Source organism: Melanerpes formicivorus, unplaced genomic scaffold (assembly GCF_026170545.1).
Source record: "Melanerpes formicivorus ecotype bairdi unplaced genomic scaffold, bMelFor1.0.p_v2 SCAF_72, whole genome shotgun sequence".
Classification (NCBI taxonomy): Eukaryota; Metazoa; Chordata; class Aves; order Piciformes; family Picidae; genus Melanerpes; species Melanerpes formicivorus.
In genome coordinates this window covers 436,977-685,735 of record NW_027142424.1, presented here as the reverse complement: position 1 = coordinate 685,735, position 248,759 = coordinate 436,977, and the positions used below count along the sequence as shown (strand labels likewise).

The following is a 248,759-nucleotide window of genomic DNA, read 5'->3' as shown; positions in this document are numbered from 1 at the left end:
GTTCTTCCCTGAGAGAGTTGTTAGCCATTGGAATGTGCTGCCCAGGGAGGTGGTGGAGTCACCATCCCTGGAGGTGTTCAAGAGAGGATTGGATGTGGCACTTGGTGCCATGGTTTAATTAGCCATGAGGTGTTGGGTGCCAGGTTGGACTGGATGATCCTTGAGGTCTTTTCCATCCTTATTGATTCTATGAACATGTGGATGCCACCCAGAGAAGCAGACTTTATGATTCTGTCTGGAGAGGCTGAGCAGATTTGTGCAGGGGGAATCCAAGTGTAGGACATGAGAAGCTCCATCTAAACATGGGGAGGAACTTCTTGAATGTCAGGCTGACAGAGCCCCAGAACAGGCTGCCCAGGGAGGTGGTGGAGTCTCCATTTCTGGAGACATTCATAACCTGCCTGGATGTGTTTGTGTATGACCTTGTCCAGGTGACCCTGCCTTGGCAGGGGGCTTGGACTCAATGATCTCCAGGGGTCCCTTCCAACCCCTACCATTCTGTGATTCAGGTTCAAAGCTTTGACAGGCAGCCCAGGCTACCCTGGCTGGCAGCTGCTGCTGGTTTAAGTCAGACAGTCTCATCCTGGGCTGGAGAAGCTGTAGGGGGACCAGAGCTGTGCAAGGTGCCACGTGTGACACGTCCATGCTGTGCCCTGGCCCCTTTTCAGCTTCAGCAGCTGGTGCTTATGCAGAGCCAGGGCTCTGCAGCGTCCCTGTGACAGCTCAGGGTTGGAAGGGCGAGTTGGCTGTCTCTGTCCTCTGTAATTGGATTCACTGTTGATAGGTGATGGAGCTCCTACGTGGTGTTTTATGAGCCTGCAATGCCTTCATCATCAGTGTTTATTAGCTTGGCTTAATTGCCCTCTCAAGGCTGGGAGTCCTGCTGGTCGTGGGTACACAGTGATGTTGCTGTGAGCACAGTCTCAGCCCTGGCTGGCTGAGCAGGTCTAAGACACAGATTCCAGGATGCTGGAGACCTCTGGAGATCATCGAGTTTAATCCCCCTGCTCAAGCAGGGGCACCCACAGCAGCTTGCCCAGCATCACAATGTCCAGGTGGGCTTGGAATCTCCCCAGAGGAGGAGACCCCACAACCTCTCTGGGCAGCTTGCTGCAGGGCTCCAGCAGCCTCACACCAAAGAAGTTTCTCCTGCTGTTCAGCTGGAACCTCCTGGGGTCCAGTTTGTGCCCATTGCCCCTTCTCCTGTCAGTGAGCACCACTGAGAAGGGTCTGGCCCCATCCTCTTGACAAACCACAATCCCTGATGTGACACAGCAAGTCCTGTGTCACTCACAGGAATCCCAACCTGATGAAAATGAGTTTCCCTGGGCTGGGATCAGAACCTTGAGACTCAGTGACTGCAAACAGGAGCTGTGACCCCCACCAGTGGCACCTAGAGCTGCCCAGGCTAGATTCCCAGGCATCCCAGAGAGGCTGTCAGCAAGGAGAAGGCAGCCCTGTTGCTGCAGCTCAGTAACATTTGTGCTGCCAGCTCCACAGGCTATTCAGCAGGCAAATAAACAGCAGAAAGCAAACAGTGCACAAGGAAATGGGTTTGCTCTCCAACGGATGTGGCACAGGTCTTCTCCTCACCCCTGTGCCAGTGGTGAAGTACAGAGGGGGTGAATCTTGATTAATCCCAAAGCCAGAGCTCCATCCTGTTCTTGTAGCAGGTGAATGCCCAGCCTGGGTGGCAGAGGGGAGGGTTCCTGCCATCCTCAGGCCCACTAAGCACCAGCATGGAGCACAAGGCAGCTGCTCTGACAGGGAGGATGCAGCCCAGCGCTGGCTGTGGTGAAGGAACAGTGCCCAGGGATGGCAATCTGGGATGGGAACTCCATCCTGGAACAGGATGGGAGCTGTTTTACTCCACATGTTGGGATTGAGTCCCTTCCCCAGTGATGGCAGTGAGAACCAGCTGTGGCTCTGGTTTAGTCTGGAGCAAAGGAGGCTGAGGGGAGACCTTACTGCTGTCTAAAACTCCCTGAAAGGGTGTTGGAGTGAGGTGTCAGTCTGTTCAGCCAAGGAACAAGTGATAGGACAAGAGGAGATGGCCTTGGGTTGCACCAGGGGAAGTTCAAAATGGATGCTAGGAAGAGTTTCTTCACTGATAAGGTTCTCCAGCCCTGGAACACGCTGGATAGGGAGGAGGTGGAGCCACTACCCCTGGAGGTATTTAAGGGTTGTGTAGATGTGGTGCTTAGGGACATGGTTTAGTCAAGGACTTGTCAGTGTCAGGCTAATGATTGGACTTGAGGATCTCGAAGGTCTCTTCCAGTCCAGGCAATTCTGCACTGCTGTGGCTGCTGTGGTGGCTGGGTGCTGCTGCCCTCCTGCTAATGTGGTTTGTAGTTATTGGAAACTGGACTGCAAAGGAGCCAGGATCCTGTTACTATGGAAATGTCCTGGAACAGCAAATGAGGGAAGAGAAAAACAGAAGACACATTAATGGGAGCTGCTAGGCAGGCCTTTCTCTGGAGGGGCTGTGATGTTCATAGGTGGCAGCCAGGGTCTCCTGTGACAGGTCTTCTCAGCTCACTATTGCCTCCCTGGGCTGGAAGAGCCCACAGGAACGTGTTTGGATGGCACGTGGCTGTGGGAATGTTGTTCCCTTCACACCTCCATGTGACTCCTAAATCCCCCTAGGATGCCAATACCACCAGCTGCACCAGCCCCGCATGCAGGGGCTCACCTTGCTTGTTGCACCTCTGTGTTCCCCAGCCCTGTGACTCACCATCCCTGGGCACCTCGGACCTGGTCCGGGGGTGCTGGGGTGGGGGATTCCCAGTCAGGGGGAGCCAGGTGAGACTCACGGAGCTGGGGGCGGGGGTTATGTCCCTACTGCAGGGCTGGGTGTAGTTGAGGCCACCCCCACGGGCTGGAGCCCTGCTGGGGTCACACAGTTAGAGTCCCCCATGGAGGGTCCGGTCCCGTCTGAGGGTCTGGGCCCAGATGGGCTCCCCTCCTCCGAAGGTCTGGGCTGAGTTGGGTCTCCCCTCGAGGGTCTGGACCTGGCTGCGACCCCCTTGAGGGGCGGGACCCGGCTGGCATCTCCCTCCCGAGTTGAGGTCCTCTCCTCTCGAGCCCGGCTCCGGCTGGGGTCCCACCCGAGGGTCAGGACCTGCTTGGGGTCGCTCCCTCTGAGGCTGCGGGGTGCCCGGACCCGACTGCGCTGCCCCGCCCGAGGGTCCGCGTCCGGCCGCTCGCCCCCCGAGGCTCGCCCGGTGCCGGGGGTGCCGGCCGCCCGGTAGCCGACGCGGATTGGCGGCGGCAGCGGTCGGCCCCACCCCGGCGGGCGCGGCCCGGTCAGCCCGGCCCGGCCCCGCGGCTGGGAGCGAAGCGGTGGGCTCCGTCGCCACAGCCTGCCGGCGCTGCGGAGCGGAGGAGCGCGGCCATGGCGGCGGCCCCGGCGGGTAAGGGCGGCGGGGTCGGGGGGTGCGGGTGGTGGGGCCGGGAGCGGGGCCGCACTAACGGGCCTCTCCCCGCTTCTCCCCACAGAGGCGGAGACCCGGCAGCGGCTGCTGCGCACCGTGAAGAAGGAGGTGGGTGCGGGACGGCGGCGGACCCGGCGGCAGCGGCTCCGTGTCCCCCCGCTTCCCCGGTGCCTTGTGGCGCGGCTCGGTGGCGGGCGGCTGCGGCGGGACCCCCCTCGCAGCGGAACCCCGGCCCCCCGAATTCGTCTGCCCGCAGCTCCGCTGCTGCAGCAGGGAATTTAAGTCCTCCCCCAAACCCCTTAACCCCAGGCAGGGCTACGGTCGGGGCGTGAGCCCACCCCGCGGCTGCTCGGCTCCCGGGGAGGCGGAGGAGCATCCCTGCGGCACCGGCGAATTTTGGCATCGCCATGTCCTGTATCTTCCCCAAATTGCCTTTCCCGGTGGCATGAGCTGCTCGCACAAGTTGTGATTTTCCGCAGGGTACACAGGGATGGCTCCCGGTGCTCCTCACCTTGGCGGCTGGGCTGGACCCCTCTCGCTGCAGCTCTCTGGCAGGGTGGGTGTTGGGGAGCCCAGCCCAGCCGAGAAAATGGGGACCACGCACATGACTCGATGGTCTTAAAGGTCTCTTCCAACCTAAAGGACTCTCTATCTGCTCACGTGTCCAGTGCAAAATGCATTTTCCATCTGCTTGCTCTGCTCTCTCTCCCTGTCTCAGGCACCTTTAACTCTGTTAGTTTATGCTGTGTTTGCTGCTGAGCTGCCTCAAGGTCCTTCTGCCTGCACAGAGCTCAGCGTTTATAGCGTGTGTGGCATTGACACAGTGAGCTAATGGGAGATAGAAACATGGAGCTGAGAGTCCCGTGGCTCTGCCACGTAGTTTGAGTGTCGCTGGTGCCCGGAGGTGGGCTGCCAGGGGCCGTCTGAGCCACCTGTGCCTTGCTGCTGAGTCTGAAGGGGCTGGATATGGTGGGGCTTGCTGCAAGAGAGCCTGGGCTTGCTCTGCCCCGTGGCAGAGCCCCGTGGTTTGCCAGGAGCTGTTGTCATCTCCTGCCTGTGGTCTGTCCCTGTAGGTCGGCTTCCCTGGGATTTTGGAGGGTGTGCTGTGTGACATTCTGTCTCTGCTCTTGGGAACATCTTGATACCCAGCTTATGGGCTCCAGAACGTGGAACATCCCTGCTGAGAGGAGAGCAAGAGGACCCGTGGGTGGCAGGTCTGGGGTGGGGGGGTGGGGGGGCAGTGCCAGCATGTTGGGCTGCTCATCCAGACCACTTCCCACCTTTAATCCTGTGCCGGGTGTGGTGGTAAAGGAATACTCCTGGTTGCCGTGGCGACGGCTATTAAAGCAGGCAAAGGGTCTGACATTTATTTAGTGTGGTGGATAAAGCTGACATCTCATTATTGCTGTCTGTCTGCTGCTGCTCCTGAGCACAGAGAGACGAAACAGCAGACTGCACGTCGGCTGCCGCGGCAGGATGGGAGCTGAGGATTGTCCCTGGCCTACACCACCTGGCCAGTGGACAGGAGCTTCCTCCCAGAGACTGCTGTGGCCTCTGCAGGCACCTGAGCAGCTTCTGCTCAGTGTGGAGCTTCTCTCCCTCTGCTCTTCCTCCAGGGCCTGTGTGCTTGAAGTGGCGATGCTTGTGCCTAGGGGAGGAGAGCTGAGGGCTGTGTCGTGCCCTTCTGCTGCCCTTTGGCAAAATAAACACGTGGTACAGGGGCTTGGTGAGTGGAAGGAGAGAGGTGGTGTAGGGGGAAAGCCCTTCTGCCCTGTGGAAATGCCACCAGCCAGCATGTCACGGTGCTGTGACCTGGGTGTGTGCCGCATGCTGGTGGCTCTCCAGCAGCCCTTTAGCCAGGGGCAGAAGACTTTTCCTGCTGGTCTCAGCCTTGGGGCATCGGTGCAGAGGTGGGTGCTCTGCCTGCACCAAGTGGTTGATCTTACCTTCAGGTTCCTCCCAGCTTGGTGCCTGCTGGAAGCCCCAGTGAGGTGGGGCAATTCCATGCCAGACCCCTGCTGTGTGCTTCCTCCACTGGGGCTTTGCTCTGTTGGGGTTCAGAAGTCCTGGGGAGCCATGATCCCGTAGTGATGCAGTTGTTTAGCAGCATCCCTGGTGCTGGTGGACATTCTTTTGCTCCCTGCTCACTAGGGCCTGTTTTGCTCATGGCCTTCCTCATCTAGACTGACTCCAGGTTAAGTCAGGAGCTTGTGCAGAGTCCCAGGAGTAGTAGGAAGGCCCAGCTGAGGAAATCTTCTATTCTTTTATCCCAACTCTTGGATTTTTTTTTACCTTTCACCCAGCTGCATGTTTTCACTTCATGAGACCACAGCTAACGAGGTTTTGCTTCAGCTGTGGCTCTGCTTGACCTGCTGTGAGCAGGTGAGCTCCCTTTAGCTTGGGGCCAGCCAGGGATCAGGCCTGGGGAGGCCACACCGCCTCTGTCATCCCAGTGTGATAACTGGATGAATAAAATACTGTGCAGACAAGGTCTGATGAGGGCAAAACAGATAAACTGCAGTGAATCCAAATTACCCAATGCTCTGCAGTGAGCAAAGGGACCTCGAGATTTGGTTGTTGCCATGGTTAATATGTTTTCATTTTGGAGAAGCCCTGATCTGCAGTAGGTTTGCAGGTTGAAATCAGTGGTGCTGTCACTTTTGGTTTTGCTCCCCCCCTCCCCCCATATGCTGCTAATGAATCAAACTCATCCTGCAAGCAGCAAATTAGGCTGGAGGTGAGGAGAAAGTTCCTCCCAGAGAGAGTTGTTAGCCATTGGAATGGGCTGTCCAGGGAGTCACCATCCCTGGAGGTGTTCAAGAGGGGATTGGATGTGGCACTTGGTGCCATGGTTTAGTAGTCATGAGGTGTTGGGTGCCAGGTTGGACTTGATGATCTTTGAGCTCTTTTCCAACCTTGTTGATTCTATGATTCTATATGTCCAGAGAAGGGCAACAAAGCTGGGGAGGGGTTTGGAGCACAAACCCTATGAAGAGAGGCTGAGGGATCTGGGGTTGCTCACCCTGGAGAAGAGGAGGCTCAGGGGAGACCTTCTTGCTCTCTACAACTACCTGAAAGGAGGTTGTAGCCAGGTGGGGGTTGGTCTCCTCTCTCAGGCAACCAGCAGCAGAACAAGAGGACACAGTCTCAAGCTGCACCAGGGGAGCTTAGGGATGGATGTTAGGAAGAAATTCTTCATAAAGAGAGAGATTGGCCATTGGAATGTGCTGCCCAGGGAGGTGGTGGAGTCATCACTGGAGGTGTTTAGGAAGAGCCTGGATGGGGTGCTTGGTGCCATGGTTTAGTTGATTAGATGGTGTTGGGTGATAGGTTGGATGCAATGATCTTGAAGGTCTCTTCCAACCTGGTCTGGTCTATTCTATTCTAATGAAATTTGACTAGTTTTCTGCAGGCTGCAAGGGGAGGAGTGGCAGCATGATTTTTCTGAGCCCTGCTTCCTCTCCTGCAGGATAAGAATCAAAGAATGGTTTAGGTTGGAAGGGACCTTGAAGGTCATCTCATTCCAAACCCTTGCCATGGGTTGCAACTTCCTCCAGACCAGGGACCACTTCCCTTCCACTGGCCCAGGTTGCTCAAGCATAATCAAATCTTCTCTGATTCTTTTAGAGTAGAAGGAATAAGAATGGAATGGAATAGAATAGAAATAGAATTAACCAGGTTGGAAAAGACCTTTGAGATCATCCAATCCAACCTAGCACCCAACACCATCTGATCAACTAAACCATGGCACCAAGTGCCTCATCCAGGCTCCTCCTAAACACCTCCAGGGATGGTGACTCCACCACCTCCCTGGGCAGCACATTCCCATGGCCAATCTCCCTTTCTATGAAGAACTTCTTCCTAACATTCAGCCTAAACCTCCCCTGGCCCAGCTTGAGACTGTGTCCTCTTGTTCTGGTGCTGCTTGCCTGGGAAAAGAGACCAACCCCCACCTGGCTACAACCTCCCTTCAGGGAGTTGTAGAGAGCAAGAAGGTCTCCCCTGAGCCTCCTCTTCTGCAGGGTGAGCAACCCCAGCTCCCTCAGCCTCTCCTCACAAGGCTCCATGGCACTTTAGGACACGGTCATGGCACTCTGGCACATGGTTTAATGGCCACGGCGGTGTGAGCTGAAGGTTGGACTGCCTGATCTTGGAGGTCTTTTCCCACCCAAACCATTCCATGACTCTTTAAACCCCCAGGGCCTCATTTAACCCAGCTTTAATGGATTTTTTTCAGCTAAAACTATTCATGCAACCCATGTCTTTCCTGAGTTGCTTTTATTTGACACCAGAGGAGAATCCTGTGGTGTGTGTTTGATGAGCTCCAGGTAATTGCACTGCAGACAGGAATAGGTGGGAAGAAGCAGGTGTTCCCCGTACAACACAGCCTGCTGGAAAGTAGTGAGCTGCTTGGAAAGCTGAATGGAACATGAAAGTAAACAGTTTTCTTGTTTGTTCTTGGGCAAAAAAAAAACCAAACCACCCCAAACCCTTCATTTATATTTAGCTTGCCACTCAGCAGGAGGCTTTAAGGCCTCCTCCCTCTCCATAGCTGCTCTGCCGGTGTCGGACGTTTTGCTGCCTCTCCTCAGATCTGCTCGTTGACTGACCACAGCCTGATGGCTGCTGCTCCCTGGCCTTCTACTGCCTCTGTTGGTTGTCTTTCAATAACTTGAAGGGTTGTCACTGGGTAGCTGTTGGCTAATTCTGTAACAGTATCATAGAATTGTTTGGGGTGGGGAAGCCCTCTAAGATCATCCAGTCCAAGCATCAACCCAACACCACCGTGGCCATCAAACCATGTCCCACAGTGCCATGGCCTCAGGTTTCTTGGGCACCTCCAGGGAGGGGGACTCCACCACCTCCTTGGGCAGCCTGTTCCAATGCCTGACCACTCTTGCAGGAGGGAATTTGTTCCTCATTTCCCACCTAACCCTCCCCTGGCACAGTTTCAGGCCATGTCATCACATGTGTGTCTGCATCAGGAGGTGTGTGATGGCAGGATTAGGGGAGTCATTGCCCTCCTGTGCTCTGCACTGGTGAGGCCACACCTCAAATACTGAGTTCAGTTTTGGGGCCCCTCACTCCAAGAAGGACCTCGAGGTGCTGGAGCATGTTCAGAAAAGGGCAACAAAGCTGGTGAAGGGTCTGGAGAAGAGGGCTGGTGAGGAGCAGCTGAGGGAACAGAGAGGAGACCTCCTCACTCTCTGCAGCTCCCTGAAAGGAGCCAGGTAGGGGCTGCTCTCTTCTCCCAAGGAACAAGTGGCAGGACAAGAGGATGTGGCCTCAAGTTGCCCCAGGGGAGTTTTAGGTTGGATGTGAAGAATAATTTCTTCCCCTTGAGGGTTGTCAAGGCCTGGCCCAAGTCTGCCCAGGGCGGTGGTGCAGTCCCCATCCCTGGAGGGCTTTCAAAGCTATGGCGATGCGGTGCTGAGGGCCATGGTTTAGCGGTGCCCTGGCCCTGCTGGGTTTATGGTTGGGCTGGATGAGCTGAAAGGTCTCTTCCAAGCAAAACAGTTCCACGACTCTGCAGGGAGAGCAGGCAGTGTCTCTCCCTCCCACCCTTCCAGTGCTGTGTCCCCACTCCTCGGCCGTGTCGTCTCGATGGCTCAGTGAGATGCAGTTACTGCTGGGAGTGACATGTTTGCAGCTTGGCTTTGTGTTCCTGGAGCTTAGCTGCAGAGGATCAGCTTGCAGGTGTCAATGCCAGCGACTCCCTCCTGGAGTGGTAGAAAATGGGGAATTAATTGGCTGTTCTTAGGAGGTTAAAATTTAATGGGGATGGCTTTAAAGGTGCTCGAGGCCAATTCAAGAGGGAGGGGAAAAAAAAGGCCTCTGTGCAGCTGTCAGAAACTCCTCAGGCACCATGAAGATGAGGATGATAAGCTGCAGGTTTGTAAGGGAAGCTGCTGTTTGCAGAAGGGCCTTCTGATGCCTCTCAAGCAGCTGGGTCAGCCTCCTTCAGATGTTCCTCGATCAAAAGCAAACAGAGGGCTTTAACGCAGCCTTTCCTGGATGCCTGCATCGATCCCCTCCCGAGGAGAGGATTGCTAATCACCAGGGACCATTTTCCCTCCTCTTGAAGATGAAAGCAGTGGTGTGCACAAGTGCTCTCACGCTGCCCAAGCCCCTGCCTTGCTCTTTCAGACCCAGCGCAGGGTTTGTGCTGCTTTCCTCCGTCTCTTGCCGCTCTCCTCAGCCTTCAGGCAGAGGAGGTCTGGCTGCCAGGGGAGCCTCCTTCCTCCCCACCCAGCCTCTTCTCTCTGCTGCCAAAATGTCAGCCTCTCCTTGTGGCTTGCTGGCTGTTGCCATGGCAGGACCTGGTTCTGCACTGATTGGGGACTTCAAAGCAATTCAGAGCTGGGTTTTGCACCTGGTTGCAGAGCAGATAGTGTCAGGTTGCAGAGCAGATAGTGTCAGTCTTTGCTATATGAATCCAAACCTCTCCTGAGTTACAGCAATTGTTGGACTGCATGACCCTAAAGGACTTTTTCAGCCTAAACAATTCTCTGATTCTATCATTTAGGATAGGATAGAATAGAATTAACCAGGTTGGAAAAGACCTTTGAGATCATCCAGTCCAACCTATCACCCAGCACCATCTGATCAACTAAACCACGGCACCAAGTGCCCCATCCAGGCTCTTCTTAAACACTTCCAGTGATGGTTAGCAGCTTTCTGGTGTGGTGGGTGCAGAACAAAACAGCCCTGCTGGGCTCTGGTGAGGCCACATCTGCAGTCCTGGGGCCAGGTCTGGGCTCCCCAGTTCAAGAAGGACAGGGAACTGCTGGGGAGGGTACAGCAAAGGGCTGCAAAGATGCTGAGGGGAATGGAACAGCTCTGTGAGGAGGAAAGGCTGAGAGAACTGGGGGTTTCTAGGGTGGAAAAGAGCAGCCTGAGAGGGATCTAATCAATACTTCAAGGGTGGGTGTCAAGAGGATGGCATCAGGCTTCTTCCAGTAGTGCCCAGTGGCAGGACAAGGGGTGGTGGGCACCAACTGGAACATCAGAAGCTCAATCTAAAGATGAGGAGGAACTTCTTGAATTTAAGGGTGAGGAAGCCCTGGAGCAGCTGCCCAGAGAGGTATCATAGTATCATTCAGGGTTGGAAGGGACCACAAGGATCACCCAGTTCCAACCCCCCTGCCATGGGCAGGGACACCCCACACTAGATCAGCCTGGCCAGAGCCTCATCCAGCCTGGGCTTAAACACCTCCAGGGCTGGGGCCTCAACCACCTCCCTGGACAACCCATTCCAGGGCTTCACCACTCTCATGGTGAAGAACCTCCTCCTCATCTCCAGCCTGAATCTCCCCACCTCCAGCTTCATTCCATTCCCCCTAGTCCTATCACTCCCTGAGATCCTGAGCAGTCCCTCCCCAGCCTTCCTGTAGCCCCCTTCAGATACTGGAAGGCCACAATGAGGTCACCTGGGAGCCTTCTCTTCTGCAGACTGAACAGCCCCAACTCCTTCAGTCTGTCCTCACAGGAGAGGTGCTCCAGTGGTGGAGTCTCCATCTCTGGAGGCATTAAAAACCTGCCTGGATGAGTTCCTGTGTGACCTCTGCCTTGCCAGCGGGGTTGGGCTGGATGATCTCCAGAGGTCCCTTCCATCCTCTACCACTCTGTGATTCTGTGGAAGCTTCAAGATGAGGCTTTGGAAGCAGAGAAATGACTAAAGCTTTCCCTGAAGTGTTGCAGTGTCTTTCCTGAGCGTCTTGCAGCTCGTGGTAGCAGCAGTGCCAACAGATGGCAGGGAGATTTGTGTTTCACAAGCCCAACAGGAATAGAAGCAGCTATAACATGATCTGAAGTGATCCTAAATTAGTGCTGCACGTATGGATGAGTTGATGCCCTGTGAAGAAAGGCTGAGGCAAAATATTGTCAGCAAACAGACATCCCTGGGAGCATTCCTCTTGGCCCCAGGGGGCCACAGGTTGCATTTGGGACCCTCCTTTCATGCTTTCTTGATGTCTTTTCCAGCACACTCTCCAAATGTTCAGAGTTTATGTGCTGTGATTCCTTCCTCCACCCCCAGTGTGCTGTGCCCTTACAGGGGCAGGCCAGAGTGAGCAGGTGACAACATTAATAGATGAGGGGCAAGCAACTGATGTCATCTACCTGGCCCTGAGCAAAGCCTTTGACACTGTCCCCACCACATCCTGGTCTCCAAACTGGTGACACATGGGTGTGATGGGTGACCACTAGATGGATAAGGAACTGGCTTGATGGCTGCACCCAAAGAGTGGCTGTCAATGGCTCCATGGCCCCAGTGGAGGCCAGGGACAAGCAGAGTCCCTCAGGGATCAGTCCTGGGACCAGGCTTGTTCAACATCTTTGTGGGTGCCATGGACAGTGGCACTGAGTGCACCCTCAGCAGGTTTGCTGATGACACCAAGCTGTGTGGTGCAGCAGACAGCTGGAGGGAAGGGATCCATCCAGAGGGACCTGGACAGGCTGGAGAGGTGGGCACAAGCCAACCTCAGGAGCTTCAACAAGACCAAGGGCAGGGTCCTGCAGCTGGGTCGAGGCAATCCCAGGCACAAATGCAGGCTGGGCAGGGACTGGCTGGAAAGTAGCCCTGAGGAGAGAGACTTGGGGGTGCTGGGGGAGGAGAAGCTCACCAGGAGCTCTCAGTGTGCACTTGCAGCCCAGAAAGCCAATCAGAGCCTGGGCTGCAGCAGGAGAAGTGTGGCCAGCAGGGCAAGGGAGGTGATTCTCCGCCTCTGCTCAGCTCTGGGGAGACCCCACCTGGAGTACTGCCTCCAGTTCTGGAGCCCCTATTACAAGAGGGATCTGGAGGTGCTGGAAGGTGTCCAGAGAAGGGCCAGGAGGATGAGCAGAGGGCTGGAGCTGCTCTGCTGTGAGGCCAGACTGAAGGAGTTGGGGCTGTTCAGTCTGGAGAAGAGAAGGCTCCCAGGTGACCTCATTGTGGCCTTCCAGGATCTGAAGGGGGCTACAGGAAAGCTGGGGAGGGACTGCTCAGGATCTCAGGGAGTGATAGGACTAGGGGGAATGGAATGAAGCTGGAGGTGGGGAGATTCAGGCTGGAGGTGAGGAGGAAGTTCTTCCCCATGAGAGTGGTGAAGCCCTGGAATGGGTTGTCCAGGGAGGTGGTTGAGGCCCCATCCCTGGAGGTGTTTAAGCCCAGGCTGGATGAGGCTGTGGCCAGGCTGATCTAGTGTGGGGTGTCCCTGCCCATGGCAGGGGGGTTGGAACTGGATGATCCTTGTGGTCCCTTCCAACCCTGACTGATACTGTGATACTATGATAGAAGTGAGAGGGCTTGGGGTTTGGGCTGATCTTTGCATCCCAGAGCTGACATTGTGGATGCTGAACCGCCACAAGGCCAAGCTGAGAGCTGGGGATGAAAACCAGCCTGGGGAATTCTGCTGGGGAGTGACTTCTGGGGTGAGCTGGTGGCTCAGTGGACTGAGTTGGGCTTTGCAGAAGTGTGGTGGTAGGAGCTGCTGTTGATCTGGTTTGGTCAGAGCCAATAAGGCCTTCTGCTGAATGGTCATGTAAGCAACATCCTAAACCCCAAAGACTGACAGTGAGAAGTTAAGAGGTCTTCTGCTATGTCTGGACATCCATCCAGAGAAGGGTTTAGGTGGGATGAGCTGATGCAAGGCCTGAGGCAGGCAGCTGCACTGCCCACATCCTCTCAGAGTCCACTTTGCCTAGAGGACAACCAGACCCTGACCATCGTGGTGCCAGACAAAAGTGGTCTGCTCACCAGCAGCAAAAGCAACAGCTCTGAAAAACCCCAGCAGGCACTGGAGGAGCCTTAGGTATCTTCTCCTCTTTCCTAGTTCCTAGTAGGCTGCAGGAAGATGATTCCCATCCCAAGGAAATATGCAGGGAATCAGAGGGAGCATCCCAATAACCACCCAGCACAAGCCAGGACTGTGTTGAGGAGCTACAACTGCTGGTGGGTAAGAGGACACAGTCTCAAGCTGCACCAGGGGAGGTTCAGGCTGGAGGTGAGGAAGAAATTCTTCCCAGCAAGAGAGATTGGCCTTTGGGATGTGCTGCCAGGGAGGTGGTGGAGTCCCCATCCCTGGAGGTGTTTAGGAAGAGCCTGGATGGGGTGCTTGGTGCCATGGTTTAGTTGATTAGATGGTGCTGGGTGAGAGGTTGGACTGGATGATCTCAGAGGTCTCTTCCATCCTCTTTCTCCCATCCTCTTTCTCCCATCCTCTTTCTCCCATCCTCTTTCTCCCATCCTCTTTCTCCCATCCTCTTTCTCCCATCCTCTTTCTCCCATCCTCTTTCTCCCATCCTCTTTCTCCCATCCTCTTTCTCCCATCCTCTTTCTCCCATCCTCTTTCTCCCATCCTCTTTCTCCCATCCTCTTTCTCCCATCCTCTTTCTCCCATCCTCTTTCTCCCATCCTCTTTCTCCCATCCTCTTTCTCCCATCCTCTTTCTCCCATCCTCTTTCTCCCATCCTCTTTCTCCCATCCTCTTTCTCCCATCCTCTCCATGAAATCTCAATCACTCCTTCACCATGAACTTCTTTAATCTGCTCTTCTAGATGCTGAAACCCCCCCACCCCAAAACTAAACAAACAAAACACCAAACCAAAAGCCCTTCAAAACCTACCCAGCAGCCCTCCCCACATTGCTGACAGAGGCTTTAAACATGGTTGGCTTTTTAAACTCATTCAGGATCTGGGAGGTTTTCTCCTTCTCACTGCAGTCTTTAAGTGCTGCTTTGGTTATGTGTTCAGAAGTTAACTCCAGCACTTAACACACACTCCACATTCCCCTTCCCCCCCCCTCCCCCCCCATTTGGATCTCTCAGTTTTGGTGCAGCAAGTCCACGTGGGGCCCTCTCTGATGTCATCAGAGCATTTCTTTAATGGCCTCTCTGAATCAAGGTCTCTTTCCAGGAGCAAGCTCTGGTTCAGCTCCACAGGAAAGAGCTTCCCCTCCCCTCTGCAAGCCTTTGGCCGTGTGGTGCCACCGCGTTAGCACCTCTCCGGTGCTGCAAAGTGCTGAAAGGTCACTCAGGGAAGCAACACTGGGGACAGTCTGAGGCAGGGCTGTATTTGTAAGGACCAACTCCATTGCCTTCCACCCCAGCTCCCAGTCAGCACACTGCAGAGCCTTGCCACCAGCTCACCCAGCTGACATTACCCAGCTGACATTTCCCAGCAGCAAACCCAGGCTGGTTTTTGTCTGCAGGCAATCTCATTCAGGTGGGCAGAGGCCAAGGGCAGGAGATTGAACACATCCAAGTGCCAGGTGCTGCACATTGGCCACAACAACCCCAGGCAGTGCTACAGGCTGGGGGCAGAGTGGCTGAGAGCAGCCAGGCAGAGAGGGACCTGGGGGTGCTGGTCGATGGTAGGCTGAACATGAGCCAGCAGTGTGCCCAGGTGGCCAGGAGGGCCAATGGCATCCTGGCCTGCATCAGGAACAGTGTGGCCAGCAGGAGCAGGGAGGTCATTCTGCCCTGTGCTCAGCACTGGTTAGGCCACACCTTGAGTCCTGTGTCCAGTTCTGGGCTCCTCAGTTTAGGAAAGATGTTGAGCTGCTGGAAGGTGTCCAGAGAAGGGCAACAAAGCTGGGGAGGGGTCTGGAGCACAGCCCTGTGAGGAGAGGCTGAGGGAGCTGGGGTTGTTTAGCCTGGAGAAGAGGAGGCTCAGGGGAGACCTTCTTGCTCTCTGCAACTACCTTAAAGGAGGTTGTAGCCAGGAAGGGGTTGGTCTCTTCTGCCAGGCAAGCAGCACCAGAACAAGAGGACACAGTCTCAGGCTGCACCAGGGGATGTTTAGGCTGGATGTTAGGAGGAAGTTCTACACAGAGAGAGAGATTTGCCATTGGAATGTGCTGCCCAGGGAGGTGGTGGAGTCACCATCCCTGGAGATGTTCAAGAGGAGACTGGATGGGGTGCTTGGTGGCATGGTTTAGTTGATTAGGTGGTGTTGGGTGATAGGTTGGACTGAATGATCTTGAAAGTCTCTTCCAACCTGGTTTATTCTATTCTCTCCGCTTGCCTTGTGGTGGTTCAGCGTGCAAAGCAAAGCATGCACAGGCTCTCTGCTCAGCTCTGGGGCACAAAGATTAACCCAAACACCTGCTTCTGGGTGCCTGTGGGGCACAGCCTGCTGGGGATGGTGGACAGAAAACCCAGGACATTCCAGCACACTGCCTGCACTGCTGCTGAAAGCCATTTTCCCCTCCCTCCCCCAGCTCAGGCAGGACTTCTCAGTCTGATATCTCTCACAAACCAGAGATATCTTCTCATTTGAAAATGAAATGCCTGCCAGTTGCCTGTCTGGTTGCTGCAACAGCCATTTGTTAGCAGGCTTGTTTACAAAATTCCCTGTTATCAAACCCTGCCTCGCAGGATACAGCTTCTTATCTTCCCAGCAACCAGAAGCAGGTGCCAGACAGACACTTCCAGCACCATCACAAGTTGCAGCCAAGCTCTTCCACTTCACAGAATCCCTCCATGGTGGGGCTGGAAGGGATCTCTGGAGATCATCCAGTCCAACTCCCCTTCTCAAGCAGGGGCACCCACAGCAGCTTGCCCAGGAGCACAATGTCCAGAGGGGTTTGGCAGCTCTCCAGAGGAGGAGTCTCCACAACCTCTCTGGGCAGCCTGCTCCAGGCCTCCAGCAGCCTCACACCAAGGGATTTTCTCCTCCTGTTCAGATGGAACCTCCTGGGTTGCAGTTTGTGCCCATTGCTCCTTGTCCTGTTGCTGGGCAGCACAGACAAGAGTCTGGCCACAGCCTCTTGCCCCCATAGGTCCCTTAGCTCTTGCTGAGCATTGAGCAGATCCCCTCTGGGGCTGCTCTTCTCCAGGCTCAACAGCCCCAGGGCTCTCAGCCTTTCCCCCTCCCAGAGGTGCATGGCCAAGCACACAGGAGGGGCTGTGCTTCAACAGGAACCCATTAACAACCAGAGAAAGGCTTTGGAAGAAGCACAGCCTGGGAAATGGTGACTGCAAACATCCCTGAGTTATCTACAACAGGCTGGAGGGTGACTTCCCTGGGAAGATGCAGCCAGGTAAAGCAGGGTTGTGAGTCAATATTGCCTCAGTCTCATTGAAGCCAGAGGTATTGATTTGCTCCTGATCTCTGCACCTCAGTGGTTGTTGTAACTGCTGTGATATTTGGCTTGTTCCACCACTGTAAGTGACAGCTGGGACTGGAGAGGGTTATGGACCTCAGCTGTGGGCAAAATGGACTTTGAGTGACCCTGGGAATTTTGTAGCAGAGATCTCATTCCTCGCTGGGGGCCTAGGGAGCTGGGGGCTGTTGGGTAGGTGAGGTTGTGGGTTTATTTTGAGAGCAGAAAAGGATAGTCAAAGGAAAGTTGGAATCTGGGATGGGGAAAGGCTGAGAGCTCCCTGCTCTGTCCAGCAGCCAAGGGGAAGGCTGAGAGCTCCCTGCTCTGTCCAGCATCCAAGGGGAAGGCTGAGAGCTCATTGCTCTGTCCAGCAGCCAAGGGGAAGGCTGAGAGCTCCCTGCTCTGTCCAGCATCCAAGGGGAAGGCTGAGAGCTCCCTGCTCTGTCCAGCACCCAAGGGGAAGGCTGAGAGCTCCCTGCTCTGTCCAGCATCCAAGGGGAAGGCTGAGAGCTCCCTGCTCTGTCCAGCAGCCAAGGGGAAGGCTGAGAGCTCCCTGCTCTGTCCAGCAACCAAGGGGAAGGCTGAGAGCTCCCTGCTCTGTCCAGCATCCAAGGGGAAGGCTGAGAGCTCATTGCTCTGTCCAGCAGCCAAGGGGAAGGCTGAGAGCTCCCTGCTCTGTCCAGCAACCAAGGGGAAGGCTGAGAGCTCCCTGCTCTGTCCAGCACCCAAGGGGAAGGCTGAGAGCTCCCTGCTCTGTCCAGCAGCCAAGGGGAAGGCTGAGAGCTCATTGCTCTGTCCAGCAGCCAAGGGGAAGGCTGAGAGCTCCCTGCTCTGTCCAGCACCCAAGGGGAAGGCTGAGAGCTCCCTGCTCTGTCCAGCATCCAAGGGGAAGGCTGAGAGCTCCCTGCTCTGTCCAGCATCCAAGGGGAAGGCTGAGAGCTCCCTGCTCTGTTCAGCACCCAAGGGGAAGGCTGAGAGCTCCCTGCTCTGTCCAGCATCCAAGGGGAAGGCTGAGAGCTCATTGCTCTGTCCAGCATCCAAGGGGAAGGCTGAGAGCTCCCTGCTCTGTCCAGCACCCAAGGGGAAGGTTGAGAGCTCCCTGCTCTGTCCAGCAGCCAAGGGGAAGGCTGAGAGCTCATTGCTCTGTCCAGCATCCAAGGGGAAGGTTGAGAGCTCCCTGCTCTGTCCAGCACCCAAGGGGAAGGCTGAGAGCTCCCTGCTCTGTCCAGCATCCAAGGGGAAGGCTGAGGGCTCATTGCTCTGTCCAGCATCCAAGGGGAAGGCTGAGAGCTCCCTGCTCTGTCCAGCATCCAAGGGGAAGGCTGAGAGCTCCCTGCTCTGTCCAGCACCCAAGGGGAAGGTTGAGAGCTCCCTGCTCTGTCCAGCAGCCAAGGGGAAGGCTGAGAGCTCCCTGCTCTGTCCAGCAGCCAAGGGGAAGGCTGAGAGCTCCCTGCTCTGTCCAGCACCCAAGGGGAAGGCTGAGGGCTCATTGCTCTGTCCAGCATCCAAGGGGAAGGCTGAGAGCTCCCTGCTCTGTCCAGCAGCCTTCTTGGCCACCTGGGCACACTGCTGGCTCATGTTCAGCCTACTATCAACCACTACCCCCAGGTCCCTCTCTGCCTGGCTGTTCTCAACCACTCTTCCCCCAGCCTGTGGCACTGCCTGGGGTTGTGTGGTCAGTGTGTAGAACCTGGCACTTGGATGTGTTCAGGCATGCCCATGGAGCAGGGCAGGGCTAGCCCACTGCTCATGAGTCAGTGATTCAGCTCTTGTCTTCTGTTGTGTTTTTGGAGCTGCAGGGAATTCAGCAAGCTTGTGTGCACACCTGGTTGTGGGGCAGCCTTGTGACCCTCTCTCCCACGGCAGGGACCACTTGCCCTGTGCTCCCAGCTGGGGCCAGGAGGAGTGGCTTTTATTGTGGAGTGCTTGGTGCTGTTCCTCTGGAGTTTACCTCCAGCTAAATGATTAGTTGCTGGTTTAATTTCCTGTCTCCCAGAAGAGGAGCAAACATCTCATTTGCCTTAGACTGGCTGTAGATAGGGAGTGGGCAGCTTCATTTGTGGAGATTGTTCTGGCTACAATGTGAGAATTAGCATCCAAATGGCTGGAATGCTGCGTGTTTGGAGGCTGAGCAAGGCTGCTCTGTGGAGGGAGCCAAGTGTGGCTTTGCTGCTGCTCTCCTCCCTCCTTCCAGCGCCACAAAAATCCAGGAGGAGGTCTGGGAGCCCCGGGGCAGGTGGTGGCTGCTCCTGCTGCTGTGGTGTTTGTCATCTCCCCTGCCTGTGGGCTGGGTGGGAGAGTCCTTTGGAATATGCAGGTAACAGCAGAGGAGAGCTGTCAAGAGGTTTTTGGGAGGGCTGTTGGCCAGCAAGTGCACCATGAGCCAGCAGTGTGGCCAAGAGGGCCAATGGCATCCTGGCCTGCAGCAGGAACAGCGTGGCCAGCAGGAGCAGGGAGGGCATTCTGCCCTGTGCCCAGCACTGCTTAGGCCACACCTTGAGTCCTGTGCTCAGTTCTGGGCTGATGGTTTGCTGGGGTGCATGAAGAGTGTAGCCTGCAGGTCAAGGGAGGTTCTCCTGCCCCCCTCTGCTCTGCCCTGCTGAGGCCACAGCTGGAGTTCTGGGTCCAGCTCTGGGCTCCTCAGTTGAAGAAGGACAGGGAACCACTGGAGAAAGTCAAGTAGAGGCTCCAAAGATGCTGAGGGGCCTGGAGCATCTCTGTGAGGAGGAAAGGCTGAGAGCCCTGGGGCTGTTGAGCCTGGAGAAGAGCAGCCCCGGGGGGGATCTGCTCAGTGCTCAGCAAGAGCTAAAGGACCTGTGGGGGGCAAGAGGCTGGGGCCAGACTCTTGTCAGTGGTGCCCAGTGACAGGACAAGGAGCAATGGGCACCAACTGGCACCCAGGAGGTTCCATCTGAACAGGAGGAGAAACTTCTTTGTTGTGAGGCTGCTGGAGGCCTGGAGCAGGCTGCCCAGGGAGGTTGTGGAGTCTCCTTCTCTGGAGAGCTTCCAGACCCCCCTGGCCATTGTGATGCTGGGCAAGCTGCTGTGGGTGCCCCTGCCTGAGCAGGGGGGGTTGGACTGGATGATCTCAGAGGTCTTTTCCAACCTGGTTAATTTTATTCTATTCTTTATTCTATCTCCAGAGCTCCCTTCTGACCTCCCCCAGGCTGGGATGCCCTTCTCTGGCCAGCAGCTGCCCTGCAGCTGCCAGCCATGCCCATTTCAACAGCAGCTTGCTTTGTTTGAAGACATTCTGGGTGGACCATTTGGGTTTGGTAGAGGCCATCTCCAGCTGTCTGGCCATGACCTGTTGAGACTTTGTCTGCAGAGCTGCTCCTGGGCTGCTTTAATCCCTTCCCACCAGGCGACTGCCCTTGTGCCACGCTCGTTTCCACTCCCATTTCTTTCCATAGCTTTGATTTATGTTGTTTGCTGTGATAACCTCAGACAACACAGTGGGTTGGTGGGTTGGTTTGGTTGTTTTTTCCCCCCCCCTTGTAGTGAGTAATTTTCCACTGAACTGTGTCTCTTGGAAGGGTTTTGTGTGTGTGTGTGTGTGCCTGGAGAGGGCAGGCTGCTGGTGCTGCGTTGGTGCCAGGATACCCACTTCAGAGCTGGGATCCTGCTGTGCTGGTGGCTCCACTGGCACTGAGTGACCAGATGGTCCATGCCCCCCACAGAAAGGCAGTCCTGGGCTGGGTGTGATCCCAGGTGGTGCCCCAGGGCTCGTGCAGGAGCGGGGCTGCCAAAGGGCTGGGAGTACAGTGGCTGAAATTGTGGAGCTCCTGCTTCAGTCAGGCTGTGTGCCTCATTCAGCAGAAGCTGGGAGCTGTGTAACCATGGGCATTGGTTCTCCAGGGTATTTTGGGGGGGGTTGAAATGCCAGCAGGCCCAGGGCTGCCACGAGGAGGCTTTTTCTCTCCTGCCTCTGTGCTGGTTGTTTTCGTGGGCGCTTGCCTGGATCTGTGATGGGGCCCTGAGCAACCTGAGCCAGTTGGAGCTGTCCCTGCTGACTGCAGGGGGGGGAGGGGGTTGGACAAGATGACCTCTGAGGGTCAATTCCAACTACTGGTCGATAGTAGGCTGAACATGAGCCAGCAGTGTGCCCAGGGGGCCAAGAAGGCCAATGGCATCCTGGCCTGCAGCAGGAACAGTGTGGCCAGCAGGAGCAGGGAGGTCATTCTGCCCTGTGCTCAGCACTGGTTAGGCCACACCTTGAGTCCTGTGTCCAGTTCTGGGCTGCTCAGTTTAGGAAAGAGGTTGAGGTGCTGGAAGGTGTCCAGAGAAGGGCAAGAAAGCTGGGGAGGGGTCTGGGGCACAGCTGCCCCCTTCCGTGGCGCTCAGCACGTGGCATCTGCCTCTTGAGTTTGATGAAATCAAGGGCTTGCTAATGGCCTCACCTTGGCTGAAGGTCCCCTGAGAAGGGAGAGCTACACAGGTTGTGGCCACTTGCCACACCAAAGCATGGGGATAGAGGAAGGTTTTCTTGCAGGTCTCTGGAAGTGGAGCCCTCTGCTCTGGGAATCGTTTGGCTTGGCCAAGCCCTCTCAGATCACCAAGTCCAACCCTCCACCTGAGGCCCCCATGGCCATTGAGCTGTGCCCTGAAGTGCCTTGTGCACACACTTCTTGAGCACCTCCAGGGATGGTGACTCCTCCACCACCTCCCTGGGCAACCTAATCCCTGCTGTGCCACGGGGAATGTCCCAGCACTCTGAGCCACCTCCAGTCCCCAGGGGCTCATCCCAGGGATGTTCCCTGCTGTGAGTTCCTGACTCACTGTCAGCTCATCTGAGCTGTGGGATGCAGGTGAAGTCACTGTGAGAGTCCTGCCCCCCCTGGGGTCACGAGCAGGCTTGTTAGTCACCCAGCAGAGTGGCAGTGGGGGCTGACCTGATTGCTTTGACATGCTGTGAGGAGCTGTTGGCTTTAGATATGATTTCCCCCTCCTCCCCCCCCCCCCCCCCCCCCTTAATGCATACTGGTAAAGGGATTTCCTTTCTCAGGCTGTCTCTGTGCACAGCTGACCTTGAGTCTGCCTTGCAAAGCAGTTTCATTCTCCAAAGGATGCCATCAAAGGTCTCTCCTCCATTCAAGGTTTGCTTGGCCATGCCTTGCCCTGATGTTTTTTCCTCTTCCCTGTGACTTCAGAGAGAACATCTTGATAGAGTGTGGCCAGCAGGAGCAGGGAGGTCATTCTGCCCTGTACTCAGCACTGCTTTGGCCACATCTTGAGTCCTGTGTCCAGTTCTGGGCCCCTCAGTTCAAGAAGGACATTGAGAGACTTGAATGTGTCCAGAGAAGGGCAAAGAGGCTGAGGTGAGGTCTGGAGCACAGCCCTGTGAGGAGAGGCTGAGGGAGCTGGGGTTGCTTAGCCTGGAGAAGAGGAGGCTCAGGAGAGACCTTCTTGCTCTCTCCAACTCCCTGAAGGAAGGTTGTAGCCAGGTGGGGGTTGGTCTCTTCTCCCAGGCAAGCAGCACCAGAACAAGAGGACACAGTCTCAAGCTGTGCCAGGGGAGGTTTAGGCTGGAGGTGAGGAGAAAGTTCTTCCCAGAGAGAGTTGTTAGCCACTGGAATGTGCTGCCCAGGGAGGTGGTGGAGTCCCCATCCCTGGAGGTGTTCAGGAGGGGATTGGATGTGGCACTTGGTGCCATGGTTTAGCAGTCATTAGGTGTTGGGTGCCAGGTTGGACTTGATGATCCTTGAGGTCTTTTCCAACCTTATTGATTCTATGGGATATCTTGAGGCCTTGAGCAGCCTGCTCCAGTGGAAGGTGTCTCTGCCCATGGCAGGGGGGTTGGAACAAGATGTTCTTGAAGGTCCCTTCCAATCCAACCCATTCCATGAGTCTGTGATGCAGAGCCTCTCTCATGCCCACACCTCTGCTCTCTGAGCCCTTTCCCCTGCATTTTCTGACACCAAAGGTGGAAAGCAGGATGTTGTAGAGGCACTAGAAGATGAGATCCAGGCATGCTGGCAGCTCTGTGCTTAAAAGACAAAAGGGTTAAGAGCTGAAAGTTTAAGGATGCAACATTCAGCTGGGCTTTAGCTGATGTCAGGGAGGGTGACAGCTGGACATGGAAGCCACCACAGCTCCTAGCTGGGTGGGAGGACTGGCTGCCAGAGGCATGGCACAGGGGCAGGACAGCTGGACTCTACCTGGTGTTCATGCCAGGGCTGTGGGGTGATGAGGGGGAAGCAGAGGGATGGCAGATCCTGTGGTCTGCTGATTTGAGCTGGCAGAGCTTAGCTGGTGAGGCTGTGGTGGGCATGGGGGTGAGGAGGCAGCCTGGCTGGGGCTGTGCCACACTCCACCCCAGCTCTCCTCCTTCTGACCCAGTGCTGAAATTCAAGCTTGTTCTAACTGAGCCTCTCTTCAACAGGTGAAGCAGATCATGGAGGAGGCAGTGACAAGGAAGTTTGTGCACGAGGACAGCAGCCACATCATCTCCTTCTGTGGTGAGTCCCTCCCTGGAGGTGCTCAAGGGCAGGCTGGATGAGGCCTTGAGCAGCCTGGGCTAGTGGGAGGTGTCCCTGCCTATGGAAGGGGGTTGGAACTAGATGGTCTTCAAGGTCCCTTCCAACCTAAACCATTCCATGAACCTATGAGTCCCTGGTGACATCAAGGGGCTGGAGCACCCTCTTCACCCTGGGTTTTCCCTGCCTAGCACTCAGGCTTGGAGCTCACATGTTTCTGGGGCCACTCTCCAGCTCTGGGGCATTGTGCTGGGGCTGGAGGGGTGGTTGGTGCCAGAGGATGAGTCCTGCTGGCAGCAGTCTGAGTCCCTGAGGTCTTTGCTCTGCGCTTAAAATGCAAGGAGAGGTGTCAGGAGAGGGAAGGATGCTGGCAGCCTGCACAGGCACTTCAGAGAGACTGGAAGGGATCTCTTAGTGTTAATTCCCTTGAGAACAGATTCAACAAAGTCTGTCAAGTCCAAATATTTCTTTGCTGTGCTGGGAGTTTATGGGAAGGAGGCTTCAGATGTGCCTGAGGGCAGAGCAGAGTCTGGAGGCCATGATGAGCCTTTGCAGTGGCCTTTGAAGGGAGAGCTGCCCTGCTGCTGTGCTGCTTTGGGCTTTGCTTTCTGGCAGCTGTGCTTTTCACTTACCCTCTTGGGTGGTTTGGGTTTTTTCCCCCAACCTATGCTGTGACAGCTTTGTAACTGTGGAAGTGTTTCAGAGTGGAGCCATCAAAATCTTGGCAAATTGAGAGGGGAGGAGGAGCTGCTGGATGCTGGCTGTGAGATGTGCTGGGGGGCACTGTGGGTAAGGACTGTGGAGGTCCCAGGGAGAGGAGAAGTGGCTGTAACTTGAAAGCAGAGTGGAGCAGGAGAGGCTCAGCTTTGGTCCTGGTGGCACATGGCATGAGTTTGAGGCTCAGCAGGCCCAGGAGAAGCAACCTGCCAGCTCCTGGCAGCCAAACCTGTGGTGTGGCATGGCTGGCACCACCTGGGCAGTGGTGTCCAGGCTCCTCTCAGCAGCTGCTCTGCACTGGAGAAGCCTTCTGGGGGCTGGACCAGCCCAGGCTGATGCTAATGGCCCTGTGAGTTGGTTCCCTGTGTCTCCTCTGACAGTGCTGATGATCAGGGGAGGCTTTGCAGTCAGGGTGGTGCAGATGAGGTGGTTTCTCTCCTTTTGGCCTTTTCTGTGCAGCTTTGGCTGTGCAAAGTGAAGAATGCAAACCTGCCTTGGGCACAGCTGATGGCCAGCTGCTTTTCCAGCAGCTTCAGCTGCCCTGTGCCAAGTGTTTGCAAAAGTGCCCAAAGAGACCTGGCTGGTGGGCTGGGAGCTGTTTGATGACTGTCAAACCTGGGCAGAGACCAGTTAGTCTGTTGACAGCAGGGCAAGTGCTTCAGGCTGTATCACAGGATCACCAAGGTTGGAAGAGACCTTGAGGACCATTGAGTCCAAGCTGTCACCACAGACCCATGACTAGACCATGGCACCAAGTGCCACATCCAGTCCCCTCTTGAACACCTCCAGGGATGGGGACTCCACCACCTCCCTAGCACATTCCAATGGCTAACAACTCTCTCTGGGAGGAACTTTCTCCTCACTTCCAGCCTAAACTTCCCCTGGCACAGCTTGAGACTGTGTCCTCTTGTTCTGGTGCTGGGTGCCTGGGAGAAGAGACCAACCCCCACCTGGCTACAACCTCCCTTCAGGGAGTTGGAGAGGGCAATGAGGTCTCCCCTGAGCCTCCTCTTCTCCAGGCTAAGCAACCCCAGCTCCCTCAGCCTCTCCTCACAGGGCTGTGCTCAAGGCCTCTCCTCAGCCTTGTTGCCCTTCTCTGGACACATTCAAGTCTCTCAATGTCCTTCTTAAATTGAGGAGCCCAGAAATGGACACAGGACTCAAGGTGTGGCCTAACCAATGCAGAGCACAGGGCAGAATGACCTCCCTGCTCCTGCTGGCCACACTGTTCCTGCTGCAGGCCAGGATGCCATTGGCCTTCTTGGCCCCCTGGGCACACTGCTGGCTCATGTTTAGGCAGCTGTCAATCAGCACCCGCAGCTCCCTTTCTGCCTGGCTGCCCTCAGCCACTCTGCCCCCAGCCTGTAGCTCTGCCTGGGGTTGCTGTGGCCAAAGTGCAGCCCCTGGCACTTGGACTTGTTGAATGCCATCCTGTTGGACTCTGTCCATCTGTCCAGCCTGTCCAGGTCCCTCTGCAGAGCCTTTCCACCCTCTAACTGACCAACATCTGCTCCCAGCTTGGTGTCATCTGCAAACTTGCTGATGACTGACTCAATGCCCTCATCCAGATCATCAATGAGGATGTGGGATGAGTGAGGTGGTTGTAGCCCTGGGCATGGAACAGGCCCTTTGTGCTGGATGGTCCATGGGTAAAAAATGCCCCTCAGCTCCTTGGGGATGCAGGTGGGATGGAGCTGCAGCCAGATGGAGAGCTCCCAGGAGGCACAGGGACAGCAGCAACCAGCCACATGGGCTGTGATTTCTGTGCCCTGTCAGTGTCAAGTGTTTACCCACTCAGCCAGGGCTCAAGAGCGTGCTTTGGCAAGGTGCCTGCTGCCCTCCATCTGCCTCTATCACCTGCCCAGCAGCTCTTGCAGAGGTGGGTACTGGTTTGGGAGGCACCAGTGACCAGTGTGGGGGAAGAGCAAGTCCTTTGCTGTCTCCTGGCTCGGTAGCAGACTTGCACAATGGTGTTTTGCCCAGATGCTTTTGGCTTGGGCCTCTTTGTAGCCCTTTCCCTTGGCAGTGTTAATCAGTTTCGTGCCACACAGGGAGGTTCTCCCTCCAGTGCTGCTCAGGCTGTTCACTGGGCAAGTTGTGGAGGTGAAGGTGGCTTTCTAGGGGCTAGCAGTTCCACTGAGTGTCTTACCCTGTTGTGCTTCCCCTCTTGCAAGTACGAGCTGAAGCTCCATCACTCTTAACTGGTGGAGCTGCCCTCTTTGGGATGCTCTCTCCAGTTTTGCAAGCCACAATTCCTACATGGGGCTCTTGATGGCAGTGGTTAGAGTTCCCTCTGCCCACTGGGGGGGCATTGCCCTGGAGCACAGCACCTGGCCTTGCTTGGAATGGGTTTTTGGTGAGTGTGGTGTCTGTTCCTGTGTCCTGGCATGGGTAGAGGCTCTACCTGCAAGGTGGCCATGCTGTGCTGAGGATACCTCCTCTGCTGTTGAGCAGGCTGTGATGATCTCCTGAGGAGCCTATGCTTGCTTCCTGACCTCTCTTTTTTTCACCCACAGAGGGAGGCACCAGTGTAGCTCTGCAGGAGGAAGCTGTGCTCCATCCCTGCCCACTCACCAACCAGTTCTGCAGCCCTGGTGCCCATGCTCTGCCGTGGTTGTGTCTATGGCAACACGCAGGCTGGTGGCTCAGCAGGCAGCATGCAGCACCAGGGCTCTGCCATGTCTTGGGGGAGATGGTGTGGGCTCCCTTGGCCTGAGCCTTCTGGGCAGTCACAGCTTTCCTGCTTCTTGTGGTCCTGGAGATCTGTGGTGAATCTTTGGGGGCATTGCTGGGCAGAGCCTGGCCTCTGCAACAAGCTTGGCTGCTCCTGGAGCAGGTCTTGGGCACCTCCTTATCCTCTCTGCCATGCAGTGGTGAACCTAAGAGACCAGGGCCCTTCCCAGGCCACCAGTTGTCTGTGCAAAGCAGGCAGAAACAGCCTGCATTCTGCTGCTCCTCCCCAGCCCTGTTCTCCAGACCCCTCACCAGCTTTGTTGCCCTTCACTGGACCTGCTCCAGCACCTCAATGACCTTCTTGGAGTGAGTGACCCAAAACTGAACTCAGTATTGGAGGTGTGACCTCACCAGTGCCCAGTACATAGATGTGATCACTGCTCTGGTCCTGCTGGCCACACTCTTGCTGATCCAAGCCAGGATGCTGGTAGCAGACACATCCTTTCGAGCCTGCAGCTCTGGGCAGAGATGTTTTGCTGAGCTCCAAGTCAGCTGCACAGCCAGGCTGGAACCATGCAGCTGCTGCGTGGGGAGGGTGAGTGGTGCTCCTCAGTTTATGAATAGCTGAAGGGCAGCTGGAGGCTGGGGAAAAACATGACTGAAGTGATGACAACTAGCACTTGATGTTGCTCTGAGAAGGCTCATGCAGCACTGAGTAAGACTGGAGCATCCACAGCAGTAAGCACAACAGGCTGACAGCAGCCTTCCAGGACCTGAAGGGGGCTGCAGGAGAGCTGGAGAGGGTCTGTGTAGTAGGGCCTGTGGTGACAGGACAAGGGGCAATGGTTTGAAACTAAAGCAGGGTAGATTTGGGTTGGACATGAGGAAGAAGCTCTTTACTGTGAGGGTGGTGAGACACTGGAATGGGTGCCCAGGGAATTTGTGGACACATCATGGAATCACAGGGCTTGGAAAAGGCCTCTAAGGTCATCCAGTCCAGCCAGCAGCCCAGCACCACCATGGCCATCAAACCATGTCCCAAAGTGCTCTGTCCATACATTTCTTGAACACCTCCAGGGATGGGGACTCCATCACCTCCCTGGGCAGCACATTCCAATGGCCAACAACTCTCTCTGGGAAGAACTTTCTCCTCACCTCCAACCTAAACCTCCCCTGGCACATCTTGAGACTGTGTCCTCTTGTTCTGGTGCTGCTTGCCTGGGAGAAGAGATCTATAAGGTCCCTTCCAATCCAAACCATTCTATGAGAAGAGAAGGGGAAGAGAGCCTAAACATGAGCCAGCAGTGTGCCCAGGGGGCCAAGAAGGCCAATGGCATCCTGGCCTGCAGCAGGAACAGTGTGGCCAGCAGGAGCAGGGAGGTCATTCTGCCCTGTGCTCAGCACTGGTTAGGCCACACCTTGAGTCCTGTGTCCAGTTCTGGGCTCCTCAGTTTAGGAAAGATGTTGAGCTGCTGGAAGGTGTCCAGAGAAGGGCAAGAAAGCTGGGGAGGGGTCTGGAGCACAGCCCTGTGAGGAGAGGCTGAGGGAGCTGGGGTGGCTTAGCCTGGAGAAGAGGAGGCTCAGGGGAGACCTTCTTGCCCTCTACAGCTACCTGAAGGGAGGTTGTAGCCAGGTGGGGGTTGGTCTCTTCTCCCAGGCACCCAGCACCAGAACAAGAGGACACAGTCTCAGGCTGCACCAGGGGAGGTTTAGGCTGGAGGTGAGAAGGAAGTTCTACACAGAGAGAGTGACTGCCCATTGGACTGTGCTGCCCAGGGAGGTGGTGGAGTCCCCATCCCTGGAGGTGTTCAAGAGGGGATTGGATGTGGCTCTTGGTGCCATGGTTTAGTCATGGGGTCTGAGGTGACAGGTTGGACTTGATGACCTCTGAGGTCTCTTCCAACCTTGGTGATTCTGTGATTCTGAGATCCTCCTCTCTGCTTTGGAGACCTGAGGAGGCCATCCCCTTCTTCCTTTGCTCCTTAGCCCTCACAGGAAAGCCCTGCTGGTGCTTGCTTCAGGCCCCTGTGCTTGGTGTGTTGGTGCCTGAATGGCATCGAAAGAGCAGAGCAGAGCTGGAGGTGTGACTCATTCTCTGCTCTGCAGCACGAGGCTTGGCAGCCTGGCATTATTTATAGCCTGCTGCAGCAAGGAGCAGAGGCATCCAGGCACGAAGGGCTCCTTGCTTCCTTCTGCCTTCTTAATGCTGCTGCTGCTGCTGCACTTGGAGTGGCTTCTGCTTGTCTCCACCTGCCCTGTCTGCTGGTGCTGGCTCGTTTGATTGGGACCTGCCCCCTCCTCGGTGTTGTGGCTCTCCAGGAGCTGGCTGAGCTCATCCATAACCTCCTTTCCCTGCCAGGCAGAGCATGCTGCCAGCCTGGCTCCGGCTCTGCAGAGCTGCCCTTTCCCCCCCGGGGCGAGCTGAGCTGCCTTCCTCACCCAGCCCTCCTCATCCTCTGCGCAGCCAGTGGACTGCAAACCCTTCCTGATGGAAGCAGTGGGCTGGCAGGGAAAGGCAGCTGCCCTGTGGTGCCCACCAGGGGAAGGTCTGAAGCAAACACGAGCTGGCATCTGTCACGTTCACGCCGGCCTGGGAGGCTGACGGAGAGCCGGTGGCAGGGCTGGGGGCTGTGTGAGATGAGGGCTTTGCTGCCCACATCAGTGCTGAGGCTGGCTGGATGCTCAAGCCCTGCCAGGCCAGAGCACTCTTGATCTCAGAGGCAACTTCAGTCTTTTGCCAGCCATCAAAACTCCCACTGGACCTCCCTCTGCACCGTGTGCCTCTGCTGCAGGGATGGGGAGAGACTCTCTCTTCACAGTGGGGACCTTAACTTATGAGCTGGGCTCCAAAAGTCACAAGGTTGAAGAAGAAACTGTCCCTGCCCTTGGATTTAGTGTGGCCAAGGTGCTCTTAGTGTGTGTGCTCCAGCCTCTGAGCCCTTGGGAGAGCACAGAAGAGTGCTTTTTGCCTGTGAATACAGCACTTCTGCACGGGCTTTGGCCTGCAGGAGTACTTTGGAAAGCTTGAGGCTGTGCTATGGCATTAGGGACAGATACTTGATGCCTTCTGGAACATGCTGGGAGGCTCTTCAGCAGTCTGGATTTTCTCCCATGTGCTGCTCCTTACCTCACAGGGAGGTGTGATGGCCCTGACATGGAGTGGGACAGAACACTGGGTGCTCAGGCTGAAGTTGTCTGGCACTCTGGTGAGGATGTGGAGCCACAGCCAGGCAGAGCAGCAGTCAGCACAGAGCACAGGTCTTGTGGGGAGCAGCTGAGGGAACTGGGGTTGTTCAGCCTGGGAAAGAGGGGGGATGAGGGGAGACCTTCTGGCTCTCTGCATCTCCCTGAAAGAAGGTTGGAGCCAGGTAGGGGTTGGTTGCTTCTCCCAAGGAGCAAGCAGCAAGACAAGAGGAAATGGCTTCATGTTGCCGCAGGGGAGGTTTAGGTTGGACCTGAGAAACAATTTCTTCCCCTAAAAGGTTTGTCAAGGCCTGGCTCAGGCTGCCCAGGACAGTGGTGGAGTCCCCATCCCTGGAGGGGTTTCAGAGCCATGGAGCTGTGACACTAAGGGTCATGGTCTAGTGGCGACCTGGCTGTGCTGGGTTAACACTTTTGGACTCTTGGGTAACCTTAAAGGTCTCTGCCAACTAAAACAACTCCATGATTCTATGATCCCCTGGGAGAGGTAGGCAGACCCACCCATGCATGGGCCCTGCCATGCTTAAAAATGAGATGTCCACCCAGTGGTCCTTAGTGGCTGGCACTGGGTGAGCAGGACTTGGCTGGCCCAGATGTGGCTTTTCTGCAGGTGCCACAGGAGCTCAGACGCTGCCTGCCTGCTGCTGAGCTCAGGCAGGGCCCTGAGCAGGGCAGAGATAAGGAGAGCATCTTGGCAGCCCTGGCAGCTGATGCTGGTGGCCCTCCATGAAAGGTCTTTCTCAGTGTCTCCATGGAGTTGTTCAGCTGTAGGAAAGCATCTGCTGGGTGGCTGCAGGGAGGGCTCGGTGGGTTCCTGGGGAAGGGATGGGTGCTGGTGAGGCAGAAAGCTCCTTGTCAGGCCCAGATCCATGGCCTGCAGAGCTGTGTAATTTCCCAGAGCTTTGATCAGCCTGGTTAATGAGCCTGTGTTTGACACCAGGCATCCATCCTGAGCCCTCCCAGGGGACTCCAGCAGACAGCTTGCTGGTGGAGCCCTACGTGTACGTGCCTTGCCCTGGAGTCAGTCCAGAGAGGTGGTGGAGTCTCTGGCTCTGGAGGCTTTCAAAGTCTGTTAAGGGCTTCCAGGACTACTTCTGCAAGTGGGAATCTGAGACTCTAATGCTAGGGTGTGGTGGGTTGAAATTTCTCCCCACCCACCACCCCTCACCACCACCCCCAACATTAAATTTGCCAGCCCAGCTCAGTTGGAAGCAAATGCAAGCTGCATTTACAAGCAGAACTCCAGTCTCCAGTGGAATGCAATGGATGTGTACAAAACACACAGGATTTACAATATTTACAGGTATTTGCAATGAATGAAGAGCACAAGAACTCCCCCTGGCCAAAGACCAGGGGAAGCTGCTGGCTTCTCCCTCTCTGCCTCCCCCTTAACCCCCTCTACAAAAGGGAGAAGAGACAGAAGCAGAGAAGTTAATAGCAAAACAATGCAGCCAAGGGCAAACAGAAGCAAGTTAGTATCTCTCCTGGAGAGGAGGAGAGGGAGAGAGGAGGAGAGGGAGAGAGGAAGAGAGGAAGAGAGGAGAGGAAGAGAGAAGGAGAGGAGGAGAGGAAGAGAGAAGGAGAGGAGGAGAGGAAGAGAGAAGGAGAGGAGGAGAGGAAGAGAGGAATAGAGAAGAGGAGAGGAAGAGAGGAATAGAGAAGAGGAGAGGAAGAGAAGAGGAGAGGAAGAGGAGAGGAAGAGAAGAGGAGAGGAAGAGAAGAGAAGAGGAGAGGAGGAGAGGAATAGAGAAGAGGAGAGGAGGAGAGGGAGAGAGGGGGAGAGGAGGAGAGGAGAGAGGGGGAGAGGAGAGAGGAGGAGAGGTTTTGGGACAGCTAGTTTTAGTCCCTTATCCCATGGGATTGTTGAGAATTATCCTTCTTTTCCTTTCTCACACCCAGTAGTGATTTATTTACATTTTACTACTTGCTGGTCAAGATCTGTGGAGAATTTCTAAAGGCATAGCCTAAAACACTCACATAAGGGATTCTACCATTTAAGAAGGATATTGAGATGCTTCAATGTGTCCAGAGAAGGGCAATGAGGCTGGGAAGAGGCCTCGAGCATAGCCCTGTGAGGAGAGGCTGAGGGAGCTGGGGTTGCTTAGCCTGGAGAAGAGGAGGCTCAGGGGAGAACTTCTTGCTCTCTACAACTCCCTGAAGGGAGGTTGTAGCCAGGTGGGGGTTGGTCTTTTCTCCCAGGCAAGCAGAACAAGAGGACACAGTCTCAAGCTGTGCCAGGGGAGGTTTAGGCTGGAAGTGAGGAGAAAGTTCTTCCCAGAGAGAGTTGTTAGCCATTGGGATGTGCTGCCCAGGGAGGTGGTGGAGTCCCCATCCCTGGAGGTGTTCAAGAGGGGATTGGATGTGCCATGGTCTAGTCATGAGGTGTTGGGTGCCAGGTTGGACTTGATGATCCTTGAGGTCTTTTCCAACCTTATTGCTTCCATGGCTGCAGCAGGGGAAGGGCTGCTGTGAGGTGAGCTGCCAGCTCTCCTGCTGCTGCAGCCAGGGCTTTGCTGTGTTGCAGCTGCCGTGGAAGCCTGCGTCCTGCACGGCTTGAAGAGGAGGGCGGCCGGGTTCCTGCGCAGCAACAAGATAGCAGCTCTCTTCATGAAGGTGGGGAAGAGCTTCCCTCAGGCAGAGGAGCTCTGCAAGAAGGTGCAAGACCTGGAGCAGCTCATCGAGAATGCGTAAGGCGCCAGCGCTGCCGGCATCCATCCCGCGGGGGCTCCCCTCGGGGCCTGGGTGTGGATCGCAGCCTCCAGCCCACAGGAGAGTGAGGACTCATCTGTGGTCCCTTCAGCCAAGCACAGTGTGCAGATCATTCACCACTGAGGAGAGAGAGGATCACAGAATTGTCAGGGTTGGAAAGGACCTCAAGGCTCAGCCAGTCCCAACCCCCCTGCCACGGGCAGGGACACCTCACACTACAGCAGGCTGCTCACAGCCACATCCAGCCTGGCTGCAAACACCTCCAGGGATGAGGCTGCCACCACCTCCCTGGGCAACCTGTGCCAGGCTCTCACCACCCTCATGGGGAACAACTTCTTTCTAACATCCAATCTGAATCTACCCATTTTAATTTTGCTCCATCCCCCCCAGTCCTATCACTCCCTGACCCCCTCAAAAGTCCCTCCCCAGCTTTCTTGTAGCTCCCTTCAGATACTGGAAGGCCACAATGAGGTCTCCTCGGCGCCTTCTCTTCTCCAGACTGATCAGCCCCAACTCCTTCAGCCTGTCCTCACAGGAGAGGTGCTCCAGCCCTCTGGTCAGCTTCAGCCTCTCCAGGAGGAATTGCTCTGCCAGTGCAGCAGAGGCTTGTCCTGAGCTGTTGATGTCTTGACCAAACTGCTTGCTTTTCTCCAAGAGTGTGAGTCCAGTTCCTTAATAGGCCTCCAAGAGAGCTGGGAAAGGACTTTTTACAAGGGCTTGTAGTGATAGGACAAGGGGCAATGGCTTTGAGCAGGAAGAGGGGAGATTGAGACTGGAGAGTGGGAAGAAATTCTTTGCAGTGAGGGTGGTGAGACACTGGAACAGGCTGCCCTGGGAGCTTGTGGATGCCCCCTCCTTAGGGCTGCTCATGGCCAGGTTGGCTGAGGCCTTAAGCAGCCTGGTCTAATAAGAGGTGTCCCTGCCCATGGCAGTGGGTTGGAACTGGATGATCTTTAAGGTCCCTTCCAACCTGAAGTGTTCTGTGAATTTGGGTCATGTTGTGGTTTAAGCTGGGATGGACAAGTTAGGCCTTGGAACAGGCTGCCAAGGGGAGTGGGGGAGTCCCCATCCCTGGAGGTGTTCAAGAAACCTCTGGGCATGGCCCCTTGGGACATGGTTTAATGGCCATGGCAGTCTTAGGTTGGGGGTTGGACTTGATGATCCTAGAGGACTTTTACAACTGAAACAATTCTGTGATTCTATGATTCTACCTCCTCTGCCCCTTGTCCCCTGCCTCAGGGGCAGCCAAAGTATTGTCTGCTCCTGAGCTGTCACACTTTATGGACCAGTGCACTAAGCCAGCTGGAACCACATTTGGTCTGCCTCAGTGTGCAGGGCTTGAACCTGCAGTAATTCAGCTTCTGTGGGAAGAGTGACTTACTCATCCTTGGACAGGACCCAGGGAGATGGATGGATGGAGCAGCTACCTGGGGCAGGCATTTGGATGCTGTCCTGAGATAAGCTGCTTCGCTTGAGAGGGGAAAGGTGTGGGCTGGAGGGCTCTGCTGAGGCAGAGGCTCATCCTGGGGTGCCCTTAGAGTGGGGAGCTGATCCAGTGATGCCACTTCTCCACTGCAGATGTGGGCCTCCTGGAGTAGAGGGTGGAATGGGTGAAGGAACAGCCTCCAGAGCTTCGTCCCCACGTGGTTCCCTGGGCGGCCGCCACAGTCGGCGCCAGGGAGAGCCCAGCCTTGTGCCCTGCCAGGTGCCACGGGTGCCCTGGGCTGCTGCAGTGCCCAGTGGTGAGGCAGTGATGTGGTTGCCTTCTCCCTTGTGCCTCTCCAGACGAAACCAAGCCCAGGGCATCCCGGAGAACGTGCGGAAGGTGCCAAAGCTGCCCAACCTCTCTCCCCAAGCCATCAAACACCTCTGGATCCGCACAGCCCTCTTTGAGAAGGTCTTGGACAAAATCGTGCACTACCTGGTGGAGAACAGCAGGTGAGTGCTGCCACAAGCCATCCCAACTGCCTCCCAACGTCTGCCTCTTCCACTGGGGCTGAAGGTGGTGTTGCCAAGTGGGCCAGGGGGTCCCACGGCCGGGCCAGGAGGTCCCTTGGCTGGGCCAGGAGGTCCCTCAGCTGGGCCAAGCTGTTTGAGTCCCTCTGAATAGAATAGAATAGAATAGAATAGAATAGAATAGAATGGAATGGAATGGAATGGAATGGAATGGAATGGAATGGAATGGAATAGAATAGAATTAACCAGGTTGGAAAAGACCTTTGGGATCATCCAGTCCAACCTCTCACCCAACACCATCTAATCAACTAAACCATGGCACCAAGCACCACATCCACTCTCTGTGCCCATCGTGGGGGTTCTGACTGACTCCCTGCTGGCTGGGGGCCACCATGCACCCCCTAAAATCAAGACAGGCCATGCTTGCCCTGCTGATAGCTGAGTTGTTGGGGACCACACTGTCCTTGTCAGGACAGGATAACCTTTGAAGATTCTGTGATTCTGGAAACTGCACACTGAGGTGTCCTGTCCTGGGGAGGTGTCCTGGAGACCTTACTGCTGTCTACAACTACCAGAAGGGAGGTTGTAGCCAGGTGGGGGTTGGTCTCTTCTCCCAGGCACCCAGCACCAGAACAAGAGGACACAGTCTCAAGCTGTGCCAGGTTTAGGCTGGATGGTAGGAAGAAATTCTTCCCAGCAAGAGAGATTGGCCACTGGGATGTGCTGCCCAGGGAGGTGGTGGAGTCCCCATCCCTGGAGGTGTTTAGGAAGAGCCTGGATGGGGTTGCTTGGTGCCATGGTTTAGTTGATTAGATGGTGTTGGGTGATAAGTTGGACTTGATGATCTCAAAGGTCTTTTCCAACCTGTTCTGTTCTACTCTACTCTACTCTACTCTACTCTACTCTACTCTACTCTACTCTACTCTACTCTACTCTACTCTGTCATCTTCAGTTCTGGGGATGTTGTGTTAGGAGGTGGTGGTGCTTGCAACGTGCTGCAGAAGGGTGCCATGGCTGGCAGGAACAGCCTGTGAGGGGCTTCTCAGCATGGAGGGTTGCTACAGGCAGAGAAGGGCACTGCAGGGGTTTCAAACCAGTGCCTCTATTGGAGTGGGGGATGCTACAACATGCTGCTCTCTGTTTTCTCTTCCAGTAAGTACTATGAGAAAGAAGCCCTCCTGATGGATCCTGTGGATGGGCCAATCCTTGCATCTTTGTTAGGTAACTCTCCCACTCTGCCAGCTTGCTTTCCAAACCCATGTTCCCAGTTCTGTGGTCTGGAGTGGGCAACACAGTTGTTTTCTAGTAAGAACTTCAGAAAACTTACTAGCTCTGGGCAGGTGGAGCCCCTGTGAAGACAACATGATGTGCAGAGGGTTAGGGTTAGGCTGAGCTTGGGAGCTTCCTTGCCTTGCAGAGGCTTCAGAAGTAGTGAGGGGCATAAACCCAGGGCTGAGGCTGGGGTCTGGGAGTGTGGGGCTGCAGCACAGACAGGGCTCAGAATGGACATGAGCCAGCAATGTGCACTTGCAGCCCAGGAGGCCAATGACATCCTGGGCTGCATCAGAAGCAGCATGGCCAGCAGATCCAGAGAGGTGATTCTGCCTCTCTGCTCTGCTGAGACCTCGTCTGGAATGCTGTGTCCAGCTCTGGGACTCTCAACACAAGAGGGATGTGGTCCTGCTAGTGTGGGTCCAGAGGAGGCCATAAAGATCATCAGAGGGCTGAAGCACCTCTCCTATGAAGACAGGCTGAAAGAACTGGGGCTGTTCAGCCTGGAGAAGACAAGGCTCCAGGGAGACCTTAGAGCTGCATTTCAGTATCTGGAAGGCTGGGGAGGGCCTGCTCAGAAGGACCTGTGGGGATAGGATGAGTGGCAGTGGTTTGAAACCGGAGCAGGGGAGATGCAGGTTGGACTTTAGGAGGAAATTCTTCACAGTGGGAATGGTGAAATACTGGAACAGGCTTCCCAGAGGAGTAGTGGAGGACCAAACCCTGGAGACATTCAAGGTCAAACTTAATGTGGCCTGGAGATGTCCCAGCTGAGTGCAGGGGGCTTGGACAAGATGCCCTTTGAGGGTCCCTTCCAACCCGATGCCATCTGTGAGCTGACCTCCGTCAGAGGAACACCTCCACCACCCTCCTCATATGCCTGTGATTTTCTCCCCCTCTCTGTGCAGTGGGGCCCTGTGCCCTGGAGTACACCAAGATGAAGACTGCTGACCACTTCTGGACAGACCCCTCAGCTGATGAGCTGGTTCAGAGGCACCGGATCCACAGCTCCCACTGCCGCCAGGACTCTCCCACCAAGCGCCCGGCGCTCTGCGTGAGTGCGGCAGGGACAGGCCCTCACTCTGCCCCTCCTGGGCTGCACAGGCAGCCAGGGCTTGAGCTTCTGTCTGTTTGCAGTTCTGTGACACCAAGCCCTCTGATGGGAGAAGGTAGAAAAGAGCAGTTATTTGAAGTCTTCCAGCCCCAAGTGCTGGGCACGGGGGCCACGGAGACGGCAGGGGTGCTGGACCACCGTGGTGCTGCGTGGTGGGGCCTCTGCCCTTTGAGAGCATCAGCTGTGAATGGAGAGCAAAAGCAGCTGAGGCAGTGTTTCTCTTCTCTGCTTGTTGCACACAAAGCACACTCCTGGGGCTTCTCTGAGTATACACTTGGCCAGAGCCAGGCATCCTCTTAGAGGACACAAAGGGACAGGTTTCGTGTTGTCAGGCACTGAAACGGGCTGCCTGGGGGAAGTGGTTGAATCATCCTCCCCGGAGGGGTTTAGAAGGTGTGTGGATGGGTTAGCACCAGCCTTGCTAGCGTGAGATAATGGTCAGACTCGATGATCTTAAAGGCTCTTTTCCAACCACAACGATTCTGTGGCTCTCTTTCTAGCAGTGAGTTTTCTGAAGGGTGCAAGTGAGGAGGGAATGAGCTTCAGGAGAAGCTTTCTGAGAGCAGGAGGTGTCTGTGCTCACCTCACTTCTGTGGGTGGCTCTCTTCCAGATCCAGAAGAGGCACTCCAGTGGCAGTATGGACGACAGGCCCTCGCTCTCTGCCAGGGACTACGTGGAGTCCCTGCACCAGAACTCCAGAGCCACCCTCCTCTATGGCAAGAACAATGTCCTGGTGCAGCCAGTAAGTACCTGCTGGGGCACAAAGTGCTGCTGGGTACTTCTGTCCCACCTTGCTCCTCAGTGCAAGGAAGCCCAGGCCACAGAGATGTTCCATGGGCTGGAGCATCTCTGCTGTGAGGAGAGGCTGAGGTTGTTCAGCCTGAAGAAGACTTCTGGGGGGACCTTAGAGCTGCCTGCCAATACCTGAAGGGGTCCTACAGGAAGGCAGCAGAGGGGCTTTTCATGAGGGTGTCTAGAGACAGGACAAGGGGGAATGGCTTGAAGCTGAGGGAGAGCAGGGTTAGACTGGAGCTTAGGAAGAAGTTCCTCAGTATGAGGGTGGTGAGACTCTGGAACAGGCTGCCCAGGGAGGATGTGGGTGACTTTTCCCTGGAGGTATTGAAGGCCAGGTTGGATAAGGCCTTGAGAAACCTGGTCTAGTGGAGAGATGACAGGAAGGTTGGAGTAGATGGTCTCTAAGATCCCTTCCAAGCTAAGCCAGTCTAGGCCTCTGTGATTTTTGATCTGGGCAGATAGTGACAGGACTGTGTTTGCTGAAGTCCTTGTCATCTGGATCCTCTCAGTGGAATGGAAGAGGCTCTGCTTGTTACCAAGGAGAAACTGGCTGCTCTCCCTGCCTGCTCTTGCCCAGAAGCCACAGAATCCTGCTCCTGTCCCTTCCTGTAGTCAAAGAAACAAAGGGCAAACAACTTGGTTTAAGTCAAGTTAAATTACTTGGTTTATGTCAAGTTAAATTACTTGGTTTAAGTCAAGTTAAATTACTTGGTTTAAGTCAACTTAAATTACTTAGTTTATGTTTGCCTCAACTGAACAGCAGCTCCCAGCCCTTTCCCAAGCTGGTGAAGTGTCCTCTTGTCTCTGCTGGGAGGTTTTGCAGGGCCACTGTGGGTTCCCCTAGTAGCTGGGCTCAGGGGCAGCAGACAGGGCTGTGTCTGGCCCAGGGCTGTTCTCCAGGGCATGGCTCAGCCTCAGTGCTGGTACTTCATGCTGGTGGCATCTTCCAGCCTGCTCTCAGCAGCTCCTTTTCTCCCTGTGTTTCTCTTCTCAAGCGAGATGACATGGAGGCCATCCCAGGATATCTGTCCCTTCACCAGACTGCTGACATCATGGCCCTGAAGTGGACTCCCAACCAGCTGATGAATGGCTCTGTGGGGGATCTGGACTATGAGAAGAGGTGACTGGCTCCCAGTGCACAGGGCAGAGGGGTGGCAAACAGTCCTCAGGCTCACAGCTGGGATCTGAGGTCCAAGTCATTGAGCAAAAAGGCACAAAAGTCATCCTTGAGTCAGGGGAAGGAGGCCTGCGGTGGTGAGAGATGCTGTGCTGTTGCTGGGCAAGGCTCTCAGTGAGCTGTGAGGTGCTTGTTCTGGATCTTCTCTGCACACTGCCCAGTGCTTTTAGGTTTATGGTGCTTAGTTTAGCTCATAAACAAGGGCAGAGCTTCTGCAGAGAGAGGGAACTTCAACCCTTCCCAGATAATCCCATCCTGTAGCTCTGTTCTGCTGCAGCCTGCAGCTGATCTTGCATGCAGGTCCTCAGAATCCCTTGGGTCTGTTGGACTCCATGAAGCTCATTCCTCCAGGGGGGCTGAAGTCTGCTTAGTTTGCTCAGCAGGGTGTATTGCCATGCCCTGAGCTCAGCTCATGGGCTGCTGGCATTGCCCCTGATAGCTGCCATCCTTTTAGCTACAGAGCCATGCCAGGTCCTATTTTACCTGAGGATCAAAGCAAACACAATCCCTTCCCACCAGCAAGCACTCCAGGAGAGCTGGAATGTGTAGGACACTGATTCCTTGCCCTAGGGTAAAGATCTTCTTCAGCAAAACTCATTCTCAGTTCTGTTTGGTCTCAGCTGGAGTGTTTTGGGGGGTTTTGTTTACCTGTGTTCTTTTCATCTCCCCTCTCTTCTTGGCCCCTGGGCCATTCTGTTCTGCCTGGCACCTTCCCCCTAAACCCCTACTTTCATCTCCACACTGTTTTCCCTGAGTTCTTGACTTGGGCATCAGCCTGAGCTCTGAAATTTCCCAGTGTCATGCTGTGAGCAAGGAAGAGAGAAGCCAGCTGGCAAAGTAAGTATGGACCCAGGAGGAGTGACTCTTCTGCACCCCTCCTCTCCTTCACTGACTTGCTGAAGCCACTTCAAACCCCCTTCATTTGAAGCACTGTTGTGGTGGCTTGGCAGATCATGCTGCTCAAAACCTGGCAGCCTGGTGGGATGTTGTTACAGGCTGCCACCCTCACAGAGCAGGGCTCATGCCGGGCTCTCCTCAGCAATCAAACCCTGCCTGAGGCTATGTGTCTTCTGGAGGCACCTCCAGCTTCCTCCAGCTGTCTCTCTCCCTCTGCCCTTTAGCTACAGAACCATGCCAGGTCTCATTTTGCCTGAGGAGCAAAACAAACCCTGTGTGAGGCCATGTGTCTCCTGGAGTCATCTCCAGCTTCCTCCTGGTGCCTCTGTCCCTCTGCCCTGCCTGGTGATCAGCAGCTCTCCAGTGTTCTCTAGATTTGCTCAATCCCCCTGAGGTGCCTCTGCTGAGGGAGTGCAGCCCTTAAACAGGAGCAACTGGGAGCAAATCTATATTCAGCTCTAAATAAACCCCACAGATTGTGAGGTTTTATTTTCCCCCTCCCCTGGGGACAGGAGCTCAGCAGAGCAGCAGCCCAGGCCCGGCCTGCATCTTCCCTAGGGGCTCCAGGGCTGCTCCTCCCAGGTTTGTGGGGTTCTCACAGCACCACAGCAAAGTGGGGAGGGAATCTTTTCTGGGGTGCTTAGAGGAGGTCCTCAGCTCTGCAGGGATCCACATCCCTCCCTGCAGCTAGCAGGATCCATGGGCACCTTGTTTGTGTCTAGAAACAATGAGAAGCAGCCTGGGGCAGGTGGGACTGGGCTTGTCCTAGCTGTCTACAACTCCCTGAAGGGAGGTTGGAGCCAGGTGGGGGTTGGTCTCTTCTCCCAGAACAAGAGGACACAGTCTCAAGCTGTGCCAGGGCAGGTTCAGGCTGGATGTTAGGAAGAAGTTCTTCCCAGCAAGAGAGATTGGCCATTGGGATGTGCTGCCCAGGGAGGTGGTGGAGTCCCCATCCCTGGAGGTGTTTAGGAAGAGCCTGGATGGGGTGCTTGGTGCCATGGTTTAGTTGATGCCATGGTTGAATGTTGGGTGATAGGTTGGACTGGATGATCTCAAAGCTCTCTTCCAACTTGGTTGATTCTATTCTGAGCTGTAGTGACAGAGTTACTGATTCTGGAGGGATGTTGTCACTTACTCAGGCTGGCCTTGTGGCAGTCACACTGCTGCTGGGACCTCATCCTTCCTGTCCTAGCTGTCCCTGAAGCTCACAGCTTGCTCTCTTTCTCTGCTCCAGTGTGTACTGGGACTACGCCATGACTATCCGCCTGGAGGAGATCGTCTACTTGCACTGCCACCAGCAAGGTAATGCCACAGTGGGGGCTCCTGGAGGCTCTTCTCACCCTGACATTTGCTTCATTAGGCCTTTGTGGAGTGCCCATATGGAGATTCAGCCCCAGGGTGTCCAGAGCTTGGGGTGGTTGGTCACTGCTGTGGAAGTGCTTCTAGGAGAACCTTCAAACCAGCTCCTGGCTGCGGGGCTGGGCTGGGGAGGGCTCCCTGCAGAGCAATGCTCTGTGGTTCTCCAGGCTGTGAGCTCCTAGGCAAGCCTTCTCCAGAGCCCCAGAAGAATCCAAATGAAGAAGAAATTCTTTCTTTTCCATACCAGCAAGACAAAGCCTTCTTGCCCTCTGCATTTTTAACTGCTAGTGTTTGCCCCATTCGTGACTCTGTCTCCTCTCTGCTGTCGCCAACAGTAGACAGCGGTGGGACAGTGGTCCTGGTGAGCCAGGATGGCATTCAGAGGCCCCCACTGAGGTTCCCCAGAGGAGGACACTTGCTGCAGTTCCTGTCCTGCCTGGAGAATGGCCTCCTGCCCCATGGGCAGCTGGATCCACCCCTCTGGTCACAACGAGGAAAGGTAGGCACCCCAAAAGTGGACTTCAAGTGTCTCAATGTCCCTCTTCAACTGAGGAGCCCAGAACTGGACACAGGACTCAAGGTGTGGCCTAACCAGTGCTGAGCACAGGGCAAAATGACCTCCCTGCTCCTGCTGGCCACACTATTCCTGATGCAGGCCAGGATGCCATTGGCCTTGTTGGCCCCCTGGGCACACTGCTGGCTCATGTTCAGATAGCTGTCAATCAGTACCCCCCAGGTCCCTTTCTGTCTGGCTGCTCTCCAGCCACTCTGACCCCAGCCTGTAGTGTCCAGAGAAGGGCAACAAAGCTGGGGAGAGGTCTGGAGCACAGCCCTGTGAGGAGAGGCTGAGGGAGCTGGGGTTGCTTAGCCTGGAGAAGAGGAGGCTCAGGGGAGACCTCATTGCTGTCTACAACTCCCTGAAGGGAGGTTGTAGCCAGGTGGGGGTTGGTCTTTTCTCCCAGGCAACCAGCACCAGAACAAGAGGACACAGTCTCAAGCTGCATCAGGGGAGGTTTAGGCTGGAGGTGAGGAGAATGTTCTTCCCAGAGAGAGTTGTTAGCCATTGGAATGTGCTGCCCAGGGAGGTGGTGGAGTGCCCATCCCTAGAGGTGTTCAAGAGGGGATTGGATGTGGCACTTGGTGCCATGGTTTAGTCATGAGGTGTTGGCTGACAGGTTGGACTTGATGATCTTTGAGGTGTTTTCCAACCTTATTGAGTCTATGGTGATTCTTTGGAGCCCAGGGCACTGCAGGCCCTTGCTAGTGCTCCCTTGTGGAGTGTCTCAGAGCAGAGCTGATGTGCAGCACCCTCTGCCTGACATTATGGAGGCCTTCCAGCAACTGAAGGGGCCTACAAAAAAGCTGGGGAGGAACTTTTCACAAGGGCTTGATAGTGATAGAATGAGGGACAATGGTTTTGAGCCCTTGAGGGCAGATTTAGACTGCAGATGAGGAAGAAATTCTTTACAGTGAGGGTGGGGAGACACTGGAACAGGTTGCCTGGGGAAGTTGTGGATGTTCAAGTCCAGGTTGGATGAGGCCTCAAATAACCTGGTGTAGTGGAAGAAGTCCCTGCCCATGGCAGGGTGGGTGGAACTAGATGATCCTTAAGGTCCCTTCCAACCCATCCAGGTTTGCATTCACCGTGGAGCTGAAAGCTTAACCCAAAGGCTCCAGCCCAGGGCAGGTACAAACATCATCTGGTCTGGTGAAGGCCATGCCTTTGTTGGGCAGTTTTGGGCCATGAGGCAGTGCCCACTCTGGCCTGCATGGGGTGGCTTGTGAAGAGCAGGTTTTGTTCACCCAGGGAAAGGTCTTCCCCAAGCTGAGGAAGCGAAGTCCCCAGGGCTCCTCCGAGTCGGCGTCCGACAAGGAAGACGACGAAGCCACGGATTACGTGTTCAGGATCATCTACCCAGGGACACAGTCTGAGTTTGGTGAGTGGGCTGGCAGAGAGCCTCTCAGAGGGGGGGTTATTATGGGGTGTGTGAGCTGGGGGGCACACCCCTGACCTGGGGGATGGTCCCAGGGCAGTGGGCTCTGTGTGTTACAGCTTCGTTTGGCACCAGGGATGGGCTGGGGCAGGGGTTAGGTTTGTTTGGTTTAACCTTTCCCTTGTTACCAAATCCTTCTGCAGCTGCACAACAGGGCCACCACTGCCTCAGTGGTTGGGAAGAGCACCTTGCACGTGGTTTCAGCAGTGGGGTTCACTCTGGTTGGGCTCCTTAGGGGTCAGTTTTCAGCATCACAAGCCTCCAGGGCTGATTCTTCTCTTGCTGTCCTCAGGCCAGCTTGGCAAGTGCTGCATTAAGTCCAGCTCTGTTGCTTCTGCTGCACAAAGGAGAGGTTACAGCACCCTTCTCTGGATGCTGGCATGCTGGACCCACTTATCTTCACTCCCTGGCTCACAGGGTAGTGGTGCTGCTAGATAGGATGGTGCTGCTAGGTAGAGGATGCTGCTGGATCCACCAAACCAGAAATCTGCTGAGACCCCACCTGGAGTACTGAGTCCAATTCTGGAGCCCCTAGCACAGGAAGGATCTGGAGGTGCTGGAAGGTGTCCAGAGAAGGGTCATGAAGATGATCAGAGGGCTGGAGTTCCTCTCCTATGAGGACAGGCTGAGGGAGTTGGGGCTGTGTTCAGTCTGGAGAAGAGAAGGCTCCAAGGTGACCTAATTGTGGCTTCCCAGTATCTGAAGGGGGCTGCAAGAAAGCTGGGGAGGGACTTCTGAGGGTGTCAGGGAGTGATAGGACTGGGGGGAATGGAACAAAACTAGAAATGGGTAGATTCAGATTGGATGTGAGGAAGAAGTTCTTCCCCATGAGGGTGGTGAGAGCCTGGCACAGGTTGCCCAGGGAGGTGGTGGAAGCCTCATCCCTGGAGGTGTTTGCAGCCAGGCTGGATGTGGCTGTGAGCAACCTGCTGTAGTGTGAGGTGTCCCTGCCCATGGCAGGGGGGTTGGAGCTGGCTGAGCCTTGGGGTCCCTTCACCCCCTGACATTTCTATGATCCTCTCTCTCTTTAATGGTGAATGATCTGCACACTGTGCTTGGCTGAAGGGACCACAGATGAGTCCTCACTCTCCTGTGGGCTACCAGGAACACCACAGCTGACTTTTATAAATGGGGAAGGGGGGAGAGCCAAAAGTGGCACAGAAAAGTCCTGGAGTGCTTTTGAGACGTGCAATTGGATCAGAACCTTGTTCCTTGCTCTCTGAGGCTGGAAGGGTGCAATCACCTCTCCTGTGACTCCTCCATCAGACCAGTTCAGATTACACTTCCTTCTCCCTGCCTTTAGCTGACTAATGCAATTCAGTGAGTCAGATAAAAATCTGATTGAGGCTAAAATAGCAGAGGGAGATGTTCGGCTCCGTGGCTTGCTTTTGATCATCTACCCTTTAACGTTCCCTGCTGGGGGCCACATTTGCTGTGCAATGGATGGCCGCAGTCTCCTCAGCTGGCGTCAGCAAAGCCTGTGCAGTTCCCGTGCACCTCCCCAGAGGGGGCTGGAACCGCATCAGCTCGCCCTTCCCTGCAGCTCCTTCCTTTCTCCCCTTTCATTTGTGCCCTTGTCCTCTCTCTCTCCGTGTCTCTCAGTCACCATTAATGGTAATTCTCACCCATCCCTTGCCTCTGTGCTCGCCGCCGCCGCCGCTGCGAGGGGGACCATGGAGAGGACTCCGGCTGCAAGCAAGACAGTGGTGACCCCTAAATGGTTTCTGAGTCTTCCCATCACGGCTCGACCCCTCCTTGCTGCTCTGAGGGCCACTGAGCACCTGTGTAATGTGTCTGGTTCTACTGCCTGCCCATGTTGTCACTTGGCCCTTCCTGCAGAGGTGTCCCCTGGCCCTGACCCCTCAGCACCTGCTCACTGAGAGGGCAGTAAGGAGGTGTCAGCATTCTGCTTGCTGACAGTTAGAATAGAATGGAATTAACCAGGTTGGAAGAGACCTCAGAGATCATCCAGCCCAACCTATCACCCAACACTCAACCATGGCATCAACTAAACCATGGCACCAAGCACCCCATCCAGTCTCTTCCTAAACATCTTCAGTGATGGTGACTCCACCACCTCCCTGGGCAGCACATTCCAATGGCCAATCTCTCTTACTGGGAAGAACTTCTTCCTAACATCCAGCCTGAACCTCCCCTGGCACAGCTGGAGACTGTGTCCTCTTGTTCTGGTGCTGGGTGCCTGGGAGAAGAGACCAACCCCCACCTGGCTCCAACCTCCCTTCAGGGAGTTGTAGAGAGCAAGAAGGTCTCCCCTGAGCCTCCTCTTCTCCAGGCTAAGCAACCCCAGCTCCCTCAGCCTCTCCTCACAGGGCTGTGCTCCAGACCCCTCCCCAGCTTTGTTGCCCTTCTCTGGACACCTTCCAGCAACTCAACATCTTTCCTAAACTGAGGAGCCCAGAACTGGACACAGGACTCCAGGTGTGGCCTGAGCAGTGCTGAGCACAGGGCAGGATGACCTCCCTGCTCCTGCTGGCCACACTGTTCCTGCTGCAGGCCAGCATCACAGAGAGTCAGTGAGACCAAGATGAGTGAGATGGTGGAAGCCTCATCCCTGGAGGTGTTTAAGGCCAGGCTGGATGTGGCTCTGAGCAACCTGATCTGGTGTGAGGTGTCCCTGCCCATGGCAGGGGGTTGGAACTGGCTGATCCTTGAGGTCCCTTCCAACCCTGACAATTCTGATTCTATGAGTCTGTTCCTAGCTGGAAGCTGGAATTTCTACCATGATTTGGTTTCCAAGGTGGAGCAAAGAGGATTATTCCTCAGTAGATCTTTTTTCTGCATCCCAGCAGTTCCCCCTTATCACAATGACCTTTTCCAGGGGCAGAGGCAGGTCCAGGCCAGGCCAGCAGCCCTCCTGCATGGCCCCATCCATGCAGGATCCAAGGCCATTCCAGTAGCACTTGGGAGCTTAAACAGGGATTTAACAAGTGACAACATGGAGAGCTACTTCCTTCTGCTGTCCCTTCACAACCTCTCCATCAAAGAGATGATCTCCTGCCTTGTGATTTGGGTGCTCCTTTCTCTCCCTGGATCTTGGGTGGGATTCTGATGTTGGAGAGATGGGGGCTTTTTCCTTCCAGTGATCCACCCTTCCTGCAGCAGTGCTTGATTCCCATCCTGCTTTCTATCTCCTCTTCTCCCCCTCTCCCCCTCTCTCTTCTCCCCCTCTCCCCCTCTCTCTTCTCCCCCTCTCCCCCTCTCTCTTCTCCCCCTCTCCCCCTCTCTCTTCTCCCCCTCTCCCCCTCTCTCTTCTCCCCCTCTCTCTTCTCCCCCTCTCTCTTCTCCCCCTCTCTCTTCTCCCCCTCTCTCTTCTCCCCCTCTCTCTTCTCCCCCTCTCTCTTCTCCCCCTCTCTCTTCTCCCCCTCTCTCTTCTCCCCCTCTCTCTTCTCCCCCTCTCTCTTCTCCCCCTCTCTCTTCTCCCCCTCTCTCTTCTCCCCCTCTCTCTTCTCCCCCTCTCTCTTCTCCCCCTCTCTCTTCTCCCCCTCTCTCTTCTCCCCCCCTCTTTTCTTCCCCTCTTCAGGTTGGGTGTTTGATTTCAGCAGTTGAAGATCAGCTTGTTTAAGACACTGCAGTTAATCAGCAGGTGTTTTTCCCTCACTCCCTCGTCCATGCTCTTTGCTTCCTTTCCTTTCTCCTGAGCTCACCAGTGCTGGTGCTGTGATTACCTGGTGTGGGTCCTCCCTAGCTGCTGAGGTCTCCTGGGGAAGAATTTGGGATGCTGCATCAAATCAAACCTCTTCTCTCTGTTGACCTCCTGTGGCTCCCCTGACTCTGGGGCAGTGCCAGCAGCTGATGGTCCTCTCTCTGCCCTCTCACAGTGCCCCAGGACCTGATGGACACGCCAGGTGCTGGCCTCCCTCCCATGTGGCAGCCCAGCACCCGCAAGTCCTCCTGCTCCTCCTGCTCTCAGAGTGGCTCCTCTGATGGTGGACCATCCAATGGCTGCAGCCATGAGAGGTGTGGTGGCTCTGCTGCTTTCTTGGGGAGATAAAAGGTGGTTAGAGGGGAAAGCCCAGCTGGGTGGCTGAACTAGAGCAGTTGTGGTGTCTCCAGCCTCAGCTTGGTTGTCCAAGGACCGTCTGCAGGGCCCAGTGGGACATGTCATAGAATGATGACAGCTGGAAAAGCCCTCTAAGATCAGGTTCAACCATCAGCCCAACACTACCATGACCACTGAGCCATGTCCCAACGTGCCATACCTCTGTATTTCTTGAACACCTCCAGGGGTGGGGACTCCACCACCTCCCTGGGCAGCCTGTTCCAATCCCTGACCACTCTCCCAGCAAAGAAATTCTTCCTCATGCCCAATCTAAACCTACCCTGGTACAATTGGAGGCCACTTCCTCTTGTCCTATTGCTGGATACTTGAGAGAATAGACCAACACCCACCTCACTCCAACCTCCTGTCCAGGCTGCAGTGAGGTTTGGCCCTTCATCTGAATCTTCTCAGCTGCTCTGTGGCCATGTCCTGGCAGCAAGAGCTCGCACAGTGCACCTCTGAAGGTGAAGCTGGAGCAGTCAGACCAAAGCAGGGGCTGAGGACATCCATGGAACACTTCTCACATCCCCTGTGTTTCTTGGCAGAGCTCCACTGAAGCTGCTGTGTGACAACATGAAGTACCAGATCCTCTCCCGGGCCTTCTATGGCTGTGAGTACTGCTCCCATCCATGGTGCCTTGAGATGTGTGATGGGCAAGGGGTGAAGTCCTGGACTCTGGGCTAACAGTGGTGCTGAGGCAGCAGGGCAGTAGCCAAGGGTACTGGGACCTGTCTGGTGCATGCAGGGCTGTTCTCAGGACTGCAGCAAACACCTGAACACCCATCCTCAGACTTCAGCCCAGCGAGCAGCCGTGCTGGGGGCCCAAGAGCACGAGATGCTTGCCTGTCCCAGTAGTAGCTCCCTGCTTTGCTGCCTTAGCCTGGGTGTAGCTTCAGAGGGTCTCCTTCAGGGACCAGGTTCATCAGAGCTTTCTCCTGCTCTTCTCTCTCTCTCAGTTCCCTGGCTGAACTTGCCCAAGTGGCCAAGAAGGCCAATGGCATCCTGGCCTGCAGCAGGAAGAGTGTGGCCAGCAGGAGCAGGGAGATCATTCTGCCCTGTGCTCAGCACTGCTTAGGCCACACCTTGAGTCCTGTGTCCAGTTCTGGGCTCCTCAGTTTAGGAAAGATGTTGAGGTGCTGGAAGGTGTCCAGAGAAGGGCAAGAAAGCTGGGGAGGGGTCTGGAGCACAGCCCTGTGAGGAGAGGCTGAGGGAGCTGGGGTTGCTTAGCCTGGAGAAGAGGAGGCTCAGGGGAGACCTTCTTGCTCTCTGCAACTCCCTGAAGGGAGGTTGTAGCCAGGTGGGGGTTGGTCTCTTCTCCCAGGCAAGCAGCACCAGAACAAGAGGACACAGTCTCAAGCTGTGCCAGGGGAGGTTCAGGCTGGATGTTAGGAAGAAATTCTTCCCAGCAAGAGAGATTGGCCATTGGAATGTGCTGCCCAGGGAGGTGGTGGAGTCCCCATCCCTGGAGGTGTTTGGGAAGAGACTGGCTGAGGCACTTGGTGCCATGGTTTAGTTGATTAGATGGTGTTGGGTGATAGGTTGGACTTGATGACCTCTGAGGTTTCTTCCAACCTGGTTAATTCTATTCTGTTGTGTTCTGTTGTGTTCTGTTCCCCTCCTGTCCTGTCCTCTGCCTGCTGCAGGGTTGGCCTATTGCCGCCACCTCTCCACGGTGCGAACCCACCTGTCCGCGCTGGTCAACCACAGCATCGTCTCCCCTGATGTGCCCTGCAGTGCCAGCTCAGGGCTGACTGTGGACATATGGCAGAGATACCTGCAGGACACCACGGTAGGGCCACCACTCCTGGGGTGTGCCACTTGTGGTGGCCTTGGGATCTCCGGGGCAGGGGCAGTTAAGCGGCTGCAGCGTGGTAGGGTAAGGCGCTTTGGGGAACTTGGCAGAGAGCCTGCCTGGGAATTCTGATCCTCAACAGGAAGTGCTGGGGCCAGCTCTGGAGTCCTCAGCACAAGGGAGACCTCTTGGAATGGGGCCAGAGGAGGCCACAACAATGGTGGGAAGGCTGGAAACCCTCTGCAGTGAGGCCAGGCTGAGAGAGCTGGGGTTGTTCAGCCTGGAGAAGAGAAGGCTCCAGGGAGACCTTCTGGTGGCCTTTCAGGGTTTAAAGGGGCTGAGCAGAAAGCTGGGGACAGGCTTTTGAGCAGGGCCTGGTGTGACAGGACAAGGGGGGCATGGTTTGAAACTAAGAGGGAGATTCAGACTGGAGAGAAATGTTTGACACTGAGGGTGGTGAGAGCTTGGCCCAGGTTGCCCAGAGAGGTGGGAGACATCCCATGGCTGGCACCATTGCAGGTTCAGGTTGTTTGGGGCTGTGAGCAACCTGCTCTAGCTGCAGATGTCCCTGTCACCCTGAGTACTGTGGTCCTGAGGGAGGTCTCTGTATGTCCTGTGACCAGTGCTGCACTCCTGCCGTGCTGCTGGCACTCAGGGGCACAGCAGGGACCTCGAGTGGCTGTGGTGGGTCCTTTCCTGGCTATGCTGAGCCAGGGTTTCCCAGCCCCTCCATCCCTAGGGGTCTCTGGTCGTGCTGAAGCCCCAGCAGGGATCTGAGGGAGCATGAGGGATGGATGGGCAGCAAGTCTGGGGCTGGTCAGCATCTGGGCAGCACTCTGGGTGCTGAAGAGTGGTGTGGGCACGCTGGGGTTGCTGCTGGGTTGTCCTGGCTGTGTCTGTGCCCTCACTCAGAGCTCTTCGCGCAGGCTTACGAGGACCAGGAGCTGCTGCGGCTGATCTACTACGGTGGGATCCAGCACGAGATCAGGAAGGCTGTCTGGCCCTTCCTGCTGGGCCACTACCAGTTTGGGATGACAGAGGCAGAAAGGAAAGAGGTTGGTGTGGCTCTGCTGCCAGCTCAGCAGCTGCTGGTGTGTCCTGGGTTCTTCACAGCTGGAAGGGTCCTCCCTGTGAACCCTCTGGGTGTTGGGGCCTCTTGGTACTGAAGCTGCAGACAGGAGGTGGGAGAAAGAAAGCCATCAGCATCCTGGCTTGGATCAGGAATTGTGTGGCCAGCAGGACCAAGGCAGGGATTGTTCCCCTGTACTAGGAGCTGGTGAGGCTGCACCTTGAATCCTGGGTTCAGATTTAGGTCGAGAAGGACAATGAGGTGCTGGAGAAGGGCAGCAAAGCTGGGGAAGGGTCTGGAGAACAGGGCTGGGGAAGAGCAGCTGAGGGAGCTGGGGTTGTTCAGCCTGGAGAAAAGAAAGCTGAGGGAAAACCTTCTGGCTCTCTAAAACTCCTGGAAAGTGGTTGGAGCCAGCTGGGGATTGATCTCTTCTTCCAAAGGACAAGGGGAAACAGCCTCAAGTTGCCCCAGGGAGGTTTAGGTTGGACATGAGGAACAATTTTTTCCCCTTGAGGATTGTCAAGGCCTGGCCCAGGCTGCCCAGGGCAGAGGTGCAGTCCCCATCCCTGGAGGGCTTTCAAAGCCATGGAGATGTGGTGCTGAGGGCCATGGTTTGGTGGTGCCCTGGCAGTGCTGGGGTCATGGTTGGACTGGATGACAGGAGGCTCCTTCTGAACATGAGGAGAAACTTCATTGGTGTGAAGGTGCTGGAACCCTGGAGCAGGCTGCCCAGAGAGGTGGTGGAGTCTCCTCTGGAGAGATTCCAAACTCACCTGGATGTTGTGATCCTAGGCAAGCTGTTTGACTCTGCTTGAGCAGGGGGGGTTGGACTGGATGAGTCCCAGAGGTCCCTTCCACCCCCACCACAGTGGGATTGCATTCTCCTGTGGGGCAGCCCAGCGTGGGGCACCAGCAGCGCCGAGGAGCTGCTCTGCAGGCTTGCAAGAGGCTGCAGGGAGGTGGGAGGGAGCTCTGGGGGAGCCTGGAGTGGCTGCAGCTGCCTAAGTGCACTTCAAAGCACCACCTCAGGGCAGCTGCTGTCCCGGGGCTGTGGCTGGAGGTGGCAGCAGGGCAGAGCAGGTGTTGTGGAGGAGCAGGGCTGTGTTTGTGCCCAGTCCCTGGGCATCCTTGCCCAGCCCCTCTGTCTGCACCCCTCAGGCTGACGAGCAGATGCGTGCCTGCTACGAGCACACCATGGCCGAGTGGCTGGGCTGCGAGGCCATCGTCCGGCAGCGGGAGAAGGAGTCGCACGCAGCAGCCTTGGCCAAGTGCTCCTCCGGGGCCAGCCTGGACTCCCACATCCAGAGGATGATGCACAGGGACTCCACCATCAGCAACGAGGTGAGGAGGGGGCTTAAGGGGTGTGGGAGGGTTGGACTAGGGTGGCCAGTCACCAGTGGCCTCCCCCAGGGATCAGTGCTGGGCCCCATCCTCTTTAACATCTTCATCGATGATCTGGATGAGGGGGTTGAGTCAGTCATCAGCAAGTTTGCAGATGACACCCAGTTAGGAGCAGATGTTGGTCAGTTAGAGGGCAGAAGGGCTCTGCAGAGGGACCTCGACCGACTGGACAGATGGGCAGAGTCCAATGGATGGCATTCAACAAGTCCAAGTGCCAGGTGCTGCACTTTGGCTATGACAGTCCCATGCAGAGCTACAGGCTGGGGTCAGAGTGGCTGAGAGCTGCCAAACAGAGAGGGACCTGGGGGTGCTGATCGACAGCCGCCTGACTATGAGCCAGCAGTGTGCCCAGGGGGCCAGGAGGGCCAATGGCATCCTGGCCTGCATTAGGAATAGTGTGGCCAGCAGGAGCAGGGAGGTCATTGTGCCCTGGACTCTGCATTGGTTAGGCCACACCTTGAGTCCTGTGTCCAGTTCTGGGCTCATCAGTTTAAGGAGGACATTGAGACACTTGAATGTGTCCAGAGAAGGGCAACAAGGCTGGGGAGAGGCCTTGAGCACAGCCCTGTGAGGAGAGGCTGAGGGAGCTGGGGTTGCTTAGCCTGGAGAAGAGGAGGCTCAGGGGTGACCTCATTGCCCTCTACAACTACATGAAAGGTGGTTGTAGCTGGGAAGGGGTTGGTCTCTTCTCCCAGGCAAGCAGCATCAGAACAAGAGGACACAGTCTCAAGCTGTGCCAGGGGAGGTTTAGGCTGGAGGTGAGGAAGAAATTCTTCATAGAAAGAGTTATTGGCCATTGGAATGTGCTGCCCAGGGAGGTGGTGGAGTCCCCATCCCTGGAGGTGTTCAAGAGGGGATTGGATGTGGCACTTGGTGCCATGGTCTAGTCATGGGGTCTATGTTGATAGGTTGGACTCGATGATCCTCGAGGTCCTTTCCAACCTCAGTGATACTGTGGTACTGTGATACTAGGTGACCTTCAAAGGTCCCTCCCCAGCTGAAGCAGTCAGCGACTCGGTGTGCTGGGAGGGGAGCCGGCAGAGGTCCTGCACACACAGCTTCAGCCTCTTCCCATCTCAGCCTGAAGTTTCCTGGCCTGAAACACTCCCATGGCAAGGGAGGGAAACACTGGGGCCCTTCCTCTCTTCAGCAGAGCCCTGCCCACTCATCACCCACTGTGCCAGGGTGGGGACAGCTGCTGCTGCTGCTGATCTCATCTCGAGCAGCTGAAGGGGCCACAGGAGAGCAGGGGAGGGACTGATTGCAAGGGCTTGTCCTGGTAGGATGAGGGGTGATGGCTTTGAGCTGGAAGAGGGGAGATTGAGACTGGAGATGAGGAAGAAATTCTTTGCAGTGAGGGTGGGGAGACACTGGAACAGGTTGCCCAGGGAGGCTGTGGATGCCCCTTCCCTAGGGGTGTTCCTGGCCAGATTGAATGAGGCCTTAAGCAGCCTGGTGTAGTGGGAGGTGTCCCTGCCCATGGCAGGGGGATTGGAACCAGCTGATCTTTAAGGTCCCTTCCAACCCAAACCATTCTGTGATTCCATGGTTCTGTGATCTCAGTGCTCCACAGGTCCTGAGCAGCAGCAGCTCCTGTGCTACAGTAAGCCTCAGGACAGGGAGAACTCCCTCTGGAGTGAAGCTGCCTAAGGAATCCACCAGGGAGAGCAGCAGCTGTTGGCTGCAGAGCCCAATGCTTCCTTCTGTGCTTCAGCTGGGATCCAGAGAAGGGTGCTGTTGGCTTTTGGAGGGGCTGCCTCCACTGAGCCTGGCTTCAAACATCAATATTTGTCCTTTAAGAACAGGGGGAAAGCTTCAGTGTGCATGGAGGGATTGTTTTATAGCCTCTGACTTCATCCTTTATGTAAACCAAGATGGGGAGAGCTGCACTGCTGCCAAATTAGGACAGATTGGTAGAAATTTGCACTCCAGGGAGACAATGTGACCTCTCTGAAGGTCAGAAGAAAGCAGCTCCCTGCAGACCCAAACATACAGTGTTTGAACAACTGCCTTGGCCAAGGACTTTGGGGGTTTTTTGTCATCTTCTCCAGCAGTAAATGTCAGTGGCAGGCTGGGGCAGGGAGCTGTGCTGTGTGACAGAGCTCTGTAGCCCAGCTGAGGGAGCTGGGGTCGTTCAGCCTGGAGGAAAGGAGGCTGAGGGGAGACCTCCTGGCTCCCTGCAGCAACCTGAAAGGAGGTTGGAACCAGGGTGGGGGTTGTTCTCTCGAGGATCAAGCAATAGGGCAAGAGGAAGTGGCCTGAAATTGAGCCAGGGGAGGGTTAGGTTGGAGAGGAGGGAAAAATTCGTTGCAAGAGTGGTCAGGGGTTGGCACAGGCTGCCCAGGGGTTGTCCCCATCCCTGGAGGGGTGCAAGAAATGTGTGGCTGTGGCACTTTGGGGCATGGTTTGATGGCCATGGTGGTGCCAGCTTGGACTCAGTGATCTTAGAGGTCTCTTCCAGCCCACACAATTCTCTGGTTCTAGGACATCTCTCACGGGGCAAAGGCCAGATTTTGTGGGTGGATTTGCTGCTTGCTCTTTATGTGCATCACCTCTGACAGCATGGTGTGAGCCTCCCCATGCTCCCAGACCTTGCCTTTTCCTTCTGCTCTTTTGCCTCCTCACTGGCTCTTGCTCCTCTCTCTTGCAGTCCTCCCAGAGCTGCAGCTCTGGCCGGCAGAATCACGCCCGGCTGCAGAGTGACTCCAGCTCCAGCACACAGGTGAGCAGCTGAGCCTGGGCCCTTCCTGCAGCCCCCCCAACAGCTTGTCACTCCCTCATCCCCATAATGATGCCTGGCAAACACAAGGGGTGGTTGGTTGGAGGAGGTTAATGACTCACAGACCTGCTTCTGGAGGCACTGAGGTCAGAGCTTGCTGGGCAGGGGTTAATGATCACCAGCCTGCTCTGCCCAGGCTTGAAGGACCAGCCCCCTGCTCCTTCTGCTAGTGAGCATGTGTTTAACCAACCTGCTTGAGTGAGGTTCTGCCAAATCTAACATGCTGAGTAAAGTGCAGTCCTTTGGAGCAGGGACTGTGGGCTCTGAGTTGTGCAAATCACCAAGCACTGACCTGCCAGGTCCAGGCAGGAGAACCTAAAGGCTGAGGACCATGCCCAGAAATTCCTCCAAGAGTCTAGCTCAAATGGGACATGGCACCAGATGTTTGGGCTGAAGGTCTCTGTCACTCTAGGGAAGCCACAGCAGTAGTGAGTCTGGAGAGCAGGGCTGGGGAGGAGCAGCTGAGGGAACTGGGGTAGTGAAGCCTGGAGAAAAGAAGGATGAGGGGAGACCTTCTGGCTCTGAACACCTCCCTGAAAGGAGGTTGGAGCCAGCTGGGGCTTGGTCTCTTCTGGGAGCAAGCAACAGGACAAGAGGAAATGGCCTTAAATTGCCCCAGGGGAGGTTTAGGTTGTACACAAGGAACAATTTCTTCCCCCAAAAGGGTTGTCAAGGCCTGGCTCAGGCTGCCCAGGGCAGTGGTGGAGTCCCCATCCCTGGAGGGGTTTCAGAGCCAAGGAGGTGTGGTGCTGGGGTCCACGGTTTAGTGGTGTCCTGGTTGATGATTTGACTCAGTGATCTTAAAGGTCTCTTCCAACCAAGTTAAAATGCCCTCAAGTCCTCTGAGCTTTCTTTCACTGGGTGCTTTTATGGAGCCTTCACATGCAGAGCAGATCTTCCTCCCTTCCAGCTGCTGGGAAGAGGGGCAGGATGTCCCCAAGAGCTGCATGAGAGGACATCCTGCCCATGTTCCCAACAGCTCGCTGCGCCCAGGATGCTTGCTCTCCCTCACACGGGTCTCTGCTTGGCCTTTGCAGGTGTTTGAGTCTGTTGATGAGGTAGAACAGGCTGAAGGAGATACTCAGCTGGAAGATGGCAAGCAAAGCAAGCTCCCCAATGGGACAGTTCCCAATGGCACATGCTCTCCTGATTCTGGCCACCCATCTTCCCAGAACTTCTCCATCACCTCAGGGTTCTCAGAGCGAAGCTTCAGCAACGAGGACAGCGCCATGGAGACCAACAAATCCTCAGCTAGCTCTCAGGGTAAAGCTGGTGGCTCTGAGCTGCCAGGTCCACAGGACCAGGATGGTGCCCAGCAAGAGGAGAAGCTGCAGGGCCAAGACAGCCTGGAAGGTGAATTTTCCACCAGTGGGAGCGTGGATTTTGTTCCCGTGGGTGGCAGCTCCTCGGGGGGGCTGCGTGACCGTGATGCTGTGGCCCTGAGGGTGGTGGAGAGCTGGGCAGACAGTGAAGCTGAAAAGCAAAGCTTGGTGGAGAGTGAAGATAACCTCTCTGAGGAGCCAGAGATGGAGAGTTTGTACCCACAGCTGGATTCTCTGGCTGTAACTGATCTGGCCAACAGTGACACATCTGCTGTCTCCTCAACCGGTGTCACCTACTCTGTAAGTATGGACTTGGTCATGGGGTGTCCCCTGTGCTGCTCCTGCAGCTGGGTGTCCGGGGGCTCTCCATCTCTCACCCCAGCTCTACCCTGTGCTGATCCTGCAGCTGGGTGTCCAGGGGCTCTCCACCTCCCACCCCAGCTCTGCCCTGTGCTGCTCCTGCAGCTGGGTGTCCAGGGGCTCTCCATCTCCCACCCCAGCTCTGCCCTGTGCTGCTCCTGCAGCTGGGTGTCCAGGGGCTCTCCACCTCCCACCCCAGCTCTACCCTGTGCTGCTCCTGCAGCTGGGTGTCCAGGGGCTCTCCACCTCCCACCCCAGCTCTACCCTGTGCTGCTCCTGCAGCTGGGTGTCCAGGGGCTCTCCACCTCCCACCCCAGCTCTACCCTGTGCTGCTCCTGCAGCTGGGTGTCCAGGGGCTCTCCATCTCCCACCCCAGCTCTACCCTGTGCTGCTCCTGCAGCTGGGTGTCCAGGGGCTCTCCACCTCCCACCCCAGCTCTGCCCTGTGCTGCTCCTGCAGCTGGGTGTCCAGGGGCTCTCCACCTCCCACCCAAACCCTACGGTTGGGCCTGTCTGGGCTCTCCACCTCCCACCCCAGCTCTGCCCTGTGCTGCTCCTGCAGCTGGGTGTCCAGGGGCTCTCCACCTCCCACCCAAACCCTATGGTTGGGCCTGTCTGGGCTCTCCACCTCCCACCCCAGCTCTGCTGGCCTCACAGCTCTCTCCTGGGCCTGTCTTTTGCTGTGGGCAGCCAGAGCTGCTGGACATGTACACGGTGAACCTGCACCGCATCGAGAAGGACGTGCAGCGCTGCGACCGCAACTACTGGTACTTCACCCCTGCCAACCTGGAGAAGCTCCGCAACATCATGTGCAGGTGGGAGCTCTGGGGGGGTCAGGGTGGGGGGCTGCCAGCCCTCCCTGCCCTTAAGGGCAGGCTTCTGGCACTGGGGGCTGCTCTCCCTGAATTCACTGGAACCCCAACCTTTTCGTTCTCGCTGCTGGGTTTCATTTCCTTCATGCCCCAAGTCCCCTTTACCATCCTGGAGCTGGGGGCACAGCTCCAAGGACCTCATGAGGTTCAGCCAGGGCAGTTGGTAGGGCACTGCAGCTGGGGAGGAAGAACCCCCTGCAGCAGTACAGGTATGGGGGTGACCTGCTGGAAAGCAGCTCTGCAGAGAAGGACCTGGGAGTGCTGGTGAACAGCAAGTTGCCTGTGAGTCAGGAATGTGCCCTTGTGGCCAAGAAGGCGAATGGTGCCCTGGGGTGCACGAAGAAGGGTGAGGTAAGCTGGCAGGCAGGTCCAGGGAGGTTCTCCTGCCCCTCTTCTCTGCCCTAGTCAGGCCACAGAGGGAATACTGGGTCCAGTTCTGGGCTCCCCAGTTCAAGAGAGATAGGGAACTGCCAGAGAGAGTCCAGTGGAAAGCTGCTGAGGGGCCTGGAGCATCTCTGTGAGGAGGAAAGGCTGAGAGCCCTGGGGCTGTTGAGCCTGGAGGGGAGCAGCCCCAGGGGGGATCTGCTCAATGCTCAGCAAGAGCTAAAGGACCTGTGGGGAACAAGAGAACAGGGCTGGCCTCTTGTCAGTGGTGCCCAGAAACAGGACAAGGGCCAGTGGGCACAATTGAACCCAGGAGATTCCATCTGAACAGGAGGAGGAACTTCTTTGTTGTGAGGGTGCTGGAGGCCTGGGGCAGGCTGCCCAGAGAGGTTGTGGAGCCTCCTCTGGAAAGCTTTCCAACCCACCTGGACTTAGTGATGCGGGGCAAGCTGCTGTGGGGACTGGATGATCTCCAGAGGTCCCTTCCAGCTCACACCATGCTGGGATCCTGTGGTTGTGTGACCTCACAGCTTCCAGAGCGAGGAGCCCGGAGGCTCCGGGGCGTCCAGCCGCCCTGGCTGCCGCGCCGCCTCCTGACCTCCCCATGCTGGCTTCCTTGGCTGAGGCAGAGGGCTCCCTGGGGCTGCCCAGGCACGCTGCCTCATGGGCTGAACCCCTCACATCCCACCTGCTCTCTCTGCAGCGTGCCTGAGAAATGTTTTAACGAGCCCCCCGAGCTGGGGTGCTGGTGAGGGAGGGCCTGAAGCGAGTCGGTTCCTGCCCGGCCAGCAGCGACGGACGGCTGGCTGCGGTTCTGCTTCTCTTTGCTCACTCCCTGTGACTGAAGAGGCAGCGGTGTGACAGTCCCCAGCTCCGGCTCAACAGCTGTGGCTGCTCTGGGGGGAGGCAGCAAAGGTTAAGACATGATTACTCATCTTCCAGATATGAGGAGAAGCTGCTGCTTCCCTCGAGCTGTCACTCGAGCTGACAGCTGGAGCTGCAGATCTCTGCTGAGATAAGACCCACAAGGCAGCAGATCATGGATAGCTGAGCAAGCAGGGTGGGAAAGATCATTCCCTTGTGCCTAGCAGTGGATCTGAGCCCTTCCAAGAGCACAGTTTGACTTGCTACCAAATATGGGAAGCTATCTCTTGCAGGCTTGCTTGCTGGCTGGGCGCAGGGAGGAGAAGCTGATGGTATCGTGCAGGGAGAGCCAGGAGGATGAATCAAGGAGGGAAGGATGAGAGCATGGCACAGCCTTGGATCAATTGGTCATGGCCATGGCAGGGTGTTGATCCAGGGCTGTGCCATGAGTGGTTTTACCTGGAAGTCCCCACAATGTAATCATTTACAAGCCAGCTGTAGGGATGACAGCATGTGGGATGGGATGGGATGGAATGGAATAGGATGGGATGGAATGGGATGGGTTGGGATGGGCTGGAATGGAATGGAATAGGATGAAATGGAATGGGATAGAATAGAATTAACCAGGTTGGAAAAGACCTCAGAGATCATCCAGTCCAACCTCTCACCCAACACCATCTGATCAACTAAACCATGGCACCAAGTGCCTCATCCAGGCTCTTCCTAAACACCTCCAGTGCTGGTGACTCCACCACCTCCCTGGGCAGCACATCCCAATGGCCAATCTCTCTTCCTATGAACAACTTCTTACTGACATCCAGCCTGAACCTCCCCTGGCACAGCTTGAGACTGTGTCCTCTTGTTCTGCTGCTGCTTGCCTGGGAGAAGAGACCAACCCCCACCTGGCTACAACCTCCCTTCAGGGAGTTGTAGAGAGCAAGAAGGTCTCCCCTGAGCCTCCTCTTCTCCAGGCTAAGCAACCCCAGCTCCCTCAGCCTCTCCTCACAGGGCTGTGCTCCAGACCCCTCCCCAGCTTTGTTGCCCTTCTCTGGACACCTTCCAGCACCTCAACCTCCTTCCTAATCTGAGGAGCCCAGAGCTGGACACAGGACTCAAGGTGTGGCCTGAGCAGTGCTGAGCACAGGGCAGAATGACCTCCCTGCTCCTGCTGGCCACACTCTTCCTGCTGCAGGCCAGGATGCCATTGGCCTCCTTGGCCAGTGTAGGAGACAGCAGCAGCCCAGGACCCTCATGGAATCATTTCCAAGCCAGCAGCAGAGGTGACAGCATGTGGGAGACAGCAGCAGCCCAGGAGCCTCCATTGCAGGGCATGGGGAAGCAGGGTGGGAAGTTGTGACGTGGGAAGGGTTCATGGACCACCCTCCCTGCTCCCTCTCCCACAGCTACATCTGGCAGCACATCGAGATTGGCTATGTGCAGGGCATGTGTGACCTTCTAGCCCCTCTTCTGGTCATCCTGGATGATGGTGAGTGGGTGGCTTTGCCCTGCTGTTCCCACAGCTTGGTTGAGAGGAGCTGCTGGGGCTTGGTGGTGGCCCTTTGTGAGTGGGAGGGCCTCAGGCTTGAAGCTGTGGAGCAGCTGCTGGCAGCATCCTGCCTGTTCTTGGTGCTGTTTGGCTCTCAGGAGCCTAGCCTGGGGAGCAGGTGGACTTCTGCAGCATGAGGTGTCTTCCTGTGTGTGTGGAGCAGGGAGGGATGTTGCTGCTGCAGGTGGTGGGTTGTGGTGGTGCAGCAGTGCCCGTGCAGCCAAGCAGTGTCTCTCTTCCCTTCACAGAGGCTCTGGCTTTCAGCTGTTTCACTGAGCTCATGAAGAGGATGAATCAGAACTTCCCCCATGGAGGGGCCATGGACACCCACTTTGCCAACATGAGGTCCCTGATTCAGGTAGGAGGATCCTGGCAGCCTCTCAAAGCTCTTCTGGGGATGGGGGTCTTGGAGGGGCTGAGAGGAGCTTTCAGTGGTGGCAAGCAGGGAAGTGAGCTGTGAAGAGCCTGGAGTAAGGTGTGGCAGGATGGAGGAGCTGGGTGGAAGGTGGTGTGTTGGGAGAGCAGTGGGAATGGAGGGAGGCAGGCAGAGGGAGGAGCTGCTGGGGCCTCTGCTGAGCTCTGCTGAGCTTCCTGTGGCTTCTCTTGGCAGATCCTGGACTCGGAGCTCTTCGAGCTGATGCACCAGAATGGGGATTACACTCACTTCTACTTCTGCTACAGATGGTTTCTCCTGGACTTCAAGAGAGGTGTGTGCTGGGAGGAGGCAGCTGAGCCCAGCCAGGTGGGGTGGGAAGGGCAAGGCCTGCCCTGCTTCCAGGCTTCCCACAGCCAGTTGCCTGAACTTCTCACCTCATGTCCCTGCTCTGCTCTGCTCTGCTCTGTGGCTGATGTTTCTGCCTCCATGCAGAGCCTGCTGTTCAGGAGCTGCTGGTGACCCTCCCCCTGCTTGTGGCAGTTTAGAACAATAGAATAGAATAGAATAGAATAGAATAGAATAGAATAGAATAGAATAGAATAGAATAGAATAGAATAGAATAGAATAGAATAGAATAGAATAGAATAGAATTAACCAGGTTGGAAAAGACCTCAGCGATCACTGAGTCCAACCTCTCACCCAACACCATCTAATCAACTAAACCATGGCACCAAGCACCCCATCCAGGCTCTTCCTAAACACCTCCAGGGATGGGGACTCCACCACCTCCCTGGGCAGCACATCCCAATGGCCAATCTCTCTTGCTGGGAAGAACTTCTTCCTGACATCCAGCCTGAACCTCCCCTGGCACAGCTTGAGACTGTGTCCTCTTGTTCTGGTGCTGGGTGCCTGGGAGAAGAGACCAACCCCCACCTGGCTACAACCTCCCTTCAGGTAGTTGTAGAGAGCAAGAAGGTCTCTCCTGAGCCTCCTCTTCTCCAGGCTAAGCAACCCCAGCTCCCTCAGCCTCTCCTCAGGGGGGAGGAAGAAGGAGCCCTGGGGGTTTTGGATATACCCTCAGGTGGGGAGAAGGGAAATGTTGGGAAGTTTTGGGGGTATGCTGTAAGGTTTCCTTTATCACTATGCTTTGGGTTTTCTTTATCACTATGCTTGTAGCTCTCTGGCAGGAAGAAGTTCTTCATACAAAGAGAGATTGGCCATTGGGATGTGCTGCCCAGGGAGGTGGTGGAGTCCTCATCCCTGGAGGTGTTTAGGAAGAGCCTGGATGAGGCACTTGGTGCCATGGTTTAGTTGATCAGATGGTGTTGGGTGCTAGGTTGGACTGGATGATCTCTGAGGTCTTTTCCAACCTGGTTAATTCTATTCTCTTCTCTCCCCATCCTCTCCCTCTTCTCTCCCCATCCTCTCCCTCTTCTCTCCCCATCCTCTCCCTCTTCTCTCCCCATCCTCTCCCTCTTCTCTCCCCATCCTCTCCCTCTTCTCTCCCCATCCTCTCCCTCTTCTCTTCTCTTCTACTGCTTTTCCATTTACATTTCCCACTTCACTTCTGCAATCCATTTGTGCAAGTCTCATTCTTTTGCCCCTCTCAGGGGGGCAGGAGAGGATCTGCCTGGCCTCAAACCAGGACACTGGTTTGTCCCTTCAAGCCTGTGGCACCAGCTGCAGGCCAGACCCTTTGCCTTTGCAGATGGCTGACTGACTGCTTCCAACTGGGAGAGGTTGCTGTGGGAAGGCAGCCCCCAGTGTGCCCACCCAGTGCTGCTGGGAGCTCTGGGAGTCAGGACTGGGCACCCATGGCTGGGGTGTTCACTGCTGGGTCTTCTCCTCTCTTCCCAGAGCTGGTGTATGATGATGTGTTTGCTGTCTGGGAGACCATCTGGGCAGCTGCCCACGTTTCCTCTGCTCACTATGTGCTCTTCATAGCCCTGGCTTTGGTGGAGATGTACCGGGACATCATCCTGGAGAACAACATGGACTTCACAGACATCATCAAGTTCTTCAATGGTACAGCCTGGGGCTGTGGGGCCTGCAGGGGTGGGCAGCTGCTCAGCTGCAGGTGGCCTGTTTCTCCCCTGGCTCTAGGTGGTTGTATCTGGGCTATACTGGGGAAGGTTTAAAGCCCAGTGAGCAGTGGAGGGTTGTGTGAGGCTGATACTGGGGACATGAGGGCAGAGGGACCCCTTGTCCCTAAACAGTCAGGCTCTGGAGGGCTCTGGTGGTGGTCTAGAGCCTGGCAGCAGCCCACCTTGCTGCACTTGAAGGGAGCTGTGAGTGCAGGTTGAGCTTGCTGCTTGCTTTAAGCCATCCCAGATGGGTTGGGTACTGGGGGCTCTTCAGGGTCAGGTGTCCTAATGGTTGGACTTCAGGATCTTCAAGATGCACTTTGGCCACAACAGCCCCAGGCAGTGCTGCAGGCTGGGGGCAGAGTGGAGAGCAGCCAGGCAGAGAGGGACCTGGGGTAGTGGTTGATAGAAGGCTGAACATGAGCCAGCAGTGTGCCCAGGTGGCCAAGAAGGCCAATGGCATCCTGGCCTGCAGCAGGAACAGTGTGGCCAGCAGGAGCAGGGAGGGCATTCTGCCCTGTGCTCAGCACTGCTCAGGCCACACCTGGAGTCCTGTGTCCAGTTCTGGGCTCCTCAGTTTAGGAAAGATGTTGAGATGCTGGAAGGTGCCCAGAGAAGGGCAACAAGGCTGGGGAGGGGTCTGGAGCACAGCCCTGTGAGGAGAGGCTGAGGGAGCTGGGGTTGCTTAGCCTGGAGAAGAGGAGGCTCAGGGGAGACCTTCTTGCTCTCTACAACTCCCTGAAGGGAGGTTGTAGCCAGGTGGGGGTTGGTCTCTTCTGCCAGGCAAGCAGCACCAGAACAAGAGGACACAGTCTCAAGCTGTGCCAGGGGAGGTTCAGGCTGGAGGTGAGGAGAAAGTTCTTCCCAGAGAGAGTTGTTAGCCATTGGGATGTGCTGCCCAGGGAGGTGGTGGAGTCTCCATCTCTGGAGGTGTTCAAGAGGGGATTGGATGTGGCACTTGGAGCCATGGTTTAGTTAGTCAGGAGGTGTTGGGTCCCAGGCTGGACTGGATGATCTCTGAGGTCTTTTCCAACCTTGGTGATTCTATGATTCTATCTTTTCCAACCTGTGTGATTCTGTGACTCTGTCTCTTTGTGAAGGATGGTGCTGGGGATCTTGGAGAGCTTCAGCTCCTGGCTGGAGCTGGGCTGAGAGTGGTGAGGTTGGGGGACTGCTGGGGCCTGGGCTCTCAGTGGGTTCCCTCTCTCTGTGTTGCAGAGATGGCTGAGAGACACAACACCAAGCAGATCCTGAAGCTGGCTCGGGACCTGGTCTACAAAGTCCAGACTCTGATTGAGAACAAGTGAAGGACCTGGGGAAGAAGAGGCAGCCAGACAGAGAGCCAGGACCCCCCCTTCAATGCTTCCTCCCCTCCTCCTCCTTCCCCAAGTGCCACACCTGTGGAGGTGAGGTAGTTGCACACATGCTGCTGTCTAAGCTGGAAGTCCCCTTAGCCCTCCAAGTGCTGTGGTCAGTGTTAGGTCCAGGGGCCCTGGGCTCAGATCTTCTCAGCCTTCTTCAGTGACTTAACCAAAGATCCCTACAGTTGCATTTTAGTGCTGAGGACTTGCTTTGGAAGCAGGACCTGGGCAGTTGCTTCCTCAGCTTGCTGCAGCAGAAGGGCAGTGGATGTGGTCACCACCACTGCTGAGGCTGTGGCTGGCATCCCAGGGCAGAGCTGAGGGTCTGGCAGGCTGCACAGGGCAAACTTGGGCAAGGAAATAAAGCTGCTGTTGCCCCCATGGCATGGGGGTGCTGGCCAGCCCTGCCAGCCTGAGCAACACAGGGCTGCTGCCAGAGCTTGGTACCAGCCTTGGGAGGTGCTGCCAGTAGCAGAGAGGGACGTGGATCACTGGAAGCCCTCCTCTTTTGATCTTGTCCCTTCATGCACTGCAGCCCCCTGGGGGATTGGGGTTTTTAAGGCTCTGTTCTCTGCCTGGGATTTTAACCTTGTTTGTTACTACAGTATCTGAGCACACAAGAGTTTCAGCTCTGGGTGGATGTTGAGGAGAGCTCCAAATTCAGCACTGGGTTTTTTCCCCTCTCAGAATCCAGCCTCTGTCATGCTCTCTGAACGCTGCAAAGCCTGGTCCTGACCTCCTCTGGGGAGCTCCAGGCTTGAGGTTCTCTTACCTGCCTTACTCTAGCTGCTTGTGGTAGGAGTCTGCTCTCCCCCTTGCTCTTTGTCCAGCCCCTGCCAGGGGAGGGCTTCTCAGAAGGTGAGTCAGAGCTCTGGCTCTGGGGGCTGTCCTGGCTTCCCCTCTGAAAGTGCCTGGTCTCTCCTTCTCCTGAAGACCAGACAACTCCAAGCTAGCCAGTGGAACAATCCCCTTGGTGCCTGCAGGTTTTCTGTGCACTTCTAGGGCTGCAGAGCCCCCTGGGAAGCTCCAGGGAAGTCTTGGTGGGGCTTCTTTCACATGCCTCTGACAGGCCCCAGGCCCCTGAGTGGTCTTTGCTGTCTGAAAGATGCACTTCTGTGGCCACTTCTCCTGCAGTGGCTCTCAGACCCCCACCCCCCTAACCCCCCTCCTTGGAGCACACTGCATGAAGTGCCTCTCCAGCACTCCCAGCCTGAGAGCTGAGCTGCTGTGTCCTGCTGCAGAGGGTTTGGATCCAGGTTTCAACTCAGGTAAAACCCAAAACAAAACTCCAACACAAAACCAACCCACAAAACACAAACAAGATAGACAACACCACCACCACAACAAAACATCACAAAAGTATCAAGGCAAAGGAGAGGTGGAGGTGGCTGGAGGTCCACTTCAGCTGGAGAGGGCTTCTCCATGGCCACAGAAGGCTTGCCATGAAGGTGTGCTTTCAGCAGCAGAGAAGATGCTGGCTGGGAGCTCTCCATGAGGGTACTTCCCTCTCAAGTTTTGCTGCAAAAAGGTGTGCTGCCCCTCCATGCAGTGTGTGTGTGTGGTGGGGTGGTGATGTGTGTGTGTGTGTGTGTGTGCCCCCTCTCCTCCTCCTCCCCCCTGCCAGACAAGCCCCTGCTCTTCTCTTGCTGCTGCTGGAGTGCTGCTCACCTGAAGGGCAAAAGGGGCCCTGCCCTTCCCCTTCCCCTTCCCCTTCCCCTTCCCCTTCCCCTTCCCCTTCCCCTTCCCCTTCCCCTTCCCCTTCCCCTTCCCCCTTCCCCTTCCCCTTCCCCTTCCCCTTCCCCTTCCCCTTCCCCTTCCCCTTCCCCTTCCCCTTCCCCTTCCCCTTCCCCTTCCCCTTCCCCTTCCCCTTCCCCTTCCCCTTCCCCTTCCCCTTCCCCTTCCCCCTTCCCCTTCCCCTTTCCCCTTCCCCTTCCCCTTCCCCTTCCCCTTCCCCTTCCCCTTCCCCTTCCCCTTCCCCTTCCCCTTCCCCTTCCCCTTCCCTTCCCCCATCTGTGTGTTGCCCAGCTGTGGTTTTGTGCCTGTTTGTGGTGTGTCTCAGATGTTGCTTGGAGGACACAGAGGAAAGGCAGATGTAGCTCTGCAGGGGAGGGGAGATGCTGTTTCAGGACAGGGGAGGGGTGGTTTGCAGTTCCTGGGTCAATCAGCTGATCCTTCTGCAGGCCATGGAGCCTGCAGCTGAAAGAAACCACTGAGCTCAGAACCCTTTGGGGGGAAGAGGAGTGAGCAGGGTGGGCAGAGCGGTGGGGGGAAGCCTCTTGTTTCTCCTGCTGTGTTCCCACCGTGCCAGGGAGTGCTCTGAAGCAATCCTCTGCACCAGGTCTCTGCCACAGAGTGCTTGGTTTGTAGGCAGCACAAGAAGCAAAGGCACTGCCAGCTGCAAGATTGAAACTTGCCACTGAGCAGAGGGCCCAAAGAGCTCCCCCTGTCCCCACCAGCCTGATCCTCTTCCCTCTGGATCCCAGGGCAGGGGGCAAGCTGCCTGCATCCCCCTCCTCCAGAGGGAAAAGGGAATGGCTCTGCCCTCCTCTTTGTGAGGGAGGGCAGCCAGCAGGTCAGCTTCAACACCACCTTCCCAAGCAGCATTGGTTGACACTTCTCTCTCTCTTTCAAGCTTCTCTTTGTTGGGTTTTATTTCTTCTTCTTTTTGGCCTTCCCTTTGGGTTTGAGACAAAGCCAGCCAAGAAATTCTGCACAATATTCACTGTCTGTGTTCAACTGAGAATAGCAGGGGGTGGGGGTTGGAACAACTGTTTGGGGGGAGGGAAGGGAGGGAGGGAGGGAGGGGGAGGACTCCCAAGTATCTATTGATTGGTTGTGCATTGCCTGTGTGTCCTTTGTGTGCTGGAGTATGTGAGTGTGCTGCCTGGTCCTGCCCCTGGAGATTGCCCTTTGCAGTGTTCTTGATGATAGCTTGTCAATGTTTACCAGAGCATTGTGTCTCTATATAAAGTTATATACAGGCTTAGAGAGGGGGGAAAAAAGCACTTTGGGTATGAAGTGGGGGGTGATTATTTTTTTGGGGGGGGTGGGGGGGAGGGAGAAAACAGCAAACCAAAAGCTTAAGCTTTTTGCTTCTGAAGAGCTGTGTGGTTTCTGTAGCACCTTGTCCACGCTGTGCCAACCTGTCCCTGTCTCCTGTGCTGTGAGAATTGTGCTGGGACAGCAAGAGGAAGCTCAGAGCAGAGGCAGCATCGTGACCTGGAGGTCAGTTCTGACTTCACACTGCAAAAGGGTTTAAGAAAAGAGAGAAAAAGGGACCTGGGGGAAAGTAATATTCATAGGGAAGAAAAGCTGTGTTCCACAGCGTGGCCAGCAGGAGCAGGGAGGGCATTCTGCCCTGTGCTCAGCACTGCTCAGGCCACACCTGGAGTCCTGTGTCCAGGTCTGGGCTCCTCAGTTTAGGAAAGATGTTGAGCTGCTGGAAGGTGTCCAGAGAAGGGCAACAAAGCTGGGGAGGGGTCTGGAGCACAGCCCTGTGAGGAGAGGCTGAGGGAGCTGGGGTTGCTTAGCCTGCAGAAGAGGAGGCTCAGGGGAGACCTTCTTGCTCTCTGCAACTCCCTGCAGGGAGGTTGTAGCCAGGTGGGGGTTGGTCTCTTCTGCCAGGCACCCAGCACCAGAACAAGAGGACACAGTCTCAAGCTGTGCCAGGGGAGGTGAGAAAGAAATTCTTCATAGAAAGAGTTATTGGCCATTGGAATGTGCTGCCCAGGGAGGTGGTGGAGTCACCATCCCTGGAGGTGTTTAGGAAGAGCCTGGATGAGGCACTTGGTGCCATGGTTTAGTTGATCAGATGGTGCTGGGTGAGAGGTTGGACTGGATGATCTCTGAGGTCTTTTCCAACCTGGTCTGGTCTAGTCTAGTCTACTCTACCCTACTCTACTCTACTCTACTCTACTCTACTCTACTCTACTCTACTCTACTCTACTCTACTCTACTCTACTCTACCCTACCCTACTCTACTCTACTCTACTCTCCTCTAGTGGATGTGGCACTTGGTGCCATGGTATAGTAGTCATGAGGTCTTGGGTGACAGGTTGGACTGGATGATCTTTGAGGTCCCTTCCAACCTTATTGATTCTATGGTTCTGCTCTACTCTCTCAGCTGTGGTGCAGAGCTGAGCCCCCAGGAGCAGACCTCTTTGGGGTGCAGGGTTTTGTGCCTGCCCTTGGGTAAGGACAGTTGACAGAGCTGAGGTTTGGTGAGGGTTGCAGAGGAATTGGGTAGTCCAAGGCATATGGTGGGTGATGGAAACTGGGACCCAAGTCATTCCCTGCTGCCAGCTGGTCCTGCTGTGGGGTTAGGAGGGAGATTTGCATCACCTGTAGGAGGTTTGTTGTGGAGCTGATCAGCTCCTAAGCTAGCACCCATCTGGACTAGCTCTGCTCCACACCCTGCTCTACAGCAGCCAGGCAAAGGCATCTGCTCCCAGATGCTGAAGGTGGAGGTCCAGCCTTGTGTTCCCGTGCAGCCATGAGGCAGAGAACACTCAGGGTTTCCAGGCTCTGCTCCGGCAGTCGCTGCTGCTCCCCAGCTGCCCGCCCTGCCGGACCCTCGCTGCGCTGCTGGCCGGGGAGCAGGCAAGATCCTGGCCTTGGGAGGCCAGCAGCAGGCTGTGTGTCTGCCAGTCCATGAGCTCTGCCCTTCCACAGCCCCATCCACGTGTGCTCCCACCTTGGTGTGGGGCATCTCATCAGCAGTGGCAGTGGGCAGCTCCTTGCTGACCCCTCCAGGCTCCCGCAGGCTGTGGAGATCCGCAGTGAGGCAGCACCGGGAGCGAGGGGCTCGGCATCCATCCAGTGGTTAAAAGCTACTCAGAAGGAAGGGAAGGTTTTAGTTCTCCAGCTGCCCACAGGCCTTCTCCTGGCTCTGCCCCTCTGCTAGGCTGCCCCAAGAGAGAAGCATTGTCCTGGGCTGGGCTGGCTGGGCAGCCTGAGGTCTCCTGGCTGCCGCGGAGGGAGCGTGGCAGGGGAATGCTTGTCCATATACAGTCATCTTCTCTGGCTCCTTGGGGAGAGGAATGTCCCATCCCAGCAGCTCCCTGCAGCTCACATCCACCCCTGCCCTGGCTCTGCATGCTGAGGACTGCCTTTGTCCTGCTGCTCTTTGCTCTGTGGGACCAGGGGCTGGAGCTGCTGTGCCTTGTGACTCGATCCTTCCCCTGGCTGCAGGCAGGTTGGCATCCTGCTGCCCTCCAGCCCGTGTTCCCCACCCCAGGCTGCTCCAGAGTGAGTGCAGAGCAGAGTCCCCAGCTGAGCTCTTCAGCCTGCACTGAGTGTCCTCAGAGGTGTGGGCTGTTCCCCTGGTGTTCTCTTGGAGCTGCTGAGCTCACAGATGATTGTGGTGTCTTTAAACACAGTCAGTGCTTGTGTCCTGGCCCTGTGTTCCCCCAGGGGAGCTGCTCATGGATTCTCTTTTCTGCATTGGAGCTTTCTGCTGATGCAACCAAATCACTCTTGGTCCCACCTCCTCCAGTGTCCCTCATGTGAACACTCAGAGACCAAGAAAGACTTCTTGTGCCATGGGACCTTTCTGCTGCCACCCTGTTCTGCTCCCATCCAGCCTCTCTGTGGTTTGAACAGCCCCTGGGTTGTTTGTTATCCCCTCTGTTGTACCCAGAGATGCCTTCCACTGTACCTGGAGCCAGCAGTGGAAGTGCAGGCAGCAGCCATCATCCCTGAGGAGTGAAAACCACCCCAAGGGACTTGCTCTTGGTGTGGTGCCTTGGAATGACAGCTCTGCTGGGAGCCCACCCGTGGGCAGACTGAGCCCAGCCCTAAAGCCCACCCTGGAGACACCAACCGTGTGACCAAGAGCAGATTACAGGAGCAGACCCTCCCTCCCTCTTCCCTGCTTCCCTCCCTCCCTCTTCCCTGCTTCCCTCCCTCCCTCTTCCCTGCTTCCCTCCCTCCCTCCCTCCCTCTTCCCTGCTTCCCTCCCTCCCTCTTCCCTGCTTCCCTCCCTCCCTCTTCCCTGCTTCCCTCCCTCCCTCCCTCCCTCTTCCCTGCTTCCCTCCTTCCCTCCCTCTTCCCTGCTTCCCTGCTTCCCTCCCTCCCTCTTCCCTGCTTCCCTGCTTCCTTCCCTCCCTGCTTCCCTGCTTCCTTCCCTCCCTCTTCCCTGCCTCCTTCCCTCCCTCTTCCCTGCTTCCCTCCCTCCCTCTTCCCTGCCTCCCTCCCTCCCTCTTCCCTGCTTCCTTCCCTCCCTCTTCCCTGCTTCCCTCCCTCCCTCTTCCCTGCCTCCCTCCCTCCCTGCTTCCCTGCTTCCTTCCCTCCCTCTTCCCTGCCTCCTTCCCTCCCTCTTCCCTGCCTCCTTCCCTCCCTCTTCCCTGCCTGCCTCCTTCCCTCCCTCTTCCCTGCCTGCCTCCTTCCCTCCCTCTTCCCTGCTTGCCTCCTTCCCTCCCTCTTCCCTGCTTGCCTCCTTCCCTCCCTCTTCCCTCCCTCTTCCCTCCCTCCCTCCCTCTTCCCTGCCTCCCTCCCTCCCTCTTCCCTGCTTCCCTCTTTCCCTCCTGCTTCCCTCCCTCTCTCCCTCCCTCCCGCTTGCTTCCCTCCTTCCCTCCCTCCCTCCTCTCTCCCCATTCCAGTGTGGGTAATTGTCACAACTCCTGAGCAGTCCTGGGCACGTTTTCAGCATCTGTCAGTCTCCTGAGCACAAACTGATAGTGAAAGAGCACAACCTGGAGCTGGAGTGACCACTTTGGTCTCTCTGGGGCAGGGTGGGAGCTCTCCCCAGCCCCAGTTCTCAGCAGTTCTGCTAGAGGTCTTCAGCTACCCTGCAGCAGATAAAATGCCACTCGGTGTGGCTGCTATCCCAGCCCCTCCAGTGAGCTTCAGGCAGGGTCATTGTCCTCCTTCCTCGCCCTGGAGTAAACTCTTGAGCCTGATTGAGTCACCCAAGTCTTTGTGTGGTCCCTGGTGCTGTCCCTTTCATGGTGGGCAGCGTGGGCCAGAGCTGAGGTCATTTTTGGTTCCATCCCTGTGTGTTCTTGCATCTTGGAGTGCTGGATTGCTTCTGTGTCCCAGTCCTGAACTTCCTGGAGGATGTAGGCTGTTGGGATGCCCTTCTCATTTTAGCTCAGTGCTAAGCAGCTTCAGCCCTAAATTCCTGCTCAGCAGCTGAATAATTTCCTCCCTCTCCTAAATGGGTTTTGCACATGGAGGTTGAGGAAGGAGCCAAGGATGGAGCTGCAGGTGACAGCCTCTGCTTTGTGGCTGGGTGTGATGGCTCCTGAGCTGCTGGCACATGGAGCTGACCTGGGGCCAGTCCTGCACACAGAGCCCTGTCTGGAGCAGGCAGGTTGTGTCCCAGCCTCATCAAATAGCTCTGCTGCTGTCCTCAGCATAGCTCCTCAAGCCTCCTGGAGAAGCCCCCCACTTCCTTCTGCCCAGCAAGAGCCTGCCCTTGGTGGGGTGAGAGCCTCCAAGGAGCTCAGCACACAGCCAGGGACCAGCACTTAGTGCTGTTGATGGTGGGAGGTGGGTAGGAGGAAGGTCAGAACCCATCAAGCCTTTAGTAAGGGGTGGGAAGCACTGCTGACCCTTTGCTTTCTCTTTCATTTTTAACTCACTCACTGCTAGCATTTCAACTATGCACAAGGTCTCCCCAAAGTACCTGCAAGTCTCAAGACTTTGGTGTGGCCTCACTGCTGGGGAGGATAAAGAAATGGCCTGGTGGTCGTGGGGGTGCTGGGCAGAAGGTTGGACTTGCTGGCCTTAGAGGTCTCCTCCAACCTCAGTGCTTCTGTGAGTCCCTCAAACTCCTCAGACTGAGTGACTGAAAATGCCCTAAACCCAGCTTCATCCCTGAGGAATTCCCTCTCCTCTTGGGAGACTCCTCCTCAGGAGCCAGGGAAGGAGAAAGCTGATTGCCCCAACAAAGGCAGCCAAGGCCTGGGCTGAAACCCCAGCTCTGCTGTCACCCCAGCTCTGCTGTCACCCCAGCTCTGCTGTCACCTCATCTCTGCTGTCACCCCAGCTCTGCTGTCACCCCAGCTCTGCTGTCACCTCATCTCTGCTGTCACCTCAGCTCTGCTGTCACCCCAGCTCTGCTGTCACCCCAGCTCTGCTGTCACCTCAGCTCTGCTGTCACCCCAGCTCTGCTGTCACCTCAGCCCCACAGCTGGCACTTCCCCAGTGCCCAGCTGTGTGGTGAGAGCTGGCCAGGCTGAGCCACTTGCCACAAGCCACCATGGGCTGAAGAGGGTCGTGTCCCCAGTGCTGCAGGCCCCCAGCTGTCCCTCCCAGCAGGGCTGATGAATGTACCTGGTGTACCAAGCTTGGACTCTTCTGTTGCCCTGCACTGAATTGCTGCTTTTCTATGCTGGATGCCTGAGGAGCCTGAGGAGCAGGAGAGCTCTTTCATACCTTTGTACAAGTGCTGCTAACGTTCTGCAGATGGTTTCCACTCCACCCTGTGGCAGGATGTCTGGTTTCTATGATCCATGTCTTGGGTGTGGGTTTGGTTTGTGGGGTGTTTGTCTTTTTTTAATGTAAACTGTTCCTTCTTGTTGTTCAGAGAGGAAAATTAAAGCTCTATTCTCTATGGTTAAGGTGGTTTCAAATCAGTGAGCTCCTGGTGGTGCTTTATGGCTGCACAGTCCCTGGGCAGGCACAGAAAAAAGGCAGCTGGGTTGCCCTCAGAGATGCTGCTTCAAGAGCAGTGGGTGGGGGAAGGCTCAGCCCAAAAGTGCTGCTGCCTCCTGGGAGCTCTGGGATGGATACTCAGTGCTGCTGTCCCCTGGGAGCACTGGGATGGATACTCAGTGCTGCTGTCCTCCCCTGGGAGCACTGGGATGGATGCTCAGTGCTGCTGTCCCCTGGGAGCACTGGGATGGATGCTCAGTGCTGCTGTCCTCCCCTGGGAGCACTGGGATGGATGCTCAGTGCTGCTGTCCCCTGGGAGCACAGGGATGGATGCTCAGTGCTGCTGTCCTCCCCTGGCACCACAGGGATGGATGCTCAGTGCTGCTGTCCTCCCCTGGCACCACAGGGATGGATGCTCAGTGCTGCTGTCCTCCCCTGGGAGCACTGGGATGGATGCTCAGTGCTGCTGTCCTCCCCTGGCAGCACTGGGATGGATGCTCAGCTGCTCTGATCCTTGTGTTGAGGACATGAGAGGGGAGAACAGCACCCCAAAGTGCTGCTGCCTCCTGGGAGCACAGGGATGGATGCTTAGTGCTGCTGTCCCCTGGGAGCACTGGGATGGATGCTCAGCTGCTCTAATCCTTGCTTTGAGGACATGAAGGCTGAGAGCTGCACCCCAAAGTGCTGCTGTCCCCTGAGAGCACTGGGATGGATGCTCAGTGCTGCTGTCCCCTGGCAGCACAGGGATGGATGCTCAGTGCTGCTGTCCCCTGGGAGCACTGGGATGGATGCTCAGTGCTGCTGTCCTCCCCTGGGAGCACTGGGATGGATGCTCAGTGCTGCTGTCCTCCCCTGGGAGCACTGGGATGGATGCTCAGTGCTGCTGTCCTCCCCTGGGAGCACAGGGATGGATGCTCAGTGCTGCTGTCCCCTGGGAGCACTGGGATGGATGTTCAGTGCTGCTGTCTCCTGGGTGGATGGATGCTCAGCTGCTCTCATCCTTGCTTTGAGGACATGAGAGGTAAGAGCTGCACCCAAAAGTGCTGCTGTCCCCTGGGAACACTGGGATGGGTGCTCAGCTGCTCTGATTCTTGTGTTGAGGACATGAGAGGGGAGAACAGCACCCCAAAGTGCTGCTATCCCCTGGGAGCACTGGGATGGATGCTCAGTGCTGCTGTCCTCCCCTGGCAGCACTGGGATGGATGCTCAGCTGCTCTGATCCTTGCTTTCAGGACATGTTTCTGCCTCTGTCCTCAGAATGCCTGCTCCTTGTTGCTTAAAAAATTAAAAGCTGCTAATTTTTAATGAGTACTCAAACCACAGCAAAATAACTGCTCCTGCATCAGCTCCTGGCTGGAGAGAGCTTCCTCTCCTTGCTGGCTGCATTTGGGGGGCTGGAGAGAGCTTCCTCTCCTTGCTGGCTGCATTTGGGGGTTGGAGGAAGCTTCCTCTCCTTGCTGGCTGCATTTGGGGGGCTGGAGAGAGCTTCCTCTCCTTGCTGGCTGCATTTGGGGGGCTGGAGAGAGCTTCCTCTCCTTGCTGGCTGCATTTGGGGGCTGGAGAGAGCTTCCTCTCCTTGCTGGCTGCATTTGGGGGGCTGGAGAGAGCTTCCTCTCCTTGCTGGCTGCATTTGGGGGGCTGGAGAGAGCTTCCTCTCCTTGCTGGCTGCATTTGGGGGGCTGGAGGGAGCTTCCTCTCCTTGCTGGCTGCATTTGGGGGGCTGGAGGGAGCTTCCTCTCCCTTTTTGCACTTCCCTCTGCTTGCAGAGCTTGTTTGGATCTGCACTGTGGTGCTCACCTTCCCTGAGCTACATCCCTTGGTCTTCTCAGTCCAGCCAGCACATGTGGCCCTGCTGCTGACCCTGACAGACCCTGAGCAGAGGCAGGCAGTGACAGGGACACCTCCTTGCCTCTGCTGCCTGCTCCTCCTGTCAGCTCCATCCTTCCTCTTGCTCTACCCCCTGGCAGCATGGAGAATTTAAACTGAAGGGGAAATGGAGCTCATAGAGAGGAGAGAAAAGGCTGCCAGGCACTGGGGCTGGCTGGGATGAGCCCTGCTGCTGTGGGGAGTGAAGCACACCCAGGTGCACTGCTGGAAGGGCAGCAGGGGCAGCCCAGAGCAGGGCTTGGTAGTGACCTCTTCTGTCTGTGTGTGACCCTCTGCTGACACTGCTGGGCTGTGCAGCAGGCAAGGCAGTGCTCTTCTGGTGGTGTCTAAAGTGACCTTGGACTCAACCTCTTCAGCTTGCATGGATTCATCCCCAGAGCTTGAGCTGGCAGTGGTGTGACAGGCTTGGGGCTGCCTCACTGCAGGTAGGGGGGTGGCAGGAATCCAGCAAGAGATGCAAAGAGGATGAGAGTGGCAAGAGAAAGCTCAGATGGTTATAATCAGGTAGGCACAGACACTCCAGATGGGGGACAACAAGAGGAGGGCAGGAGGACAAGCTGCTGGGGGTCCCTAGGGGTCCCTGCCTGCACTTGAGGCTGGTGTCCTTCACCCCTGGAGACTTCAGGAGGTCTTTAGCTTCACAGATTAACAGAATGCAGCAGGTTGGAAGGGGCCCTCAAAGGTCATCTTTGTCCAACCTCCCTGCATTCAGCAGGGACATGTCCAACTAGAGCAGGCTGCCCAGGGTCACAGCAAGGCTGACCTTGAATGCCTCCAGGGCTGGGGCCTCAACCACATCCCTGGGAACCTGTTCCAGTGTTTCACCACTCTCTTTGTGAAGAGCTTCCTCCTGATGTCCAACCTCCATCTCCCCTGCTCCAGTTTCAAACCATTGCCCCTTGTCCTACCCCCACAGGCCCTTCCAAACAGTCCCTCCCCAGCCTGCCTGGAGGTCCCCTTCAGACACTGAAATGCAGCTCTAAGGTCTCCCTGGAGCCTTCTCCAAGCTGAACAGCCCCAATTCCCCAGCCTGCCCCCATAGGAGAGGTGCTCCAGCCCTCTGATCGTTGCTATGGGCTCCTCTGGACCCATTCCCACGTGTCCATCTCCCTCTTGGATGCTCATGGGGGGCGGTTCCCAGTGTTCCCCAGGGAGGCTTGTTGTGTTTGGGAGCAGGGAAGAAGCCAACCCTGATCCTTCTGGGTGCCACCTTCTGGGCACTGCTGTGCTTGTCCCCAGCCTGCTCACAGGGGGAGGGACAGGTCTGCACCAGCCCCTGGAAGTCGCAGCTTAAACAGCATCAAGTTGAAAGGCACTTCTGAAAGCGGGAGGGGAGTGGAAGCAAGGTTGGATGGCAGCCCCAGATTCCTGCCTCTCTGCCTGCTCAGGAGAAGAGGCTTAATTAAATAAAAGCTGGTATTTAATTAATCCTTAATATGTTTGCTTCTTGGGGCATGTCTGCTCTGGTGGCACAGCAGCAGCCTGCAGCCCAGGCTTCGTGGAGCGCCAGGGAGCTCAGCCTGCAGAGGAGCTTCGAGAGGCTGCTGAAGGCACTCCCCAAACATCCAGCCCTGGCAAAAGAACCCCCCCTCCCCCAACCAAATGTCAGGATCCAAGCAGCCCTCCTGCATCTCTTAATTACCTGCTGTTAATTAGCAGGCTGATCACTGGAGGCCAGGCTCCCCGCCTCCCAAGGTGCCAAAGCAGAAGCGCTCTGGCGTGGAGGGCGAGGAGAGGCTGCAGGAATCCTGCTGGAGAAGGGGGGGAGGGAAGGAAATGAGCCTGGAAAGGGAGCTTCATTAATGTTTAACTCAGGACACTCTCTGGCAGAAGCAGCTGCCCTGAGGTGGTGCTTTGAAGTGCACTTAGGCAGCTGCAGCCACTCCAGGCTCCCCCAGAGCTCCCTCCCACCTCCCTGCAGCCTCTTGCAAGCCTGCAGAGCAGCTCCTCGGCGCTGCTGGTGCCCCACGCTGGGCTGCCCCGCAGGGGAATGCAATCCCACCGTGGTGGGGGTGGAGGGGACCTCTGGGGCTCATCCAGTCCAACCCCCCTGCTCAAGCAGGGTCAAGCAGCTTGTCCAGGGTCACAACATCCAGGTGAGTTTGGAATCACTCCAGAGGAGACTCCACCACCTCTCTGGGCAGCCTGCTGCAGGGCTCCAGCACCTTCACTCAAGCTGCACCAGGGGAGGTTTAGGCTGGAGGTGAGGAGAAAGTTCTTCCCAGAGAGAGTTGTTAGCCATTGGAATGTGCTGCCCAGGGAGGTGGTGGAGTCCCCATCCCTGGAGGTGTTCAAGAGTGGTTGGATGAGGCACTTGGTGCCATGGTCTAGTTGTCATGAGGTGTTGGGTGCCAGGTTGGACTGGATGATCTCTGAGGTCTTTTCCAACCTGGTTGATTCTATGCTTCTGTGATTCACACCAAGGAAGCTTCTCCTCATGTTCAGGAGGAACCTCCTGGGTTCCAGTTGGTGCCCACTGACCCTGCTGCCCCTGGGCACCCCTGAGAAGAGTCTGTGCCCATCCTCTCACCTTCCCACCCTAGAGCTACTGATCAGCATCGTTGCTTCAACACCAGGTGCCGTTGGAAGGTGGCAGCTCCTGCTGGGGGGCAGGGCTGGGGGCAGCTCCAAGTGTTTTCCAGGCTCTTGATCCTCTGCTGCAGGAGGCTGAGCCCTTGGGCTGCTGCTGCCAAGCCAGCAACCCCAGCTGCCAAACCAGTCTGACCTGGCCCATGCCCAGTGCAGCCCAAGGTGGTGGCTGTGCCTGGCAGGGGCAAGGGGGCGGCAAGGGGGCAGCCAGGGGGCTGTGTGGGTGCAGTGTGGCTGCCAGGGCCTGTCCTTTCCCCCTGTCCCCTCAGTGTCCCAGCACATGGCAGCAGTGCAGTGCCACAGCAGGGCAGGACCAGGACTATTTATAGCAGGCTGTTAGCATGCATGAGTGAGCACATTAAACCTCACCACAAGCACAGCCCTGCTCCTCCAGACACCTGCTCTGCCCTGCTGCCACCTCCAGCCACACCTGACCTCTCAAGCTGTTCCAACAGCTCTTGCAGAGATGCTCTTTTCCCAGGGGGAGCAAAGCCATGGCACAGAGGCTGACCCACAGCTGGGTGCAGCAGAGCCTTTGGAGGTGGAATCCCCTGGTGCCCACAGCACACTTGGCATCAGCATCACTAAGGTCACCCTGGTGCCAGGGCAAGGGGCAGTAGCAGTGACCCTGCTGACAGCCTTTGGGTCCCCTCCCAAGCCTAGCAGCACTGGGAGCTCCAGGCTTGTGCCACAGGAAACCACAGAATCAAGGACTGGTTTGGGTTGGAAGAGGCCTTTGAGATGATTGAGTGTAGAGACAGAGGGGCTTGGAACGGATGCCCAGAAAGCAGCTCCTGCTCCAGCCCCAGACAGCCCTGCAGGGCCAAGCCAACTCCATGGCTGCAGGCAGCAGCTCTGGCTGCATGGGACACAAAGTCACCCAGCTCCAGCACGCTGCCAGCCAGAGCCTGAGCCACCAGATCTTGCCAAAAGGAGGAGGGGAAGCTGACCACCACCTCCTTCTGCCCTGCTGAGAGGTGAGGGCACTGCCCAGCAGCAGCCAGCAGCTGCACAGGGGAGCACTGAGCTTCACCCTGCCAGCTGCTGCTGCTCTGAGTCTCTCAGAGAATCACAGAATCATTTAGGTTGGGAGAGACCTTTCAGATGATCAAAGCCAGCCCTTAACCCAGCACTGCCTGCTCAGCACTGAACCGTGGCCCTCAGCACCACATCTCTGTGGCTTTGAAAGCCCTCCAGGGATGGGGACTGCACCTCTGCCCTGGGCAGCCTGGGACAGGCCTTGACACCCCTCAAGGGGAAGAAATTGTTCCTCATGTCCAACCTAAACCTCCCTGGGGCAACTGGAGGCTGTTTCCTCTTGTCCTATCATTTGTCCTTTGGAAGAAGAGCTCAACCCCCACCTGGCTCCAACCACCTTCCAGGGAGCTGTGGAGAGCCAGAAGGTCCTCTCTGAGCCTCTTTTTCTCCAGGCTAAGCCAGGAGGTCTGTGCCATGGGGCTTGGCTTTGCCATCCTGGGGTTTGGGGTCTCCTTTCCCCAGCAGTGTGCTCTGTGGTCCTGCTGGGGGAGGTTCTCGCTGCGGTGCCTCCAGTGAGCTGTGGAAGTTCCTCCCAGCCATGAAAAGCAGGTTCAGATCTGGGAGACAAAGGAGCAGGGGAGGTGTGGAGCCCTTTCTTGAGCACAAGGGAGCTGAGTGCTTTGCCCTGCAGCGTTTCTCAGGAAGGGAAAGCATCTCTGCAGCACTTCCAGCAGCTCTGTGAATGGCCTGGGCTGCTCACTGCTGTTCTCAGGGCTGTTATCTGGACCATGCTACTGCCCAAACCAAGCCTGTCTGGGCTGCTTCACACCAGAGTGGGTTTTCTCAGAAGCTTCCTCCACTGCTCACTCCAAGGAGGACTCTGAGGTGTGGGAGCAGGTCCAGGATCTGGTGGAGAGTCTGGAGAATAGGTCTGGTTGAGGAGCTGCTGAGGGAGCTGGGGGCTGTTCAGCCTGGGGAAGAGGAGGCTGAGGGGAGAGCTCATTGCTGTCTACAGCTCCCTGGAAGGAGGCTGCAGCCAGGTGGGGGTTGGTCTCTCCTCCCAAGGAACAAGTGATGGGACAAGAGGAAATGGCCTCAAGTTGCCCCAGGGGGAGGTTTAGGTTGGACATGAGGAACAATTAGTTCCCCTTGAGGGTTGTCAAGGCCTGGCCCAGGCTGCCCAGGGCAGAGGTGCAGTCCCCATCCCTGGAGGGCTTTCAGAGCTGTGGTGCTGAGGGCCACGGTTTAGCGGTGCCCTGGCAGAGCTGAGTTAAGGGTTGGCCTGGATGATCTTGCAAGGTCTTCTCCAGCCAGGACAAGGGACTGGAGGCTTGCAGGAGCTCAGGGAGGCTGCCTGGGAGCCAGCTGCCGCTGCTGCTGTCCCGGGCGGGGGGCGCAGGGCTCCGCGCGTGGCTGAGCTTATCTGAGCTCTGTGCGAGCCGAGCCAAGGGCTCAGAGATCCTCACCTCCACGGCTCTGCCTCCCAGCCTGTTGTTGTTGGCTGCCTTACAGCAGCACGAGCTGCAATCTGAGTCACTCCTCTGCCTGGGAACACAACAGCAGGCTCCCAGGAACTCGGCTGTCCTTTGTTCTGCTCCTGTCCCCCCCTCGCTCCTGACCGTGTGCTGCTGGCTGATAGCGCAGGGCTGGCCCCGGCTGCCGCTGTGTCCTCACCCCGACCAGCCGAGGTCAAACCTGCCAGGGGTTATACAATGGGCCAAAAAAAACCCCTCCACACCCACTGATTCTTTCACTCTGATGCAATCCAGCCTCCACCACGGTGTGCCCTGGCAGCTCCTGCCTCCTGGAGAGGGACGAGCCCGATGCTCCCTTATCCTTGGGCTGTTGTCAAGGACCTCTGGCTGGAGCTGCTCTCAGCTCTGAGGAGCTCTGCCCCGCTGGATTTCTCCTTCCTGGAGGAAAAAGTGTTTTGGAGATACTGGAGGTTTCATCCTGCAGGTACTGTGCACCCACCAGAGGGGTGATGTCCTTCCCAGCCTGGCAGCCTGGCAGAGCTCAACCTTCTCCAGGACACAGAGGATGGTCCAAAGGAGCCAGGTGACACTGGGCTGTGTGTTTGACAGACTCTGCCCTTCAAATCAGGACTCTCTCTCCTGTCTCCCTCCTCCCAGCCCTGCTCCTGTTTAAATCAGAAGCCAGACTTGGGGGGTGGCAGAGGAAGGAAGGGGGATGCCATGGCCAGTGGGGCTGTGCCCTCTGCCATGCTCTCTGTGCAGCTCTGCACTGATTTTCATGGTGGGTGAGGATGGGGAGGTGGGAAAGAAGTCTTTAAGGACCCCTGTGGTGGTGGTGAGCAGGATTTTCTGCTTCCCCTTTTGCAGGTGGCCAGCAGCAGGGCACCTTTGTGCAGTACCTGATGCCTGAGGTGTGCTGGGAGCTCTTGGCTGGCTCCTCCTGGGGCCATCCTGACCCTTCATGGACAGATTTGGCTTTCATGGGGGAGCACTGACTTGGTGGAGAGCTGCCAGGACAGGATACTGAGGTTTGGCTTTCATGGGGGAGCACTGGCTTGGTGGAGAGCTTACAGGACAGGACAGGACACTGAGGTTTGGCTTTCATGGGGGAGCACTGGCTTGGTGGAGAGCTGTCAGGACAGGACAGGACACTGAAGTTTGGCTTTCATGGGGGAGCACTGGCTTGGTGGAGAGCTGGCAGGACAGGACAGGACACTGAGGTTTGGCTTTCATGGGGGAGCACTGACTTGGTGGAGAGCTGTCAGGACAGGACAGGACACTGAGGTTTGGCTTTCATGGGGGAGCACTGGCTTGGTGGAGTGCTGCCAGGACAGGACAGGACACTGAAGTGCTTCACTGCTTCAGGCCAGAGCCTTTCAAACCCACGTGGGAATGAGGAAAGCAGCTGAAGTGGTTTTGAATACATCTTCCATCTCTTCCTAACAGCAACTTGCTCAGTGAGAAGAGATGGAGATTAATGGCTGGGGCCAAGGAAGGAGTCTTGCCCTTGCCCCTGGTAGAATTGTGCAGAGCTTGGATGCTGTTACAGAATCCCTGGACTCCAGCATGGGGTGAGGGAGGTAGAAGACCTCTGGAGATCATCCAGTTCGACCCCAACCCTGCTCAAGCAGGGGCATCCACAGCAGCTTGCCCAGGATCACAGTGGCCAGGTGAGTTTGGAATGTCTCCAGAGAAGGAGACTCCACCATCTCTCCGGGCAGCCTGCTCCAGGGCTCCAGCAGCCTCACACCAAAGTAATTTCTCCTCCTGTTTTGGCAGAGGTGACAGAGGAGTGGACTTTCATCCCTGCCCTTGTGATGGTGCTTGGCTGGGGTCTCCCATGGCCTGGCCTGAGGTCCTCAGGGCTGTAGCAGGAGGTTTGGCAGTGGGTCCCCACTGCATATGCAATTAACCCATTTCTCCACTGCAGGGCACTGACAGACTGTGCCAGAGGAAGCAGCTCAGGGGAGCACCCGAGGCTTGCTGTTAGTCACTGTGATCTGCAGTCCCTGGTTTCGTTCTGAAGAGGTCCCCCCTTGGCAGTTTAATTGTGTGTGTGGGGGGAAGCAGCAGCTTCATAGAATCCTGGCAGCAGCTGGTGGGAGAAGCCCTGCAGATCACTGAGTCCAACCACAAGCTACCACCTCCCTTTACACACCTCCTAGTCCATGTCCCTGACCTTCTGCACAGAACTGTTTTCATGAAATGGGTTGGGTTGGAAAGGACCTTCAAAAGCATCCAGTTCCAAGCCCTCTGCCATGGGCAGGGACCTCTTCCCCTAGCCCAGGTTGCTCAAGGTCCCATCCAGCCTGGCTCTGCCCACCTCCAGGGAGGGGGCACCCATGACCTCCCTGGGCAGCCTGTTCCAGTGCCTCCCTACCCTCACTGCAAAGAATTTCTTCCTAATCTCCAGGCTCAATCTCCTCTCCTCAAGCTTCAGTCCTCATCCTAGCTCTACAAGCCCTTCTAAACACCTGCAGGGCTGGGGACTCCACCACCTCCCTGTTCCAGTGCCTGAGCATCACTCATGTGAGAAGAGGAGCTGCTGGTAAGCTCAGCCTGGCAGAGCCTCTTGTTGGCTTGGTGGCAAAGGATGGGCTTCAAACCAGACCTTCCTGGGGGGGTGAGGGGCTTGTCCCTCCTCCACTGCTCTATTGCCTGAGTGTCACCAGGCTGATGGCTCTGGTGAAATCATAAACCAAGGGTTCCAAGCTGATGTGGCAGCGTGAGGTGGGCCTGGCAGTGTCTGCTTGCTGTGGCCATCCACACCGCAGGGTGGAATTACAGCTCTAATTTATATACATGGGGGCAGAGGGCAGGGCTCTGCCTTTCACCCTGCCCCTAGGTTGAGGCAAACTCTGCTCCAGAACTCCACTGAGCAGCATGGGGGGAGGAAGGTTCATGGAGGGTTCTTGGTGGGGAGAAAGAGCAGTGGGGCAGGAAACTCCTCCTGGAGCCAGGGCTGCATGCCAAACCTTAGCTCCTGCTTGCCCTAGGGAGCTGCAGATGTCATAAAATCATTGAATTGTTGGGGTTGGAAGAGGCCTCTAAGATCACTTGAGTCTAACCTTCAACTCAACCCCACCATGGCCATCAAACCATGGCACTGGCCACATGTTTCAGGAACACCTCCAGGGATGGGGACTCCACCACCTCCCTGGGCAGCCTGTGCCAATCCCTGACCACTCTCCAACCTAACCCTCCCCTGGCACAATTTCAGGCCATTTCCTCTCATCCTATCACCTGATACTAGGGAGAAGAGACCAACCCCCACCTCACTGCAACTTCCTTTCATGGGGTTGTAGAGAGCAATGAGGTCTCTCCTCAGTGTCCTCTTGTCCAGGCTGCACAACCCCAGCTGCCTCAGCTGCTCCTCCCCAGCCCTGTTCTCCAGACCCTTCCCCAGCTCTGTTGCTCTTGTCAGGTGGCAATGGGTGATGGTAGGTGGTGGAGGGGTGATGGTAGGTGATGGAGGGGTGATGGTAGGTGATGGAAGGGTGATGGTAGGGTGATGGTAGGTGATGGAGGAGTATCACAGTATAACTAAGGTTGGAAGAGACCTTGAGGATCATCAAGTCCAACCTATAAACACAGACCTCATGACTAGACCATGATGGTAGGTGATGGAGGGGTGATGGTAGGTGATGGTAGGTGATAGAGGGGTGATGGTAGGTGATGGTAGGTGGTGGTGGGGTGATGGTAGGTGATGGTAGGTGATAGAGGGGTGATGGTAGGTGATGGTAGGTGGTGGTGGGGTGATGGTAGGTGATGGAGGGGTGATGGTAGGTGATGGTAGGTGATGGAGGGGTGATGGTAGGTGATGGAGGGGTGATGGTAGGTGATGGAGGGGTGATGGCAGGTGGTGGTTGGGTGATGGTTCTCCTGCCTGGGATGTGAGGGCTGAGCATGATGGCTGGTGGGGTCCCTGGCTGCCCCTGAATGATGGCTGGTGGGGCACCCAACTCCCCACTGCAGGTCCCGTGGTTCTCCACTGTCTGCTGGACCCACACTGCAGCCAGTCCCTTTCCCACAGGCTCAGGAAGTCCCTTGGGCAACATGGGCTGAGTGAGGGTGAGGATTTGGCCCCTCCAGCTTTGCAGTGGAGGCTGGTCAAGACCAGGCCTGCTCCACAGCGCTGCATCTACCCCGCAGCCCGGCAGTCCTGCAGGTGCAGCTGCTGCCTCTGGCCTGCCAGGGCTTGAAGCATTGAGAGGTTTTGTGGCTGTTTTGAAGCTCCCAGGTCTCATCTCCTTAGGCACCTCCAAAAGTACATGCTGAGGTTCCTCCTCAGACAGTGGGAAATGAGGGAGCAGCTCCCTGGGAACGAGCCTGCTCTCCTTGAAGCCGAGCATTTGAATGCAGCCTCCCAGAGGCTACGTGGCCTCCAGAGCCTGGCTCAGCCAGTTCTCCTGCTGCTGCCTGCAGGTGTTTTTTGGGGAGGGTGCTGCCATTAGAGAGGCTCCTGAATAACTGAGCAGCCAATTTTCTTGCTTCTCATGACTTGCTGAGAGCCCCATGTGCTACAGCAGGGGTTCCCAAGCCGTGGAGGGAAGGAGAACCACTTCAAAGCGGGGCAAGGAGCAGTAAAACCTTCTTTGCAGACGCCGGTCCCAGCCACGGATCATCCTCTCCCACAGGGGCAGATACCAGCCTGAGCTGCCAGGGTGGGTGCTGGCATGGAGGAGAGTGGGGCCAGGGAAGGGTGCTGGGAGGGATCAGTGGGGGAAGGGTTGGGTCATGTCTCGGAAAGAGAAAGGCAAATGAGTCACGGAACTGGGATCCCTTTGTGTTTGCATGTGTGGGGAAGATAAAAGCATTGCTAAGGTGGGGAAAGCATGGACATTATCCTGATTTGGGAGAAGGGGGGGGCAGGGGGAGTCTGTGGGAAAGGGATCTGGATGGAAATGGGCCGTGGGTGTACACAGCAAGGGTGGGGAGAGAGGAGGTGCTGCTTTATTCCTGCAGCTGCTACAGCGCTGGGAGCTTCTGCTGCTGAAGCCTTGCTGCTGGCCCCCATCCATGCACCTGCTCAGGGGCAGTTGCTGTGCAGCCAAGGCATGGCAGTGGCTGTCACCTCCCTCCAGCAGCTCACAGGGGGTCACAGGGAGATCCATCAGCTTGCTTTGCTCAGGACCCAGCAGGTCTGCAGAAGAGCTGGGATTGGGTTGTGCAGGGAGGTGGTTGAGGCTCCATCCCTGGAGGTGTTTAAGCCCAGGCTGGATGAGGCTCTGGCCAGGCTGATGTAGTGTGGGGTGTCCCTGCCCATGGCAGGGGGGTTGGAACTAGCTGATCCTTGTGGTCCCTTCCAACCCTGACTGATGCTATGACACTATGATTTAAACCTGCTCCCTCCAGGGCTGGCTAATGGCTGAGCAGGAGGTTCCCTGCTGACGGCTGGGACATGGCACTTGCTGCTTGGCCTCTCCAGGTGTTGCTCAGAGATGAAGCAATGATGTGGAGCTGCCTTCTGCCTGCCTGCCAGCCACACCATAAGCCCTGCTGGCCTGCTGCTGCCATACCTGCTGCCAGGCAGCTCCTCCTTTGTCCCCAGCCACAGCGTGGGCACTGCCCGTCTGCCGTGAGTCACCACTCTCCTCGGGAGATGACTTTGGACTCAGTCACACGAAACCACACCTTTTGTAACGGCAAACCCCGGCACTTGAGTGACCACCACCCTGCCCTGGCCTTGGAGAAGGTGGTGGGGCCACCCAGGTGACTGTGGACACGTTTGGTGACTGGGGAGCTGGTGTTTAGGGAGGGGTGTCTGCCTGAGGAGCAACGTCCTCACCTGTGGAGGAGTGTTTGCACCTGAGGAGAGGTGTCCCTGTAGGAGGAGAAAGCAGGCTGCTGTGCTGCCCTTGAACCAGGGAATGGTTTGGGTGGGAAAGGACCTTTAAAGGTCACCCAGTCAGCAGGGACATCTGCAGCTGGAGCCCAGGTCACTCTGTTGCTGCAGTTAGGGAAGGAGAAAGAACAGAAGCAGAGATGAAGGGGGGTGAGAATGGGGTATGAGATCAGATGGGCTAAGGTCAGCTAGGTGAGGTTTAACAACCAGCTGCTGCACTTGGGTCACAACAACCCTGTGTGTTCAGGGTTGCGGCAGACTGGCTGGCAACTGCCTGGTGGAAAAGGATTTGGGGGTGCTGCGTGACAGCAGCTGAATGTGAACCAGGGTGTGCCCAGGTGGCCAAGAAGGCCACCAGCATCCTGGCCTGGATCAGCAAAAGTGTGACCAGAAGGACCAGGGCAAGAATTGGGGCATGGCGAGTCCACATCCTGAATCCTGGGTTCAGTTTTGGGCTCCTCACTCCAAGAAGGACATTGAGAGGCTGCAATGGGTCCAGAGAAGGGCAACCAAGCTGGGGAAGGGTCTGAAGAACAGGGCTGGGGAGGAGCAGCTAAGGAAACTGGGGTTGCTGAGCCTGGAGAAGAGGAGGCTGAAGGGAGACCTCATTGCTCCCTACAGCTCCTTGGCAGGAGGCTGGAGCCAGGTGGGGCTTGGTCTCTTCTCCCTAGTCTCAGGTGATAGAAGGAGAGGAGGAAATGGCCTGAAGTTGTGCCAGGGGAGGGTGAGGTTGGAGATGAGGTAAAATTTCTTTGCAGCAAGAGCGGTCAGGGACTGGAACAGGCTGCCCAGGGAGGTGGTGGAGTCCCTATCCTGGAAGGGTTCAGGCAATGTGTGGCCATGGCACTGTGGGACATGGTTTGATGGCCATGGTGGTGTGATACTCCTCCATCACCTACCATCACCCCTCCATCACCTACCATCACCCCACCACCACCTACTATCACCCATTGCCACCTGACAAGAGCAACAGAGCTGGGGAAGGGTCTGGAGAACAGGGCTGGGGAGGAGCAGCTGAGAAAACTGGGGTTATTGAGCCTGGACAAGAGGAGGCTGAGGGGAGACCTCATTGCTCCCTGCAGCTCCTTGGCAGGAGGCTGGAGCCAGGTGGGGGTTGGTCTCTTCTCCCTAGTCTCAGGTGATAGAAGGAGAGGAGGAAATGGCCTGAAGTTGTGCCAGGGGAGGGTGAGGTTGGAGATGAGGTAAAATTTCTTTGCAGCAAGAGTGGTCAGGGACTGGAACAGGCTGCCCAGGGAGGTGGTGGAGTCCCTGTCCTGGAGGGGTTCAAGCAATGTGTGGCCACGGCACTGTGGGACATGGTTTGATGGCCATGGTGGTGTTGGGTTGATGGTTGGACTGTGGATGATCTTGGAGGGCTTTTTCAACCCCAACGAGTCTACGTTTGTACGCTCGCGGGGCTCCATCCCTCAAGACCACGGACAGGAGGCAGGGTGAAATTGACACCGGGCGGCGCCAGGCCGCGAACCTGCGGCCTCTGGATCTGCGCCTGTGGGAGGGGGAAGAGGAGGGGGCGGAGCCATCCCACGGAAACAGCCAATGAGCTGCGCAGTTGCCATGGTAGCAGCGGCGCTTCCCGCGCGGATGGGGAGGGAAGGGGAGGGGTGAGGGGGGGGGGCGGGGGGAGTGAACCGGGGCCGGGCCCGGGTTGGGCTGCGCGCGCGCACGCCGCCACCGGCGGCTCCGGGCGGGGGGGGGGGGCACCGGCACCGGGACAAACGGCGCGGCCTATCCGTTACCCTGCTCCCTTCTATCACCCTTCCTCATCAGCCGCCCACCCCTTCCTCACCGGGAAGCTCGGAAGGGCCACCCTCCCCCCGCCCCTCTTCCATTTTCCTCCCCATCCCCCGCCGTCCCGGCGGCTCCGCCCCCGTTCCCGCTCCACCCCCCCATTCGGGTGGGGGTGTCCGGTTGTGTCCAGCCGTAGGAGAGGCCGTCGAGGTGCCGTGGTGCGTTTTAAAGTTTGGGTTGGAACTTCCCCGGTGTTCGGCGCCGTCCCGCGTTGGCTGGAGGGAAGAACCGGTGCTGCCGTTCCGGTAAGTACCGGCGATAGGCTCGGTGGGGGTGGTTCATTCGCTCTTAGGGGAGCACGCTCCCAGGTCTCCCCTACCGTCTTCCCTTGGGCTGGCTTTTGGAGCTGGTAGGGAGGGGTTGCGGGATTGCGCTCCCCGTTCTCCGGTAACGGGGACACGCACACATGGGCACCCGGAGGACAAACTCCCGCCGTCGGGTCGGTCACGGTGATTTTGGGGTGGCCTCGGTGCTTGGTTTTCACTGCGTCAGAAGCAAGGGCGAGGGGAGAAGTTGGACCATCCTGTGTACGCCTTAAAAAAAGAGGGGAAAAGGGAAATAGAGTGGGGGAAAAAAGGGGGGAAAGAAGGGAGAAAAGGGGGAAAAAAAGAGGGGGAAAAGGGGAGAAAAACAGGAGGGGGAGAAAAAAGACAAAAATCTTTAATGGCTCTACCATCCGGGTGCGGTTCTGGGTGGTTTTCATGCTGGTTTTGGTGGCCCCCGGGTATGATGTGCTTGTTGGTGAGTAGATTAGAGCTTTATTTTGGAAGCCAAGATGATTTGGGTAAGAGCTTCCAATTATCTGTTCCCCTTTGGATTAGTGATGCTAATGTGCTTAGATGTCCGAATAAAGATGTTTCCCCCTCCGCCCTTTCTCCCTCCTAAGGAGTTCACAGCCGTGCGGGCTTCCCGCTGGGGTTGCTGGGGCTGGCAGTGGTCTGCAGAGGGGAGATGGCTTTCGGGAGTGCTTCGTTTTGGACTTCAGGAGATGGATCCGCTCTCTAGAGTTAGTTTTCGGTGGTAGTCTGAGCTTACCGTGCTGGTTCTTTTTAACTAGCGGCTGCGCATCCCTTTCCTTGAGGCTCGTCAGCCCGTCAACGGGAATAGGGATTTATTTTGGAAGCAGGTCTGACATTTGGGCATCACATTTCTGTCACTCTCCTCTATTACACAACTCCTTGTCCGTTTTTCATCCTGACTCCGAATGGAAGCGAGTTTAGGTGTGGATGGAAGGGTGTGGAGCCCTTCTTCAGGGTGGAAATAGCTGATTGAAAAGATCACGCCGAGGTCAGGTCAAATTTCCCTCAACTGGCAGAGATTCGGGAGCGCAATGGGGACTCTGAGAGGGTGAAGCAAACTGGAGCCCAGGACATTCCAGCTGAACAGGAGGAGAAATCACTTCGGCGTGAGGGGTGCTGGAGCCCTGGGGCAGGCTGCCCAGCGAGGTTATGGAGACTCCTCCTCTGGAGAGCTTCCAAACCCAGCTGGACCTTGTGATGCTGGGCAAGCTGCTGTGGGTGCCCCTGCTTGAGCAGAGGGGGGTTGGACTGGATGATGCCCAGAGGTCTCATCCAACCCCCACCGCGCTGGGATTCGGGGATCTGTGCCATCGCTTTATTTCCCGTCTGGTGGTGTCGGGAGCTTTGCCCTCCCATGTTTTGTTGCCCGCAGCGTTGTTACCCTTCCCGAGTTCCTCCCCTCGGAAGGTAGGAGGTTAATCCTCTGGATTCAGGTGTTGACTTGACTTCTATTTCTGTGGTGTAATCCGGTGATTTGCATTTGTGAGTGAGGAATGGGATTAGGAGGCATCGCGCTCGGCAGATGGTGGAGCTCTCCTGGACCGTTCTGAGCGGCCACAACCTTCCATCATCCCCCCGCCCCAACCCCTAGATGGGATTCCTCAGAGTTCAGTAACAAATTGCTGCTCAAGTACCGCTCCCGATGAAACGTCGGAGGGATTGCAGCCCCCAGCAGTGGCTATTTTGTCAGGAGGGATGTTTTATTCCACGCTGGTAACGGCAGCCCAGCTTTGCCTGGTAGGCTGAAGAGGTGAACTACGTTTCCAGGGTAACTGCGAAGTTGTTTAGCTTCCTCCGAGGTACTTCGTGCCAGGAGTGAAGCTTTGCTGGTATTTTCTTTTCTTTGTCCCTCCTCTAGAAACGGGGAGGCTTCACATCTCTTTTGTTTTGCTAGCACATGAAAAAAAGAAACCCTTCCCTTGCTTTGTTTTTTTCTCTCTGACGTTCTCAGGGTGTGGTGGGGAAGCAGACAATGTATGGCAGAAAATGCTCATAAACTTCCCTGGGCAGCTTCACCTCACTGAAAGGCTTTCCCCAACAAATTCCTGTTTAGATGTGTGTATTTAAACTGGGTAGGATTTTGCTTCCCTGCATGCTGTAAAAAAAAATCGTTGAGGATCACACAGAATCACCAAGGTTGGAAGAGACCTCAGAGATCATCAAGCCCAACCTGGCACCCAACACTTCATGACTAAACCCTGGCACCAAGTGCCACGTCCAATCCCCTCTTGAACACCTCCAGGGATGGGGACTCCACCACCTCCCTCGGCAGCACATCCCAATGGCTAACAACTCTCTGGGAAGAACTTTCTCTTCACCTCCAGCCTGAACCTCCCCTGGCACAGCCTGAGACTGTGTCCTCTTGTTCTGGTGCTGGGTACCTGGGAGAAGAGACCAACCCCCACCTGGCTACAACCTCCCTTCAGGGAGTTGTAGAGAGCAAGAAGGTCTCCCCTGAGCCTCCTCTTCTCCAGGCTAAGCAACCCCAGCTCCCTCAGCCTCTCCTCACAGGGCTGTGCTCCAGACCCCTCCCCAGCTTTGCTGCCCTTCTCTGGACACCTCCCAGCATCTCAACATCTTTCCTAAACTGAGGGGCCCAGAACTGGACACAGGACTCAAGGTGTGGCCTAACCAGTCCTAAGTACAGGGGCACAGTGATTTCCCTGCTATATTTCAGCCTGGAGAAGGGAAGGCTCCAGGGAGACCTCCTGGTGGTCTTTTGGGGCTTATCACAGAAAGCTGGGTCCAGACTTTTGAGCAAGGTCTTATTGTGACAGGAGTAGAGGTGAGGGTTTGAAACTCAGAGAGGGAGATTGAGACTGGAGAGAGGGAAGAAGTGTTTGACACTGTGGGTGGTGAGAGCCTGGCCCTGGCTGCCCAGAGCTGGGAGATGCCCCGTGCCTGGGAAGCACTACAGGTCAGGTTTGGGGCTGTGAGCAACCTGCTCTAGTTGCAGATGTCCCTGCTGACTGCAAGGGGGTTGGACTGGCTGAGCTTGTAAGGTTCCTTCCCACCCAAACCATTCTATGACAATAAAGTTCATGTTCAATGTGGAGCCATCTGAGCCTTGAAACTCAAATGGTTTCGATCCTTTGGGCTGCTCTCAGTTAAGCTTTTAGTTTCTCTTCAGTCACAGGGGAAGGTTTAGTGCAAGGTGTCCCTGCCCATGGCGTGGAGGCTGGAGCTAGATGATCTGTGAGGTCCCTTCCAACCCAAACCATTCTGTCATTCTAAGCTATTTATTAGCCCAGAATATTTATTAGCCAGTAAATCTCTAAAAGCCTTTCTACTTCAGAATAATTACAGAGGTAGGAATCCTGAGTAAACAGAAGATGCAGCCTGTAATTAGCTTTTGATAGCTGCACAGTTTGGTGCAAATAGAATCAGAAGCTTCATTCTCTTCTCTTCTCTTCTCTTTCAGACCAGGCTCTGGTCTTAATTCTAAGCTCAATGTTTCTTTTCCTGATGCATGCAAGTGACTCAAGTGCCATTGTATGGAAGAGTCCCTAAAGGGAGTCACAGCACAGGGCTGCTTTCTGGCTGGAATCCTTGGCTTTGTCATCTTTGTTACTGTCTCATTTTATACTCGGCAGTAAACGCTGTGAACGTTGCCAGGCCAAGGTTTGTGCTCACGCTGCAGTTCTGGGGTTGAGAGGGCAGAGTACCTGCTCCCTCCTGACCTGGGCTCTGAAATGACCAGGTCCCATCTCTTGGAGGGGGGGTGAGGGGGGGAAGGTAATTTCTGATGGTGATTATGGTGTTTGGTTGTTTTTATTCCTTGTTTGTATCCTGTTCCCATCCATGTGTCATCTTGGATGCTAATTGAGCCCCTAGTGTGCCTGCAGGCTCCTCTGGCAGTAGTTATCATGCTTCCTGGGTGCCTCATTTTCCCCGAAGGGGAACAATAACATTAATTATCACTTGGAAATAGATATTATTGAAAGGCTTTGCAGGCTCTGAAGGTTTGTGAGGGAGAGGCTTTGCAGGCTCTGAAGGTTTGTGGGGGGGAAAGGCTTGCAGGCTCTGAAGGTTTTGTGGGGGGAAAGGCTTGCAGGCTCTGAAGATTTGTGGGGGGGAAAGGCTTTGCAGGCTCTGAAGGTTTGTGGGGGGAAAAGGCTTTGCAGGCTCTGAAGGTTTGTGGGGGGGAAAGGCTTGCAGGCTCTGAAGGTTTTGTGGGGGGGAAAGGCTTGCAGGCTCTGAAGGTTTGTGGGGGGAAAGGCTTGCAGGCTCTGATGTCTGCTCCATGAGCTGTAGGTGAGATGTAGACCACATGTGAAAGGATCAAGTCCTGCCCAGCAGGTCCCTGGTAGCAGGCAGGCAGAGCTTGGGGGTTCCACCTCCCGGGAGCCTCTGCAGGGCTCTGTGATTTTGCTTGGGTGTTGTCCTGGACTCTGCTCCATTCAGTGCTTCTGTTTCTCTGGCTACTAGATAATTTTGAAACCAGTCCTGTCACCTCCCTCCTCTTTCACACGTGCTTGCTTGCTGTGAAGTGAAAAAGGAGCTGGCTGTCCTCGGTGAAGAATGTGCTGCTGCATTCCCTGCCTGCTCCTCTCCTCGGGGTTAGTCCTTGCTGGATCTTTGGCCACGGAGCTCTGTCCTTTCTGGCAGCTTTTGCAGGTATTGTCAGAGTCAAGCTCAGAGAGCTGCAGGTGAATTTTATTCACCTGTCCTTGAGAGGGGGGTAAGAAAACTTCCTCTGTTGCTGGTTCCAGGATGGTGGTGGTGTTTGTAGGGAATGCTCTGCAGCTGAGGGACGCCAGGGCTCAGGATCCCTTGGGAGAGGCTCACTCCTGGTGTGTCAGTCCAGGGGCACAGCGCAGCTTTGGCTGCTCGGGGGTGGGGGGGTGTGAAAAACTGTCCTGGTTTTGTGTTGAGGAGCCTCAGAAAGATTTAGTTTGTTTATTTATTTATTCCAAGGACTTGGCATGGTTCCTGGAATGAATATTCCACAGAAAGTGGTAACTTGGCGCTGGGGAATTTCCCTTTGGCAAAGGGGTTTGCCAGGCTGAGCTTTGTGCTGGGTGGTTACGTAAAAATGGGAGCAGCCAGAGGGGAGGGGGGCATGCCTAAATGTGCCAGCTGTGAGTGAGCTGCATCCAGTGACATCTCCTGCCCCTGGTCTGCTCTTATCTTCAAGCTGTGTCTTCTTAGAGGATTGTTTTTCCTGCAGGAGGAGATGGTTCGTCGTAGAATTGTTAGGCTTGGAAGGGACCTCAAGGCTCAGCCAGTTCCAAACCCCCTGCCATGGGCAGGGATCCATCACACTAGATCAGGTTGCCCAGAGCCACATCCAGCCTGGCCTTAAAAACCTCCAGGGATGAGGCTTCCACCACCACCTCCCTGGGCAACCTGTGCCAGTGTCTCACCACCCTCATGGGGAAGAATTTCTTCCTAACATCCAATCTGATTCTCCCCATTTCCAGTTTTGTTCCATTCCCCCCAGTCCTATCACTCCCTGGCACCCTACAAGTCCTTCCCCAGCTTTCTTGTAGCCCTCTTCAGATACTGGAAGGCCACAAGGAGGTCTCCTGGGAGCCTTCTCTTCTCCAGACTGAACAGCCCCAACACCCTCAGTCTGTCCTCATAGGAGAGGTGCTCCAGCCCTCTGCTCATCCCCATGGTCCTTGGAAGTTGTTCTTTCATAGCTGTGTGGACATGGCACTTTGGGATGTAGTTTAGTGGCCATGGTGGTCTTAGGGTGACATTTGGACTTGATCTTGGAGGTGATTCTGTGATTCTAGGAGATATCCAGTGAGCTTTTCTGCTGTTTTATGTGATTGATTTATTTCCTAGCACAGGCACAGCCTGTTGGGGCTCCTTGTTCAGTCCTTAAGTAGCAGGCAGCTTTGAGGGAGTGGGAAGGAGGAAAGGACTGTGTCTATTCAATGCTTCCAAGAGACCTTCCACGGAGCAGGAGATCATTCAGTTTGTTTGTGAGACCGAGGTAAACTCCTGAATCCTGCAAGCCCAGACTTGAAGCCTGCAGAGATGCTGTGAGCACAGTCTGGATCACCTCAGAGTGTCTGATGCATGAAGGTGACTGGAGCCTGAGAGTGTTGCAATGGTTTAGGTGGGTGTTTTTTGGTTGTTTTGCATGAGGGAATCATAAGGGGAAAACCCCACAGACTTGGTGCTTTTGCTTCAGAAGTGCCTTTGGGTGAGTGCTCCCCTGCTTGCTGTAGTGGCCTTTGCAGTGCCAGCCACCGTGTGGTTGTCTTGGGTTGGCAGCCAAAGAGGTTGGAACCACAGCACCAGGAGGGCTGTGGAATTCCCTCGGCAGCAAACTGCTCTTGAATCCTAATCACAACCTTCTGAGTGACCACAGGCCTGGCAGATGGAACAGCTCAGCTGGAAGAGATCATGCTTGAGAAACTCCACAGGCACCTGCCCTGTGCTGCTGGATGTACAGACTTCTCCTTACAAATGGACAGGAGTGTGTTGTTAGGCTCCCATTTATGTGCTGCCAGTGAGAGGTGGCTGCTGGAGCTGATTCTGGGCAGGTACTTGCTGCACTGAATAGACTAGAATAGAATAAACCAGCTTGGAAGAGACCTTCGAGATCACCATGTCCAACCCATCATCCAACACCATCTAATCAACTAAACCATGGCACCAAGCACCCCATCAATTCTCCTCCTGAACACCTCCAGGGATGGTGACTCCACCACTGCCCTGGGCAGCACATTCCAATGGGCAATCTCTCTCTGTGTAGAATTTCTTCCTAACCTCCTGCCTAAACCTCCCCTGGCACAGCCTGAGACTGTGTCCTCTTGTTCTGGTTCTGGTTGCCTGGGAGAAGAGACCAACCTCTGCCTGTCCACAGCCTCCCTTCAGGTAGCTGTAGAGAGCAAGAAGGTCTCCCCTGAGCCTCCTCTTCTCCAGGCTAAGCAACCCCAGCTCCCTCAGCCTCTCCTCATAGGGCTTGTGTTCCAAACCCCTCCCCAGCTCTGTTGCCCTTCTCTGGACACCTTCCAGCAACTCAACCTCCTTCCTAAACTGAGGAGCCCAGAACTGGACACAGGACTCAAGGTGTGGCCTGACCAGTGTGGTGTACAGGAGCAGAATGACCTCCCTGCTCCTGCTGGCTGCACTGTTCCTATACAGGCCAGGATACCACTGGCCTTCTTGGCTGCCTGGGCACACTGCAGGCTCATGTTCAGCCTACCATCGACCAGCACCCCCAGGTCCCTCTCTGCCTGGCTGCTCTCAGCCACTCTGCCCCCAGCCTGTAGCACTGCATGGGGTTGCTGTGGCCAATGTGCAGAACCTGGCACTTGGATGTGTTCAATCTCCTGCCCTTGGACTCTGCCCATCTGCCCAGCCTGTCCAGGTCCCTCTGCAAAGCCTCTCTGCCCTCCAGCAGATCAACTCCTGCCCCCAGCTTGGTGTCATCTGCAAATTGACTGATGATGGGGTTGGTTTTCAATGCATCTGTACCAGGAGAGATTGCTGACAGGGATTGTCACAGCTCCTGAGCACCTTAGGATGATGTTGAAACGACAGGGGTTGAGTTTGCTTTTGATACTCTTGATCTCTACAGAACATGCTTGAATTCACTTTTGATACCCTTCATCTCAACAGCACGTGTTTGAGTTAGCTTTCTATACCCTTCCTCCCTACAAAACACACTTGAGAAGAGGAAATGAATTTGTTCTTGGGCTTGTGTGATGGTGCTGATGCAATTTAAGCAGCCTGGAACTGCGGAAGATGATTATCCCGGTGCTGCTTGGTGGTGTTTTGAGTCACGTCCCATGAACACGCACTTAAAACGCTGGGGGGCAAAGGGGGAAGGGGAGGTGGGGGGAGGGCAAATCTGCCCTCCTTTAAACCACTTAGAGCCATTCATTAACAGTTCTTCTAAGAATTAAGTGCCCAAACAGGCAGTTTTGGGCTATAATGAATCTGTTGCATGCCTGAAGGCAGATGAGTGTGGGTCTCCCAGCGGTGTGTGAACTGGGAGCTTCTTACTACTGTAGTAATTATGAGCCAGGATGTTCATTAAGCCTGCTGCAACAAGGAGCAAAAGATAAGCAGACCTTGAGCAGCTAAATTGTTGTCAACAGCATTCACTTGGAGGGAAAACTGCTGTGTTCCAGCAATTCTCCAAAGAGTCTGTGCCTGCAGCAGGCCAACAGCTCCAGCTTTGGGGTCACTTTGGGCTGAGTTTTCCAGCCTTAGCCTAAGCTCCGGTGGGGGTTGTAAGAGATGGGGCTGGGTAGTCTAAGCTCTGATGAGGAGTGGCAGGAGATCTGAGCCTTTGTTTTTCCAGGTCAGAATACCCCTTTGATTTGGCTGGGGGCTGGGGACAGCATTGCCATGATCCCAGCAGCCCATTAAGTCCAGAGCTAGCCGTGACCCACTTACAGTCCCGCCAGCGAAGTCCCAGGGCTCTGGCATTCCCAGGAAGCGCGTGTGTGTGTGTGTGTGTCTGGGAGCAGACAACTGCAACTTGACTGCAGAAGCAGGGCTTGGAGACAAAGAAGGTGGATGCAAATAGCGGGGGGAAAAGGGACTTGGCTGCATTTTGGCCTTTCAAGCTAAAATAAGTTGCTTTGGCTCGTGGGAGGAGAGGTGAGGAAGGCAGCGATGCTCTCTCAGCTTTTCTTTAGGGGTTAAAACCTGCTGTACCCTTCAGAGCTTCTGAAGGTCAAAAGCTGCCAGGGTTTCAGTGAAATATTAGTGAGCTTAGAGGACTTTTTAGAGGACTCTTTTGAGCCTTCAGAGTTCCTAAGGGTAAAAAGCCAGCAGTGTTTTGGTGAGATCCCTGCAGGTGGCATCTCGGTGGCATCCTTATTAGTGAACTCTTTTACCCTTTCTTGTTTCTGAGGGTAAAAGAACCCTGGAGGTGGCATCTTGGTGGCATCTTTTTTAGTGAACTCTTTTACCCTTTCTTGTTTCTAGGAGTAAAAAACCCTGGAGGTGGCATCTTGGTGGCATCTTGGCATCTTGGTGGCATCTTTTTTAGTGAACTATTTTACCCTTTCTTGTTTCTGAGGGTAAGAAAACCTGAAAGTGGAATCCTGGTGGCATCTTTTTTAGTGAACTATTCTACCCTTTCTTGTTTCTGAGGGTATAAAAGCCACCAGTGTGTTAATGAAGTACCCGAAAGTGAGCTTTTGGTGGCAAATTCTAGCAAGCTCTTTTACCCTTTGTGGTTTCTAAGGGTACAAAGCCACCCAAATACCTGAAAGTAGAATATTTGGATGTGCTGTTAGTAAACTAATGGTGAAGTAGGGCCACCAGGATGAGCAAAGGGCTGGAGCACCTCTCCTATGAGGACAGATTGAAGGAGTTGGGGCTGTTCAGTCTGGAGAAGAGAAGACTCCAAAGTGACCTCATTGTGGCCTTCCAGTATCTGAAGGGGGCTACAAGAAGGCTGGGGAGGGACTGCTCAGGATCTCAGGTAGTGATAGGACTAGGGGGAATGGATTGAAGCTGGAGGTGGAGAGATTCAGGCTGGAGGTGAGGAGGAAGTTCTTCCCCATGAGAGTGGTGAAGCCCTGGAATGGGTTGTCCAGGGAGGTGGTTGAGGCCCCATCCCTGGAGGTGTTTAAGGCCAGGCTGGATGAGGCTCTGGCCAGGCTGATCTAGTGTGGGGTGTCCCTGCCCATGGCAGAGGAGTTGGAACCAGATGATCCTTTTGGTCCCTTCCAACCCTGACTGATTCTATCATGGGTGAGAGGTTGGACTGGATGATCTCAAAGGTCTTTTCCAACCTATTCCATTCTATCCTTTGCTGTTTCTAATGGGTGAAAAGCTATCAGTGCTTTAGTGAAATGCCTGCAACCAGAATATTTCTATGTGCTGTTAGTGAACTATTAGTGAATATTAGTAAATTTAGAACTGTTAGTTAGTGAGAAGTATTATTTTTAGCAAACTCTTTTGCCCTTCATTGCTCCTAAGGGTAAAAAGCTATCAGTGTTTTAGGGAACTCCCTGAGAACAGAATATTTACAAGGTTTTGTTGATGCAAGCAATGTTGTTGGCCCACACATGAGCCCCTTCTGTTGATTATTTTCCTGGCCCTGTTGGTATTTTCCTAGTGGATGTTTGGAGCACAGCCCTGTGAGGAGAGGCTGAGGGAGCTGGGGTTGCTTAGCCTGGGGAAGAGGAGGCTCAGGGGAGACCTTCTTGCTCTCTCCAACTCCCTGAAGGGAGGTTGTAGCCAGGTGGGGGTTGGTCTCTTCTCCCAGGCACCCAGCAGCAGAACAAGAGGACACAGTCTCAAGCTGTGCCAGGGGAGGTTCAGGCTGGATGTTAGGAAGAAGCTCTTCATAGAAAGAGAGATTGGGCATTGGAATGTGCTGCCCAGGGAGGTGGTGGGATCCCCATCACTGGGAGTGTTTAGGAGGAGACTTGATGAGGCACTTGGTGCCATGGTTCGGTTGATTAGATGGTGCTGGGTGATAGGTCGGACTTGATGATCTTGAAGGTCTTTTCCAACCTGGTTAATTCTATTCTATTCTCTTCTGTTCTATCCTCAATGCAAGCTTTCTGTGCCTTTCAACAAGTGACAGTGACAAAAGTGAACTTCCAAACCTCGTCATTCCTCCTGGTGTGGAGCACAGAGCTTTATTGGAGGGCACTGATGAGAATCTGAGAGACATAAATAGGAGTGGAGTTGAGGCTGGTGTTTATTCTCCCCGCTTTTAATGAGCTCAGACGTCAGCTTGCATTAATTCTGGCTGCTTTTCCCAATTCATAGTATCAGTGACTCCTGGTAGGCAGTGAGCTGTGCCAGGACTCAAGAGGGATGTTTATCTGCTGCGAGTGTGTTCGACCATACAAGGCCTGGGATGGACGGAGCCGTCTTGTCCGGCACGGAAGCCTTCGGCCTGGGCTTGGAGTCTTTGGCCACTCTCATGGTGGTTGAGAACACTCAGGAGCCCCCATTGAACAAAATGAGCACAGACCAGAGAATCACAGAATGGGTTGGGTTGGAAGAGACTGAAGGATCATGTAGTCACAGCCCCCTGCCACAGGCAGGGGCACCTCGCGCTAGCCCAGGGTGCTCAAAGCCCTGTCCAGCCTGGCCTTCAGCGCCTCTGGGGAGTGGACATCCACTGCTTCCCTGGGCAACCTGGTCCAGTGTCTCCCCACCCTCACTGCAAAGAATTGCTTCCTAATCTCCAGTCTAAATCTCCTCTCTTCCAGCTCAAAACCATTGTCCCTCATCCTGTCGCAGTATCACTAAGGTTGGAAGAGACCTCGAGGATCATCCAGTCCAACCTGTCACCGCAGACCTCATGACTAAACCATGGCACCAAGTGCCACATCCAATCCCCTCTTGAACACCTCCAGGGATGGGGACTCCATCACCTCCCTGGGCAGCACATTCCAATGAGGAAATCACTACAATCACTACAAATACTTGTAAAAAGTCTCTCCTCAGCCCTCCTGTTGCCCCCTTCAGGTACTGGAAGGCTGCTCTAAGGTCTTTCCAGAGCTGCCTTATCTTCAGGCTGACCAGCCCTAACTCACTTAGCCTTTCCCCATACAGGAGGTGCTCCAGCCCTCTGATCATCTCCTGCCCTCCTCTGGACCCTCTCTAACAGTACCATGTCCCTGTTGTGTTGGAGGCCCCGGAACTGGACCCAGTACTCCAGACAGAGTCTCATGAGAGCAGAGTAGAATAGAATAGAATTAACCGGGTTGGAAGAGACCTTTGAGATCATTGAGTCCAACCTATCACCCAACACCATCTAATCAACTCAACCATGGCACCAAGCATCCCATCAAGTCGCTCCCTAAACACCTCCAGGGATGGTGACTCCACCACCTCCCTGGGCAGCACATCCCAATGGCCAATCTCTCTCTGCATAGAATTTCTTCCTAACCTCCTGCCTAAACTTCCCCTGGCACAACTTGAGACTGTGTCCTCTTGTTCTGGTGCTGGGTGCCTGGGAGAAGAGACCAACCCCCACCTGGCTACAACCTCCCTTCAGGGAGTTGGAGAGAGCAAGAAGGTCTCCCCTGAGCCTCCTCTTCTGCAGGCTAAGCAACCCCAGCTCCCTCAGCCTCTCCTCACAGGGCTGTGCTCCAGACCCCTCTCCAGCTTTGTTGCCCTTCTCTGGACACCTTCCAGCAACTCAACATCTTTCCTAAACTGAGGAGCCCAGAACTGGACACAGGACTCCAGGTGTGGCCTGAGCAGTGCTGAGCACAGGGCAGAATGACCTCCCTGCTCCTGGAGAATCCCCTCACTGGTGCTGCTGGTCCCAGATGCCTTTAAGCTGAGTGTGCTGAAGCTGTGGAGCTCAGCTGGCTCATGCTTTTGCTTGGAGACCTTCAAGAAATGTCATTTCTGTTATTTGTTGTCAAACAGAGCTCTGCCTGTGGGCTCCATCACATGCCAGGTATTGGCAGGAATGTTTTAATCAACACAATTAATCAACTTATCTAAACACCAGCCTGTTCTGGCAGTTCACAGCTCCACATGGCACAGGGTTTTTCCTTTCCCTCTTCAAGCCTTAAACAGCAGTCATGGCCAAGACAATAAATCTCTTGATTTATGCAAATGATAGTAAGTGTTTTCTGAAGCATGTTTGAGTTTGCCTAACCCCAGTGCAGGTGTCCATGAGCCAGCAGTGTGCCCTCGTGGCCAAGAGGCCAATGGTGCCTGGGGGGGCAGGTAGAAGAGCGTGGTCAGCGGGTTGAAGGAGGTTCTCCTCTCCCTCTGCTCTGCTGTAATGAGGCCACATCTGCAGTCCTGCATCCAGTTCTGGGCTCCCCAGTTCAAGAGAGTCAAGGAACTACCAAAGAGTGAAGGCTCTGAAGGTGCTGAGGGGCCTGGGGCAGCTTTTTGAGAAGCAAAGGCTGAGAGATGTGAGGCTGTTAAGCCTGGGGGAGGGCAGCCTCAGAAAGGATCTTCTCAAGGCTCATCAAGAGCTAAAAGTTAGGGGAGCAAGAGAACAGGACCAGATTCTTGTTAGTGGTGCCCAGCAACAGGACAAGGGGCAGTGGGCACAAAGTGGAACCCAGAAGGTTCCATCTGAATAGGAGGAGAAGCTTCTTTGGTGGGAGGCTGCTGGAGCCCTGGAGCAGGCTGCCCAGGGAGGTTGTGGAGTCTCCTTCTCTGGAGAGATTCCAAACCCCCCAGGCCACTGTGATCCTGGGCAAGCTGCTGTGGGTGCCCTCCTTGAGGGGTGGACTGGATGACTTTCAGAGGTCCCTTCCAACCCCCACCATGGAGGGGTTCAGTGATTCTCAGGGGTCACTGTGGTGGTCAGTTTGTGTTCTCCACAAAAGGGATGTAGAAGAACAAATTCCCTGCAGCTCTCTGTGGCTGCTGCCTGCGAAGGAGAGAGCCAGTGGGCTGAGCTGATGACAGGGGAGTTTCTGCTGCTTCAGACCTTTTGCTCCGCAGCACAACTTGACCAGGTAGGAGGGAGATGCTTGTGGTTTCTGTGTGGCCGTGTGCAGCAGCAGGAGAGCTCTGCTCTCACTAAACCTGCCAGGGCAAGGGCTATTTTCTTGCCTACTTCTCGGAGCTGAATCACAGCTCGCATAGGAAGGGCTCATCAATAGCTCCAGATCAGCATTTCAAGAAGGTCAGGGAAGCTGGTTTCTGCCTGCTGAGCATTATGCTAATTGGGCTGTTAAACATATTGGGACTGTGCTTCCTTTTGCTTCTGCAGCGCTGGCAGATTCCATGGGAGCCTTTGCTCTGTGCTCGGGGTGCAGAGGGTTCGCTTTGGGCAGGGAGAAGCTTTCAGCTTTCTTCTGCCCTGTGTTGTAATCATGTGTGAGACATGTCTGCAGAGCTCAGCTTGGCATGGAGCTCTTCTCACCAGGTGTTTGCTTCCCTTGGGTCACTCTCCTCTTTGATGCTTGTTTCTGAAGGTAGGGTCAGAGAATTGTTTGGGTTGGGAAAGATCTCCAAGGGTCACTGAGTCCAATCATCAACCCAGCACCACCATGGCCATTAAACCATGCCCTAAAGTGCCATGGCTACAGGATTTTATAGACACCTTCAGGGCTGGTGACTCCACCATCAGCATGGTTGGAGTCCTCCCACAAGTTCTTGGGCTGGGGCAATTCCTGGGCTGGTGATGAGGAGCTCCTGCTCTGGGCTGGTGATGAGGAGCTCCTGCTCTGGGCTGGTGATGAGGAGCTCCTGCTCTGGGCTGGTGATGAGGAGCTCCTGCTCTGGGCTGGTGATGAGGAGCTCCTGCTCTGGGCTGGTGATGAGGAGCTCCTGCTCTGGGCTGGTGATGAGGAGCTCCTGCTCTGGGCTGGTGATGAGGAGCTCCTGCTCTGGGCTGGTGATGAGGAGCTCCTGCTCTGGGCTGGTGATGAGGAGCTCCTGCTCTGGGCTGGTGACTCCACCTCAGCATGGTTGGAGCCCTCCCACAAGTTCTTGGGCTAGGACAATTTCTGCCCTGCTGGGGAGCTCCTGCTCAGGGCTGCTGGGGAGCTCCACCTCAGCATGGTTGGAGCCCTCCCACAAGTTCTTGGCCTAGGACAGTTTCTGCCCTCCTGATGACCTCCTGCTCAGGGCTGGTGGAGTCTGGGTTCTTCTTACTGCTTTAAAACCTTCATAAAGTGGGATCTGCTTGGGTTTTGCTTCTTGTGTAGGCTCACTCAAATGCTGAGGGGAAGCTGTCTCCTGGAGATCTGCATCTCAGCATGCTGGTAATTAGACTGGCTCCAGCAGGACCTGGTTGCTGATGGGAGGGTGGAAGAGGCCTGTGTATGTGGGAGGGGCAGCTAAACCTGGCGTTTTGAGAACGTCTCCAGGAGTGTGGAGAAGGAGGTGATGAAGCAGATGGCAGGTCAGCATCTAGAGAGCTTCAAAACTGATCACAGCCTGTGCTGGAAGGCAAAGGATGCATTTGGACACTGTCTGGCAGCCTCCTGCTCAGCTGCTCCTCCTTGGGGAGGGGAGGTCACTCTGAGTCCTTGGCATTGCTTTGAGTCTGCCAGAGCTTGATGGGCCCTGGTTTGGATCTCTCTGAGGTTTGTGAGACCAAGGGCAGTAACTGCTAATGAAGCAGAGTCAGTACCTGAACTTAGACTAGAATAGACCAGCTTGGAAGAGAACTTTGAGATCATCAAGTCCAACCTATCACCCAGCACCACCTGATCAACTGAACCATGGCACCAAGCACCCCATCCAGGCTCCTCCTAAACGCCTCCAGGGATTGTGGCTCCACCACCTCCCTGGGCAGCACATCCCAATGGCCAATCTCTCTCTCTATGAAGAACTTCTTCCTAACATCCAGCCTGAACCTCTCTTGGCACAGCTTGAGACTGTGTCCTCTTGTTCTGGTGCTGCTTGCCTGGGAGAAGAGACCAACCCCCACCTGGCTACAACCTCCCTTCAGGGAGTTGGAGAGAGCAAGAAGGTCTCCCCTGAGCCTCCTCTTCTCCAGGCTAAGCAACCCCAGCTCCCTCAGCCTCTCCTCACAGGGCTGTGCTCCAGACCCCTCCCCAGCTTTGTTGCCCTTCTCTGGACACCTTCCAGCAGCTCAACATCTTTCTGAGGAGCCCAGAACTGGACACAGGACTCCAGGTGTGGCCTGAGCAGTGCTGAGCACAGGGCAGAATGACCTCCCTGCTCCTGCTGGCCACACTGTTCCTGCTGCAGGCCAGGATGCCATTGGCCTTCTTGGCCCCCTGGGCACACTGCTGGCTCATGTTCAGCCTACCATCAACCAGCACCCCCAGGTCCCTCTCTGCCTGGCTGCTCTCCAGCCACTCTGCCCCCAGTCTGTGGCACTGCCTGGGGTTGTTGCAAAGAGAGACTGGAGAAGGAGTTGTTGGCCAGATTGGATGGCTCTGCTTTCCATCACATCTGCAGAGAGGAGGCTGGGTGAGAAACTGGAGGCACGAGGGTGTGTTTTAAACTGAGCAATTAGCAGGAGGTTGTTTATCCCTCTTCAGCCAACGTTGGCTTTCACTCAGTGCTCAAGACAGTGTTTGCAGTTGCTTGGGCTGGCTTTGCTTCGGCATCTGAGTCTGCAGGTTTAGCTTTTCCCTGCAAAGCAAACAGAGCACAGTGCCTGGGCTGGGGCTGGATTAGGTCAGGCGAGGTAGAGCTCTTAGAGCCATAGAATTGTTGGGGTTGGAAAAGCCTTCTAAGAACGCTGAGTCCAACCACCGACCCAACCCCACCATGGCCATCAAACCATGTGCCAGAGTGCCCTGGCCACAGGTTTCTTGAACCCCTCCAGGGATGGGGACTCCACCACCTCCCTGGGCAGCCTGTGCCAATCCCCTGACCACTCTGGCAGCAAAGAAAGTTTTCCTCCTCTCCAACCTAACCCTCCCCTGGCACGATTTCAGGCCATTTCCTCTCCTTCTGTCCCCTGATGGTAGGGAGATCGCCCTGCTGTACTCAGCATTGATAAGGCCACACCTCAAATCCTGGGTTCAGTTTTGGGCTACTCACTTCAAGAAGGATGTTGAGGAGCTGGAGTGAGTCCAGAGAAGGGCAATGAGGCTGGTGAAGGGTCTGGAGAACAGGGCTGGGGGGGCAGCAGCTGTGAGAGCTGAGGTTGTGCAGCCTGGACAAGAGGAGGCTGTGAGGGGAGACCTCATTGCTCACTACAACACCCTGAAAGGAGGTTGTAGTGAGGTGGGGGTTGGTCTCTTCTCCTAGTATCAGCTCAAGGGGAAATGGCCTGAAATTGTGCCAGGGGAGGGTTAGGTTGGGGATTATTTGACCTTTTTTTTTATCCTGCAAGAATGGTCAGGGATGGGAAGAGGCTGCCCAGGGAGGTGGCACCGTCCCCATCCCTGGAGGGGTTCGAGATGTGTGGCTATGGCACTTGGGGGCCTGGTTTACTGGCCATGGTGGTCCTAGCTTGGTGGCTCAGCTCAGTATCTTTCCCAACCTAAACAATTCTAAGGTAGCAGCAGAGGCTCCTGTGGCACAAAGCCCATCCTTGACAGGAGTTGGCTTTTCATGGGTCTGCGGTTTGGGGCAGATTAGTGATGCCTGCTGGGTGGTGGCGCCCTGCTGCATTGCCCAGCCCTGCCCACCTTAATGATGCCTGGACTGTGCAAGGAAGACATCACAGAGCTGTCTGCAGATTGCTCACAGCCTGAGAAGGCAGGAGGATTAACTTCAAAGTGTGTGTAATTGTGTTGCAGGGCTGAGGATGACATAAGGGGGTTTGGCCCAGGGAGGCATAAACGCCACCAGGCGTTTTGCTTTCATAACAGTGCTCTATTTGACTCCACACAGATCCACCCAGCTCTGCTCCAGGGGCTCTTCCACTACTTAGGGGATGTGAGTGCAAGTTGCAAAACTGATGGTGCTGTCTGTTTAGACTAGAATAAACCAGGTTGGAAGAGAACTTTGAGATCATCCAGTCCAAGCTATCACCCAACACCAATCAGCTAAGCCATGGCACCAAGCACCCCATCAAGTCTCCTCCTAAACACCTCCAGGGATGGTGACTCCACCACCTCCCTGGGCAGCACATTCCAATGGCCAATCTCTCTCTCTATGAAGAATTTCTTCCTAACATCTAAACCTCTAAACCTAACATCTAAACCTCCCCTGGCACAGCTTGAGACTGTGTCCTCTTGTTCTGGTGCTGGGTGCCTGGGAGAAGAGACCAACCCCCACCTGGCTACAACCTCCCTTCAGGGAGTTGGAGAGAGCAAGAAGGTCTCCCCTGAGCCTCCTCTTCTCCAGGCTAAGCAACCCCAGCTCCCTCAGCCTCTCCTCACAGGGCTGTGCTCCAGACCCCTCCCCAGCTTTCTTGCCCTTCTCTGGACACCTTCCAGCACCTCAACATCTTTCCTAAACTGAGGAGCCCAGAACTGGACACAGAACTGAAGGTGTGGCCTGAGCAGTGCTGAGCACAGGGCAGAATGACCTCCCTGCTCCTGCTGGCCACACTATTCCTGATATAAGCCAGGATGCCATTGGCCTTCTTGGCCACCTGGGCACACTGCTGGCTCATGTTCAGCCAGCTGTCAACCAGTACCCCCCAGTGCCTTTCTGCCTGGCTGCTCTCCATCCACTCTGCCCCCAGCCTGTAGCACTGCCTGGGGTTGTTGTGGCCAATGTGCAGAACCTGGCACTTGGATGTGTTCAACCTCCTGCCCTTGGACTCTGTCCATCTGTCCAGCCTGTCCAGGTCCCTCTGCAGAGCCCTTCTATGAGTTGGAGCATTGGAGCAGGCTGCTCAGGGAGGCTGGGGAGTCCCCACCCCTGGAGGTGTTCAAAAAGACCCCAGCAGATGTCTCACTTTGGGACATGGTCTACTAGGCCACGGAGGTGTTGGGTGGAAGGTTGTAGCTGATGATCTTGGAGGTCTTTTCCAACCTTTGTGACTGTGTGTGTTTTAGTGGCTCAGTTGGTGCAGTGCAAGGCAGAGCTGGAGTCCCAGCGATCCTCGTTGTGACTGTTAATAATTGACTTAGGCCCCACTGGGTCATCTTCCAGGTAGAGCTTTTCAATTGCTGCTGCAGGAGGAAGAGCTTGGGCAAAGGAGGCTTTTTATCAGATAACCTGCCCTGCACCATGGGGAGTGCTGGCTAGGAACAACTGAGGCTGGTGTTTTCCACGTGGGGGTTGGCCACCAGCACTGGGGCTGCAGGTGGGTTTGGTCAGGTTGTTGCTGAGCACACTGGAAAATTCCCCCCTGGGCTGATGCTGCCCAAGCTATAAACCCAAGTCCAGTCCTACTCTTCCCTCCACTTTGCCTTAAGTCTCTCTGGGTTATGGGGACACATCCAAAAGGTGTGTCAGGATCTGCCCCATCCTCTTGCCTCCTCCCCCACAGGTCCTTTAGCTCTTGCTGAGCATTGAGCTCTAGATCCCCTCTGGGGCTGCTCTTCTCCAGGCTCAACAGCCCCAGGGCTCTCAGCCTTTCCTCCTCACAGTGATGCTCCAGGCCCCTCAGCAGCTTTGCAGCCTCCACTGGACTCCCTCCAGTAGTTCCCTGTCTCTCTTGAATAAAGGAGCCTAGAACTGGACCCAGGACTCCAGCTGTGGCTCAGAGTGGCAGAGGGGGAGGAGAACCTCCCTTGACCTGCTGGCCACACACTCTTCTTCACCCCAGGAGGTGTTTGCTGCAGTTCCATTCCTCGAGTAGTCCTTGGGACAAGTGTCTTTGGGCTTTAGTGTGGCAGCTTGTTGACCAAGTTAGACCACATGCTTTTGTGATGACTAGCACAAATACTTGGCAGGTAGACTGAAAGGGGACACTGCTCCTAGGCAATGCTGACTGTCTGCACTGGAAGAAAATAGGTTGTTAGCAGCAACCCCCCAAAGCTGCTGAGCACAGGGCATGACTTCTCTAAGCAAGCAAGTGGAAATGAGCCCATGAAGACATCAAATGGCAAAGCTGGGAGGAGGGATGGAGCAGAACCTAAATGTGGGCAGCAAGAGGATACTATGGCAAAGTTCTTTTTAGCTAGCTGAGAAGCAGCACAACCATGACAGCATCTTTGCATGAAGTGTTTTGTCTGTAGGTGGCACATCCTGTGCCAAATGCTTCTTAGTGGTGCCCAGCAACAGGCACTAACTGGAGCCCAGGAGGTTCCATCTGCACAGGAGGAGAAACTTCTTTGGGGGGAGGCTGCTGGAGCAGGCTGCCCAGAGAGGTTGAGGAGTCTCCTCTGGTGAGCTTGCAGACCCAGCTGGGCACTGTGCTCCTGGGCAAGCTGCTGTGGGTGCCCCTGCTTGGGCTGGATGACCTTCAGAGGTCCCTTCCAACCCTCACCATGGAGGGATGCTGTGATTCTGTGAATGTGTGGAAGAATGTACGAGAGACTTGGCATTCAGCAAGCAGTGCTGGTGATTGCAGGTCAGCCACAGAGGAGCGTGAGCTGCTTGCACTTTCTGAAGGAGGTTTCCTGTGCCAGGGCCATAAAGGAGCTCTTCCAGCGCTGGAAATCCTGTTAGAATGTGAAGAGGCAGATCAGAGGATTAGGAGCTTTGTCCTTTCTTACAGCCTCTCCTGACACAAAAGCACCTGCCAGGCATGAAGGCAAGCAGGAAATGTCTTCTCACATCCTGCTATTTCTGTGGCACAGTCACCTTCAGGAGCTCCATTGAAATGCACTGAGCCATTCCCCTGAGTCCTCCCTGGGCTCAGGGGGTGGCATGTCAGGTTTATTTCTGAAGCCTCCATAACCTTTGCCCACAGGCAGCAGCTCTGTGAAGCCACTTGCCTATTTTTATAATTAGTAGGTGGATTTGCTTCACTTCATTTCTTTATTGAACTAAACCAAAGCCCACAGGATCTGTTCCACGAGGTGCTGTGACTTGCATGTCACTCCAGGTCAGCTGCAGCCTTATCTCCCCATGGGATTAAGGAGAATTTCTTCCCAGGGAAGGGTTCTCAGGCACGTGGAACAGGCTGCCCAGGGTGGAGTCAGCATCCCTGGAGGTGTTTCAAAGGCACATGGATGTGCTGCTGAGGGAGTGGGTCCAGGGGAGGCCAGGAACATGATCGGAGGGCTGGAGCACCTCCCCTAGGGAAAGAGGCTCGGGGAGCTGGGGCTGTTCAGCCTGGGGAAGAAAAGGATCCAGGGAGACCTTTAGAGCTGTGTTTCAGTACCTGAAAGGGACCTCCAGGAAGGCTGGGGAGGGACTGCAGTGATAGGACAAGGGGCAATGGCTTTCAGCTTGAGGAGGGGAGATTTAGGCTGGCAATCAGGAAGAAGTTCTTTCCAGTGAGGGTGGGGAGACTCTGGAGCAGGTTACCCAGGGAGGTTGTGGATGTATCCCCCTTGGAGGTGTTCAGGGCCAGGTTGGATGAGGCCTTGAGCAGCCTGGGCTAGTGGAAGGTCTCCTTGCCCATGGCAGGGGTCTTGGAGCTAGCTGATCTTGAAGGCCCCTTCCAACCCAACCCATTGTGTGGCTCTCTGTTTATTTGCTGCCCTGCCTTGCCCAGGGAGGAGTCAGCATCCCTGGAGGTGTTTCAGAGACCCAGGGATGAGTAGCTGAGGGATGTGGTTCAGTGGCAGGGGCTTAGCAGGAGGTGGTGGGCTTGTGAGCTCTGGGTGAGTGGTTTGACTTGGTGACCTCCAAGGTCTTTGCTCTGTGGTTCTGGGAGGGTTTGCACCTCTTGCCATTCTCCTTAGCTCTGCCTGCTCCCCGCTGTGGCAATCCTTCTCTGGGGGCGTTTTCTGAGGAGTCACTTCACATTTACTCCAGGGGATAAACAGTTCCACTCTCAATGCCCCTCTCAAGGGCAGTGTTTGGGGAGGAAACTTGCCCCCCCATCACATCAGTGCTGCTGCTGAAGTGTTTGCAGCAGCTGGTGGCTCTGGAGGCACGGTGAGCAGAACAGAACATCCAGACTTGGCATCTGTGTCCTGTCAGCTCTGAGGTTGGAGACAGTTGTCCTTTGTCTTCCCTTGTTGCCAAGAGGATGAGAAGTACAGACAGCTCCAGGACATACTTCCAGGTGTGGGTGGTTTCTGAGCTCCTTTTTCCCTGGTGAGGCATGGTTCTGGCTTTGGTATTCTGCAGGGGAGTAGCAAGTGGAAGAATGCCAAGGTGTTGGGGTGGTGGCTTTTTTTTTTCCCCAGCCCTGTATTTCTGTGCTGCAGGCAGCTGGCTCATGCATCTCCTTGCTCTCCTTCAGCTGTGTCCATGGTGTGCCTGCCAAACTGACAGCATTCCCACCCAAAGCTGGAGCCACTGGAGAGAGTCCAGCCCTGCCTTGCCTTTATGGGCTTCAGCTAGGAAGGGATGGTCCAAGCGCCGCCTGCTCGGGGTCAGGGGCATCAGCAGCTGCTCCATGTGCTGCTGAAACAACAAGGAGCCAGATTCCACCCCTTCTAAAGCAAGGTCACAGGGGCATGGAGTTGTTTTCTTTGGAAAAACCTCCCAGGTTTGAGTCCAACCATCAGCACCACCATGGCCATCAAACCATGCCCCAAAGTGCCATGGCCACAGGTTTCTTGAACCCCTCCAGGGATGAGGACTCCACCACCTCCCTAGGCAGCCTGTTCCCACCCCTGACCACTCTTGCAGCAAAGAGTCTCCAACCTTACCCTCCCCTGGCACAATTTCAGGCCATCAGTCTGAACATCCAGCCAGAACCTCCCCTGGCACAGCTTGAGACTGTGTCCTCTTGTTCTGCTGCTGGGTGCTTGGGAGAAGAGACCAACCCCCACCTGCCTACAACCTCCCTTCAGGGAGTTGGAGAGAGCAAGAAGGTCTCCTCTGAGCCTCCTCTTCTCCAGGCTAAGCAACCCCAGCTCCCTCAGCCTCCCCTCACAGGGCTGTGCTCCAGACCCCTCCCCAGCTTTGTTGCCCTTCTCTGGACACCTTCCAGCACCTCAACATCTTTCCTAAACTGAGGGGCCCAGAACTGGACACAGGACTCCAGATGTGGCCTGAGCAGTGTGGTGTACAGGGGGAGAATGCCCTCCCTGCTCCTGCTGGCCACACTGCTCCTGCTGCAGGCCAGGATGCCATTGGCCTTCTTTGCCCCCTGGGCACACTGCAGGCTCATGTTCAGCCTACTCTCAACCAGCACCCCCAGGTCCCTCTCTGCCTGGCTGCTCTCAGCCACTCTGCCCCCAGCCTGTAGCACTATGGGGTTGTGGTGGCCAGAGTGCAGCACCTGGCACTTGGATGTGTTCAATCTCCTGCCCTTGGATTCTGCCCATCTGCCCAGCCTGTCCAGGTCCCTCTGCAGAGCCTCTCTACCCTCCAGCAGATCGAGAGAGTGTTCATTTTTCTGTCACTTAGCAAAGGATCATCAAGAAACCATCACTGAAAGGCTGAAAGGTGCAGCTGTAAGGAGGAGAATAACTAACCTGCTCTGCACAGCAGCCAGAGCAAACCTGCCTGTCTTCAAACCCCCATTTCAGTGAGTCCTGTTGGCAAATTCCACTGCTGCCTGTCAGTCCGTGCTTAAACACCCAGCTGGGGTTTTTTTTCCACCTCCCCCTACCCTAATCTCAATGATTGCAATTTACTCTCCATGGTAAACCTCCCTTCTGTGACAAGAGTCTGTGGAGTGCCACCCCGAGGAGCTGACCTTCCAACTGCTGATTTTTTCTTCTCTTCCCATCAAAATATGACTTTGGCCATGACAAAGCAGTTTCCCCAGGACCTCCCCAGCAAAGGCAGGAGATTAGCTTGGGCTTTAATCACATTCTTGCTGCAGAGACAAGGGGAAAGCAGCAGCCATTTGAATTTCAGCAGCAAGAATGGAGCTTGGATTTTTTTCCCTCCCCCCCCATCAAAAGGATGTTTAATCTTTGTGAGCAGATGCAGGGGGTTGGATTTATTTATTCCCCCCTTGAAGAGCTGCTCCACTCTGGATGGATTTTTCTTTTTTAGGCAATCCATGCCAGGAAAAACCCTCATCCTTCACTCAGGTGCTCAATGTGTTGTTGCCACCCTCTTGGCTACTTTGGGACAGGCTTTGAAGGGGGGGGGAAAGTCTTTGGGCCCCTCTCACCTGAGTCTGTTTGATGTGTGTTCCCCCAGAGCCTCCAGAGCAAGAAGTGTTGGCATCCAATGCCCTGCAGGTAGCAGTGGTTAATTCAACACATCCAAGTGCCAGGTGCTGCACCTTTGGCCACAGCATCCCCAGGCAGTGTTACAGGCTGGGGGCAGAGTGGCTGAGAGCAGCCAGGCAGAGAGGGACCTGGGGGTAGTGGTTGACAACTGGCTGAACATGAGCCAGCAGTGTGCCCAGGGAGCCAAGAGGGCCAAGGGCATCCTGGCCTGCAGCAGGAACAGTGTGGCCAGCAGGAGCAGGGAGGTCATTGTGCCCTGTGCTCAGCACTGCTTAGGCCACACCTTGAGTCCTGTGTCCAGTTCTGGGCTCCTCAGGTTAGGAAAGATGTTGAGGTGCTGGAAGGTGTCCAGAGAAGGGCAAGAAAGCTGGGGAGGGGTCTGGAGCACAGCCCTGTGAGGAGAGGCTGAGGGAGCTGGGGTTGCTTAGCCTGGAGAAGAGGAGGCTCAGGGGAGACCTTCTTGCTCTCTCCAACTGCCTGAAGGGAGGTTGTAGCCATGTGGGGGTTGGTCTCTTCTCCCAGGCACCCAGCACCAGAACAAGAGGACACAGTCTCAAGCTGTGCCAGGGGAGGTTCAGGATGGATGTTAGGAAGAAATTCTTCATAGAAAGAGAGATTGGCCATTGGGATGTGCTGCCCAGGGAGGTGGTGGAGTCCCCATCCCTGGAGGTGTTTAGGAAGAGCCTGGATGAGGCACTTGGTGCCATGGTTTGGTTGATCAGATGGTGCTGGGTGATAGGTTGCACTTGATGATCTCTGAGGTCTTTTCCAACCTGCTTAATTCTATTCTATTCTAAATCAGCAGGTTTGCAGGGGATACCAGACTGAGTGGTGTGCCTGAGAAATCTGAGGAGCAAGATGCCATGCAGAGGGACCTGGACAGGCTGGAGAAAGTGGGCTCAGGACAATCCTCAAAGATTGAGGATCTATAAGGCAGAGTGCAAGCTCCTGTGTGTAGGTCAGCAAAAGCCTTGATATTGGTCCAGGCTGAGGGATGATGAGATTGAGAGCAGCCCTGCAGAAAAGGACTTAGGGGTGCTGGTGGAGCAGCTGGGCATGAGCCAGCAGTGTGCACTTGCAGCCCAGAAGGTCAATGGCAGCCTGGGCTGCATCAAAAGACGTGTGGCCAGCAGGTCAAGAGAGGTAATTCTGGCACTGTACTCTGCTGAGACCTCACCTGCAGTACTGTGTCCAGCTCTGGGGCACCCAGAGGACATGAACCTGCTGGAGTGGGTCCAGAGGAAGCCATAAAGATAGCTGAGGGCTGGAGCACCTCTGCTCTGAAGATAGGCTGAAGAAATTGGGACTGTTCAGCCTGGAGAAGAGAAGGCTCCAGGGAGACTTCAGAGCTGCATCTCGGCGTCTGAAGGGGACCTACAGGAAGGCTGTGGAGGGAGTGTTTAGAAGGGGCTGTGGGGATAGGAGCAGGGGCAATAGTTTGCAACTGGAGCAGGGGAGATTGAGGTTGGACATCAGGAGGAAGCTCTTCACAATGAGGGGGCTGAAAAACTGGAACAGGTTGTGCAGAGAGGTGGTGGAGGCTCCATCCCTGGGGACAGTCAAGGTCAAACTTGATGGGCAGCCTGCTCTGGTTGGAGATGTCCCTGCTGCCTGTAGGGAGGCTGGGCAAGGTGACCTTTGAGGCTCCCTTCCAATCTGATGCATTCTCTGATTTTTATGCTTCTAAATGGGCTTATTTGTGGATCCTGTGAAATATTGATGGGAATACTTAAAAGCAAAGCCAGGATCTTACCCTCCTGAGTCTGCAGCCTGGAGCCAGCTTCTCTGCACCCCACCACCACCCTGGCACGGTGAACTGCAGAGGTTTATTTCTGTCCTCTCCTCTCTCAGGCAGGCTGATGAACTCTCTTCACCTTCCCCTTCCCTTTCATCTCTCAATCCACTTGAAATTCTGTCTCATCTGCTCACGTGCTGCCTTAGTCCCCTCCGGGTCCACGACCTCTCCTGGCCAAAATAGTCACCTAACCCAATCAGCTTATCAGAATCAATCTGTCCTTTCACAGCCTCACAGACCCTAATGAAATTGTCCTCCCTCTCCCACTCCTTGTGCTAGGAAATGCCATCAAGAAATCCAATTACAGCACTCACATTCCACGGATGCAAAGGTTTGGTAGAGGAGCAGCACTGCTGAAACCAGGCTGACGTCCACAGGCGACTCCACAAACCCCCAAAATGAAGCTGCAAACCCTAGAATTTCTTGCAGTGCTTGAGAATATTGTGGATGGATTGATTTTTCTTTTCCCTCCTGTCATTCTGTGGTGGTTGGAAAAGGAGGAGGAGGAGGCACAGAGCTTCTTACGTGCGCTAAAGCTTGATCCTCAACGGAACGCGGTGCAGGGAGCATGCAGCGTGGGACACGGTCCTGGCTGACAGCACACAACTTGTTGCTCCAGCCAGCATTCCTGACCCACAGCTTACCTCTCTGAGATATTTGCATGGTTCATTCTTAGGATCATAAAATTGTCAGGGTTGGAAGGGACCCCAAGGATCATCTAGTTCTGACCCCCCTGCCATGGGCAGGGACACCTCACACCACAGCAGGTTGCTCACAGCCACATCCAGCCTGGCCTTCAAAACCTGGAGGGATGAAGCTTCCACCACCTCCCTGGGCAACCTGTGCCAGACTCTCACCACCCTCAATGCAAAGAATTTCTTCCCAATCTCCAGTCTCAATCTCCTCTCTTCATAGTTTCATAGTTTCATTCAGGGTTGGAAGGGACCACAAGGATCATCTAGTTCCAACCCCCCTGCCATGGGCAGGGACACCCCACACTAGATCAGCCTGGCCAGAGCCTCAGCCAGCCTGCTCTTAAACACCCCCAGGGACGGGGCCTCGACCACCTCCCTGGACAACCCATTCCAGCTCAAAGCCATGCCCCTTGTCCTGTCACTACAAGCCCTTGTCAAAAGTCCCTCCCCAGCATTTCTGTAGCCCCCTTCAGGTACTGGGAGGCTGCTCTAAGTTCTGCCTGAAGCCTTCTCTTCTCCAGGCTGAGCAGACCCAATTCTCTCAGTCTGTCCTCATAGGGAGGTGTTCCAGCCCTCTGATCATCTTATAGAATCATAGATCTGTTAGGGTTGGAAGGGACCTCAAGGCTCAGCCAGTTCCAACCCCCCTGCCATGGGCAGGGACACCTCACACTGCAGCAGGTTGCTCACAGCCACATCCAGCCTGGTCTTAAAACCCTCCAGGGATGAGGCTTCCACCACCTCCCTGGGCAACCTGTGCCAGTCTCTCACCACCCTCATGGGGAAGAACTTCTTCCTAACATCCAATCTGAATCTCCCCATTTCTAGTTTTGTTCCATCCCCCCCAGTCCTATCACTCCCTGACCCCCTCAGAAGTCCCTCCCCAGCTTTCCTGTAGCCCCCTTCAGATACTGGAAGGCCAGAATTAGGTCTCCTCAGAGACTTCTCTTCTCCAGATTGAACAACCCCAACTCTCTCAGTCTGTCTCCATAGCAGAGGTGCTCCAGGTCTTACATCTCTCCCCTCAATAACGTGTAACTTAGAAATTTGGACAGTGAGGTATGACACAGAAAGCCTGAAGGTTGGACTAGAAGATCTTCAAAGGTCTTTTCCAGCCCAAACCAGTTTGTGATTCTTGTAGAGTTTCTCTGTTTCCAAGCAGCTCTTTGGTGCTGCCAAACTTTACTGAGGAAACTTCTTAAGGTTGGAGATTTAGTGTAGTTTTAAGGGTGTTTTTTAGGATGGGGCTTCCACCCCCTCCCTGGGCCACCTGTGCCAGGCTCTCAGCACCCTCATGGGGAAGAACTTCTTCCTAACATCCAATCTGAATCTCCCCATTTCTAGTTTTATTCCATTCCCCCCAGTCCTATCCCTCCCTGACACCCTCAAATGTCCCTCCCCAGCTTTCTTGTAGCCCCCTGCAGACACTGTCCCTTGGTTTATTGCATTGCCCTGCCCTTTTTTCTTAATTATTTTGTTTTTCCTTCCTGCCTAGAATCAGTCAGGTTGGAAAAGACCTCTAAGAGCCTCAAGTCCAACCTCACCAGTTGTCAGATTTCTAAATCCTCGTTGCTCAGCCTGAAACATGGATGCAAAACAGAACAATATCTTTGGGGGGGAGGAATATCATCCAATTATCCACTTTATAAAGCTCTTGCAGCTTCTGCTCCTCCTCTCTTGGGGTGGTGTTCAAGGCCAGGTTGGATCAGGCTTTGAGCAGCTGAGTCCCTGGAGGTGTTCAAGAGGGGATTGGATGTGGCACTTGGTGCCATGGTTTAGTAGTCATGAGGTGCTGGGTGCCAGGTTGGACTGGATGATCTTTGAGGTCTCTTCCAACCTTATTGATTCTGTGAGTCTAGTTGTGAGGTGTGCTTGCCCATGGTGGGGAGGTTGGAGCAGATGATCCCTTCCAAACTAAGCCATTTCATGATTCTATGAACTTCAGACAGCTGTACATTGGAAAAAGAGGACTAGTGTTGTCAATGGTTTGTTATCCTCAGTTCAGGAGAGACAGGGAACTAGTGGAGAGAGTCCAGTGGAGGCTGCAAAGCTGCTGAGGGACCTGGAGGAAAGGCTGAGAGCCCTGGGGCTGTTGAGCCTGGAGAGGAGCAGCTTGAGAAGAGATGCTCTTAGTGCTCAGCAAGAGGATGGGGCCAGACTCTTACTGGCAGTGCACAACAGCAAAAAGGATATTGAGGTGCTGGAACAGGTCCAGAGGAGGGCAACAAAGCTGGGGAAGGGTCTGGAGAACAAGGTTGGTGAGGAGCAGCTGAGGGAGCTGGGGTTGTTTAGTCTGGAGAGGAGGAGGCTGAGGGGAGACCTCATTGCTCTCTACAACTCCCTGAAAGGAGGAGGGAGCCAGGTGCAGGTTGTTGATCTCTTCTCTCAAGAAATAAGCAATAGGCCAAGTGGAAATGGCCTCAAGTTGCACCAAGGGAGGTTTAGGTTGGACATGAGGAACAATTTCTTGAGAGCAGTCAAGGATTGTCCCAGGCTGCCCAGGGCAGTGGTGGAGTCCCCATCCCTGGAGGGCTTTCAGAGCTGTGGTGCTGAGGGCCATGGTTTAGTGGTGCCCTGGCAGTGCTGGCTTCATGGTTGGACTCAGAGTTTAGAGATGTTTTCCAACCAAAACAGTTCCATGATGGTGTGATTCTTGTTCCTCAGCTTCAGAGCATCTGGAGTGGGATTTCCCCTGGGCCAAGCTGAACCTGCTGCAGGTTGTTACAGCAGCGCACACACAAACCCTGCTCCAGACTCAAACTGAGTCTTAAAGCCTTAATGACTCAGGGTGCTGATTGGCTTTTTAATTAAACAATCCATCTTGACCAAGATCATTACTGTTGCTCATTACAGATCAAACCAGATTCCTCCCTGCACAGTGTTACTCTTGTGGGAGTCATAGGAGGAGGTCTTCACCCCAAACACGCTCTTTAGATGGAGCCCTCAGCACAAGATGGACATTGGGCTTTAGGAGGGGGTCCAGGGGAGGCCACAAACATGATCAGAGGGCTGGAGCACCTCCCCTGTGGGAACAGGCTCAGAGAGCTGGGGCTGTTCAGCCTGGGGAAGAAAAGGATCCAGGGAGACCTTTAGAGCTGTGTAAAGCTCATTGCTGTCTACAACTCCCTCAAAAGAGGCTGGGAGGAGGTGGGGGTTGGTGTCTTCTCCCTAGTGTAAGATGATAGAATGAAGCTGGTGAAGGGTCTAGAGAACAGGGCTGGGGAGGAACAGCTGAGGGACCTGGGGGTTGTTCAGCTTGGAAGAGGCTGAGGGGAGACCTCTTTGCTCTCTGCAGCTTGCTGAAAGGAGGTTGCAGTGAGGTGGGGGTTGGTCTCTTCTCCCTAGTCTCAGGTGATAGAAGGAGAGGAAATGACCTGAAATTGTGTCAGGGGAGGGTTAGGTTGGAGATGAGGAGAAATGTCTTGGCTGCAAGAGTGGTCAGGGACTGGAACAGGCTGCCCAGGGAGGTGGTGGAGTCCCCACCCCTGGAGGTGTTCAAGCAATGTGTGGCCATGGCACTTTGGGACATGGTTTGATGTCCATGGTGGTGTTGGGTTGATGGTTGGACTCAATGACCTTAGAGGCCTTTTCCAGCTTTAATGAAGGGGACCTCCAGGGAGGCTGGGGAGGGACTGCAGTGATAGGACAAGGGGCAATGGCTTTCAGCTTGAGGAGGGGAGATTTAGGGAAGAAATTCTTTCCAGTGAGGGTGGGGAGACTCTGGAGCAGGTTACCCAGGGAGGCTGTGGATGCCCTCTCCTTGGAGGTGTTCAGGGCCAGGTTGGATGAGGCCTTGAGCAGCCTGGGCTAGTGGAAGGTCTCCTTGCCCATGGCAGGGTGCTTGGAGCTAGCTGATCTTGAAGGCCCCTTCCAACCCAACCCATTGTGTGGCTCTCTGTGTTATTTTGCTGCCCTGCCTTGCCCATCAGCCACACACAGACCCATTATTTACCTCACTGCTAATTCCTTTAAGCCTATTAGCACACCAGCAGCAGCCTGCAGATGATTTTTATCCACCCTGAATCACATGGTGCTCCCCAACTTCCTCGCTCAGGAATAAGGAATCCTTCAAATGACACAAAGCAAAATGCTCTCTAGCCAGTCCCTGACCCTTCCAGCAGATAAACCAAACCCCCCATCTGTCTTTGGTAGGGGTGGGATGCATCAAACTTCCACAGAGAGGGAAACAAACCCTTTCTGCCATAGCCCAAGCAAACAACAACAATCCAATGTTTGGAGTTGGAAAGAAGCAGAAAGTGTAGCTGCAGCAGGGAATATCCCTGCCTGGTTAAACTAATCATCCCCCAGCAGGAAAAACCTACCCAATGAACACAAGGTTTTTCTTCTTTAGGCACAATTTTACCAGCAAGCCTTCAAGCAGTGGGTATATATCTGCAAAATGCCTCCCTCAGTGGGTAAATAGAGGAGATGCAAACACAGTGATCGTTATAGGCTGCACAAAGCAACCCAAGATTAATTTCATGCCTTTGGTATACAAAAAGGCTTCCCCAGATTGGAAGTGATTCAGAGTCTTTGAAAACACAGCTTTATTCTTTGGGGTTTCCTTCCTCTCTGACCTCATTTGAGGCTCTTGAAGGTGTCCAGAGAAGGGCAAGAAAGCTGGGGAGGGGTCTGGAGCACAGCCCTGTGAGGAGAGGCTAAGGGAGCTGGGGTTGCTTAGCCTGGAGGAGAGGAGGCTCAGGGGAGACCTTCTTGCTCTCTCCAACTCCCTGAAGGGAGGCTGTAGCCAGGTGGGGGTTGGTCTCTTCTCCCAGGCAGCGAGCACCAGAACAAGAGGACACAGTCTCAAGCTGCACCAGGGGAGGTTTAGGCTGGATGTTAGAAAGTTCTTCATAGAAAGAGAGCTTGGCCCTTGGAATGTGCTGCCCAGGGAGGTGGTGGAGTCCCCATCCCTGGAGGTGTTCAAGCGGGGATTGGATGTGGCACTTGGTGCCATGGTTTAGTAGTCATGAGGTGTTGGGTGACAGGTTGGGCTTGATGACCTTTGAGGTCTTTTCCAACCTTATTGATTCTATGATTCATTTTGGCAGCAGTCAATCATAGAGTCATTAAGGTTGGAAAAGACCTCTAAGTTCATTGAGTCCAACCAGTAGCCCAACACCACCATGGCCATCAAACCACGTCCCACAGTGCCATGCCCACAGGTTTCTTGAACACCTCCAGGGATGGGGACTCCACCACCTCCCTGGGCAGCCTGTTCCAATCCCTGAACACTCTTGCAGCCAAGAAATGTTTCCTCATCTCCAACCTCACCCTCCCCTGGCACAATTTCAGGCTATTTCCTCTCCTTTTATCACCTGACACTGGGGGGAAGAGACCAACCCCCACCTCATTCCAACCTCCTTTGAGGGAGTTGTAGAAAGCAATGATGTCTCCCCTCAGCCTTCTCCAGGCTGGGCAAGCCCAGGTCCCTTCCCAGGTGCAAATTGAGGCTGTTTCCCCTCATCCTGTCACTAGTTACATGGCAGAGGAGGCCAACACTTGCCTGGCTATAACTTCCCTTTGGGGTGTTGTAGAGATCAATAAGCTCAGCCTCCTTTCCCCCAGGAGAAGCATTCTGTTGCTGCTTCTTCCAGCACTGGGGAGAGTCACTGTTGGGATCAGCTCTCTTAATTACTTAATCCAATCACTCACTGTGCACGTATGAGGAGGAGAATGACTTGGCCACGTGTGTGAATCCCAGCACCAGCACAAGGCTCACTGCAGCACAGTCTAAATAACAGAGGGAGAAGGTACAGCCAAGGGGTGCCAAGATGCTGGGGAGACTGGAACTTCTCTCTGAGAGGTGGTGGTGGTGGAGTCACTGTCCCTGGTGGTGTTCAAAAAGGGATTGGATGTGGTACTTGAAGCCCTGGTTTAGCAGCCATGAGGTCTTGGGTGACAGGTTGGACTTGATGACCTTTGAGCTCTTTTCTAACCTTATTGATTCTATGAATTGGGGCTGTTTAGGCTGGAAAAGAGCAGACTGAAGGGGGATCTCATCAATGCTGATCACTACTCAAAGGCTGGGTGTCAGGAGAATGGGACCAGGCTTTTTTTGGTGGTGCCCAGCGACAGGACAAGTTGGTGGCAGGCACAAACTGGAAGATAAGAAAGCTGAGGAGGAACTGCTTGAATTGAAGGGTGAGGGAGCCCTGGAGCAGGCTGCTCAGAGAGGTGGTGGAGCCTCCATCTCTGTAGACATTCCAAACCTACCTGGACATGTTCCTGTGAGAGCATCTCTTAGGTGCCCCTGCCTTGACAGGGGGGTTGGACTGGATGATTTCCAGAGGTCCCTGCCAACCCTTCCCACTCTGATTCTGTGAAGTGTGTGTTCTGCTTCTCAACAGTTAAAATTAACAGGTTGAGAGGTAAGAAGATATAATCCAACTCTCACATGACCAAGATCTTGCCATGGTCTAGTCATGAGGTCTGTGGTGACAGGTTGGACTCGATGATCTTTGACGTCTCTTCCAGCCTTGGTGATAACTGTGATCTTGTGAGCTCCACAGACCTCCAGTACTGCTGTTCCACTTGCAATATCCTTTCTCCATTCCCCTTGTGGAACCTACTTTGACTCCTCTCAAGGTTTGGATGCTTTTCAAACAGACAAAGTTCTCTTCTTCTGTATCTTACAGGCCCAGCCCCATCACAAGGGTGAAATAACTCTGCTCTGACATTTTCTCCCACTACAGAGGAAGATTAGTGTTTTATTAGAGTGCCCATCCTATAAATAGCAGCCTTTACAAGCACTTGTAAATCTCTTAATTGCTCCTGCCAGTGCCATTGCGTAACCAGCACCGCTCCTCAGAGCTTCACCCAGATCTCAGGATGCGCTGGAGAGCAGAAGTGATTTCAACAGCCCTTGTGAATTCTTTGCTGCCACCTCAGCAGAGGTGAAAATTTTCCTACCTTTGTGTCTTTTCATACTCCTGGCACTAAGGCAAGGCACTTAAAAGCCAGGTGTTGGAAGAGGCTGCCCAAGGAGGTGGTGGAGTCCCCATCCCTGGAGGTCTTCAAGAAATGAATCATAGAATCAATAAGGTTGGAAAAGACCTCAGAGATCATCAAGTGCAACCTGTCATGAAATGTGTGGCCATGGCACCTGGGGACATGGTGTGTTAGCCATGGTGGTGTTGGGTGTTGCTGGGCTGGATGAGCTTAGAGAGGTTTTCCAGTCCAAACTGTTCTGTGGTTCTGTGAGGGGTAGCAAATCCTAAAGCACCACAAAGCAATTCAGTGATCAGTTGAGTTCAGTAATTACTGAATTACTTCAGTCCTGTGACAGTAACATTGAGTTGCTGAAACATGTCCAGAGAAGGGCAACAAAGCTGGGGAGGGGTCTGGAGCACAGCCCTGTGAGGAGAGGCTGAGGGAGCTGGGGTTGCTTAGCCTGGAGAAGAGGAGGCTCAGGGGAGACCTTCTTGCTCTCTCCAACTCCCTGAAGGGAGGCTGTAGCCAGGTGGGGGTTGGTCTCTTCTCCCAGGCAGCCAGCAGCAGAGCAAGAGGACACAGTCTCAAGCTGTGCCAGGGGAGGTTTAGTCTTGAGGTGAGGAGAAAATTCTTCCCAGCAAGAGAGATTGGCCATGGGAATGTTCTGCCCAGGGAGGTGGTGGAGTCCCCATCCCTGGAGGTGTTTAGGAAGAGCCTGGATGGGGTGCTTGGTGCCATGGTTTGGTTGATTAGATCCTGTTGGGTGAGAGGTTGGACTTGATTATCTCAAAGATCTTTTCCCACCCTGGTCTTCTCTGCTCTCCTCCGCTCTGCTCTCCTCCGCTCTGCTCTCCTCCGCTCTGCTCTCCTCCGCTCTGCTCCACTCTATTCTATTTTCTGAAGTTCCCTTCCAACCCAAAGCATTTCATAGTTCTATAGCAAGCCCAGAATTCCATGTTAAATCCCCTGGTGTGGCCATGTGATGAACAACATAAAATCAGAGAATGGTTTGGGTTGGAAGGGACCTTAAAGATCAAGGCCTTCTGGAAAGACCTCCAGAACTTTCTGCCCTCAGTTTGGGAGGCAGTCATGCCTGTTCTACAGATAATTAAGGGCAAGTACACCTTCTGTCAAGATAAACTTGGTGAGAACTAGGCTCTTGGTTAGGGCTTTTCCTCGTTGTACCTCACTGCCAGTGTGCTTTCCTCAAGAGAGAGATCCGCCACGAGGAGAGGCTGAGAGAGCGCGTTAGGCATTTCCTCTGACCTGCACAACCACCTCATCACATCTTGTTCTTCCACAGTTCCATTCTCCCCAGCCCCCTCATTGACAGGACAAACTCTCCCAAGTTTCACAGAGGGGCTGATCTGGGTTTGCTGGGAGGTTTTTTTTGGAGAGTCCTGGCTAGAACAAAGCCTTAACAAAGGAAGACTGCTTTGAGCTGGTGGTGAATTCCCATCTTTATTTTGGTCCCAGATGCTCTACCCCCTCACCCTCCCGAGTGAGTCACCTCTCCTTCCCAGCTAACACCCTCCATCAGGGATTCCACCCGGCTCCTTGGTGGGTGGGTATGTTCAGAAAGTCCAATTCTTTTGGCAGCTGAAGGGAAGAGCTGCAGCAAACCCTTGATTTCCGCCAAGGGAGGATGACATTCAGCAGGAACAACACGAATTACTGGCTAGGGCTGAAGCCAAGCTAAAAGCCTGGTTGTGTGGAAGGTTGGGCTTCCCAGGAGACCTCAGCAAGTGCCTGGTTTGCTTGCTTCTGTCATCAACCATTTGCTTTTGTGGGCAGCTTCAGCTCCTGTTAGGTAGCATCCTCATAAATATGTTTCACCCACAACCAAGCTCTGCAAATAACTTCCCCCCCCCCACCCAACCATTAAAGGCAGTTTAGCAGGAGAGAGAAGGAGAGGGGGGAAAAACCAAACAGGCATTCCAGAAACAACTGCATTGCGTGCTAGATGAAATATTAATGCTCAGGTTTGGCTGGGAGCAAGGAAAAGACACTGAAAACAAACCAAACAACCAAAAAAACCCCTAAGTCTGTTGGAGGAAGACATCCAATTGTTTGAGGCGAGGCTCTCTGTTTCTTCTTGCAGCCCTCCCAAAGGTCAGCAGGGTTACAGCCCTGACGCCACCCAGGGTGGATGCTTCCCATTGCAAAGTGGCCAGCTGCTTTCTCAGACCTTTGCAGAATCACTCTGAAAGGCCTGGTTTGTTGGTAGCAACAGCAGGGGCTGCTGGCAAGAAGCTTGGCTTCACCTGTAGCTGTGGGTTTCGGTGAGAGGTTTTGCTTTTCCTGCACAGAAATCTGCGAGGATCAAGCAAGTCCCCAGCTAAGGCTTTCTCCTCCTCTTATCCTGCACATCACAAACATAATCTAATTAATTACACACTGATTTATACCTCTTTTCAGCATGAGGACAAGTCTTAGGAGGAGCAGCTTGAGGGAGCTGGGGTTGTTTAGCCTGGAGAAGAGGAGGCCCAGGGGAGACCTCAGCGCTCTCTACAACTCCCTGAAAGGAGGTTGGAGTGAGCTGGGGGTTGGTCTCTTCTGCATAGTATCAAGTGATAGAAGGAGAGGAAGTGACCTGAAATTGTGCCAGGGGAGGGTTAGGTTGGAGTTCAGGAAAAATGTCTTTGCTGCAAGAGTGGTCAGGGATTGGCACAGGCTGCCCAGCGAGGAGGTGGTGGAGTCCTCATCCCTGGCGGCGTTCAAGAAACCTGTGGCCATGGCCCTTGGGGACGTGGTTTAATGGCCGTGGTGGTATTAGGTTGATGGCTGGACTTGGATGACTTTAGAGGTCTGTCCCAATCCAAACAATTCCATGGTTCTATGCAGTGGGAGTCAGCTTGTTTCCTTAGTGCTCAGGCAAACCGCCTGATGTGGTGCTGCCGGCGTGGAGCCGGGTGTGCGCCACGCTGGACTCTGAACGCTCTTTGTTTCTTTGCAGGAGAGCTCTGAACATTGCTGCTGAAGCAGTTGCTTTCCCCTCACCTTTTAATGTCTTCCTGGTGACCAGGATCTTGCTTCCACTATGAGCAGTGAGTTGGGTTGTAGGAGTTGGCTCCAGCGGGAAATGCACCTGATGGTAAGTGGCGGCAAAGCTGTGTGTGAGATTTGGAGGATCTTCATTTGTTTCCCTTGCTTGATTGTAGACCTTAGCTAACAGAGAACAGAGAGGGCTGCAGCACCTTCCCTAGGGGAACAGGCTGAGAGAGTTGGGGTTGTTCAGCCTAGAGAAGAGAAGGCCACAGGGACACCTCAGAGCAGCCCTCCAGTACCTGAAGGGGGCTACAGGAGAGCTAGGGAGGGACATTCTACAAGGGGTGGGAGAACTAGGACAAGGGGCAATGGCTTTGAGCTGGAAGAAGGGAGTTTAAGAGTGGAGATTAGGTAGAAATTCTTTCCAGGGAAGTTGGGGGGACAGTGGAACAGGTTGCCCAGGGAGGTTGTGGATGCCCCCTCCCTAGAAATGTTCAAGGTCAGCTTGGATGGGGCCTTGAGCAACTTGGGCTAGTGGAAGGTGCCCCTGCCTGTGGCAGGGGGGGTTGGAACTTAGATGATCTCTAAGTTCCCTTCCAACTCAAACCATTCTAGGATTCTATGAACACTTCCAGCTCCATCAATCTTGATAGGGCTTTTTTGTTATCTTTTCAACTACATTTTCACTGCATCTGGCCAGCTGCTGTGAAAGGGAAGCTGATGTCTGATTCAAAACCAAAAATGAGTTTCCTTATTTTGAAGTATCTCAGCTTTTGGAGCTTCCTCAGCTGAGGGGAACTTGGTGCTGTCCAGATGTTCTTGCAAGTTTTGGGTTGCAGGTTTTTGGTGGTTCAGCTTAATCAATGTCACCATCCCTGGAAGTGTTCAAGAGGGGATTGGACGTAGCACTTGGTGCCATGGTTTAGTAGTCATGAGGTGTTGGGTGACAGGTTGGACTTGATGATCTTTGAGGTCTCTTCCAACCTTATTGATTCTATGATTCTAGTAGTAGTGGGGTTTTTTTGGCTGTGTTTTAGAGGAGGAGGAACAGTATGTCTTTCGTCATGATCCACTCTGTAAACAGCATGTCTGAAAGGCACCTTAATCTGAGCTGAGCTGAGCTGCCGTGTGAATTCAAATTGGAAGGATGTTGGTTGGTGCTCACGCTGCCTGTACATCAATATTTGCCTTTTCTTCTCTCTTTCTTTGCAGAGCCTTTTCCCTGGTTGGGTTTCTGCAGTTCTGCTGAATGTGTAACCACAGCTATGGCAACAAGAGTGGAAATCAATTCCACTTTGGCGTCGTTGACGACAGTGCCTGACTTGAAGGAAATCCGGAGCGAGGAGAAAGCGCAGCGCGTGTACGTCAGCTTGCTCTCGGATGCCAGCAACAAGACAAAGGAGGCCTCAGCATCACTGTCTCTTGAAGAGAGCAAGAAGTTTGGGAGTGCTTTGAGGTCTGCAACCATGCCATCACTAGGGTCCAGGCCAAGGCTCTTTCCAAAGCCTTTCTCTAAGGAGAAACCTTCAGATGCTTTTGCGAACGTCAAACCTCCCGTCCCAGCGTTCAGATCCAGCAGTCTGCTAAGAAAGGCCCCTGAAGAAACATCCTCTGCCAAGGGATTAAGTGGAAACATTCCTCCATTGGTAGATCAGAGAGTGATTGAAAGTGAGAATAAGGCTGGTGGGGAAATGGTCACCAATGTGACTTTCTACACTGGTCCCACTGCGAACACTGTCATTCTGTTTGAGGCAGCGGGCGCAGAGCAGTCCAAGGTGAGCCTGGCCCAAGGGAAAAGGGCAGCTGAGGACTGCAGGGTGTTTAGTTCTGTGCACACAAAGGAGCTTCAGTGCACCACGAGGCTGGAGAAACCATCTGAGCCCTCCAGGGATGCTGAGGGGTCTCTTCACAGGCAGGTATCGTTTTGCTCCAGCCTTAGGCCAGTCACTTGGAACTCCCTCAAAACTGGTGAAAAGAAAGATGCTCACGAGGCTCATCCAGGGGAGAAAAGCAATGAGGAGGAGAACAGCAGCAGCAAGGTTGATTTCTCTGCTGATGTGCAGCAAAAGCCAAAACACAGACCAGTTTCTGCTATTTTTCTGGATTCCTTACGAGATCAGAAGCACCGCGCCGGGGAAGCTTCCGAGGAAAAACCTCCTGCAGAGAAATCATGGGCTAGAAAACCAAGACCTTTGTCCATGGACCTCACAGCTAAGTTCGAACAGAAGGATCCTCCTTCTTGCAAGAAGCCTTGTTCCACTCATGAGAGCAAGGAGAATGTAGCAGTCATTGCTTTGAGTGACGTGAGCGGGCAGCACGGTCAGTCTGAAACGGGGCCAAAGAGAGAGGAACCCGAATTAGCTAAAAGCAGCTCTTGTAGAACCAGTTTGAAGTGCAGCAGCCAGGATGTTGGCATCCTAAATCATGGGAAATACACGTGGGAAACGAAGCTTCCATCCAAAAGTGAGCAAAGTGAGACAAAGCCAGAAGTAACGACGAGCTTGCTGGGGTCTGAAAGAAGCCAGGAAACCGCTGGGGAGAGCAGAGCTACTAAGGGGGGGAAAAGAGCAGATCAAAAGGAAACCTTCTTGTTTCTGGGCTCTGAAAGCCCTGCAGCTCCCTCGGAGAAAGAGAGTAATGCCCCAAGAGGCAGTGTCAAAAAACACCTTGGTCTGTTTGCTACAGAAAATCCCGGTGCCCCAGTGGATGCAGAGCTGCTCCCATCAGCTGCTGAGAAGGAAAACAGATGTGTGACCATCCAGCAGAGAATCAGAGAGCTGACAACAGAAACCGCTGAGGTTAAGCCAGGAAATCCGCGCAGGTCCCTTCAGTCCCGGCCACTTTCTGCAGACTTAACCAAAATGTAGGTTGCAGAGAAATTCTCTTTGATCCTCTTAGCTTCATTCAGTAGAGCTTGTGCTGTAAAAGAACTAAGCAGTTTGGTTCCACTACATGTAATGATTCTTTGTGCTGTTGGCCTTGAGACGTCGCCTGGGTTCGGTTTTGGGCCCTTCGCTCCGAGAAGGACATCGAGGGGCTGGAGCAGGTCCAGAGAAGGGCAACAAAGCTTGTGAAGGGTCTAGAGAGGAGCAGCTGAGGGCACTGGAGTTGTTCAGTCTGGAGAAAAAGAGGCTGAGGAGTGACCTCATTGCTCTCTACAACTCCCTGACAAGAGGCTGGAGTGAGGTGGGGGTTGGTCTCTTCCCCCTAGTGACAGAATGAGAGGAAATTAATCACACACTGATTTGTACCTCTGTTGAGCATGTGGTTCCCCATGAGAACAAGCCTTATGAGGAGCAGCTTGAGGGAGCTGGGGTTGTTTGGTCAGGAGAAGAGGAGGCTGAGGGGAAGACCTCATTGCTCTCCACAACTCCCTGAAAGGACGTTGCAGTGAGGTGGTGTGGTGGGTTGAAGTTTCCCGTTCACATCAACTGAGCGCAACTAGCTCAGCTGGAAGCAAATGGAAGATGGGTCTCTTCTTCCTAGTATCAAGTGATAGAAGGAGAGGAAATGGCCTAAAATTGTGCTGGGGGAGGTTTAGGTTGGAGGTGAGGAAAACTTTTCTGTGCTGCAAGAGTAGGCAGGCATTGGAACAGGCTGCCCAGGGAGGTGGTGGAGTCCCCATCCCTTGAGGTGCTCAAGCTGTGACGCTTTGGCGTGTGGTTTAATGGTCCTGATGGTCTTAGGTTGATGGCTGGACTTGATCTTAGAGGTTTTTTCCTAATCCAAGCAATTCTGTGAGTATGAAATAGTGATGTTTTTCCTTAACAAGTGCAATTTATTGGATCTTTGCTGCCAGCCTGCTTTGGTAGGAAGCATTCCTGCTACCTAATAGGACTAGGAGTAACAGAAGTCTCTTCTCTCAGGTTTTCAAGTCCAACGACAAGCAGTGAAGCACAGTCTGAGAAAGCTGCTGAGACCAGGAACAACTCCACCAGTGACATGCAAGAAAAGCAAAAGGTCAGAGAACAGCACCAGGTGATGTGGTCTCCAGCGAGGTTTGCATCCTGTGTGTCGTTGTCGATCAAGGCCTTCAACCTGGGTCTGGAGAGAATGAAGAGTGACATAATCCTAAGAGGTTTACTTGTGTGAGGCTATCTTTAGGACATGCCTGGAACACAGGGGAGTGTCATCTCTTGGGAGTTTATCAGTTAAATATGCAGTGTGGTGGCAGAGAGTGCAAAGTATTTTATGTCCTATTTTAAAGGGGCTTTTAATGCCTGAAACCCCTCCGTGCAGTGACTGTGGCTGTTTGTGCAGTGATTAGCCTTTATTTGCCCTGAGTTGGAGCATTTCTACACCGAGCTCACAGCTCCTTGTTGTAGGGCTCATGTCCCTCCTCTCCTGCATAACATTTAACCTAGGAATCTGGACACTGAAGTATGACACAGAAAGTTTGAAGGCTGGACTAGAAGACCCTTAAATGTCTCTTCCAACCCAAACCACTGCGTGATTGGCCTTTATTTTCTTTGAGCTAGAGCATTTCTACATCTGGCTCACAACTCCTTATCAAATACCTGTTCACAGAATTGTTAGGGGTGGAAGGGACCTCAAGGGTCATCTAGTTCCAACCCCCCTGCCATGGGCAGGGATACCTCACACTAGAGCAGGTTGCTCACAACCACATCCAGCCTGGCCTTCAAAACCTCCAGGGCTGAGGCTTCCACCACCTCCCTGGGCAACCTGTGCTAGTCTCTCACCACCCTCCTGGGGAAGAACTTCTTCCTAACATCCAATCTGAATCTCCCCATTTCTAGTTTTGTTCCATTCCCTCCAGTCCTATCACTCCCTGACACCCTCAAAAGTCCCTCCCCAGCTTTCTTGTAGACCCCCTTCAGATGTTGGAAGGCCATACTAAGGTCTCCTGTTCTAATCAGGATTCAGGAGCTGGAGCTGCTCGTTTGCTTAGGTGACCTGAGTGTCCAGAGAAAGTGGGTCATAGTATCATAGTATCAGTCAAGGTTGGAAGGGACCACAAGGATCATCTAATTCCAACCCCCCTGCCATGGGCAGGGACACCCCACACTAGATCAGCCTGGCCAGAGCCTCATCCAGCCTGGGCTTAAACACCTCAACTTGTGCAGGCTGTTGCACAGAGTAGGAGCAAGTAAGGCTTAAACTAAACTTTTATTACTCCTCTTTTAGATGAATTATCCTAACTGTTGGCTTTCCTCATTCCAGGGTAAGGAGGTCAAGCTGGCACCTGGCACGGATGCCACTGAAGCACACGCTGCTGGCAACCCGTGGAAAGCCCGGCAGGTTTTGAAGATCACAAATAAAACTGATCCCATAGAGAGGAAAGGAAGCTTCCTTGGGGATGGGCAGCATTTTCCTCAGCAGGGTGAAAATCCTGCCTCATTCACAAGCAACCTGGAAAAAAAGTTAAAACCAAGCCCCCTTCATGAGAAACCCTGCGTTAAAACTGTCCGAGCCACCATGTTTGACCATAACGTTCAGAGGCACAGCGTTGCTGCTGGTCACCCTGGGACTGATTCTGCACTGAAAGTGAGCAGTGAGCTGGAGGTGAAGCCTGAAGTGGTGACTTTGGGCCACAGCAGGCGGTCGTGGCTGGGGGATGTGGAGGAAGCCACCAGTGTAAAGAAGGAGTATCACAAGCAGTCCGGTTCGTCGAAACATACAGATGTAGAAAGAAGTGGAAAGCCAGCTTGCTCAAGCGAAGACAAGAAAATGACTTCTGGAATTCTCTTGGAGAAACCTTTGGCTGAGAAAAGTGAGAAGCCCCCAACTAAAACTGCTGAGGACTCCATTGTTTGCCAGAGAGTTGAGCCCAGATACGAAGTCTTTCAGACGTGCGGTGAAAGAGCTCTGAGTGAAGCCATTGCAATGGCTCCTGAGAAAAAGGCCATGACTCTCAGAACCAGAAAGTCATCTGTGAGAGAGAGCAAACTGGATGAGGATGTCCTCCATGCTGGTCAGGCAGGTAGGGCAACTAGTAAAACCCTCTATTTGAGAGAGGAAAACATTATTTCAGGAGCTGGAGACACAAAGGTGCTTATGAGCAAGTCTGGGTTGAGAGAACCTAATGATTTGTTCTCCAGTGAATGCACTTTACCTGAGCAGAAGAAAGACTCTGATAGGAGTGAAGCTGGTCCCTTACCAGTAGCTGAGAGGACACCTTATTCCACCAGCAGAAGTAAATGTTTGGGAGTGAATGAGAACGTGAGCAAACCACCTTCTGAAATGAAAAGTGATCAGGGTGATGTTTCTTCCATGGAGAAACCAGAGAGGTCTAACATGATGAAATGCTCTTCTGAGAAAAGGAGTTTTAGGCCAGGTGGGACAGAGAGCTCTGAGCTCAGAACCAGCTTGGACTGGGAAGTTCTCTCAACAAGTGTGAGCAAACATGTGGCCCAGTCCTCCGCAGTGCTTTCAAGTGGGCAGCTCTGTAAATCTCCCAGTAGCCACCATCCTGATCCAAAAGTTCTGCTCATCAATAAAGAGGAATCCAGGGCCTTTGGTTTAAGGAGAAGTCTGGAGTTAAATCACAAAGAGCAGGACTTTAGCTTAGGTAGCACAGCCCATGAAAAAATCAGGGTAATGGATCCAGAAGAAAAACTCAGGAGGAGCAGAAGTAGTGTTTCTGACTTGAAGATTTCGGAGAGGTGGAGGAGGAGGACCTTGCCTCAGGATTCTGTCAAGACAGAAGAAGTTGTCTGGCTCGCTTCTGAAAACCTCAGGAGGCTGAGCCAGACAGATTCACTGCAGCTGGATGAAAGCTCACTGAAAAAGAGGAGCAAAAAAGGCAAAGAAGGGCTGGAAGGGAATGAGGCAAACCAAGCCCTTCTTGCAAGTCCTGATGACGGCTTGAAAAACCAGAGCTCTGCCTTTGAGCCAAAGGCAACTTATTATGCAGTGACTTATCAGCCTCCTGGTACCAAAAAGGAGAAGAGCCCTGGTGGTGCTCCAAGTACAAGTGAAATGAACTCAGGCCCAAGCGAGGGAGCTGTAACTCACCTGGAGCCTGGTTTAGCAGGGAGGGCCAAAGCTTTATTGCAGCACCCAGCTAAAAATGGGACGAGTACAAACTGCAGAGATGACTCCAGGGAAGGGCATTTTAGCAAGGATCGGGTTAAGGAAGATGACAAAGGTGATGTGTTCTCCAAAAACCTTGCCCTGGGTAGCTTCCACGTGCCTAGGAAAGATAACCAGCAGTATCATGAAAGAAGTCTGGATCATTCTAAAGAGAACATTATAGATGTTGATGCTTTCCTCTTGAAACAGGATCGGGAGAGCACAACTCCAAGTGACCTGAAGAGTAGCAGAAGAAGAGTCTCCTCTTATCATGAGCCCAGGTCCCCTCCACGTTTTCCACAGTCACCTAAAGACACTGAGCTGGTCCCCCAGAAAAGGAGTGAAAATGGTTGTGATTTACCTGGGAAGAAGGCTGAGGATGGGTACAGATCCCAAATTCTTGATATCGACGCGCTTATGGCAGAGTATAAAGAGGAGTCGGTGAAGGCCATCAGCGGTCAAGACAGGCTCCCTGCAGGGCACAGTTCACTGACTTGGGAGAAATCAAAGAACAAAAGAAATGTGTCAGAGAGGATGAGTTCATCCTACAGCTGGAAAGAGTGGAAGGGCTCAGATCACTCTCCTCTCGCTAACAAGCCAGGGGATTGTGCAGGAGACTCCCACAGGCCGGAGAGAGTAATTGTGACTGAAAAGAGCAAGGAGAAGCTGGACTCCTGTAGCCCAGAGTTTGAGAAACAGAAGTGCAAAGACAAAAAGTTCAGCCCTCCTTACTGGGGGAATCCCAGCAGCTTTTCTCCAGAGAAGCTTGTGAATCCCCCTGTGGAGTTCACTCGGAAGAAGACTTTCATCGTTGACGAGGATGAAGAGGTGAACCTGACGTCCAGGACTCAGAGCTCCAAGTTTGTGATTGAGAAGGTCCAGCCTGTCAAGCTGGTTGGCACAGACCAAAGGTGGGAAGTTAATTTTGCTTCCAAGTTGTCCATAAAGACAGATGAGGGCCACTTCCAGAAGAGGCTGATCACTACAGAACAGGTTTTGGAGGTGTCTCCAGAAGGCGACTGGGGCAAAAGCGCGGCGAGGAGCTCTGTGGCGAGGAGCAAAGACGACGTGAAGAAGACAACCTGTGAGAATGACTCTTCCAGTGTGAAGGGTAAAACTGACTGGAGGAGCTACACAGCTGCTTTGGGAGGTGCACCCACGGATCTGAGGCGTTCCTACTCGGAGAAGATCCGGCAAGGAAAAGACAGCCTGCCGCTCGGGCAGGAGGTGAGGGGAAGGAAGGAGCTGCACCGCTGCAGGCAGAGCCTCCTGCTGGAGAGCGTGGACAGCGGCTGGAAGCACAAGGTGTCCCCTCCCTCAGAGATCTTCTTCCAGGAGGACAAAAAGGTAACATTCTCTACAGTGAAGGTGTTGAGGCACTGGAACAGGTTGCCCAGGGAGCTTGTGGATGCCCCCTTCCCTGGAGGTGTTCAAGGCCAGGTTAGATGGGGCCTTGAGCAACCTGGGCTAGCGGAAGATGTCCCTGCCTTTGGCACAGGGTTGGAACAAGATGATCTTTAAGGTCTCTTCCAGCTCAAGCCACTCTGTCATTCCATGATTCTCTTGCCAGCTGGTGTCTTTAGTTGCTTCCTGTAACTAGTGACAGGACTTAGTGCTTCCTGCAACTAGTGGCAGGATGAGAGGGCATGGAGTGAAGCTGCACCAGGGGAGGTTTAGGTTAGATATTAGGAAGCACTTCCTCGCAGGAAGGCTGAGTAGGCACTGGAATGGACTGCCCAGGGAGGTGGTGGAGTCACCATCACTGGAGGTCTTTCAGAAAAAAGACCTGAGCAACCTGATCTAGTGTGAGGAGTCCCTGCCTGTGGCAGAGGGGTTGGAAGTAGATGATCCTTGAGGTCCCTTCCAACCCTAGCAATTCTCTGATTCTAAAAAGATTGGATGTGGCCCTTGGTGGCATGGTTTAGCTGATGTTGTGGTGTTAGGTCTTGATGATCTCAGAGGTCTTTTCCAGCCTCAATAATTCTGTTGATTCTGTAAGATGGGAAGTGAGAAGCAGCTTTGCTTGTGTCTCTTTATTGGCTTTGCAGCTGGGAGCAGATCTGTGGAGTGCAACAGTGCTCATTTCTTTCTGGGTCCTGTTATCTGGAGGAATTTGGTCCTAGATGACCAGATTTTAGGTGTATAAATATTTATGGGTGTTTCCATGGAGAGCTTGAAAGTAGTCCATATTATTTTGTTCATGCTGCCAACCTAGGATGTGAAACTGTGAGCTCTGCCATTGGATAATGGTTTGAAAGGAAACATCACAGAATCCCAGCATGGTTGGGCTTCCAGTTTGTGCCCATTGCCCCTTGTGCTGTTGCTGGGCACCATGACAAGGCTCTGTCCCTATCCTTTTGCTAGAGTGGGCCCTGTAGCTCTTGCTGAGCATTGAGCAGATCCCCTCTCAGGCTGCTCTTCTCCAGGCTCAACAGCCCCAGGGCTCTCAGCCTTTCCTCCTCACAGAGATCCTCCAGGCCCCTCAGCATCTTTGGAGACTCTGCTGGACTCTCTCCAGTAATTCCCTGTCCCTCTTGAACTGCAGACCCAGTACTCCAGACTTGGCCTCTTCAGGGCAAAGCACAGGAGGAGGAAAACCTCCCTTGACCTGCTGGCCACACTCTTCTTCATGTCCCCCACGAGACCATTGACCTTTGTGGCTAAGAGGGTACATTGTTGGCTCATGGTGAACTCATCCATCATCACTCCCAGGTCCTTCTCTTTGGAGCTACTTCCCAGCAGGTCACCCCCTCACTGGTACTGGTGCAGGAGGTTATTTCTCCAAAGGGGCAGGACCCTATGTGTGTTCTTGTGGAATTTCATGAGGTTGCTCTCTCCCAGCTCTCCAGCCTGCCCACATAACTTGGGTTTCATTTCATAAGCTGTCACCAGTGATCTTTTTGAGTTCTTTATGGCTTGTTTTTTATTGTTGGTGTTGGTTTTTTTTCCCCTGAGGGATGCAAATTATGACTCTTCTTTTTCTCTTGGGTGGATGACCTTCATTTGTCCCTAGAACAGCAGATGGTGCAGTGCAAGTCCTGCCCTTAGTGCAGTTAATGCTTTGAGGCATGGCCAGCTGGACCTCGATGGCTCTAATGGTTTTCTCTGTTGTGTTTTCCCCTTTGGACCTTCCCTGGTTTTGATCTCAAGAGGGCATTTTGTGTGTGTGTGTGTGTCACTGTAACAGCATCCATAACTTCATTTTAACAGGCTCCTAGGAAAGAGTGGAGCAAGCAGAGCTCAGACAGACCAGAAGGAACAGACTTCTCCTTGGCCTCTACTCCGAGGAGCCGCCACAGTTTCTACAAGGAGAGGAAGGTGGACAGTGGGACGGTAGGTGGAGGAGGCTCTTGGGCAGGGCTAAGGGAGCTGCAGCCTGGCTGGCTCCCTTCAGCACTGTTTTCCTTTGACAAATGGCTGGGAGAGAAAAGTGTGTGTCTTCTGGAAGGAGCAAATGCACTTCTTGTGGAGTTTAACTGGTGGAAAACGCTTCTGCCTGGGGTTCCAGCACCCTGCTCTGTGCCAAATCAGCAAACACAGAGCATTAAGCATGCAGTGTGGTGGCTGTTTTCCTTTCTAAGCAAAGAATTCTCCTCCTGAGCTCTGAAGAGGGGTTTAGATCATTATGAGGTTTTGTTTGTTTCTTGGTGTGGATAATGCAGAGTGGTTGGATTCTTCCAGAAGATCTTTCCTGGGAGATTGTGTGGACAAAGGGAAGCTGGTCATAGTCTGAAAGAACAATGGAGTTAATTTCCTTTCTAAGAGGGCTCTTTGTGTGAAGAATCACTGCTGATGGTCTTGATAATCTCACTTGTTTCTGATATACCTGATCTGTGTCAGAAGCTGTGGAAGCTCCAAGCCTGGAAGTCTTCAAAGCTAGGTTGGATGGGGCCTTGAGCAACCTGGTCTAGCAGGAGGTGGCCCTGCCCATGGTCCCTTCCAACCCAAACCATTGTATGAGAGAGATATTAAGGGGAAATTCCTGCTTTGTGTTGTTGGGGGATACTGCCTGAAGGTGCAGAAGGATGTCCTGACTTTAGGGCAGACGAATTTTATCTTGGGAATTAGCATCCTGTATCTAGATGCTCTGAAATGCAAAGCTAAGGTCTAAACCTTCCCCCCTCCCCCCCAAAAAAGCTACATGGTAAATGAAATCCCAACATTTTCTGTGCAGAATGAAGGATCTGAAACTCTTAAAACTGGAGACAGAATGTGAGAACATTGCTGCTGCTGCCACAGAAATCCTTTCTCACTGGAACAACTTGTTTGAAACCACTTCCAAGTGCTGTAGGGTTTGGGGGGAGGGTGGGGTGGGTGGTGGTGTTGTTGTGTGGCTTTGGCTTTACTTTTGATTTTGATTTTTCTCTTTGGTTTATTTTACCCTGGAGCATAATAGAATAGAATAGAATAGAATAGAATAGAATAGAATAGAATAGAATAGAATAGAATAGAATAGACCAGGTTGGAAGAGACCTTTGAGATCATCCAGTCCAACCTGACACCCAGCACCATCTAATCAACTAAACCATGGCACCAAGCACCCCATCCAGTCTCTTCCTAAACACCTCCAGGGATGGTGACTCCACCACCTCCCTGGGCAGCACATTCCAATGGCCAATCTCTCTTGCTGGGAAGAACTTCTTCCTAATATCCAGCCTGAACCTCCTCTGGTGTTGCTTGAGACTGTGTCCTCTTGTTATGGTGCTGGGTGCCTGGGAGAAGAGACCAACCCCCACCTGGCTGCAACCTCCCTTCAGGGAGTTGCAGAGAGCAATAAGGTCTCTCCTGAGCCTCCTCTTCTCCAGGCTAAGCTTTGCTCAAGGTTTGCTACAGTGGAATAATGCTGCTGTCACATCAGAGTGCACTCTCTGCTAACTCTCCCCTTGCGTGTTTTCAGTTGCCCCACATCCTTCCAAAGCCCTTCCCCTCCTGTGCAAAAGAGGTGACCGAAAAGTGTCCCCATCCAATCGGTCCCAAGGTCGAGGCTCCTCTCGGTCTGCAGCACACTCGTGTGGTGACTGCAGTGTATTGCTCTCCACAGCGATGGATGTGCTCCAAACCAATGGGTTTGGAGTTCCTGAAGCTGCTCTTTAAGAGAGAATACACAAAAGGAGCCAAAAAAGGATGGAACTGAGTGAGGGTTTTTGTTTTCTTTTCTAATGAGGGGGGAAAAAATCCCACTCGAACCTGTCAGGATTATGTAAACAAGGAGTTTGGGAAACAGGCTCCTGTTGTTTCAGTCCTACTCTTAAAACTTCATGGGAGGTATCTAAGGGCTGGAATCCTCTTGTCTTTCCCATTCCTAGCAGGGACTCCAGGTGGAGGGTTCACCATAAAAGGAGGTTGAGGGCTCCTCATGGAAGGAGATTGAGGGTTCCTCCTGGAGGGAGGCTGAGGGCTCCTCCTGGAAGGAGATTGAGGCTTGTGTACAAGAGCAGACAATCATCATTCGGCCCCTACAAAGTGGTTGTGTGCCATCAGCTTACAGTGTGAATATGGAAAGGTGTTTTTGAGAAGGTGGAATGTGTGGGAGGCAAGTGCTGTTAGAAACAGTGCTGAGATCATTGAATTATTTAGGTAAATCCCCCCCTTGAATAAATATGAATGGTGTTCTCCAGCCTGGTTGTTAAGTCTGAGGTTACTCCAAATAAACCTTTGTCTTCATCCAGTGGAGCTGGGAAGGGAAGGTTGTCAGCCCCATGAGAAGGGAAAACTCACATGTTCAGCACCCACTGGAATTCAGGAGGATCCAAGTGCTTTGCTCCTTTGTATCACAGAATCACCAAGGCTGGAAGAGACCTCAAAGATCATCAAGTCCAACCTGTCACCACAGACCTCATGACTAGACCATGGCACCAAGTGCCACATCCAATCCCCTCTTGAACACCTCCAGGGATGGGGACTCCACCACCTCCCTGGGCAGCACAATCCCAATGATGAATGACATGATGAACTTTCTCCTCACCTTGAGCCTAAACATCCCCTGGCACAGCTTGAGACTGTGTCCTCTTGTTCTGGTGCTGCTTGCCTGGGAGAAGAGACCAACCCCCACCTGGCTACAACCACCTTTCAGGTAGTTGTAGAGAGCTATGAGGTCTCCCCTGAGCCTCCTCTTCTCCAGGCTAAGCAACCCCAGCTCCCTCAGCCTCTCCTCACAGGGCTGTGCTCCAGACCCCTCCCCAGCTTTGTTGCCCTTCTCTGGACACCTTCCAGCATCTCAACATCTTCCCTAAACTGAGGAGCCCAGAACTGGACACAGGACTCAAGGTGTGGCCTGACCAGTGCTGAGTACAGGGCAGAATGCCCTCCCTGCTCCTGCTGGCCACACTGTTCCTGCTGCAGGCCAGGATGCCATTGGCCTTCTTGGCCACCTGGACACACTGCTGGCTCATGTTCAGCTAGCTGTCAGTCAGTACCTCCAGGTCCCTTTCTGCCTGGCTGCTCTCCATCCACTCTATCCCCAGCCTGTAGCTCTGCATGGGGTTGTTGTGGCCAAAGTGCAGCCCCTGGCACTTGGACTTGTTGAATGCCATCCTGTTGGTCTCTGCCCATCTGTCCAGCCTGTCAAGATCCTTCTACAGAGCCCTTATGCCCTCTAACTGATCGACTCCTGGTGTCACCTGCAAATTTACTGATGCTGGACTCAATCCCCTCAGCCAGATCATCAATGGAGATATTGAACAGGATGGGGCCCAGCACTGATCCCTGGGGGACACCACTGGTGCCTGGCTGCCAGCTGGACATGGCACCCTTCACCACCACTCTCTGGGCACAGCCCTCCAGCCTGTTCCTAACCCACCTCAGAGTGCTTCTGTCCAAGCCAGGGGCTGCCAGCTTGGCCTGGAGTCTCTCCTAGATCCTAATGATCCCATCCCGGCTGACACCGGTCGTTAATTTGCTGACGTTGGCTTTCAAGCCTCAGTTCCTGATGGAGTCATCAAGGCTTGATAGGAGTCCTGTGACTTAGAGCCTGAGGAATGTGTGGTGTGCTCAGCCCCCAGCAAGGAGCTGCAGCTTCACCTGCAGATGGAGCAGTGACGGTGGAGAACCCAGACCACTGCTTTGTGTAGTTAAGGGCAGCCCTCTGGCGCTGGTGCAGGCCTCTGGTTGTGGATGTCACTTGGCTCACATTAAACTTTGGGGAGTTGAGCCTTTTTTGGGGGGGTTTTGAGGAAAATCTGGCATCCATGGTGGTTTGTTTTGCATTACACTTTGGGGTTTTTTTTCCCTTTTTTGGGGAGGAAAACCTGCTGTCCATGGTGGTATCCAAACTGGTGTGGGCATGAGTTGTTTTGAAGCTTCTGCTTATAGATTTTATTGGTTTTGCATGAAACTTTTGGGGGGGGTGGCCTTGGGTGAGGAAAATTCATAGAACTAACTGATAGATTGGTTTGGGTTGGAAGGGACCTTCCAGATCATCTAGATCCAAGCCTCTGCCGTGGGTAGTTTCACCTTCCACTAGCCCAGGTCGCTCAAGGCCCCATCCAACCTCACCTTGACCACCTCCAGGGAGGGGCTATCCCTGACCATCCATGTAAAGCTGAGGACTGGTGTAGGCATGAATTGGTTTGAAGCCTCTAGTTCCAGATGTGACTTCATTGATATGAGAGTAAACTTCTCTCTTTTTGACCTTTGGTGAAGGAGATCTGGTACCCATGGTGGTATCCTGATAAAGCTACAAACTACAGGTGTGGACCTGAACTGTTTTGAAGCCTGTGGTTACTGATTCTGTGTCTTTTATGTTAAACTTGAGGGGGGTTTTTGGCCTGTGGTGAGGAAAATTCATAGAAACAATTCACAGACTGGTTTGGGTTGGAAGGGACCTTCAAGATCATCTAGATCCAAGCCTCTGCCATGGGCAGGGACACCTTCCACTAGCTCAGGTTGCTCAAGGCTTTATTCAACCTCACCTGGAACACCTCCAGGGTGGGAGCATCCCTGACCACTGGTCTCCATAGAAAGTTGAGGACTGGTGTAGGCAAAAATTGGTTTGAAGCCTCTAGTTCCAGGGTTGATTATATTTACTTGAGATTAAACTTTTCTTTTTTGACCTTTGGTGAGGGAGAGCTGCTACCCATGGTGGTATCCTGATAAAGCTCCAAAGTACAGGTGTGGACCTGAACTGTTTTGAAGCCTGTGGTTATTGATTCTGTGTGCTTTATGTTAAACTTCAGGAGGAGGGGGGAGGATTTTTGGCCTGTGGTGAGGGAAAAGATGGTATCCATGGTGGTATCTGTCTAAAGCTGCACTTGTTTTGAGAGTGGTTTGTGTGGGTGGGGGAGGATTTGTTGAAGAAAAGCATGAGCTGACTCTTAAAGAAATATTTTGGGAATGAAGTGCAAGGGAGAGAAGGTAAATATTGTGCAAACATGTGCAGATGAATTCATAGTTTGGCTTGTCACAGTTCACCAGTTGCTTCTGGTCTCTCCTGCCCACTGAAAACCAAAGCCACCTCATCTTCTGCTTTGGGTAAAGCCTCTAAAGCTGCACCTTGCCTCCTATCCCAGATGGAAGCAGATGTGCTGCAAAAACCTCATGTGTGAATTGTTCTGTTGGCTGTAGAAGTGAAACAGCCTGGAAGAGAATCAGAAGAATTTGTCAGAAGCTTTACAGGATCCTTCTGTAGGGAAATCAGGAAAAGCGGGGTGGGTGGAAATTTGCTTTAAATGGCCAGAACCTAAATTTCAACCAAAGGAGGCAGTGGAGTTCTGGAGGGGTTTTTTGTGTCACCTCCGTATTGTCCCTCCCTAGGGAAAGGGGGAAGCTGGAGGAGTTCTGGGAAGGGAAAAGGCTGTGTGGGATCATCCCAGGACTGGGTCCTGCCTCTTGGCTTCCCTTTTCTCAGCAAAAAGAAGAGGACATGGGTCAAAAAGAGTAGGAACAGATGGAGATGCATGAGGCCAGGCTCTTCAGTGACAGGACTCAGTCTCAGGCTGCACCAGGGGAGGTTCAGGTTGGATGTTAGGAAGAAGTTCTACACAGAGAGAGTGATTGCCCATTGGAATGGGCTGCCTGGGGAGGTGGTGGAGTCACCATCATTGGAGGTGTTCAGAAGGAGACTTGATGGGGTGCTTGGTGCCATGGGTTAGCTGTTTGGGTGGGTTGGATTGGTGGGTGGGTTGGATTGGTTGATGGGTTGGACACGATGATCTTGAAGGTCTCTTCCAACCTGGTTTGGTTTATTCTAATAAAGTTTATTATTCTAATAAAAGGACAAGGGGCAAAACGGAGCCAGGAGGCTCCCTCTGAACAGGAGGAGAAACTTCTTTGGTGTGAGGCTGCTGGAGCCCTGGAGCAGGCTGCCCAGAGAGAGAGAGACTTGTGGAATCTCCTTCCCTGTGGAGCTTCCAAACCCACCTGGCCGTTGTGCTCCTGGGCAAGCTGCCGCGGGTGCCCCTGCTGGAGCGGTGGGGTTGAACTGGATGCTCTCCAGAGGTCCCTTCCCACCCCCACTGTGGTGGGATTGTGTGTGTGAGTCTGTAAAAAGTTATGATGCATTTCCCCCCTCCCCCCTTCCCCACTCTTCAGTCATTCAGCTCCACTTCCTATTTCTAACGCAGCCCAGAGGAGGGTGACCCTGTGTTGCTTCGTGTTTGGGTCTGCCTGGCCTTGCTTCCTTTTTTGGTAATATTTGCTTGCTGGGCACATTCCAGTGGTGTCCAAAAAGCCACTCTGTGTCTATTTTCTTCTCCTTCACAGAAGGCATATTAAAAGCAGGAGCTTTTCTTTTACTTCTTTTTTTTTTCCCCTCCCCCTCCTTTTACTTTTTCCCCCTCCCTTGCACGTTACTGAAAAACAAGGTCAGCCCAGCAGCTGCCGTGGCTTTAATAGCGTTTCATAACCCAGCCTACAAACCCTGGTGGGTTTAGAAGCTTCTCTCTCTGTATCTTTGTTTTTTTGCCAGAGGAAGGCTTTTGGTTGGTTTGTTGTTCTCAGTGCAAACCCCACGGTGCTGTTATTAATTCCAGCCTAACCCAGGCCCGGATTACCGGGCTGGGAGAAGTCGGAGCGGTTAGATGCTCGATACCGAGCAGTGGTTAAGTCACATGCTGCTGCTGGTAGCTCAGCTCCTGCTTCTAAGCAGCCCCAGCAGCTGTCTGAAAAGCTGTGAGCTCAGCCTGGTGACGTGGGCCCCGTGGTACATTATTCATGTTGTATTTAATTGCTCTGCTCCGCTTTGAACTCCTGCTGGAGGCGGGGAGAGGAGCGCGGAGGTTGGCTCCAGCGAGGATGGGGTTGCCTTAACTTTGGAAGCTGGGGAAGATGGAGTATTATTACTGTCCCCGCTTGCTGAAGTTGCTGCAGTATTTGTGGGTAAGTGTGGCTCTTCAGTGTGGTTCCACCTGCCAAACTGGGCTGCTTTGGACTGTTTTTCAGCAGTCCTGAGGGCGTTCAGCTGTAGCGGTGCCTTGGCTTTGCAGCTTCCTCCTGGCCTTTCCGAGCGGGTAAGGGTGAATTTGGGATTCGTGGTGGTGGCTGAGAACAGCTATTTCTAATGCTCCCTTAAAAATGAGGAGACTGCCAACTGCTTGGACGTGTCTCAGAAAAGCTCCTGGTAGCTGGAATCTCTTCCTTGTTTGCTCTTAGGCAAGGCAGTTACAGTTTTGCATTAGGAAGTCCTTCCTCGTGCGTTGAAAAGCATTCCCTGCGCCCCGGGAGGCTGCTGCTTCCAGGAGCTCCTTCCCCTCTTGCCTGCCAGGATGCCTGGCTGTAGACCTCTGGGTATTTACAATTCTTGCCTTGATGTTTGATTTGGGTGTGTTAAGAGGTTTCACTCAGGGTTGAGCACTTCCCCTTCCAGCGCTGCTTGGCCGTGAAAAGCTTTCTCCCAACCTGCTGCTCCTCTTGTAGGCTTCGAAGGGTTAACTTCTGCACGCTGGCTGCTGCTGGTCTGATATCTCTCAGAGCTCTAAAAAGGTGGATTTGATTTTTTTGGACACCTTGAACCTAATTACCTTCTGGTTTAATCTGGCCTAATTAAATAGCCCTTTTCAGTTCTTGGTGGTATGAAGTAGTGATGTGTTCAGCTGTAAATTCAGTGCACGGTCAGCGCCGACACCTTAAACCTTGTCATGGTAGCTGCCTGCTAGCGTGGTTTGAAACTCCAGCAAGTTGGAGGCTCACATTCTGAGCTGAGTTGTGCAATCCTTGCCTTGGATGTGCTTTGCTCAGCAGTAAATTGAGGTGAGATTAGGTTGCCTGCTGTAAGTTTGTTGGGGTTTTTTGGTTTTGGTGGCTGGGAGAGAACATAATACTGGAACTGGGAATTTGCTTGAAGATCCTGGAGGTTGGACTTGATAGTCTTAGAGGTCTTTTCCAGCCTTTATGATTCTGGGATCTTATAGAGTCAGAATTGTTAGGGGTGGAAGGGAGCTCAAGGCTCAGCCAGTTCCAACCCCCCTGCCATGGGCAGGGACACCTCACACTAGATCAGGTTGATCTTAGAGGTCTTTTCCAGCCTTTATGATTCTGGGATCTTATAGAGTCAGAATTGTTAGGGGTGGATGGGACCTCAAAGATCAGTTAGTTCCAACCCCCCTGCCAGGGGCAGGGACACCTCACACTAGATCAGGTTGATCTTAGAGGTCTTTTCCAGCCTTTATGATTCTGGGATCTTATAGAGTCATAGAATTGTCAGGGGTGGAAGGGAGCTCAAGGCTCAGCCAGTTCCAACCCCCCTGCCATGGGCAGGGACACCTCACACTACAGCAGGTTGCTCACAGCCACATCCAGCCTGGCTGCAAACACCTCCAGGGATGAGGCTTCCACCACCTCCCTGGGCAACCTGTGCCAGCATCTTCTGGCTGTAGTGTTGTAGGACATGGAAATCTTGGGATGCTTCTTAAGTTTTGGGGTGAATGCTCTTGGTGGTTTGCTTGGTGTGAGAAGCCTAAAGAAAAAGCTCTCTGAATGCTTTTGCTTTCACATCTGCCTGGTGGTTCCCTATAAGGACAGGGGTGGGGGAGGAAAAAAAAACCAACAACAACCCAACAACAGCAAAGCAAATGGTTGGATCAGCCCAAAAGATCCCTGGGATGAGATCTAATACATGTTGTGCAGTTTTAATCCAACTTTGTGTTGCTTTCTGTGTCACTGTGCTCCCCTGGAGGTCTTTGTGTACTTTTTTCAGGCATTTACATTAGCCTGCAATCTCCTGATGCATTGCAAGGAGATGCTGGGAGGACAGGTGTGATGTTCATGATGCTAAATACATCTTTTAAAGCTGTTTTAAGGGGGAGGCTCTGCCTGCTCTGTGACTTTCTTGACTTGAGCTGCAGGAAACCAAGGAGATATTGATCAGCTCTTGCTCCTTAGCATCAGGGGTAACCAGAGATGTTTGGGCTTAGTTGACCAGCTTTGTGTTGAAGTCATTTAATCCATCCTGGGGAGCCAAGATCCTTTATTCATTAGGGAGACATACCTGTGGAAGCTGTAACTCTTAATTGAAAAAGGAATTACAGTGACAATCCAGTTTGAAAGCTGCAATAGCAAGTTATTGACAGGTTGCATCTCTTCTGCTGCATTTGTTTTACTCCTCTGCAGTAGTGGTGGAGTTGATGGGCTCCAGAGGACCCACTGAGTGCCAGCTATCTGCTAATTGCTTGCTGAGTCCTCTTTAAAGAGGATATTTGTTGTGATGTGTAGGGAAGCTGGAGGTGGGGAGATTCAGGCTGGAGGTGAGGAGGAAGTTCTTCACCATGAGAGTGGTGAAGCCCTGGAATGGGTTGTCCAGGGAAGTGGTTGAGGCCCCATCCCTGGAGGTGTTTAAGCCCAGGCTGGATGAGGCTCTGGCCAGGCTGATCTAGTGTGGGGTGTCCCTGCCCATGGCAGTGGGTTTGGAACTAGCTGATCCTTGTGGTCCCTTCCAACCCTGACTGATTCTATGATTCATGGAACAGTTTGGGTTGGAAGGGACCTCAAAGATCATCTTGTTCCACATGCCTCCTGCCATGGGCAGGGACAACCTTCTGCTAGACCAGGCTGGATGAGGTTCTGGCCAGGCTGATCTAGTGTGGGGTGTCCCTGCCCATGGCAGGGGGGTTGGAACTAGCTGATCCTTGTGGTCCCTTCCAACCCTGACTGATACTATGATACTATGAAAGTGTCAGAGGGAAACCTCTTACTATGTTTTTTTTGAGCATAGTATAGAATTGTTTTGGTTGGAAAAGGTCTCTAAGGTCATTATTGGGAATATTAGGATATTAGGAAGAAATTCTCTGCAGTGAGGGTGGGGAGACACTGAAACAGGTTGCCCAAGGAGGTCATGGCTGCCTCCACCCTGAAGATGTTCAAGGCCAGGTTGGATGAGGCCTTGAGCAGCATGGTCTAGTGGGAGGTGTCCTTGCCCATGGCAGGGGGGATTGGATCTAGATGATCTTCAAGGTCCCTTCCAACCCAAACCATTCCAGGAATCTATGAATTATCAAGACCAAACAAGGTGGTCAGCCCAAGTGTGTGTGAAATGATGGCTGACCACCAAGAGGTGGTAGGCAGGGGTGTTGGGTGACAGCTCTGAGTTTCTGAAGGGTCATCTTTGTGTGCAGCAAAACATTTTGTTCCATAGGTTGGGTGAGGTACAGGCAGAGTTCTGTCCTGTAATTCAACCTGGAGCTCCCTTGCCAGCTGGAGTTGTGGTAATGAGGAGAGGAGTGAGCCTTATCAAACCTGGATCCTTTCCACCCATAATGAGGCACCCCAGAGGACTCTGAAATTCTGCAGCTTGCTCTTGGTTGAGGGTTTTCTCCAGTGTGATGTTTAACACTGGCACAGGGATTACTGAGAAGCAGGTTCCTAGGAGGGCTGAGCATCAGACTTGATGGTGACAGAAGGGTGGCTAATGAGAATGACTGCAGGAAAATAAAAGGAGAACAATAAAAGAGGAAGCCAAGAGCGCTGATGGAGCCTTCCAGGTAGCTGCATAAAGCTTGGATGAGTCTTTAGGATGGCCTGAAGTTCCTGGCTGGTGTGGTAACAGAGTCTGGTGTTGGGCTAATGGATGTTTCTTTGAGAGGGGAAAGAGCAGGACTCTCTTCCCCCTCAGTAAGTTGTCTCTTTGTACTCTTATGTGTTCTTGTAGCTGGGAGAGGTTTCTCAGAAGCTTGTGGTTTGTGGCTCCAGCAGCATATTGATCCTTCTCTGGTTCTGACCATTCAGACTACAGATGGTGTGAGATGTAGCCTGTGTGACGTGCAAGTGAGCTTTTGCTGGAGATAAGGGGGGAAGGGTCCAGGCTTCCTCTTAGGTCTGTCTGCAGCCCTTGGTAGGTCCACTGAAGGTTGGTCCTGTGCTTTCCTGTAGTCTTCTAGAGATGCTGCTCTTCCTGGTGTTTCCAGGGCTGGCTGTTCACCACCCAGCTGGAATCAGCACTGATTCCTCTTGCTGCCCTTTCCATCAACCTGGAATCCAGACTTGCCAAGTTGTTCAGTTGCCAACTGCACTTGGTACCTGGAAGCAGAGCACTGCATGTTGATCCCCAGAGGCTTTACTTGGTACCTGGACCCCTTCACTCCACACACAGATGGACATGAAGCAGAGCACTGCTTTTTGATCCCCAGAGGCTTTGCTTGGTACCTGGACCCCTTCACTCCACACAGATGGACATGAAGCAGAGCACTGCATGTTGATCCCCAGAGGCTTTGCTTGGTACCTGGACCCCTTCACTCCACACACAGATGGACATGAAGCAGAGCACTGCTTTTTGATCCCCAGAGGCTTTATTTGGTACCTGGACCCCTTCACTCCACACACAGATGGACATGAAGCAGAGCACTGCTTTTTGATCCCCAGAGGCTTTCCTTGGTACCTGGACCCCTTCACTCCACACAGATGGACATGAAGCAGAGCACTGCATGTTGATCCCCAGAGGCATTGCTTGGTACCTGGACCCCTTCACTCCACACACAGATGGACATGAAGCAGAGCACTGCTTTTTGATCCCCAGAGGCTTTGCTTGGTACCTGGACCCCTTCACTCCACACACAGATGGACATGAAGCAGAGCACTGCTTTTTGATCCCCAGAGGCTTTGCTTGGTACCTGGACCCCTTCACTCCACACACAGATGGACATGAAGCAGAGCACTGCATGTTGATCCCCAGAGGCTTTGCTTGGTACCTGGACCCCTTCACTCCACACACAGATGGACATGAAGCAGAGCACTGCATGTTGATCCCCAGAGGCTTTGCTTGGTACCTGGACCCCTTCACTCCAAACAGATGAGCATGAAGCAGAGCACTGCATGTTGAGCACCAAATGCTTTGTGGTCATCTGTGGTTCAGAGACTGAGTCACAGCTCTCTGTGCTCCACATCATCACTTCCTTCTCTGCTCTCTCATGTGCCTTATTCCTAGCCATGATCTTTTCATCATCTTTAATTGCTTAATCATTGTAATTATGCATTCAGGTGCCAGTCTTTCAGTGACTGTGTTCTATCTTTGTTGTGTCTGAGGGTTTTCCAGGGTACATAAGGTGTTCCTCATCCCTCTTCCAGCTGGTGAGGAGCCTTGCTGCAGCTGATAGAAGGCATCTTTAGGGCTGACTTGCATAAGATGTGAGAACCTTGGATCCAGACTTTGTGTTGACAGGATTTTAATTGCTATCCTGTAAGAGTGGTTTTGGTTCCTCTTTATCAGGTTGCCCCTCCAAAGGAAGTGGCAGCTTGCTAATAGCAGGGCACTGTGACACAGTCACTGCAGGAGCAGTTTGGTGGGTGAGGGGAGGAAACCAGAACTGTCATGTCACACACAACCGTGTGCCAGGGCTGGTGCTTCTCCCTGCTTGGAGGGGAAGGACCTTCTGGCTCTCTATAACTCCCTGACAGGATGTTAGAGGCAGGTGGGGGTTGATCTCTTCTCCCAAGGACAGGAGATAGGACAAGAGGAAATAGCTTCAAATTGCTCCAGGGGAGGTTTAGGTTGGACATGAGGAACAATTTCTTCCCCTTGAAGGTTGTCAAGGCCTGGCCCAGGCTGCCCAGGGCAGTGGTGATGGAGTCCCATCCCTGAAGGGGTTAAAAGCCATGGAGCCGTGGTGCTCAGGGGCAGTTAGAATAGAATAGAATTAACCAGGTTGGAAAAGGACTTTGAGATCATCCAGTCCAACCTATCACCCAGCACCAGCTATTCAATTAAACCATGGCACCAAGTGCCTCATCCAGGCTCTTCCTAAACACCTCCAATGATGTGGACTCCACCACCTCCCTGGGCAGCACATTCCAATGACCAACCACTCTCTCTATGAAGAACTTCTTCCTAACCTCCAGCCTGAACCTCCCTGGCACAGCTTGAGACTGTGTCCTCTTGTTCTGGTGCTGGGTGCCTGGGAGAAGAGACCAACCCCCACCTGGCTACAACCTCCCTTCAGGGAGTTGGAGAGAGCAAGAAGGTCTCCCCTGAGCGTCCTCTTCTCCAGGCTAAGCAACCCCAGCTCCCTCAGCCTCTCCTCACAGGGCTGTGCTCCAGACCCCTCCCCAGCTTTGTTGCCCTTCTCTGGACACCTTCCAGCATCTCAACATCTTTCCTAAACTGAGGAGCCTAGAACTGGACACAGGACTCAAGGTGTGGCCTGAGCAGTGCTGAGCACAGGGCAGAATGACCTCCCTGCTCCTGCTGGCCACACTGTTCCTGATGCAGGCCAGGATGCCATTGGCCTTCTTGGCCCCCTGGGCACACTGCAGGCTCATGTTCAGCCAGCTGTCAACCACTACCCCCAGGTCCCTTTCTGCCTGGCTGCTCTCAGCCACTCTGCCCCCAGCCTGTAGCACTGCCTGGGGTTGCTGTGGCCATGGTTCAGTGGTGCCCTGGCAGTGCTGGCTTCTGGTTGGACTTCAATATCTTTTCCAGCCGCAGCAATTCCCTGCTCCTGACTCTGCCTTTCAGGCAATCTCGGGAGGCAAAGCCCCTTGCTGTTGGAGAAGCACTTCCCTGGCCCCTGAATGCTGCTGTGGAGGAGGAGTTCTGCGTGGTGTGGCGTTGCTAGGAGCAGCCAGAGACGCAGAGCCGGGCCAGGGAAGCCCATTCCCTGCAGGAACACAAGGGAGTGCTGTTCAGCCGCCGTTGGCCACCTCCTGGCCCGCGTCCTGCTCAGCCTCAGAGCTCACCAGGCAAGCCAGGGAGCATCCAGGAGAGGCTGCTGGGGTTAGCTGTGCTGTGCAGTTTAATTTGCCAGAAAAGGCTTTTGTGGGATAGAACATGCCAGGGGAGCTTGGCATTGGGCTCCTCAGTTCAGGAAAGCTGTTGAGCTGCTGGAAGGTGTCCAGAGAAGGGCAACAAAGCTGGGGAGGGGTCTGGAGCACAGCCCTGTGAGGAGAGGCTGAGGGAGCTGGGGTTGCTTAGCCTGGAGAAGAGGACGCTCAGGGGAGACCTTCTTGCTCTCTACAGCTCCCTGAAGGGAGGTTGTAGCCAGGTGGGGGTTGGTCTCTTCTCCCAGGCACCCAGCAGCAGAACAAGAGGACGCAGTCTCAAGTTGTGCCAGGGGAGGTTTAGGCTGGATGTTAGGAAGAAATTCTACACAGAGAGAGTGATTGCTCATGGGAATGGGCTGCCCAGGGAGGTGGTGGGGTCACCATCATTGGAGGTGTTCAGGAGACACTTGATAGGGTGCTTGGTGCCATGGGTTAGTTGATTAGGTGGTGTTGGGTGATAGGTTGGATGTGATGATCTCATAGGTCTCTTCCAACCTGGTCTACCCTATCCTGTCCTATCCTATCCTATCCTATCCTATCCTATCCTATCCTATCCTATCCTATCCTATCCTATCCTATCCTATCCTATCCTATCCTATCCTATCCTATCCTATCCTATCCTATCCTATCCTATCTCATCTCTCAAGGGCCCTTCCAGCCCCTAACATTCTGTGATGCTGTGAGCTTGGCACAGTAAGTTTGTGTTGGGTAAGAAGGAAGCACCTGAAGACTTGGTTGTTCTAATGTTATGGTGCTGATGCTGTCCCTTCTGGGCTGGGAGCAGCTGGAGCTGGGGGGACTCTCTGCTTCCCCCTCCACTATCCAATCATAGAATGCACTGAACTGGAAGGGACCTCTAGAGGTCTCTGCAGTCAGCAGGGTCATCTCTAACTAGCTGCAGCTTGCTCAGAGCCCTCAGCAAGCCTGACCTTGAATGTAGCCCCGTCCCTGAAGGTGTTTAAGAGCAGGCTGGATGAGGCTCTGGCCGACTTGATCTAGTGTGGGGTGTCCCTGCCCATGGCAGGGGGGTTGGAACTAGCTGATCCTTGTGGTCCCTTCCAACCCTGACTGATTCTATGATTCTATGACCTCAGAGATCATCAAGTCCTACCTATTACCTAACACCTCATGACTAACTAAATAACCCCAGGGATGGGGCCTCCACCACCTCCCTGAGCAACCTGTTCCAGTGTCCCACCACCCTCACCACAAAGAACTTCTTCCTAGTGTCCAGTCTGAATCTACCCTGCTCTAGTCTCAAACCCTCAGAACCACAGAACTGTTGAGTTTGGATGAAACCTTTGAGATCCAAGTCCAGTTGCCCTTTGTGCTGCCATCTGCCCCTGAAGCAGTGAGTCCTGATGGAGGGGGGCTTGAAATGGTTTGTAGAACCTCATTTATCCCTCCAAAGCAGAGGGAACTTTGCTGCCCTCCCTACTAATATTTTGATGTAAAGTTGTTTTGACTCAGTTCCTGCTTTCCCATGTTGTTGTCTGGGTGGCTGATGCTGGGAGGTGGCCAAGTTCCCACTATTGTTCCTGTTCTTTCAGCAGTTGTGAGCTGTTGGTCCAGCCAGAGCGTGTTTACTGGGCTGAAAGGAAGCAGCTTTGGAGGGGGAGCAGCTTGAGCATGGGGCAAGGACTTCTTTGTGGTGGACTTCCCTCTGAGTGCAGAGCTGCTCCTCAAAAAGAACTTGAGGCTCATCTTGAGCCTGAATGAAGCTGGGAAAGGAAGGAAGGATTTGGTTTAGTGAGGTGTGGTAGATACCTGCCATGTCCCAGAATCCCCTTCCAACCCTCACCATGCTGGGGTCCAGGACCTCTGGAGATCATCCAGTCCAACCCCTCTGCTCAAGCAGGGGCACCCACAGCAGCTTGCCCAGGATCACAGCATCCAGGTGGGTTTGGAACCTCTCCAGAGAAGGAGACTCCACAACCTCTCTGGGCAGCCTGCTCCAGGGCTCCAGCAGCCTCACACCAAAGAAGTTTCTCCTCTTGTTCAGATGGAACCTTCTGTGCTTGTGCCCATTGCCCCTTTTCCTGTCACTGGGCACCACTGAGAAGAGTCTGGCCCCAGCCTCTTACTCACACCCTTCAGCTATTGATCAGCATTGATGCTTCACCATCAGCTGGTGTTGGAAGGGGGCAGCTCCTCCGTGGGTGGGAGGGTTGGTGGCTGCCCCAGTGTTTGCCATGCTCCTGATCCTCTGCTGCAGGAGTCTGAGCTCTTGGGCAACCCTGAGAAGGGGGGCAGGAAAAAGGGGGATCTGGCTAAGGAGATTCCTGCTCTTACAGGGTGGGGATGGATGGCCCCATCCAGCCCACATCATGGGGTGGCTGCTCTGATGGAAGGTGAGCTGCTGGCTGGGCTGTGATGCTTCAAGCCTTCTTAGACCACCTTTTGTCAGATGGATCAGAATTCCCTGGTGGTATTTTAAGGAGGAGGACTGAAACTGGTGGATCTGGTGGTGTCCCTGGGGTGGGGTTTCAATGCCTTTGCAGGAGGGGGTTGGTGGGGAGGGGGTTTGATGGCTGCTCACAGGCAGCAGTAAAACTTTGCCAGTTAAAAGAGGAGGAAATAACTTTGAATGCCTCCTCCTGCCAGGTTGTCCATTCTCATTTGCACATAATTTGACTCTGCTTCCTGTTGGTGTTTGGAGCAGAGGTAGCCTGTTCCCATCCTTGCTTTCTTTCCCTTCACCTTCCTCCTTTGCCCTGTGAGGAAAGTCTAGCAGTTGGAGGTGGTTTAGACCATGTTCTGCCCTCAGGAAGTATCTCTTGAGGATAGTTGCCCAGGGAGGTGGTGGTGGGAGTCACTGTCCCTGGAGATGTGTGGCCATGGCACTTGGGGGCATGGTTCAGTGGCCATGGTGGTGTTGGCTTGATGGTTGGACTGGGTGATCTTAGAGCACTTTTCTATGATGCTGTGTTCTCCCCTGCTTAACCTGTGGGAGTCCATTAGGTGAGGTGATGGAGAGATGCCTGTCTCATCTTGGATTTGATGAGCACTGGGCCATGGCACTGCTCTGTTCTGTCCTCCTGGAGCCAGAAAGTCCTTTGCCAGCTGAAGCTTCTGCCCTGTGGCTGCCTGGCATCTGAAGCAATTGCCCACCTGGAGGTGGGACCTTGGTTAAAGCAGGATCAGTGGTGTGTTGGGATGGTGCCTGTGATCAAACAGCAGCACTGCTCCTCAGAACACATCTAAGGCAGCCTGTGGTGCAGCCTGTGGTGCAGCCTGCTGCTTTGTGTTTATTTCCATGGCCATATTTTGATCTCATTGTGCAAATGGCTTCCTCTTCTCCCATATCAGTTTCACATTATGCTGCTTGTTGACATTAGATACCTCCTGCTGCAGGAGAGCTCCTGCTTTTCCACAGCACCTTCCTTAGGTGATCCAAAAGCTGATCACAGAATCACAGGATGAAGGCACCTCTGGAGGTCACCCAGTCCAACCCCACCTTGCCAGGGCAGGGTCACCTAGAGAAGGTTGCACAGGACAGCATCCAGGTGGGTTTAGAATGACTCCAGAGATGGAAGCTCCACCAGTTCTCTGGGCAGCCTGCTCCAGGGCTCCAGCACCCTTAAACTCAAGAAGTTCCTCCTCATGTTTAGATTGAGCTTCTGATGTTCCAGTTGGTGCTCATTACCTCTTGTCACTGGGCACCACTGATAAAAGCCTGGTGACATCCTCCTGGCACCCACTCTTGAAGAATTGATCAGCATTGATCAGATCCCCCTTCAGGCTGCTCCTTTCCAGCCTAGAAAGCCCCAATTCCCTCGGCCCTTCCTCCTCACAGAGCTGTTCCAGTCCCCTCTGCATCTTTGCAGCCCTTTGCTGTTCCCTCTCCAGCAGTTCCCTGTCCTGCTTGAACTGGGGAGCCCAGACCTGGCCCCAGGACTCCAGATATGGCCTCACCAGGGCAGAGAAGAGGAGGAGGAGGATGAGAACCTCTCTGGACCTGCTGGCCACACTCTTCTTGATGCACCCCAGGAGACCTTCCTGCACCTAACTGACACTCTTGGCTTTGTGGTCATCCAAGCCTTAGCTTCTTGCGAAGCTTGGAGCTAACTTGTTCGTCGTTTCAGCTCGCAGGGGGAGGGAATGTCTCCTGTTGGTTTGGTGATGCTCATCAGCCAAACAACCTCCATCCTGGCTTTTTGCAGTTGTGCTGAGTGGGGAAAAGCCTGCAGCTCTCCATCCCTGGCTTGCTTGGATCCCTTTTGACGTCACCACAATGTAAAGAAACCGCGGTGGTTCGCGCTTCCCGGAGTGTTTGTGCCCTAGGAGTTTCCTGCTTCTCCTTTGTTGTTCTGTTTTCCCTCCTCCATTGAGATGGAAGGGAAGTGCCAGATGATTAGGTCCAGGAGCTTTCAAACAGCCCAGGGTATTTTTAGCTCCTTCCCTCTGCTCTAAGGTTGATAGCTTTGTTTGACTCCGAAAACAATTCCGGGTAGGGGAAGAAAACCCTCCGGGTGTTCAGGATGTTTAACTGGGTCGTTCTCCAGCTCAAGGGAAAGAGAGCTTGGGGGGACAGGAGAATGAGTGCTTTCCACAGCACTTGGCTCTCTGCTTACTGCAGTTGTTGCAGGTAATCCCACTGAGGTTGGAGTTGTCTAAAGCCTTGGAGTGCAAGGGGGATTTCTCAGCTGCTGCAGGATGTTCAGCGCGCGGCACTGAGGTCGATGCTTGGCCTCAAAGGTCTTACAGCCGTGGAACAGTTTGGGCTGGAAGGGACCTTCAGGATCAGCTAGTTCCAACCCCCCTGCTATGGGGGCAGCCTCACAACAAAGAAGTTTCTCCTCCTGCTCAGATAGGACCTCCTGGCTTCCACTTTGTGCCCCTTGCCCTGTTGCTGGGCACCACTGACAGGAGTCTGGCCTCTTCCTCTGGTCCCCCACCCTTTTAGCTCTTGCTGAGCATTGAGCAGATCCCCTCTGGGGCTGCTCTTCTCCAGGCTCAACAGCCCCAGCCTTTCCTCCTCACAGAGATGCTCCAGGCCCCACAGCATCTTCAGAGCCTCTGCTGGACTCTCTCCAGTAGTTCCCTGTCTGTCCAACTGGGGAGGGCAGAGCAGTTTACCCCCTTCATGTCCCTGATGCCTTGTTGGGGTTGTAGACTTTCAAGCGCCTCTCTCATCCTTGCTCCCCAATCCTCTAATGCTCTTTAGGAGTGGTCATTTCAACCCTCACTTCCTGAGCCACCAGATGCACTTTTCCTGCTTGGTTTCTGCCTCTCTCTCTCCCCCCAAGTCATTGTTACCTCAGATGAATGTACAGACTGGGAAGGTTGGGATGTCAGCAGGAAAGAGAAAGGATGCAAAATGGGGTAGGGGGAGATTTCCTCCCTGCTGTCCTGCTTGCAGAGGCTTTTGGAGACAAAATTCATGTCCTGTCACAGGGGAGAAGGGACAGGACAAGGGACCACAGGCAGGGAATGAGCCCTGGAGAAGTAAGTTCTGTTTTTACCAGCCCCAAAGCATTGAGGCAGCAGCACCCAGCCCAAGGAACAGCATTTCCATGTTCCCATTGCTCTGGGGACAGCTCACATCTGATCCTCAGCCTGGCTGGGGGTGTTCCAGAGGGATGCTGCAGGGTGCCAGCTGTACCTGGGGGTGTTCCAGAGGGATGCTGCAGGGTGCCAGCTGCACCTGGGGGGTGTTCCAGAGGGATGCTGCAGGGTGCCAGTTGTACCTGGGGGTGTTCCAGAGGGATGCTGCAGGGTGCCAGCTGCACCTGGGGGTATTCCAGAGGGATGCTGCAGGGTGCCAGCTGCACCTGGGGGTGTTCCAGAGGGATGCTGCAGGGTGCCAGCTGCACCTGGGGGTGTTCCAGAGGGATGCTGCAGGGTGCCAGCTGCACCTGGGGGGTGTTCCAGAGGGATGCTGCAGGGTGCCAGTTGTACCTGGGGGTGTTCCAGAGGGATGCTGCAGGGTGCCAGCTGCACCTGGGGGTGTTCCAGAGGGATGCTGCAGGGTGCCAGCTGTACCTGGGGGTGTTCCAGAGGGATGCTGCAGGGTGCCAGCTATACCTGGGGGTGTTCCAGAGGGATGCTGCAGGGTGCCAGTTGTACCTGGGGGTGTTCCAGAGGGATGCTGCAGGGTGCCAGCTGCATCTGGGGATGTTCCAGAGGGATGCTGCAGGGTGCCATTTGTACCTGGGGGTGTTCCAGAGGGATGCTGCAGGGTGCCAGCTGCACCTGGGGGTGTTCCAGAGGGATGCTGCAGGGTGCCATTTGTACCTGGGGGTGTTCCAGAGGGAGGCTGCAGGGTGCCAGCTGCATCTGGGGATGTTTCAGAGGGATGCTGCAGGGTGCCAGCTGTACCTGAGGGTGTTCCAGAGGGATGCTGCAGGGTGCCAGCTGTACCTGGGGGTGTTTCAGAGGGATGCTGCAGGGTGCCAGCTGTATCTGGGCAGTGTGTGGGGGATTTGTTTCTTTTCACACACTGATTTTCTCTAATTCCCTCCTGTTTTGTTCTCCCTGCAGTCAGAGCCAGTCTCTTTCTGTACAAGACCTGCAGGAGCAATGTGATTTCCTCCCTCCCCACCTCATTTCTCCTTCCTTGTTCCTTCTTATTGTCCTCTCTTAGCTGCTGTTGAAGAAGTTCCATGCAGTGACCATGAGCTGTTTGATTGCTCATGAAACCTTGGCAGAGCTTATTCATTGCTGCTGGGGAAGTGGCAAACCCTGTGCTGTAGCTCTGCAGGGAAGTTGGTGGTTTCCTCCCTGAGGTCTATTTTTCTTGTGGGTAGGAATGTTCTGAGTGCTTTTCTGCCTCTGCATGAAGGGACTCTCTGATGCTTGCTGTAAGAATAGAATGAATTATCACACAACCATAGAACTGTTTGGGTTGGAAAAGCCCTCTGAGGACACTTGAGTCCAGCCATCAACCCAACACCACCACAGCCATCAAACCAGGTCCCACAGTGCCATGGCCTCACATTGCTTGAACACCTCCAGGGGTGGGGGACTCCACCACCTCCCTGGGCAGCCTGTGCCAATCCCTGACCACTCTTGCAGCAAAGAAATTCTTCCTAATCTCCAACCTACCCCTCCCCTGGCACAATTTCAGGCCATTTCCTCTCCTTCTAGCACCTGAGACTAGGGAGAAGAGACCAAGCCCCACCTCACTGCAACGTCCTTGCAGGAAGTTGTGCAGAGCAGAGAGGTCTCCCCATGGCTCTTGTAACAATGTGTGCTTTGTGAATAGAGTGGAATAGAGTAGACTAGACTAGACTAGAATAGACCAGGTTGGAAGTGACCTTTGAGATCATGGAGTCCAACCTATCACCCAACACCATCTAATCAACTCAACCATGGCACCAAGTGCCTCATCCAGGCTCTTCCTAAACACCTCCAGGGATGGTGACTCCACCACCTCCCTGGGCAGCACATCCCAACGGCCAATCTCTCTTTCTAGGAAGAACTTTCTCCTGACCTCCAGCCTGAACCTCCCCTGGTGCAGCTTGAGACTGTGTCCTCTTGTTCTGGTGCTGGGTGCCTGGGAGAAGAGACCAACCCCCACCTGGCTCCAACCTCCCTTCAGGGAGTTGGAGAGAGCAAGAAGGTCTCCCCTGAGCCTCCTCTTCTCCAGGCTAAGCAACCCCAGCTCCCTCAGCCTCTCCTCACCGGGCTGTGCTCCAGACCCCTCCTCAGCTTTGTTGCCCTTCTCTGCCCTCTGTTCATCTGCCCTCCCAGATGAACATTCCAGAACCTGGATCATTCCAGTGATGCAGAACCCTCTGGCCACTGCAGCCCCTCCTTGCCCACCAGTTTGTCAAATAATTATGAATAATGATCTCTGACAATAATATAAGGGAGGGAGGGAGGGGGTGGGAGGAAAAGCTGGCAATGGAACTTCCATCTCTTCTTTGTACTTGGCTGTAGTTGGACACAATGATCTTGAAGGTCTCTTCCAACCTGGTCTGGTCTCTCTTCTCTCTTCTCTCCTCTTCTCTCTTCTCTTCTCCTCTCTCTTCTCTCTTCTCTCCTCTTCTCTCTTCTCTTCTCCTCTCTCTTCTCTCTTCTCTCCTCTTCTCTCTTCTCTCCTCTTCTCTCTTCTCTCCTCTTCTCTCTTCTCTCCTCTTCTCTCTTCTCTCCTCTTCTCTCTTCTCTCCTCTTCTCTCTTCTCTCCTCTTCTCTCTTCTCTCCTCTTCTCTCTTCTCTCCTCTTCTCTCTTCTCTCCTCTTCTCTCTTCTCTCCTCTTCTCTCTTCTCTCCTCTTCTCTCTTCTCTCCTCTTCTCTCTTCTCTCCTCTTCTCTCTTCTCTCCTCTTCTCTCTTCTCTCCTCTTCTCTCTTCTCTCCTCTTCTCTCTTCTCTCCTCTTCTCTTCTCTCTTCTCTCCTCTTCCTCTTCTCTCCTCTTCTCTCCTCTTCTCTCTTCTTCTTCTCCTTCTCTCTTCTTCTTCTCCCTCTCTCTTCTTCTTCTCCCTCTCTCTTCTTCTTCTCCCTCTCTCTTCTTCTTCTCCCTCTCTCTTCTTCTTCTCCCTCTCTCTTCTTCTTCTCCCTCTCTCTTCTTCTTCTCCCTCTCTCTTCTTCTTCTCCCTCTCTCTTCTTCTTCTCCCTCTCTCTTCTTCTTCTCCCTCTCTCTTCTTCTTCTCCCTCTCTCTTCTTCTTCTCCCTCTCTCTTCTTCTTCTCCCTCTCTCTTCTTCTTCTCCCTCTCTCTTCTTCTTCTCCCTCTCTCTTCTTCTTCTCCCTCTCTCTTCTTCTTCTCCCTCTCTCTTCTTCTTCTCCCTCTCTCTTCTTCTTCTCCCTCTCTCTTCTTCTTCTCCCTCTCTCTTCTTCTTCTCCCTCTCTCTTCTTCTTCTCCCTCTCTCTTCTTCTTCTCCCTCTCTCTTCTTCTTCTCCCTCTCTCTTCTTCTTCTCCCTCTCTCTTCTTCTTCTCCCTCTCTCTTCTTCTTCTCCCTCTCTCTTCTTCTTCTCCCTCTCTCTTCTTCTTCTCCCTCTCTCTTCTTCTTCTCCCTCTCTCTTCTTCTTCTCCCTCTCTCTTCTTCTTCTCCCTCTCTCTTCTTCTTCTCCCTCTCTCTTCTTCTTCTCCCTCTCTCTTCTTCTTCTCCCTCTCTCTTCTTCTTCTCCCTCTCTCTTCTTCTTCTCCCTCTCTCTTCTTCTTCTCCCTCTCTCTTCTTCTTCTCCCTCTCTCTTCTTCTTCTCCCTCTCTCTTCTTCTTCTCCCTCTCTCTTCTTCTTCTCCCTCTCTCTTCTTCTTCTCCCTCTCTCTTCTTCTTCTCCCTCTCTCTTCTTCTTCTCCCTCTCTCTTCTTCTTCTCCCTCTCTCTTCTTCTTCTCCCTCTCTCTTCTTCTTCTCCCTCTCTCTTCTTCTTCTCTCTTCTCTTCTTGTGTGCCCTTCCAATGTCTGTAAAGTCCAATTCCCTGCAGGCTGCCTTCCATTCTGAGCAAGCAGAAGCTGGGGCTGTGTACTTGAGTTTTATCTGCTCAGTTTAGTTGGACATTTAATTAGGAAGGGAAAGCAAATATTGAGTGTCAATATTGAGATACTCTGGGCTTCAGATTACAACAGAGATTGCAGCCTGTGTAGACCCTGGACAAAGTCCTTGGGCTGAAACACTTCCTCCAATCAACTGGGTTTGGTTCTCTTGCTTCATCCCCTCCCCCCCCCCCCCATCTCCTCTTCCCCAGCTTTTTTCTGACCACTAACTGGGTTTTGGTTCTTGTGACAGGTGGAGAAGAGAAGGCTCCAGGGAGACCTTGGAGCTGCATTTCAATATCTAAAAGGGACCTGGAGGAAAGCTGGGGAGGGACTGTTTAGTAGGGCTTGTGGTAATAAGAGGAGGGGGAAATGGTTTGAAAGTGGAGCAGGGGAGATTTAGGTTGGACCTCAGGAAGAAGCTCTTCACAATGAGGGTGGTGGAATACTGGAACAGGTTGCCCACCAGGGGTGTGGTTGAGGTCCTATCCCTGGAGACATTCAGGGTCAGACTTGATGTGGGTCTGAGTAGCGTGCTCTAGTTGAAAGTTTCCCTGCTGACTGCAGGGGGGTTGGACAAGATGACCTTTGGGGGTCTCTCCCTGTGAAACAGTCCAGGTGGGTTGTATTTGTCATGCTGCCATCAACAAGAGCCCACACCAGGGAAAACCCTCTCTGGCTTTGTTCAATGTCATGGGGATTCTTGGATTTGAGGCATGGGAAAGCTCAGTACAGCAAATGGGATAAAGGGTGGAGTAAGAAGCTAACTTACCTCCATGACTTGGCATAGAGGCCATGTCCTGTCTGTGGTTCTGTGATGGTCTGTGTGATGCTGTGGGAATGTCAGAAGAGAAGCCAGGCTTCTGTGGTCTCCAAGAGTAGCTGTGCAGCAGTGCTGGCTTTGTTGGGGCTTGTGTCTTAAGTTTGTTCCAGTATGAGCACACAAGGGTCCTGCCCTGGTGCTGGTGATGCTCAGAGCTGTGTGTGTGAGGCATGCTGAGCCGTGGACACAGTCCTCAGGCTGCTGTGGATCTTGGGCTGGACTGCTGGCTTCAAGGTGGAGGTGGTTGCTGTGGTGTGATCACATCATCTCTGCTCTCAGAATGTGACTCAGATGGATTCACAGAATCACACAGAGTCCCAGCATGGTGGAGTTGGATTGGACCTCTGGAGATCATCCAGTCCAATCTCCCCTGCTCAAGCAGCTTGCCCAGGATCACAGTGACCAGGTGGGTTTGGAAGCTCTCCAGCAAAGGAGACTCCACAACCTCTCTGGGCAGCCTGCTCCAAGGCTCCAGCACCCTCACACCAAAGTAATTTCTCCCTCTGGTCAGATGGAACCTCCTGGGTTCCAGTTTGTGCCCATTGCTCCTTCTCCTGTCCCTGGGCAACACTGACAAGAATCTGGCCCCAGCCTCTTGCCCTCCACAGGTCCTTTAGCTCTCACTGGACATTGCTCAGATCCCTTCTCAGGCTGCTCTTCTCCAAGCTAAACAGCCCCAGGGCTCTCAGCCTTTCTTTCTTGGGGAATGGAATGGAATGGAATGGAATGGAATGGAATGGAATGGAATGGAATGGAATGGAATGGAATGGAATGGACCAGGTTGGAAGAGCCCTTTGAGACCATCCAACCTCTCACCATCTAATCAACTCAACCATGGCACCAAGCACCCCATCCAGTCTCTTCCTAAACACCCCCAGTGATGGTGACTCCACCACCTCCTTGGGCAGCCCATTCCAAGGGCCAGATGCTCCAGTCCAGGTATTTCAGCTGACTGAGTACTAAAGCATTTATCTCTTTTTTTTCCCTGCTTTAAATGAGAATTTGAAGTGGGAACAACCTTTCTTATGGCATGTTAGGTGTGAGAAATGCAGGAAGGCTGGCTGGTCCTTCTGTGAGCATGACAATGCAGATGGCAAAGTGGAGAAGAGAGAGGCATCAGTCTGGAGCATATCAAAAGCAGAAGCTGTTTTGTGCTGCCTGAGGAACCCGAGGAGTAATTGAGTCTGGAGCCATGCAGCTGTGCCTTTAAATAGCCCATCGTGTCAGAGGCAACAGGTTAAATTCAGTTCTCTTACTAATGAACCAGAAAGAGTTGGGGTGGAATGCAGGAGCAGGACAGCCTTACATGGACAGGCTTTGCTTCTCCATGGCTGCTGAAGACAGAGCATAGCTGAGATGGACAGACTAAGGGGCTCAGGATGGAGCTGAAGCTATCCTGAAGCTTTGCAAGTGCTTGGCCAGGATACCTCCTTGAGCATGGGGTGCTGACTCACAGTGAACACTCTCAGGATCTCAGGTAGTGATAGGACTAGGGGGAATGGAATGAAGCTGGAGGTGGGGAGATTCAGGCTGGAGGGGAGGAGGAAGTTCTTCCCCATGAGAGTGGTGAAGCCCTGGAATGGGTTGTCCAGGGAGGTGGTTGAGGCCCCATCCCTGGAGGTGTTTAAGCCCAGGCTGGATGAGGCTCTGGCCAGGCTGATCTAGTGTGGGGTGTCCCTGCCCATGGCAGGGGGGTTGGAACTAGCTGATCCTTGTGGTCCCTTCCAACCCTGACTGATTCTATGATACTTCAATGCATGAATTATGGAGAAGAGTTGGCTAATTGAAGTGGAGCCATGGGGTGTGGGGTGGGAGCTTCAGGGGAATGGGCTTCTGAGCCAGGGTCCCACGAGGGGAAAGGCAAGGCTTCCTTTATTGCAGACTAACACTGTCCATCCTCCTCTGGCACATCTGCTGTGCTGACAAAGGTTTGTTCAGGGATCCAGTCTAGGTGAAAACTAACCCCTGATATCCTTTTGTTATACCCTCAGCTGGATTGTCTTCCCAGTTCCCTGACAGAACTGACCTTTCAGCTCATCCAGTCCGACACTTAGCCCAGCCCTGCCAGGTCACCGCTAAACCATGGCCCTCAGCACCACATCTCCACTGCTTTGAAACCCCTCCAGGAATGGGGGCTCCACTACTGCCCTGGGCAAGCTGCTCCAGGCCTGGACAACCCTCAAGGGAAAAAAAAATTGTTCTTCATGTCCAACCTAAACCTCCCATGGGGCAACCTGAGGCCATTTCCTCGTCCTAACATCGGTTCCGTGGGAGAAGAGAGCCCCCCTGGCTCTAACCTCCTTTCAGAGTGTCAGAAGGTTTCTCCATTCAGCCTCCCCAATCCCACTTCCCTCAGCTGCTCCTCCTGAGACTCATTTTCTAGAACCTTCTCCAAGCATCTCTGGAGTCTCTGTGGCCTCGAGCAGCTCCCACTCATCCTGAGGCTGGGCTGCAGGTTCCACCTGCTGCCTCTCCTGGTGTGTGGATTAGGTGCTGTGCTGTGCTCCAGGCAGCCCTGTGTGGAACTTGACCTCCCAAACCCATACAGTCATTAGCAAAAACTAGCTGCATTTGAGAGCAGGTGAAGCTGCTAATGAGCTTGAAAGGAGCTTGTGGGGGAATAAACTGTGGCTCCAGCATTCTCTTCAGCCGGGTGGGTGGGTTGTAATTTATTGGTGCAGGATCATGCTTGGGAGTTGGAGGTGGGAAAGATGGGAATGAAAGCATCCAGCCACGTTTGAATAACGAGGTCTCATGTGCTGCTGGGGTAATTAGTCATGCAGAGCTGGTTAGCAATGTGTGCTTGCTGCTTGCTGAAGCTGCAAGAGCCTTGATGGATCCAGGGCTGGCTGCGGCGTGAGATAATCACCCCCTGTTTATCCAGGCCAGGAGGTGGGCTTGCTCTGCTCTTGTTCAGAAGCCATCCCTTGCTGGACTGAAGGGGCTGGGTAGCTGAGAACATCTAGACAGGCTGAGCTGTGTTCTGGTGGTTGGTGGCTCTCAAAGGTCCTGTGGATTCACCAGAGGAGGAGTAAAGGGAGCCCATGCGGAACCCACACGCTGTTGTTTAATTACAGCACAGTTGTGAGCTTTTGCCAGCTGGGAAGTTTGAGTGGAGTGCTGCAGAACAGCATGTTCTGGGGGAGCCTTGGAAAGAAAGGAGGAGAGCTGGTTGGTGTGCTCCTGGGGAGCCTGGGATTTCTTGGTCTGTTGTGTGTGTGTGCCCACAGGCAGCAGAGCTGGTCCATGGCAGCGTGCGCTCTGACATGATGGAGTCCCGGCATGGTGGGGTTGGAAGGGGCCTCTGCAGCTCATCCAGTCCAACCCCCCTCCTAAAGCAGGGTCAACCACAGCAGCTTGCCCAGAATCACAGTGTCCAGGTGGGTTTGGAATCTCTCCAGAGAAGGAGACAGCACAGCCTCTCCAGGCAGCCTGCTCCAGGGCTCCAGCAGCCTCACACCAAAGAAGTTTCTCCTTTTATTCAGATGGAACCTCCTGGGTTCCAGTTTTGCCCCTTGTCCTGTTGCTGGGCACCATTGGCAAGAGTCTGGCCTCATCCTCTTGTGCCCCTCAGGTCCTTTAGCTCTTGCTGAGCATTGAGCAGATCCCCCCTGGGGCTGCTCTTCTCCAGGCTCAACAGCCCCAGGGCTCTCAGCCTTTCCTCCTCACAGAGATGCTCCAGGCCCCTTCAGCATCTTTGTTACCCCTGTAGGGCTCTCTCCAGCAGTTCCCTTCTCTCTTAAACAGGGGAGCCCAGAACTGGACCCAGGGCTCCAGCTGTGGCCTCACTAGGGCTGAGCAGAGGGAGAGAAGAACCTTCCTCATCCTGATGGTCCCACTCTTCTTCGTGCATACCTCTGGCTGCTTCTGTGGCTGTTGTGTCCCCAATTTGCTGTGAAGCTGCTTTGTGTCTGCCCTGGGCAGCCCTTTTTGGGGAAGACACTGTTCCTCACATCCAAGCTAAACCTCCCCTGGGGCAACTTGAGGCTGTTTCCTCTCCTCCCATCCTTGGGATCTACAGCTGCCTCTCCTGGCAGCTTCTGATGTCAGCCAGCTTTGGTATGAAGCTCAAGCAGAACCTGGGGTCCCTTAGTGCCTTTCAGCTGAAGGGGTAGGCAAAAAAAATCTTCCCCCAGTTGTGTCTGATGGTGAAATTACATCTGATTATCTTAAACATTTTGCCATGATGTTCATTGAAGTGCAAATCTAAGCACTAATTAGGATGCTGTGTGTGCTCAAGCACCTAGCAGTGTCTTGATGAGGTAGCCAGGAGATGCTAAATTCAGTGCTGCAGGTGGACCCAGGCCAGCAGTTCTTCATTCTTCTGAGGGTGGGAATGGTCAGTTGGGTAGAAAATCCCTTTTCAGGGGAGTTCTAAGCAAGAAATGGACCCAGACCAGCAGTTGTCCAGTCCTCAGAGGGTGGAAATGGTCAGTTGGGTAGGAAATCCCTTTTCAGGGGAGTTCTAAGCAAGAAATGGACCCAGACCAGCAGTTGTCCAGTCCTCAGAGGGTGGAAATGGTCAGTTGGGTAGGAAATCCCTTTTCAGGGGAGTTCTATCCAAGAAATGGACCCAGACCAGCAGTTCTCCATTCTTCTGAGGGTGGGAATGGTCAGTTGTGTAGAAAATCCCTTTTCAGGGGAGTTCTACCCAAGAAATGGACCCAGGCCAGCAGTTCTGCAGTGCTCTGAGGGTGGAAATGGTCAGTTGGGTAGAAAATCCCTTTTCAGGGGAGTTCTATCCAAGAAATAGTTTCATAGTTTCATAGTTTCATTCAGGGTTGGAAGGGACCACAAGGATCATCTAGTTCCAACCCCCCTGCCATGGGCAGGGACACCCCACACTACATCAGGCTGGACAGAGCCTCATCCAGCCTGCTCTTAAACACCCCCAGGGACGGGGCCTCGACCACCTCCCTGGACAACCCATTCCAGGGCTTCACCACTCTCATGGTGAAGAACCTCCTCCTCACATCCAGCCTGAATCTCCCCACCTCCAGCTTCATTCCATTCCCCCTAGTCCTATCACTACCTGATATCCTGAGAAGTCCTTCCCCTGCCTTCCTGTAGGCCCCCTTCAGATACTGGAAGGCGACAATTAGGTCTCCTCGGAGCCTTCTCTTCTGCAGACTGTACAGCCCCAACTCCTTCAGTCTGTCCTCACAGGAGAGGTGCTCCAGCCCTCTGATCATCCTCGTGGCCCTTCTCTGGACACGTTCCAGCACCTCCACATCCCTCTTGTCATAGGGGCTCCAGAACTGGACACAGTACTCCAGGTGGGGTCTCACCAGGGCTGAGTAGAGGGGGAGGATCACCTCCCTTGACCTGCTAGCCACACTTCTCCTGATGCAGCCCAGGATCTGATTGGCTTTGCGGGCTGCAAGTGCACACTGAGAGCTCATGTTGAGCTTTTTGTCCACCAGCACCCCCAAGTCTCTCTCCTCAGGGCTATCCTCCAGCCAGTCACTGCCCAGCCTGTATTTGTGCCTGGGATTGCCTCGACCCAGATGCAGGACCCTGCACTTGCTCTTATTGAACTTCATGAGGTTGGCTTGTGCCCACCTCTCCAGCCTGTCAAGGTCCCTCTGGATGGCCTCCCTTCCCTCCAGCGTGTCTGCTGCACCACACAGCTTGGTGTCATCAGCAAACTTGCTGAGGGTGCACTCAATGCCACTGTCCATGTCCCCCACAAAGATGTTGAATAAGATAGGTCCCAGGACTGATCCCTGAGGGACTCTGCTTGTCCCTGGCCTCCACTGGGCCATGGAGCCATTGACAGCCACTCTTTGGGTGCGGCCATCAAGCCAGTTCCTTATCCATCTAGTGGTCCACCAATCAAACCCATGTGTCACCAGTTTGGAGACCAGGATGTGGTGTGGGACAGTGTCAAAGGCTTTGCTCAGGTCCAGGTAAACGACATCAGTTGCTTGCCCCTCATCTATTAATTTTGTCACCTGCTCATAGAAGGCCACCAGGTTGGTCAGGCAGGATTTGCCCTTGGCAAAGCCATGCTGACTGTTCCCAATCACCTCTTCACTATTCTTTTGAGCGAGTAGTGACTCCAGGAGGATCTGTTCCATGATCTTTCCAGGCACAGAGGTGAGACTGACTGGCCTGTAGTTCCCTGGTTCCTCCTTCTTGCCCTTTTTGAAGATGGGGGCAATGTTTCCCCTTTTCCAGTCTGTGGGGACTTCACCAGACTGCCAGGACTTTTGAAATATAATAGAGAGGGGTTTAGCAACCTCATCTGCCAGTTCTCTCAGTACCCGTGGGTGTAACCCGTCGGGTCCCATGGACTTGAACACTTTCAGGTTCTTCAGATGATCACGAACCTGATCTGCACTTACAATGGGCAGTTCTTCCTCCCCGTCCCTGGCTTTGACTTCCATAACATCAGGAGTGTGGCTAGAGGCCCTTGCAGTGAAGACTGAGGTAAAGAAGTTATTAAGTACCTCAGCCTTTTCCTCATCACAGGTGACCATGTCACCATTTTCCTTTCTGAGAGGGCCCACACCTTCCCTAGTCTTCTTCTTCCCATTAATATACCTGTAAAAGTTCTTAGTATTCCCTTTAATCTCCCTGGCTAGGTTCAACTCAAACTCTGCTTTGGCTTTCCTAACCAGGACTCTTGCTGCTCGGGCAGCTTCCTTGTATTCCCCCTGTTCTACCTGTCCTTCCCTCCACTTCCTGTAGAGTTTCCTTTTAAGTAATAGTGTGTCCAGTAGCTGGACCCAGGCCAGCAGTTCTCCACTCTTCTGAGGTTGGAAATGGTCAGTTGGGTAGAAAAATCTCTTTTCAGGGGAGTTCTATCCAAGAAATGGACCCAGACCAGCAGTTCTGCAGTGTTCTGAGGGTAGGAATGGTCAGTTGGGTAGAAAATCCCTTTTCAGGGGAGTTCTAAGCAAAAACTGGTCCCAGACCAGCAGTTCTGCAGTCTTCTGAGGGTGGGAATGGTCAGTTGGGTAGAAAATCCCTTTTCAGGGGAGTTCTAACCAAAAAATTGGACTATATTCCACAGTGCATTTTGAGCTCCTTCAAGCCATGCAACCACCTGAGAAGGTCATGCAGTGAGCTGTAGGAAAGCCACCTTCTGCAGATCCTGGGTGGAATCAGGTTGTGCTTCTCCCCCCATCTTTGTGACAGGCAACACACCAGAAGGCTGGTTAGATTCCAGCTGAGCTCTGCCTGTCCTCTGTGGTAGGTGAAGGAGCTGCTGACTACTTTGCATGGCAGCTACAGCCCAGAGCTCTCTGCTTGCTGGTTTGGGGGGGGGGGGGATACCAAGTCAGACATAGCCCTGAAACCTTCCAAAATAGCAAAGTGCCTGGTGCAGGATCCCTGTGCTGCAGCAGGAGCTCTGCTTCTCAGTGCAGAGATTGAATTCTAGTGCAGAGAGGTTTGAATTCTGGAGCTCAGATTAAACAGCACTAAAATGGGAGGCAAGTCTCAGATTGCAGCTGTGGGTGCAGGATCTCCATGGAACATCATCCATAACTAGGTCAGAAGAGGGTGGAATTCTCTTCTTGATCAGAAATGTGCAGCTTTTGGTCTGTGTGAGCAAAGGTTTCTGTCTATTTCCATACGACCCCCAACTCTGTAGCTCTTTAAAAGCAGAGCTAAGGGGGTGGGGGGAAAGGTTTTCTCTTTTGGCTGTCTTCCATTTTCACACTGAGGAGGTTTATTAGACTGATTTGGGACTGCATGAAGTGAACAGAATGTGGTCAAAGTTGAAGAGCAGAATCATGTGCCCCTGGGCAGGGACAAGAGGAACAGCTGAGGGAACTGGGGTGGTTTAGTCTGGAGAAGAGGAGGCTGAGGGCAGACCTCATCCTTCTCTACAACTCCTTGAATGGATGTTGGAGTGAGGTGGGAGTTGATGTCTCCTCCCTAGTAACTGATGAGAGGAAGCAGCCTCAGGTTGCAGCAGAGGAGGTTTAGGTTGGATGTTAGGAAAAGTTTCTTTGCTCCAAGAGTGGTCAGGGATCAGAACAGGCTGCCCAGGGAGGTGGTGGAGTCCCCATCCCTGGAGGGGTTCAGGAAACCTGTGGCCATGGCACTTGGGGACATGGTTTGATGGCCATGGTGGTGTTGGGTTGGTGATTTAACTTGATGATCTTGGAGGTCTTTTACAACCTGAATGGCTCTCTGATTGTATTCTGGGACTCTCTAAGAGTAACACAGGGAATGAGATATGGAGCCTTATGTTTTGTCAGCAAAGTTTTTCTCTTGGGAGGTAAGTTACAGGTTGGTGGAGGTAGGATCATAGAATCAGTCAGAGTTGGAAGGGACCACAAGGATCAGCTAGTTCCAACCCCCCTGCCATGGGCAGGGACACCCCACACTAGATCAGCCTGGCCAGAGCCTCATCCAGCCTGGGCTTAAACACCTCCAGGGATGGGGCCCCAACCACCTCCCTGGACAACCCATTCCAGGCCTTCACCACTCTCCTGGGGAAGAACTTCCTCCTCACCTCCAGCCTGAATCTCCCCACCTCCAGCTTCATTCCATTCCCCCTTAGTCCTATCACTGCCTGAGATCCTGAGCAGTCCCTCCCCAGCCTGTCCCCTCCTCACCACTCTTGAAAGCAGTGCTTAAAAGGCAGGACAACCAGCCTGGCTGCCAGCACCATAGGTGTGTGTGTGCATGGTTAAGTAGCACTTCTGAGGCAGCAGAACTTGGTGACAACTGTTTCATAAAAACCTTACCTGGAAGTGAACTCACTCCATCAAGTTAAATCTCTTCCTGGATGGTTTAGAGATGGGGAGGGTGATGCAAGAGCCTGGTACTTTGTATGGCAAATTAGGCAACAGCAACTCAAACCTCTTGAATAAACAAGAAAGTGAGCAGCTTTCAACATGCCTTGTGGGCTTACCTCCAGACCTGTGTCTCTCCTTCCCCTCGGTTCTGAGCTAGTCAGGTCTTGACTTTGGACACCTACTTCTGTGTATTGATTTAAAGCCTATTGTGAGAGTTTCAGGCTATGCCTTCAGAAAGTTCTAAGCCCTTACACCTTAGCTTTTGCTGCTGCTGTCCACCCATACAGAGGGTTTCCAGGCATTCCATGGCTGGTGACATCTGTGCCCTGCTTTTAGTTGAGAGGTCCTCTCGTTCCCCCAACCTACTGTGGGCTTTGCATGGTGAGCCAGGTGAGGAGGAGGAGGAGGGAGCAGAATCGAAGGGCAGTGAGCCCTCACTTGCCAAAGTTAACAGTGATGAAAGCTGGGAGGGGGGGAGGGGGGAAACCACCCCAGCTTCAGATGGTCAGACCTGTTCAGCTGTGTTTTGAGCTTCTGGCTTAATCATTACCTGACCCAGCTTCCACAGTGACTACCTGGAAAGTGTCCTGGCTGGGTCTGGAAATCACATCATAAACCAGTTCCACGTGATGGTGCTGCCTGAGCACCCCGTGGGGTGGCAGGGCTGGGGGGGGGGAAGGAGTTTTGTCCTCGCCTGCCCCATGCCAGTGGGGAACCTTCTGGGGTCGGGAGGCTCCCTGGCAGGGAGCTGGCTCCTGCTTTCTCCAGGAAGGGTTAAAATCAGCCAGGTCCACGTGACATATGCAAACTATGAATCATTCCAATGGATCTGTGCAACTCCTGCCTGCTCGGGCAGCAAGCAGATGCTGTTCCGCGGGTTGCCATGGTAACCCTGCCTGTACTCTAATAAAGCCCAGCCCAGCTCCTTCCTTGGGCAGCCTCTGCGGCTCTGTCACCTACCTCATTGTTTCCTCCTCTCTGGAGAAGAGGCCAGGCAGGGACAGAGAGGAGGGAACCCGAGACGGGAGCCAGCGGCAGCTCTCGCCTGCCCTGTAACCCCTTGTTCCGGGAGCCTGCCGAGCATGGCAAGCCTGGCTGCTGAGACTGGGACCATGGCACGCCTGGCTGCTGAGACTGGGACGGGCTTGCAGACAGCTGCGATGGGCAGCGGCGGCTTCGGAGCGGGTCGGCAGGTTGTCTGAGGAGAGGAGCTGTGCAGCAGGCTGGGGAAAGTCCGCTGGCCGCCGGCACAGCGCTTTCCCGTGGCCGGCATCGTTCCGCGGCGGCTCCGAAGCCCTCCCTGAGGCAGGGGAGCTGATGTCATTCAGAAGATCTCTTGGCAGTAGCTGAGCCACCGGCAAGTCTGGTCTTGAAGGCAGCAGGTTTGACACTGTTCCCCTCCAGCCTCCTGTGCCTCACAAGCCTGCGATCCGTGCTGCTGGAGGGGACGCTCCCGGGCAGGGCTCAGGAGATGGGCAGGCTGCCGAGGAGGGGGTTCTGCTGACCCCCACAGCCACCTGCAGAGCGGTTTTATTTTGGGGGGGGGGAGTGTATGTGGAAAGAAAAGCATCTGGATTCGTTGCTCACAAGATCTGCTTGGTTTGCTGCTCAATGGATTGTCTGGAAGCATCAGAACTTTGTTTGCTCTCCTGTCACCTGAGAAGCTGCCGAGCCAGAAGAATTCAGGGTTGGGGTTGGTGTTTTTTTTTCCCCCCTCCTGATATTTACAGCAAAACCCCCCAAACTTGGCTTCCAGAGGGAGTTGGAATGAGGCAGTAGAGAACCCTGCTTGCAAAGGGACTCATTTCAGGTGGCTGTGGATTGAGACCTTGATTGGTTTTTTTTGTATGGGTTTCTTTTTCCCTCCCCCTTCTCTTCAACGTGGCTGAACTAAAGCAGGTTGTGATGGAACTCTGCAAATCCTGAGTGTGAGTAGGAGAAGTCTTTGATTTTTTGGGGGGGTTTTGCTGTTGGTGGTTGGTTTGGGGGTTCCCCCCCCCCCCCCCTTACTTGACAAACCTCCACCCTCACCTTGCTTTTAGTTTTGTGTTGGGGTGGTGGTTTTTCCTCTCGGGGTCCAAGAACAGAACCATGCTGCTGCTGCTGCTGGTTCCAGTTTAATGCTGAGACTATTTTTCAAGTGGCATCTCCCTGAGCAAAAGAGAAGGAGGAAAAAGAAGAGGAAGAAGAAGAAGAAGAAGAAGAAGAAATAATCAAATCAGGGTCGTGGAGGAGGATCTCTCTTTTACAGTAATTGCTACTGAATATTGATTTCTCATCTTCTCTGCTGGGCAAGTTAAAGGGGAAGGAAGGAATCAAAATGGATTACCTCGGAGACAAACTGACAGTGGCACAGACTCACATGACCCAGTGGATGGGGACGGTGCGGAGATCCTTGCAGGAAGCACTAAATTTAGTCACTACTGCAGTTGCTCATGAGAGGACTGGTGGGGAAGGTGGTGGTGGTGGAAGCAGGACTCCCTCCTTCAAGAGAACCTCCTCCTTCAGGCACTTTGCGTCCCGGAGCAGAGAGTCCTTCCGAAGGTTTTCGGTGCGGAGTCAGCAGAGGTTTTCCTCTCTGAGGAAGAGGCAGAGCGGGGCAGAGCCGCCTGAGCTTGTAAGCTATCCACCTTTTTGAGACCCTCGAGGTAGATAACAGTGCAAACCAGCTGGGTGTGTGGCAGCTTGTCACCTGTGGTCACCTGTGGCTGCCTGTTCGTTATGCTTTAATTGCTATGGGGTGTGTTTTGTGTCGGTCTGCTGGAGGTGGGCCAGAGGAGGCCACGAGGGCAGACCGAGGGAGTTGGGGTTGTTGAGTCTGAGGAGACCTTCTTGTGGCCTTCCAGTATCTGAAGGGGGCTACAAGAAAGCTGGGGAGGGACTTTTGAGGGTGTCAGGGAGGAATAGGACTGGGGGGAATGGAGCAAAACTTGAAGTGGGTAGATTGAGATTGGATGTTAGGAAGAAGTTCTTCCCCATGAGGGTGGTGAGAGACTGGCACAGGTTGCCCAGGGAGGTGGTGGAAGCCTCATCCCTGGAGGTGTTTGCAGCCAGGCTGGATGTGGCTGTGAGCAACCTGCTGTAGTGTGAGGTGTCCCTGCCCATGGCAGGGGGGTTGGAGCTAGCTGAGCCTTGAGGTCCCTTCCAACCTTAACAGATCTATGATTCTATAAGATGATCAGAGGGCTGGAACACCTCCCTATGAGGACAGACTGAGAGAATTGGGTCTGCTCAGCCTGGGGAAGAGAAGGCTTCAGGGAGACCTTAGAGCAGCCTCCCAGTACCTGAAGGGGGCTACAGAAATGCTGGGGAGGGACTTTTGACAAGGGCTTGTAGTGACAGGACAAGGGGCATGGCTTTGAGCTGGAAGAGGGGAGATTGAGACTGGGGAGTGGGAAGAAATTCTTTGCATTGAGGGTGGTGAGAGACTGGCACAGGTTGCACAGGGAGGTGGTGAATGTTCCCTCCCTGGAGGTGTTCAAGGTCAGGTTGATGTGGCCTTGAGCACCCTGGGCTAGTGGGAGGTGTCCCTGCCCATGCCAGAGGGATTGGAACTAGGTGATCTTGAAGGTCCCTTCCAACCCAAACCATTCTCTGATGATGTCAGCTATTCCAAGTCCAAACAGCCCCCAAAGCACTTCCAGGTAGTTCTGTCTCCTCCTAGTTGGTTTCTGGAACACAGGTTGATGTTTTCATGGGCCAGAGAACGTGGGTCACCAGGGTTTGGGGAAGGGGGGGGAAAGTGGTGTTGATCTGCCCTAAGGTAGGACAAATATTTGTCTAAAGTTAGAAAACTGAAAGTTTAGGCCAAAACTTGGCTTGTGAGGCTCATTTCAACACCACACAGGTCAGAGTGACTTTGAAGGTTCGCCGGTATGGGTGGGTTTTCAGGTAAAATGAAACGCCTGGGGCTGTGTTTGTGAGGAGAGTTAAAGGGCTCCCACCCTGCACTCAGTGGGGAAAATGGTCACTGCTCTCCACTTGCATTGAAAAGGAGGGGATTTGGCTTCCTCTGACTGCTGCTTTGCCATGAAAGGGCAGCTGTGTGATCACTTGTGAGGGCTCTGGTGGGGCAGAGGCAGGTTGTGACTCCGTGAGAGCAAAGAAAGGCGAAGAGCCCACGGTCCGCTGCACCAGGTGCCTGGCAGAGCTCCCCCTACACACCCACCCCCAGCTTCCCTTTCCTGTTTCCTTTCCTGCTTTTTGGGTGGTTTTCAGGAAGGATGATCTGCATTAAATAATGGGGCAGGGTGCTGTGGAGGTGGTGTGGAGAAGCCTTTTGCTGGTGGATGGGCTGCGGGTTCCTGGAGCTGGGCTGGGCTGGGCTCTCCATGCTGCTGGCAGCCAGTGTTGGGCACCTCCTGGTTCCAGCAAATGCTGCAAAGCAGTGATGGTTTTAGGCTATAATGTGTGAAAGGTGAATGCTTAGGGGGCCTAGATGGGCTTGGAGCTGCTGGAGAGGGGATAGCAAAGGGCTACAAAGATGCTGAGTGGACTGGAGCATCTCTGTGAGGAGGAAAGGCTGAGCACCCTGGGGCTGTTGAGCCTGGAGAAGAGCAGCCCAAGGGGGGATCTGCTGAATGCTGATCAGTCCTTCAAGGCTGGGTGTCAGGAGGATGGGACCAGTGGTGCCCAGTGACAGGACAAGAGGCAATGGGCACAAACTGGAACATAAGAAAGTCCAGCCAAAGATGATGAAGACCTTGAATTTAAGGGAGCTGGAGCCCTGGAGCAGGCTGCCCATAGAGGTTGTGGAGTCTCCATCTCTGGAGTCATTCAAAACCCTTCTGGACATTGTGATCCTGGGCAACCTGCTCTGGGGTGGGGGGGTGGGGGGGTTTGGGCTGGATGATCTCCAGAGGTCCATTCCAACTCAAATCATTCTATGATTCTGTGAATCCAGTTTATTCTGTTTTATATCATGGGGAGGAGCCTGAACTGCTGATTTGACTTGTGCCTGAAATGGATGATTTAAGCCTCAAGCTCTAGTTCTGGAGCCCCTATTACAAGAGGGATCTGGAGGTGCTGGAAGGTGTCCAGAGAAGGGCCACAAGGATGAGCAGAGGGCTGGAGCTGCTCTCCTATGAGGACAGACTGAAGGAGTTGGGGCTGTTCAGTCTGGAGAGGAGAAGGCTCCGAGGTGACCTAATTGTGACCTTCCAGTATCTGAAGGGGGCTACAGGAAGGCTGGGGAGGGACTGCTCAGGATCTCAGGTAGTGATAGGACTAGGGGGAATGGAATGAAGCTGGAGGTGAGGAGATGCAGGCTGGAGGTGAGGAGGAAGTTCTTCCCCATGAGAGTGGTGAAGCCCTGGAATGGGTTGTGCAGGGAGGTGGTTGAGGCCCTGTCCCTGGAGGTGTTTAAGCCCAGGCTGGATGAGGCTCTGGCCAGCCTGCTCTAGTGTGGGGTGTCCCTGCCCATGGCAGGGGGGTTGGAGCTAGCTGATCCTTGTGGTCCCTTCCAACCCTGACTGATACTATGATACCATGATCCTATGACTTGAGGTGGAGTTGTCGGAGCAGGAAAGCCTTGGGACCGGGATGTGGGTAAATCCTGACCAGCGTGCTCTCCAAAAGGGCCTCAAATGTTGTTTTGCTTTTTAAATGAAGTGGTTAGTCACTGTGAAGTGTAACTATGTGAGGTGCTGGTGTGGCCTCAGCGGGGTTTGCTCGCTGCCTGGTGGAAGGCAGAGTCACATTCCTGGGGCAGGTGTGGCTGCGGTGTCCAGGCTCCTTCCACAACGATTTTCTTTTTATCAGTTATGGTTAATAAGATTCCTCTTTTTTTTTTTCTGTCCTGGCTTGCTCTTCATCTCCTCTTTGACTCTACTGGGAAAGAAAAATTGTTGTCATGTGAGCAAAGGCCAAAAGAATGAGGAGGGAAATATTTGGTAACCACCGCTACGGTGTCGGCACAGGGGACGCCCTGCCGGTGCCTCTCCGGAGCTGGCATCTCCCACTGACTGGAGCTGGCTGAAGGAGTGAGAGGCTGGAAACTGGGAATGTGGAACCTGCAGAGGACAACTGCACTGCTGCCCTCTCACTGCACTGCTTGCAGAGCAGAAATCATGAGACACAGGGTCACCTTTCCAGGGAAGTCACTGGAGACGACCAGGGGAGCTGCAGCTCCGCTCTCCCAGCCGCAGTTTGGCGAGGGCTTGGCTGTAGGCTTGAAGTTGATTTAGCTTGTGCCCAGCCCCTGTGCTCAAACTGAAGGTCTTGGCACTTGTGAGAGTTCATAGCTGTGCCATTATGCCTTCACAGAACAACTTGTGAACACAGCCCTTGAGCTATTAATCTTTTCTCTGGCTGGGACAGGGTTTTGCTTAGTCCTCGGAGCTGCTGGAGCTGCAGAGCAAGTATGGAATGGGTACAAAGCATCTAATCCATCATAAACTGACATCTTCATTGTCTTAGGGTTGTTCTGCAGAGCAGCCATGCTGCTCTGAAGCTTCAGTGGTGGAGTTTTTGAACAAGGAGCAGCCAGCCTGGCTGGCTGGGTGGTGAGCCGGCTCCTGCCGTGGGTGGACCCAGCATGTGTTGGGGGCTTTCAGTCCTGTCTCTGCTGCTGCTGCTGGCCACTGGTTGAGAACTTGGCATTGGAGAAGAGCAAAAGATCTGTCAAAACTCAGACAGCACAATTTAACTCAGTGTGAGGTAGCTTGACACTGAGGTTTGAAAACCATGGAGGTGTGGGAGTGCCTTCTGCTGCACCAACGCAGCTGTCTGTTTGTCCCCTCATGATGCTGATGGACTTCCAGATTAAATACCAAGGGAAATAATAGGTTAGTGTTTGGATGGCTCTCCTGTCACTGCTTCAGGCACCTTCTGGAGGAATTAGAGAGTTTTTGAAGCACTGATAGAGTCATGGAATGGTTTGGGTGGGAAGGGACCTTAGAGATCATCTAGTGCAAACCCCCTGCAGTCAGCAGGGACTTCTGCAATTAGAGCCCCAAACAACCTGAGCTGGAATGATTACAGGGATGGGATATCTCCCACCTCTCTGGGCAACCTGAGGCCAGGCTCTCATCACCCTCATAGAACCATAGAAGTATTTTGGTTGGAAATAAGATCACTGTGCCCAGCTGTCAACAGGAACTTCTCAACATCTGACCTCCATCTCTCCTCTTTCCAGTAAAAAACCAAACCATAGAATCATAGAATCAATAAGGTTGGAAAAGAGCTCAGAGATCATCAAGTCCAACCTGTCACCCAACACCTCCTGACTAGCTAAACCATGGCACCAAGTGCCACATCCAATCCCCTCTTGAACACCTCCAGGGATGAGGACACCATCACCTCCCTGGGCAGCACATTCCAATGGCTAACAACTCTCTCTGGGAAGAACTTTCTCCTCACCTCCAGCCTAAACCTCCCCTGGTGCATCTTGAGACTGTCCTCTTGTTCTGCTGCTGCTTGCCTGGGAGAAGAGACCAACCCCCACTTGGCTACAACCTCCCTTCAGGTAGCTGTAGAGAGCAAGAAGGTCTCCCCTGAGCCTCCTCTTCTCCAGGCTAAGCAACCCCAACTCCCTCAGCCTCTCCTCGCAGGCCTTGTGCATTTCATCCTTGACTGTCTCTCTGGGACTTCCCGCCAATGCTTGGGCTCAGAAATGCTCTTGCTTGCTGTTTAGCTCCATCCTGTGCTTGGAGCAGCTTCTGTGGCACGGGGCTGAGGCTGGATCCCACCGTGGGAAAACTCGGGGCTGCTCCTGTAGGCACAGTTCCCACTTGCTTGAAACGTGGGGAAAGCGGCAGATCAGCACCTTGTTAGCAGCATATTTTAGCTGGGAACTTCTGCAGCTGGGAAAAGTCTCCTGGATAGCACTTTTCATGATCATTTTATTTTGTGCTGGGGCTGTAGGAGAGATTTTTATCCCTTCCAGAGGAGCTTTGGGATTGGAGCGAAAGGGATTTGACGTAATTGCTGATTTCCTCGCTGGAGGCCATCAAAGTAGGAATCAAGCTGTGAGACAGAGAGAGAGAGACAGGGGAAAGGATTTTCTTTTCCAGCTCTAACAGCTCAAGGATTCACTCTCTCTCTCTCTCTCTTCCCTTTCTTTCTGTTTATACCTTGTCACATTGCCCTGCTCCGTGCCTGGCAGGGCTGATTCCCCAAGCCCAGCTCCATCTCTGCTGCTCTGTGTTTCGAGGCAGCATCAGCAGGGAGGAGGTTCCTCAGCAGATTCCTGGGGCTGGCTGGGAGCTTGGGTGGATCTACCTCATCATGCTCTAGATCTTATCTGGGAAACAGCCTTTAATAACAGGGCGCTGTGAATTTCATCTGAGGTTTAGAGAAAGCCTCCACTTTTTCCCTTTTCTCTTTTCCCCCTTTTCTCTTCCCCCCCCCCCCCCCCTTCCTTTTCCCCCTGTGTTTCCCCTTTTCCCCTCTGGTTTCTTCCCTTTTCCCCTCTGGTTTCTTCCCTTTTCCCCTCTGGTTTCTTCCCTTTTCCCCTCTGGTTTCTTCCCTTTTCCCCTCTGGTTTCTTCCCTTTTCCCCTCTGGTTTCTTCCCTTTTCCCCTCTGGTTTCTTCCCTTTTCCCCTCTGGTTTCTTCCCTTTTCCCCTCTGGTTTCTTCCCTTTTCCCCTCTGGTTTCTTCCCTTTTCCCCTCTGGTTTCTTCCCTTTTCCCCTCTGGTTTCTTCCCTTTTCCCCTCTGGTTTTTCCCCTTTTCCCCCTGGGTTTTCCACTTTTCCCCCTGGGTTTTCCCCTTTTCCCCCCATTTTTTCCCTCTGTTTCCCCCCATTTTTTCCCTCTGTTTCCCCCCATTTTTTCCCTCTGTTTCCCCCCATTTTTTCCCTCTGTTTCCCCCCATTTTTTCCCTCTGTTTCCCCCCATTTTTTCCCTCTGTTTCCCCCCATTTTTTCCCTCTGTTTCCCCCCATTTTTTCCCTCTGTTTCCCCCCATTTTTTCCCTCTGTTTCCCCCCATTTTTTCCCTCTGTTTCCCCCCATTTTTTCCCTCTGTTTCCCCCCATTTTTTCCCTCTGTTTCCCCCCATTTTTTCCCTCTGTTTCCCCCCATTTTTTCCCTCTGTTTCCCCCATTTTTTCCCTCTGTTTCCCCCCATTTCCCCCTCGTTTTTCCCCTTTCCCCCCTCGTTTTTCCCCTTTCCCCCCTCGTTTTTCCCCTTTCCCCCCCTCGTTTTTCCCCTTTCCCCCCTGTTTTTTCCTTCCCTTTTTTTTTTTTTGGCTTTTTCTCTATTGTTCTTTTTTCCTTTTCTTTCCTACCCCCTTCTCAAGTTTTTACCTTTCTCCCTGTTTTTAGCTTTTCTCCTCTATTCCATTCTCTTTTTTTGGCTTTCCCCCCCCTCTTTTTCTTTTTTTTTTTTCCCTTCTTTTCCTTTTTCTCCTTTTTTCCTTTCCCCCATTATTTTTCCTTTTCCCTTTTCCCCACGATTTTCCTTTTTCCTTGTTTCCATTATTTTTCATTTTTTCCATTATTTTTCCTTTTATTCTGTTTTTCTAAAAATTATTTTTCATTTTTCCCCTGTGTTTTCATTTTTTTCCCATTATTTTTCTCCATTATTTTCCTTTCCCCTTTTTTTCTTGTTGTTTTTTGTTTTCTCTTTCTTCCTTCTTTCCTTCTTCCCTTTCCCCCCTCTATACCTTAAATTACACCTGGATAAAGAAATGCCTGACATAGAGCAATCTGATTCTGAGTCTAGAGGAAGAACAGCTCTGCTTTTAAGAATTCTTTGAATCCTAGGACAAATGAGGCAGAGAGCTAAAGCTACTTCAGCTTCTGCCTCTCAAACCTACAGCTGATCAGTCAGAATTTAATATATCACAGCATCCCAGCCTGGTGGGGGCTGGAAGGGACCTCTGGAGGTCATCCAGTCTAACCCCCTTGCTCAAGCAGGGTCACCCACAGCAGCATGCCCAGGATCACAATGGCTTTGGAATCTCTCCAGAGAAGGAGACTCCACAACCTCTCTGGGCAGCCAGCTCCAGGGCTCCAGCACCCTCACAGCACAGAAGCTTCTCCTCCTGTTCAGATGGAACCTGTATTGTTGTCATAGAATCATTAAGGTTGGAAGAGACCTCAGGGATCATGAAGTCCAACCTGGCACCCAACACCTCGTGACTACTAAACCATGGCCACATCCAAGCCCCTCTTGAACACCTCCAGGGATGGGGACTCCACCATCTCCCTGGGCAGCACATCCCAATGGATAAAAACTCTCTCTGGGAAGAACTTTCTCCTCACCTCCAGCCTAAACTTCCCCTGGCACAGCTTGAGGCTGTGTCCTCTTGTTCTGGTGCTGGTTGTCTGGGAGGAGACCAACCCCCTCCTGGCTACAACCTCCCTTCATGTAGTTGTACAGAGCAGCAAGGTCTCCCCTGAGCCTCCTCTTCTCCAGGCTAAGCAACCCCAGCTCCCTCAGCCTCTCCTCACAGGGCTGTGCTCCAGACCTCTCCCCAGCCTCATTGCCCTTCTCTGGACATGTTCAAATGTCTCAGTGTCCTCCTTAAATTGAGGGGCCCAGAACTGGACACAGGACTCAAGGTACTCAAGTACTCATTCATCATTGAAAGCAAATCCTCTTTGTCCTGTCCTGGTTCACAGCCCAACCTCCTGAGCTCTGCTTTCCTCATCAGTGGCTGTTGCCCATCAAGCTTTTCCTTCCTCTCTTTTTTGCCTGGCTGCAGCCTGTTCCTGTGGCCGTACCTTCAGAGCTCCTCATCAGCCCCTTTTTGTTTCCACAGGATTTGAATGCTCTGAGCTAATCTTCTGCAAATAGATGCAGTGCAGGCTTCTCAGGTTCAGCTGATGGGGGAAAAAAGGTGTCACTGTGGGCTGGAGGAGCTTCCTGCCTGCTGCACCCTGGGCCTTGCTATTGCCGGTCATGTGCAGGGAAAGCTGTCCCAGCACAATGGTGTGGGAGCATCACTGTGTCCAGTTCTGGGCCTCTCAGTTTAGGAACGAGGTTGAGCTGCTGGAAGGTGTCCAGAGAAGGGCAACAAAGCTGGGGAGGGGTCTGGAGCACAGCCCTGTGAGGAGAGGCTGAGGGAGCTGGGGTTGCTTAGCCTGGAGAAGAGGAGGCTCAGGGGAGACCTTCTTGCTCTCCCCAACTCCCTGAAGGGAGGTTGTAGGCAGGTGGGGGTTGGTCTGGGGGGAGGCTTAAGCTGGATGTTAGGAAGAAGTTCTTCCCAGCAAGGGAGAGATTGGCTATTGGAATGTGCTGCCCAGGGAGGTGGTGGAGTCCCCATCCCTGGAGGTGTTTAGGAAGAGCCTGGATGAGGCACTTGATGCCATGGTTTAGTTGATTAGATGGTGTTGGGTGATAGTTTGGACTGGATGATCTCAAAGGTGTCTTCCAACCTTGTTCATTCCATTCCATTCCATTCCATTCCATTCCATTCCATTCCATTCCATTCCATTCCATTCCATTCCATTCTGTTTGTACTGAGATGGGATCTGGGAACCTGTAGCTGAGCTTGCTGAAGTTATTACTTTACACTGCAGCCTTGCAAGTGGAAGCTGATTTTTCTCCCAGGTGGTTTTATTGGAGGCTTCTTCCCTGTTTTCATCTCATGTCACAGAATCCCAGTATGGTGGGGGCTGGAAGGGACTTCTGGACATCATTCAGTCCAACCCCAGCCTGCTCAAGCAGGGGCACCCACAGCAGCTTGCCCAGGATCACAATGGCCAGGAGAGTCTGGAATCCCTGCAGAGAAGGAGACTCCACAACCTCTCTGGGCAGCCTGCTCCAAGGCTCCAGCCCCCTCACACCAATGAATTTCCTCTTCCTGTTCAGATGGAACCTCCTGGCTTCCAGTTTGTGCCTCTTGTCCTGTCCCTAGGCACCACTGAAAAAAGCCTGTCCCCAGATGCCATCAGCTCCATGCCTTTGTAATAGGAGCAGTGATGCTTTCATTAAGCATGGCCTGTGTTTAATCATGGCTCTATTCTAGGTGTCATATCTGGTTTCATGGCCACACCTTTGCTTCCAGAGCTCCATTTGTTGCCATACATGAAAAGCTGGATGGTGGTTTCATACCCTTCCATTCCTTAGCTGCCCCTTCAAACTGCTATTAAAAGCTGTGCAGCTTTATTGCTTTGAGTCCTCCAGACTGCTGGCATGGGCAGCAGAGCTGGGATGAACTTCAGAGGTTGTTCAGGTTCTGTGGAAGGAGATTGTGAGATAGAAGCAGATGCATCAGTTCTGTGGCTGCTTGGACCAGGAGTGGTCCATGGCTTCAGTGTGGGTTGCTCTGCTCTGTGCTAAGTGCCACAGCAGAGAGGGCTTCAGCTGTGTTCTGGTTTCTGCTGTGCTGCTCAGGTGATGGAAGTGGGCTTTGCCTCCAAGCTCCTTCTGGCAGCAGCAGTTCTCTTGTCTGGATTCAGGTTTAATAGTAATGCAACGTAGAGATGGAGATTGATTTGGCTGAGAGCCCTGGGGCTGTTGAGCCTTGGGAAGGGCAGCCCCAGAGGGGAGCTGAGCAACACTCAGCAAGAGCTAAAGGACTGTGAGGGGCAACAGGATGGGGTCAGACTCTTGTCAGTGGTGCCCAGGGACAGGACAAGGGGCAGGGGGCACAAACTGCAACCCAGGAGGTTCCATCTGAACAGGAGGAGAAAATGCATTGGTGTGAGGGTGCTGGAGGCCTGGAGCAGGCTGCCCAGAGAGGTTGTGGAGTCTCCTCCTCTGGAGAGCTTCCAAACCCCACCTGGCCATTGTGATGCTGGGCAAGCTGCTGTGGGTGCCCCTGCTTGAGCTGAGGGGGGGGGGTTGGACTGGATGAGCTCCAGAGATCCCTTCCAACCCTAACAATTCTATGACTCTATGCATCAAAAGAAGACCAAACTGCTCTAAAATGCCAGGTTTTGCACTGGCAGGGCTTGGGATTTTATCTGTCCCTCCTGAGGGCTGCTCTGGTGGCCTGAGAGACGCTGAGGGCTCTGGAAAGTGAATTGTTTGTCCTGTGGCAGGGCTGGTTGGGGGCGAGGGAGGGGAGGGAAGAGTGAAGCTGTTCAGTTTAATTAACGAAAATCCCAGGGCCAGTGCTTGAAACAGTTCATGCTTTCTCCTTCCTAATAACTTCCCTTTGGTTTAACAGGCCATGAACAGAGCTGGCAGCCGTAAATCTGGGCCACAAACTCGCAGTGATGGGCTTTGAGGAGCCTGCCTTTGTCGTCCCCCTTCTTATGTTGACAGGGGTAATCAGCTTGGACAACTTCACTCTGTGGTTTAAACTGAAGCTGGCTGCTAGAGGTCGATTGTTTCAGCTTGTCTTCCCTCCACCCCACCCCCCCCCCCCCCCGCCAAGCTCTTCAAGCATCAGAAAAGAACATAAATACATTTGGAGCTATTTAGAGCTTCACTCTGTGCTCAGTCACCCCGTTTGTTGGGCTTCAAAACTCTTTTAAGTGATAGCAATTTGCTGTGAGGAGGAGATAAACGGTGTTAAACCCCTCATTGAACACAGCTCCTGGCAGTGGCAATCTTCTTTTATGGAGATGTTTGCAGCCCTGTGAGGGTTCCAGGAATTCCTGCTGGGGTTTTCTTGCTCTCTGCATTTTGTTTGCTCCCTTCTGTAGCATCACCAAGCTGGGGGCAGGAGTTGATCTGCTGGAGGGTAGAGAGGTTCTGCAGAGGAACCTGGACAGGCTGGAGAGATGGGCAGAGTCCAAGGGCATGAGATGGAACACATCCAAGTGCCAGGCTCTGCACAGCAACCCCAGGCAGTGCTGCAGGCTGGGGGCAGAGTGGCTGAGAGCAGCCAGGCAGAGAGGGACCTGGGGGTGCTGGTCGATGGTAGGCTGAAAACGAGCCAGCAGTGTGCCCAGGTGACCAAGAGGGCCAATGGCATCCTGGCCTGCATCAGGAAGAGTGTGGCCAGCAGGAGCAGGGAGGTCATTGTGCCCTGTGCTCAGCACTGCTCAGGCCACACCTTGAGTCCTGTGTCCAGTTCTGGGCTCCTCCATTCAAGAAAGATGTTGAGATGCTGGAAGGTGTCCAGAGAAGGGCAACAAAGTTGAGGAGGAGTCTGGAGCACAGCCCTGTGAGGAGAGGCTGAGGGAGCTGGGGTTGCTTAGCCTGGAGAAGAGGAGGCTCAGGGGAGACCTTCTTGCTCTCTCCAACTCCCTGCAGGGAGGTTGTAGCCAGGAGGGGGTTGGTCTCTTCTCCCAGGCAAGCAGCACCAGAACAAGAGGACACAGTCTCAAGCTGTGCCAGGGGAGGTTTAGGCTGGATGTTAGGAAGAAGTTCTACACAGAGAGAGTGATTGGCCATTGGAATGTGCTGGCCAGGGAGGTGGTGGAGTCCCCATCCCTGGAGATGTTCAGGAGGAGACTTGATGGGGTGCTTGGTGCCATGGTTTAGTTGGTTGGGTGGGTTGGATTGGTTGATGGGTTGGACAGAATGATCTTGAAGGTCTCTTCCAACCTGGTCTATCCTATCCTATCCTATCCTATCCTATCCTATCCTATCCTATCCTATCCTATCCTATCCTATCCTATCCTATCCTATCCTATCCTATCCTATCCTCTTCCAGGCTGTCTGAGATGGAGTCTCCAAAGGCTGCCTGTGGCTGTCAAGAAATCCCTCTCAGCTTCTGTGCCTCTTCAAAGCTAGACTTTCAACTAAAGAACTCTCTCTTTTTTTTTGTTGTTCTTGGTTTGGGTTGGTTTTTTTGGCCCCCCTCCCCCTCTTTTCTCCTTCCCAAGAATGTTTGTTTGAAGTTTTAACTTGTGTTAAAACATTAGCTCTGCAGAAGAGCTGTGAAATATAAAGCCTTTTGGAGTAGGAGGTGTTGGTTTCAAGGATGGAGCTCTGGAGGAAAAGGGGGAGGAAAAAAAAACAACCAACCAACCCCAAAGCAAATCTATTCCCTTCCCAGCATCTCAGCACAAAATTGTCTTGTCCTGGCTTGTGTCTCTTGTGACGTTGGAGAGGGCAGGGAGACTTTGTTCAGCTCTTGGTGCCAGCTTCTATTAGTGCTGATGAGATCTGCATGTGCCCTCTGGGAGACAGTGAATTCCTGAGTCTCTTGAGGTAGGACAGCGCTGCTCTGATGCTCAGCATCTCCTGGTGGACAGGCTGGTGTGCCTCTGGCACTGCCCCTGCTCTGTTTGCTTTCTCAGGGTTTCATTTCTTTTTAGCTACAGTGCCTAAGCCCCTTGGGATGTGGCCAGGCTGGATGGATGGGCAGTGGGATGAGGCTTCTCTTTTTCCTTCTTTTTGAACCAGAACCAGAATTAACCAGGTTGGAAAAGACCTCAGAGATCATCGAGTTGGACTGGAGGGTTGGACTGGATGATCTTTAAGGTCTCTTCCACCCAAAACCATTCTGAGGCTGAGAAGACAATTCAACATGCTGATACAGGAAGGACTGCAAAGGTGTTCCCAGCTATCTCCTCCAGCCTGCTGGAGAGGAGAAGGTCTGTCCAGAGAAGGGCAGCAAAGCTGGGGAGGGGTCTGGAGCACAGCCCTGTGAGGAGAGGCTGAGGCAGCTGGGGTTGCTTAGCCTGGAGAAGAGGAGGCTCAGGGGAGACCTTATTGCTGTCTGCAACTATTTGAAGGGAGGTGCAGCCAGGTGGGGGTTGGTCTCTTCTGCCAGGCAACCAGCACCAGAACAAGAGGACACAGTCTCATGCTGTGCCAGGGGAGGTTTAGGCTGGAGGGGAGGAAGAAACTCTTCATAGAGAGAGAGAGATTGGTCATTGGGATGTGCTGCCCAGGGAGGTGGTGGAGTCACCATCCATGGAGGTGTTTAGGAAGAGACTGGATGAGGCACTTGGTGGCCATGGTTTAGATGGTGTTGGGTGATAGGTTGGACTGGATGATCCCAAAGGTCTTTTCCAACCTGGTCTGTTCTTATTATTTCTTTCTTTTCTCTTATTCTATTCTTTTCTTATTCTATTCTATTCTATTCTTTCTATTCTATTCTATTCTATTCTATTCTATTCTATTCTATTCTATTCCTAGTCTTACTCCTATTCCTAGTCTTACTCCTATTCCTAGTCTTACTCCTATTCCTAGTCTTACTCCTATTCCTAGTCTTACTCCTATTCCTAGTCTTACTCCTATTCCTAATCTTACCCCTCTCCCTAATCTTACCCCTCTCCCTCTCCTCTCCTCTCCCCTCTCCCTCTCCCTCCTCCCTCTCCCTCTCCCTCTCCCCTCCGCTCCCTCTCCCTCTCCCTCTCCCTCTCTCTCCCTCTCCCTCTCCCTCTCCCTCTCCCCTCTCCCTCTTCCCTCTCCCTCTCCCTCTCCTTCCCATCTCCCTCTCCCTCTCCCTCTCCCTCTCCCTCTCCCTCTCCCCTCTCCCTCTCCTCTCCCTCTCCCTCTCCCATGCTCAGAGGAAGCTCTGCTGCGGCTCACTCAGCCCTGGCAAGGTGTGTATTTGGAATTAGGTTCTTGCCTGCTTCCTTGCACATCAAGTCAACCTCTGCTCTGTCTTCAGCCTTGCTCTGTGGACCCCGTGATCCATGTGTGGTGAGTGTTCACAGCCAGTCAGGCACAGCTCTGTTTTCAGGGTGTAGAAACCATAACTAAATAAAGGACAAACTCTAAAATGCCTTTGGACTCCTCAGTGGAGAAGGGAGGTTCACCAAGAGGCTCTGCAAAGGCAGGGAGCAGATCCCATGGGGCGATGGTAAGCAGATTCCTGGCAAAACTGACTTCATCCTGATTCACTTGGCTGCACTGTCTGTTGTGGCCAGAGTCAGCATAGGTGGACTTTTGAGGTCTCTTTGCCTTCCCAGTCATGGGTTTCTTTCATAGAGTTGCATAGAATTGCTAGGGTTGGAGGGGACCTTCAAGATCATCTAGTTCCACCCCCCCCATGCCATGGGCAGGGACACCTTCCACTAGCCCAGGTTGCTCAAGGCCTCATCCAGCCTGGCTTTGGAACAGGGAGGGGGCATCCACAACCTCCCTGGGCAACCTGTTCCAGTGTCTCTTCACCTTCAGTGTAAAGAATTTCTTCCTAATCTCCAGTCTAAGTCTCCCTTCTTCTTGGCTGGAGCTGGCTCCTGGGTGGCATGGCAGAGCTGGGACTTATCATAGTATCAGTCAGGGTTGGAAGGGACCACAAGGGTCATCGACTTCAGAGTGAGGGATCCATTAATGGAGAAGAAATGATGAGCTAAGGACTGGCAAGCAGGGGAAAGTCAACTTGGGTGTTCAGATGGGTGTGAAAAGTGGCCACACTGTGGGGAGCTGTGGTGTTTTCAGGTGTCTTGGAGGCTCAAGTTTGGGCTGGAAAGGTGTTGCTGGGAACATGCTGGTTAGAATCATAGAAGGGCAAGGGTTGCAAGGGACCTCTGGAGGTGGTCTAGTCAGGCTCAAACTTGAGTGACTCCCTTCATCCCTCATGATTACCCTGTCTCCTTTTCTGCTGGGGGTGGGGGGGATGCTGAGGAGGATCCCCATCAGCTCTGCACTCAGCCCCTCCTCAAACCATGCATAGTTTTTAGGGCTGTGGCTCAATCTGGGTGTCTGAAGGGGAATATATTTCTACCACAGCCCCAAGACAGGTGCAGGTTCCAGAGGAATGCTGCTTAAACACCACAGCTTTGGCTTTGTTTTCCTTCAGTTCAAATGCAAGGCTGAAGGACAGGGTTTGGCATCTCAGCTGAAGGCTGGTGTTCCTACCTGCAAGGTCCTAGGGCTGGGGATGTGAAGTGTTGTGGGTGTCCTGTAAAGGTGTCCTGTAAAGGAGAGCAGCTGAGCTAAGAGCACATGGGGGAGAGCAGCTCAGGCTGTTCTCTGCTCTCCCCACCCAGTTCCTCGTGGTGCAGGCTGTGCACAGCTTACTCCTGGCAATTACTCCCTGGGGTTAGGCCTGGAAGGGAAGGTTAGGGAGGTGTAGGTTGGAGATTAGGAAGAATTTCTTTGCTGCAAGAGTGGTCAGGGGATGGGCACAGGCTGCCCAGGGAGGTGGTGGAGTCCCCATGCCTGGAGGTGTTGAAGAAACCTGTGGCCATGGCACTTTGAGAGATGGTTTGCTGGCCGTGGTGGTGGGTGGTGGGTTGATGGCTGGGGCTGGATGCTCCTGGAAGGCTTTTCTAACCCAAACAATTCTATGATTCCTTTTACCCTTCCTCTTCTTGCTGCAGATTTCTGCTTGCCTGCAGTGTTTGGGGTGTTTTTTGGTTGGTTGGTTGGGGTTGGGGTTCTTTTATTTTGCCTTTCTAGGGAGCAAGAGGTGGAGATTCAGACCTGCCCATGAAGCTGGGAAGGTGGAGAGCAAAGCAGCCACCCTCTAAAAACAGCCTCTGTTTCATAAGGTCACTGCTGTAGCTTTTGCCAGGGGAGAGATATAATTGGCTGTGGGTTGTATCCCCATGCTAGGGGTAGAGGAGCCACATACGGCTGAGCCAGCCCAGGGTTGCATAGCAACGGTGAGGATGTAGTGGCTGAGAGCATTTATGGGAATGTGGGACTTGGGCTCTACTCCTCTGCACTTGGAGAGACATGAAACATTTATGACTTGAAGGGGTTGGTGGTTTTTTTTTTCAGAGTAGCTGCAGTTTCCTGCTTAAAGCAGCTGGTCCTCTCCAGCTCAGGAAGACACGGGGGCTGGTGGGATGTTCCTCCTGAGCAAGCTCATCGAGGGTGCTCAGAGCATCTCCTGACCTGCTGGCAGCAGGGAGGTGGAGTGTGGGGGGGGCTGCAGCATCTCTGCTGGGAGGCCAGGCTGAGAGAGTTGGGGTTGTTCAGTCTGGAGAGGAGAAGGCTCCAGGGAGACCTTCTGGTGGCCTTTCAGTGCTTGAAGGGGCTGAGCAGAGAGCTGGGGACAGAACTCTGAGCAGGGGCTGGTGTGACAGGACAAGGGGGGATGGTTTGAAACTGAAAGAGGGAGATTCAGGCTGGAGAGAAGGAGAGATGTTTGACACTGAGGGTGGTGAGAGCCTGGCCCAGGGTGACCAGGGAGGTGGGAGACATCCCATGGCTGGAATCATTGCAGGTCAGGTTGTTAGAATAGGGATAGGAATAGGGATAGGAATAGGGATAGAATAAGAATAAGAATAGAATAAGACTAGAATAAGACTAAGAATAGAATTAGAATAGAATAGAATAGAATAGAATTAGAATAGACCAGGTTGGAAGAGACCTTTGAGATCATTGAGTCCAACCTATCACCCAACACCATCTAATCAACTAAACCATGGCACCAAGCACCCCATCAAGTCTCCTTGTGATGGTGACTCCACCACCTCCCTGGGCAGCACATTCCAGTGGCCAATCTCTCAGAACTTCTTCCTAACATCCAGTCTGAACCTCCCCCGGCACAGCTTGAGACTGTGTCCTCTTGTTCTGGTGCTGCTTGCCTGGGAGAAGAGACCAATCCCCACCTGGCTACAACCTCCCTTCAGGGAGTTGGAGAGAGCAAGAAGGTCTCCCCTGAGCCTCCTCTTCTCCAGGCTAAGCAACCCCAGCTCCCTCAGCCTCTCCTCACAGGGCTGTGCTCCAGACCCCTCCCCAGCTTTGTTGCCCTTCTCTGGACACCTTCCAGCAGCTCAACCTCTTTCCTAAACTGAGGAGCCCAGAACTGGACACAGTTTGGGGCTGTGAGCAAGCTGCTCTAGTTGCAGCTGTCCCTGCTGAGTGCAGGACTAGATGAACTTGAAAGGTCCCTTCCCACTCAAACCATTCCATGATTCTATATTCACATTGAAGCCCTGGAGGCTATGAGATGAGCTCAGTTCTTTTTGTCACTTCTCTTGGGCTTGGTCCAGCACTTGTAAAGTGCTCCTTGGTTTGCAGAGCCATCCTCATGTCTCCATGCCTGGAGGTGGAGCCTGCTCTGGAGGTCTCTTAACTTCCCTCAGCAGTTAGGTCAGAGAAGAGGGGGGGTGGAAAGGTCCAATTCCTGGAACTGTTTATCTGTGAGTGCAGCATGGAGGGTGGGGTGGGAGGCAGAAGTTGCTGCCTCCTGCCTGGGGCCTTAGGGCAGTTTCTCCTCTCCCCAACTCAGTTAAACAAGGGGTTGGTGAATCTTCTTGCTGAGAGCTAACTGGAGCCTTGCTCTTCAGCCATGACTTACTCCTTGTGGGCAGCACTCATCCGTCGCATAGTAAGTGTGGGAATGTGGGGAGCACAGCCCTGGGAGGAGAGGCTGAGGGAGCTGGGGTTGCTTAGCCTGGAGAGGAGGAGGCTCAGGGGAGACCTTCTTGCTCTCTCCAACTCCCTGAAGGGAGGCTGTAGCCAGGTGGAGGTTGGTCTCTTCTCCCAGGCAAGCAGCACCAGAACAAGAGGACACAGTCTCAAGCTGTGCCAGGGGAGGTTCAGGCTGGAGGTTAGGAGAAAGTTCTTCCTAGAAAGAGAGATTGGCCATTGGGATGTGCTGCCCAGGGAGGTGGTGGAGTCACCATCCCTGGAGGTGTTTGGGAAGAGACTGGATGGGGTGCTTGATGCCATGGTTGAGTTGATTAGATGGTGTTGGGTGATAGATTGGACTCAATCTCAAATGTCTCTTCCAACCTGGTTAATCCTGTTCTCTTCTGTTCCACCACCTCCCTGGGCAGCACATTCCAGTGGCCAATATCTCTTTTTATGAAGAACTTTCTCCTTACCTCCAGTCTAAACCTCCCCTGGCACAGCTTGAGACTGTGTCCTCTTGTTCTGGTGCTGGTTGCCTGGGAGAAGAGACCAACCCCCACCTGGCTACAACCTCCCTTCAGGGAGTTGCAGAGAGCAAGAAGGTCTCCCCTGAGCCTCCACTTCTCCAGGCTAAACAACCCCAGCTGGGGTTCAGAATCTGGGCAATCTGACCCAGCTTCTGACTTGGATTATAACAGGAAGAGAGAAAAAGGGGGATGGGGGTGGGGTGGGAAGGAATTAGCCAACATCCCCCCCACCACCCCCCCCCAAGCTCCTTTTCCCTTGGAGTTTGGGGGAGGGTGGCAGCTGATCAAATCCCCATCCCGCTGTGCATCCCCTCTTTGTGTCCCATTCCTGCCAGCAGGTTTTTTAGCTTCCCTTCTTGCACCTCAAGCTGGGAGGTGTCATCCTGGCTGTCTGATGGCTGTCTCTCTTGTGCAAACAGAGGATATTTTTGAAGCTGTCTGTGCAGACTCTGACTCATGAGATCTCTCCACCGGTGTTCCTCATCCCCCAGCTCTTCCTTTCACGTCAGGGCAAGGGAGGCTTTTTTTTCCCCTCCCCCCCTTAGATGTTTGCATTCTGAGTTGGGGTTCGTTGTTTGGGGTAATTTTTTGTGTGTGTGTGTGTGCTGGGAGAACCATTCTTGTGTGTGCATCACTTTCAGGAACTGCAAATTGCAGGAGCAATCAGCCCTGGATGGTTGCCAAAGCCAGCTGAATTCCGAGGCAGCCCTGGAAGAGAATCATAGAATCATCAGGCAGGGCTGGAAGGGACCACAAGGATCAGCTGGTTCCAACCCCCCTGCCATGGGCAGGGACACCCCACACTAGATCAGCCTGGCCAGAGCCTCATCCAGCCTGGGCTTGAACACCTCCAGGGATGGGGCCCCAACCACCTCCCTGGACAACCCATTCCAGGGCTTCAGCACTCTCATGGGGAAGAACTTCCTCCTCATGTCCAGGGGGCATGGCAAAGATTCATTCTGTCCTTCTGTGCTCTTAGAGGCCTTTCCCAACCAAACCAAAGATCTGGATGAGTAAAGGTCCTTCAATTGAAGCAGCAGAGTTGATGTCTCCCTTGAATCCCTGCAGGGGCTAAATGCAGCCCCCAGGAGAATTCCTCGTGATTCCGTGGCTGCTTCCACAGCCTCCCTTCCCCTGGGAGATTCACCTTGGCAAGCCAAACCTGATGATCCTTGACCCCCTGGGCTGCAGGCATGCTGAAATGTTCCAACTCTTCCCTTGCAGGACCAGCTGAAGCAGTGCTTCAGCAGGCATCCCCCGGGAGCGAAGGACACGGACACGCTGGTGCAGGAGCCCGACAGCCAGTACGGCACCTGGAACGAGCAGCGGCACAGCGGCGGCAGGTGAGGCCCCTGGCAAGGAGCTGCTGGGCTCAGGAACCCCAGAGTCCCAGCACTGGGTGCTCTGCACAGCCAGGCTGACCAAGGGCACCCACAGCAGCTAACAATAGAATGGGATAGGGATAGAATAGGGATGGAATGGGAAAGGAATAGGGATGGAATAGGAATAGGGATGGAATAGGAAAGGAATAGGAAAAGGATGCAATAGGAATAGAGTAGAATAGAGTAGAGTAGAATAGAGTAGAGTAGAATAGAGTAGAGTAGAATAGAATAAAATTAACCAGGTTGGAAGAGACCTTCAAGATCATCCAGCCCAACCTATCACCCAGCACCATCTCATCAAATAAACCATGGCACCAAGTGCCTCATCCAGGCTCTTCCTAAACACCCCCAGTGATGATGACTCCACCACCTCCCTGGGCAGCACATTCCAATGGCCAACAGCTCTCTCTGGGAAGAACTTCTTCCTAACATCCAGCCTAAACCTCCCCTGGCACAGCTTGAGACTGTGTCCTCTTGTTCTGGTGCTGCTTGCCTGGGAGAAGAGACCAACCCCCACCTGGCTACAACCTCCCTTCAGGGAGTTGTAGAGAGCAAGAAGGTCTCCCCTGAGCCTCCTCTTCTCCAGGCTAAGCAACCCCAACTCCCTCAGCCTCTCCTCACAGGGCTGTGCTCCAGACCTCTCCCCAGCTCTGTTGCAGCACCCCCAGGTCCCTTTCTGCCTGGCTGCTCTCAGCCACTCTGCCCCCAGCCTGCAGCACTGCCTGGGGTTGCTGTGGCCAATGTGCAGAACCTGGCACTTGGATGTGTTCAATCTCCTGCCCTTGGACTCTGCCCATCTGTCCAGCCTGTCCAGGTCCCTCTGCAGAGCTCTCCTACCTTCTAACAGATCAACTCCTGCCCATCCTCTGGTAGGAATGGACTGAGTTGGGATTGGTCTCTTCTCCCTGGTACCAGGTGATAGAATGAGAAGAAATGGCCTGGAATTGTCCCAGGGGAGGGTTAGGCTGGAGCTGTGGACAAATTTCTTTGCTTCAGGAGTGGTCAGGCATTGGAGCAGGCTTCCCAGGGAGGACACAGTCTCAAGCTGTGCCAGGGGAGGTTTAGGCTGGAGGTGAGGAGAAAGTTCTTCCCAGAGAGAGCTGTTAGCCATTGGGATGTGCTGCCCAGGGAGGTGGTGGAGTCCCCATCCCTGGAGGTGTTCTAGAGGGGATTGGATGTGGCACTTGGTGCCATGGTTTAGTCATGAGGTCTGTGGTGCCAGGTTGGACTTGATGATCTTTGAGGTCTCTTCCAACCTTGGTGACTCTGTGGTGGAGTCCCCATCCCTGGAGGTGTTCAAGCAACAAGTAGATGAGGGACTTTGGAACCTGTTCTAATGGTCTTGGAGGTGTTGGGCAGAAGGTTGGAGCTGATGATCTCAGAGTTCCTTTCCAACCTTAACCATTCTGTGATGCTGCCTACCCTGTGTGAGCAATGCCCTGGCTGCTCAGCCAGAGTGCTAGCAAAAGAGCATTTTATGGGGCTGTTTTTAATGCTGTGCTTGTTGAGCTCCTACAGCAGACATGAATGTCACTCATGTTTGGGGTGTTCTGCACTTGAGAACCGTGTGTTATAAATATTGTATTGCTAGGAGATCAAGCTTGAAGCTCTGTGAGTGAGGTGACATGCCAGCAGTGACATCCAAGGCTCCTGTAAAATTAACTCTGACTTCAGTGTCTTCTAGACATCATCTGAAATCACTTTCCTAACCAAGCCTCTTGTCTCAGCTTGCAGAACAGGCAAACAGAATCTCAAGAGTTGCCTGGGAGGAGAAGGATCTCGAGCTCATCCAGTCCAGCTTTAACCCAACATCTCCCTGTGCACAGCTGTTAGGGCAGTTAGACTGTTAGGCCTGCTAGTGAAACTGTTAGACCTGGCACAGGCTGCCCAGGGAGGTGGTGGAAGCCTTAAAGCCAGGCTGGATGTGGCTGTGAGCAACCTGCTGCAGTGTGAGGTGTCCCTGCCCATGGCAGGGGGTTGGAACTGGCTGAGCCTTGAGCTCCCTTCCAACCCTGACAATTCTATGATTCTATCATGTTCCCTAAGTTCCTCATCCTCCAGGCATGGTGACTCCACCACTGCCCTGGGTAGCCTGTTCCAGTGCCTGAGCCTGTGCCAGGGGAGGTTTAGGCTGGATGTTAGGAAGAAGTTCTTCACAGAAAGAGAGCTTGGCCATTGGAATGTGCTGCCCAGGGAGGTGATGGTGTCCCCATCCCTGGAGGTGTTCAAGAGGGGATTGGATGTGGCACTCGGTGCCATGGTTTAGTCATGAGGTCTGTGGTGCCAGGTTGGACTTGGTGATCTTTGAGGTCTCTTCCAGCCTTGGTGATTCTGTGATCTTTAAGGTCCCTTTCCTGAAGGAGAGCTGGAACTAGATGATCTTGAGGGTCCCTTCCCTGCAGGTGATCTGGAACTAGATCATCTTGAAGGTCCCTTCCCTGCAGAGGAGCTGGAACTAGATGATCTTGGAGGTCCCTTCCCTGCATGGGAGCTGGAAGTAGATGATCTTGAAGGTCCCTTCCCTGCAGGGGAGCTGAAACTAGATGATCTTGGAGGTCCCTTTCCTGCAGGGGATCTGGAACTAGATGATCTTGGAGGTCCCTTCCCTGCAGGGGAGCTGGAACTAGATGATCTTGGAGGTCACTTTCCTGCAGGGGAGTTGGAACTAGATGATCTTGGAGGTCCCTTCCCTGCAGGGGAGCTGGAACTAGATGATCTTGGAGGTCCCTTCCCTGCAGGGGAGTTGGAACTAGATGATCTTGGAGGTCCCTTCCCTGCAGGGGAGCTGGAACTAGATGATCTTGGAGGTCCCTTCCCTGCAGGGGAGTTGGAACTAGATGATCTTGGAGGTCCCTTCCAGGCAAAACTGTTGCATGATTCTTTGGTTCGTGGCAGGGGAATTGCTGATGGATTCTTTCAAGCACTTGGAGAGGAGTGAGAGTGCTGAGCTGTTCAGTGTTGCATTTGGTAATGGACATCTTCCTGGCACTGCCTTTTGTTTGCAGCTTATTTGTTGTATCCTCTGCCAGAGTGAGTGCAGCCCTTCTCCTCCTCTTGCCATGGGTGATTCCAGCAGGTCTCTGTGTCTGCTCAAGACCATTGTCTCCTCTGCCAGCTCCAGGGGCAGGAACTTCCAGCAGCCTCAGATAACTCAGCTTTCCTGTTTAGCCTGGGTCACTTCCCCTAGGCTTTGTGCCTGGCCAGCTGTGTGGGCTACAGTGGTCTGCTCCTCACAGCCTGACACCATCCTGGTTGGTGTTTTGCCATAAGCTGAGAGACCACCAGGGGAACAGGCACCATGGCATGGGAGTCTCTTTCCCTCTCTGGACTGAGACAGACAAGACTGAGTCTCTTACACTTGGGTGAGTGTCAGGAAAATAGAGTAGAATAGAGTAGAATTAACCAGGTTGGAAGAGACCTTTGAGATCATCCAGTCCACCCTATCACCCAACACCATCTGATCAACTAAACCATGGCCAGTCTTAGAATCATAGAATCAACAAGGTTGGAAAAGACCTCAGAGATTATCAAGTCCAACCTATCACCCAACACCTCATGACTAACTAAACCATGGCACCAAGTGCCACATCCAATCCCCTCTTGAACGCCTCCAGGGATGGGGACTCCACCACCTCCCTGGGCAGCACATCCCAACGGCCAATATCTCTTTCTATGAAGAACTTTCTCCTTGCCTCCAGTCTAAACTTCCCCTGGCACAGCTTGAGACTGTGTCCTCTTGTTCTGCTGCTGGTTCCCTGGGAGAAGAGACCAACCCCCACCTGGCTGCAACCTCCCTTCAGGCAGTTGTAGGCAGCAATAAAGTCTTCTATCAGTGCCAGGACAAGAGCTAACAGGCACCCACTGGAACATAAGAAGTTCCATCTAAAGATGAGGAGGAACTCCATGAGTTTAAAGGTGCTGGAGCCCTGGAGCAGGCTGCCTAGAGAGAGGTGGTGGAATCTCCATCTCTGGAATCACCTCAGCCCCTCATGGGCACCACTCTGTGCAAGCTGCTTTAGGAGGGATGTTGGACCTGGTGATCTCCAGAAGTCCCTTCCAACCCCCAACCACACTGGAATGCTGTGCATGAGGATCTGAAGGGGGCTACAGGAAGGCTGGGGAAGGACTTCTCAGGATCTCAGGTAGTGATAGGACTAGGGGGAATGGAATGAAGCTGGAGGTGGGGAGATTCAGGCTGGAGGTGAGGAGGAAGTTCTTCCCCATGAGAGTGGTGAAGGCCTGGAATGGGTTGTCCAGGGAGGTGGTTGAGGCCCCAGCCCTGGAGGTGTTTAAGAGCAGGCTGGGTGAGGCTCTGGCCAGGCTGATCTAGTGTGGGGTGTCCCTGCCCATGGCAGGGGGATTGGAACTAGCTGATCCTTGTGGTCCCTTCCAACCCTGACTGATACTATGATACTATGATGTGAGAGGGAAGAGGCTTCCTGGAGATATGCAAACCAGGACCCTCTCAGTGCACAGCTTAGCTTCCATGGGAGGTGCTGAGCCTGCAGGTTGTCTTTCACCTCCACACTCCTCCATATCCTACTGGCTCTGAAGCCCCACGCTGCAGATACCAAATGTCTTACACAACCACACTAGGCCACAAGTTCCCCCTAGGAGCTCATTAGTGCCATTTGTTAATTATCCTGGGGCCCACTGCTGAAGGAGGGCAGAGGCATTCACCCTCCTGGCATGCTGGCTTCGCTCTGCCAGGCTGGGGATGATATCATCTGCTGCAGCATGAGGATAGCAATCTGTGACCCAGCAGCAGAATCCCAAGTGTCCTCCTGCCTGGATTGTCCCTGGGGATGACCCCAAAGCCTCAGGTTTTGTTGTTTGAAGAATGTGCAGGTGTTGATCCTTGTGGTCAGGGGGTTTTAGGGGGGGCTTTGGAGCAGTGTTCCTGCAGAGAAGATGCTTAGTAACAAGAGATTCTTGTTAAAAAGGGGGGGGAAATGAGTCAGAATTCCTGAGATACTTGAGGTTGGGCTTTTCTTAAGCTAGAAATGCTAACATTAGGAGCAGGAGAGCCCTGACAGCAGAGTCTTTCTGGGCTTCCCACCATCTCCTGCTGCTTTAAAGGAGCCTCCCGAGCTATGTGACCGCGCACAGCTTTCAGTCCTGACCCCACAGCCCCTTCCTGCCAGCCCAGGGAAAAGGAATCTTCTTCAGGGACAGACCAGGAGCATCACCCCCCCAGGGATGCCAGCCCTGGCTGCTCTCCCCTGCAGCACCCTGAATGCTGCTGCTTGTGGAGCTCTGCCTTAGGCTGCCACCTGCTGCCACCTCTCCCTTCCAGCAGCCGTGAAGGACAGCAGCCCTGTGGCTGGAGTGCTGGGCAGTCCGCTCCCATATCCCCCCGAAGGTAAAAGAGAAGCTCTTTAGGAAGAGGTTGGTGCTGGCAGCCAGTTCTGCACCTCTGGATCTAGAGCCCAGGCTAGGAATGAGCACGGTGGAGGAGCACAGGGTGTTTGTCACTCTTGCTGTCCCCAGGCATGGAATCACAGACTGCTTTGGGTGGGAAGGGACCTTTAAAGCTCATCCAGCCCAAGCTCCTTGCCCTCAGCAGGGACATCTGCACCTAGGGCAAGTTGCTCAAAGCCTCAGACAACCTGACATGGGATGGTTCCAGGGATGTCTGGAGGCACTGGCTCAGCTTCTCCCTTGCAGAGCTCTCTCTAGTGATTTCCAGCCCTCTTCTTGTCCCTTCCCAGTCCTCTTTGCATGCTTTAAATCCACCCACCCTGAAACCAGCAGAAGAGGAGGCTCAGGGGAGACCTTCTTGCTCTCTGCAACTACCTGAAGGGAGGTTGTAGCCAGGTGGGGGTTGGTCTCTTCTCCCAGGCACCCAGCACCAGAGCAAGAGGACACAGTCTCAAGCTGTGCCAGGGGAGGTTTAGGCTGGATGTTAGGAAGAAGCTCTTCATAGACAGAGAGATTGGCCATTGGGAATGTGCTGCCCAGGGAGGTGATAGAGTCACCATCCCTGGAGGTGTTTAGGAAGAGCCTGGATGAGGCACTTGGTGCCATGGTTTAGTTGATCAGATGGTGTTGGGTGAGAGGTTGGACTGGATGATCTCAAAGGTCTTTTCCAATCTCTTCTCTTCTCTTTTCTCCCCTCTCCCTCTCCCTCTCCCTCTCCCTCTCCCTCTCCCTCTCCCTCTCCCTCTCCCTCTCCCTCTCCCTCTCCCTCTCCCTCTCCCTCTCCCTCTCCCTCTCCCTCTCCCTCTCCCTCTCCCTCTCCCTCTCCCTCTCCCTCTCCCTCTCCCTCTCCCTCTCCCTCTCCCTCTCCCTCTCCCTCTCCCTCTCCCTCTCCCTCTCCCTCTCCCTTGTCTGTGATCACATTGTCACTTAAACTGCTAAACTTCCCAGCAGGATCTGACCCACCTAATCATTCCCTGTCCTCTCTACTCTTGCCCATCTCGATTCAGGAGTTACTGCTTCTTGTCTGTTGTGGAGCAAAGCTAGAGGCCATAAGAGAAGCACAATCTAACAGAAGTCACATGGAGGAGCTGTTGGTCTTGGGATGACAGCAGCAGGGACACTTCTTCCTGTCAGAGCACAGGGATGGAGTTATTTCTTTCTTTGTTTTAAGTCCAATTTCTGTCAGCACCTAAAAATTGCCTCCCAAAATGTTCTGCCCTGCTAAAGATGCTTTGGGTTTCCTTGGAGGGATGTGACATGGGAATGGCACTCACTGCATGGTGTGCATGCAGTCATAGAATTGTTTGGGTTGGAAAAGCTCTCTGAGATCACAGACTCCAACCATCAACACCATCATGAAACCCTGGCCCCAAGTGCCATGGCCACAGGTTTCTTGAACACTTCCAGGGATGGGGACTCCATTTCTCCCTGGGCAGCCTGTTCTAATCCCTGACCACTCTTGCAGCAAAGACATTCTTCCTCCTCTCCAACCTAACCTTCCCCTGGCACCATTTCAGGCCATTTCCTCTTGTTCCATCACCTGATACGAGGGAGAAGAGACCAACCCCCACCTAGCTCCAGCCCTCCTTTCAGGGAGTTGCAGAGAGCAATGAGGTCTCCCCTCAGCCTCCTCTTCTCCAAACTACAAAGCCCAGCTCTCTCCCTCCCTCCCCCCCAGCCCTGTTCTCCAGACCCTTCCCCAGCTTTGCTGCCTTTCCCTGAGCCTGCTCCAGCCCCTCCAGGTCCTTCTTGCAGTGAGAGAGTCCCAAACCTGCCCCCAGGCTTCGAGGTGTGGCCTCACCAGTGCCCAGCAGAGGGGCACAGTCTCTTCCCTGCTGTGTCACCCAAACAGCTCTCCCTGTCCTGGCTGACCCTGGAGTCTCACAGCTCTCTCTTTGGTTTGCAGCTTTGCGGCCGAGTCTCCCTCCTCGGAGAACGATGGCATTTCCAGCAGGAAGCAGCCCCCAGGTAGCCACCCGTCCTCCCTCTCCTCCCAAACAGAGCCTGCCTCCCTGGCTGACCACCATGACTTCTCCAAAGACCAAAGGAGCACAAGCCTGGACCGTTCCAGCACGGACATGGACTCTACTGATGGGACTGATTTGCCTCCTGCAGGAGACACTTGCCCCGAGGAGAAGACCACGGATTTCTCTTTCATCGATGTAAGTTATCCCTGCTGGGCACCACAAGTCCTCCTCCTATGCCAGCTGCATCTTCTGGGAGCTTCACCCTCGACCTTCTGCCCTTCCTGTATCACTTGGGATTTTCCTGCCTCAAAACATTGCCTGCCTTTTGTTGGCCACATTTGAATCTTTCTGCCTGAAAAGCTGAAGGTCAAAGGCACCAAGTCATGGAATCAACAAGGCTGGAAAAGACCTCAAGGATCATCAAGTCCAACTTATCACCCAGCACCCCATGACTACTAAACCACGGCACCAAGTGCCTCATCCAGGCTCTTCCTAAACACCTCCAGGGATGGGGACTCCACCACCTCCCTGGGCAGCACATTCCAATGGCCAATCTCTCTTGCTGGGAAGAACTTTCTCCTCACCTCCAGCCTAAACCTCCCCTGGCACAGCTTGGGACTGTGTCTTCTTGTTCTGGTGCTGGGTGCCTGGGAGAAGACACCAACCCCCACCTGGCTACAACCTCCCTTCAGGGAGTTGGAGAGAGCAATGAGGTCTCCCCTGAGCCTCCTCTTCTCCAGGCTAAGCAACCCCAGCTCCCTCAGCCTCTCCTCCCAGGGCTGTGCTCCAGACCCCTCCCCAGCTTTGTTGCCCTTCTCTGGACACCTTCAGGAGTCTCAGTGTCCTTCTTAAATTGTGGGGCCCAACTTCCAGTTCCTTCTAGTTCCTACAGCCTTAGGTTCTGAGGGATTCCAAGAAGCCAGTGGCCTCAGCTCTCCTTTGCCGGTGGCCTCAGCTCTCCTTTGCCAGTGGCCTCAGCTCTCCTTTGCCAGTGGCCTCAGCTCTCCTTTGCCAGTGGCCTCAGCTCTCCTTTGCCGGTGGCCTCAGCTCTCCTTTGCCGGTGGCCTCAGCTCTCCTTTGCCAGTGGCCTCAGCTCTCCTTTGCCAGTGGCCTCAGCTCTCCTTTGCCAGTGGCCTCAGCTCTCCTTTGCCAGTGGCCTCAGCTCTCCTTTGCCAGTGGCCTGAGCTCTCCTTTGCCAGTGGCCTCAGCTCTCCTTTGCCAGTGGCCTCAGCTCTCCTTTGCCAGTGGCCTCAGCTCTCCTTTGCCAGTGGCCTCAGCTCTCCTTTGCCAGTGGCCTCAGCTCTCCTTTGCCAGTGGCCTCAGCTCTCCTTTGCCGGTGGCCTGAGCTCTCCTTTGCCGGTGGCCTCAGCTCTCCTTTGCCAGTGGCCTCAGCTCTCCTTTGCCAGTGGCTTGCTGAAGCTGCTCTTTCTCTGTCTGCTCCTTGGTGAGCTCCAAGAGAAGAGCTAAATGACTTCATGAGCATGGGAAACACAATTAAATCCCACAAAGAGCTGCTGACTGCTGTGCCACGAGCTGTGCAAGATTTAAGGCTATGAAGACATTTACTAACAGTTTCCTTATTTACTCATCCTGTAGTAGCTTGCAGTTGCAGTGGAAAGGATGGTTTGGGTGTTTCCTTTCTTCTCATGCTTAAGAGAGCTTGCAGCTGCTCTTTCCTGGCCCTGTGCTGTCAGAGGAGGTTTGGTGTTCTCTGAAGGCACTGCCACGAGGAGTTTGTCTGTTCAGCTTCTAAGTGGGGCTGCTTTCTCTTTGGTTAGGGTTGGTTCACCACCACCTTTTGCTCCACTGTCATGGCAAGAGAGCTTGGCAAGGCTTAGGTGAATCACAACCGTGCTAGGGAGGTCTCAGGTGTGCTGCTGAGTCATAGAATGGGTTGGGTTGGGTTGGAAGGGACCCCCAAAGGTCATCTAGTCCAACCCCCCCTGTGGTCAGAAGGGACATCCTCCACTAGATCAGGTTGCTCAGGGCCTGACCCTGAATATCTCCAGGGATGGGGCCTCAAATACCTTCCTGGACAACCTGTGCTGGTGTTCCAGCACCCTCATGGTGCAGAGCTTGTTCCTGACACCCAGTCTATATCTGCTCTTCTCTCCTTTCAGACCATTTCCCCTCATCCTATCACTGCAGGCCTTTGCAAACAGTCCCTCCGCAGCCTTCTTGTAGCCCCCTTCAGGTACAGGCAGGCTGCTATTAGGGTCTCCCCAGAGCCTCTCTTCTCTTCTGCAGGCTGAACAAGCCCAGCTCCATCAGCCTGTCCTTGTAGCAGAGGTTTTTTTCAGACCCCTGGGCTTTTTTGTGGCCCTCCTCTGGACCTGTTCCATCAGGCCTATGTCATAGTATCATAGTATCAGTCAGGGTTGGAAGGGACCACAAGGATCAGCTAGTTCCAACCCCCCCTGCCATGGGCAGGGACACCCCACACTAGATCAGGCTGGCCAGAGCCTCATCCAGCCTGGGCTTAAACACCCCCAGGGATGGGGCCCCAACCACCTCCCTGCACAACCCATTGCAGGGCTTCACCACTCTCATGGGGAAGAACTTCCTCCTCACCTCCAGCCTGAAGCTCCCCACCTCCAGCTTCATTCCATTCCCCCTAGTCCTATCACTCCCTGAGATCCTGAGCAGTCCCTCCCCAGCCTTCCTGTAGCCCCCTTCAGATACTGGAAGGCCACAAAGTTGAGGGCTCCAAAGCTGGGCACAGAGCAAGTATTTCATTTGTGTCCACCTCCCCACCCCCCCCAAAAAGGCCTAAAATTGCAGGTAATAAATGCTCTGCTTGGGATGCTTCCTGAGGAGCAGAGGGCAAAAGGAAGGCTACATGAGCCACACACACAGAATCACAGGCACCATGTTGCCTCCTAAATGAGAGTCACAGAATTGTTTGGGTTGGAAAAGCCCTCTAAGATCATGGAGTCCAGCCATCAACCCAACCCCACCATGGCCATCAAACCCTGTCCCCAGGTGCCATGGCCACAGGTTTCTTGAACACCTCCAGGGATGGGGACTCCACCACCTCCCTGGGCAGCCTGTGCCAGTGCCTGACCACTCTTGCAGCAAAGAAATTCTTCCTCAGCTCCAACCTAACCCCTCCCCTGGCACAATTTCAGGCCATTTCCTCTCATCCCATAACCTGATGCTAGGGCAAAGAAGGCAGACTCCAACCTCCTTGGAGGCAGTTGGTGGAGGGCAATGAGGAACTGAGGAGCAGGTTGCTCCACAGAACGTCTGTGCAGGAAGCAGCTTGGTCTGGAGCAGCAGAACTGACTGTTCACAGTATCTCAGCTGCTTCCTGTGGAGGCTGTTCCAGTGTGCTTCCAGCCAGCTCTCTGTTCTCTACTGGTGTTGCCATCTAGGAGGAGCTGCAAAAAGCTGTGCTTTGCCGAGGCAGGTGCTGCTCTCCTCTTCCAGCCCCTGCCAGCTCTGAAGCAGAAACCACCCTGGGTGCACCATTGCTTTGAGGTTCCCTGACTGCACATGGCTCAGCTGTGGAATCAGCTGAGAAGCCTTTGGCAGGGCATCCCAAGGGCACTTTTGGCACCCCTAAGGGAATTGTAGGTGCCCACAGCAAGCATGGGCAGCATCTTAGTCTCTGTCCATCGGTGGTTCTGCAGGTAGTGGAGATGGTCCTGGACAGCTAAAGGTGGCTCTTTCAAACACTCATGGCTTAGCTACAGCTGGGGATAGGCTGGTTTAAGGAGTGCCTTATTCCTGCCCTGAAATCTCCTTGAGAAGAAGCAAGGCCACAGCTGAAGAAGAAGCTGATGGAGGTCTGCTGACTGCAGGCAAAACTCTGCCAGCAAGTGGCTTTAGAGAAATAACTCAGCTGCAGCTCCTTCTTTGCTCTGAAAGTGGCTTTGCCTTGAAGTGGCTGATCACAGACCTTTTCTGAGTGCTGTGACACTTAACTTGCAGCCTCCTTGTTGCTGGTGAGTGGCTTGAAACTTCTGCAGGTGTCAACCCATCAGAGCAGGGTTCTGCAACACTCTGCTTCGAGAGGGTTTTGTGTAGCTGCTCTCTTGAGATACAAATCCTCTTGCTGACCTTCAGCCACTGCTAGCTAGAGAGGCCTCTATTGCTAAAACACTCTGGGCACCCAAAGTCCTCTCTGTGGCCATTATTTTGGAGTGATTTGGTGACAATACCTTGGGCAGATCAGACATGTCCAGCCAAGAGAGATCAAAGAGCCAGCACCTCACCCAGGTAGCCCCCATGCAGCACGTCCTCATCAGGAACTCTCTTTAACAGAGTTTGAAGTGACATGATTCATGATAGTAATCAGATTCATTAAGGAATGGTGTGGCCAGCAGGAGCAGGGAGGGCATTCTGCCCTGGGCTCAGCACTGGTTTGGCTACACCTTGAGTCCTGTGTCCAGTTCTGGGGTCCTCCATTCAAGAAAGATGTTGAGGTGCTGGAAGGTGTCCAGAGAAGGGCAAGAAGGCTGGGGAGGGGGTCTGGAGCACAGCCCTGTGAGGAGAGGCCTGAGGGAGCTGGGGTTGCTTAGCCTGGAGAGGAGGAGACTCAGGGGAGACCTTCTTGCTCTCTACAATTCCCTGAAGGGAGGTTGTAGCCAGGTGAGGGTTGGTCTCTTCTCCCAGGCAAGCAGCACCAGAACAAGAGGACACAGTCTCAAGCTGTGCCAGGGGAGGTTTAGGCTCCAGGTGAGGAGAAAGTTCTTCAGACCAAAGAGGAAGTGGCCATTGGGATGTGCTGCCCAGGGAGGTGGTGGAGTCCCCATCCCTGGAGGTGTTTAAGAGGAGCCTGGATGAGGCAATTGGAGCCATGGTTTAGTAGTCATGAGGTGTTGGGTGACAGGTTGGGCTGGAATGATCTCTGAGCTCTTTTCCAACCTTATCGATTCTATGATGAGCTCTACATAGCTGTCTGAAGGGGTGAATGCACTGGAGGAGGTGAGGAAAATGGTGGAGATGACTTCAGGCCTTTGCTTCTCTTCCTAGCAAACTGCTGTCCTGGACTCCAGCGCGCTGAAGACTCGCGTCCAGCTCAGCAAGAAGAGACGCCGCCGGGTTCCCGTTTCCCACTCCCTGAGAAGAAGCAGGGGGCTGGAGTTTGAGAGCAGGTTTTCTTTGACAGAGGAGCCAGATAATGCCTGGATGTTTAAAGATTCCACAGGTATCCCTCCACTCTCTGAAAGGATTGTAGGAGCATTTGGGCTGGAAGAGACCTTTCAGCACATCCAGGCCGGCCCTTAACCCAGCACCGCCAGGGCACCACCCGACTGTGGCCCTCAGCACCGCAGCTCCACAGCTCTGAAGGGATGGGGGACTGACTCCACCACTGCCTTGGGCAGCTTGGGACAGGCTTTGACAACCCTTACCATGAAGGAATTGTTCCTCATGTCCAACCTAAACCTCCCCCTGGGAAAACTTGAGGCCATTTCCACTTGTCCTATCCCTTGTTCATTGGAAGGAGAGACAGGCTCCCACCTGGCTCTGACCTCCCTTTCAGGGAGCTGTAGAGAGCCAGAAGTCTTCCACTCAGCCTCCCTTTCTCCAGGCTGCAAAACCCACAGCTTCCTGAGCTGCTCCTCACAAGAGTTACCAATATCTGAAAGTCTCTGGAGGACCTTCTGGTAACTTCTCAGTGCTTAAAGGGGCTGAGAAGAAAGCTAGAGATAGACTTTTGAGCAGGGCCTGTTGTGACAGGGCAAGGGGTGATGGTTTGAACTAAAAGAAGGAGATTCAGACTGCAGAGAAGAAATGTTTGACACTGAGGGTGGTGAGAGTCTGGCCCAAGGTACCCAGAGAGGTGGTTGATGCCCCAATCCCTGGCACCACTGCAGGTCAGGTTGTTTGGGGGCTGTGAGCAGCCTGCTCTGGTTGCAGATGTCCCTGCTGGCTGCAGGGGGTTGGACGGGGTGAGCTTGAAAGGTTCTTTCCCCACCCAAACCAGTCCATGATCTAGAGCAAGGTATAGATGAAAATGCTCTTGTCTGATGTTTTGTTTCCCCCTCTGCTTTGGTTTTTAACCATTAGAAGAGAAGAAAACTATGCAACAGGAGGATTCTGAGGAAGAAGAGAGGATCCACCGGAGCGGAAGATCCTCATCCGTACACGCCCAGAGGCTCCCCGTGTTTCCCGGGATGGACCACTCTGCCCTCAAGGTGACCGTGGGCAGAGCACACCAGAGGAGGCTCACAGAGGCTCAGCAGCTGCAGAGGCTCTAGGAACAGAGCTAGGAACCTCTGCTGGAGATGACAAAGTTGCTGGGATGGTGTGGCAGGGGGTTGGGGTGGGTAGAATAGAATAGAATAGAATTAACCAGGTTGGAAGAGACCTTTGAAGTCATGGAGTCCAACTTATCACCCAACATCATCTAATCAACTAAACCATGGCACCAAGCACCTCATCCAGGCTCTTCCTAAAACACCTCCAAAGGTGTCCTTGCCCAGGGCAGGGGGGGTTGGAGTAGATGATCTTGAAGGCCCCTTCCAACCCAAACCATTCTGTGACTCTATGAATAGAATTAGGATAGGATGGGATGGGATGGGATGGGATAGGATAGGATAGAACAGAACTAGACCAGGTTGGAAAAGACCTTTGGGATCATCCAGTCCAACCTCTCACCCAACACCATCTAATCAACTAAACCATGGCACCAAGTGCCTCATCCAGGCTCTTCCTAAACACCTCCAGGGATGGTGACTCCACCACCTCCCTGGGCAGCACATTCCAATGGCCAATCTCTCTTTCTATGAAGAACTTCTTCCTAACATCCAGCCTAAACCTCCTCTGGCACAGCTTGAGATTGTGTCCTCTTGTTCTGGGGCTGGATGCCTGGGAGAAGAGACCAACCCCCACCTGGCTACAACCTCCCTTCAGGTAGCTGTGGACGGCAAGAAGGTCTCCCCTGAGCCTCCTCTTCTCCAGGCTAAGCAACCCCAGCTCCCTCAGCCTCTCCTCACAGGGCTGTGCTCCAGACCCCTCCCCAGCTTTGTTGCCCTTCTCTGGACACCTTCCAGCACCTCAACATCTTTCCTAAACTGAGGAGCCCAGAACTGGACACAGGACTCAAGGTGTGGCCTGAGCAGTGCTGAGCACAGGGCAGAATGACCTCCCTGCTCCTGCTGACCACACTGTTCCTGCTGCAGGCCAGGATGCCATTGGCCTTCTTGGCCACCTGGGCACACTGCTGGCTCATGTTCAGCCTACTGTCCACCAGTACCCCCCAGGTCCCTTTCTGCCTGGCTGCTCTCAGCCACTCTGACCCCAGCCCCAGGTAATGTGTAGAGAAACCTTGTGGTTATCTTTCTCACTTTTAACTGAGTGGAAATATGAAGTGATTTTGGGGGGGGTGGGGGAAATTAGCTGTGCTATAGCAAAACCTGCTGCAGTGCTGCAGGGGGTTGTGGGGAGTCCTCCTCTGATTTGATCATGGACCTTTGCAGTTTGAGAAGTCAGAGTGATTTGGTTTGCATCCTAAAAGCCCTCTCAGAGCTGCCTTTCCAAAGTTCCCTTTCCTTTCTTTGCCTCCTTCAGGCCCAGCTGAGGAGAAGACACGAGGCTGAGAGTCCTGGTGAAATAAGTTCAGCTCAGCTCTTCAAGTCCCCAAAATCCCAGCTTGGAACTCCTGGCAGCAGAGTGCTGCCCTCCAGTGTGGAGAAGGAGGAGAGGTGAGAAGCTTCCACCAGCCACAGAAGGATGCTGATCCTTGTTTGAGTGGCAGAAAAAACCAAACCCAGTCATAGAGCTGTTGAGGTTGGAAAACACCTCTGGCACTGAGTCCAACCATCAAGCCAACCCCACCATGGCCACTAAACCAGGCCCCCAAGTGCCCTGGCCACACATTTTGTGAACCCCTCCAGGGATGGGGACTCCACCACCCCCCTGGGCAGCCTGTTCCTGTGCCTGATCGCTCTGGCAGCAAAGAGATTTTTCCCTCCTCTCCAACCTAACCTTCCCTGGCACAATTTCAGGCCATTCCTTCTTGTTCCATCACCTCATGGAACCAACCCCACCTGGCTCCAGCCTCCTCTCAGGGAGTTGTAGAGAGCAATGAGGTCTCCCCTGGGCCTCCTCAGTGCAAGGCTGGAGGGGGAAGTTGCACATGTCTTCAGTTTTTATTTCTTTCAATGAGTTTTCATCATTAAAGACTTTGTTTGGTGGTGGGTTTTTTTAATGTCTTAGGTCAGAAGAAAAGTCTCCTCAGTGGCTGAAGGAGCTGAAATCAAAGAAGAGACAGAGCCATTATGAGAATCAGGTTTGAAAAGGTACCTTTGGGCAGCATCACTGGGTTGGGAGGGACCTCCAGAGTGGCCATCTAGACCAACCCCCCCTGTAGTAAGCAAGCAGGGATGTCCCCAACTAGATGAGGTTGCTCTGAAGAAGGAGTTTGTGACATGAGAGGACACAGAGACAACAATCCCCCATGGAAGACATCTCCTTAACGGTGTCACAGCTCTGGGAGCGCTGCAGGGCAGCAGCCTTCCACCAGGCATGGGCCCAGGAAGGTGAAGAGGCAGAGGAGGTTTTGCAGGAGAGAAGTTTCCACTCCCAGCTGCTCTCTGTGACTTGTGGGGTTTCTCTTTCCCTGGCTCTCTGCAGGGAACTTTGTTTGAACAGCACTCAGCCTGTTTGTGCTGCGATTTCACGGTGCTTCCACCCAGCAGGAATGAGGCCCTCACCCGTTGGGAAAATCTTGGTGTGGGTTGTCCCAGCGGTTGGCTGAGCTGCTCTGGAGCACTCAGTGCATGAAACAGGACAAGGCTGAGCTGCCACTGCAACACTGATATGGATTTCATAGAGTCCCAGAAGGGAAGGGACCTTTCAAGCCCATCCTGTCTAATTGCCCTGCAGTCAGCAGGGACATCTGCAGCTAGAGCAGGTTGCTCACAGCCCCAAACAGCCTGACCTGCAATGGTGCTGGGGGTGAGATGTCTGCCACCTCTCTGGGCACCCTGGACCAGGCTCTCACCATCCTCAGTGTCAAACATCTCTCCCTTCTCTCCAGCCTGAGTCTCCCTCTTTCAGTTTCAAACCATTCCCCCATGCCCTGTCACACCAGCCCTTGCTCAGCAGTCTGTCCCCAGCTTTCTGCTCAGCCCCTTTAAGCACTGAAAGGCCACCAGAAGGTCTCCCTGGAGCCTTCTCCCTGTTGCAATTTCAAACCATCCCCCCTTGTCCCATCCCAACAGGCCCTGCTCAAAACTCTCTTCTATGAATTCCACTTTAATTATTGAAAGGGTGCTCTGAGGTCTGCTTGGAGCCTTCTCTTCCCCAGGCTGAACAACCCCAGCTCCCTCACCCTTCCTGCAGTTTGTGGGCCTCTCCTTCTACAAACTCTGCTGCTTCTTTGCCCACCTTCTGCCATCACTTCATTGCTTCAGTTGTGTTTGGTGTTTCCTTTGGGTCCTTCCAGATGCTGAAGAAGAAGAAGAAGATAAAGAAGTTTAACTAGAAGAAGATAAAGAAGTTTAACAGAAGCCTTAACTCATCTGAACCTAAAACTTCACGTCATGTTGCTGCTGTTTGCTTCCTGCCTCAACTGCTATGTGCATGGTGCCTTCCTGTTTCGTGGAGAAAGCTGCTTAACGTTCATGGTCAAATACAAAGCTGGGTTGGTGTCAGGTGCGGGAGGAGGAGAGGAGAAGAGGAACGGGGGGAGGAGGAGAGGAGAAGAAGATGAGGGGACAAGGAGAGGAAAAGAAGGATGGTGGGAGAAGGAAAACAGAAGAGGATGGTGGGAGAAGGAAAAGAGAAGAGGATGGCCTCCCCTCAGCAGAAGAACTCCCTGGCAGCACTTCCCTCAAGGCAGACCTGTCAGCCAGGGGTGCTGCGAGCCCGCCGCGGCGGGAGGAGCTGCGCTTCAGCTCCGCTGCCTCAGCCTGGGCTGGATGCGTCGGAGGTGGAACCTGGGCCTTTGTGTTTGCTTGTTGGGGGGGGAGGGGGAGGGAAAAACCCCACCAATTGGAAATCCAATTGTTGATTTGTTTGGGGGGGGTGGGACACACAAAACAACAAAGCTGTTTGGACTGAAGTTTGTGGAAGGTGAGAGTGCAAGAGAACAAATCCCTGTGTTTGCTGCCATACTGCCAGAGGAAAACTTGAGTATTTTTTTTCTGGGGAGGGGGGTCAGATGTATTTTTTTTTTGGGGGTGGGGGTGGGGGTTGGCTGATAGAGATTTGCATGGGAAGAGGGGATGAACGAAAAGAAACGTTCTGCTTTGGGTTTCTGTTCTCCTTCTGGGGAGGGGTGTCGCTCTGCAGCAGTGATAGAATCCTGTCAGCACGTGGAGGAGTTGCTTCAGTAGGATGTCTCTGCTGATAAACACACACACACAAAGAATGGATCAAGCAATAATGTCAAGCCCCTCTCCCCCCTCTCCCCCCAGTTCTCTTTAAAGTCAAAAAGCAACCCCCTCCCCCCCCCCTCCTCCCAACCTCCTCCCCAACCATAGTGTAAATATTGTTTTTATAACCAAGGAAGGGAAGAGGGAGGGGAGGGGAGGGGGTAGGGGAGGGGAGGCTGTTCCACTCCTATCAGGGTTCCAGCTCATTGTTGAATGTCACTTTAGTAGCAGTTTGGGTCAAGTCCCACTTCAGGTTTTTATTTGTTGAAGCTTGTAAATACCAGGTTGAAGTTTTGGGGTCTGTTGGCTTGCTTTGGGGCTTGTAGTTTGTTTTCATGCTGGTTTGTTTCCATCTTTGCCTTCTTTCCTTGTCCTTTTTTTTCCTTGTCCTTTATTTTTCCTTGTGCTTTTTTTTCTTTTCCTTTTTTCCTCTTCCTTTTCCCCTCTTCCTTTTCCCCCTCTTCCTTTTCCCCCTCTTCCTTTTCCCCCTCTTCCTTTTCCCCCTCTTCCTTTTCCCCCTCTTCCTTTTCCCCCTCTTCCTTTTCCCCCTCTTCCTTTTCCCCCTCTTCCTTTTCCCCCTCTTCCTTTTCCCCCTCTTCCTTTTCCCCCTCTTCCTTTTCCCCCTCTTCCTTTTCCCCCTCTTCCTTTTCCCCCTCTTCCTTTTCCCCCTCTTCCTTTTCCCCCTCTTCCTTTTCCCCCTCTTCCTTTTCCCCCTCTTCCTTTTCCCCCTCTTCCTTTTCCCCCTCTTCCTTTTCCCCCTCTTCCTTTTCCCCCTCTTCCTTTTCCCCCTCTTCCTTTTCCCCCTCTTCCTTTTCCCCCTCTTCCTTTTCCCCCTCTTCCTTTTCCCCCTCTTCCTTTTCCCCCTCTTCCTTTTCCCCCTCTTCCTTTTCCCCCTCTTTTTCTTTTTTTTTCCCCTTTTTCTTTTTTTCCTTTTCTCTGGGATAACCTCAAGGTGATCTTCAGTTCCTCAGATGCTTTTCCTTTCCTTTGGGTCAAACTGATGTTCTGACAGTGGTGTAGATATCTCCTGCATAACACACGGGTGTGATGAATATCACTAACAGCTCAAATATGTTGATACCTTTGAATACAGATTATGAGATACCAACCCAGGTGTCCACTTCAGACAGACTTTTATTGTTCTCCCCCTTCCTTCCTCTTCCCCCTCCTCCCCCCCCCCCCTCCAAATAAGTGCTCTTCTCAGCAAACCTTGAAAAAATGTAGCCTGAGGAGGGAGGTGGTTGTGTCTGGTTGGGTTCCTCAGGGCTCCACTCAGAAAGCTGCCATGTGCAAGGATGAAAGGAGATCAAGACTGAAGCTGTCTCCTCCTTGGTGCCCTCCTGGATTTGGCAGAGCTTCCAGCCACCCTAAAGCCATGTGGGATGGCCTGGCATGGGGACAATGTGGTGTTGGGACAGCGTGGCCTGGGGATGATGTGGGGTTGGGGCACCACGGGGTGGGAATATCATGGGGTGGGAACACTGTGGTGTTGGAGCATCATGGTGTGGGAACATTGTGGTGTTGGGGCACCATGGTGTGGGACTATCATGGTGTGGGGACACCATGGTGTGGGAACATTGTGATGTTGGGGCACCATGGTGTGGGGACATTGTGATGTTGGGGCACCATGGTGTGGGAGCATCTTGGTGTTGGGGCATCATGGTGTGGGAATATCATGGTGTTGGGGCACCATGGTGTGGGAGCATCTTGGTGTGGGGGCATCATGGTGTGGGAGCATCTTGGTGTTGGGGCACCATGGTGTGGGAATATCACGGTGTGGGGGCACCATGGTGTGGGAATATCATGGTGTGGGAACATCTTGGTGTTGGGGCAGTATGACAGCCCTGGGACTGGAGCTGGAGCAGGTGCTGCTCCTCACATCCCACTTCCCCTGTCCTGCAGATGGGCTTCTCTAGACATTAAAGACAAAGCACCAGCACTTGGACTCATTTCCTGTCTTTTAACTGGTGATCAGTGTTACAGCAAGCTTGATTTACCTGGGGTTACCACCATGGTGCATCTGGCATGCCTGGGCTGCTGTCTATCGAGCTGGTAGCTGCCAAAACCTTGTGCCAATTCTTCTCATGGAGGAGTCTCAGATGAGGTGACTTTTTTAATGTTATATATATATATATATATATATATATATATTCCCCCCTCCCCCCAGTCCCAGTCTGCTGGTAGGAAATAGCAGCAGAATGGCAGGAGACGAGTCCCATATGTGCATCTCTGTCTCTTTCCCACATTTAGTCCCAGGAGCAGCTCCCTGTAGGTGATGGAGATGCAAGGAGTGCGTCCCTCTTACGTAAAACATCTTTCCCTTGCTGCTTTGCCCTGTTTCACACCACCCTCCCACAGCCCCTTCTGCTACCCATTAAGAAATGACCACCCGAGCGTGTGGCTTCTAGCCCTGGGCGATGGGAGGCGGACTCGGTGGAGCTGCAGCAAGCAGGCTGCTGGCGAGCTCCTCTCTGGCTGATTGTTAAGATGTTGCACAGATTTCCTTCTTCCCTCTTCTTGAGATGGTGGTGGAGAAGGTGACTCTCTAAGCCAGGCTTGGCAGATGTGTCTTCTGGGGGTATCTTCCTCGTGGCAGCGCTGGAGGGGCCCATCAGCTCTCAGCCGGGTGTGACCCTGAGCAAGGGTGTTTGGGTGGGGGTGAGAGAAGGATGATGCTTCTGTGATGATGATGGTGGTGGTGATGATGATGATGGCTTTCCTTCCTCAGATGAAGCAGGGCTTACTTTAAACAGTGTCTAGAAACCAGGTAACTTCCTCCCTGCCCTGCTCGTCAGAGGCTCCGTTTCCCAGCTCAGCAGCGTCGTGGTCACCAACAGCTGAGGGGTTTGATGCTTTGTTTTGGTCTAATCAATGAAGGCCAGAAAAATTCTGTCTGGTGTTGCTGCTGGGCTGGAGGGAGCTGAGGGGATGAACCCTCGGGGGCTTTCCTGGAAGCCCTCAGAACGTGTCCACATTTCCACCCTTGCTTGGACAATGCACTGAAACTTGACTGTACTGAGTAGTTGAACCTACTACTGAGTGATGTTTAATGCTTCAATGTCCAATTAAAAAGCATCTTTAGAATGTTTGTTGAGTGGGGAAGTCTTCTTTGTTTTTCCCCCTCCTGCTCCAGCTCCTCCTTGTGCTGTACCTGGGTTCAATGTTGGTGTCCTTCATGTTGTGTAATGAAAGCTCTGTCACTGATGGCGTTCAACAAGTCCCAAGTGCTGGGTGCTGCACCTGGGCCACAACAACCCCAGGCAGTGCTACAGGCTGGGGGCAGAGTGGCTGAGAGCAGCCAGGCAGAAAGGGAATCGGGGGGACTGGTTGATAGTAGGCTGAACATGAGCCTGCAGCATGCCCAGGGGTCCAAGAAGGCCAATGGCATCCTGGCCTGCAGCAGGAACAGTGTGGCCAGCAGGAGCAGGGAGGTCATTCTGCCCTGTGCTCAGCACTGCTCAGGCCACACCTTGAGTCCTGTGTCCAGTTCTGGGCTCCTCAGTTTAGGAAAGATGTTGAGGTGCTGGAAGGTGTCCAGAGAAGGGCAAGAAAGCTGGGGAGGGGTCTGGAGCACAGCCCTGTGAGGAGAGGCTGAGGGAGCTGGGGTTGCTTAGCCTGGAGAAGAGGAGGCTCAGGGGAGGCCTCATTGCCCTCTACAACTCCCTGAAGGGAGGTTGCAGCCAGGTGGGGGTTGGTCTCTTCTCCCAGGCACCCAGCACCAGAACAAGAGGACACAGTCTCAAGCTGTGCCAGGGGAGGTTTAGGCTGGAGGTGAGGAGAAAGTTCTTCCCAGCAAGAGAGCTTGTCCATTAGAATGTGCTGCCCAGGGAGGTGGTGGAGTCCCCATCCCTGGAGGTGTTCAAGAGGGGATTGGATATGGCACTGGGTGCTGTGGTTTAGTAGTCATGAGGTGTTGGGTGACAGGTTGGACTGGATGATCCTTGAGCTCTCTTCCAACCTTTCTGATTCTATGATTCTATGTGTTCTTCCTTGTGAGAGGACAGCCCAGGCTCTTGATACAATTCTATTTTAATTCCAAATAATGCTTGTGGAATTTCTTCTGGTTTCACCTTTTGCAGAATCCCTGCATGGTGGGGGCTGGAAAGGACCTCTGGAGACCATCCAGTCCAACCCCCCTGCTCAAGCAGGGGCACCCACAGCAGCTTGCCCAGGGTCACAATGGCCAGATGGGTTTGGAAGCTCTGAAGAGAAGGAGATTCCAGAGCACCTCTGGGCAGCCTGCTCCAGGGCTCCAGCAGCCTCACACCGAAGAAGTTTCTCTTCCTCCTGTTCTGTTTGTGCCTGTTGCTTCTTGTCCTGTCACTGGGCACCACTGAGAAGAATCTGGTCCCATCCTCTTGGTGAGCATTGAGAAGATCTAGGAGGCAGAGGAGCTGCCTGGCCAGAGATCTGCTGGTCCAAGCACAGGGGAACTCTGTGGGACCCCAAATTAGGGAGAATCTGTAGGGGAGAGCATCATGGACAGGCTGTGTCTGGCTCAGAAAGGATCACGATGCCAGGTCACCAGCATCCTGTGTGCTGTCAGCAAGAGTGTGGCCAGCAGGACCAGGTCAGGGATTGTCACCATGTACTGGGCACTGATGGGGCCACACTTTGAATCCTGGGGCCCATCACTCCAAGATGGACATTGAGGGGCTGGAGTGTGTCCAGAGAAGGGCAACAAAGCTGGGGAAGGGGCTGGAGAGCAGGGCTGGGAAGGAGCAGCTGAGGGAACTGGGGTTGTTCAGCCTGGAGAAGAGGAGGCTGAGGGGAGACCTCATTGCTCTCTACAGCTCCCTGAAAGGAGGCTGCAGTGAGGTGGGGGTTGGTCTCTTCTCCTAAGGAACAAATGCCAGGAGGCAAGGGCCTCAAGTTGCCCCAGGAGAGGTTTAGGTTGGACAGGAGGAACAAGTTTGCCCCCATGAGGGTTGTTCAGAGCAGCGCCGGAGTCCCCATGCCGGGAGGGCTTTCCCGTCGCAGCCCCCAGCGCAGGGCCGGCTGCCCGGCTGCGGCTTTTGCTGCGCACGGCGCTGGGGTTCCCAACCCCTCCCTGTGAACTGCTGATGGGCAGAGTTTTCCAGAGAACCTGGCAAGAAGCAGCCTGAACCTGCTGATGTGAGGTTCCCGCTTAATCTGCCCTAAAGCGGGCGGCAGGGTTTTCAAGGGCCGGGCGGGAGGGGTGTGAATGCCGGCCGCGGCTCGCCCCCGCTCGCCCCCGCTATTGAGATGAGGTCTCATGGATGGAATTCCGTGGACGCAGCTGCTGCATCAGCGTCCAAACAATCTGCTGGGCTGGGCAGAAGCGCCACAATAAATAGCGGGGCGGCCCCCCGCCGGCCGGCACAGCCGGAACGCGCCGCGACAGGTAGCGCCCGCGCCCTGCTTGGGCGCTTGCGAAGGGCTTCCCCGGAGGGTTGGCCTGCCCTGAGGCTGAGGTCTTGCTAGGGGGCAGCCTTGGGTGGTGATGGGCAAGAAGCGGTGCTGAAAGGCTTTGGTTACATGGAGGCTCGGAAGGGGCTTTCCAAGACAGTTAGCCTGTCCTGAGTTGAGGTCCTGCTGGGGACAGCCTTGGGTGGGTGATGGGCAAGAGGTGCTGGTGAAAAGCTTTGGTTGCTTTGGAGACCTGGAAGGGGCTTTCCAAGAGAGTTAGCATGTCCTGAGTTGAGGTCTTGCTGGGGACAGCCTTGGGTGGTTGATGGGCAAGAAGTGATGGTGAAATGCTTTGGTTACATGGAGGCTTGGAAGGAGCTTTCCAAGTGAGTTAGCATGTCCTGAGTTGAGGTCCTGCTGGGGACAGCCTTGGGTGGGTGATGGGCAAGAAGTGATGGTGAAAGGCTTGGGTTACTTGGAGGCTTGGAAGGAGCTTTCCAAGTGAGTTAGCCTACCTTGAGTTGAGGTCTTGCTAGAGGCAGCCTTGGGTTAATGCTGGGCAAGAAGTGGTTGGTTGAGGACATCAAACTTGGAGGCTTGGAAGGGGCTTGAAAAGAGAGGTAGTGTGTCTTGAGGTCTTGCTGGAGACAACCTTGGGTGGGTGATGGGCAAGAAGTGGTGCTGAAAGGCTTTGGTTACTTGAAGTCTTGGGAAGGGCTTTCACAGAGTTAACATGTCTTGAGTTGGGGTCTTTTGAGGTGGGCTCTTGCTAGAGCCAAACTTGTGTTGATGATGAGCCAGGGTTGATGCTGCTTGGGTTGAGCACATCAAACTTGAACGCTTGGAAGGGGTTGTCATAGAGAGTTAGACTTGTCTTGAGTTGAGGGCTTGCTAGAGCCAGCCTGGGGTTAATGATGAGAAGTGGGTGAGAAGTGATGCTCGCAGGGCTTTGGCTGAGGATGTCAAACACAGGCTCTTTAGTTCATCTAAGTAACCTCTTGACAGCCCTGTGGGGGAGGACTGTTTGGATTGGGTTTCCTATTCCAGTAGGAACCCTGGGAGATGTTCCTGGAGAGCAAGGAGAGGGACACTGATGATCTCAGAGGTCTTTTCCAACTGAAGCTATTCTATGGTCTTGGTCCTGTCCTACCAGCCAGCGTGGTGGCTCCAGGGTCTGACGTCCCTCGGGATGCTGGGCAAAAGCTTCACATTTCTCTTAGTGGGGAAAGATGTTGGAAATGGGCAAATTCATCCTGGAAACACAGGCCAGGGTCAGAGAGGCCAGAGGGGCACCTGGAAGATGCTTTGGTTCAGCCATGGGCTCTCCAGCCCCACGGGGATACCTGGGTGAGGACGCAGGGCCCATGAGGGAGAGGAGGATGGACAACGGAGCCTTCTAGCCTGGGGTTTACAGCTGCTGCCTTTGGTGGGGCCTGCAGTAAGCTTTGGTGCCCTTTCCTCTGCCATCTTTGGTGGTTTGTTGAGTATCTGGTGGTTGGAGGGCTGGCACTGAAGCACCACCACCACCTTAACCTCCTGCTGTTTGGGTTTTCCAGGCACAATGACCGAGCAGCAAAGTCCCCCCGAGCAGATGGCGACTGGGGAGGGTGCTGGCGAGCGAGGTGGCAATTACAAGGTATCCTGGGGGCAACTGGTTGGACTGGATGCATTGTGGGTGATGCTGTAGGGTCACCAAGCAAGGCTGGCACCGGTGTCAAAGCACTGCAGGTCGTACTGGGGGAGAAAGTGGTCTCCAGGTTCCTAATGCAGCAGCTCTGATGAATCTGCTCCTCAAGCACCGAGCTGGGCTGTGGGCTGGGGAGGAAAACGTCCCCTGGGGGAGATGCTGCTGCCTGGCAGGAGGAGGTGCTGCATTTGGGGCTGCCAAGTCCCTTTGCCTGCTGGTGTGGTGTGCAGCTGCAGAGAGATGGAATCCAGGAGATCAAACGCCCCAGCATGGTGGGATCAGCTGTAGCTTCGAGCAGTGGAACTCCCTGGGTGGCTCTTGGCTTATCGTTCTTGCACTGGGAGATGGTTTGGAGGTAAATCAGTGGTGGGTGTTGGGATGGGCACAGCCCTGGCTGCAGCTTGGGGAGCTGGGCAAAGCTGCTCATGGTTTGGAAAGGCTGGAAGCGGGAGCAGATCCTGCAGCTGGGGCAAAGAGGGACTGGGAGCTTGGGCTGCTGAGTGCTTTGGGATGGAAAGAAGTCTCTGAGGACCATCTCTGAGGACCATCTCTGTCCCTTGATGCTCCCTGTCATGCATTGTCTGCAGGAGGCTCTGCCCTTGTCCTGGGAAGGGGCTGGGAGGTGCCTCCCCGCTGTGCCACCCTCGTGGTCCCCAGATTGTGCCAGGCACCCTGGACCCTGCTTCCTGCTGCGCTCCAGCATTGGCTCAAACTCATCCTGCAGCCCAGCCTGAAGCTCTGCCCGGAGCAGAGGGTCCCATGGAGCTGCTGTGGTCTCTGCACCTGGCAGTGTTTAGAGGAAACACCAAACAATGATCTTGCTGCAGACCAGGCCAGGAGAAGGAATGGCTCTGGAGGAGCAGCGATGGGCTGTGGCCAGGCTGGGGGCAGAAGGACACAGCCCAGGGGCCCTGGAGGTCTCCCAGCACAAACCACCTCCATTTCTGATGCCATGTTTGAAGCAATGACCTTGTTTGCAGCCCCTTCACGGAGGAACCATCAGCCTGTGCTTCACCCAGCAGACATCTGAGGCCAGTGCCTGGCTGCAGAGCGAAGCCCAGGAGCTGTCTGGTGGCTCAGGGGCAGGTGGCAGGAGCAGCGCCGGCACAGGGTGGCATGGAAGGAGGGGATGCAGCTGGACCACTTCACTCTGCTGCTGCTTGTGTCCGCCACAGCGGGGTCCTGCACCAGGGCAGGGGACATCTGCCCCAGCAGGGCTGCAGCACAGCATCTTTCACCCCTTCAGATTACCATCTATGAGCTGGAGAACTTCCAGGGGAAGAGGTGTGAGCTGACAGAGGAGCTCCCCAACATCGCCGAGAAGGAGCTGGAGAAGGTGGGCTCCATCCAGGTGGAGTCTGGCCCGTAAGTGCGGGGCCTGGAGGGTGGATAAAGCAGGGAGGGGGAGGGGGAACACACAGGGAGAGCTTCTCCTGCCTCCTGCTGGCGGGGAGCGGTCCTGCCCGGTGCCCCCCTCCCGCAGGTGGCTGGGCTTCGAGCGGCAGGCCTACGCCGGGGAGCAGTTCGTGCTGGAGAAGGGAGACTACCCCCGCTGGGACTCCTGGTCCAACAGCCACAACAGCGACAGCCTGATGTCCATCCGGCCCCTCCAGATCGTGAGTGGGGGCTGCTGCAGGCTCTCCCTGCCCACGGGCACCGAGCCCCGCGGGGGCGCTGGGGGCGCGCAGGGCAGCCCCTCACCCGCTCTATCCCCCAGGACAGCCCTGACCACAAGATCCACCTCTTCGAGAACGCGGGCTACACCGGCCGCAAGATGGAGATCGTGGACGACGACGTCCCCAGCCTCTGGGCCCACGGCTTCCAGGACCGTGTGGCCAGCGTCAGGGCCCTGAATGGAACGTAAGGATGCTGGCACCGGGGGCAGCACGTGGGCACCCCAACGAGGTCCTGTCCCCTGGCACCCTGGCTGGTCCCCCCAGGGTGGTAACACCTCCACAAGGTCCCATCCCGTGGTGCTGTAGTTGGTCCAGCCCAGGATGGTGGCGCCCTGACCAGGTCCTGTCCCATGGCACTGTGGTGGCAGAGCTGCCTGGCACAGCCGAGCCACCTGTCCCTACAATGCTGCTCATGCCCATCATGTCCCTCACTCCCTCTCCTCTCCCAGCCTTTCCCTATCCCACAGCAGTGTCACCAGGGCTGTGTGACAGCTCTCTGCCCTGGCTCTGCTGGGCATCATGGTGGAGCCCTGGCCCCTTCTCTACCTTGGGCACCATGGCATTTTGCAGCTGTGCTCTGCAGCTGCAGCCTGGCTGGCGATGCAGCACTTGGTGGTGATGGAGCAGTGGTGATGGAGCAGTGGCCATTGGTGATGATGCAGTGGTGACCCTGAGCACCATCACATGGCCCTGCCACAGCCCTTGGAGTGGTACAGGGATGCTCCCTTCCCAGTCAGGCCTGCGGTGAACACATGTCCATGGGGTGGTACAGGGATGCTGCCCTCCCAGTCAGGCCTGGGGTGAACATGTGCCCATGGGCTGGGGGTGGTACAGGGATGCTGCCCTCCCAGTCAGACCTGGGGTGAACATGTGCCCATGGGGGTGGTACAGGGATGCTGCCCTCCCTTTCAGGCCTGGGGTGAACACGTACCCGTGGGGGGTGGTACAGGGATGCTGCCCTCCCAGTCAGACCTGGGGTGGACATGTGCCCATGGAGTGGTACAGGGATGTTGCCCTCCCATTCAGGCCTGGGGTGAACACGTACCCATGGGGGTGGTACAGGGATGCTGCCCTCCCAGTCAGACCTGGGGTGAACACGTACCCGTGGGGGGTGGTACAGGGATGCTGCCCTCCCAGTCAGACCTGGGGTGGACATGTGCCCATGGAGTGGTACAGGGATGTTGCCCTCCCATTCAGGCCTGGGGTGAACACGTACCCATGGGAGTGGTACAGGGATGCTGCCCTCCCAGTCAGACCTGGGGTGAACACGTACCCGTGGGGGTGGTACAGGGATGCTGCCCTCCCATTCAGACCTGGAGCGAAGATGCACCCATGGGGGTGGTACAGGGATGCTGCCCTCCCAGTCAGACCTGGGGCGAACATGTGCCCATGGGGGTGGTACAGGGATGCTGCCCTCCCAGTCAGACCTGGGGCGAACATGCACCCATGGGGGTGGGAAGGGGTGGGGCGGGCAGCGGTGACTTGGGGGGGCACAGCTGAGAGCCGGCTGCGCCCCCTTGCAGGTGGGTGGGCTACGAGTACCCCGGGTACCGGGGCCGCCAGCACGTCTTCGAGAAGGGGGAGTACCGCCACTGGAACGAGTGGGACGCCAACCAGCCTCTCATCCAGTCCGTGCGCCGCGTGCGGGACCAGCAGTGGCACCAGCGGGGCTGCTTCGAGAACAGCTGAGGGCCGGCCCTGCCGCCCCCCCCGCCCCCCCTCACCCCCTGCTAGCCCCCACCCCACGGGGGGCTGAGCCGTGGTGCCGTGCCCTTGGCCTTTCCTTCTTGTTGGTTGGGTTTTGCTTTGGGGCTGTTTGGTTTCTTCCGGTGCCTAAAACCTCAATAAAGCTCTGAGCTGGAGGCTGCCTGGGCCCCGCTGCCTGCTCCTGGGTGGGGGTGGTCAGGGTTGGGGGTTTGGGCTTTGGGGTTGTTTCGGTTTGGGTGAGTCCAGGGGTGGTCCAAGGTCGGTGGTGGAAGAGGGGGGGGGTGGGTTTCACGGTGCGGCATCGAGGTTCTCTGAAGGTTGCTGAGGAATTATTGAGGCCCCGCTAAAGATTTGGAGGTTTCTCCACCAAATTTCAGGGGGGTTCCACCTCAAAACTTGAGGTTCACCTGAAATTAGTGAGGAATTATTGAGGTTCTTCTAAAGCTTGGAGGTTTCTCCACCAAGTTTTGGGGGGTTCCACCTCAAAATTGAGGTTCACCTAGAATTACTGAGGAGTTGTTGAGGTTCTGTTGAAAATGGGGAAGGTTTCTCCACCACTTTTAGGAGGCTTCCACTCCAAAATTGAGATTCACCTAAAATTACTGGAGGTTTTCTGCCAAGTTTTTGAGGTTCTTCTAAAGATTTGGAGGTTTCTCCACCAAGTTTTGGAGGTTCTTCTAAAGATTTGGAGGTTTCTCCACCAAGTTTTGGAGGTTCTTCTAAAGATATGGAGGTTTCTCCACAAAGTTTTGGGGGGTTTCCACCAAAAAAAGTTGAGCTGAAATTAGTGAGGAAACATTGAGGTTCTTCTAAAATGTGGAGGTTTCTCCACCAAATTTTGGGGGGGTTCTACCTCAAAATTTGAAGTTTACCTGAAATTAGTGAGGAATCGTTGAGGTTCTTCTCAAGATTTGGAGGTTTCTCCACCAAATTTTGGGGGGGTTGACCCCAAAATTTGAGGTTCACCTAAAATAACTGAGGAATTGTTGAGGTTCTTCTAAAGATTTGGAGGTTTCTCCACCAAATTTAGGAGGTTTCCACCTCAAAATTTGAGGTTCACCTAAAATTACTGGAGGGTGACAAAGTTTTTGAGGTTCTTCTAAAGATTTGGAGGTTTCTCCACCAAATTTTGGGGGCTTCCACCTCAAGATTTGAGGTTCACCTGAAATTGATGAGGCATTTTTGAGGTGCTTCTAGAAATGGGGAAGGTTTCTCCACCACTTTTGGGAGGTTTCCACCTCAAAATTTGAGGCTCATCTAAAACTACTGAGAAATTGTTGAGGTTCTTCTAAAGTTTGGAGGTTTCTCCACCAAATTTTGGGGGTTTCCATCCCAAAATTGAGGTTCACCTAAAATTACTGGAGGTTTTCTGCCAAGTTTTTGAGGTTCCTCTAATGATTTGGAGGTTTCTCCATGACATTTTGGGGGTTTCCACCTCAAAAGTTGAGGTTCACCTAAAATTACTGAGGAGTTGTTGAGGTTCTGTTGAAAATGGGGAAGGTTTCTCCACCAGATTTGGGAAGTTTCCACCAAAAAGTTGGAGGTTCACCTGAAATTGCTGAGGAATGGTTGAGGTTCTTCTACAGATTTGGAGGTTTCTCCACCACATTTTGTGGGTTCCACCTCAAAATTTGAGGTTCACCTGAAATTGCTGAGGAATTGTTAATGTTATTCTCAAGATTTGGAGGTTTATCCATGATATTTTGGGGGTTTTCACCTCAAAATTGAGGTTCACCTGAAATTACTGAGGAATGGTTGAGGTTCTTCTCAAGATTTGGAGGTTTCTCGACCAAATTTGGGGGTTTTGACCCCAAAATTGAGCTTCACCTAAAATAACTGAGGAATTGTTGAGGTTCTTCTACAGATTTGGAGGTTTCTCTGCCACATTTTGGGGGTTCCACCTCAAATTTCAAGGTTCACCTGAAATTGCTGAGGAATTGTGGAGGTTCTGTTGAAAATGGGGAAGGTTTCTCCACCAGATTTGGGAAGTTTCCACCAAAAAGTGGAGGTTCAGCTGAAATTGCTGAGGAATTGTTGAGGTCCTTCTCAAGATTTGGAGGTTTCTCCATGGTATTTTGGGGGTTTCCACCTCAAAATTGAGGTTCCCCTAAAATTACTAAGGAATTGTTGATGTCCTTCTAAAAATGGGGAAGGTTTCTCCACCGCTTTTAGGAGGATTCCACTCCAAAATTGAGGTTCACCTAAAATTACTGGAGGTTTTCTGCCGAGTTTTTGAGGTTCTTCTACAGATTTGGAGGTTTCTCCACCAAATTTTGGGGGGTTCCACCTCAAAATTCGAGCTTCACCTGAAATGGCTGAGGAATTGTGGAGGTTCTTCTCAAGATTTGGAGGTTTCTCCATGATGTTTTGGGGGTTTTCACCCCCAAATTGAGGTTCACCTGAAATTACTGGAGGTTTCTCCACCAAATTTTGGGGTTTCCACCCCAAAACTGAGGTTCTTCTGATGTTATTGGAGGTTTGCTGCCCAGTTTTTGAGGTTCTCCTAAAAATGTGGAGGGCTTTCCAGGATGGTTTTTGGGGAGTTCAGCCAAAAGTTGAGCTTCTTCCTAAAATTTGGAGGTTTCCCCACCAGATTTCTGGGGGTTCCACCCCAAAAAAAAATTGGGGTTCTCCTAAGAATTGGAGGGGTCCTCTACCAAAGTTTGGGGGTTTGCCAACATGTTTTGAGCTTGGGATTGTTTTTCCCCACCCACAATTGAGATTCTTTGTGTGCAGCCAGAGGTGGGGAAGGAGCAGGAGCTGCAGTGTTATGCAAAAGGCTGCAGCTGTCCCCAGATAACCCCTGGCTGTGCCATGGCTGGGTGCTGGCGTTGCCACTGTTGCTGGTAGGGGGAAACCCACCCCCTGGGGGTGCTCTTGGTCTTACCAAGGCTCTTTGCCATGACTCTTCCCCTTCTCAAAGCATCTTTCTGGGCTAAAGGAGCGCTTCTCATGGTTTCTTTCCCCAGCCCTGGCTGCTCCACCGTGGGAGGACGTCCAGCCCCGAGGCCATGGTGATGGCTGGCAGGTCTGGGGGTCCTGGGCATCCTCAGAAGTGGTGGTGGGGCTGAGGTGGTCCCAGCAGTGGTGGGCATGTGGAGAACAGTTGCCCCCAGTTGGCACCGGATCTTGTGCACCCCAAAGTGGGACTCATGCCGTGGGGTGAGAGCTGTGCCTGGCCCCAGCACCCTGCAGGGACCCCAACCCAGCTCCAAGGAAGCTTTCCACAGGGACCTGTGGCTCCCTGAGGATGATCTCTGGCACGTGGGGTGTCTGGTTTGGTTGCCAAGGCAGAGGCCAGAGGTCCATCTGGGCTTGGGGACCGGTGGGGGCTGGTGGCAGAGCTGGGAGCAGGTCACTTGGTGCCAGTCACCAAACAGCCACTCCAGAGCTTTTCTTCCTGGGCTGTCAAAGGAGGTTTTGTGGCCCTGGGTGGCAAAAGCTGCCTCCAGGGCAGTTGGTGAGGCTGCAGGAGCTGTGGGTTGTTGGGGCATCACTTGTGCCCATGCCTGAGATGAGCTAAAAACCAGCCAAGGGGAGGGAATCACAGCCTGGCAGGAGCTGTGCCAAGCACTGTGTCTGCCACTCATTGGGATGTGCCTGATGGCAGCCCAGGGGATGCAGATGCCCTGTGCTGGGACCTGGGGCAGCTCCAGGGCTGGGTCCTTGGCTGGGGACCCCCCATATGAATGAGCTCAGGAGGATGAGGAGGGCAGAGCCTGGCTCCCTGGAGGCACAGGGAGTGGGGAAGGCTGGAGGCATCTGGGGGAGAGGCAGGCACTTGCTTACAAAGCAGCCCTGCCTACCCTGTGCTTGGCATGAAGTGACTTCCCAGGGGTCACCTGTGGCCCCCGCAGCCCCATGAGACCCCCCACTCACAGCCAGGGCAGCCAGGACCGTGGGAACTCTCTCCTCAGTATGTCACAGCCTGGGCAGGCTCCGTGGGCAGAGGTGACTCTGTGTGTGACCACCCTGGGTGCTGGGTGAGCAGCCAGAGGCGCTGGAGCACCTCAGTGGGGACCCCCATGAGATGTTGTGTGCAGGAGGGAGCTGGTCTGGGCCATGTTAACGCTGGGTGGCACTTGCTGGGGTGACAAGAGGGATCTCACTCCCCCCAGGGTAGGGAGTTGGAGGGGGCTGTGGGTGCTGCAGAGCATCCAGGGGCTCTGAGAGCTTTGCTGTGTCCCTCCTACCCAGAAACTCACCTTCTGCAGCCAAAATCATCCCACAGCCCTGCTGTCTGCCCAGGCCACCCAGCAGCCAGGTGCCAGCAAAGGGGTTTTGCTGCTGCCCATGACCCTCAGCTTGTCCCCCAGATGGGTGCTGCCCTTGCTGGGCATGACCCAGCTATGGGGACACATCTGAGGCTGTGAGACCCCACCACTGACCCCAGCTTTGTCCTGGGGTGGTGGTGGGGCTTCCATGCTTCTGTTCCTGCTGCTCCATGGGGCTGGGTGCTTCCCAGAGACCCCAGAAGGGTAGGAGTGGTGACAGAGGAGGAGCCCAACAGGTGCCCTCATGCTTAGGTTGAGGATGCTGCCCCACTGTATTGTGCCACCAGCTCCTGCCCTGGCTTGGACTAGATGTTGGGAAGAAGTTCTTCAGAAGGAGGGTGGTGAGACACTGGAACAGGCTGCCCAGGGAGGCTGGGGGTGTTCAAAGACAGGTTGAATGGGGCCTTGAGCAACCAAGTCTAGCTGAGAGGTGTCCCTGCCCATGGTGGGGAGGTTGGGGTGGATGATCTCTGAGGTCCCTTCCAACCTAAGCCATTCAGTGACTCCATGATGACACAGCACTCCCCCACTACCCCCAACCCCAGGAGCCTGGCAGGGTCATAGAATCATAGAATCAATAAGGTTGGAAGAGACCTCAGAGATCATCCAGATCAACCTGTCAGCCAACACCTCATGACTGCTAAACCATGGCTCCAAGTGCCACATCCAATCCCCTCTTGAACCCTTCCAGGGATGGGGACTCCACCACCTCCCTGGGCAGCACATTCCAATGGCTAACAACTCTCTCTATGAAGAACTTTCTCCTCACCTCCAGCCTAAACCTCCCCTTGGCACAGCTTGAGCCTGTGTCCTCTTGTTCTGGTGCCGGTCTCCTCCTGCGGAGACCTTCCAGACGCACCCCGGAGAGGTCCCTGCGTGAGCTGCGCTGTAGCGGGGGGGGGTGGGTGGTGCTGGCCGATCTGCAGAGGAGCCCCAGCCCCGCGGGGCTGCGTGCTGAGCGCGGCGGCGCTGGCAGGGGGCCGCGGGCGCCGCTGGCCGGGGCGGCAGACGGGCAGAGCCAGACGTTCACCAGCGCTCCCATCACGCTCGGGAAGAGCCAGCTTCAGCAGATTTCGGCGGGGGGCGGCTGGCTGGGGCGGGGGGTGGGGGAGAGCGCTGGTACGGGGGGGGATGGGGATAGAATCTCTGGCTCCAAAACTTCTGAAGCAGGGCTTGGCAGGGGCTTTGTTTGCAAGGGCTGCCGTGGGCCTTGGCATGCATTCGGCTGATGCATGCAAACTCCAAATCTCCTTTGCCAGCGGGCCCGACAAAGCGGGCCAGCCGAATGTGAAAGCTAATGAAATACCTCCCCAACTTGGGGTTTTGGGGAGACAAAGGCTGGGGCCGATCAGCTGACCCTGGTTTTCATTGCCCTTTAATCCAGCCTTCTCGCTTGGCCTCCTGCTTTACCCAGTTTGTCAATAGTTTTGGCAGCGCCCTGGCCGCGGCTCGGTATAAATTCCACCTCCCAGCCCCAGCCCCTCACTGGCTCAAGAGGGTACTGGTAGAACTGGTAAGACTTTTTTTTTGGGGGGGGGTAGAGGGGAGGGTTGCTCTTTCTCATCCTCCTTTTTGGTGGTGTGGTGGTTTTGTTTTGGTTGCTTTGGTGGTGTTTTTTTTTTGCTGGTTGTCTCCTCCTGGTCCTCCCCGGAGCTGTGGATGTGGATGTGGGCGCCCTGAGAGTGAGCTCCAGGAGATGGTTCTGCCCCCACCCCCTGTAGCCCAAGCTCTGGTGGCCAGCTCGGGAGTACTGGTGCCCCTGGCTGTGGCTTGGGTTTGGTTTTCCTGGGAATGAGCTGTTTGGGAGCTGCTTGGACACAGGGGGTCCCACCGAGGCTTGAGGATGAGGGTCGTGGAATCAGAGAGTGGTTTGGGTTTGGAAGGGACCTTAAAGATCATCTGGTTGCAACCCCCTCTGCCGTGGGCTGGGGCACCTCTTGCTGTGCACACACAGCTGGGATGGGTGGTGGGAGCCCCAGGGCTTCTCCTCATCACCCCAGGGAGGACAGGGACTGCCCAGCTGGCACTTGCTGGAAAAACCTTGGCTGCAGGAGCTGGGCTCCCTAAGAATGACTTTGGGAATGCCCTGGGTCCCCCCACTCTGGGCTGGAGACCCCTTGCAGGTCCCATCATGGGTGATGCTGCACTGGGACCATCACTTGGGCCGAACCATGACCCTGGTGCTGAGCAGTTCTGAGCAGGGATCGGCCCCAGTGAGCCCACTCTGTGCCCACCTCTGCCCTGACACCCTTGTTCCCTTTTCCATGCAACTCAGCAGCCAGCAGCTGGGTGCTGGGTGGGATGTGGGGGTCCAGACGTGGGTCTATGAGCCCTGCCCTGGCTCCACCCTGGGTGGCAGCTTTTAACCTGCTGAGTTTTCCTCCCAAGGCAGCAGACAACCCAGCTTACGATGGCTTCCGAGCACCAGATGCCAGCCTCCAAGCAGCAGCAAGCCAGCTCCAAGGTCAGTGTCTGGTTTCTCCTCCACTCTGTGTTGAGGCTGAGGCACCCTCAGCCTCATCAAGCACCCAAATCGTGGTCCTGGGACATCCCAGGGCTCTGGCCAAGCTGGGAGCAGCTGAGCTGCCATCATGCATCCCCCTCAGCAGCAGCCTGGTGCTGAGGGACGAGGGGCTGGGCAGTGGGGGGGGGAGAGGAATGGGATTTTGCCGGTGTCCCACAGCAGGGCTGGAAAGGGATCAGCTCCTAATCTCCTGCCACCTCTGCAGACTCAGCAGATCTGTCCCTGCCACCCACTGACCCATGAAATCTGTGCTGAGCTGGCAGTGCTCAGCCCCCGGGGCTGACCCCAGTGCATCCCCAGTACCTCCCCAGCCTGTGCTGAGCACCCAGCTCGCTGCGTCCCACCGCCGGCTGCGATGCCCCAGCCTGGAGTGAGCGTGGGCATCCCTCTGTGGGCAGCGCCAGGGTGCTGAGCTGGCACCCAGTAGGGACTTGCAGCCACCCTGGACCACAATCTGCACGCTCATGGTGCTGGTTCGTGCTGGGAGATGGGTTGAGAGCCACCTGGGAGATGGTTAAAAGCCAGCAGCTCGCAGGCTGTGGGGGGCAGTGTGACGCTGGGGCTGAGCTGGTGGCCGGGGCCAGCGTGTGCCCCCCCGTGATGGGGCTCTGGGGGTGGCTCTGAGGTGCCCATTTTTGTTCCAGATTGCCATCTTCGAGCAGGAGAACTTCCAGGGCCGCTGCCATGAGCTCAGCGGTGCCTGCCCCAACCTGAAGGAAGCCGGCGTGGACAAAGTGGGCTCCATCCTGGTGCACTCCGGACCGTACGTGCCAGGGGGGCTGGGGGCCCCTGGGGGGTGGCTGAGAGGCAGGGGAGGCTGTGTGGAGGGGATGTCTCCCCCCCACTGCTGCTGGTACCTGCATCACAGCCTGGGTTTCGTGTGGCCAAGGCTGCTCTGGGTGCCAGTGGGTAGGCAGGGGGTGACAAGGTCCCCTGGGTGGGCTGAGCTGGTCTCCCCTAACCCTGCTTGGTGGGAGGGGAGTGGGCATGGGTGTGGATCGTGGTGTTGCCCCCTGGTTTGGTTTTATCTCTTTTTGGGCACAGGGACAGGTGGAGATGGCACCTGGGCAGTGCATGGCGCTGCTGGTGGCAGCTCCTCTCCCCATCTGCCTGCTGACCCATGTGTGTGGTCCTGGATTGAGACTGTGGTCCCCAGTCTGGGGGGCTCTGGGCAATGGGCAGCCCCTGAAAACCACCTGGGGAAGGGCCAGGTGTGTTTACCTGCGCCCAGGAAGCAGGGGATGGCTGTGGAGCACCCTGGCACTGGGGCCGTGTGGGTGACCCCACGCCTTCTGCAGGTCCCCAGGCACCAAGGGTGGGTGGGCACCACCTCGGGGCATCCACACCGGCAAGTCCTGTGGGGCCATTGCCAGCAGGGCCATGGGACTGGCAGTGCCAGGCAGTGCCAGGCATTGCTCTGCAGCAGGGCTGCCCACTCCCGCTCTGGCACTGCCGCCGGCACCTCACCAGGCACCACGGTGCTCAGCTCCATTCTCCAACAGGGAGCAGAGGGGCTCAGCCTGGGGGCCGGTGCCAGCCCCCCTGCCCTGCCCCTTCTGAAGCTCGCCCTCCCCCCCCTGCTCTCTTGCAGCTGGGTGGGCTACGAGCAGGCAAGCTGCAAAGGGGAGCAGTTTGTGTTTGAGAAGGGGGAGTACCCCCGCTGGGACTCCTGGACCAACAGCCGGAGAAGCGACAGCATCACTTCCCTGAGACCCATCAAAGTGGTGAGAGCACCCAGACAGCCACTACCCACCCGCCAGACCAAGGTCTGCAGCCAGAAGGTCTTCCCCAGCCTTCCCCCGCCCTCCCCAGCCCCGCGGGCCTCCGGAGGGGCACCCCCTCCTGCCCACCCTCGCCCCAGCCCTCGGGGCCCGGGGAGCCGGTGGGGGGTTCGGAGGGAGCGTGGGGACGGGGGCACTGGCAGGTGACCCCAGAGGAGAGGACGTCTGTCGGTAAGTCTGGCAGTGCCCGGGCGGGCGCCGGCTCTCGGAGCTGGATGGAGGGATGCGGAGCAGCCCCCGGCATGGGTGGGAGCAGCGGCACACGGTGCCAGCCCCTCGCCTCGGTTTCCCCAGAGCCCTGGGCTTTGCCCCCGCCCTGCCCGGCCCCAGGCCCCAGGCGGCAGCTGATGCTCCCCCCCCGCCCCGTCTCTGCTCTGCCCGCTGCAGGACAGCCAGGAGCACAAGATCGTGCTGTACGAGAACCCCAGCTTCACCGGCAAGAAGATCGAGATCATCGACGACGATGTGCCCAGCTTCCATGCCCACGGCTACCAGGAGAAGGTCTCCTCCGTGCGGGTGCAGAGCGGCACGTGAGTACCGGGCCGGTGGCAGCGGGGTGGTGCTGGGGCATCCCGGGGCGGGGGGAGGGCTGAGCGACCCCTCCTGGGCTGCGGGCGGCACCGGAGGAGGCGCCACAAGGGCTGCAGCGCCTCTGCTGCGGGGACAGGCTGGGAGCGTTGGGGCTGTGCAGCCTGGAGAAGAGAAGGCTGCAGGGAGGCCTTAGAGCTGCAGTTCAGTACCTGAAGGGGACCTGCAGGAAGGCTGGGGAGGGACTGCTCAGAAGGGGCTGTGGGGATAGGATGAGAGGCAATGGTTTGAAACTAGAGCAGGGCAGATTTCGGCTGGACATCAGGAGGAAGCTCTTCACCACGAGGGTGGAGAGACCCTGGAACAGGTTGCCCAGGGATGTGGTTGAGGCCCCAGCCCTGGAGGCATTCGAGCTCCAGACTTGATGCGGCCCTGGGCCACCTGCTCCAGCTGGAGATGTCCCTGCTGCCTGCAGGGGGGGTTGGCCTAGGTGACCTGTGAGGGATCCCTCCAGCACAGCGCCTCCTGCGATTCCCTGGTGGTGCCTGACCCCTTCCCCTCCCCCTCCCCTCCCCGCTTTGCCTTGGCAGGTGGGTGGGCTACCAGTACCCCGGCTACAGGGGCTACCAGTACCTGTTTGAGAAGGGGGACTACAAGGACAGCTCAGACTTCGGCGCCCAGCACCCCCAGATCCAGTCGGTCAGGCGCATCCGGGACATGCAGTGGCACCAGCGTGGTGCTTACCACCCCACCAACTAGAGCCCCCCCCGGCCCGTGCTGGGGTGCGGGGAGCGGAGCAAGCGTTCCCCCCGGCCGCCGCTGACCCCTCCCCCCCCGTGGCCTCACCTCCCACCCCCCTCCGTGTGATGCCCGCCGCTGCCAAAGCAACCCAATAAAAGCTTGGAGTTTCAAAGTCCTGCCTCTGGCCCCCTCATTTCCTGGGGGCTGCCAGAGGCACCGCCCCCAGCAGGGAGATGTTCATCCTGACCTCCTGCTCCTGGGATGGGATGGGGGGCGGGGGGGGGAGGCTGCCGCTGCATCCTCAGTGCCCGTTCCCACCCACCTCCCAGCCTCCTGCTCCTCACCAGAGCTGGTAGGGTCACCCAGCTGCCCGGAGACGGGAGCTCAGCAGGAGGGATGGGAGGTGCTCATCTCCTCTGCAGCCTGCACCCCTCAGGGGGGGTCACAGAATCCCTGAATCCCAGCACGGCTGGGGGTTGGAAGGGACCTCTGATGTGCTCAGGCAGGGGCAGCCCCAGCAGCTTGCCCAGAATCACAATGTCCAGCTGGGTTTGGAGTCTCTCCAGAGACGGAGACCCAACCCCAACGTCTGCAGGGCTCAGCCCTGTCCCGGGGTGCATGGCCAAATGTCTCGCTGGGGCCAGCAAAAGGAGCCCCTGAAGCACTATGGTGCCAGGCCAGGGGCTGTGGTGGGTGAGGGGTTCACCTGCTTGGTCAGGACACCTCCAGGCCAAACAGTTGCAGGAACTGTTAGAAGCTGTGAGCTTCATTAGCAAGGAGAGGTTAATTCAGCATTGATGGTGCTGCAGAATGCCTGGAGTCCTTCAGCAGAGGAAGCTGTGGAATGGCAGCTCCTGCAAAGCAACCACAGCCTGGGAGGGGGCCTGGGGCAGTGGTGGCACTGAAGATGGAGTAGCTGGGGGGGGAGGTGATGGAGGAACTGGTGGAAAGGGTGGTGGAGGCTGCTGGTGGAGGTAGAATTGGAAGTGATGGAGGCTGCAGTGGAGGAGGTGGTGGTGGAGGAGGAGGTGGTGGTGGAGGAGGAGGTGGTGGAGGCTTCCTGCATTGGCAGGGTTTTGGACTCAATGATCTCCAGAGGTCACAGAATCAACAAGGTTGGGTAAGACCTCACAGATCACCAAGTCCAACCTGTCACCCAACACCTCATGGCACCAAGTGCCATGTCCAGTCCCCTTTCCAACCCCTACCATGCTGGGGTTCTGTGACTCTGTGAGGTGATGGTGGTGATGGTGGAGATGCTGGCTGAGGTGATGATGGTGGTGATGATGATGATGGTGGTGGAGGCTGCTGAGCCATCTCAGTCCCCTCCACCAGCAGAATGCACCCACGCTCTCCCCACTGAGCTGCTTGCTGCTGGGTGAGCTCTGCCCTGTCCGGGTGTTCGGGCTGGGAGCTGTCAGCAGGAAACAGCATTCTCTGGAGGTGGAACCTGCTAAGCTGGAGAGCAGAGACCCACAGCCCCTGCAGGGGGAACCAGGGCAGCCCCTCGGGGAGCTCCTGAGGGGACAAGCACCAAAAGCAGAAGAGGAAAATGTGAGTGAGGCCGGAGGTGACTCCTCTGAGGGTGGCAGGGGAATTCCCACACCTGGTGGCTGGGTGCCCTCAGGTCACCTCCATGCTCTCACGCTCTGCTGAGGTGATTTTTTTTCACTCCCTGACCCCAAGCTGCTTCCTGGGGCACCAGGAGCCACCATGCTGCCCCAGGTGCCATATCAAGGGGACTCTGTGATGCCCCAAACCCCCTCCTGGGGCTGGAAGGGACTTCTGGAGATCATCCAGTCCAATGCCCCTGCTAAAGCAAGGTCACCCACAGCAGCTTGCCCAGGATCACAATGTCCAGGAGGGTTTGGAATCTCTGCAGAGCAGGAGACTCCACAACCTCTCTGGACAGCCTGCTCCAGGGCTCTGAATCCTCACCCCGAAGGTTTTTCTCCTCCTGTTCAAAGGAAACATGAGGGTGGACCCTGAGCCAGAGAAGGCAGGGAGCTGAGGGGCCGTGGCACAGGCAGGTGCTGGCTGTGGGGTGATGGTGGGACACAGGGGGGGGTGGTTTGAGCAGGGGCTCACGTAGCAGGGGATGTGGTTTCCTGTCCAAGTGAAGGCTCCTCCTACGTGGCAGCTGCTCCTGTTCTGACTCACAGCTGCTCACCAGTAACCCCAGCCCCCAAACCTGCCCTCACCAAAGGAGGTCACAGCTCCTTCTGCTGCCTGGTCTGCTGGATGTTGTCACCCCTGGCACACAGCTGTCTTTGGCCAGGCTGCAGAGGTGCTGGGACACAGTCTCAAGCTGTGCCAGGGGAGGTTTAGACTCGAGGTGAGGAGAAAGTTCTTCCCAGAGAGAGTTGTTAGCCATTGGACTGTGCTGCCCAGGGAGGTGGTGGAGTCCCCATCCCTGGAGGTGTTCAAGAGGGGACTGGATGTGGCACTTGGTGCCATGGTCTAGTCATGAGGTCTGTGTTGATAGGTTGGACTCGATGATCCTCGAGGTCTCTTCCAACCTTAGTGGTACTGTGGTACTGTGACACCACATTCCCTGCTGCCCACTCTGTTCCCACTGCCCATGGAAGGACCCTGAGCTGCAGGGGTGGCAGTTGGGTGGCTCTGTGCCACTGGGCACTGGGGTTGCCAGTTGTAGAATCATAGAATCAGTAAGGTTGGAAGAGACCTCAGAGATCATCAAGTCCAACCTGTCACCCAACACCTCATGACTACTAAACCATGGCACCAAGTGCCACATCCAATCCCCTCTTGAACACCTCCAGGGATGGGGACTCCACCACCTCCCTGGGCAGCACATTCCAATGGCTAACAACTCTCTCTGGGAAGAACTTTCTCCTCACCTCCAGCCTAAACCTCCCCTTGCACAGCTTGAGACTGTGTCCCCTTGTTCTGGTGCTGGTTGGGTGTGGGCATAGCCATACTGCTGGCAGGTGCCCAGCTCTGCTCTCAGGTGGGAAGGTTGTCCTTGCCTGGTGGTGCTGGGAGCCTGTCTGCTGCTCCCCACTGGAAGGGGCAGTGGGGGCTCTCTCCAGAGCCAGCCTCATCTGGTTGCATTTTGAGGCAGAGACAGATGACAAATGGGAAGCCATCTGCCTGGCACTGCAGGGTGGGCACATCTCCCAGTCTTCCCAGAGCCATGGGCTGGGAGAGGCAAAGAGCCAGGTCTGGTCTGGGGAAGGCAAACAGAGACATGCAGCATGGTGTCACCAGGGCAGAGCTGGCTCTCTGCTCTCCTGTCACCCTGTGCCAAGCACCAGGATGGGAGCTGTCAGATGCCAGCACATGGCCAGGAGCTGATGGAGCTCTGGCTGCCACCCAGCTCACCCACAATGCTCAGGAGGTGATGGCACAAACAACCCCTGCAGCCTCTGTGCCTGTCTCTGGCCTTGCTACCCACCTACGGGGCTGGTGGGATGGGGGGGGCAGAGGACAAGGCACCCCTGGCTGCAGGGGCAGGGGAAGCTGGGGGTCAGCCCTTGGGTGTCCCCTCACTGGGATCATTTATGAGCCCAGCTATGGCTTTCCCAGAAGTCTGGAGCCAGCAGCCTGGAGCATGGGACCCGAGAAGGCAGCGTGGGCTGCTGGCTCCAGCTTTGTGTCCTCCTCTGGGATGTATCCTCCTCCCCCTCCTCCCATCTCTCCTTTTCCTTTTCCTCTCAGAGGAACCAGAGAAGAGGAGGAGCAGAAATTTGAGACTTGGAGGATGCTCAGCTTGGCAGTTAAATAGCAAAAGCCACCAGCTGGCACTCGAAGCTGAAAAACCACATTGAGGAGCGAGGGCTGGCTTGGAGGATGGAGGTAACTGATGGGGGTGAGGACCACCCTTGGCTTCAGACAGCTGTGCCACCATTAGGTGCCATCACCACCACACCAAAGGCGGGGTTGGAGTAGATGATCTTGAAGGCCCCTTCCAACCCAAACCATTCTGTGACTCTATGAATAGAATTAGGATAGGATGGATGGGATGGGATGGGATGGGATGGGATAGGATAGGATAGAACAGAACTAGACCAGGTTGGAAAAGACCTTTGGGATCATCCAGTCCAACCTCTCACCCAACACCATCTAATCAACTCAACCATGGCACCAAGCATCCCATCCAGGCTCCTCCTAAACACCTCCAGGGATGGGGACTCCACCACCTCCCTGGGCAGCACATTCCAATGGCCAATCTCTCTTTCTATGAAGAACTTCTTCCTAACATCCAGCCTGAACCTCCCCTGGCACAGCTTGAGACTGTGTCCTCTTGTTCTGCTGCTGCTTGCCTGGGAGAAGAGACCAACCCCCACCTGGCTACAGCCTCCCTTCAGGGAGTTGTAGAGAGCAAGAAGGTCTCCCCTGAGCCTCCTCTTCTCCAGGCTAAGCAACCCCAGCTCCCTCAGCCTCTCCTCACAGGGCTGTGCTCCAGACCCCTCCCCACCTTTGTTGCCCTCCTCTGAAGAAGTGTTTTGGGAGATGTGGTGCCCCCAAAGGTGCAGCTGCTGCTGGGCACAGCTGAGGTGGCACTGGCACTGCCCACAGAGAGGGAGCTGGGCTGGGAAGAAGGAGCTTGGGCTGGGAAGAGGGAGCTGGGCTGGGAAGAAGGAGTGGGGCTGGGTCCAAGGAGCCAGGGCTCGGATCGAGGAGCCGGGGCTGGGACCAAGGACCCGGGGCTGGGACCAAGGAGCTGGGACTGGGTAGAAGGAGCCGGGGCTGGGACCAAGGAGCCGAGGCTGGGACCAAGGAGCTGGGGCTGGGAAGAAGGAGCTGGGGCTGGGAAGAAGGAGCCGGGGCTGGGACCGAGGAGCCAGGGCTGGGACCAAGGAGCCGGGGCTGGGACCAAGGATCCGGGGCTGGGACCGAGGAGCCGGGGCTGGGACCGAGGAGCCGGGGCTGGGACCGAGGAGCCGGAGCCAGGGCTGGGACCGAGGAGCCGGGGCTGGGACCGAGGAGCCGGGGCTGGGACCGAGGAGCCGGACCCGGGGCTGGGACCGAGGACCCGGGGCTGGGACCGAGGACCCGGGGCTGGGACCAAGGACCCGGGGCTGGGACCAAGGAGCCGGGGCTGGGACCAAAGAGCCGGGGCTGGGACCGAGGAGCCGGGGCTGGGACCAAGGAGCCGGGGCTGGGACCAAGGAGCTGGGACTGGGAAGGACCCGGGGCTGGGACCAAGAGCTGGGGCTGGGCTGTTGGTTTTTTATCTCCCTTCCAGTTTTTAATTTCCACTTGCTCCAAGAGGCACCAACTGCCTCCATCCCACGCCAGCGGCCGCGGTGCCATCTGCCGCCCTCCATCGCCTCCCCGGCGCGGCCGCGGCCGCGGCTGCGTCCCCCGGAGCGTCGCCCTCGCTGCGGGGGCCCGGCGGGAGCTGTCAGCGGCGGGCGCTGCTGATATTTGAGCGGTGCCACAGCTCTGCCAGCGGGTGGGTGGCTTTGCTGCTGTGCCAAGAGACAGGAGAGCTAAAGCTGTTCTCCAGACTGGCAAAGTGGGGGTGGCTGGGTTTTTTTACCCCCTCCTTTCCTTACCGCCCAGTAAATACTACGGAGGAGGCTTCGCTGCCGCTGCCCCGCAGGGGCTCCAGCCCCAGAGGGGTTGCCACCCATCCCTGTGGGAGCTGCAGGTGCCATAGGGTGGTAGGGGTAGCTGTGGGGTGGCTGTGCCCGCGGGTCAGAGGCAGGAGTGGGGGCTGGCTGCAGGAGCAATTTGTGCCAGGATAAATAACTCCAGAATCAGCTTGGTTGGAAGAGAGCTTTCAGATCGTTCAGGCCAACTGCCAGGTCACCGCTGAGCTGTGCCCCTCAGCACCACAGCTACATGGCCTTGAAACCCCTCCAGGGATGGGGACTCAACCACTGCCCTGGGCAGCCTGAGCCAGGCCTTGACAACCCTCAAAGGGAAGAAATTGTTCCTCATGTCCACCCTAAACCTCCCCTGGTGCAACTTGAACCCAGTTTCTCTTGTCCTGTCACTTGTTCCTTGAGAGCAGAGACTGACCCCCACCTGTCTCCATCCTCCTTTCAGGGAGTTGTAGAGAACCAGAAGGTCTCTCCTCAGCCTCCTTTGCTCCAGACTGACCAACCCCAGCTCCCTCAGCTGCTCCTCACCAGCCCTGCTCTCCAGACCCTTCACCAGCTGCGTTGCACTTCCCTGCACACACTCCAGCCCCTCAATGCCCTTCTTGGAGTGAGAGCCTCCAAAGACCTGCCTCATGGTGAGTCCTGCTGGGTGGTGGGTCCCTGGGGAAGCAAGGGTGGGGGTGCTGTGGGGGCACACTGAGTGCTGGCACCATGCCACGTGCCAGCAGAACTTCTTGGTTTGTCTGACCAGTGGGAGCAGTGGAGGGTGCAGGCTGTGGGGGGTGCCTCATACCTTTGCCAGCTGAGGGTCCCAATACTGCAGCCAAAGGCACAGGATTAGAAGGGGAAAGGAGCTAAGCCAGGACTGATGGCTGCTGGCTGCTGGCTCAGGACTCATTAGCATCACTGGACCCATGTCAGTCTGGAGGGTGGCTTCTCCCATCTCACAGAGGACAGTGGTGGAGATCTCTGGTGTTTATATGCTGAGGTAATACCAAGGCCTGTCCAGAAACCAGTGAGAGCAATGTATCTGATAGAACCACAGAACTCTTGGGTCTAGAAAAGCTCTCCAAGGTCACTGAGTCCATCTATGAGCCCCAGACCACCGTGGCCAAGAAACCCTGTCCCCAAGTGCCATGGCCACAGGTTTCTTGAACATCCCCAGGGATGGGGACTCCACCACCTCCCTGGGCAGCCTGTTCCAACCCCTGGCCACTCTTGTGGCAAAGAAATTGTTCTTCATCTCCAATCTAAACCTCTCTCAGGTCATTTCCTCTCCTCCTATCACCTGACACTAGGGAGAAGAGTCCAACCCCCACCTCACTCCAACCTCCTTTGAGGGAGCTGTGGGGAGCAATGAGGTCTCCCCTCACAGCCTCCTCTTCTCACTGTGCCTGGGGCTCTGTGCTGCACCAGCAGCTGATGGATGCCCTGGTGCCAGGCTCCCATGGGCTTCCCTGCTGCTTGGTTTTCTTCCTCACATGAGTGTGAAGTGGGAAAAGAGAAGGGAGGACAGCAAGGTTTACAGCTCCCCAGGCTTCCTCCAGCGAGCAGAACTCCTGCCCAGTTGGCATGCTAATTAGGAGACATCACTTGCTCAGAGGCCAGCCCTGGAAAGCCACATGGAGCCATAATGGGATTAAAATGTAGCAGGGGATTAGCAGCTGCTGCTGCCCTCAGCCCCTCCCTGTGTGTCCCCAGCTCCCTTATGAAACAGGACAACCCCCAAATACTTCAGCAGCACGAACAGCTCGAGGTTTGTGCTGGGGAATAATGAGTTTGACAGAGCTGAGGAGCCTCCTGGGCACGGCTGTGATGCTGCAGCCACCCCTGTGGCATTCGCTGGTGTGGGCTGGGGGCTTGGCATCCATCAGCTTTACCCAAAAAAGGCTTGGGTGAGCCTCCAGGGCAGCCCTGATTGCTTCCTCATCCTGTTGGTGATCACCAACAGATGTGATGTGACCCATCCACCACACCACACGCTGCAGCTGGGGTCAGTGCTGTGCCTTGGCACCAGAAACAGCAGCTTGAGGTGGGAAAGAGGACACGAGCAGCCAGTGGCATTCCACCACTTGCAGGGCAGAGGTGGTGCCCTGTACTGGGCACTGGTGAGGCCACACCTCGAATCCTGGGGTCAGTTTCAGGCCCCTTACTCCAAGGAGGACATTCAGGTGCTGGAGTGGGTCTGGGGAAGGGCAAGAAAAGTGGTGAAGGGTCTGGAGAAGAGCAGCTGAGGGAGCTGGGGTTGTGCAGCCTGCAGAAGAGGAGGCTGAAGGGAGACCTCATTGCTCTCTACAGCTCCCTGCAAGGAGGTTGCAGTGAGGTGGGGCTTGGTCTCTTCTCCCTAGGTGATAGAAGGTGACAGGTGATAGAAGGAGAGGAAATGGCCTGAAACTGTGCCAGGGGAGGGTGAGCTTGGAGATGAGGGTAAATGTCTTTGCTGCAGGAGTGGTCAGGGATTGGCAGAGGCTGCCCAGGGAGGTGGTGAAGTCCCCATGCCTGGAGGTGTTCAAGAAACCTGTGGCCATGGCCCTTGGGGACAGGGTTTGATGGCCATGGTGGGGTTGGGTTGCTGGTTGGACTCAGCAGTCTGAAAAGGCTTTTCCCACCCAAACCATTCCATGATCTGAGTCTGGAAAACCCAGTGTGTGTGTGGGAGGGGGTGTCTCACATCCAACATCCCCATGAAAGGCCAAGAATTTCTTTCCAGCTCTGTGGAGTCCTGGGCAGCCAAAGTGCCAATTAGGGACCAGCTGCTCCACACAGCCCAGGCAGGCTGGGAGCAAGCACATGGCAACATAATGGGATTAATATCTACCAGAGGATTATGTCAGTGCTGCACAGGTCAGCTGCTGGGATGTGCTTAGGAAAGCAGGGGAATGAGACAAAACAAGTTTCTCTCTTCAGGATGGGCACAACCTTCTTTTTCCCTTCCCCAGAGGAGCTGGGGCTGTGCCTTTCTGTGGGTCACTTCCTCTAAAAGCCAGCCTGGGCTGAGCTGGGTTTAAGCCATTTGAGAAGACACAGCCTCATGAGCAGCTGGTCCCTCCTGGCCCCCAGTAGGAGGTTGCAGCCTGTGGGACTGGCTTTACCTGGGTGCTTGGGGCTGTGAAGTGATAGTTGTTCCCTCTGCCACCTCTGTCCAACCCCTCTGTGTCCCTCTGCTCTTGCTGGTGAGTCTGGAAGGTGAGGTGTGAGCAGAATTTGGTCCCTGGGGCAGAGCAGTGCCCTGTGCAAGAGGCAGGAGTCCAGCAGCTGTGGGAGGCTTGTGCAAGCATGGGGATGTGTCCCTCAGCACCCCCAGGACATGTCCCTCAGCATCCCTAGATACATCCCTGAGCATCCCCAGGACATGTCCCTCAGCATCCCAGGTTGTATCCCTCAGCACCCCCAGGACATGTCCCTCAGCAGCCCAGGTTGTATCCCTCAGCATCCCTGGTACATTCCTGAGCATCCCCAGGATGTGTCCCTCACCATCCCCAGGATGTGTCCCTCAGCACCCCCAGGACGTGTCCCTCAGCATCCCTGGATACATACCTAAGCATCCCCAAGCATCCCCAGGACATGTCCCTTATCACCCCCAGGACATGTCCCTCAGCAGCCCAGGTTGTATCCCTCAGCACCCCTAGGACATGTCCCTCAGCATCTCTGGTACATTCCTGAGCATCCCCAGGACGTGTCCCTCAGCACCCCCAGGATGTGCCTCTCAGCATCCCCAGCCTGTGTCCCTCAGCACCCCCAGGATATCTCCCTCAGCACCCCCAGGTTATGTCCCTCAGCACCCCCAGGATATGTCTCTCAGCATCCCCGGGATGTGTCCCTCAGCACCCCCAGGATATCTCCCTCAGCATCCCCAGCCTGTGTCCCTCAGCATCCCTGAGGTGCAGCAGCAGAGGTTCTCCTCCTCAGGCTGTCCCCTCTGCTCCTGACATTTGACCTGCAGAGAAAAACACTCAGTGAAGCACCAGGAAAGCGAACTTCCAGGCAGGGAGAGGAAGATGATCAGAGCAGGAGAGAAACCAGCTCCCAGCAGCTCCATCCTGCACATGGGGGGCAGGGGGGTCCCTCAACGCTCATCTGCTGAGCATGACTTGACCGATTTGGGGTCTCCCCATCCTTCCCACCGCACAGCCACCCCCCCCCCAGGGAAGGGTTTTGCGTCCAGCAGTGGCTTTCCCAGCCACGGGGCAGCAGACAATGGGGACATTGTTCAGCGCAGAGCAGCGAGACGCAGGCACTATTTTGGGCTGCTCGTCTGCTCGAAGACAAATGTCACTTTTCTGCAGCAGCAGCAGCCGCCATGCAGGGAGCCAAAGCCATCAAGTTGTGCATCACAAGGAGGGGAACCGCTCGCTTAGCAACCTGCCCGCGGCTGACGTCTTCCCCCGGCCCCGCCGGGTGGCTCCTTCCGCAGCCAGCAGAGCGAAAGGCAGCTCGCAGCTGCCGCCCAAGATGTTTTCCATCGGAACACACCGCACCTCCCGGCGAAGGCCACGCTTTTGACCGGGGCTGGTGCATCCCCCGGGCGCTTGAGGTCCCGGCAGCCCGGGCTTGCGGCAGCGCCTTGCTGTGGTGCCTTCCCCGGGGCTCCCTCTGCGCTGCCGTGGGTGGGAAGGAGATGGGATGTGGAGAGAGGAGTGAACAGAGACCTTTTGTTCTGGGCCTGAACTGGGTGCTCTGGGCTGGGTGTACTGGGTGTCTGAAGGCCTCTGGGTGTCTGGGTACAGTGGATACTTTGGTTGTGCTGGGTGCACCGGGTGTCTGGAGGCCTCTGGGTGTCTGAGTGCAGCGGATGCTCTGGTTGTGCAGGGTGCTCTGGTTGTGCAGGGTGCTCTGGTTGTGCTGGGTGCTCTGGATGTGCTGGGTGCACTGGGTGTCTGGGTGCTCTGGATGCTCTGAGTGGGCTGGGTGCACTGGGTGTCTGGGTGCTCTGGATGCTCTGGGTGTCTGGAGACCTCTGGGTGTGCTGAGTGCTCTGGGTGCTAGGTGTGCTGGGTGCACTGAGTGCCCAGGGGGTCTGGAGGCTTCTGGATGCTCTGGGTGTCTGGAGGCCTCTGGGTGCCCTGCTTGTGCTAGGTGTGCTGGGTGCACTGGGTGTGCAGAATGCTCTGGATGCTCTTAAGTGCTCTGGAGGTGCTGGGTGCTCTGCTTGTGCTGGATGCACTGGGTGCTCTGGTTGTACTGGGTGCTCTGGTTGTGCTGGGTGCTCCTGTTGTGCTGGGTGCTTTGGATGCTCTGGATGCACTGGGTGCTCTGGTTGTGCTGGGTGCTTTGGATGCTCTGGATGCACTGGGTGCTCTGGTTGTGCTGGGTGCTCTGGTTGTGCTGGGTGCTTTGGATGCTCTGGATGCACTGGGTGCTCTGGTTGTGCTGGGTGCTCTGGTTGTGCTGGGTGCTTTGGATGCTCTGGATGCACTGGATGCTCTGGATGCACTGGGTGCTCTGGTTGTGCTGGGTGCTTTGGATGCTCTGGATGCACTGGGTGCTCTGGTTGTGCTGGGTGCTCTGGTTGTGCTGGGTGCTTTGGATGCTCTGGATGCACTGGGTGCTCTGGTTGTGCTGGGTGCTTTGGATGCTCTGGATGCACTGGGTGCTCTGGTTGTGCTGGGTGCTCTGGTTGTGCTGGGTGCTTTGGATGCTCTGGATGCACTGGGTGCTCTGGTTGTGCTGGGTGCTTTGGATGCTCTGGATGCACTGGGTGCTCTGGTTGTGCTGGGTGCTTTGGATGCTCTGGATGCACTGGGTGCTCTGGTTGTGCTGGGTGCTCTGGTTGTGCTGGGTGCTTTGGATGCTCTGGATGCACTGGGTGCTCTGGTTGTGCTGGGTGCTCTGGTTGTGCTGGGTGCTTTGGATGCTCTGGATGCACTGGGTGCTCTGGTTGTGCTGGGTGCTTTGGATGCTCTGGATGCACTGGGTGCTCTGGTTGTGCTGGGTGCTCTGGTTGTGCTGGGTGCTTTGGATGCTCTGGATGCACTGGGTGCTCTGGTTGTGCTGGGTGCTCTGGTTGTGCTGGGTGCTTTGGATGCTCTGGATGCACTGGGTGCTCTGGTTGTGCTGGGTGCTCTGGTTGTGCTGGGTGCTTTGGATGCTCTGGATGCACTGGGTGCTCTGGTTGTGCTGGGTGCTTTGGATGCTCTGGATGCACTGGGTGCTCTGGTTGTGCTGGGTGCTCTGGTTGTGCTGGGTGCTTTGGATGCTCTGGATGCACTGGGTGCTCTGGTTGTGCTGGGTGCTTTGGATGCTCTGGATGCACTGGGTGCTCTGGTTGTGCTGGCTGCTCTGGTTGTGATGGGTGCTTCTGTTGTGCTGGGTGCTCCTGTTGTGCTGGGTGCTCTGGGAGTACGCTGGCCAGCCCAGCAGTGGCAGGGAGGGAGAGGACAGCTGGATCACATGTCAGGGAGTGTCTGTCCTGGCTCGCTCTGAGGTTTCCGATGATAAGCAATTAAGGGAGAGAGATTTACAGAAGATTAAGTCCGAAGGCAAAGTCCATTATCTGCTGAGATGAGCTCCAAAGGCAGAGGCCGTGCTGAGCAGGGAAGTAGGGCACTTTAACCGTTAAAGTCCCTTTCAACACTGATCTGGAGTCTAGAGGATGCTGGCTCTCCTGTGGGGACAGTGGCTGCTGCTGCAAGGATGCCAGCACAGGGACCACAGCAGTTCATACACACTGATGACATTTTGGTACCTGAATTATTCCCTGTTCTCTCTAACAGCCTGGCCACATGGAAAATGTGAGCCTGGATCAGCAATAGTGTGGCCAGCAGGAGCAGGGAAGCCATTGTGCCTCTGTACTGGGCACTGGTGAGGCCACACCTGGAACAGTGGGATCAGGTTTGGACCCTTCACTCCAAGAAGGACATTGAGAGGCTGGAGTGTGCCCAGAGAAGGGCAACAAAGCTGGGGAAGGGGTTGGAGAACAGGGCTGGGGAGGAGCAGCTGGGGTTGTGCAGCCTGGAGAAGAGGAGGCTGAGGGAAGAGCTCATTGCTCTCTACAGCTCCCTGCAAGGAGCTTGCAGTGAGGTTGGTTTCTTCTTCTTGCACCAGGAGATAGAATGAGAGGAAATGACCTGAAATTGTGCCAGGGGAGGGTTAGGTTGGAGAGGAGGAAAAATTTCTTTGCTGCAGGAGTGGTCAGGGATTGGAAGAGGCTGCCCAGGGAGGTGGTGGAGTCCCCATCCCTGGAGGTGTTCAAGGATCCTGTGGCCATGGCCCTTGGGGGCAGGGTTTGATGGCCATGGTGGGGTAGGTTGGACTGGATGATCTTAGAAGACTTTTCCAACCAACTCTGTTTCTGAGCACAAGTGCAGTGCCTGGTTGAACCACCCCCCAGCCCTGTAGTGCAGAAGGTGCCTGCCCCTGGAGCTCTCTCCCAGGCAGTGCAGGCAGCAGGAGAGGGGGGGATCTGCAGAGGCTGCACTGTGCCCACCTGCCACAGCCGCAGGACTCTCAGCAGCCTGCACTTTCCTCTCTGTGCTTTCCAGGCGTTGAGCCCTACCCAGCCCTACCCAAGCTGAAAGGAGCTGGTTGCTTTTAGTGTTTAATTGGAACAAGTGTCTTTTCTCCATCCCATGGTGGTTTGATCTGCTTTTAGTGCATGATGACTGCGTCTGTGAGAGGCCAAACTGCTTTGGCCTGCAGGAGGGGGGCTCTTCACCAGCACCACGGCTCAAAGCCGAGCTAAAGCTGATGCTAAATCCATGTGAATCCATTATAGCAGAAAGATCCTTTTGAGGTCAGTGGCAATTTACCCACTGTGCTTTTTTTTTCCTCTCCAACAGGCAAATCTCCCTGTGAATTGTCCCTTTTCTCCCCAGGGCAGGTTGGCTTTGGGATGCTGCTGAGCTGCACCCGCGGACCCCCATCCAGGGACAGTCCTGCTGCTGTTGTGCCCCTGGGCAGGGCAGCCTCTCTGGGACTGCATTTCCTCAGCTGTGAAATGAAGATAATTTACTGGTTTGCTTCACAAGGGCACTGAGAGGGTGGGTGAATTGCTTGGCTTCTGGGGAGTGCAGGAAGGCTGAGCTATGATCCTGCAAACCCTTCTGCTCCTCCTTGAGCACGCTGCAGTGGGAGCACAGCTTTGCTCCCCAGCCACTGTGCCTCCTTGTCCCCCTGGACTGCCCCTGTGGCCTCCCTCCTGACCAAGCAGCCACGGATTCAGGTGCTGGCATGAGAGCAGAACCAGTATCCTGGGCATGGCACAACTGGTGGCCTCCTGTCTGGCACCCTGAGGTTGACCCAGTCTCCAGTATCCCCGCGTGGGGTGATGGCACGGCCATCACTGCCTGCCAGGGGCACCTGCAGGCACCTGGATTAAACCTGAAGAGCCTGGAAAGCAGCTTAAGGTAGAGCTGACATAATTCTGGATGTTCCCAGGGTGAGCACTGAGGGGTGAGGGCAGGTCCCTCCTTGCTGTCCTGCTGATCCCAGGCAGGTGGCCGTGGATGGTGCACCCCAAGCCTTGCTCACAGCCGGAGAGCCCTTTGCACCATCCTGCAGCCAACAAGAGAGGAAATCCCTTTCAGGATGAGGTCAGGTGCCTGCAGATGGGCAGCAGATGGCCTTAAAATGATCACCCTGCCTGCAGCCCCTGCTCCTTCCCTGCAGCAGGGAGGTCCTGATGCCTTCACCCTGTTTGTGCCCACAGGACAGTGCTTCCTGCTGGCTCCTTCCCTGGTAGAGATGGTATCATGGAACCCTAGAATCACCAAGGCTGGAAAAGACCTCAAGGATCATCCAGTCCAATCTGTCACCCAACACCTCATGACTACTAGACCATGGCACCCAGAGCCACATCCAATCCCCTCTTGAACACCTCCAGGGATGGGGACTCCACCACCTCCCTGAGCAGCACATCCCAATGGCTAACAACTCTCTCTGGGAAGAACTTTCTCCTCACCTCCAGCCTAAACTTCCCCTGGCACAGCTTGAGACTGTGTCCTCTTGTTCTGGTGCTGCTTGCCTGGGAGAAGAGACCAACCCCCACCTGGCTACAACCTCCCTTCAGGGAGTTGGAGAGAGCAAGAAGGTCTCCCCTGAGCCTCCTCTTCTCCAGGCTAAACAACCCCAGCTCCCTCAGCCTCTCCTCACAGGGCTGTGCTCCAGACCCCTCCCCAGCTTTGTTGCCCTTCTCTGGACACCTTCAAGAGTCTCAATGTCCTTCTGAAAGTGAGGGGCCCAGAACTGGACACAGGACTCCAGGTGTGGCCTAACCAGTATCATGAGCATCTCACCAGGACCTGTTGCTTGCCATCACTGTGGTGAGCTCTGCACGGCTTTGCTGGCCCCTCAGCTTGCTGGAGTGCTTCTGCCCCTTGCTCCATGCCAGTCCTGGGGATGTCTGCTGTAAAATCAGGCAGGTTTGGAGGAAGGCTGCTGCCCTGTGCTGGTGGCTCTCGGGGCACAGTGGCACCGTGCAGCTCCTCTGGGACCTGGATGCTACCAGCACCCAGAAGTTAGTTATCACTCTCCTCTCCTGCCAGGCTGGAGAAGGCACTAATCAAAGCTGCTGAGCACACACTTCCCAAATGACAGCATTTATCCAGAGAATTAGGTGCTGCAGCCATTCATGGCTCATCCAAAGGCTTGGATCTTGTGGGCTGTGAGGCTATTAATAGGAACCAATCTTTCCCCTTCTTCTCCTCCAGGCTAAAGGGAGAAGAATTCAAACAAGGCTCCCTTTGATGTGATGGAAGTGCAAATAACCTCCATCCCATGTTGTTGCCAAGCAGACAGTGCAGTCCTGCTGCTTCACCCCGTGCTTCCAGTGGGGTTTGCTTGGACCAGGGCTCGATCCACAGCACCTGAAGTGCCCTGGAGCAGGGTGAGCAAGGTGGAGGAGCAGCCTACAGCACTGCTGTGCTGCAACAGGACACACAAAGCACCAGGCTGGTTCTGTTTTGCAGAGGGAGTTGTTTTCTCTCCCTGAACTGGAGAGGGATGCAGCCAGCTAGAAAAATTAACAGCAGAATAGCTGGCTCAGGAGGAACACAAGAATGCCCTTCTGGGCTCCTGAACAGCCTGGCAGGGAGGACTTGCCCCACGTGGGGTTCAAATACAACACCCAGGTAAGAGGAGAGGAGGGCTGGGACATGGGCAATGGGCAGCAGGAGGCTGGGGCTGCCTGTGTGTCCCCCCCTTGTCTGGCTTCCTCTGTGGAGATGAGCCTCCCTTAGTGCCTCCTGAATTTGTGGGCACAATGGCTGGTGTTACAGGCAGGAGGCACCTCCTGCTTCCTCCTGCAGGATGCCAGTCCAGCAAGACAAGCAGTGAGAGCAGTGGGTGAGCAGGACCACACAGCAGCACCTGGGCTGGGTGTGCGGAGGGGATGCTGAGCCACAGGTCTTGGCTCTGCTCTGCCCAGGACCAACCCAAGGTGCTAGGCTGGAGGAAAGGTTGGACCAGCTGATCCTTGGGGTCCCTTCAAACCTGGCATTCTGTGATCCTGTCCACAGCACTGCTGGAGGCATGTGTGTTGGCACCAGAGCTGTGCACCCTGATCCTGGGTGAGATGCTGGTGCCTGGCTCTTGATCCCAGCGTGGCAGAGGTGTCCCTCTCTCACCCAGCACTGGGGGTACACCAGCTCAGGGGTGGCTCAGCCATGGGGGGACCAGGGGTTGGGCTTCCACCGCCATGAAGCTGCCAGCTGACACTGCTGTTGTCTGTGGGGATCTCAGGCACCCAGGGCCAGCTTGGAGACCAGATGTGTGCTATTGGATCTGGGTGAATGATCAGCCAGGAGAGCAAATGCCAATGGGTGTGCAAACAGAGTATGAGAAGCCAGGAGAAGGAGGAATAGCTCGAGAGCGTCTCTCAGGGAAGGAGAATGGTTTCCAAGGAGCATGTTGGGAAGGTTTCCTCACAGGCTGGCTGGGCACAGGCAGCCTCTCTGGCACTCTGGGGGAATCTCAGCCTGAACGTCTCCATCTGCCAAGCTGCTCCCAGCGCGCCCCGGGCGCAGCCGGCGTCGCCTCGGGGTGCTGCTGCCTGCTCCTGCCGCCTGCCAGAGTTGATTGTGTCCTTCTGATCGACTCCTGCAACGGGCAGCAAAGCCACCCTGGAGATGAGGGCTCGAAGGTGCAGCTCTGCATGGTTTGCCTCCTGTAAGATGCTGAAAGATGCAGAACCAGGATGGAGCTAGAAGAGGGGAGGATTGGGCTGGAGATTAGGAAGGACTTCTTTGCAGTGAGGGTGGTGAGAAATGTCATCTGTAGGAGTTTGAAAACACTGTTGCTGTGAGTAAATCCCAGAGTAAAAGTCTTCCTTTGGGCAGCCATCCCAAAACTTCAGAGGCCATGGAAACCAGGCTGGAGGCTTCCATTGATTTTGAGATGGGTCAGACCACGTTCAGGGTAAATCCATTGCAAGCCATCAGCTCCTGGACCAGGTGGCTCTTCGCCTTTGGGGAGTGAGCAGAGTTCAACCAGAGAAGCAGGAGGTCCAGGGGTTCCAGCAGTATTGACCCACCAAAGCTGACGTGGTTGGCCATTGGAGTGGGCTGCCCAGGGAGGTGGTGGAGTCCCCAGCACTGGAGGTGTTTAGGAAGAGCCTGGATGAGGCACTTGGTGCCATGGTTGAGTTGATCAGATGGTGCTGGGTGATAGGTTGGACTGGATGATCTCTGAGGTCTTTTCCAACCTGGTCTGGTCTGGTCTGGTCTGGTCAGGTCTGGTCTGGTCTGGTCTACTCTACTCTACTCTACTCTACTCTACTCTACTCTACTCTACTCTACTCTACTCTACTCTATTCCACTCTACTCTACCCTACTCTACTCTATTCTATTCTATTCTGTTCTAGAGACTTGAGAGGGTGCTTGGTTGCATGGTTTAGTTGATTAGGTGGTGTTGGATGATAGGTTGGACTGGATGGTCTCAAAGGTCTCTTCCAACCTATTCTATTCTATTCTATTCTATTCTATTCTATTCTATTCTATTCTATTCTATTCTATTCTATTCTATTCTATTCTATTCTATTCTATTCCATTCCATTCCATTCCATTCCATTCCATTCCATTCCATTTTCCATTCTATTTTCCATTCCACTCTACTCTCTTCTCTGTGGCCACATCAGCCAACATCTTCCCAGGCTTCAGGCCCCGGTTTCCATGAGCTGGTCTCTCCTGAAGCCCGTCCTGCGTGGCTGGCAATCGGATTAGCGAGGGGCCAGCAGACTGACATTCTGATCTGGCCACGGTCTGAATTGCATTCATTACTCCTTCACAATTTGTACTGATGAAAAAATGCCACCACAATCCTCCCAGGCAGCCTGAAAGGAACACAAATTTTCCTCCTGGAGGACTGAGGCAAGCCGGAGGCCAGCCAGGCGCTGCCACCGCGCCCAGCGGAGAGGACGAGGCTCCCTGCTGTCCCCAGCCCAGCCTCCTCATCCTGCTGCCCCAGACTGCCAGGCTCTGCTCAATTGTCCCCCTGGGGCCATTTTGAGGTTGAGAAGATTGCAGGAGACTCTGGGAGCACACCTGGGGCACAGCTGGCAGGCTCTCTGACAGCTAGAGAGAAAAGAGCAGCCTCAGAGGAGGAACCAGCAGCCTGGCAAGGCATGGAGTGAGGGAGAAGCCAGCAGCAGGACATGGCTGTCTTGCATGGCTATTCAAAATGAGCAGGGGGAGTGGGGGGGAAAGAGATAAGAAATGTCTGAGAGATGGTTTTATTGGAGTGCTGAGAGAAATGGTGTGAGGCAATTACAAGCTGCAAGACCTCTCGAGCCTGGGCTTTTCTCATGCAAGGCTCAAGATGACTTTCAGCTCTGTTCTTGTCTCTGTCCACAGAGGACTTCTTTATTACATGATGATGATGATGATGAGAGCACAGCCCTGTGAGGAGAGGCTGAGGGAGCTGGGGTTGTTCAGCCTGGAGAAGAGGAGGCTCAGGGGAGACCTTCTTGCTCTCTCCAACTCCCTGAAGGGAGGTTGGAGCCACGTGGGGGTTGGTCTCTTCTCCCAGGTAAGCAGCACCAGAACAAGAGGACACAGTCTCAAGCTGTGCCAGGGGAGGTTCAGGCTGGAGATTAGGAAGAAGTTCTTCCCAGCCAGAGAGATTGGCCATTGGAATGTGCTGCCCAGGGGGGGTGGTGGAGTCCCCATCCCTGGAGTTGTTTAAGAAGAGCCTGGATGAGGCACTTGGTGCCATGGTTTAGTTGATCAGATGGTGCTGGGTGATAGGTTGGACTGGGTGATCTCTGAGGTCTTTTCCAACCTGGTTAATCCTATCCTATCCTATCCTATCACTATCCTATCCTATCCTATCCTATCCTATCCTATCCTATCCTATCCTATCCTATCCTATCCTATCCTATCCTATCCTATCCTATCCTATCCTATCCTACCTTCTCTTCTCTTCTCTTCTCTTCTCTTCTCTTCTCTTCTCTTCTCTTCTCTTCTCTTCTCTTCTCTTCTCTTCTCTTCTCTTCTCTTCTCTTCTCTTCTCTTCTCTTCTCTTCTCTTCCTCTTTCTCTTCTCTTCTCTTTCTCTTTCTCTTCTCTCTTCTCTTCTCTTCTCTTCTCTTTCTCTTCTCTTCTCTTCTCTTCTCTTCTCTTCTCTTCTCTTCTCTTCTCTTCTCTTCTCTTCTCTTCTCTTCTCTTCTCTTCTCTTCTCTTCTCTTCTCTTCTTCTTCTCTTCTCTCTTCTCTTATCTCTTCGCTGTTTGTTATCTCAACAGCAGAGGAGGGGCAGATTTTGACTGGATATTGGCAAGAAATTCTTTCCAGAGAGGGTGGTGAGACACTGGAACAGGCTGCCCAAGGAGGTTGTGGCTGCCTCCTCCCTGGAGGTGTTCAAGGCCAGGCTGGATTGAGGCCCCTGAGCAGCCTGGGCTGGTGGGAGGTGTCCCTGCCCATGGTGGGGACGTCGGAACCCGGATGATCTTTAAGGGTCCCTTCCAACCCAACCTATCCTATGATTTTATGATTATTATGACTATTATTAGTCAGACTACTCAAATACAAAGGGCTGATGGTGAATAATGTGTTTTTGAGGATTTAATTGCAGTTTGTTGCCTAATTAAAGCTTAACCTCATCACCATCTTAGCTAGCTGCACAGAGGAACGTGATGGTGACAAACTGCTGCATCTGTCAGAGGTGCTTGGGCTGCCCTTTGTTAGGAGCACCCAGGAGAAAGCTGCAGGAATCTGTAGGGGTGCAGAGGAGCCAATGGTGCTCCTGCAGGAGGCCAGAGCTCCAGCTCCTTCCACCTGAGATTCCAGATGCCCAATGCAAATGGCACGGTGAAGGCAGAGGCTGTGAAATTGCTGCTGGGATAGTCAGTGAATGAAAGCAGCAGCAGAGAGGGCCATTAATTACTCTGTCTGTTTCCCATCTTGCCTTTCACTGCTGACTGGTGGAGCATTAAGGAGAGGGGATGCAGAGGAATGCCCAGCATGGGCCAGCCTGGAGCCCAGCAGGCAAAGGAGAGAGTGTGAGGCTGGTTTTGGGGGGGGATGCTGGACTGCAAATGTCTCTCTTGCCATGTCCAGTGTGGGAGCAGTGACTCTGCATCTCCTGGTCTCTGCTTAGGGCAGGATCACTATTCACTGGATGTGTTTTAAAAGCCATCTGGAGATGGTGCTTCAAGGATTAGGACTAGGGGGGAAAGGAATGAAGCTGGAGGTGGGGAGATTCAGGCTGGAGGTGAGGAGGAAGTTCTTCCCCATGAGAGTGGTGAAGCCCCTGGAATGGGTTGTGCAGGGAGGTGGTCGAGGCCCCATCCCTGGAGGTGTTTAAGGCCCAGGCTGGATGAGGCTCTGGCCAGGGCTGATCTAGTGTGGGGTGTCCCTGCCCCATGGCAGGGGGATTGGAACTAGCTGATCCCTGTGGTCCCTTCCAACCCTGACTGATACTATGATACTATGATATGGTGTAGCAGTGACCCTGGTAGGGTTAGGTAATGGTTGGGCTTGATGCTCTTGAAGGTCTTTCCCAGCCATGGTGATTCTAGGACTCTGATCCTGTAGCTCAGGGAGGGGCAGCAGAGGGGAGGGCTGACATCACCTCCTTTTCACTAAGAATAGTTTGTATTTCTTTCTCTCTTGCTGCCCTCCAGGCACTTCACCATTTCTGACTAACACATCCTCACACAACCTCATTAAGCAGGAGCTGCTGCTCCTCTGTTTCACCCACCCCAGGTATCCCTGCACTCAGAAGCTGATTTACTCCTTTGGTGAGCAGAGTTCAGTCGAGGTGGATGGGGAAAGGCTTTCTGCCCTCTGCCTTTCAGCCAGACACGATGTCACAGCCCAGAGAATGCTGCCAGAAGCTGGGGAAGCAGAGAAATGTAACCTCTCTGCTTGGCTATTACACAAGCAGGATGCTTCTCCTGCAGGAGGGGAGCCTAAGGGGAGACCTCATTGCTCTCTGCAACTCCCTCAAAGGAGGTTGGACCCAGGTGGGGGTTGGTTTCTTCTCCCTAGGTGATAGAATGAGAGGAAATGGCCTGAAATTGTGGCAGGGGAGGGTTAGGTTGGAGATAAGAAAGGTTTCTTTGCCTCAAGAGTGGTCAGGTACTGGAACAGGCTGCCCAGGGAGGTGTGTGACCCATTCAGCACACCACACGCTGCAGCTGGGGGTCAGTGCTGTGCCTTGGCACCAGAAACAGCAGCTTGAGGTGGGAAAGAGGAACACAAGCAGCCAGGGGCATTCCACCACTTGCAGGGCAGAGGTGGTGCCCTGTACTGGGCACCGGTGAGGCCACACCTCGAATCCTGGGGTCAGTTTCAGGCCCCCTTACTCCAAGGAGGACATTCAGGTGCTGGAGTGGGTCTGGAGAAGGGCAAGAAAAGTGGTGAAGGGTCTGGAGAACAGCAGCTGAGGGAACTGGGGTTGTGCAGCCTGCAGAAGAGGAGGCTGAAGGGAGACCTCATTGCTCTCTACAGCTCCCTGCAAGGAGGTTGCAGTGAGGTGGGGCTTGGTCTCTTCTCCCTAGTGACAGGTGATAGAAGGAGAGGAAATGACCTGAAATTGTGCCAGGGGAGGGTTAGGTTGGAGATGAGGGAAAATTTCTTTGCTGCAGGAGTGGTCAGGGATTGGCAGAGGCTGCCCAGGGAGGTGGTGGAGTCCCCATGCCTGGAGGTGTTCAAGAAACCTGTGGCCATGGCCCTTGGGGTTTGATGGCCATGGTGGTGTTGGGTTGCTGGTTGGACTGGGTGACCTTAGAGAGCTTTCCCAACCCAAACAATGCTATGATTCTTTGAAACAAGCCATGCAGAGTCAGGTCCCACTGGGATATATCACCAATAAATCTAGCAGCCTCCACCAGCCCTGCTGAGGAGGAGCAAGGAGCATGGCAGGGCTCTGACTCCCTAAGCAGCATCCCCTGGATGGAACTGAGCTAGACACTGCTTAAAGCTCTTCATCTCAGACTGTGGGTTTCTGGTATCATCTCTTAGAAGTACTTTTAAAAATAATAGCTTTTAATAACCTTCTGTGGGAACATTCCCCTCAAGAGAAGGGGAAATCATTAGCATTAGCCACACCTAGCCCAGAGTCACAGAATGGTGGTGGAGATCCATCCAAGGCAGGGTCACCCAGGGAAGTTCACACAGGAACACATCCAGGTGGGTTTGGAATGTCTCCAGAGATGGAGACTCCACCACCTCTCTGGGCAGCCTGCCCCAGGGCTCCATCAGCCTTTCATTCAGGAAGTTCCTCCTCGTGTAGAGATGGAGCTTGGTCTGTCCCAGTTTGTGCCCGACAAGAGATCAGGCAGCAGAGAGCTTGGTGGTTATCAGGCTTGGGCACGGGGTGAGGGCAGCAGGACAGGATCTGCCTCCCTCTCAGGGCCCTGTTTTGCACCGTTATCTGGATGGGATGTGGTGAGGGCAGGGTGCAGGAACAAATCCCCTCTGGGCTCGTGGCTCTCTGCAGTATCATCCCTCAGCCTCGGAAGCAGAGCGCCGCAAAATTAAACATTTAAATCTCGCCCAGATGGTGGGAGAAACTCACTCCTGGGAAGGGAGGGAGGGAGGGAGGAAGGGATGCCAGGGAGGAGGCAGGGCTGCTTGGCTCTGCAGTGGAGCAAGCAGCACAAACCCCTGTGCTCAAGCCCAGACAGACAGCGTGAGCCACGCTTCGATCGATCGGGCAGCATCAATCAGCAGGCACAGAAATGCCAAGGAGAGGCTGGAATGCATTGAGTGGATCCCATTGTGCCCTCTGCCAGCCCTGGCATTGATTAATTTGGGGTTTCCTTTACCTGGGGGAAGGAACAAGCACCCAGAGCAGTGTTGATAAACACAGGGATGTGTGCACAAACAGCCGAGCCGGCAGCAAACACACAAACAAACCAAGCAACTCACTCACACATGGAAGACAAATACAAAGCTGGAGGCAGGCAGATGCTAAGAAAAGCTGCAGATGGCACTTGGGGAATTGATATTCCCTGCACTACCTGCTCTGCTGGCTTCACCTTCAGGAGAAAAATCAGGTTTGCTTCCCTTCCATCATTAAAATGCACCCACCCCCATGACCTTCCAACCTCTGAAGAGAATCCTGCCAAATGCATGAATTCTGCTGCTGGAGGTAATGATTCATAA

General features: G+C 54.5%; 4 protein-coding genes across 11 annotated transcripts; all 4 read left to right on the top strand.

Annotated features, from left to right (window-relative positions):
* Nucleotides 1-3,345: 3,345 nt before the first annotated feature.
* Nucleotides 3,346-64,856, top strand: SGSM1 (small G protein signaling modulator 1). The gene is made up of 26 exons (XM_068163257.1): nt 3,346-3,413; nt 3,499-3,542; nt 22,901-22,976; nt 32,110-32,272; nt 34,080-34,232; nt 35,404-35,471; nt 36,431-36,576; nt 37,248-37,379; nt 38,428-38,552; nt 39,384-39,446; nt 40,741-40,808; nt 41,201-41,364; nt 42,673-42,802; nt 46,699-46,837; nt 47,465-47,529; nt 48,563-48,708; nt 49,638-49,766; nt 50,939-51,121; nt 53,832-53,903; nt 54,998-55,582; nt 56,332-56,456; nt 59,165-59,247; nt 59,556-59,665; nt 59,918-60,014; nt 61,541-61,708; nt 62,986-64,856. Exons 1-26 carry the CDS (start codon nt 3,395-3,397, stop codon nt 63,072-63,074), a joined length of 3,342 nt encoding a protein of 1,113 aa, XP_068019358.1. The 5' UTR covers nt 3,346-3,394; the 3' UTR covers nt 63,075-64,856.
* Nucleotides 64,857-86,223: 21,367 nt separating this feature from the next.
* On the top strand, nt 86,224-206,462 carry KIAA1671 (KIAA1671 ortholog). Of its 6 annotated transcripts, XM_068163293.1 has the most exons (14): nt 86,224-86,554; nt 122,438-122,575; nt 123,682-125,332; nt 126,336-126,429; nt 127,651-130,848; nt 132,712-132,834; nt 187,481-187,599; nt 194,966-195,027; nt 195,100-195,221; nt 200,004-200,178; nt 201,042-201,169; nt 202,545-202,678; nt 203,193-203,275; nt 204,424-206,462. In XM_068163293.1, the coding sequence occupies exons 3-13, from the start codon at nt 123,735-123,737 to the stop codon at nt 203,269-203,271; spliced, it is 5,832 nt and encodes a 1,943-aa protein (XP_068019394.1). In that variant the 5' UTR covers nt 86,224-86,554; nt 122,438-122,575; nt 123,682-123,734; the 3' UTR covers nt 203,272-203,275; nt 204,424-206,462. The 6 variants fall into 6 exon arrangements, with proteins under 6 accessions (XP_068019394.1, XP_068019395.1, XP_068019392.1 ...); XM_068163291.1 differs by having other exon boundaries at nt 86,225-86,554; nt 194,966-195,221; XM_068163294.1 differs by lacking the exon at nt 132,712-132,834 and having other exon boundaries at nt 194,966-195,221.
* Nucleotides 206,463-209,421: 2,959 nt separating this feature from the next.
* CRYBB3 (crystallin beta B3) lies at nt 209,422-215,944 on the top strand. The gene is made up of 6 exons (XM_068163287.1): nt 209,422-209,715; nt 212,281-212,360; nt 213,658-213,776; nt 213,895-214,027; nt 214,129-214,271; nt 215,611-215,944. The coding sequence occupies exons 2-6, from the start codon at nt 212,286-212,288 to the stop codon at nt 215,774-215,776; spliced, it is 636 nt and encodes a 211-aa protein (XP_068019388.1). The 5' UTR covers nt 209,422-209,715; nt 212,281-212,285; the 3' UTR covers nt 215,777-215,944.
* A 5,533-nt stretch (nt 215,945-221,477) lies between these two features.
* On the top strand, nt 221,478-225,814 carry CRYBB2 (crystallin beta B2). Of its 3 annotated transcripts, none has more exons than XM_068163290.1 (6): nt 221,478-221,581; nt 222,457-222,532; nt 223,237-223,355; nt 224,184-224,358; nt 224,761-224,903; nt 225,492-225,814. In XM_068163290.1, the coding sequence occupies exons 2-6, from the start codon at nt 222,479-222,481 to the stop codon at nt 225,658-225,660; spliced, it is 660 nt and encodes a 219-aa protein (XP_068019391.1). In that variant the 5' UTR covers nt 221,478-221,581; nt 222,457-222,478; the 3' UTR covers nt 225,661-225,814. The 3 variants fall into 3 exon arrangements, with proteins under 3 accessions (XP_068019391.1, XP_068019389.1, XP_068019390.1); XM_068163288.1 differs by having other exon boundaries at nt 221,553-221,581; nt 222,461-222,532; XM_068163289.1 differs by having other exon boundaries at nt 221,554-221,581; nt 222,461-222,532; nt 224,184-224,316.
* The last annotated feature ends 22,945 nt before the right edge of the window (nt 225,815-248,759 follow it).

Bases quoted from the DNA above. Each gene is read 5' to 3' on its own strand.
- CRYBB3 (XM_068163287.1), top strand. From the start codon at position 212,286: ATGACCGAGCAGCAAAGTCCCCCCGAGCAGATGGCGACTGGGGAGGGT. The intron at 214,028-214,128 runs GTGAGTGGGGGC...TCTATCCCCCAG, and splicing joins CCATCCGGCCCCTCCAGATC to GACAGCCCTGACCACAAGAT. The intron at 214,272-215,610 runs GTAAGGATGCTG...GCCCCCTTGCAG, and splicing joins GTCAGGGCCCTGAATGGAAC to GTGGGTGGGCTACGAGTACC.
- KIAA1671 (XM_068163291.1), top strand. From the start codon at position 123,735: ATGGCAACAAGAGTGGAAATCAATTCCACTTTGGCGTCGTTGACGACA. The intron at 126,430-127,650 runs GTCAGAGAACAG...TCCTCATTCCAG, and splicing joins ACATGCAAGAAAAGCAAAAG to GGTAAGGAGGTCAAGCTGGC. The intron at 201,170-202,544 runs GTGACCGTGGGC...TGCCTCCTTCAG, and splicing joins TGGACCACTCTGCCCTCAAG to GCCCAGCTGAGGAGAAGACA.
- CRYBB2 (XM_068163290.1), top strand. From the start codon at position 222,479: ATGGCTTCCGAGCACCAGATGCCAGCCTCCAAGCAGCAGCAAGCCAGC. The intron at 223,356-224,183 runs GTACGTGCCAGG...GCTCTCTTGCAG, and splicing joins ATCCTGGTGCACTCCGGACC to CTGGGTGGGCTACGAGCAGG. The intron at 224,359-224,760 runs GTCTGCAGCCAG...TGCCCGCTGCAG, and splicing joins TACCCACCCGCCAGACCAAG to GACAGCCAGGAGCACAAGAT.
- SGSM1 (XM_068163257.1), top strand. The intron at 39,447-40,740 runs GTAAGTATGGAC...TCTCTGCTCCAG, and splicing joins GAGAGAAGCCAGCTGGCAAA to TGTGTACTGGGACTACGCCA. The intron at 48,709-49,637 runs GTAGGGCCACCA...CTCTTCGCGCAG, and splicing joins GATACCTGCAGGACACCACG to GCTTACGAGGACCAGGAGCT.